Genomic DNA, 263,815 nt, shown 5'->3' with positions numbered 1-263,815 from the left:
CATGCATGTGAGCACACGTGCGTGTGAATGCATGTGCTTGCACAAACATGCCCGTGCCCATTCATCTACACGTGCATGTGTATGCACACACGCACACACACAAACACATCCCAAGTGCTGTATGCTACACAGCACCACCAAGTTTGCAGACCTGCCCACTTCTCTGCCCTGGGTCACCAGATACCGTGTCTAGGCGTCTGTGTGGGAGGCTGGGTACAGGGCACCCTGCTGGCCCAGATGTGTCAGCGTCTCTGGGGGCTGAACCCGCCGGTCTGCAGCCTGCTGTTCAAGAGCAGACGTCAGGCGAGGGATGCAGGCTTTCCTCTGTAACTGTGCTGCCTGGGGTCTCTTCTGCTGCTTCCCATTTGCTAAGAGCTCATGAATCTTAGTTGTTCTCCCACAGGATGACAGAGACGGCCAAAAGGGGGCTAGCACTGCTGATGGGCAGGAGAAGGGGAGTGAGGGAGTGGGGAGGGTGGGTGGATAGACCGCAGGCTGATGAGAGGAGCTGACCCCATATTGGCCCACCAGGGGGAGAACTCAGGAACATTCACATCTGTCTCCCTACATGTACACTGCACCTCCTGGGCTCAAGAGAGGTTTCTAGAAAGGATGAATAGATGCCTACCTAGATGAGGGAGATAAGGGCCCGGAAGGGATAAAGGAAGGAGGGAGGCAGGTGGGGAGGGGAGATGAATAAACCTAAGCTAGTGGGGACAGGCCTAGGGGGAGCTTTTCTTTTTACATGGTAATTACAAAGGGGCTGGACTGACACGGTAGGGCCTGGTAAGAAAATTACATTGTGGGGGCGCCTGGGTGGCACAGCGGTTAAGCGGTTAAGCGTCTGCCTTCGGCTCAGGGCGTGATCCCGGCGTTATGGGATCGAGCCCCACATCAGGCTCCTCCACTAGGAGCCTGCTTCTTCCTCTCCCACTCCCCCTGCTTGTGTTCCCTATCTTGCTGGCTATCTCTCTCTCTGTCGAATAAATAAAATCTTTAAAAAAAAAAAAAGGAAAGAAAATTACATTGTGGACATGGCATTTCTTTTCTTTCCTATTTCCTCTTGAGATGAAATCTGTCCCTCTTATTCTGTGACCCTGGACGATCGCTCTCTGAGCCTCAGTTTTCCCATCACTAAACTGGGCCTTCCTTTCCCTCAAAGTGTCATCAAGAGATTCAGGTGAAATAATGGAACGAGAATAGCGCTTTGGAAAACAAATACGTGCCTAATTGCAGGGGTGACACGCCCACATTCAAGCTGAAAGACAGTGTGGTATGGTGGTTACAACTCAGGCTCCCGAGTCACACTGCCTGAGTTCCGAACCCAACCTTTCCCCTTACTAGCTGTGTGACCTCAAGCAAGTTCCTTAACTTCTCTGTGCCGCAGTTACTTCATCTGTGAAGCGAGCATGATGATAGCAGTGTCTGCCTCACAGGTTTAGTATGAATGTGTGTCGACACAGGTGCTCGGCCCCTGGCCTACGCTACATAAGGGAGACTATTACTGTATGTATTACTGCAATCGGCCCCTGGCCCGCTCTGCTGATCTGAATCAAAACAAAAGAAAAACAAGAGAATCTCAGTTAAAGGAGCTGTAGGAATATGAAGAGAGACACTGTTTTATCTTTAATTTAAAACTTTCCCCAGTGCTATGTATTTGTGTGTATATGTTTTAGTTTCACTATGTGACCATTTCATTGTGGTGTCATGACTTGCTGCTTTGTGACTTAAGTATTTTAAACAGTTCATGTTCTTGGGTAAGTAATACATCCACGGGGCACAGTATTTGCAAGGTTTCTGGGGCATGCGCTGGCTGAGGCAGGTGGCATTCCAGGGTGCCCGTGTCTGGCTCACGCATGCGCCCGTGCCCACTTTGCGCAGAAGCAAAGGATGGGGACTTGAGTGGGGCCTTGGCCCGGAAGCAGCAGGTTTCCTGCCAGCCCTGGCTCCGGGGACACTGGCCAGCCTGGCTGAGGAGGACTGTGGGATCAGAGAGGCAGGTGGACAGGGACCAGGGGACAAGGAGAAAGAAGGACACAGGGAAACGAAAAAGCAACCAGTTTAGTGTTAAAAAAGAAGACAACAGGCCCAAAACAGAGTCAGTTAGGCTGAGCCCCTCATTATCAAACCGAGACTTAAAGTTTCATCTTTCCCAGAAATGGAATCTTCAATCAGCCAATCGGGAATCACCTGATGAGCACTAGTAAGTAATCTGCCTGATAGAGAGACCCTGCCGTCTCCTACAGGAAAGTGAGCTTGCCACAGCCAAGCCCCTTCTTGCTCCTGTAACTTCCTTGTTCACCCTCCCTTCTGCCTGTAAAAGTCCTTCCTTCCGTACAGCTCCTCGGAGCTCCTTTCCGTCTGCTGGGTTGGATGCTGCTTGATTCACGAGTCACTGGAGAAAGCCCGGAAGAGGGGCACCTGCCTGGCTCAGTCCATTGAGCGTGCACCTCTTGATTTTGGGCTCATGAGTTCAAGCCTAGCTTCACGTTGGACAGAGAGATTACTTAAGAAAAAAGAAAGAAGGGGGGCGCCTGGGTGGCACAGCGGTTAAAGCGTCTGCCTTCGGCTCAGGGCGTGATCCCGGCTTTCCGGGATCGAGCCCCACATCAGGCTCCTCCGCTATGAGCCTGCTTCTTCCTCTCCCACTCCCCCTGCTTGTGTTCCCTCTCTCGCTGGCTGTCTCTGTCAAATAAATAAATAAAATCTTAAAAAAAAAAAAAGATAAAAGCTACAGCTAAAATCATTCTTTAAAAAAAAAAAAGAAAAAGAAAAAAGAAAGAAGGGGCGCCTGGGTGGCACAGCGGTTAAGCGTCTGCCTTCGGCTGAGGGCGTGATCCCGGCGTTATGGGATCGAGCCCCACATCAGGCTCTTCCGCTAGGAGCCTGCTTCTTCCTGTCCCACTCCCCCTGCTTGTGTTCCCTCTCTCGCTGGCTGTCTCTATCTCTGTCAAATAAATAAATAAAATCTTAAAAAAAAAGAAAAAAGAAAAGAAAAGAAAAAAGAAAGAAACCCAGTAAGAACTTTAGAATGTTCTCAGTTGGGGGCACCTGGCTGGCTCAGTCGGTAAAGCATGTGACGCTTGAGCTCATGGACTTTGACCCCGCATTTGGTGTAGAGATTACTTAAAAAAAAAAAAAAAAAAGAATGTGCTCAGTTGAATTTTGTTTTTAGCAAGAGGATAATTCCAACCTGAAAATAAGAATATGTAGAGATTAAATCATTTCTAAATCAGCAAAAATTGATGGCTGGGGCTTGTTGGGATTGAACTAGGTGTCGACCAATGGGAAAAGCCCCAGGATCTCTTTTCTTTTTAAACTGAGGTAAAATTGGTATATAACACTGTATGTTTCAGGTATCCAACATTATAATTCAACATTTTTATGTGCTGCAAAGTAATCACCACTGAAAGTCTGCTTACCATTATCAGCATACAATTGAGTGCCTTTATCCATTCTGCTCACCTCCCCACTCCCTCTGCCTTCTCGAAACCACCAATCTGCTCTCTGTATCTATAAGCTTGTTTTTGTTTTGTTTTGTTTTTTTAGATTCCATGTGTAAATGAAATCTGACTTATTTAACTTAGCACAATACCTTCAAAGTCCATCCATGTTGTCACAAATGGCAAGACTGCTGAGTAATATCTTATTCTATGTATGTATATATGGGTATAAATGCCACATCTTCTTTCTTCGTCCATGAATGGACGTTTAGGTTGTTTCCCTGTCTTTGATTTTATAAACGATGATGAAGTGAACATGGATGTCAGATTTTCATTTTCCTTGGATAAATACCCAGAAATGGAAAAGCTGGATCATATGGTGGTTCTTTCTCTTTTCTTCTTTTTTTTTTTTTTTAAGGAATCTCCATACTATTTTCCACAGTGGCTGCCCCAGTTCATGTTCCCACCACCAATGCATGAGGGTTCTGTTTTCTCTATAACCTCTCCAGTACTTGTTGTTTCCTGTCTGTTTGGTAATATCCAGTGTGACGGGCTGTCTCATTATGCTTTTGAGTGGCATTTCCCAATAATGAGTGATGTTCAGCATCTTTTTGTGTGCCTGTTGGCCATGTGTGTGTCTTCTTTGGGAAAATGTCTATTCAGGTCCTCTGCCCATTTTTTAATTGGGTTGTTTGGGTTTTTGTTGAGTTGTATGAGTTCTTAAAATATTTTAGCTATTAATCCTTTGTCAGATATATGATTTGAAAAAAATCTTGTCCCATTCAGTAGGTTGTCTTTTCATTGTGATGATGATTTCTTTTGCTTTGTGGAAGCTTTTTAGTCTGATGTAGTCCCATTTGTTGATTTCTGCTTTTGTTTCCCTTGCCTTTGGAGTCAGAACCACAGAAATGTCACTAAGACCAATGTCGAGGCGCTTACCACCTATGTTTTCTTCCAGGAATTGTATGGTTTCAGGCCTTACATTCAAATCTTTAATTCATCTTTTTAAAAAACCTTTAATCCATTTTGAGTTAATTTTTGTGTATTTTCCTATTTTCATTCTTTTGCATGTGACTGTCCAGGTTTCCCAACACCATTTATTAAGGAGACTGTCCTTTCTCCATTGTATGTTTTTGGCTCCTTTGTCACAAATTAGTTGGCCATATGTGTGTGGGTTTAATTCTGGGCTCTCAGTGGTATTCCATTGTTCTGTGCATCTGTTTTTATGCCAAACCAGACTGATTTGGTTATTATAGCTTTGTAGTATAGTTCGAAATCAGGGAGCATGCTTTTCTAACCTCCAGCTTTGTTCCTCTTTCTTTTTTTTTTTTAAAGATTTTATTTATTTATTTGACAGAGATAGAGACAGCCAGCGAGAGAGGGAACACAAGCAGGGGGAGTGGGAGAGGAAGAAGCAGGCTCATAGCGGAGGAGCCTGATGTGGGGCTCGATCTCGTAACGCCGGGATCACGCCCTGAGCCGAAGGCAGACGCTTTAACCGCTGTGCCACCCAGGCGCCCCTTTGTTCCTCTTTCTTAAGATTGCTTTGGCTACTCAGGATCTTTTGTGGTTCCAAACAAATTTTAGAATTATTTTCATTCTGAAAAATTCCCTTGGAATTTTGATAGGGATTGCATCGAATCTGTAGGGTGCTCTGGGACATTATTCTTCCTATCCATGAGCACAGATATTTTCCCATTGATGTGTGTTGTCTTCAATTTCTTTCATCAGTGTCTTACAACTTTCAGAGAATAGGTCTTTCGCCTCCTTGGTTAAGTTTATTCCTAGGTATTTAAGTCTTTTTTGATGTAATTGTAAATGGGATTGTTTTCTTAGGTTCTCTAATAGTTCATAATTAGAGGATAGAAAGATCTTGGATTTCTGTATTTTGATTTTGTATCCTGCATCTTTACTGAATTCATTTATTAGTTTGAACAGTTTTTTAGTGGGGTCTTTTGGGTTTTCTCGATATAGTATTATGTCATCTGCAAACAGTTTTACTTCTTCCTTTCCAATTTGGATGCCTTTTATATCTTGACAAATGGCTGTGGTTAGCACTTCTGATATTATGTTGAATAAAAGTGGCGAGAGTGGGCATCCTTGTCTTGTTCCTGATCTTAGAGGAAAAGATTTCAGCTTTTCACCATTGAGTATGATGTTGGCTGTGGGTTGGTCATGTATGGCCCTTATTATGTTTAGGCACATTCTCTCTCTACCCACTTTGTTGAGAGTTCTTATCATAAGTGGATGTCGAATTTTGTCAAATGCTTTTTCTGCATCTGTTGAGATGGTCCCCTGATTTTTATCCTTCCTTTTGTCAGTGTGGTGTGTCACCTTGATTGGCTTACAGATGTTCAGCCACCCTTGCACTGGGGTCCTTGGAGCAGACTTGGGAGAGAAGGATACTGCCCCTGGAAGAGAAACAGTCCTGGCCCTATCACAGACCGCTGGTGGGGAGTGAGGACGCACAGTGTCTTAGTGGGGATCATTAGGTGGGCTCCATTAGATTCACAATGCACGTGCCCCAGACCCAGCAAATCCTCTCATTTCTACTCCACAGAAACACATGCTGATGAGCACAGGGAGAAAGTGGAAGGTTCAGTGTCGCGCTGGAAATTGGGCATATTATTTAGCATATCCATATATGGAAGTCTGTATCCCATAGAGAAAGGCCTGGAAGGAGCCCCAAGCTGATAATGATATTGCCCCAAGGAGGGCAATGGGCTTGGGGCAGTTGAGAGGGGACTTAACCCACATTTTTTTTTCTTTAAACAAGGTGAATGTTTCTGGGTATTGCTTGTTTGACCTAAATTAATACGTCTTTCTTATACTTGAAAAGCACCAAACTGATCCCAAAAGAGGAGGGATTTGGACAAGAAGGAGAGAAAACAGGTTTGGAGGTGAAGGAGGAGCCATGAGATGATAGGGAAAAAGATGGGCAGAGAGGTTATTTAGGGCTCTGGTGAATGACACGCTATCTAGTTCGTCCTCCGGGTCCTCCTCCAAGCTGTTCAGCAAAGACTCAAACAGCTTCTTGATTCATTATTGGATGTTGGGCTTTTCTTTCAAATGTAGAACTGAGATCACCGACAGGGCAGGCTGGCCTTATTTGGCAAATATTCATGGAGAACCTTCTGTGTTGGAGGCTGGACGTATTGGGGGCAGTAAGGGCGCCACAGTGACCTTTACTACCTTGAGATAAATCACTCACGGGGCCAGAAACAAGAGGGTGTGGAAGCAGAGAGGAGGGAGTGTTGATTCTGTCTGAGAATTATGAAGGGCTCATGGAGGTAGAAACGTGGCTGTCGAGCCCTGATGCGAACATAAGAACGTTCCAGCGCAAAGAACTGGGAAAATGCATCTCAGGCTGTGTTTGGTGGACTTCCTCCCAAGGTTCCAGGTTGTAGTTTGTGGGCTGGAGGAGTTCCAGAGAGCGTGCTCATGGGGTGGTCGGCGCTCAAGGTGCCCTCATGCCGAGAAGCCTCTAGGATAGGCTGAGAACAAACATCAGCTGAAAACCCTGGGTCCCTCACCAAAACCAGATGGCATCACGGGGCTCCAGTCGTGATGCCCTAAAAGGAGTACAGCATCACATGTGAACTGTTTGTAGCAAAAAATATTATCTGATTCTCTGGTCAGGAGGAAACATGAGACAAATCCACACTGGGGGGGTCACTCTGCAGGACAACCAACTTTGTCACTTCAGAAATGTCAGTGTCAGGGCACCTGGGTGGCTCAGTTGGTTGGGCGTCTGCCTTCAGCTCAGGTCATGATCTCAGGGTCCTGCAATCGAGCCCCGTGTCGGGCTCTCTGCTCAGTCTGCCTCTCCCTCTGTGCTCTCTTTCTCTCTTGCAAATAAATATTTAAAAATCTTTTTTAAAAATGTCAGTGTCAGGAAAAACAGAAGGCTGGTTCTTTTCTAGAACAGCAAAGAGTAAAGAGACATGACAGCCCAGAGAGGGCATGAGTCTTGGTTGGATCCTAGATCTGGGAAACACAGCTAAGGCGGATGTTGTTGGGACACCTAGGGATGCCAGATCGTGGACTTCACATTAGATAATAGCTTCGAATCTTTGTGTTTTTTTGTTTTAATGATGGAAATAAAAAGAAGGTTCACATGATGTTGTTTGCCTGGGGTGGGAAGATGCAGGGGAGGAGAATCCATTCTTTTACAAGGAGAACGCAAGTTTGGGCTCCGGTCGCGCCGCTCCCTGCCTGTAACAACTGGAACCCACTGTGGTCGGTTCGAGTCGAGCCCGTTTCAGCTGTGGGCACAGGGACAGGGACTGGGTGGTGCCCACCCGGTGAGGCTGTTGAGGGCCGACTGCGAGCATGCAGGAGAAGCTGCAGCCAGTGGGTTAACCCGCTTCAGCCCCCTGGTCACGAGGGAAGCATCCAGAGTCAGGCCCTCTGGGGGCTCCCTTCGCCCTGTGTGGGGGAGGCAGACCAGGGGGTGGCGTGCGCCTCTTCCCTTCCCTCCGCCACCCCCACCCCCATTCTCAGCCAGCCCCGCAATAGGTGCCGTGCTCCCAGCCAGAGTTTTCAACCGCAGGGTGCAGCCTGGAAACATGGCTTAGATCCCCTTTGTTGGTTTCCAGCAAATTAAAATTTATCTCTCAGGGAGGAAACGAGGGGGTTGAGGGTTTTTTTCTTCTCCTTAATGGGTCCTGATGAAGGAAATGAATGCAGCGAGGGAATCAGAAATACGATCCGCCGCTTGCCGTCCTGGAAAGGTCTGGGGGCTCCCTGCGCCCTCACAGGGGCAGCTGGGCACAGGGTGTTTTATTGTATCATTAACCTTGACCCCTCTGGGTTCAAAGAGAGAGGTTAGTTGGAAATAAATCAATAGTCTGGTCTGGTCACTTCAAAGGCTTCAGAACCCGCTGGAAAATTCCATATTGTTTCAGTGTGTCAATTAGAATAGGGTGTGCGGTTCTTTTTGAAAGACGGGGAGGGTTAGGCCTAAAATTGAAATTAATTGTGTATCCACTTCCTTTAATCAAGCAATCAGGAGGCTTTATTGTGTATCTTGTTGCAGGGGCGGGTGGAAGTCCCCACAGAAAACACTGTGTGACCTCTGTGTGGCCACTGGGCAGGGCTCTGGGACAAAAGGCATCTCTCCACGCTTGGGAAGCACCTCCCATCCCCAGCAGCAAGCAGCCTTTCCTTCGGACCTGTCTGGAATTTCCAGAACCACCAAGCCATCACCATCCTAATACGTAGCATTTATTGAGTACTTACTATGGCCCAGGTGCCAGGGATTTTCCTGGGATTTTTCTCGTCTGGTCCTCACAACAACCCAGCTGGATTAAGTAGCATCGTTATCTGCGTTATAGATGGGGCAGTGGAGCCCCGGAGAGTCCGTCCAGAGCCACCGTGGGGTTTCTAGAGTCTGTTTCAGTGGCTCAAGGAAGGAGAGTCAGAGGCTTGGACGAGCTGCAGAGCACCCAGCCTCGGTCTCCTCCCAGCAGTCTTCCAGAGAAACCAGCCCTGGCTGCATTTCCCAGCGTCTCTCCTGGCTCTACGTCCCCTTCACCCCCCCACCCCGTTCTCCACCCCTCCCCCTTCCCCTCAGCTTTGCTTTCCTGCTCTCTTGCTTGCTTTCCACAAACACTTGGGTGTCTGGAGCTTCGCGTCTGCCCTGGCTGGTCCACGGAGCCGTAAGCTCCACGTTCGTCCTTAGGAAACTCACCGCCTAAGTTCCCCGCGCAGGGATGGCAGGTAGACGTCCTGGCAGATTTGCTGTAGGAGAGGCTAACGCCAGGTGCAGAGGAAGGGCAGACACAGAAGCGGCTCTAACTGGAGAGAATCAGGGAAGACACCAGGAGGAGGCAGCTTTGAAGGGATCTGGAAACGGGACCAGCGGAGTGCGATCATTCCAGGCTGAAGGAACTTCTTGCAGAGAGGCCTGGAGGCACCATTGTACCTGCACGTGCTGGAGAAGCCAGGAGCCCAGCTTGAAGGACTGGAGTCCATGAAGGGAGCCAAGAATTCGGCTCTGTTCTGAATCATAATGATCGTAAGAGCAAGCCCGGTCCTGAGTGCTTTACGTACCTGACTTGTCGACTGCTCACAACTTTCGAGGGAGGTGCTGTCCTTATCCATGGTTTCTAGAGGAGGAAATGGTCCCAGAGGGTCACACAGCTGGACAGCAGCCGAGTGCGGATTACAAACCCAAGCCTGTGCTCTGAGCCACTGGATTACGCTGCCTCTCGTGAGGGGGCCTTGAACGCCAGGCCGAAGGCGTTGTACTGCCCTGGGAGCGATGGCAGGTTCCTGATGTGACCTGCATTTTAGGACATGCCCAGCTTCCTCAACCCTCCCACGCCAGGGTCTGACATCCCTGGGTCTATCCTCAATATTCAGGAAGAAAAGCTTCATCTCAGCCAGTTTAGACCATTCCCTCTCCACCCCAGCGCCAAGTTCCCCTGGTCCTTTCTCCTCAGCACACAGATAGGTCAGCAGACAGCGTGGGCTTAGAACAAGGAGGCCCACCCACGTTCCAGCCCCAGCTCCACCACCTCATTTCTCCGAGCCTCAGTTTCCATCTGTTAAACGAAGGATGACACAGAGTCCAGCCCTGCCCACCCCAGGGCTTCGAGAAGCCTCGGATGAGGTAATGTGGGGGTATTCCACAAAACACCACCAGAATTAGCAACAGAGGCCTCGGCATCATCGCTCAGTCCCCCACAGAGGCTCCGTCCCTTCCCTGAGGAAGGCCCAGGCTATCTGACCCTTCTTGCTGGTTCCCTTTCCACCCGACACCGCAAGCTTCGTCAGACACATCAACTGTGCTGGAAGCACGCGCTCTGGAGATCTAGCAAGCGTTCGTTCACGTGTTTCTTGGGCGACGAGAAGCGCCGAGCCCCGTGCGGCAGCCCGCAGCGTCCTGGCTGCTCAAGGTCGGGCCCGCAGCCTCGGAGCCCTTCCCCCCTTCCGCGTTCCTCTTTGAAGCCTTCCTTGATCCTGGGCTCCGAGGAACTGCGCTTTCTTCTGTTTCCACAGCCTGCTGCTGTTCCCGCCCAAGTGAGCGGGACAGAGGGCATCGTTTCGTTCACGCCTGTGCCGTCAGTTCCCTGGGGGCCCGGTCGGCCTCCCTGGTGTGGGGCTGAGCTCAGCGGAGCGGCTTCAATCCGACCCTAGTCCCCACAGCTGTAATCCTCGCCACTTCCACAGGGTGGCAGCAGAACCCTCCGGTCCCAGCCCTCCTCCCGGGAGCGCGGAGCTTCCAGGCTGGGATGCTGCGTCCTGAGACTCCCTCCGCCCGCAGGGAAGCCAGGCCAGGTGCCGGCCGAGGTCCCTTCAGGCTTACTTTCTTCTTTATCCCACTCTTCACCTTCCACTTGGGGTCACCTTGCCCTGCCCACCTCAATTTCTCTTCCTGTGACAATGGGATCACTTGAACACAAACTGCACGCTGGCCTAATTACAAACTCATTGAGTCCTTTCAGCTACTTTTTAAATTTAAATTTTTTTTAATTTTTTATTATTTTTAGAAAGATTTATTTTGTTAGAGAGAGAGCACCGGGGGAGGGGGAGAGGGAGAGGGAGAATTTCTGGCAGACTCCCTGCTGAGCGCAGAGCCCGCATGGGGCTCCATCTCAGGACCCTGAGATCATGACCTGAGCTGAAACCAAGAGTCAGATGCTCTAGGGGACTGAACCACCCAGGCGCCCCCCACCTCCTTTTTTTTTTTAATGACAGTTTATCAAACCGTAATTCATATAGTACACAACTCGCCCATTACAGTGGGCAATTTAGTAGTTCTTCGTATATTCGCAGGGTTGTGCAAGCATCATCACAACCAAATTTAAAACATTCTCATCATCCCAAAAAGAAACCCTGTGCCCGGTTGCACTCACTCCCCATTTTCCACGAACCCCCAGCCGTAGGCAACCACTTATCTCTTCTTGGTCTCTATACATTTGCCTGTTCTGGGCATTTCATACAAATGGAACCATACGATATGTGGTCTTTTGTGATTGGCTATATGTCCAGCCTTTTGAGGACTGGGCACTGCTTCCCCCAACAGCTGCACCATTTTGCCTTCCCACTGGCAGTGTATGAGGGTTCGGAGTTTGCCACGTCCTCGACGGCACTCGATAGTATGTGACTTTTTTATTTTAGCTCTCCTAGTGGGAACAGAGTGGTACCGCGTCGGGGTTCTAGTTTTTACTTAATGTGCTATTGGCCATTTGTATATCTTCTTTGCAGAAATGTGTATTCAGATCCTTTGCCCATTTTTTTTGCTTTTATTTTTTTCAATATTAAGTAATCTCTACACTCAGTGTGGGTCTCAAACTCACGACTCCGAGATCAAGAACTGCATGCTTTACCAACTAAGCCAGCCAGGTGCCCCACCTTTGACCATTTTTAAACTGGGTTACTTGTCTTTTTATCACTGGGTTATTTTTATTGAGTTATGAGCTCTTCATGTATTCTAGATACAAATCCCTTATCAGAGATACGACTTGCGAATATTTTCTCCCATCCTGTGCTTGTCTTGATGGTGTCATTTGAAGCATAAAGTTTTAAATTTTGATGATGTTCAATGTATCTATTTTTTCCTTTCTTGATTGTACCTGCAGCGTTATGTCAATTTTTGCCAAATCCAAGGTTACAAATACATCTATGTTTTCTTCTATGTGTTAGCTTTTACATTTAGGTTTTTGCTCCATTTTAATTATTTTTTTAAAGATTTTTTTATTCATTTATTCGACAGAGATAGAGATAGCCAGCGAGAGAGGGAACACAAGCAGGGGGAGTGGGAGAGGAAGAAGCAGGCTCACAGCGGAGGAGCCTGATGTGGGGCTCGATCCCACAACGCCGGGATCACGCCCTGAGCAGAAGGCAGACACTTAACGCTGTGCCACCCAGGTGCCCCCCATTTTAATTATTTTTACACGGTGTGAGGAAAGGGTCCAGGCTCATTCTTTTCACGTGAATCTCCACTTGTCCCAGTGCCATTTGTTGAAAAGTTTCTTCTTCCCGCTGAATAGTTTTGACATCCTTGCCAAAAATCAATTTATATGCTAGGGTTTATTCCTGGACTGTCAGTTCTATCCCGTGGGTCTATATGTCTGTCCTTATGTTAGTACCCCACTGTATTCATTACTGTAGCTTTGTAGTAAGCTTTAAAATCAGGAGGTGAGTCTTCCAACTCTGTTCTTCTTTGTCCCTTGTGTTTTCATATGAATTTTAGGTTTAGCTTATCAGTTTCTGTAAAGAAGCCAGCTGAGTCAACAACCCTTTGAAGTAGGAGCATATTATCCCAATTTTACAGATTGAGAAAACTGAGGCCTAAAGAAGTGAGGTCAACTGCACATGGTCACATGACTAGGAAATGGCTGAGCCAAGATTCAGACCATATCAGTCAGATGCCACCTGGGCCAGACCACCACCTCAGCTCCAGGGGATGCCATGCTTCGCACTAGGAGGCAGAGCTCATCATTCTCAACAACAGAGCAGGAGCCCTGGGCTCGCTCCCAGGTGGCAAAGGCTGAAGTTTCTGGCCAGTGAGCCACCAGCTGGAGTTAGAGAAGCTGCTCTGTAATGCGGCCCCCGAGCAGAGCATGGATGAGCAATCACTCCTTCTCCTGGGGCTCCTGTCTTCCTACCCTAGCCTCAGCCCCAGGAACTGGGGGCTTAGTCACAGCAGAGATGACCCCAAGCTTCCAGGCACCAAACGCCCCTGTTGTTTAACCCGAGGTGGTACCATACTAGTCAGGGGTTGGACCAAAGAGTTTGTAGCTTCCCGACAGTGTCCCCAGCATTCCAGTTAGATGTCCTGTTCCCGCGTGCCTTCCCTCAACAGTTCCCGAGTGGGTCCTAGGGATACGCATTCTATCGTGGGGGGCCAGGTAATGAGGCAAGGAAGTAAATGGAGGGACCTGCGCAGCTCAGGGTGTGGTAGGCATTCAGGGGAGAGGGAGTCTTTTGCTGTGGGCATTTTGGAGTGATGGCCAGGGCTAGACCCTGCACTGTGGCAGTGGGCACATGGCACAGGGTGACCATCTGTGTCCTTGGGAGAGTCAAGTACAGGGTACATCCCTGTTGAGCCCAAGGAGCAAGGTCTTTCCCTCCCTGGTCAACCTGGCTCCCTTGGGCCTTCTCTCTACCTCTCCTCTCCTCCCCCCTTTCCTGCCCCAGGTGGCCTCAAGAGGGCTGGGGAAGCAGTAGAGATCCCAAATCACCCTATAAACCTCTTTGTGAGAGGGGCCTAGATCTCCCCCTCTGTGACCTTGGCCCGAACCATCTTTGGATGTTTCCACTCCTTCATTTCCTGTTTCCAATCCAGATCCCCCTTTCCCCATCCTGAGCAAGGTGACTCCCTCCCCCACCACCCTTCTTCTCCCTCTCCGTTCCTTCTAGACTCTGGAGCACAGTCCAGGTTTGAGGGTCTGACTGGGTTGAGTGGAAAGGGCTCCAGGCGGGGTGTGGCCATCCCGGGTGCCAGCCCTGGCCCTGCCTCTAACTTCCCTGTCCCCTTGAGCAACTCCTGCCCCACATCTGTCTCATGAGAGAGACCATGGTCCCTGCCAGCACTGGCTTTCTAGGCTCTACCAACCCAGGCTGGTGGGGCTCTCAGGCCTGCACCAGCCTCCTTGGCCCCCTCACCCCTCACTGCAGAAGGAGAGGGAGCAGGCAGCGGTGTTCACAGAGGACTGTTCCCCCTCCTGTGGCCTCAGGGCTGAACACCAGGATCCCTCTTCACTGATAATAGGGATGTGACCCATAAACAGGGCTTGTGTAGGAGTCGGGAGCACCCCCATCCTCCAGCAGCCCCTTCTGGCTGGGTCCTCTTGCTCACCCAGCCCCCAGCTCCCACGTGTTTTTCATCTATCCCCCTAAGTAGTCCTGTGATAGTTTTAGAATGTGTCCATAACGTTGACTCTACTCTCATCAAAAAAGTGGAATCTACTTCCCTTCCCCTGGAATAGGGGGTGACTTGCTTCTAATGAATGGAACGTGGCAGAAGTGACACCACACAATGTCTGAGGTTAGATTCGACGTGATGATGCTGTTTCAGCCAGGCTCTCTCTAGTCCCCTCTCCCTGGATCCCAGCCACCATACTTTGAGGAAGCCCAGGCCACTTGGAGAGGTCATGTGCAGGTGTGGGGGCCGACAGCCAGCATCAGCCAGCAGACATGAGAGCCAGCAAGCCTTCAGATGATTCCAGCCCCAGGCTTCAAGCCACCCCCGCCAATGCCCAGTAAAGCAGACAACTGTCCTGCTGAGCAGCCCCAGACTGCAAATGTCTGACCAAAATAAATGTTAGATTAAGTCACTAAGTTGTGGGGTGGCCTGTGACCGAGCATTAGACAATTGGAGCAGGTTGCAAGCCCAGGCTATGGCTGCTTTCTGCCCAAAGACTGTGGGGGCGGGGTGCGGTGTCTTCAGCCTGAGGCCACTGGACTATTTGAGATCAGGAACCAGATTCGAGCCAGGCACCCTCCACCACCTCCCTCCCAGGTTTGACGCCTATTTCTGCTAATCTTCCTAATTGGAACCCTGCTTCCCTTAACCTTAGCTTGGTCCGGCCTTGTTAGAACAGGCCCTGCCTGTATTTGCATGTAATTTGTGTGCAATTTACATACATCTACATGGGTCATAAGAGGTGGTTTCTAAATGTTTCCGGATGCCTCCCTGGGGACGGTACTAGCTTCTTGGACTCCTGGGGGGGGGGGGGGGGACAGGAACATGGGATTCACCTGGTCTACTCCCATCCCCTGCAGGACCTGCTTGACCAGATGGCAAGCCCACCACCTTCCCAGGCAGCCCTCTGATGGCGGGTGTCGTTGAAGAAGTCCTGCCCTGCAAAGTTCCATGTAAAGAAAGGTGAGGTATTATGTTGATATTTGGGCTTGGCTGTTTTCTGGGAAAATCAGGGCAAGTCAACCACTTCCCCCAGAGACTCGGGACAGGTACTGTGGTGGCCTCAGCCTGCTTTTTCTCAGTTCAGCGTCCACGCACCATCACTGTTTCTGGCCTGACCTGCAGGCCTCTTCCAGAAGTGCCAGGCTAGGGGCTTTCAAATGTTTTTAGGAGCAGAACCGTTTTCTCTCTCATGACCCTGAGGTCATGACCTGAGCCGAAATCAAGAGTTGGACGCTTAACTGACTGAGCCACCCCAGTGCCCCCAGATCCCTGTTTTCAAATAAAATCCCATGAAGAGCCCAACATATAAGACAGATAAAAGTGGAACTGCTCTCGTTGAGTGTGGGCAGGGAGAGTGGAATTCCCCTGCAGAGAGGTTCACCCCCCATACCCCTTGCCACAGCTGGAAAAGCCCAGCTTGCAAACAACTGTCCTGGTTTGCTCCTTGCAAAATGTACACCTCTGGGTACGGAGCCCAGCCCTCTAGACCAGCAGAGCTTCCCAGGGTGAGCCTGGACTCTATTTCCACAGTAGAGGCAACACTGACATTCTAAGCAGTTGCGTTGCACCATTGCCTTTTACTGGGCTTGAGGCCCACTGAGACCTCCAGATCTTTGTCAGCACAACCACCTTTAAGCCACATCTCTCTTGGCCTATCCTGAGCTTTGGCAGCTCCAGACACCTGGCTTCAGGAGGGACTGAGGAGTGGCAGGGAGTAATGGAGAGGCCTGGCCATGAGTTATGGCTGATGCCCTGGAAAGTCACTCAGCCAGGTCCCATTCCTCAACTGGAGACTGGAGACGAAAATAGTCCTTCCTGGTAGACAATGCATGAAAAGTACCTGGCTTAGTATGGGAGGGACTGGTCTCAGATTCCTCACTGCCAGCTAAGGAGGTACAGAGCAGTGGTCGGAATACAGACCCTGGCACCTGGTGGCCTGGTCTGGACACAAACTCTGGTCCTGCCATAACTGGCTGTGTGAGTGTTTAGACATTTCCGTCTTCTCTTATCCTTTCTCAGTTTCATCGTCTATAAAATGAGGTGATGATAATGAGACTGTCTACCTCCCAGAAAGGTGGCAGGGACCCAGGGAACCTTCCTCTGTGTGGGGGCCCAGGATGCATGGTGCCTGTAAGTGGTACACAGGGGGCTGCCGTTACTTTGGGCTCTGACCCTGTGAGGGTCAGCCTGGGCCCACCACTCCCACCCCTGCCCAAGATCTGACACAGCCACCAAAAAACTCAAGGTTCACTTTGGCAATGGACTTTTATTCAGTCAAAATGAGTGTGACAAAAGTCAGGTCAAGTCAGGCCAGGTGGCTACTCCTTATCCCACTCCTACCCCAGACCACTCTTCCCGTGGGAGAGCGGTTTCCAGGATGAGGGGGCTGCCGAGGGGCCACTGCAGGGACAGAGGCGGGACTGTGTGGGAGTTGTGAGGGCCTCTGGCACAGGTCCAGCATTTGGGGGAAGGGGCAGACTGCCCTTTCCCAAGTCCACATGGACACGACTCCAGTCTTCTAGGAAAACACCACAAATTCTACCTTCAGCTAATTAACTAAACTTTAGGGGGGGTTCCCTAGAGGGTTGGGGGTCAGGGACTTTATGGTCTAATCTCATACTTAAGGAATACACTTATCTTGTTTTTCCTTTAAAAAAAAGTTTTCCTTCTATTTAAAAAAATGAGTTAACCAAAAATAGGTCTTTGTTTCCTTGGTTTTTTTTCTTCCTACTTTAAGTATTTCAAAAAACACCACAACAGAAAAGAAAAAACAAGAAATCACAAGAACATAAATCTTTAAACACACCTTGTATAAAAATATCTTCCAGCCACATCTGCTGACAGTGGTCGTCCCACTGTCCAGGGTTGGGTCCGGCCGGCTGTGTCCCATGGGGTACAGGGCCGGGCCCCGTCTGCCAGGGAACCTCCCGACCGAACTCACGCGCACAGCGGTCACACACACAGTACATTCCAGGCGCCAGCCTGCTCCAGGGGCTCTGGGTCTGGGCAGGAGTGGAGGCAGGCTTCAGGGCCACAGCCCACCCTCCTCAGGCCCGGGTGGGGAGCGGGTCGTCGGGATCCCAGTCAGGGATCAGTTGGCTGAGAGGGTCGGCACTGGCGTGGGCGACGACACACTGGCGCAGCGGCGGCGTGCTGGAAGCTGGCTGGTTTGGAGCGATGTGTACTTCAGGGAACACAGTTTCCTCTCATTTTTGGCTTTTTTTTTTTTCACATTTTCTTTGACTAATTCCGTCTTTATTTCTGTAGGTCCTGAGAGGCCCACCGTGGGTGACTTAGCCTCTGGCCTCCTCTCTAAGGGCAGGATAGAAGGGCTGCGCGGGCAGGAAGAGGAGCCAGGAGGGTCCAGTGACAGAACACAGGCCCGGAGAGCCGGCGAGCCTTGAGGTAGATGTTTTCTTTCACACCTGGAAATGGGGAAGTGCCTTTTTTTTTTCCTTTTTTTTTTTTTTTTTAAACTCTGGACAATAATATGGGGAGGGAGAGAGGGTGCCCCTACAGGGGCTTGAGGTAGGAGTGCATTTGGGGCTCTGTGGGGTGGGGGTGCTGAGGCCACGGCCCAACTCCCCCAAGAACATTCATTCCGGCTGAGGTAGGTACTGAGAGCCAAATAGCAAAAATCCATCCTGAGAAAACAAGGTTGGTGGAGGGTGACAGTGTCAGGGGCCCAGCCACGGCAGGGGCGTATTTTTGGAGTCTAATTCACCTTCCTCTCCTTTTTTCTTTTTTTAAAGGAAAACATTAGTTCAGTTCCAAGTCATGTGGATACCAGGCAGAGGTGAGGGGGGACATCAGTCCAAGGGACAGTTTCCTGCAGGAACCCCTCCAGGTCCTAGGGGGGGTCCCTGCTGAGGCTACTTTAGGTCTTGACCACCTGAGGGTCAGTCAGGACAGAAATGCTGGGAAACCCCCATCCAAGTCCCACATGACAGGAGAAATCTTGCCTTTGACCTGAGAATGGGGGGTTTGCCCCCCTCCGGAGCCTGCCAGACACTGGCTACTGTCCCAAGCGAGCTGGCTGGGCAGCTGGTGCCGTGGGAGGCCGGATGGCCTGTCCTTTGCTGAGGAGGCCAGGGCCTACGTCCTGGGGTGGCAGGGCGGCCACAGGGCCTGCGCTGGGGGCCTTGGCTTCTGACATCATCTCCTCCAGAAGGCTGAATCCCTCGAGCGGCAGCATGGAGAACTGGGTCTCCTCACACAGGGCAGGGTCCCCCGGATCCTGCTGGGGAAAGGGCCAGTCACACTGGCGTCAGCATGAGGGTCAGGCCCTGGACCCAATCCCACTCAGGACTCCGGGCCACCCTGCCTGATTCAGGCGCTCAGAGAGCAGCATCGACCATAGTTCTGTGCCTGGAGCTTGGTGAAGGCTGATGACCCAGGCTTGCGAGCAAGGTGAAGGGAGGGCAGGACCGGGAGGTGGTCTGAGCCAGAAGCAGGAGGCTTGCTCGAGGTGGGGGCACTCACCATGGGTCTGAGGTCAGGTCTGGGGTCTGGCCGCCCCGCTGCCCCAGCTGGGGGGAACAGCTGTTCCAGTTCTTTCATTTCCACACGCTGCTTATCTCGGCCCCGCTCTCCCCGTCCTGCCCCATTCAGTGCCAGGATGCTAGGATCCCTTGGGCTCCGGGGGCCCTGAGGAGGGGAGAGCTGGTTTTCTACATCCTTACACAAGAGGACCCTGAGGGGTGAGCCAAGAATTAGGGGGAGGGCTTGGGGGAGGGGAGCAAAAACAGAAGGCTGGACACAGTGAGCCCCCACTCTGCTTTCCCCTGCAGCAACGCCTTCTCCAGGCTACTCCCACCCTCCTGCCCTGGACCTACCTGCCCCTTTGGCCGAACAGGAGGAAGAGGACGCAGAAGATGATGCAGGTGACCCCGATGTGGATGCCAATGACGATGCCTGTGGTGGACGTCTGGTTGGCGGACTCCTCCTTCCGGCAGTCACACGGTGGGCTCAGGGCTAGGGGCAGGGGCAGGTTGGGAGCGGTGGCTCTCCCGGCCCGAAGCCCCTTTGGACACCCAGCCTCTGGGGGCTGATCCCGCCTCCATGTCTACATCCCCTTTGCCTTTGGGACCCCAGCCCCACTTTTTGTGGTTCTTTTTACCAGTTACCGAGTGCTAACTTTGTGCCCGATATTGGGAATAACACTTTTACACAGACCATTTCATCCTTACCACGGCTTTATAAAATAGGTATTATCCCTGTTTTATAGAGAAAACGGGCTCAGAGAGGTTAAGTAACTTGCCCACGGTCACACAGCTAGAATGTCATACCGCCGAACTTCAAACTCAGATCTAGGCCTATGCTCTCAAGCCCAGGGTGAGCCGCCCCCTCATGTCACATGGTTGAAGAACGGACAGGTGCTGGGCCCAGGAGGCCCCACATGTGCTGTGATGTTCTCCTACCTTCCCTGTGTCCCTGCCCCCCCCCCAGCGCCTGGCCTCCATATCTGAGTCCAGCAACCCCTCCCCAGCCTACCTGTCCTCTCCGACACCCCCCTCAGAGACACGAAGCGGACCGTGGCATTGCCCTCCCCGTGCTGGTTGTAGGCGAGCAGTTTCACCTCGTACACTGCTGCGGGCTCTGAGGGAAAGGCAGTGCTGTGCTGAGTGATCTCCCAGCCCCCACCAGCAGCTCTGCTGCAGCCGGGGAACAGAGGGGACCCCTGCGCCCCACCGCCCGGCGCCAGGCACCCCACCCCTGCCCAGCTCCCCACACGCAGTCCGTGTCCGCCTCACCGAGCTGGCTGAGGTTGTAGGAGGAGACAGTGGCGGGCAGCAGGATGGGGCCAGTGAAGGAGGCCCTGCTCGCTGGGCGGTAGAACAGCTTGAAGCCGCCCTCGTGCTGGGCCAACCGGGGCCAGAGCTCCCACCGCAGCTGCAGGGAGGAGCTGCCCAGGACCCGCACCGACAACGGGGGCGGGGCGGGAGCTGCGGGCAGAGGAGGCCGAGATGTGAGGGGGTCGGCCACCTTCCACCCGGACCCCGAGCCCCAGGAGCCCGGCGGCTCTCTGGCCTCTGACCCAGGGCCTCTGTTTGCTCAAAGACACCTTTACGTGAATTGGAAAAAGGACGCCCCTTTCTCCAAGTAGACCCAGACCCCACTCAGCCTCGGGGCCGGGCGCCCGCTGGGGGAGTGTGGTGAGCAAGCATGCGCACTCTTGGGCTCGGATTCCTGGCCTATGTGGTCGTACGCTCCGCAGCCAGGCCTCACCTTCGCCCAGGGTGCTGGTCAGCACGGGGGCAGAGGCTGAGCTGGCCCCCCTCGGGGTGTAGGCCTTGACGTAGAAGCTGTAGGCCGTGGAGGGTTCAAGGTCGCTCACCAGGTGCTGAAAGGTGCTCTTGCTGACCGCCTCCTGGTACTCCAGCTCCGGAGGGTCTGGGGAGGCGAAGGGTAGGCCAGGGCAACGCAAGGGGCACGGGGGCGTCCTACCAGCACTGATGAAATGAGAGCATCCAGGGTGCAGGGGGCACGAGGGAGGAAAGGGGCTGGGTCAGGACACCAGGTTTGAAAGGGGTGATAAACAGTGAATAAAAAGATGGGGCTACGGCGCCCCCGCTCACCAGCAGCCTTCCTGATATGCAGGACGTAGCCAATAATCTCCTTGGTGTTGACCAGGGGTTCGTCCCAGGACACGCGGACTGCAGTGGACGACACGGAGACCGCCTGCACGTTGAGGGGGGGCCCAGGCAGCCCCTCAGCCCATAGCACGGTCAGCCTGGCACTGGCCTGGGAGGAGCCAGCACTGTTCTCGGCTACACACTGGTAGATGGCCTCGTCCTCAGGGCCGATTCCAGAAATTGTCAGGGTGCTGCAGGGGTGGGGGAGAGAGCGTCAGATCCCCTCCTCCTCCCAGAGTATCCCTGAAATTTGGTCAGATCATCGCATTTGAGAGATGGAGAAACAGCCCCTCCAGAAGACAAATGACTTGTCTGGGGTCCCTCAGTAAGTCCGCGGCAGGCCTGGAACTCAACCCCAAGCCTCCGGGTCCAACTTAGTGCTCTTTCCTGGCAGAAGGGGCACAGCCCGTGCAGGCCGTTCGTCCCGGCCCCTCACCCCACATGTCCCCTCACCCCGCATCTCCCTCCCCCGCCCCGGTCTCACCCCAGCACACACCCTACACATGCCTGTTGTTATTCCTGAGCCTGACGTGGCCTCCCGGCCCCAGCACCTGTCCGTTCTTCAACCATGTGACATGAGGGGGCGGCTCACCCTGGGCTTGGCAGGTGAACATGGCTGTGGTCCCTGCTGGCCTGGAGATGGACTGGGGGTGCTGGACAAACTCGGCTGGGGCTGCGGTGGGGGGCAGAGAGAAGCACGAGGAGCCATGAGGGGTGGGGGGACAAGACAGCTGTGAGTGAAGGGCTGGGGTGGGTATGGGGACAGGGAGAACTCACATGTCTGCCCCTTGGAGAATCCTCCAGGTGGGGCCCACCCTCCACCCTAACCTGGGCTTCAGGAGAGGACAGCAGGCCCCACCTCACTGGCCCCAGAGAGCCAGACCCGGGAGAGGACTCCATTTTAATGACTATTTAAAAGACTGACATTTGTATCTGAAAGCAATCAAGCTGAGCTCCCTGTTCAGGAAATTGTTAAATAAATAAATGTGCTAATAGGTTTGGCCGCACCTCCAAGGAGGTAATGACGGGAGACGGATGAGCCCTCAGTACCAGCTCCCCTCGCCCCTACATTCAGTTCCCCCTCCTCCACTCCCAGGCCTCCAGCTTGCATTAACACCCGAGAAATGAAATGCTCCATCACTTTCATTTGGACAGATGAACGGCACACGGAACACTAAACAAACAGGCGTTTACGTTCCTAATTCCCTTAGCTCCCCCCCTGCCCCAGCTCTCTGGGAGGGAACCACCCCAGAAAGCCCCTGAGAAGGGGATCCCAGCCCAGTTCATGTGGACAGTTGAGCCCCCCGTGCAGGAGGATGGACAGAAGGACGCGGTCAGCCGCAGAGGCTAACCCCCCCCTTGCCCCCGCCCCCATCCCGCACATTGGAGACCAGCTGTGCGCGTTGGCGTGGCAGGAGCTGAGGTGTGAGTGTGAGAATGACAAACACCTGAGAGCGTGCAGGCAGGTGTGAGCGTGCAAGTGCCACATGCGTGTGAAGGAAAAACGGCACGTGGGGAAGAGGGACACGTGTGAAGAGCACAGGGTTGTGGGAAGCAGCGGGGATTGTAAAATGGGAATGACTGGGGGTGGGGGGAGGGATGGCAAGGGCACCCATAACAAGAATGCGTTCCCCTTCTCAGCACTGCCTTCCTGGGGGCAGGCGCCAGGGTTAGGAGGAGTCCAGGGCCCTGAGCTTGGGCCAGGGTTGGCGATGAAGCAAGGAAGGAATGGGGCAGGAGGAGAGGGCGGTAGGGCTGGGGAGCTCCATACCTTGCACCACCAGCCGGCCCTGCGCTGTTCTCCTCACCCGGGTGCCCGGCTTATTGGCCGCGCAGACATAGACGCCGGAGTGCTGGACCGTCACGTCTGAGATGATAAGATTTCCGGTGCCCAGCACCTGGATGCCCTCCACCCCAATGGGGCGGCCATCTGAGGAGGGAGGGAGGGAGGGGGGAAGAGTGGAAGAGGGCAAGTGAGGAATGGTTCATATGGTTTGACATTCCACCAGTGTTCCAGGGAACCTCAGTCTCACTCTGCAGCTTTCCTCCCAAGCACCAGGGCATTGTGGAAGAAGCAGGAGCGGCACTGAAAACTTGCCTAGCAGCAGAGACCTGGGCTCTAATGCTAGCATTTTCACCGATTCACTGGCGACCTTCAAGTCCCTTCCCCTCAGGAAAGTTAAGAGGCATTTCCCAGCCTGGTTTGTCTCTCTTGAAAAATGTTCCATGCTCGAATTTTCATTCCACTTGTGGACTGTCACCTTGCCCTTTAATATAAAGGCTCTGAGAAGTCCCGCAGCAAAAGGACCTGGTTAAATCTGTTTCCCAAAGTTGTTAGACGTTAGGCCACCAAGCCATTCTTTCCTCCCTGCAGATCACGCTTTGGGAAATGTTGGACCAGATGGTCCTTGCAGTGCCTATGGGCTCCTCCTAATGGTGAGGCCACTCTTTCCAGCCTCTCCCAGGGACTGGGCCCTCCCCCCACCCCAGGATCAGATTAGCACAGTCAGAATGCAAGGAGACAGCTCCCCATTCAGTCGCTGAAGTGGTGAAATCTACTCCATTATCCTGCCTGCTGCCCCCTCCTTCCCCGATCACTCAGCTGCTACAATGTGGCACAGTCTCCTTGTGAATGCGACCCCACCCCATCCCCTCCACACTCTCCTTCCCCTAGTGACCTTTCCGCTCAGACAATGTGGGCCCATCTGCACCCTTTCATTTCTCTCCTTCAGCTGCCTAGGGATTTAGGCTGGGGATTTAGGGGGCCAGGCTAGAGACTGGGGGGCCCAGAGACAGGGTGTGACAACTGGCTGAGATTTTGAGGGGTTTGGAGTTGCACTGCTGGGAAGCATAGCCAGGGTGTAGAGGGCAGGGACAGGCAGGAGGGAAAAGAACCTGGGAGAAGGAGAGCCGCTGAGGGGTTCTGGAGAGCCTGATGCCAGCAAGGCAGGACTGCCCAGACTGGATGAGGTAACCCAGGGAGCTAAGCCATCCGTGCAGGGGGAGGGAGAATGTAGTGGGCAGGCCGACCTCCCCAGTCCTGCCAAGCTAGGGAAACTTACCCCCTCCGTAAGGCCCCAGAGTGTACAGACCCCCATGGAGAACAAACAGGATTCAAAGTCCCCCACAGCTGGGTGATGAGACTGCCCTCCCAGGGGGTGGGACAGGGGTGGGAGAGGCAGGGGCTGTAGGATGAGGCTCACCCAGGCGGCTCCAGGACACAATGGGGCGCGGGTTGCCCGTGGCGACACACTCAAGCACAGCAGTCTGGTGCACCGTCAGGGTGAGGTTCTCAGGCCCCACGAGAATCATTGGCTCCTTGTAGGCCCCCGAGCCCGAGCCTGGGAGGAAGAGGCCATGTGTTTTCACTTCAGCTGTGACCCTTCCCACCTCATCCCACCCACAACCCAGGACACGGGGAGTGGGGAACAAGATCCAGCCCAGAAACCAGGTCCTGTGGGGCAGAGAGGAGAGGCTAGGGGCCCCAGGGCCTCACACACCTCCACCCCCTGCTCCCTCTTGCAGGGCCCTCTAGCAGTGGGAGCGCCCGGGGCTAAGCAGACGACGGGCTGCCCGGGTTGAGCTGTGCCAGAGAGCGGCCGCATGCCTCCTGAACCCTCCCCGCCAGGCGCACAGAGCCGTGAGCTTCGGAAGTGCCCTACGCGCACTCGGCTGACAAGTCTCCAGGGCTCAGCTGGACAGAGATTGATCTGAGGGTGAGAAGTCAGGGGGCTGTTAGGGGCAGCACTAGTCAGAGCAAAAGACCCTCACCTGACACGGTGAGCCTGGCCCCGTGGCTGACCCGGACACTGGCGACATTCGAGGCCACGCAGTGGAAGACGCCGCTGTCCTCAGCCCGAAGTCCTGTGATCTGCAGGACCCCTTTGGGCAGCAGCGTGTACCTGTTTTGGGGGGAGGCACAGTTGGCCACCAGCACAACCACAGGCACCATCGGCCACAGGGACACTGACATCACAGGCACGGCGCTGTCCCAAAGTCACCGTGGTCGACGCAGACACACACTGGGACTCTCGCCATTCCAGCCTTGACCGCAGTCACACACAGTCCTCACGGATAAATCACCAGCATCAAATCTGGGGCCTGCCAGCTGCACGGATCCTTAATCTCAACACAGCTGGAGAAGCACCACCCCGAGGCGGCCCGCCTCTCCGTCTTCCCTCCAGCCTTCCCAAGCATGGCTCACCTCTCGTTGTCTGTGTCAATGGGGACTCTGTTCTTCTCCCATGTGATCAGGGGTTTGGGAAGCCCATGGATTTGGCACTGGAAGCGGGCCACACCGCCCTCCTCTCCCACGGTGGCCTGGGGATGCACGTGGAAGTCCGACATGGCTGGTGAAAAATAGGGATGTGTGTAGGGAAGAGGCACGCTGCTGAGGTGTGAGGGGCGGAGGAGGGGTGAGGTGTCACAGTCCCATGTCCTGGAGCCCCAGACCTCTCCCGCCACAGGGGCTGGGAGTTTTCCTGGAGCTGGCAGACACAGGGCAAAGTCTTGGGGGGACACATCATCACCGATGCCGCCTGCCACCATAACAAACATCTCCCCCTAAGGGGTGGCATAGGGCTGGGACATGCCGAGAGAAGCCTGGGGAAAGTCTGGACAAGCCTCTGACAAGGAGGTCTTGGGCTGGTGATCCACAAAGACCAGTCAGAGACGGCGCTGTTCCCACGTCCTGCTCCCCGCTGTTTCAGCTCCTTTCAGATGTATTTTTATGAACTCTCCCTAAGATATTGAAGGCCTCAGTATTCTGCTGCCTGGTTTACAGAATAGGGAACGGAGGTCCAGAGAGGGGAAGCAGTTCGTCCAGTGGTGCCCAGCAGAGACACCAATCATTAGACCCTGCTTACCAGTGCCCAGCGGCCTTTATTTTATTTTTTTGCCTTTCCTCTGCACCCCCATCCCCACCTCTCCTGCAGCGTCTCAATGCACCCCAAGAGGGTGGTATATCCATCCAAGGTGACAAGCCTCTCAGAAGACTGTCAGACCTACAATCTACATTTCAATGTGTCATAAATATTCAGGGACCCCCTCCCCACCTTTTGGGGATCTGAACTGCTTGAACTCTGGTCTGACGAGGCCGGGCCAGAGGGGCTATGGTGCACCCCCACACACACCCCGTTTTAGGCTGGTTAAGTGTCCCCACCCACCCTCCTTCCCACCGATCCCCAACCCTCCCTGTGAGCCCCGGGAAGGCGCCCCTCCCACGCGGGTTCCCAGCTTCTGCACTGGGGCTGCGATTTCATTAAAATCCACTTTGCTTCAAGTGCGGGAAGGCGGCTCGCCATCTGTCCAGGCAGGCAGCCCCTCCCCTGCCGTACTCCATCAACTGGGACAGTTGTCCCCTCCCCGGAGGAGCCCTCCCCCCACAGCAGCATGGGCACCGGAGCTTGTCCCGGCTCCTGCCCCTGGCTCCCTGGTGTGGGTGGGCACACCCCACCCAGGCCCCTCAATCCCCCCGCTTGTTCCGGACTCCAGGGCAGCCCCAGAAGGCCGAGCCTTTGTGCCTTCTTCTCGGAGCCTCTGGGGGCTGACTCTTGCAGCGCACTCTCCAGCTCATTTGCATGTGGTTCATTAAATATAAACATGCATAAAAATCCCCCGCCCTGCCTCCTCCTCTTTCAGGGCCTCCTGGGAGTGCAGCTGATGGGTGTGAGCAGCTCCTTGCACACGTGTGCAGGGCTGTGTTTTCTGGGAGGATGTGGCTGTCTCCATGTATGTGGTCGCGCGTCTATGGCTGGATGTGAATGGGGTTTGTGGTCTCAGCTCCCGTGGCTAGCGTGCAGACAATCCCCCATGTCCCATGGAGGGAGAGCCTTTATAAAGTCTACCTCGGGGGGCCCTTGTCAGAGCAGGAGGTGGGGGACAGTGCCCCAGCTGGTGACCCCGTCAGGCTTGGTGAGAAGAACCCCAGAGAGCACTGCGAGGTCAGCCTGCCCTGTCTCAGGCCAAAGGCTGTGTGTGGTCAAGGGCCTGCAGGTCAGCCCAAGGGCTGCTGGGTCCCCTCTACCGCCTCCTGGCCTCGGCCTCCAGGAGGGCAGGGCTGGATGCGGGCCTATGGAGTAGAGAGGGCACCTAGGCTCCTGGCTCGGCTGCCTGTGCGCCCTGGGCTCTGCCCACTCAGGAGCTGGGGAGCGGCCCGCCCCCTCCTCGCTCCAGCTGGAGAAGAGCTCGCAGCCCCCCAGGGACCTGGGGCGGGGCTTGGTGGCTCTGCCGACTACAGATGCCGACTCATTAAGGAACGGACTCCTTTTGTGTTTCTAGCCCCAGCCCGGGCTCCCTGGGGGCGCCTAGAGCTAGGAGCTGGCCTGAGTACCAGGGGTAGAGCTGCTGCTTCGCAGGGTGCTGGGGAAGGAGAAAGTCTGGCCTCTCACCCCCTCCTCCTCCCCCACCCAAAACCAAACAAGGACAACAGCATGGGTGGAACATGTGCCGGAGGGAAGAGCTCAAGCAGGAAGTGGTCACAGGTAAGGAGCCAGCCCAGTCTTCACACAGTGGGCCACAGGATTCCTAAGGGTCCCCTGGGGCCCCTCGGACGCAGCTGAGCCCCCTCTGCCCAGGGCTCTCCAGATCTCCCTTCCACCAGAGCAGCCCCGCGCCGGACCGCTGTCAGCTTCACGGAACTACAGTTCTCCCAGACATGTCATTCGAGGGCAGCTTTGCCTTTAAAAGTACTTGAAAACCACTCATCTGAGAGCCAACCCCTTCATTTTCTGAAGGGGGCACCGAGGCCCAGACCTTCTGCAGTAGTTCTCCAGTAACTTTGTCCCTTTGTCACTCTCCAAGGGCAGGTAACCCCAGAGTGGACGGCTGGTCAGCCCAGCCTCTTCTCACGGGTTGGGGGTTGGCACCATGTCGCAGGCTGAGGGAAGAGAAGGAGACTCAGAGAGAGGTCCTCAGTCCCACCCCTCTGAGCCCCGCTGGCCGCACAGGTGTGGTGGGGGGGGCAGATGCCGTAGGAGGGGGTGGTCTTCTTTATCTGAAGCTCCTTCTTGCCTCCCCTTCCTCACACCGCTCCCCAGCCCTTTGGTCAGCCCTATCTAGTCCTTAGATGGGGGGGGTTGCCCTGAGACCCGGGGTAGGCAGCATGGACAGCACACTCCATTCATCCGTAAATGAAGGGAGCAGGTACTCCCCGGGGCCCTTCCAGCTGAGACTCCCCTGTACTCCATAAACAGGCCCTTGTCCACATCCACAATCTTGCATTCACGCCTCATTCTTTAGGAAGTGGGAGAAAGATTGTAGGGGGCCGCTCAGGCCTCCTCCCATCTCTCAGGGTGGGGCGGGTTTGATTCACAAGTTTGTTTTGCCCTGGCTTGTGCTGGCAGGCCATAGAGTCAGAGGGAAGATGTCCTTCAGCATGTCTCTCTGGGTCGAGGCTTTCTGGGAGACCATGGGCATAGGGGCCTGAGGACGGTACTTCTGAGAATGCTGAGCCCTGAACCAGCCATCCTGGAGACCATGGCGTGACTGGTCGTGGAATGCACGGTTAGCAGTGTAGCTGGAGACACTGTCTGTGGCTGCCGTTGGTAGTGTTCTGTCCGTGGACAAGGTGGTGCTGTGACTTGTGGCCATCGATGCTTTTGGTTAGGCAGGGACTGTTTTGGGTCCCTCGCTCAGGCCAGATAATGGGAGGGGGTAATGGGCAGTGGTTGGGAGGCACTTCCACTGTGAGGGCTAGAGAGAGCGACAGGGAGGACAAAGGTCTGCTTGGGGGCCATGGTGGAGAAAGCACCTTTGTCCCCAGGCAGCCTGGGAAGGACTCTCCCAGTCCCTCGCTGCTCCCACCATGGGTACAGCCAGGCGGTGGGACAAGATGGGCAGAGAGAGCCCAGCAATCCACGGGGCGGGGAGGGGGCAGGAACGGGCAGGAAACAGCTCCTGGACACCCCCTATAAATCACCCAAGGGGAGGGGGTCTCCCGAGAGCCAGATCTAGACCAGCTGAGGGAGGGGAGGGAGGACTTGCCTCCTGGTCCAGGACCTCTGGCGAGGTCAGGTCTGGATCTGATTACACAGGCTCCAGGGGGATGCTGGGGGGCAGGGAAGGGTCGAGGCAGAGTGCTGGGAAGGAAGCTGGCAGCAACCCCCAAGCCCAGCCTCCCACTCTGACTCTAGCCACACTCCTACCCGATGTATGATGACAAAAAGATCAGCGGGCAAGTTAGGATGGCGAGTTCAAAACACAGCCTTTGCTGAAGCCCATGGCATTGGGGGTCTGAGATACCAACCCCCCCCAACCCCCAGCCAGCCAGGCATTCAAGAGGAACCACCACAAACTACAGGCTCCAAAGGCCAGCAAGGCCATCCCCTCCTTCGCGTCCATTCCCACCAAGGATCAGGGATACCCTGGAAGCCGAGCCCTTCCTCAGGCAGCTCGGGAGATTGTGATGCTTTTCCTTACACGCCGGACATGCCTGAGTCCCTCTGCTTCTACGCACTGCCCCAAACCGGCCCCTCTAGCATCACATTTTCCAATATAGTAGCCAGCTCTCAAGCCCTTGAAATGTGGCCAGTCCAAATTGAGATGGGCTGTACGTGTAAAATACTTATTGGATCTCAAAGATTTAGCATAAAATAAAAAGACCCTGAGCACTAGGGAAAGGCAGAGCAAAACCGGTAAGGGGATACTACCTCGCCCCCGTTAGGATAGCTACGGTCAAAGCAGAAACAGAAACAGAAACAACAGAAGGTAACAAGTGTCGGCAAGCATGTGGAGCCACCGGAACCCTCGTGCGCTGCTGCCAGGACAGTATAACGGTGTCGCCTCCCGGAAACCAGTGTATGGCTGTTCTTCAAAAACTGAACAACAGAATTAGCACATGACCCCGCAGTTCCACCTCTCGGAATAGGCCCGAAAGAATGAAAAGCAGGGTCTCGAAGAGCTGTTGGCCTCCCCGTGCGCGCGGCCACGCCAGTCATCGCTGCTGAAAGGCGGGAGCAGCCCAAGTGTCAGTCGCTGCATGAGAGGGCGAGCACCCGAGGGGACACCATTCCGCCTGAGGAAGGAAGGACAGCCCGACACATGCCACCCCGTGGGTAAGCTAAGTGAGATGAGCCCGACACAAACACTGTGATTCCACCTCCGTGGGGCACTCAGAGCGGGCACGCTCGGACGGGAAAGTGGGGCTGCCAGGGGCTGGCGGAATGGGGAACGGGCTTTCGCTTCTGGAAGGTGAGTTCTGGAGATGGATGGTAGCGGCGGTTCACACAATAACATGAAGGGACTTAACGCCACTCAACTGTACACTTAAAAAAATGGCCATGACAGTAAATTTTAGGGACGCCTGGGTGGCTCAGTCAGTTAGGCGTCCGGTCTCGCTCTCGCTCGGTCCTGATCTCAGGGCGGTGGGACTGAGCCCAGCACCAGGCTCCGCGCTGGGTGCAGAGCGTGCTTGAGACTCTCCCACTCCCTCTGCCCCTCCCTGCCTCTGCTCCCCCCCAACGGGTGCGCTCTCTAAAAATTTTTTTTTAAATGTTAAAAACCAGTAAATAGTATGTGTATTTTACCACAATTTAAAAATTGGAAAAATTGTAGTTGATAGAAATAATAATTTAAAATACTGGGGCACCTGGGTCGTTCAGTCGTTAAGCATTTGCCTTTGGCTCAGGTCACGATCCCAGGGTCCTGGGATCGAGCCCCGAGTCTCAGTCTCGGGCTCCCTATTCAGTGTGGAGCCTGCTTCTCCCTATGCTTGCTGCCCCCTGCTTGTGCTCATGCTGTCTGTCAAATAAATAAATTCAATCTTAAGAAATAATCATTTAAAATACTGATTACAAGTTCAAATAATATTTTAAAGACTTGGTTCACAAAAATGCAAAAAACCTTATTAATAATTTAAAAATGATGATTACACGGGGGCACCTGGCTGGCTCAGTCGATAGAGCCTGTGACTATTCATCTTGGGGTTGTGAGTTCAAGCTCCATGTTGGGCATAGAGATTACTTTAAAAAAATAATAATAATTAACAAATAAATAAAAAGTAATGATTGTATGTTGAAACAGTAGTTTAGATATATTAAGTAAAATAAAATTGATTAAAATTAACTTTGCCTGTTTCTTTTTTTTAATAAACGTGACTCCTAGAAAATTAGCTCTGTGGCTCATGTTCTATTTCCACTGGATGGCGTCGCTCTGGAAGACAGAAAGTTTTGTTCTTCGCACAACAGCCCTTTAAATACTTGAGGTCTTGGGGTGCCTGGGTGGCACAGCGGTTAAGCACCTGCCTTCAGCTCAGGGCGTGATCCTGGCGTTGTGGGATCGAGCCCCACATCGGGCTCTTCCGCTATGGGCCTGCTTCTTCCTCTCCCACTCCCCCTGCTTGTGTTCCCTCTCTCACTGGCTGTCTCTATCTCTGTCAAATAAATAAATAAAATCTTTAAAAAAAACAAAAAAACAAAAAAACAAATACTTGAGGTCAGGGTTGCTCCCTGAGAAACATCTTCAGAAGCAAAACACCCTTCACTCCTTCAGCCACTTGTGATATGAAAGGACGTTCCGATGCCTTGGGCCCAGAGACCCTCCTCTAGCCAGGGTCTAGGTGCGCAAGGCCCCCTTAGAGTAGGGCATCTAGAAAGGGCCAGAGCCCCTTGGGGCCGGTCTGAGCCTTTTATCAGCGGAGGACCTTGAGCAGATTTCAGCCGTCAGCCGCGGTGAGTATCCGTGTGCCGTCCAGTGTGGTAGCACCAGCGGCATATGGCCATTTAAGTTAAAATTATATCAAATCAAAAAATTCAGTTCCTCTGACTTACCAGCTACCTTTCAAGCGCTTAAGAGCCACAAGTGGCTACTGGCTACATTAAGGGGGGGGGGCGGCACCAATAGGATATGCCCCAATAGGATATTTGCATCATCACAGAAAATTCTACTGGACAATGCTGATCTAAATCCAAAACGAGGCCTCAGACCCCGAGCTGCCTTCCTGCTGGCTGCCCCAGCTGCCACCCCCCTTCCTCACCACCTGCAGCACTAGGCTGGCATCGCTCCTGCCCTAGCACGGCCTCCGCTCTCGGTCCCGTGGACTCAGACTGCGGACAAGGCCCATATTTGATCATAGCCTAGGGCTAGCCCGCTGTAAGCGGAGAAGGCCTTACACAGCAAGACGTCAGCTGCTAGTGGGGAAATGCTTGCTGAGAGCTTTTTGAGGTAGTGGGACAGTAAATGGTACGGGCTCTGGAGTCCTACAGAGCCACATTCAAAACTCAACACCACCACTCTCAGCTGTGTGACCTTGGGCAAGTTACTTCACCTCCCAGAGCCTCGACTTTGTCACTTATAAACTAGGGAGGGTAGCAGCTCACGTTGTCAGCCGCCGTGCTAGGGGACCCAATGAGGTATGTCTGCAGAGTGCTTCGCACAGAGTAATCCTTGCTAGCGGGTGCCGAGGGAAAGTAGTGGAATCTTGAGTTAAAGGGAGCCGAGAAGTTACGGAAGAGGACAGTAGGCTTGTGCGGAGAGGGAGTTGAAGCTGTCTTCTGCAATGGGGTGGCCCTCTTCCCTCAGAGAGGCTAAAGCCCAGAGAGTTAGTGGGAAGACTGCAAGCCCTTTAGAGAAGTGAATAAAGACAGAATCCGCAAGGCCTGAATGGTGAGGGGGCGTCCGTGCCAGGGGAGGGGGCAGCCAGGTATAAACCAAGCTCGGCTTCTCCTGTCTCACTGGTGCCTGGGGCTTCACAGAGGCCCCAATAGGCGAGCTGTCAGCTGGAAGAGGCCATTGGGTAATTGAGGCCTTGATTTCTCTAGTAAAATGTTTATGAAGCCCATAAACTCAAGTCTTTATTGGCCAGGCTCATTCCGGGGGATGGATGTGGCTCTCTGAGGTGTAGTGAAAGCACCTGCTGAACTCGGGCACCCGAGGGCTACTCTGGCCCCCGCCCAGACCCACCAGGCAGAGTGACCCCTGGAGGGCAAGGAGGCCAGCCAAGTCCTACCTCAAATGCTCTTTAAACTCCTCAAAGCACTTGTAAATGTCCTATCTCTAAACTCACGCAGGAAGGAGGGAGGTGGTGGCAGAGAACCTTGAGTCCTGGGGTTTTGCTACAACCCCCAGTGGGATCTTGGTCTTGTCCTCGGGGTTATCTGGCCCAGGCTCACCTTCCCCAGCACGCTGTCCCTGTCTCCCTCCTATCTCAGTCCCCACATTTCTCCTGACTTTGGCTCTGTTAGGGAAGAACCCCCCACATCGATTATCCGTTGCCATTTGGGGTGGGAGAGAGCATGAACTTAGAAGACCTGCATGTACTTCTCTGAGCCTCCAAAGGGAAGTCTGAGAGTCCAGTTAAGGTTCTGAATCCACAGAGTAGGTTTTGGGGCTGGGGGCGCTCCCGGGGTTGGGTGTTGGGTGGATGTGGGTGGAGTGTCTGCTTACACACAGCCGCAGAGGACGGCAATGTCTCGGAGGCCGTGCTCGGCTTCACTGGGGGGTGATTGATTCCTCTAGGACTTTGCCCAGTGACCCTGCTCTGAGAAGCCTCTGGATCCCTTTGTCTGCCTCCTCGCCTCCTCAAGCCCCTTACCCCCTGCCTCAGCCCCGAACCCCAGCCCCTCCCACACCAACAACAGCTCACCACGCCCCCCAGCCCCAATTCTAACACAAAAGGCAACTTTGTCTTTCAAGTCAGCAGCCATAAATCCACATCGCTCCCCTCCCTCCTGGCAGCCATCTCTGACAAATGGGGGCCTGGTTGGGGCGAGGTGGGGGGCAGTGGGAGGCCAGCCTCAGCTTGGGAAAGTCCTTGCCCAGCTGCTGGCCCGCTGTAGGGCTGGCCAGCATCGAACCTTTATGGCCTGATCTTTGATTCCAGTGGACGCTAAGGCCCGAGGCACAGCTGCAGGGGAGGCAATCTGGGGCTTCTCTGAACCTCTGGGCTGGGCTTTTTATGACCCAAGAAGAATAAAACCTCTCAAAGCCCTACTTTTAATGATTCTGCCCATAATTCGGGGGCTCCAGGTCTTCCTCCAGATCAAGCCATGAGCTCCTCCTCTCTGCACCCACCAGCCTCTGGTGGGGGGACAGTCAGCACACCTGCCTTCTGCGGCCTGGGGGACGTGCCACAGGGCGGGGTGCCTACTGCTCTCCTTGGTGGCCCCTTACACATTCAGGGACCCCTGTGACCACCCTACCTGCCCCACTGCTAGGTTTTCAAAAACATTTCAAATATTTTGCCCTGGTTTCATCCCATATGTCAGGCAAGGAGTCAGAGGATGTGTCCCGGTTTGGCGTGTGGGAAAGAGTCACCTATTGTGTTTACATAGCAAACCCACTGAGCCCACTCGAAGCATTCATTCGACAGATACTTACTGACTGCTAATGGGTTCGAGAGGGTGCTCTGGCACCCCAGGAGCAAATGCCTCCCATCCCCCAGGCCCCGTCCTTAGCGGTCCCCCCCTCCCCCCGAGTTCCTAAGAAATATCAGGAGGGTGAGAGCACAGGGCCAGGATCCCGGGTACTATCCCAGTAGTAACTGCCCTGCGGAAGCCACTGGTGGCCAAAGGTCACATGTGACATCGGCATAACCCCAGCAAGTGGGGACCGCTGCCCCTCCGGGGCGCAGGGAGGTTATGTGACACAGCCAGTGACCAACGTTACGGCAAGCGTTCGAACTTCGAGCTGTCTAGCTCCACAGCCGGGGCTCTTTCCCTGCATCACGACTCCGGTGGGATGGGGTGGGCACCGGTATTCAAATGCTGCTTAGACAGGACTGAGGACACCTGCATACGGGCTCACAGAAAAACACAACATCCTCCTATTCTCAAAGCCTTAGGCGCACAGGCCGACGCAAGGTCAGAGACACCCCACGGCAGAGAAGGAACCCCCCAGGGCTTGAGTGCCCCTAAGGCAGATGAGCACCTGGTAAGATGGTGTTATCGCCCCACTGAAGTTCCCTGAGCCCAACATCTCCTGAGTTCTACGAACACAAGTGTATAAACAAGCCAGCTGCTGGACCCAGGACAGCGCTTCCCTGAGCATTTCCAAACCAGCAGTCCAGGACACCCAGTCTGGAGACCGTGCGGCCAGCAGGGCTACGCCGGCTGTCCGATGCACCTTATAAAACAGAGGAGTATTCTATTTTCCTGGTTTGGGGCGGGAGGGCAAAGCCCTGTGAAATACCAGTGGCTTCTGTGGGTTGAACAGCGGGGGAGGAGGAAGTGCTCAAGGGAGGGGTAGTTGTGAGATGGTCCCTTTCCTAACCGGATGTATGATCGTGATCAAGCCAAAGCCCCTCTCCGGCCTCTGTCTCCTTCTCTGTAACATGAGGGAGTTGAGTCGGACAGTTGTGAAGGCTCACCCAGCGTCAATCTTGGAGGCACATTTGCTTCCAAGCACGCCAGCCAGGGGGACAGGGGCCGGGCCGGGAGCCGACTGGGGAATCCCTCTCTGCCTTAGACTTGAGAATGTCCAGGCCTAGCAGAGCCCCTCTCCAGAGACTGCACGTCTCTGCCCGTGTCAGGGTCACCAATCTTCCTTGTGTCAACCTGGCCAGGCCCACAACATCCTTAACTTCCCGTCGTTCTGGTCAAGACACCGGATCTCTCTCACCTCCCGGAAGGGCGTCTGGTTAAGCGGCCCAGGCTGGAGCTATTAAGTAAATTGCTTTCACATGACCATGAGGACAACTCAACAAAAACAGATACTTCCCCCACATTTCCAGAGTCATATATTAGGATATGTAGGGACTAAGACTGCAGGGGTCCGGTAATGGACAGGTGACCTGGGATCATGCCCGCCTCTGTCACAGACTCCCTATGTGGCCTTTCAGTTCCCACCCTGTAAGTGGGGCAGGGCAGACAAGATAATCTCTAAGGTCCATACCGACATTAAGATTCTAGGATAACTGGGTAAAGTAGTCCCCTCTGCTTCCATGAAAGGACCCTCTCCTATTCTCAAACCTTGATCTGGTGTTGTTTTTGTTTCATGGCCTCTACAGAATCCCTGGGGGCTCAACACCAAACCACAATAGATTAAGGCCTGCAGTTCCCCCACCCCAACAATATTCCAGAATCAGCCTCATCTGTCTGGGGACAGAGGGAGAAGTACATTCCATAAGAGGATACCAGAGTTTCCTGGTTGATATGGGGCTGCCAACTCTTGGAAATAGACTTACTTGCCCTCTAGTTGTCAGAGGTCTCCCAAAGCCCTAGCAACCATCTTCCATAGAGGGTTTCAAAAGCTTTCCCATAAATTCAGAGGAGTCACCACACCCACCCCTAAGCTCTTCCTCTCCCTCTCTTACTCATCATCACACGCCCGGCTGCCCAGGCTACAGACAAACCAAGCGGTCATCACCCCATCCTTCTCCCTACTCCCCCCCCCCCCCCGACCAACTGGTCACTAAATCCCGATGTATTGTCTCTTCTGCATCCCACTGCCTTGGCTTAGGCTCTTGTTACTTCAGGTGTTTCTGTCATAGCTTCCCCCCTCCAGCCTTCCCACTTGCAGTCCTCTCTCCCTCTTCTTCCCCCATCCCAAGGCCATAATTAATCTTCCTAACCATCTAATATGATCATTAAACAACTCTGGTGGTTCTCCATTGCCTTGAATCAAAGCACCGTCCTTGGGATGGCATTCGAGGTCTGCATTATTAGATCTGGTTTCATCTTTCTAGCCTCAAGAGCCGGCTAATTCTGCCTTTGGGTGGTTTGTACTCTGACCGGGGAGACAAGTTTGCCTTCTCTGGAATATGACAGATAGATGCTCACACTTCCATTTCTTTATTTCTGCTGTCCCCTGTGCCCGGAACATTTTGCTCCTTTCTCTAGCAGAACCCCCATCCTCCACATCTCCCAAAGGAGGCAGAATGAACTGTGCCTCTCTCCTTGTCCTAACCTGTATTAGAGCCCACGGTTCACACATCAATTTACCTTCTAGCCTAGAAGTCCCTTACCGGCAGAGAACAGTCCGCTGTGCCTTTCTACCTCGAGTACCTAGAACGAACACTAGGTAAATAGTGATTCCCCACAAATTGTTTCCTGAATGTTGACTTTAAGGGTCCTATGGTTTGGGGGTTCCTTCCCCATCATCCTCTCTTCCCCGCAAGTCCCCACCCCACCACAAATCATTCAATGTCTGTTTTGGGGCAAGTTACTCCTCTACCAGAGTCTCAACTTCTGCAATGAAAATGAAGCAGTTAGACTGGGCCACCGTTCTCACACTTGGCTGTGTCGCAGAATAATTTAGGAGGCCAGGTAACAATGCAGATATCTGGACTCCACTGCCAGAGATTCAGTCTTTGGTCAGGTGCAGTGTTCAGGGATCTGTATCTCTATTAAAGCTCACCAGGGTGTCTCAAATGCACAGCCCGGATTGGGAACCCCTGGTCTGGCAGGTTCTTGAGAATCTGATCTTCCCTAAGGCTCCAGCATCCCAGCCTCGCCGTGTCCTCCCCCACCCCCCCGGCCCAGCTTCGCGAGAGGCCGGCTGGTCCAGGCGGCGTGACTGCGGTGCCACGAGGCTCAGAGTGGGCGGCGGGCGGGTAGACGAGCGTGCGGGAGCCCGGCCCCCGCAGGGCCCCCGGCTCAGTCCCCGGGACGGCGGGCGGGGTCAGCGCCCAGAGCCTGGGGCCCTGAGAGCCGCTCTCTCGGCGGCAGGAGTAAGTGGGACCATCTGCTCCTCTCCTCGGAGGTCAGCGCTTTGTGTCAAGCTCCCATCCCCCTCGCTCCTCACCCGTCCCCCCCCCCTGCCCCGGTGCCCTCTGACTCCCGGGGCTCGAAAGAAAGAAGCCCTCGAGGTCGTGATGAAAGTGGCAGTGTGATGGGGAGCGACAGCGGCCGCCGAGCTCGGGGCGCGGGCAGCCGGGGCCCGCGGGCGGCGGGCGGCGGGCGCAGGCCGGGCCGGGAGAGGAGCGCGGGGTCCTGAGCGCCGGGCGGGCGGGCGGGCGGCTCCCGAGGGAGGCAGCGCCGGTTCCCACAGCCGGCCGGGCCGCCGGGCCCCTTTGAAGTGGCCGCAGCTGCACACCCCGACCCGCCGCTAATCCCCGCGGGGCGGGCGCCCTCGCCCCCCCGCATAGCGGTAGTGTCCGCGCTGAATGGCGCTGGCTAATTACCTCGCTCGCACCGCCGCGGGTGAATGAGAGAATCCGGCATTGTGCGCGGCGAATGGAGAAAATAAGACAGCCATTGTCCTCACACGCCAAACGAGGGTTTGATGTCGCTGGGGCGAGCGAGGCACCATTTCCCGCCGCCCCCTCCCCCCCGCGGCGCAAATTCCCCAGCTGGGCCCGGCCCCCGCGGCCCGGGGAAACTGAGGAAGCCGTGCTGGCGCCACCGCCCCGGGCTCCCTCCGGCCCCACCACCCGCTCCTCACCTGCCTTCTCCACCCGCGGGTTCCTAGGGCGCCTACTGGGCTCGCCCAGCGCTGTCCACTCCGAAAACCAAGCCGGGCCCTGCGCGCACCAGCCTGACGAGATGTTGGGAACACGAGAGACAATTGGCGCGGGAGCCGCAGCTGTGTGCCACCAACCCACGGGGCTGGGGAAGTTCGGGGGATGGTGGGAGAGACGAGTACAGAAGGCAGGAGAGGAAGACCCGGGAAAGAAGGGGAAGGAAGATGAGCTGGGGCGAGCCTGGACCGATGGAGGGGCTGGCCTCCCCAGGGAGGAAGAGGGGAACGTTTGGAAAGGGGAGGTCCGAATTATAGAGGGTCAGGATGGGGTGCCCCAGGCACTGAGCCCACTGTTCTAAGGAGGGGGTGGGCTGATGGGTAAGCCTGTATCTCCAACCACAGGCCTGTGGAACCCGAGCTCAGCATCAGAAACCCTACTTGGCCCGGGCAAACTCCCCCCACCTTTTAAGCACGAGGATGTAAGGTAGCTCAGCTTGGAAATCAGAACGAAAGGCAATGGCCGGGCAGATGGACAAGCTGATGAACACACTCCTGATGCACTCAGTAGATCCTGTGGGCTCTAGCAGGCGGCCTTCTCTTTATCCTCACCACCAAATAAGGCCGGGGCTTTGTTTTATTTTGTTTTGTGTTTTTTAGAGGGGGAAGGAGCAGGAGATTACAGCCTTCAACATCAGGAAGGGTCTTATCTTTCTATGCCTGAGCCCTTGGCTCAGAGGCAGGTAGGCACAAGACAGACGCTCCTTGAGATTTGTTGGTTTGAGCATTGAGCGGCTTTAATACCCCTCAATTCCATATATCCTTTTCCTGGAAGCACGCACCTCCTAATCCCTTCTGAGGGACTCTTAGATTCTTTCTGCCTAAAGGAAGCATGTTATACACATGTTCCAAGGCCCTATCAGGCTTATCAAATGATAAAAGGGTCTGGTCTGTTGCTCTGATCAACCGTAGGCTGTTGGGCTGACCCAGTAGCCTTAGCACCACTGATCGGACGCACACCGTGGGCTCTTTCTGAGGCTGCAGTCTTCTCTGAGTGATCACAGCTAGATTATGAACCTGTTATAGGCAGCCCACAGCCAGACTCTTAAGCAGGACCAACCATCTACCTACCCGTTCACCCCTTTATTGGAGAATAAAATTAAAGAATGGAAAACACTTGTTGAGCCAAAATTCTGCCTTGCTCTGACCAACCAACCATATTTAATGGTAACAAGCATTAGCTGTTAAGGAGAGGAAATTCTAGGTATAGCTCACTGTTGTTCTGACTCAATCCTGAATCAAGGTCTAATCTAACCCTGGTCCTACCCTCAGATGTGGTCATAATGTGTTTTTCTTTATAATTCTCCTGAATCTTTATCTTAGAGTCTTTTTCTTTCTTTCTTTTCTTTTTTTTTTTTTTTTGCCTAAGGCTCTAGAACCTTAAACTTGCTAGGCATCACAGCACCTGCTGGGGTTGAATTTACTCCCTGCTTAGGCCAATCTGCCTAGTTAGTTGATCTGCCTAGTTAATTGGTTTAGAGAACAACAAAACAAAACAAAAAGATAAAGCAGAGCTGCTGTGGATGGGGTAAATGTGGGAGGCCTGGAGCCCCTCCAACCCGGCCTCCCTCTTTCCCCATCTCCAGCCCCTGTGCCCCCTCCACAGACCCAAGGTCTCTAAGGAATGATGCTTAAAGTCCCCTGATCTAGAGGAGAAAAGGATTTATCCAAGGAAACAAAAGGTAGTTAGTAGCAGTTAACTAACTGGAATTAAAAAATTGGAAAAAAAAAAAGGTGGTTAGTAGCAGACAACAATCATTCTAATGCCATGCAGGCTACCAGCTTCATTTTGAAAGACTAAAATGACCATTCGAACAGAAGCTACAAACATAATTATTACTATATGTGTGCCTTATGGTTTGCCCAGATTTCAGTAAGGGTGCCTGAATGTCTAATCCCCAGAAAAATTGTACTTTGGAAAATGATCCACTATTCAAAACCAAGAGGAGCCTCCAGGCCCAAATTAGAGACTCACTACTTTTAACTGAAAAGTGGTTTTAAAAGAAGCCTATTTCTCTTCATGTCTCTTCCTTCCCCAAACTGAACACCATAAGCAAGTTTTAAAAATGCTCCATGGGTGAGAATTCCGACAGGAAGATAATGAGTATAATAATGATGGTGTGCTCCCCCCCCCTTATCCATTCCCACAGCAACATGTGAATATCCACGGCAGGCTTTGTTATCATGATATGACTTTTTAAGATAACATGAAGGCTGGCACGGACATACAGGGATAGCGCTTCCAATTGGGTCACAGGAAGCCGGAGGGCAGAGGGATGCTTGTTGGCATGGAAACTGGCCTGGCCTGTTAGCACTTTTGGGGGTGAGGCCACTGGTCTGGGATTCTGGGACTTTCTCCAGCTTGCCTGGGAGGGTGTCCCACCCCGAGGTGCCCGAGTACCAACAGTCATCTCTCCTGTGCTGGCAAGACCGAGGTCTGAACTTGCCAGGCCAAGCCCTTCCAACTCAGCACTAAGGAGGAGCTCCTGTGGCTCAGCTGATTCCCTCCCCTCCTGGAGGTGGCCAGCTGCGGGACCTGGGAAGTAGGATGTTTCGAGGAAGGGAACAGAATAGGGAGAGAGGGGTGCCCTTTAAGACTAGAAGAGGCTGGGATGGGAGACACAGGATACAGTTAGATGCAGGCGGGACCACTCTCTGCTCGGGACAGTAGGGTCAGAAGCTAGCTGAGAATGGCGTAGGTAAAGCCACACCTGTAGGCCCTTGAGGAATAATTTCTGACATAACTTTGTCTGCCTTTCTCCAACCCAGGCTGTTGGGCCCCAGAGGAGGAGCCCCCAGCAGGCAGGAGGTATTCCTAGCTTCCTGTTTCACGTACCCATGGCTCCCCCTTCTCTCACGCTCCTCAGGCATCAACTCCAGGCCAAGTACTGTGCCCAGCACCGAGGATGCTCAGAGGGGCTAAGCTAGCCCCTCACCCCAAAGGGTTTGCAGACCAGTGGGGAGGGACAAACTATATATTCATTGTCCCAGAAAGGACCGTGTCTCCAGATTCGCCCCACCCCCAAAAACGAAGCTGAGCATACAGCCCCCTGAATGCTTCTTTAATTGGTGTAATAAAAGCTACATCATTTCATTTCAGGAAAGCCTTGATCTCATCAACGTTACACTTCCCGGCTCGCTTGCAATGATCTTGATTTTTGTCACAGTTTGATGGGAAAATGACTGATTTGAGAAGCAAAACCAGAAACACAGGAGAGCAGGAATATCAAGTAGGCTCAATCGTCAGGCTCATTTTAGGTGATATTACTGGTGATCTGACACCACGGAGTCAAGAATATTCTAACCCAATCTGCAAGGGAGACTAAATTAGAGCTTCTCTGAGGTGCTTGAGGTTTAAAGTACAATTTTAAGAGACCTCAAAAAATTAGGGTGAAAGGAATCACTGCAGAAAGAGGGGGATGTTCCAGATAAGCCAGGATGTAAGGGGACAAACAATAACCCAAAAAGGGATGAGGAAAAAACAAACCAGATGTGAAGATGGCAGAAAAAGATCCGAGAATTGTTTGTCACGAGCCAAAGACTGGATTTCAATTCCCTAAGATCCTGGCTCTGAGTTAGAGCCCAAATCCCATTATGCCAATCAGCATGTTGGAAAGAACATCAGACCCCTCTGTCCCAGCTCTGTATACCCAAGACTTGGGGGCAAGGCCCCCTCTTCTGGGCCTATTTCCGCTGCAGCGATATGACAAACATGGGCAGGAGGCTGAGGAACAGGAAAGGAGAATCAGGGTGAATGAGCAACGCCTGGAGAGCTCCCCCATCCCCCACTCCTGTCTGCCCTGGGGTGAGAACACCCCCAAGCACCCATCCTGATGTTCAATCCTGCCCTTCCGTAAAGGCTCTCGGACCCTCTCTGCTTCCTTTCCCTCCTAGAGCTGGCCTGTTTAAAGATCGGCCCACAAACTTTAGCTCCGGCCCTGTGTCAGAAATCCCCGGCTTACACCCCAAGCCAATGGGGAGGAGGGGGTGGGACCTCCAGCCCTCCGCTCTCCTGCTCCATCTTCGGGCCCCAGACCAGCTGCAGGCTCCAGGTCGACAGGCTCGAGCTCCTAGGTTCCCAGGGAAAATGTCCCTTCCCACCCTGGCCGCCGCCGCCCAGGGGGGTAGTGCCCCCTAGGCACCGAGTCCAGGAAGAGAACACCCGCACACTCACAGACAACGTCCGCTCGCACACTTGCACACTCACACCCGTCCTCCGTCACACCCACACAGACACATCGGGCGCGGAGCCTCAGCAGCCAGCGACTGCGCGGCGCGGGGTTAATTGAATGCACATTGATTCTGCCGCCCGCCCGGCCCCCCTAGACCCCGGCCTGGGCGAGAGGCTGCCGCGCTCCGGGCCGGGGGCGGGTCGTCCCTCCTCCCGCGGCCGCTCCGGTGACACCGCCCTCGGCCCGGGCCAGGGAGCCAGTCCCTGCGCGCCGCCGGGCTTCCCCGGGCAGCCGGGCTCCTGGAGCGCGCGCCCCCGAACGCAGTCCCGCAGTCCCGCAATTCGGGACACTTGCACGGCCGGCCGGGAGCGAGGGAGCAAAAGCGGGTGCGTGCGACCCGGGAGCTGTTCTGCCAAATTTGGATCCTGGCATTTAAAAAAGGAGGAGGCCAAGGCCAGCGCGCCAGGAGAGCCCGAGAGAGAGGGAGCTGGAGGAGAGAGCTGGAGCGAGCCTGGAGGGGGGCGCCGAGGGGAAGGGCTGGGAGGAGGGACGCTGTGCAAGACAAAATCGAGTCAGTGTCTCCGAACCTTAGAAGTAAGAAGGCACTTGGGGAATTTTTTAATCTGGTGCTTTTCACACTACCTCCCACCTATGAGGAAACTGAGACCAAGGTGAACTGACAGGTCCAAAGTCACACACGGGTGAGCTGAACATATACACTGCAAAAGCTAGAGGTGGGATCCGGGGAGGGCACCGAAGTAAGCATGATGGTGTCCGAGTCAATCCCCGACCCGCAGTAGTGGTGGGGCGGCAGGAGGTGTCCCCTCCAAGCCAGTCCAAGCCAGGCACCTTGGGTGGGGCCCTGTCTTCAGGTCTCCTCCCTCCAGCTTCCTGCCCTGCTGACGCCAAAGCCCACTAAAGCCATAATAAAGGGTGCCTCCTTTGGTGGCCAAGGGGTGGGGGGAGTAGGCCCCAACACCCCACAAATGCCTGAATCCTACTCATTCTCTCCCCTTCAAAGGCCAGGCAGGGCAGTGCTCCCTCCTGTCCCACAAAGACAGACTGAGGCTCAGCAGCTTTCAGGGGGCACAGACTCTTGAACCCAGAGCTGATCCTCAGTGCAAGTCTATCTGCATCCTGCAGGGGCTCCTCCTCCTTAAGGGTGTCTGCAGTCCCACCACCGTCCCATGACAAGAGCAAGTGGGGTTTTATTACAGGTGGGGTCTGCGGATACATTCCAGGTTGTCCTTGATTTCTCCCCCACAAAATTGTGGAGAGGCTTTGCAGACACAATCCCAGGTGGGAAGGGGCTAGGTTGGGAGGGGGACATGGACGCATGTCCATGGCAGGCAGGGCCACAGGCCAGAGCACATGCCCCAGGAGTTATCAGCCTCCCCAAACCAAGAGCCTTCAGGCTGGGCATGGGGGCGGGAATGGAGACTCGCAGCAGAGGTCAGGTTGCTGGGGAGCGACTATGAGGACGCCCTGAGCACCCAGGGATGCTGAGGGATCCCAAGAGGATGTGTTTCGTGCTTCCCAGAAGTACAGGTCCCCTGTTTCTGGCTGTCACCCCAAGACCCAATGCCCGCCCTGATCCAAGGACCCCAGCAAGAACTGTCCCCCTGCCCTTGCCAGTAAGGCCCCCTGCACCCTTCTAGCAGGCACGGCCTGCCCCTCCCTGCTGGGCTGCTCAGGTTACCAAGAAGCCGGCTGCTTGTGAAGCCTGCCATACAACCCATTGTTCAGTGGGGCCAGGAGGGCAGGGGCCCAAACGCAGACCCCTCCTCCAGGTTGGGGTGGGGGCAGATTCTCCCAGCCACCCCAGCAGGCAGGGACCACAGCCTTGGGTTGTGGGAGAGAGGCATCCAACTCCAGGAGGCCTTAGGCCACCTTGCCCAGGCAAGGGGACGGCACAAGGACAATCAGCAGCCTGGCTCGGTAGGCTGATTATGGCTCTTCTTTACTCCTCCCCCCCCCCAACAGGACCCCTGGGGAAAAGGATCCTTCTCTAGCCACACCAGTTCCTCTCCTGTGATTTGTTCTGAATTTTCAAACAAAGAGTAATTATGACAGATGTGGAGCAATCAGCGTCATTATGCGGAAACAAGAAAGGGAAAGGGGGCTGAGGGGGCCCCACGGGGGAGGGGAACTTGTCTTTCCTCCTCGGGAAGAAGCAGCTCCCACCTCCACCGCCAGCAGCCCCAGCACCTCTCAGCTTCCTTTCCTGCCAGGAACCTGTATCCTGCACTCAGAGTAAGGCAAGCCTTCTCAGTGCAGAGCCTCCCCGCTGAACCGGCCCTCCACACTGTGGGCTCCGGCAGAGGCTTGGGGTGGGGGTGGCATGTAGCCCAGCCTGGCCCAGCTGGAAGTGGCTCCCACTCTGGCCAGGGTTCAAGGCTGTGCTCCCGACACTCCTCATCTCCACCCAGTACGCGCCAAGGTACCCAGCTCTGTTTCTGAGGCATTAATTCTGATTATGTTCTCAAGGGACTCTAGCCCCCTCTAAAGACCCTCAGGCCATTGAACTTTGGGTCAGGCCGACCTGGGTTTAAATCCCAGCTTCCCTGCTCACACTGTGTGCCCTTGGGCAAGTTAATTAACCGTTCTGGGCTTCTGTTTACTCATCTGTAAAATAGGGCTAGTAATACCTATTAATGGAAATGTTGTGGGAATTTAGTAAATTAACACATCAGGGGCTTAGGACAGCACCGCCCCATATTACTAGGAAGACTTCAACGAGTTAGTTCAGGGCAAGTGCCAGGACATATGTGGACTTCGAATCACAAGGCTCAGCATCCAACGTGCTTTGAAAGCTTGGAGGCCCTCTGAAACAGGCCGTGGACATCAGGAGCCCACACTCAGCGCTCCCCGGTCAACACTCACATCTAGAACTGCGGCCACGAATAAAGCCTGGGGCAGGGCAGGGCAGGGCGCAAGAACAGAAGGATGTGTCCATTGTAGCGGCTTCCCCTCGGTGCCGGTGCTGGGAGCAGACAAAAGATCCCTCCCTTCCCCAACGGAGAGGCACCAGGCAGGTGAGAGGTATGCCGCAGCAGAGAGGCTCTCTTACCTGCCCAGGCTGGAGAGCTAGCCGTGTCCTTGGGCAGGTCACCTACTTGGGGACTCAGTTCTCAAGTCTGTAAAATGAGAAGCTTGGACCAGATGAGCTCCAAAGTTCGTCCCACTGCTCTGGACGCCTGTGGTCCCACTGGAGGCTGGGAAGCCCTCCAAGGTCCCAGCCAGACAGGGATTTGAGGGTTCTTTTGCTGCAGCCCGCAACTCAGTGAAAGGGCAAGGACTCGGTTCCCTCTCTCTCTCTCTCTCTCTCTCTCTCTCTCTCTCTCTCTCTCGGTGGTCTGCCCCTCCTCTCCATTTAGGTGGTCTGGTCTCTGTCTGCCCACCCTAAGGCCCTGGAGCCTCTCGCTGGTCCCCCCCTCACATTCCAATGGCCTTGGGGCAGCAGCCAGACCAGAAAGTCCAGTTCCTGCCCATTATCACTGCTCGCATCTGTACTGCAACCCAACACCAGCATTCCAGAGCTCGGCCTGGGGCTGCCCCCACCACCCACCGTGGTCAGTGTCCAGGCTCAGAGACAGGCCCCAAGCAGGGGCCAGTGTTCTCAGATTCCTCCCAAGGAAGGTCTGCCCCCAGGGGGCTCCCGCTAGCTGGGGAGGCCATGGACCATTTCCGTGGGGGTCATCTTTGAACCTCACCCTCTGTCTCTCCTCTTCTTATCTCTTTGCTCTGTGCCCAGGCCTGAGCTCACCTACTTTTGCTCCTCAGAGGGCTCTCTCTCTCCCAGCACAGCGGAGGATGGTGGGCACAGAAGTTGCCATGATTGGAGAAACAGGCAGGAGGGAGAGAACCGTAGAGAGAGGAGATGGAGAAAGGACAGGGCATGCGAAACAGGGGCTGAGGGATAAAGACAAAGATGCTAAGCATGGCCTCACAAGAAGGCAGGGGTGGAGGGCAGTTTGTGGGAGAGTGTCAAGGGAACCCAGATCCAGAGAAGAGATAGAGAAAAGTGCGTGGGAGAACCCTTTGCATCAAATTTTTCTCCCCCTGCCTGAATCGGGTGGCTGGCTGGCTGGCTGGCTGGTAGTAGGCCCATACTCCCCACTCCCTCCCTCTCCCTGGGGTCTGGGGTCTGGCCAGGAGCTCCTCCTGCTTGCCCCTCTTCAGACCTTTGCTCAACCCCTGCCTTTCCCCCTCCACTGGTCCCAGCAGCATGTGTCCAGGCACCTTCCTCAGGAAGCCACTGGGACTGCGCCCATCTGTCTTCTGTCCTCCCCTTATATGTGAGGGCAGTCACAAAGCCTCATAAATAAATAAGAGTATGGCCTCGACTCCCAAGGTGCCCTGGCCAGGACCGCACGCCGGGAGGGAAGCCCCCACCCTCCACCAGTGACCTAGGGCTTGTCTCCCTCTCCTCTCACCTCAGCTGGCTGCATAAGTGCCAGTCCTTGCAGGACCTAAAAATCATCTGCCACCGCCTCTCGCCCTGTGCCTGCGCCGTCCACTCTGGACTTTCGGTCTGGCCACAAGGCCCAAGGGAAACCCTTGGAGAAGAGACAGACCCCACTCCTGGGCCCCATGCACCTCCTTCAGGCACACACCTGTCTGCTCAGGCCCCCACACGGGTCCACGTGGCAGCACGCACACGCTGCCGGTCTCCACATTCCCGGTTGCAACAAGGCTACGGCCGGAGAATCTTAGGGTGCCCTCGGAGATTTACACGACACAGACATTTTTGGAATCACTCGGTCCGGTCTACACAAAGACAGCAGTGAGCTGTTTGGTTTTCCATCCTGGGTGCCCTTCTGTTCCATTCTACTTTGTTGAAGCCTGTGTAGAACAGCCTTCAAGCTGCTGTGAAAAGTTTCTCTCTCTTTTACACACACACACACACACACACACACACACACACACACACACGCCGGCAGGGACTCTGGAGAGAAGAGAGAAAGGCAATACAAGAAAGCCAGGAGTGAAAAAGTCCTTTCTCGCTGGGGGTGGGGAGGGGACAGGGGGTTAAGGGGGGCTGGGGGCCTGTTTCATTTGCAGGCTGCAAATGCCTCTCCTATTCACGGGCCCACATTCCCAGCCAAGGCGCCCGGCCACGGACAATGCCGGGAACAGGAACAGAGGAGATTTGCACATTGTGTTCAAGGGGCCAGCTGGCTGCCTGCGACAGTGGAGCCAAGGTGTGGGAACCAGAAGCATTCGACTTCCACATTCACGTCCTGCGGGTGGGGGCGAGTGGGGCCCTCCCCCCTCAGCCGGGGCCAGCGTGGCTAGGGACAGGGGGCCTCCCCCAGCCGGGGAACGAAGTCCAAGGCAGGAGACCCCGAGACCCAGGCCTGAAGGGTACCAAGCACTTTGGTCTCCGCTTCACGCCCCATCTGGCGAGGAAGAGTCTCCGTCCGTCTGGAGATAAACACGCACAACAGCCGCCCCACGACCGTGCCCTGAGTGTGCTGTATTCCCCTGCCGATCCGCCCCACTCACAAGCTTCTGTCCCTTTGAGCTATGCTATCAATTACAAAGCCAGGAGACACACACACACACACACACACACACACACACACACACACACACAGAAAGCAAAAGAGAAGCAGCAAGAGAAACAAGAGAGAGAGAGCTTTGCACCCGGAGGGCCACATGTTCATTTAGTTTTTACCAAGCTCCACAGGCAGGGGACGTGGGAAATACAAAAGAGAAGCCCTTTAGGAGCTTAAAATCGAGTTGAGGAGACAGATGGAATATCCAGCCACAAAACAGTTACTTAACAATGTAAGCAGCCATCGCCCAGAGGAAGGCTGAGCCTGAATGCCACAGACCGCAAACACTCCCCGCCTTACAGGGGAGAAGAAATTGCTGTAAGCTAAGTGGCCTTCGGGGAGGTACCGGCTAAGGGACAAACAGGGGCAAGAAGAGACCGGGAAAAGGCCCGCAAAGGCAAGCGCGTCCCAAGGAACGGCTGGATGGCAAGCAAGCCTTCCCACCTTAGGGCAGAGAGGACCCGAGTCCAAGCACCGCTCTTACAACGAGGAACGCAAACCCCAGAGAGCGTGAGGGACTGGCCCAGAGCGACACAGGACCCCCGGTGTCCGGCGAGGGGCCCTTCCGTCACACCTGTCAGCTGCTCAGGAGTGTCAGAGGAGCGCCAGCGTGGGGTATGGACCGGCAGGTGAAAAGGGCCTGACCCTCACGCATTTGCCCGACGCTGGGTTATGCACAGGTGAGCTGCCAGCGAGGAGAGCCGGTCTCCGCACTGCCAGCCGCTCCTCACACCGGTGACACGTCCGCGGTGACACCTGCTTCCTGCTCTACTCCGGAGGGAGATATGTGAGTCTGAGAGGCAGTGGGGAGGCTTCCTCAGGGCCACCGCAGCTGAGCTGCCCCTCAAGGAGGAGAGAAAAGCTTGGGCTCCATATGCCAGGCCTGAGGGTCCAACCTCCAGGTGACATAGGCCTCTGGGGTTCCCAGCCACTGCGCCAGGAACCACTTCCCTCCACAGCCCACTGCCCTACCCTACACTCCGGGGACCCCTCAAGACACTGAACCCCCCCACACAAACTGTTCTCCCCATTAGCTCCAGCCCACGGTTCCCTGCCACCCACCTCCGACCTGGTTCCTCAGATCTGTGTCCAGACCCTGATCGCAGAGACACACAACCACGGATCTTACTGCTGAAAGCGGGTTCCAGAGTAGCTGGTTAAACCGCTTTCCCTCCGACGGGTTGAGAATGAATTGGACTTTAGAAGTGGGTATCTGAGGGCCTGAGAAGTCGGTGGAGGCACCAGGAGACTCCCTCTTGCCACACCCCCAGCCTCTTTCTAGGAGTCTGGGTTCACGGCGGGTCTTCCTGGAATAGCCACAAGAGGATCTTAGCACTTTGCCTTTCTCAGAAGAATAATGCTAATATTCAAGGAACCCTTCCTAGGTGCCCTGCACTGTGCTAAATTCTTTACCCAGACTATCACAGGTAATCCTTACAACGTTCTTTGTTGGTAAGTACTATTTCCTGCATTTTGAAGACCCTGAGAGGTTAAGGGGCGCCTGGCTTGCTCAGTCAGTAGAGCATGCAACCCTTGATCTGGGGGTGATGAGTTTGAGCCCCACGTTGGGGGTAGATATTACTAAAAAATAAGTAAACTTAAAAAAAATAAGTGATGTGTAAACAACTTGCATTGGAACTTAAAAAGATTAAAAAAATATTATATATATAAAATAAAGGCCCCAAAAGGGTAAGCGACTTGCCCCAGTCCATCGAGGGGGGCATATTTGCTTCTGCAGTCCACCCTCACAGCCGCCGCGGGGCCCGCCCGGCCAGGACAGCCCCACGCGGGGAAGGAGGCATCCCGGCTCCTTGAGAACCTGGCCACCATCTAGACAGACTGAACCTCGCCCTAAATGAGGGGCCAGTACCTAGCCCTGACACCACTACTTAACGACCATTTTCTAGAGGCCAAGCCCCCGTGCCAGGTTTTTACACCCAATCACTTCATTTCATCCGCCAACAGCCCCGACTGGCTGACGGAGTTATGGCTGTTTTTCAGTTGAGGGCCCAAAGGCTCAGGACGGTTAGGAACTCACCGGTGAGCGGCAGGGCTGGGGCTCCAACCCACATTCTACCGACCTCACCGTGCCGCCCGCAGACCCCCACGCTAGCCATCGTGGGCTGGGGGTGGGCTCTGCCCTAGCCCCTGTGGGCCAGCAGCAGTCGGCGTCGCCTGGGCTCCGGTGAGACACGCAGACCCCCAGGCCTTGGCCTAGACCTGCTGACCCAAAATATGAATTTTATCAGGCTCCCCAGGTACTGCACGGGCACAGTAGAATTGGAGAAGTCCTGTTCCAGATGACATACATCTTTGCTCTGATTCTCCAAGGGGCCTGAGACCAGGAAGTGAAGGGCAGGGGCTGAGGGCGTCTGCCAGAGGGGAGCTAGGGGTGGGCCCCCCAATCATCCCCCCTCCTTGTATCTAACCCATCTTTTTTTTTTTTTTTAAGATTTCAGTTTTGGGGCGCCTGGGGTGGGTCATTCGGTTAAACGTCCCACTCTTGACTTCAGCTCAGGTCATGATCTCAGGGTGGTGGGACTGAGCCCAGTGCAGAGCTCACTTAGGATTCTCTCTCTCAGGGGTGCCAGGGTGGTGCAGTGGGTTGAGCACCCGACTCTTGGTTTGGGCTCAGGTCATGCTCTCAGGGTCCTGAGATCAAGCCCTTCCTCTTTGGGGTCGTCCAGGTGCACAGACTTGAGCAGGGATGAGTCAATGCACCTGTTCCCACCAGGTCGGGTGATGCACATACCCCCCGCGGAGCCCTCCAGAGAGATGGCAGAGGGTCTCACAGGCCAACCCAGCTTCAGCCCATACTCTGAGGCTTGGCAGAATCCCCAGGCCCTCCCAGGAAGGAGTTAAAACAGAACAAGTTGCTCTCTGGCTCCAATAATTCCACTCCCTGGTAGATTTCCCTGGTGTACTTCTCACCGAATCCCAGTGAGGGAGAAAGCTGGGGGCTGGAACGGAGTCAGGCAGTTTGCTTTTGCTGGCAATGTCAGTAAAATCACCCTTAAATGAAGAATGAAGTATTGGCTCCCACGTTCCTCCTGTGTACTAGGCGAATCATGGGGTGTGTCAGGCCTTACAACCAGCCCACAACGGTAGGAGTATATGAGCATTTCACAGGTGAGGAAACTGGCCCACAGAGAGGTTAACTTGTCCAGGGTCTGTCTCATTATTAACAAGTGTCTCAGTTTGCAGCCTCCAAACTATAAGCACATGGGACTGCAGGGCAGAGAAACCAGACGTGCTAGAAGCATGAATACTCTTAGGACCCTGAGCCACTCTGTCCTAAAAAGGAGATATTGGGAACCGAAGCCCCCAAGGAATCAGCCAGCATTGTAGCCCAACCTGGTCAGGCCATCTTTCAATGACAGCATCTGAGACCACTGGGATGGAAGAGGGGGCGTTCCTAGCTGTCGCCTCTGGCCCAGAGCTCAGATGCCCCAGCAGTACTGCCCCCACAGACCCGGACCCCCGTGTGCCCCACTGGCGAGTCCACTGGGTGGACCGCGTGTCTGTGAGCGGTGCTTAGCATGCCACCTCCCTGTCAGCCCCCAGGGAGCAGGCAGGAGAAGCAGGGGCTCTGGAGGACTCCTCGCACCTTTCAGCACGACACCCTCCCATGTCACACAACACCTGCGGTGCCTGTGGGCACACGGGCAGGGAGTTGTTACCAAAGGAGAAAACTCGGGCGGCTAATCAGCTTTGGAGGTTTCTAGGGACATCGGCTTGTGAAGTGAGAAAAGGAGATCCAGCCACCCGGTTGCTTGGTATCCAAGCATTTCCCCATGGGGTCACAAGCCTTGCAGGGGAGAGAGAGGCCATAGCAGACTGTGGTGTTTAGAGGCAACCCCCCAGCTGTCCCCAGGACCCCAAAGGATTAACCAGGCTGACCTCACCCACTGGCCCCCTTCCCCCAGCCAGAGCCCACAGCTGAATTTCTTATAATGTAGGAGTTTAAGGAAACCAAACATCTTGAAGGTATTACCATTTATAGAAAAGCACATTTACAATTAGCTATATATAAACACCTGGGATTTATCTCCCAGAATTCTAGGCTGGCGATGCGGGGGCCAGTGTTGACACAAGCTGGGGAGAGTGTGGGGGTCCTCTCCCTGAGAAATCTCATTTCTCTCCGCGGCAAATCTTCCTGGGGGCCCCACCCTGCGTCCACGTCCACGCTTCTCTTCCTCACACCCGGCCATCTGCTCAGAGGCTGCACCAGCCTTCCCGGCACCACCAAGGGCTGGGGGTGAGGGGTCGCTGAGCCAGAAGTTATTCGGTCTCCAGGTCCAGGGCTGCCTCCCAGAGAGCTCCATATGGGGGCCTGAATCAGCCGTCTTTAGAACAAAGGGGCATCTTAAACTCAGTTGAGAGGGCTCCTGCCTCAGAACGATTCATCACTCACCAGCCATTCTGAGCGACTGTGCAAATGCCCTCAGAGCCAGGAAGAAACTCACCGGCCATCAGCTGGGGAAGTGGCGACATGCCATAGGAGTTAAGCAGGAGGGGTAGGGTTCCGGCTGCTAGACTGCAGTCTGGCTCCTCTGCCTACCGCAGTGTCATGGGATCCCTCTAAGTCTTAGTTTCCTCATCTGTCAAAGGGGGGGCAAAGACTGCCTATTTGCCTGGGCCACTGTGATGACTGAATGAAATCATTCATGCAGAACACTGAGGCAGGGGACCCAGCACACAGCAAGGGCTTGGTAAGTGTTAGCTGGAATTACATCGGGCATCTGGGTGGCTCAGTCGGTTAGGCAGCTGCCTTCGGTTTGGGTCATGATCTCGGAGTCCTGGGATCGAGCCCCAGGTCACCTCCCTGCTCAGTGGGGAGCCTGCTTCTCCCTCTGCCTCTGCCCACCTCCCATCCCTGCTTGTGCTCTCTCTCTCAAATAAATAAATAAATAAAATCTTTTAAAAATAGAATTATTACCAACACCTTTAAGGTGTGGCCTCTTTAAGCAGTGTCTTTAAGGGACACTCCCCCAGAAGTATGAAGTTGTGGGGTAGAGAACACTTACCACTTGCTAAAACTTTTGCCTTCTCTCAAGAGCAACGGTTCGCAAGCATGACACACACCCCGCCCCCCCGCCAGCCTGCCACCTTCAAGATTCACAGAGAATTCGGGTTTACACACCACAAATTAGAGAACAAACAGAATTTTTGCAGGACAGGGCAGCAGAACGCAGCCATCATCTCATCACAACAACTGGCGGTCCATCAGTGTGAGCAAAGCACTGTTCTAGCACCGAACACCCTGCCTGGCCCTTCCTCTCCCATGCAGAACACATCAGCTATCAAGTCACCACAAGGTACACTTTAAACACTTGCAATTTTATTGTCAATTATACCTCAATAAAGCTGAAAATTTGTTTTAAAAGTCACATTAGCATGAAGGTGAGTGGGAGTAATGTCATCGTTGTGATAACCTTGAAATTCAACTACCATGTTTTTTGTAAAACGAATTGTTGACGAGCTTCAGAATATCATTATCCTACCCAAAAGATTCAAAAGTCAGCCCACAATTTAAAATTGCATGTAGCCAAATTACACTTCAACATTCTCTTAAATCACCCATAAAGCATGACAGCTGTTTCTTGAGACACAAGAATCCTGCTCAATGGACTGGGACGACCACAGTGTACAGCCACGTGGAAGCTAACACATGCTGACCCAAGAGTTGATAGAGCTGGCCCTCTTTCTCTCTCCCTCTCCCCCCAGCCGTGTGTGGCTATATTCTCGTCGAATCACATTCCAATCAATTCAATGAGCACAGGCTATAATTCCACCACCCCAAATGACTACTATGTACTTCTCAATGACCCATGCTGAGAAATGAGTCCTCCAGAAGACTGCAGAAGAGGGAACTGCTTCCCCTGCCCCCAACCCCTGGGCTGACCTGGATCCCCAGCCTGGGAAAAAAACAGTAAGGGGTGTCCACTTACTTGCAGCCTGGATTCGAGCCTTCCGGCTGACCACCAGCCCAAAGCGGTTCTGAGCCACGCACTCATAGTCTCCCTCATCAGAGGGGCTGCCTCCCCGATCCAGCCGGAAGTGATGGATCATAAGGGACCCATTGGCCAGCAAGGTGGAGTGGGTGCTCTCCAGCAGCTCCACCCCATTTTTCCTCCAGGTGATTCTCACTGGAGGGGTCCCCTCCACCCTGCAGCCCAGCACTATAGGCTGCCCAGGGACTGCGACATCATCACTTGGCTCCATAGCAAATGCCAGTTCGGCAGAGTGGCCAAGACCTATCGGGCAGGGGAGATGGAAGGAAAAGGAGAGGTTAGTGTGGATTGAACAGACAGGAAGAACTCCATACACAGGCGTCCCAAGTTCCCTGGATCTGTGCACCCAGCCCGTCTTTCAGTAATGTTAATAGAAATCTCTGTTATATATAGAACTTTATGCATTACAAAGTGCTGTCTTATGCAGTATCGTTCTCCACCAGCAGACCATCTCAGAGAGAGAGATTATTTGTACCATTTCCTCTTTTTACGGATAAGGGAACTGAAGCCCAGAGATAATGAAGCAACGTGTCCAGGGTGTCACAATTAATAGTTACAAATCTGAGATCCAAAAGTAAGACTGATTCTAACACAGCAGCTGCCACTTCTGTGATCACTCTGACTAAACACCGAAGCCTCACAGACTTCCAGGGTGTGACCTTAGGCAAAGTGTTTAACCTGTCCTAGCTTCCCAGTCCTTGGGTGTTTAAATCAGGAACATAACGTAGCTTGTGTCATAGAGTTGTTGAACAAGATGAACAGACTCAGAGTGACCATGAAAACAAAGATAAAGTGAATTAGTAAGAAATCATTGCTTATTTTTGCTGGCAAAACCATCTGAGAGCTCGTCTGATGCCTGGCAGGGAGCAGGATGTGTGGGCCCAGTAGCAGGTACAGGCTAGGCTGTGGGCCAGCCCTACTGCCTCTCCCCTAAGATGCTCTGGGTTTTGGTTTGTGCTGATTGGTTTGCCTTTGACATAAGGAGAATTGAGGGGTACCAAGCGACAACTCAGCTTTCCCAAAATCCAGGAAGAGCCAGGTTTCTAGAATCCTTACCCCCAGCGACCTCACCGCTCCTGTAGAACAAAACCGAGCTGGAAGAAGAGAAAGGGAAGGAAGAGAGAGGGAAGAAGGTGATCCGGCAGTCAGGAGAAGCCCGACAGGAAGGACAAGCGCTCCAATCCCAGGCGTGATGCCAAGTCCCCAACTTCTCCAGCGAGCAACTTACCAGACCAGTTACAACTTCACTCTGGGAGGAATGAACCCACCTGGTCTGAAAGGGCAGCCACAGACCCCTCGTCACATTTCCAGGGAACTAGTGATCCTGGAGCTGGCCCCTCCCCCAATAGACCAGCGCCCTCCCTGGTTGGGGGAGATGGAAAGTGGGTGGGGAGTAAGGCGGAGGGGGACTGGGGTTACGGACGATTCCCCCAGGCACAGGGATATGTAATATTTTAGGACATTTGAGGGTCACAACCTTTCAAACCCCTACCCACCCTTCCCCTGCCCTGCGTTTCAACTGTTTCAGCCCCCAACCCAACCCCGGTAGAGCAGTCGAAGGATAAAGTTTCTCCTAGATGCGGACGCGATATTCTGCTCCTCCGGAGCTGAGAGGAGAGAATACCGCCTAGACGAGTGTCTGCTGAGAACCTGGGGTGGGAGGGGAAGGGCCTAGATGTGCGCTCCTCTCCCGTGAGATGGGCCCATTACAGCCCCTGAGGGAACAGGGTGGCGGTGACGGAGCCCTGGGCAGCAACGCGGGCAGGCCCCCAAGCCTGGGGCCAGGGGCGCTCTGCCGGCGCACCCTCCGGGGACCGGCAGGCACGTGAGGGTCCCCGCCGCTCGCTCCCTCTCGGTCGGCTTCTCTTCCCCTTCCCCAGCTCGCGCGGTCTCTCTCGGGTCTCCGCCTCCCTCCGCGCGGCCCGCGGGACTCTGCCTCCTCCTCTTCCTCGGTCTCCGCCGCGCACTCCCGGTGCCAGCCCCAGCTCCAGACCCGGGACGTGCCCCCTCGGACCCGCCTCCGGCCCCCGGTCGGCTGCGTTCGGTCTCGGCCGCCTCGGGCTTCTCTGGCCCACCGCCGGGCTCCGCGCACCCCCGCCCGCCCCCTCGGACGGGACTCAGCCCTGAGGTGCCCCCGGCTCGTTTCTCCCTCTCCCCAACTCCCGCCCGCCCGCCTAGCTCCTGCTTTGCCGCGCTCCGTGCTCCTCGGTCCGGGCTTGCGTCCTGCCCGAGTCCTGGAGCCTCAGCGCACTGAGCCGAAGTCTCTCCTCGGGGGCCGCGCGCGTCCTCAGCATCCCCCTGCCGGCCCGGCCGCCGGCCTCGGGGGCCTCTCCCCGGGCTCCGCCCCGTCCCGCTCGGCTCCCCTTCTCGGACAAGTCCCTCCCGCCCCGGGTCCGCCCGCAGGTCCGCGCCGCTCTCCCCAGGTCCGCCCCCTCGCGCCCGCCTACTCCCTTCTCGCCCTTCCCGGAGCTCCGTCCGCTGCGGCCCGGGGCGCTCACCGTCGCTCGGCACGGGCAGCAGCAGCGGCAGCAGCAGCGGCAGCAGGAGCCGGCGCGGCGCGGCGCGCGGAGCAGCCATGGGGTCTCGGTCCACTCGGCTCGGCGACGCGCGGCTCCGGGGCCTCTGGCGGCTCACAGCGTCCCGCGGGGCCGGCGCCGGGGCCGGGGCCGGGGCTCCGGCCGGGGCCGAGCCCGGGCGGCGGCGGGCTGGGGCCACATGCCTGCCTAGGAGCGCCGGGGGCGCAGGGGGAGCGCCGCTTGCGCCATCTTGCACCCACCCCGGCGATCTGTCAGCCTCGCCCGGGGTGCGCGCTCCGCACTCGCACCGCCCGCGCCGCCCCGCCCTCCTCCCTCCGCCCGCCGCCCCCCTTCCCTCCCCTCCCGGTCCCCTCCCCCAGCCCCTCTCCCCGGAGGCCGGGTCTGGGGAACAAAAGAGCCGGCGAGCGCTTTAAGCGGCCGGACATTCCCGGCTGCGCGGCGGACGCGCCCCCTGCGCTTTGAACTGTGGCTGGAGCGGCCGGCGCCGTCCCGGGCTGCTGCCCTGTACCCCCTGCCCGCGGACCAGGCCCGGACTTGGGGGGCTGGGGAAGTGAAGACCCAGCAGACTGTCAAGTGGGTCCGGGCTGCGGAGAAAGACGCAAAGCCGTGGGGTCTGCTCTGACCCCCACTCTTTCTGCTGCACCCTCCTCCACCATGTCCAAGTGTGTATTTTCGAAATAATCCCCTAAAAGCTGCACAAACTTGTCAAAGGTTCGGTTTTCCATGGTTTGTGGTCCTGCCACCCAAGGGCTGGGACGTTTAGCTACAAGACTGGCCTCTCTGCACTGCAGAGTTCTGGCGCTCGGGTGGACCGGAGGTAGAAGGGGTAGGAAGGCAGCTTCCCCCAGGGCCCTGGGATAGCAGATGCAACAGGGACAATGAGAACGCAAAAGTAACCTGGGTTCCGACTCCAGTTCTGCCTGCTGTCTAGCCCAGCCAACCAGGGCAGTCACTCTCTGAGCTCATCTGAAAGATAAAGATAATCCGATCTCTCCTGCTCACCGATACGGATATTTAAAGGACACGGGTCCTAACAAATGACCTGGTAACTGGAAAAGCAAACTGAAAGTCAAAACTCTCAATAACATTAATATGTCACAAAGAAGACTCTCCATGTTTCATGTCAGAGAACACATGAGCAAGGAGCGCCCGAATTTTAGGGAAAATAGACATGTATTACCTCCTGGGAGCTACATACCCATTTTAACCCTCAGAGGTCTTGAATCTTGGCCACTCATGATTAAATGGTCTTCTGTTGAGTCCAGCATGATGAGCCAGTCCATCTGCTAAGTTCTAGGAGCAGGGGATTTAAAGACGGTAGTCTTTGCCTCACTCAGCTATTTCTTCCTCTCACATTGGACTGGGATGAGACTAGGTCTCTCTATTGATACCAACTCTGGAATCTTGCAATCAGGAACCATACATAAACCTAACTTTGGTGCCGATGAGTGAAAAAGTGCAGGCCTCCAGAGATCGGATAAGTTTACTAATGATGGGGTTTGCGCAGCCCAGGGACTCCTCACTCTGCAGTAGCGACTGGCAGATGAGTCTGGGAGGCAGGACTTGAGGCATATGAGTGAGCAATGGGAGGCAGTGGAGAAATTCAAGGTCAGGGGACACACCCAAACCCCAAACAGATTTCATTGTGAGGAAGGGCAGGAATGATGGTCCTCCACTGGCCACAGTAGAGGGAGGGAAGAGGGGGGCTGCCTGGGCCCAAAGTCCTGGACCTCCCTCCTGCTGGGCTTGAATTCTCAACAGCCCCTTCTTGGCTTGTCCTAGACTCACAGAGGTCAAATTGGTGTCCTGAGTTGCTGTCATTTTAAATTCATTTTGACAAGTGTTTAATTCTTCTTTATCACAACCCTTGGTCTGAGAGTGATATGCAAATAATGGCTATTCTGCTGCATACAAAATGTGCAGTATCTCTCCCTATGATCTGTCAATTAACACGGGTCTGGCCCATCAGCCACTTTAGGGGTGGTCCCGGCCAAGGCAGCCTCTGGCTCTTGATTCCGTCAGTAGAAAAGCATGCACCAACCAGGCTGTAAAGATCTTAGCAGAGCATCTGCCAGCCACCGTCCTGAGATGCATGCGAGGTGTGGGAGCGGAGTTTTGCGTGTGGCTGCGTGCCCGTGTTTGAGTTAATGGATCCGAGGGTGTTTGTGAAGGTGAGCATGCACACGTGGGTCTCTAAGCTCGTAGGCACACTGCCCGTATGAGTGAGTATGCAGCCAAGGAGCAAGTCTGGAGACCAGAATTATACAGAAGAATAGTTGTTAAGCCCAGATATCTGGAGTTGCTCGTTCACGCCTCCCTTGCACCCAAGGAAGTTAAAAAAAAAAAAAAAAAAGTGTGCCCAGAGATCCCCAGAAAGCCTAAAAGAGTGCCGTCAAAGAAAGCATCTTTCCTAAGTTTAAGTCTTTTTCCTAAGTCCCTACTGAGGGAGAAGGATGGTCCGGTTTTTTCCCATGACTACCTGCTCTCCACCCTCAAAAACCCAGCATTTCCCATCCTGGCAGGAAATACATTCTCTAGGGCAGAAGGACTGAGGAAATTCTAGTCATTCCACGTTTTTGGAAAATAGTTTATTAATTCATTATAGGGACAGATACATGATCAATGCCTTGGCTTAACACTAAAGAATATCATAATTGTGAGGAGGGGGAAAAAAAGGCTGGAAAAAGAATTAAATAATATGGCGTAAACTAAATACAGACAAATAAATGAGCAGGTACCGATTATACTTGTCATGCATCAAGAAAAGGAAGGTTTCTAAATGAGACTCAAAAAACGTAAGGCATCGATGGTAGGTGACAAAGGGATTAATACCCTGTAAAAGGCCAATAGACTCTTTTCTAATAAAAATACTGCTACAAAGACACAAACCTAACACTTCCAAATTACCCAGAGCCCAAATCATATATAATGCTAGTGAGTAATGGCCACTTTCTTATCAACTGTGAGTTATAGGCAGATACCAGATTTATTACTTATTTGCTTTTGAGAAACAATTTTCCACCCAACCTAATGGGTTATAAATTGTCTCATTTGCAGCTATTTAATTTAAACCAGAACCTCAGTGCCTGTTAAACAAGAACATGAAAAATGACTATGTGGTGTAATGCTAAGAGCCTACTGTTAAAACAGCCATTTGATTCAGGGCAGTGTTTTTTTTTTTCCTTTTGGAAAAAAAAAAATCAAACCAGCAAAATAAAACGAGGCTTTTGACCTTCAGAGCAATGGCGAAACACATACAGTGGCGTCGGCCACGGTGACGCTGGATGCCACAGAAAGAGTACAAGTGACAATTCCGTCTTCAACGAGCTACAGACCAGCATGAATTATCTGCGGCGCTCTCACAGGCTGGCTGAAGCAGGGGAGGGGAAGGAAATGTAGGTGCCGATGTCAGTCGGAGTGACACCCGAGTGTAATAAACACAGATGCTGAAGGGTCTGAGGGCGCTGCAACTCTGCTTGAGAGACGTGTCACCATTAAAAAAAAAGAAGGAAAGATAGACTGGTTATTTCTAATTTGGCCCAGAAGCCGGAGTTAACCCTTGATGTGCCAATCAGTTAAAAAGATGCATTTAGGGAGAAAAGCCCCCACATCCTATGCTCCAAGGAGAGGCTGGGGCGCAAAATCAAACAAATGACCTTGTCTTCTCTACACAGGAGATAGAAGTCCAGCTTGTCCCTGTGTGACAGGTCAACAGAAAATGACTTTACGATTGAATTTAAAGAAAACAACAACAACAACAAAATGAAATGAGCCAATTACCCTTGTCCTGTGCAAAGGCCTCAGTGCCAGCCCCCAGAGGGGGAAATTCCTCTCACCCCCATCCATCAGCTCCTGTTCCAGGGGCAGAAAGTGGGAGGGAAGATGCTGGGCAGTGGTGCCCCTAATCCCCACTCTCCTTCTCCCCCCATTTTGGCTTCAGCTGGGAAGGAAGGTCCCAAACCCCTCCATCCAGGAACCTTACCTCCCTGCCTCAAAGGGAGGGGGTCACTTCCCCCCTTTCCCTGTCTTAGAAGTCCCCCTCTGTGACATGGATCCCCCAACTCCAAGGAGAATCCTCCTATCTCAACCCCAGGGAGAAAGATGCAAGGGAAACTGGACGATTTTCTCCAAACCCACACTGGGAGCGGGCAGTCTGCCTGGGGAGGGGGTATATGGCGGCACAGAGAAGAGGGGCAGGAGGATGGCCCGGGAAGCGAATGGCGGACACAGAAGTCACGCTATGGCCTCAAAGCAGACATGAGGTAGTCATGTTGTTAGGGAAGGAGGCGGAGATTGAACCCAGGCAGGTGAACCACGTGATGTGGTCCGGGAGAGATGTGGGAGACAGCAGAGACAGACAGGAGACAGAGAAACGGAGGAGGGGAAAGGAAGGAGTATGTGGGAGGAAGAGGAGGGCAGCAGGACTGGGAGCAGGGCTGACCGGAGACAGAGCCCTAGAGCAGCAGAGGAGAAGGGAGGACAGGAGAGCCAGGGCAAGCGGATTTCCAAAACCAGGCACTTCCCAAACGACAAAAGGAACTGCAGAGTTGCTCTGAGGGGAGCCAGAGTCACCCTCTCAGCCTGGGCAACAGGGATGCGGGCAACGGGTAGTGATGTGACGAAGATGCCAGGCATTCAGAGCCTACTGCGCTCAGCCCAGCCAGACCGGAAACTGGGCCGGGGCTGTCTTTGTCAGACAGGGCATTGCAGACACTCTCAGAGTGCGTAATAAACGGCTGGGTGACAGAGGTGGGGGGCCCCCAGGGCTGGGGGCTGACCACTCTGGGGCACTGTCCTGACCTGGAGGATCAATTAGGCCACAGTGACCGCTACCTGGCCAGGGGCTCGAAGCCCACCAGCCAGCACACGCATACATCAAGTACAGCCGGCCCCCAGGGCCCTCCCACAGGACATGTGCCACAGAGCGCGGGGGGAGTGGCTACTCCATTCCTGCCTCTCCCCACAGCCACAGCAGCCAGGCAGGCTCCAGACGGCGTGACGATTTTCCGGAACGGCAGGTACACGGGCGTACATACTCAGCCACACGTGCCACGTCCCGTGATCCATACTAGCCTGCCCCAAACTGCACCCTCTAGGGGAGCTAGGCAGAGGAGGGGACCGGGGCTCTGGGCAGGCCTGGGCTGGTTCCTAGAGGGCAGGGGGCCTTTGGCTGGCAGCTGCTCCCGGGGGCCTCCTCCAGAGCCTCACTGGGCTGGAGCTCGGGGTATGGATAAGAAGCGCCGGCCGCCTCTGGCAGGCAGGTGAGTCTGTCTGGCCCAGTGGTTGCCTGCTCACACCCTCCCAGCTCCCTGTCCAGCCAGTCTGCCCCCTGCCCTAGATCCATGACTCCCGACGTGAGGTCAGGAGCCTCCGGAGGCAGGGGATCTTCAGGTTCCAGGTCTTGGAGGTGGAGGTCAGGGTTCCCTTTGGATGCACTAAAGTCAGAGTGGACAATGACTTCAGCCTCCACCTGATTCCTGCAGGCCGGGGGCGGCTTCTTCCTGCCATTGCCCTGCTCAGAGCAGAGAACATAAAGACAAGGTGACCATCGCTGAGAGTGACCATCAGAAGAATGACCAACAGGGGCGCCTGGGTGGCTCAGTTGGTCAAGCATCCCACTCTTGGTTTTGGCTCAGGTCATGGGTCCGGGGACTGGGCTGGCTTTTGGCTCTGTGCTCAGCGGGGAGTCTGCTTAAAGATTCTCTCCCTCTGCCTCCCCTCTCCATTCACTCTCTCTCTTTCTCTCTCTCTAAAATAAATAAATAAATAAATAAATCTTAAAAGGAAAGAAAAAGAATGACCAACATACTTGGGGCAGAAAAGGACTGACGCACTCCCCCAAGCCCCAGAGCGCAGTGACTGTCATACAAGAGATGAGATCAGGCCCATGCGAAGGCAGGGAAAAGGGCATACTACCCATTTGCCCTTGCCCAGAGTTGGAAAAGTACCAGATTTAGTCAGAGCCTCAGTGCATAGGAGGAAAGGCAGATGCCCTCAGCCCAGGCTCACCCGCAGATCCATGGTAATACTGCTGGGGCCCACTTAGGCATCAGGAGAGGAGCGGTGTCTCCAATCCAGAGGAGACACAGATTCTCGCAAACTGCCTACCCTCCACCCACCCATCTTTAGAGGCTCCAGGAGCCTCCTAGCTAGACTTCCATCCCCATGGAAGTTACCGTCGGGGGTCACCAGAAAAGTCACTACTTGCTCTTCACAAGCACAGAGCCCCTTCTCTCCTTTCCTCCCCGTCCCTCCCAGGGCACTGACCTTTATGGCGTCATACACCAGAGCCTGCAGCAAGAGCGTCTGCCCCGTTCCAGCAGGGGGCAGCAGGGCCCGGGTCAGAGAAGGCATGGTGCCTGCTTGGGGCAGCTCACAGCCCGCCCAGGAACCTGCCCAGCTTGGCCCACCTGGCTGAGCCCAGGAGATCTGCGAGCAGAGAAAGACATGGGAGCGCTGAGGGTTTGGCTGGGAAAGGGGAGCCTAAGAGAGGGAAGTAGATGGAGACTCTTGGCCTCCTGGCCACCTCCCCGCTAAGGCTGTGAGGAGGGACCAAGAGTCTGGGGGTGAATGTGAGAATGGAGAAGTCCTCCTGCAGAAAAGCCCAGTACCACAGGCTCTGGCAAAGCCTAGAGGTGTCCAAGCCAGGCAGGGTCTCCTTCACCACAAAGGCAGGGAAAGAGGGAGGAAGCACCCAAGGGTCTGGGCAGGATCCTCAGAGAAGGGCAGGACGAGCCACCACTGCTGGCATGGAAGGGACCTGCTCTACTTGGGCCCACCTTATCCAGGTCCTGGTCTCACTTGGTCACGGCCAAGCTGACCAGCCTCTTGTCTTCATATTGGGGAGGGCCGGGTCTTAGAGGTTTCTGCAGCTCCCAGGATGAGGAGCGTGTTGTTGGCCACACTGAGTCACCAGGAAACAGTCCACTGGGTGGGCCTTCCCTCCTTCCCTCCTTCCGTGAGAACCAGGATGACCCATTCTGCCAGGGATGGAGGCCCATCTGCTTCCCTACCCTGCCAACCTTTTCAGGGAGGAAAGAGAGAGAGCGGCTTTTCTTCTGCAGCTGGCCCTAGGAAAGGGCGGGGGGGGGGGGGGGGCGCGGGGAGGAGGGCGGTAGAGTTTCTCTCAGGGGTCACACATTGTACTCTCGCGCCCCCTGGTGTCCTGTTTGGGAATGAGCTGTAGGGCAGGGCTCTGACCCACCCAGGCTCCAGGCTTACCTTTCTCTTGGAGTGGCCCCGGCAGTCAGAAGTACCGCCCCCCATAAGGCTGTGCACTTCAGCCCTGTCCTCGATGTCTGAGGGCGGTGGAGACCAGTCCTGGGGACGGGGGTGCACCAGGGACTCCAGTTCATGGGCAGCTGGGGGACTAGGGGGGCCAAGGCGGGCTCGAGAGTACAGTGCGGGGTTCCCAGTGTTGGCCGTGGAGGACAGGCCTGGGAGGGCTTCCCTGGAAGGGAAGACAGAGAATCAGACACAGTGGTCAGAAAGTGAGGGGTGGAGGCAGGCCTGAGATCTAGTCCTGCCTATGTCCTCAGGCAGGTTCCTGTCCATCTCTGGAATTTTGTTTCCCTGTCCGGGCAATGATTAAGAAACCACGTTCAGGGGCGCCTGGGTGGCACAGCGGTTAAGCGTCTGCCTTCGGCTCAGGGCGTGATCCCAGCGTTATGGGATCGAGCCCCACATCAGGCTCCTCCGCTGGGAGCCTGCTTCTTCCTCTCCCACTCCCCTGCTGTGTTCCCTCTCTAGCTGGCTGTCTCTATCTCTGTTGAATAAATAAATAAATAAAATCTTAAAAAAAAAAAAAAAAGAAACCACGTTCAAAACAGCTGTGACATTGCAAATGGGACCTTTCCTCCTCCCCTCCCCGCCCCCCAGGACCCAAGTATCTGGAGGTTTGGGGTCCCTCTTTCCAAGATGCTGGCAGCTACAGAGGCACTGAGAGAAGGCAGCTCTGCCTAAGCTCACCTTTGCCCAGGAGGTAGGCTGGGGCTCCCCCAAACCCACTCTCCATTCTCATGAGGACATCACCCCCAATCCCTTCACCCCAGAGTCTTAGTTTTAGTGGGGCCTCTGGGGGTGCCTCAGGCAAGTCATGGCCACTTTCCCGGCCCTCTCATCTCTGCCGCCCTTCTGGAAATCTCTCCTCTCTGCAGGCAGACTGGCTCCTTCACCCACCTGTGGGGGCTGCGACGCAGGCCAGCACACATGCAGGCCAGGAGGCAGAGAAGGCCCACGCAGACACCCACAATGATGCCTGTGACTGAGTGCACGTCCAAGGAGTCTGGCAGGGGACAGAGAGGTGACAGAACAGGTCAAGGCCAGGACAAGGTCCAGGATTCAAAGCTCAGGATTTCTGTGGCTTCCTCAGGAGACGACTGGCCTGAGTCTCACCCTGTGGACACTCAAAATCTTCTGCTGCAAGAAGGGATCCACCGCTACTCTCCCTCTCTGACTGTCCTCACCACCGGACATCGGAAGTTCTGGTCCCTCTCTGTCAACCTGGCCTCTCCGTGAAACACGCTGGGGCTGGTTTCGTGGGAGGGCAACAAGAGCGGTTGCACGGGACCCACACTTAGAAGGACGCCACGCTTGGTTTAAGGTTCTGCTATTACCATCTTGAAATTCCCATTTTTTAATAAGGGCCCCACATTTTCATTTCACACTTGGCCCTGCAAATTACATAGCCAGTCCTGCTACCCTCTCCCACCCCATAAAGCTCATCACCTCTCCAAGCCAATCCTCCAATCGAAGCAATCTGCCGAAGGACCAAGCCAGTCTCCCATAAATCTGACCTCTTGACTGAATCAGCTCTGAACTACATCCATTCCTCCTTCAAAGCTGTCCTCTCCCCACCAGACTACGAAGCCAGCTGTCCAGAACAATGAAAGGGTAGCTGTGCCCGGGGGCAGGGCCCCGGCAGAGACGACTTCAGCATTAGAGGTCAACTCCAGGGGCCTCAGAAGACCTGAGGCTGTCCCGGGGTGGACCCACTCCTCCCTCCCAGGGTGCCCTCGTACCCGACAGCTTCTCCTGGAGAGTGATCACATCCTGCAGGCCAGAGAAGGGCCCAGGCCCCACCTCTGTGCGCGCCCCCATCTTGAAGAAGTACCTAGTGTCGCTCTCGAGGCCATGTACCTCAGCACTGAAGATGTTTCCTGGGGGCAGGGGGAAGCAAGGAAAGTCCGGTTGGGAGGTTGGCTGAGTGCGGGATGCAGGGACAGCCTGGAAAACGGGACTGAGAAGGTCCGCTCTCCCACCCCTAGAACAAACCTCAGCCACACTCTCGCTACTAACCCAGCCACTGGAGTGGTTGGAAAGGGAGAGCGGTGGGGAAGCCCTTGCTGGACGGCCTGGGGGGTCCTCACCGTCCGTGGTGAGCAGGGTCCACTGGTGCTCGGGCTGGGTGTGGTTGTTGCTGTACAGGATCAGATACTCCACGATCTCTCCGTTGGGCTCCGTGGGGGGGCGCCAGTGCAGCCGAACGGTGGACGGCGTCAGGGGGCTCAGGCGTAGGTCAGATGGGGGCGTTGAGGGCCCTGGGGTGCAGAAGTGGAGATAGGGCGAGGCATGGTCCCTGAGAGCCCCAGCTCCGGGGGAGACGGGGCATGAGGACAAACCACAAACCACAAAGCAGAATGAGATCGGATCTCTAACTGGGGAGTTTCTGGAAAACAGCTGGGGGTGGGTGGGTGTGTTCAGTACCATTCCTCCCCTCCCAGAAACTCTTCTTCACTCCTTGGAGCAGATCTCAAACTTCTACACCCAAATACTTCCAAAGGCGGAGGACACTGTCTGGTATTCCAGACACCTGGGGGCAAGGCTCAGAACTTTCTGGAAGCCTTACATTTTATTTTGAACTCTCATACTATGTTTCTCTTCCATTCCATGGTAAAGTTTAACATAAAAATAGTGTTTAAAACTATCATTGAAAGTTCCTAACTCACCCTTGCTACCCCCAAATCTTCAAGTAAAATCAGTTGATGCCCTGTATAGCCTTGGTCTATGTTTGCTCCCGACACAGGTCCTAAGGGTCATGGGAATCCCAGTATAAGAAGTACAACCTTTTTGGTTTTGTTTGTGTTTTGTTTTTAGAGAAGAAGCTGATCCTGGGGGTAGGGGTAAATGAGGAAGGGAGGGGAGGAGAAGTAGGGACACACAACTAGTGAGTTGGAAAGGGACAGAGATTTGGGGTTTCAGGGCTTCCAGGCCCAGCAGAGGGTGGGATGGGGACCCAGGGCTTAAGGCATAAGACAGCCTCACAGGCTGCCAGAAGCCTCCCTGCGTCTCAGCTTCTCAGCTCCAGTCCCCCCATCTGCAAAAGGAAAAAACACCCCTGTCTGTCGCACAGCCAGTGGTGCTGGGGAGCCAACGTCATAAAGCCTCCTCTGAGAAAACACCAGGGCCCCTAAACTCCCTATGCAGTTTCAGACCATAACTGAAGTCATGGGTCGGTGAGAGACAACTTGTAAGCAGTTTTTTTGAAGAGCAAATGCGTGAGAGTGCATGGCTTTCACACCCCAGCCCACACACATCTTCCTATCTCAGATCCTGAGACAAAGATCTTCTGTAGACGGGAAGGTGAAGAGTGTCAGGGCCAGCAGAACCGAAGAGCCTCTGCTATGAGAACAAAAGTCCCTCTGTCTTGGAATGGCATTTCCAAAGGTTCTAGAGTCACGGATGTGCACAGCACATGGCTCCGTCCTTTGACAGAAGGGAACACAGAGGCCCAAGGCAGAAGGGACCTGCCCAAGCCTGTGTGTCAGGGGCAGGATGGGGACCCCAAATACAGAATCCAGGACACCTGCCTCCCTGACCTGGCCCCTTGTCACCAGCTCAGTGAGGTCTTGGCAGTCTCTTTAAAGAAGCCCCTTCTCTAAATCTCATTATGTTTAGGAGTAAGTGGTTAAGACCAGCCCAGGACTGGCCAATGTGAATGCAAAGCCAGAGATAGACAGAAATGGGTTCCGAGGGACATGTCAAAAAAGAGGGCCGTCGGAGCAAGAAGCAGGGGGGTAAAAGATGGGTTGGTGGCAAGGGGGCCACTCACGGTCAGGCAGGGTGGAACGTTCCACCACGGAACCGAAAGGCCCGTCCATGTCCACGCCGTGGGACTGTACCGCGAACTCGTATTTGGTGAATGGCTTCAGTCCACCAATGAGGATGTCTTCTCCAGAGCTGCCAAGGCAAGAAATGCGTTCAGTGCTCTCAGGCGCACCTCCCTGCTGGGCAGGCCCGTCCAAATCCGCTCCCCCAGCCCCAGGCCCTACCCTGGGTGGGGAACCTACTCACTGGCACCACCCAGAGGTCCTGCAGAGAGGTCTGGCTGTACGCTGCTCCCAGGGTAGTCCGGCCAATCTCCAGACCAGGCCCCCTACTCCAGGAAACCTTCCTGGATTCATCCAAGTCATTGTCCACCCAAGGATTCATCGCTGATGCATGTTTTCCTCAACTAAATGGTACTTCAGCCACAGCTGTACGTATCTATTATGTTTTCCTACTTTATTCTGTTTTATTTGCTTTATTGTGTCTTCCATGATATTTTCATGTGATTTTTCCTCTGCCTAACCAGCCGCTCCTTGGGGCAGCGGCTCTGCCTCGCCATCTGACCCTCTCAGCACGGCATCAGGGCTGCCTCCTCCCCATCATGTCGGGAGGCCTCTGAGGTGGAGAAATGGGTCTGTCCTGCTCACGTTCCCTACGGTTGAGTGCGAGGCTCTGTTGGGAGGGGACGGGATAGGATGGACCCCCTTTTCCAGCTGGCACCAGCAGGACCTCAGACCCTCAGAGTGCCCCCATGCAACACGTGAGCCAGGGAAGGTTCCTGAATCCCCGGGGTCCCTCCCGTCATCACCGTCTGCTACCCCCCCCCCCACCCCGCGGCAGCATCGGCTGGCTTCCCACCTGGTGTAATAGGTGACCAGGGAGGCGTTCCTGAGCCCCCAGGGGCTGAAGCGCACAGTGTAGTTGACAATCTTGACCGTGGTGAAGTCTGGCTTTTTCCACCGAAGCCAAATGGACGTGGAGCTGTTGGATTCCGCATGGACGTGGGCGGGGGGCAAGGGTGGTCCCCTCTGGATGGGCAAGTCTGGAAGGGGAACACAGAGTGTGGGGAGAGGAGGGAGGACACTCACCCCGAAATACGGGTAGTGGTTTGCGGTTCCAAGGCACGTTTCTTCACCCTCTGTCTTCTGGTCCTGTGAGCTGGACCTCACAGCTGAGGAAACTGAGGCTCCCAAGAATGTGAGTGATTTTTGCCAAGGTCATCCACAGAGCAGACTGTACCACAGAGAGGCAGCGAATTGTGGCAATTTCAGAGCCTGGTGGCCCTGGTTCCGGTTTCAGCTCTGCCGCTGTGTGACCTGGGAGAAGCTACTTAACCTCTCCACGCCTCCATTCCCTGTTCTGTCAGTGCGGCTGAGAACAGTATCCCTTCACAGCGTCGTTATGAGCATTAAATTAGTTAATATTTGTTAAGTACACAGGAAAGGGTCTGGCATGGTGTTACGGACTGAATGTATGTTGAAATTTGAACGGGGCGGGGGAGGCCCTCATGAACGGGATCGGTAGCCTATCTCGGTCCATCCGGGCGCCTACAGCAAAGTACCACAGACTGGGCGGCTTACAAACGACAGAAATCCCTTTCTCACGGTTCTGGAAGCTGGAGTCTGAGACCAGGGTGCCAGCATGCCCAAGTGCTGGTAAGAGCCCCCTGGTGGGTTACAGGCTGCCAACGTCTCATTATATGATCTTCCGGAGGAGAGCACAGAGAGGAAGTGAGCTCTCTCGTGACTTTTAAAAGGGCACCGATCCTCTTCGTGAGGGCTCCACCCTCCCGATCTCATCTAACCTTATTTACCTCCTCCTACATCACACTGGAGGGTAGAGTTTCAATGTATGAACTGGGGGGCAGGGGAGGAGCACGAACTTCCAGTCCGTAACTCTGCCCTTATGGAAGAGCCCCCGAGAGCTCTCCAGCCCCCCTTCTGCCACGTGAGGACCCCGTGAGGAGATGGCTTATGGTCGAGGAACCAGGACGTGGGCCCTCGCCAGACACTGACTTTGCTGGTGCCTTGATCTTGGACTTCCTCCAGGGCTGTGAGAAAGAAATGGTTGCTTCAGCCACCCAGTCTGGGGTATTGTCGTTACAGCAGCCCAAGTGAAGACCTATATAGTAAGTACTATGGGGTGATGTGCTTATTACACAAATATAAAATAAAACAAACGCCATGACAGAGGGTACCTTATCTGTACTGTTCATCACTAAGCTTCCAGAACAGGGTAGTAGACAGTAAAAAAGATTTGGGGAATGAACAAACTGGAATTAGAACCCAGGTGTCTTGGCTCCCGGATGAGTGCTCCCTTCGACAAAACCACATGGTTGAAAATCAGCCTGGGACGTCAGGGGTGAGGGGGTGTCATGACGGGCAAGCAGGGTGGCCCACACAGAGCCACGGGGCAGTGTACTAGAGTGGACAGGCTTCTGATGGGCGGCCGGGAGTCCCGGTTCTAGTTTAGGCTCTGTGTGACTTTGGGCAAGTCCCTTTACTTTTCTGAGCCTCCGTTTCCTGATGGGCCACAGAGGACACCCTCCGCGCCTCGAGTGGAGGGACAATCAGACAGTATGTTGTAGGCGGATGTGTTTTAAAAATGTTTAAGGATCAAACAGGGTTAGGAGTCACTGATCAACCATGGGGTTTCTCTCCATCCAAATCTTCCAGATCAGCGCTGCTCATGGGTAATGAAAATCCGGTAGCCGGCCTGAAAGGCAGGGCACCGACGGAAGCTTCCCTCTACCACAGAGGCTGTCTGGGTCTAGAAGAGGACCTTCGAGCCTAGGAGAATGGGCCTGGGGGTGGCTGAGGCTACCGGATGGCCTGAGCACCAGGGCTGGCCCAGAGGAAAAGGAAAGGAAGCGGCACACAGACCCCTCGCCAGAGCCCTCCTCTCTCTCCTTCCCCAGCCCCCTCACCTGGGGTGGGAGCCTTTTCTGTCTTGCCCTTCCACACTGCTGCATAGCCGTCCTCGTGTTTGTTGAATGCCACAAGCTTCACCTCGTACAGCCTGCCAGGGGCTGGGGAAGGTCATGGGGGTCACCGGTTAGAGGGACCTCCGAGGCTACTCTTTCATCCCCAGAGAGCATTCCATTCCCAACTCCCCTGCCCAGCTTGCCCCGTCCCCCACCGAGGCTATGTCTGTCTCGCTCCCTCCCGCAGCCCTCCTCACCTAGCTGGGTCAGCTCATACTGCTTCACTTTCTTCTTGAGCCGGACAGGCCCCACATCCCAAGCCTGGTCTCCACGGCCCCCCGGGGGACTCTCGCCATCGGCCTCCTCCTCGGCCCCCACCTCCCGCCAGTACAGTTTGTAGCCAGAGATCTGGGCGGGGTGAGGGGGCGGCTGCCACGACACCACCAGGGACTCCATCCTTGCCCGGACCTTCAACTCTGCAGGGGCAAAAGGGACTGGGGGCAGAGGAGTGGGATGGAAAGAAGGAGTGAGAGATGGAGGAATGAGGAGAAGGAAGCCAGGGGTGGGAGAGGGGAACGAGGCAGGAGGAGGCCAAAAGCAGGAAACCAGCACTGAGCGAGAGCCTTGCCAGCCTCCTCGCAACGCGCTGGCACGCAGCCACCACCCCCGGGGCCAGCCCTGGGTCAGTCTGGAGGTGCACTCCCTGTTCTACACGCCCAGAGTGCTGAGAACGCAGGGATGTCTCGGGGCATTTGCAAAGAGGTTAGCAAAGAGCCCCTCTCGGGCAGGACTGATAGTGCCTGGCACAGCGTTGGGCTATGCAATTCTTCTGGAGGAAGGGATGCATGGGTGCTGAGAGGCAAGGGGGTCACCAGGGTTGCTGAGGCTGCGAAGGAGGGAAGGAGCCACTGGTGTGGGTAGCCTACTTGGAGACTAAGAGTGGGGCCTTACTATGTGTCAGACACTGTTCTAAGCTCCTTGTATGTGTATTTTAACCTTATTCTCACAACCCTATAAAATGACAAAAATACTATTGTCACCATTTTACAGAGGAGAAAACTGAGAAGTTAAGTAACTCGGCCAAGGTCACACAGATAGTATGCGTGCCAGGTTCTGTCTGTTCTTAATCACCCTATTATTGGGCCTCTTGACAAAACCAACAGTCCTCATCTGCAAGCAGCTACTATCTGACGAGTTCTTATCACGTGCTAAACACTGACGAGTTCTTATCACGTGCTAAACACTTGTTTACGACGCATTAGTAATCCTCACGCCACAAGTGAAGCCTCACAGTTGTGAATGGCTCGTTCAAGGTCCCACAGCAGATAGAAGGGACACCGGCGGAGCCCAGGTTTGTTTGTAAAGGCCAGCCCTCTGCCTGTGCACCCGGCCGCCTTCGCCCGTCAAGCGGGGGCAGCCAGGGAAGGTCTCTGATGGAGAGCGTGCTTGAGGCTGCGTGGGACACGCACACCCACACGGTCACACACACCATCTTTCGTCTCCCCTCGGGCCCCATACCGTGGCTCTGGTTGTGCACACTGGGCGTCCGGTGCTGCATCCACGGGGAGGGGGTCCCGTAGCCAGCCCCGGTGCCAGCCGAAATCCGGACTCGATACACCTTGTTGGGCTGAAGGGTGCTCAGCGTGAACTGCGTCTCATTTCCAGGCACCTCGGTGGAGAAAACCTGGTCTGCTGAGACAGAAAACATGGCTGCAGGGCGGCCACCTGAGGACCATGGGCCCTAAACTCCCCTACACCAGCTATTCCACCCCAGTTCCTGGTTCCTCAGTGCCCACGAGAGCCTGAGGCCCTCTCAGCATGGATCCCTCGGTGCCTGGACGGCCTCCGTGGCTCCAGAGCAGACTCCTATGCCTCCGGCCTGGGCGGACGCAGGCCATCAGCCTCAGCTCAGAGTGGAGAGAACCATGGCATGGACTCCACACTTCCCCGTGAGCTGTCTGTGACTGTCCCCTTACACACACGCTAGGGCGCAGGGGCAAGGGCTTGTCTCTGAAGGCCATCAGGCACCGCTTCCCTTCCAGAGCCCAAGCCCCTTTCTCAACCTTCCCTCCTTCTTCACTCTCACCCTGGCCCCCAGCCTGTTGTCTTCCCCTAACTCTATCCCTTTCAAACCCTCTTCCCTAGATCACCTGTATCTGCCCTAACATGTCCTCCCCAGTGCTCTGTTCCCCAAACCCGCAAGCACGCCCTCCACCACGCTATCTCTCATCTGCTTTTGGAGTTGGAAGGGATCCCAGGGATTACCTAGGTTACCTGCTTCGTTTCACAGATGAGGAAACTGAGGCAGGGACTTAATAGCATTACCCACTATAGCTATGGAGGAGGTGGGGCTGGAACCCGGGCCTCCCTCTGTCTTGAGCTTTGCCTCTTTGCCTTTCCCTACACCCAGACCACACTCCTCTTGTCCACGTTCCTATTTCCCTACTCCACGGCTCTGCCTCATTTCCTCAGACTTCTCCCCCCACCTCCGCTTGGATCCTCAGCTGCTGCTCTGGTAAGCCCTTCGTATCAACAATTCCCAGCCGGGTGGAGCCCTCACCCTGCGCCCACTTACCTTCCTTTCCCAAACCGTACTCTATCTTGTACTTCACCACCTGCCCATTGCTCAGGCTGGGAGGCAGGGGCAGCCACGCCACCCTGATGTCCAAGGGGTTGGGGCTGGACAGGGAGAGCTGGGGCGCTGCACTGGGGACTGAGACAGAAGAACATCAGCGTGAGCTCTGCTCCACCGACGTGGAAGGTGAGGCCCAGGAGCGGTCAGAGACTTGCCCAGGTCACACAGCAAGTCAGAAGTAGGCCCAGGACCAGGATCTGAGGGAGGAAAGGGAGCCTCTCAGGGGAGCCCCAAACTGGAGATGAGGGGATATCCTTCCCACACCAAAGACAGAAGAAGGTTTGGGGCACAATCTTCTACATCCAATGGGTTCATGTCACCGGCCCCTGCCTGACTGGAGGGTACACGGATATTGAGAAGGGCCATATGACACAGGGAATCAAGACCTGGACTCAAGTCCCAGCTGTACGACTGACCTTGGGCAAGTCACTCTCATTTTCTGGGCCTCAGTTTCCCAAACTGTAAGTTGGGAAGAACCCTCACCCACCCCTTATAGGGCACAGAAGATGGCATGAGGCAGGTAAAAGTGCCTTGGCATACACTAGGAAAAAGAAGCGAGCTACCATCCCCAGGGAATTCTCTGGAACCCAGAGTGCCCATTGCAGGTTTAGAGGCCCTACCATCATCCAGTGTGTGGACCAGCGCTGGGGTAGAGGTGCGGCTGGCCCCCAGCTGGGAGTAGGCCACCACGTAGAACTCATAATCGGTGTTGGGTTCCAGGTCCCGAACCTGCAGCTCTGTGGTGTCATTGTTCACTGCAAACTGGTATTCCATATTGTCCACACCTGGGGCAGTGACACAGGAGACAAAAGGACTGTCACAGCCACCCCCAGAGGTCCGCCAGCTGGAGGCTGTCCAGGGATGCTTCATATTGTCCCAGCCTCTGGAATAGTCTGGGTATAACCAATCATCAGATCATCTGAGCTGGAGGATATAGACTTCCCTGGCTTCTAGCCTCACTGTATTAATTCCACCATCCGTTGGGAAGTTCTTTCTGGTGTCTATTTGAAGTGACTCTTGCTGCAGTTAATACACCGGCTCCAGGAATACCTAGGCATTTTCCCTGGGAGGAAAAGCATCCTCTTCCTCCTCTGTCATAATGGACTGTGGCTGAGGGGGAAATGGGCCACACACGTTAGCCCTTCCAGCCCGGCATTGAAGACTATGGCCCAGCCCATATTCACGCGGGTCCTCTCCCGCGGGCTCCCACCCCATCCCATCCCATCCCCAAAGGTACCCCCCCAGGCGGCAACCTTTCCGTCATCTAACCTGTGCCCCCCTCCAGGCGCCCCCGCACGGGTCCCCAGCAGACGTACCCCGTGCCTTCTGGTAGTGGAGGGAGAAGCCGATGATCTGCTCGCTGTGCAGCTCAGGCCGCTCCCACGCCACGAGCACCGCGGAGCTGCTCAGCGGCGTGGCCGTGACCCGCGTGGGGGCGCTGGGCAGCCCCTCGCGCACCACTACGGCCAGGGGCGCGGCGGCGCACGCGGTGCCCGCGCTGTTCTCGGCCACACACTGGTAGTAGCCGGCGTCCTGCAGGCCGATCTGCGTGATGACCAGGCTGCCGCCGCCGCCCTGCACCTTGACGCGCCCGTTGGGCCGCAGCGGCGCCCCGTCGTGCAGCCAGCGCAGCGCTGGCCGCGGCTCCCCGGCCGCGCGGCACACGAAGCGCGCGGTGCTCGCCCGCGTCCGCGACAGCGCCTCGGGCGCCTGAGAGATGGCCGGGGCCGCTGCGGGCGGGGAGGGGGACGCTGAGCGCGCGTTCCGGCCGCAAGGGGCTCTGCCGGCTCCCGCGTGCCCTCCACTCGCTCCAGCCTCTCCCTGGGTCACCCCGCCCCCCAAACCCTCGCGGGCGGCGCCGCTCTACCTCTGCTCCTCCCCGGTTCACCCCAGCCCCGCGTTGGCCGGTCTCCTCCCCGCCCCAAATTGTCCCCGGGCCTCCTGAACCTCCCTGGGTACCCTAGCTCCTCCTGGGCCTCACCCCACTCCCTTAGGTGCCCTAACCGCCTTCTCCCCAGGTGTCCCCTGCACCTGGGAGACTTACCTCTCTCCAGTTATCCCAGCCCTGGGCAACCCCGTCCCCCAGTGTTTCGTGTCACTCAGACCACGCCACTGTCTCCCCGAACTCTCAGTCCTATCCTTCCCCTCATGACTTAGGTCCCACTCAGATCTCCCCTCACCACCCCCCATCACCCCAGCCATGTTCTGATCACCCCTCTCCTCTCCCTGCCTCAACTTCCCCCACCCCATCCTCCAATCTCTTTCCCCCACTCCCCTGCCTCCAGTCCTCTAGCCTGTCCCCTCCAGTACCCACTCTCCCCTGAATGCCGGCCCCCTAGCTCCAGCCCTTTTTCATCCTCCAGGATCGCCCCTCGGCCCTTCTAACACACCCACTTGCCCATACCCCCCCTCCCTGTCCCCAACCTCCCTTCGCTGGCCCTAGCTGATCCGCCCCACTCCTCCCCACCTCCCGCCCCGCCCCCCCCCCCGCAGGGTCCCGCAGCCCGCCTTACCCAGCACGCGGAGCTCAGCGGCGGCCGTGGCGAAGTGGCGCGTGCGGGGCTTGTTAGCGCGACACACGTAGACGCCCGAGTGCCGGGGCTGCGCGCTGCTGATGAGTAGGTTGGTGCGGCCCAGGACGATGACATCCGTGGAGATGGGTTTGCCATCTGCGGGAGGAGATGAAGATGGGTGGAGGAGGGCACCGAGGACTGCCCCTCCATCTACTTTCCGGATCCGGGGTGGGGGGCCCTCCACACCCGGTTAAGAGAACACAACAGTCCCTTGTTTGAATCTCCGTTCCTCCACTTGCTAGAGGCGTGACCCTCTCTGAGCCCTGGTGTCTCCGCCTGTAAAATGGGAAGAGGATAGTCCCTAGCTGGAAGGATGCTGTGAGGGTGGGACACATAAAGCTTGTGAGAAAGCCAGGCACAATGCAGGCAGGTAACAGGTGCTCAGTACACTTGTCAGTTATTACTATTACCATTATTATTAAATTCATTTCTTTCAAGAAGGACACGCTCCTCCTGTATGGTCTTATCCCAATACTGTGATGAAGGCATGGCTGGAAAGGTCTGACCAGAACCAAAGATTTGAATATATGCAAGACTTTTCATCTTGAATCTGAAATGAGAACCATTTTTATTTTTATTTTATTTTATTTTATTTTATTTTATTTTATTTTATTTTATTTTATTTTATTTTAAAGACTTTATTTATTTGAGAGAGAGAGAGAGAGAGTGTGAGAGAGAGAGAGCCCAAGCAGGGGTTAGAGGTAGAAGCAGCCTCCCCACTGAGCAGGGAGCCCCGCCACGGGCTTGATCCCAGGACCCTGGGATTATGACTGGAGCCGAAGGCAGACACTTAACTAACTGAGCCACCCAGGCACCCCTGAGAACCATTTTAAAAGCCCCTGCTTTCTGAACATGAACAGAAAATCCAGAGAAGAAATGCAAATGGCCAAGAAACACCAAAAAAGTGTTCAACTTCACATAATCAGAGAAATGCACACCAAAACACAGATGTTAATTTCTCACCAACAAATCGAGAAAGTTCTTTAAAAGGGTAAGCTCCCAGAGGAAGGGTAAATGCTGAGAGGGGCTCCACCTTGACTTTGACCCAGAGATCCCTTTGTGGGCACCTGTCCTGGGGAGATACGAACAGGGCTGATCACTGCAATGTTATGTAACAGCGGGCAATGGAAAAGGACTTAAAAATTCAATGGTAGGAACTGGCAAATTGCATTAGGCTATATTCAAATGATGGAATATAGTCATTAAAATTACTTTTTGAAAAAGCTTTAGAGATGGGGAAATGGTTATGATATACTGTTGAATTAAAGTAAGACTTGGTCAGCATGCTCCCAATTTCTGGGAAAAATGTACGTGTACATAGGAAAAAATCCACACTTGTATGTTAACTATTTTAATCTTTTTGAGTGGTGGAATGTTTTCTGTTTCTGCTTTTCCCTAGTTTTTACAATGAACACACACAAGCTCTGCAATCAGAAGAAAACAAAACAAAAGGCCAAGTCCCTTCCCTGCCTTGGTGGAATAAGTTTCTAGAAAAGGAACAGTGGTGGGCGTCTGGAAGGAAGTCCTTTCCCAGCCTTTCTCTTCCCAGCCCCTGTCCAGGGGTGCTATGCGCAGACTTTCTGCAAGAGAGTTTCCAGGACCACCCGTGTCAGGATTCTCTGGGACAGCAATCCTCAAATCCTCACTGTGCATTTGAATCACAGAATCTCAGGGGACCTTGTTAAGATGCAGAGGCCTAGGGCAAGCCCCAGATTCTGCATTTCTAACGAGGGCAAGTGGTGAGTCCAAAGACCACACTTTCAGTAGCAAGGACCTAGGGCAGTTTAAGATTCCTGGGTCACAACTGTCCGGGCATGAAGAGAGGGAGTCTGCAGTTTTAACAACCCCCCTAGCTCATCCTGATGCAAGGTCAGGATTTGAGAAACATTAATATTAGAACTTCCAGGCGACACCACAGGCCTATCCCAATAATGGTATGAGGGTCCTGCTGGCGCCAGGATCCCCCTAACTAGGCAAGTGTCCCGAGTCCAGTGAGGCGTAAGGTCTCTTTTGAATGTGAGATAAAAACTTACGAGAAGGAGATAGTATAGGATAACAGACTGAGTCAGGGACGAAAGGTACAGAAAGTGGGGTTTAACACTTCTGCCGTCAACTTGGGACAAGTCACTTCTCATGGAAAAATGGACACAAATGGAAACAAAAATAATCCTTGCTGGGACGCCTGGATGGCTCAGCTGGTTGGGTGTCTGACTCTTGATTTCGGCTCAGGTCATGATCTGGGCGGGGGGGGTTGTGGGATCAAGCCCCACATCTGGCTCCATGCTCAGTGTGGAGTCTTCTTATCCCTCTCCCTCCCCCTCTGCTCTGCCTCCCCACTTTGCATGCCCCCCCCTGCACTCTCTTTCTAAAATAAATAAAATCTTTTTAAGAAAAGATTTGACACAGAGAGAGAGAGCATGAGCAAGGGAAGTGGCAGGCTTCCCGCAGAGCAGGGAGCTGGGTGCAGGGCTTGATCCCAGGACCCGGAGATCATGACCTGAACCGAAGGTAGCCGCTTAATCATCTGAGCCACCCAGGTGCCCCAATAAATAAAATCTTTAAAAAAATCCTTGTGGGGCGCCTGGGTGGCTCAGCTGGTTAAGCATCTGCCTTCGGCTCAGGTCATGATCCCAGGGTCCTGGAATCGAGTCCCAAGTCGGGCTCCTTGCTCAGCGGGGAATCTGCTTCTCCCTCTGCCTGCCTCTCCCCCTGCTTGTGCTTTCTCTCTCTGACAAATAAATAAATAAAATCTTAAAAAAAAAAAAATCCTTGCTTTTCTTCCATACAGGACTGAAGGAAGTGGTGTACCCGAAAGAGAACAGGCTCTAAGGTTTGGGTCTTGGCTCTCTGGGCCTCCGTTTCCTCATCTGTCCAATGGGAATAAGAGTCCTCACCCCTACCCCCTTCAAAGGGCTCGTCCAGGCTCTGGCAGGAGGGCGGGCTGAGCGCTCAGTAGACGGCAGAGTGATGTGTAGCCAGCAGCCTCCCCACCCTGATAGCAGCTGCTGCAGGCAGTCCCGCCTGGCACGTAGCTCTTGCGGCCCGATACGCCTGCACTTAGCTCTTGCGGCCCGATACGCCTGGCACTTAGCTCTTGCGGCCCGATACGCCTGGCACTTAGCTCTTGCGGCCCGATACGCCTGGCACTTAGCTCTTGTGGCCCGATACCGTCAGACCTCTCTTCCTGGGTGTGTGTTTTATCTATGAGTTCACTGTGCCCAGCACGAAGCCAAGGACACAAGGCAGCAGCCATCTGAGCGGACCGAGGGGCAGCTCTGCAGACCGGTGGCGGAGGCCTGCATTCGCCTGACTCTAGCTCTCACACATTCACCTGCAACACCGCTGAGCGCACCCTAAATAAGGTCTCAGTGACGATTTTGTGAGTGGCAGAGGCCAAGTGCTTCATAAACGAAACGTACTACCCAGATTGATGCCTAAGTCTGTCCGGGTCCCCCCACCCACACTCCACCCTGGGAGAGGAGTTCCGACCACATGGAACGGTCACCCTTATAGCTTCCCAACTTGGGGACACATGAGATGCCACACCCTCCTTTCCCATGCCCTCGGGTCCCCTCCCTCCACTTACCCTGTCGGACCCAGGACACGAAAGGGGTGGGGTCAGCGGAGGCCACACATTCCATCACCACACTCTGGCCAGAAACCACGGTGGTGTTTTCCGGGGCTGCCACAATGATCACGTCCTGCCCCCTGGTGGATGCCAGGGACCCTGGGGAGAGGGCAGGCCAGCAAGCAGCCTTACCATTAGGTGTCTTTATGTGCAGTCCCTCACCTGATGCTCACAGTCACCTGGTGAGGCAGGTGAGGCAGGAACAGCCAGGGTTTCATCTGACGGATGGGGAAAGCAGCTGCACAGTTCGGCAGAGCTGGGACTGGAACTCAGAGCTCTTTCTCTTGGAGCCAGGAGAGGAATAACCTGGCCTCTGGCATACCATCCCCATTCTTCCCTGCCAAATGGAACCCACCCTCCAGGCAGAGGACCATCAGGGTCATGAGCAGACTTGGAGCCTAGAGTTGGAGTCAACAGTCATAGTTTCTGGTTCCAGCACTGCCATTAAGGCAGTGTGACCTTGGGCAAGTCCCTTCTCCAAAGGGGTTTGGGTTTCCCTGTGGGAAAGGTAGGAGGTAGGCTCGAGTTTCCACCAGCTCGGCAGCTCCCTGAGCACTGATTCCCGGCCAAGTTCTCCCTGTGACCCTGGCCCGTGGTTCAGCAAGGGGAATACCTAGTTTGTCCAGCAGGCGGAGACAGAGACTCCCCAGCTCAGGAGGGAGAGGGAACTAGACTCCCAGACCTGCCTATGGGCTAAACCACAGGCAAACAGGGTGGAGTGGAGGTGGGAGGGATGAGGGGGATGGGAAGAGGTGTGCAGAAGGGCAGGGTGGGGGAGGAGATGCCATGGCAGAGGAAGACAAGCGAGAGGCCCTTGGGGAGGCCTGCACTAAGAGCTGTTGAGCACGTGCCAGGTGCCAGACACTTTTCCACTCTTATCTCAGCTAATTCCCACAGCCCTCCTGAGCTAGACATTTGATAACGGCCCAGGGTCACACAGATGGTAAGCAGAGAGGCCAGGATTCAAACCAGGTCTTTCCGACCCCAAACCGTGTGTGTGCCCTTCCTACTGCATCACACTGGGACAGGAAATTTTCAGAGAAATGGAGAGGACAGGAGCGCCAGACTGCAGGGAACCAGATGTGCAGTGTCCAGCCAGCAGCAAGGGGCGAATCCAAAGGGCAGGGATCAGGGGTTCCTAATACCCCTCTTCAGACACGTCCCCTCCTCCCTCCCCCACCCTCGTCCCTAGCCCAGGATGCCCCACCCAACCTTAGGGAGCACAGAGCCTCTGCTGGAAGACGCCCTGAACTGGGAGCCTGGAGTCTGGGGTTCCAGCTCCCGCTCTGTCTCTGATTCCCTGGGTGGTTCTGCCTTCTCTGGGCCACACCGCACCTGCCCAATGGCAATTTGAAGGCAGAACTTGGACCTCAGGAGGCGCCTGCCAGCTCTGAGTGGCTGATGCCAGAAAGCCCCAGGGTTCCCTGCCCAGCCTGCCCCCTTACCTCTGTGGGCCACGCTGAGTACGGCCTCCTGGCTGAAGCGCTGGCTCACGGAGCTGGTGGCCACGCAGCGGTAGGAGCCTGCGTCACTGTCCTGGATGTCCAGGATCTGGAGGACCCCATTGGGGAGAGTGATGAGCCTTGGGAAGGGGGAGAGGGCACCTGTGAGGTGGGCAGGAGCTCCGCAGGGAGCTGTCCTGCCCCCCCCCCTTCCAGCTTGAACTACCTCCAACATCTTACTTTCAAGCCTTATTCATAATTTAAAAAATGCAAATTAAAGCTGTGAGATACCATTTTCACCCACCAGGCTGGCAAAGATCCGGAGGTTTACTCACACCCTATGTGGATGAAGGAATGGGGGGAAAGTACTCCTGTCTTGGTGGCCATGCCAATCGATACACCCTCCTTCAAGGGCAAGCTGGTAATATATTAAAATCCACTCTGCACGTGCCTTTTGACCTAGCAACACCACTTCGAGGATTCTATCCCAGATAGTCCCAGACATGTACACAAAAACCTGTTTAATGATATTCACTCCAGCACTGCGATGGCAATGGCAGAAGACTGGAAACAATGCAAGTGTCCGTCCGTGGGGTGGGAACTAGCTAAGTCGGTTTGGGAACGGTCACACAGCGGAATGCTAGGCAGCTGTGAAAAAGGAGGCGGCTCCACGTGGGCTGAAATGGGACGATCTCCAACGTGTGTTTGGTGCAGAACGGTGTGTGGGGATATGCACACTTACATGCTTGCACAGAACGTCCCGGGTAATGGGGGTTGTCTCTGGGGCGGGGACCTGGGATCCCAGGGGCGGACCGTGAGAGACTTACTTTTATCATAGAGGCTTCTATACAGTGTGAATCTATTTGCCCTCTGCCTATAATACTTCTCCCCTCCCTGATAAAACTCCCTTTTATTCACAGAATATCATCTGACCCTCCAAACAATCTGAAGAGATAGAGGGCATCACAACCTCCATTTTACTGGTGACAGAACAAAGTCTCAGAAGCACTGGGGCGGGGGCGCCTGGGTGGCTCAGTCATTACTACTTGGCTCAGGGTGTGATCCTGGAGTCCTGGGATCGAGCCCCACATCAGGCTCCTCTACTGAGAGCCTGCTTCTTCCTCTCCCACTGCCCCTGCTTGTGTTCCCTCTCTTGCTGGCTGTCTCTGTCTCTGTCAAATAAATAAATAAAATCTTAAAAAAAAAAAAAAAGAAGAAGCACTGGGGCGTTATTTTCCCAGGGACTCACAGCCGGAGCAGTGTTAAAACTTGAACTCAGGTCTTCCAGAGCCAAATCCCATGTCCTTCCCACTTGCCTGTCTCAGCAGCCATCAGATGGCTAAGAATGCCCAGGAAGGGTCCACAGGAAGACCCAGTCAATACATGCACTACTTAGGAGGGGTCAGATGGATGAAGGTGGTATTCTCTGCCCTCTTGGTTAGAGGGTTGGAAAGCGGCTCAGGTTAGAAAGTCTGGAGCCCTTGCTTGGGAGACAGTGCAAGGCTGTGTCCTTGCAGAGGACACTGGGGTGGTGGTAAGTGAAGCAAGTTCTCGCCCAAGTGCGGGGGTGGGGGGGTGGGGTTTCTTCCTGAATCCTCACCTAGGATCCTTGCATTGTTAGCTCCCGGTCAAGAGTCCCAGTTTCTCAATAGAGCAAATGGTGCTGGTCCCTGGATGTTGGCTAGGCCAAGGGTGGAGAGGGAATGGGACAGCAGCGTGCTTGGTGAAGGTCCCTTGGCTCATGGGGAAACGGGGTATGAAACAATTTAAACACAGGAGAGAAGAACTAGCTCAAGGGTGTTGGGAGAAAATTCTGGCCACAGGCCTGGAAACCTGCTGTAGCCCAAAGACTAAGAGAATGAACATAAACCTGTTTCACTCCCTCCCTCCCTCATCTCACAGGCAAACCGCACCTCTGCCCCAGTGTCTTACCCTCAGCTCCAGCAGCTGCCCATATCAGTGCTGGGGTCAGCAGGGGGGAAGGGACATGGAAGCAAAAGGTGGTGGGAGGTAAAATCCTGGGCCAGGAAAATTTGATGGAAAAGCACAAGTGGGGAAGGACAAGCAGAACCCGGCTGGGAAACAAGACCCCCATCTCCATCCAGGTCTCCTCCACCTAATAAACTCCGCCTCCAAGACCCTTCTTCCTCCTCAGTCTAGCCCGCTGACCTTGCCTGCAGGGTTCCCACCAGAGCAACCCACATTACCTAACCCCAAAGTTTCCCAGGCTTTCCATGGAAATTGTGCTCCAGGTCCCCAAGAGCCAATACCTCCTTTGACAAGGATCATTTCCTTATTATGTGGGAAAGGAGGGAGGGAGGGAGGAAGCAGGGAAGGAAAAAAGGGATACCTCTCTTCAGATGTGGTGCTGTCACTGCAGCCAACAGAGTTGGGATGGAACCACTTTTAGTGTTCATCTAAAATCTGTTCTGTTTTGTTAGAATGTGTTTTTAGAAGCTCTGTCCTTGGGAAGATGTCCAAGATATATTGGTTAGTGGGGGGAAAAGTCACAAAACAGTGTTTATGAAGCAGTTCTATGTTTGGAAACGAGATAAATGATATGTTAGGATGTGCACAGGGAGAGTCAAGGGCGGTAAAGCTCACATCATTCAGGGAGATTTTCTCTGGCAGTGTGATTACTGGGAATGCTTATTTGTTGTATTCAAAAAAATTTTTTGAATACTTATTAGTTTGGAAATAGAAAACTTTTAAAAAATTGAAATTGAATAAATAAAATCTTTAAAACATAAATAAAAAAATAAAAAATAAAAATTGAAATTGAAAAAAGCACGCCCTTGAACACTTTGTGGTGGGAACGCTGGCTCTAACACGGAAGAAGCTGCGACACAGGGCAGAGCCGGTTCCGGCAAGATGTGATTGTACCAAGCGACATCCCACGAGTGGGCCTCAGGCTTCTCATCTGAAAAATGGGTTAAATAATTCTGTCCTACCTTCTTCACAGCCCCGGCCCTACTATGTTATGAGCTCACATTAGATAATGGACATAAACACTATCCACGAATCACAGATTCTAAACACACGTTTACAATGATATAAACTGTAAACCTATTTTAAAAGACTGGGGGGGAAACAATCACAATAGTAACAACTGTCTGTGTCCAGTTGGTAGGTGACTTTTCCCCACTAAATTGGTATGTTTTATTATTTTACAATTAATTCAAATTTCAAATAAAACAAAATAGCTACTGATAGAATGAAAAGCAACCTCTGTCCAAAAGGAAAGGATCATGTTCTTTCCAAGCCTGAGTTTGGGGCCCCATCCCCAAAAGGTCACTTGGAACCAGGGATTCAAGAACACAGCAGAGGGGCGCCTGGCTGGCTCAGTTGGGAGAGCACGTAACTCTTGATCTTGGGGTCATGAGTTTGAGCCCCATGTTGGGTGTAGAGATTACTTAAAAAAAAAAAAAAAAGAACACAGTGGAAATGACACAGTTGCTCTGAATTTCAGAGGGGCCAAGGAGCCCCCACCCTGAGCCCTTCAGAGATCCACCTAGGGAAAAGGGCCATTGGCCGAGGGTCGCACGAGGCTGACAGACCCCTGAGCTTTGCGAGATGGGTAGGGCAGAAGACTGGACTAGGTAGCCCACGGTACTGAGGTCCCTTCGTGGCACGTTTTTAAAGTGCGAGTGAATGGTGATGACAAAAATGATTTCAAGCGGACCCGGACGCCCATTTTTCTATGATTTCAAGCGGACCCGGACGCCCATTTTTCTATGATTTCAAGCGGACCCGGACGCCCATTTTTCTATGATTTCAAGCGGTTATGTGTTTACTTTTATGGCTACCTTATATTTATAGTTCGTGTTGCTGGTTTTCCATGTTACTGCAGTGAGATAATGTTCCTTTTTAGTATGCATTAAAGTTACAGAAGAGAGCTGATTTAAAGAAATGTATTAAGCAAGCGATTGAATAAATGGCTTAGGAGTGGCCGAAACTATAAAGGGGGTTTGTGAATGCCTGGGATTTGGGAAACATTGCTCTCATTGATTACTGGTTCCCGTGGAGGGAAAATGACCTCCTATCGTTAGAAATTAGTGTTAAGTACCAGGGAATTGCCTTGGGGTCTAGTCTTCACCACCAGTTCCAAAACCATGCACCTACCCCTCGACAGAGTGCGTTAGTTAACCGCATGTGCGTACGGCCCCCAACAAGAGGCACGCAGTCTCCCGACCACGGCACTGCGTTTACGAATCGCATATTTGTACGCGTCCTATATCTGGGCATGTGTGACAATACATACCTTGGGCATAATCAAGTTGCTGTTTTAGACACATTTCTTTATTTCCCCCACACAATGTGCTGCGACATGTGAGCCTGGCTTATTTATAGCGAAGGATCACTTTTCAGAGGACTTGGGGGCAAACACTCCCAGAGCCCAGGAACTGGCAGCTCCAGACTTCTGGGAGAGGCCTGTGGCTTCATCGAATGATGCCCGAGCTAGATGTGGGGAGGCGACGGAGCCCTACCGTTTGCCGGGAAACTCTGGGGGGAGTAACTCCTCTGCTCGGAGCCACGGCTGGACCGCCTGACCTCTAAGCCCATCTGTGGCATGAACTTCTTTGGAGCCTGCAGCTTCCCCACCCCAACCACCGAATCACAAGAGGCGTGTGTGTCGTTGGGGCAGACCCCTGGCATCCCACGCTCCGTGTCCTAGCTGTGTGACCTGGGCCAGGTTCCTTCTGTCTCCGATCCTCGGTTCTCTCTCTTCACAATCCAGATAATAATATCTGCCATAACCATGTACGCAGACCTGGGAAGGTGCTCACGACGTGTTAAGTGAGAAAAGAGGAGAAGTTGCTCTATAATCCCATTTTTGTTTTGGAAAAACAGTGATTGAGCAAAAAGACCCAGTATGGGCACACCTGGCTGGCTCAGTAGACAGAGCACGTGACTCCTGATCTAGGGGGTCGTAAGTTCCAGCCCCACACTGGGAGTTTACTTAAAACAAACAAACAGACACCCCAGTGTGTACAATATAATCCAAATTTTAAAAGAGCATATTTATAAACATATAGGGGGAAATTCCAGAAGATAGACATCAAAACTAACAGAGGCTTTCTATGGGTGATGACTGTTTCTTCTGTTTTGCTTACATGAATGTGAAAAGGCATCTTCCAGGAATATAAACTAAAAGTAAATAGAGAAAAATATGGAAAATAAGAAATACCTACCTTGAAGGATGATGGGAAGGATTAAGTGAGAAAACAGCTCTCATTAAGTGGGGCCTATCATGTCTTTCAACACGGGGCGACTTCTCTGCTCTCTCCTACTCTCTCTGGGGGCTGCCAGGAGTGGGCTCTCCCTTGGTTCTCACTCAGCAACTCCCAGGAAGCACCAACCGGACAGCAGCAGGGGGCCCACATTTGCAAGGCTCAGTGCTAGAAAGGCTGGGTCAGCGCTTCCAAGGTCGCTCCCTAGAACGCTCATGCTCATTCATGGGATGTTAACAGGGTTGTAGCAAAAGGAGCTGTGGGCAGATGAGTCTAGGAAGTGCTTGGTTCAACAAGTTTAACAGCTTTCTGTACAGGACTTCTCAGAGCCTTGTCAACTCCAACAAAGGGATTTAGAGGCAGTTTTCCCGACGTTATTTGACCACAGAATACTTTTTCTCGAGAAGCACCTTTAATGACTAATGTTCTCCAAAGAACAGTGATCTAATCCAACCCCTTCATTTTTTTCTTTTCCTTTAATTTTATAGATGGGGAGAATGAAGCTGAGTGAGAAGGGCCCCTGCAAGGAGCAACAGGCTAAACCATCATCCAAATCAGCAGCTTGACCCCCTGCCCTTCTTCCTCCCTCCCAGGGATGTGCCCTGTGGCTTTGCTACCCAGAAGTTTCTCCTATATCTTCCCCCCCACCTAGATGTGGGCAAAAGTCAGAGGAGCCGGGACAACTTAACACACTCAAGACAAGTTAGTTTCAGGGCAGGGAGACCTGGAAACCAGTGTTTCTGAGCCCACAGAACCCCACCTCCAGCAGGAGAGAATGAGAGCGAACGAGCTGGTAACTACAGCTAGAGAGATGGAGTCAGAGACTGGGGGTGGGGGGTGGCTGGGAGGGGCCTCGGACTTACATCTCCAAAGAGGTAAGAATCCACAGGGTGACAGCCGTGTCCTGAGACCAGCTCAGAGTCCACAGAAGCGACCGAGCCTCGCGCTTTCTGCTCCTGCCGCAGTAAGGGTCAAGTCCTGGCTCTAGCTTCTGTTTCTCTTTCACCCCGAAACTCTCCCCTGGGGCTGCGCCACCTACCTGCTACCTTTATGGGGAGGGAGGAGGGGAAAATGGGAAGGACCTCCATAACCCTACAGCAGATACCCATGGGGTGGAACTGAGAGACAAGAGAGCTGGTGCACCCTGGGTAGCACCTCCAGAGGAGCCCTGCAGAGAGAAAAGCCTCCCGGCAGCCTCCGCACTCTGCTCTTAACCAACAACAAACTTCCTGCCACTGACTCACCGTGTGGCCTTGGACAAAGCACAGCTGCTCTCTGGCCTCAGTCTCCTCTTCAGTGAGGCAAGCGGTTGGACTAGGTAAGCTCTGAAGGGCCCTATCACGACTCTACCCGAGCTCCGCGGCTCAGTGGGCACTCTTGGCAGGGAACAAAACCTCTTGCCCAGCTTCTCTTTGGGGTGTCGGTGAGCCGAGAGCCAGGCCGTGGTTGGCTCCTAAGCCAGTCTGGGCAAATGGAGGCACCGCGGCTCTAAGAATCCTGGTTCCCGAGCACAAGCCGGCGCCCTCTCTGGTCAGCCCCCCCGGACCCACTCCCCAGCCCCCCACAGGACACTCACCGAGGCTCCTGAGGCACCGGCACCTGGTCCTTCTCCCAGGTGATGACGGGCGCCGGCAGCCCTTCAATGTGGCACTCAAACCGAGCGGTCCCATTCTCCTCCACCACCTGAGACTCCGGGTGCAGAGAGAAGCCTGCGAGCGCTGGGGGCGAGGATGGCGGGACGCGGGCAGGGGCAGGGGAGGAGCGCGGGAAAGAGAGGGGGCGCACACGGTGAAACCCACATACACATATGCCCGTAGGAGCGCACACACAGACACGTGGGGCGGGGGGACAGAAACACAAGCAGGGCAAATTCCAGCCAACAGAGACAGTTGGAGAGACAGCAAGGGGATAAAAAGTGGTGATTACTGGTCAGACGCCGGGTCAGAATGGATTGCAACGCCCCACGCCTAACATCACCATGAAGGTCAGACTGCAGTAAGATGGGCATTTTCTCCTGCCCTAAAATTATTTCATGGTGATCGATGCCTCTTGAGAACTCCCGAGGGGGTGGGCTGGATGATGGGGCTTGACACCAGGCACTCCACCTGCTCCAGGGCCCCACACTCTTACAAGCCTTTCTGGCAGGCTTCCTGGAGGAAAGCACAACCTAGACTGTCAAACTCACAGGGAACTAAAAGGAGGAGGAAGAAGAGGAGAGGTGGGAAGAAGGTAGCCATACCAGAAGGGACCTACTGAGTGGGACGAGAGGCAGGGAAAGGGGAGTGGGCTCAAGAGGCAGGCCTATGTGCAAGGAGTTAATGGGGAGCCCACACCCCCCCCCCCGGCCTCCTGGTTCTCAGCTCAGCCCCCGATGCAGGCACTTACTGGCGAGCTTGACCACCGCAGCCTGGCTGGCCACCACTCCAAGGGGGCCATGCGCCAGGCAGGAGTAGCTGCCCTCAATGACCTCTAAGGCCCCGGGAGCTGCCTCGTCACTGCCATCGGGTGCTTGCGGCTGGGACAGCCACAGGGAGCCATTGGGTAGCAGGCGCAGGTGGTCGTGCTCTGGCAGGGCGCCTCCGTCCTTGCTCCATGTGGTGCTGGTGGGGGGTCCGGCAGCCCCCAGACTACAGTTCAGCACTGCAGCTTGCCCTGGGCCCAGGATCACTTGCAGTGGCCCCGCACCACAGCTCAGCTCCACGGTCGTCTCCTGGGGCCACGGCAGCTCCCCTGCACAGAGAGGGCAGGCCCCAGGGCCATCAGTGTGTGTCCTCCCACCTCCCACAGCCTCCAGATCCTGAGTCACCCACCCAGGGGCTGGGGCAGCTCACTCATGGAGAGACCCGAGTCTGGATCCTGGCTCCGCCCCTACCGCCTGTGATCTCGGGCGATCTGCGGCTCTTCTCCGTGCCCACCTTCCCTGGCAGCTCAGTTTCCTCATCCACCAAAAAACACAGCGCCTAGCAATATTCGTCATAATAGGCAAAAAGGAGAAAAAACCCACATGCCCATCACCTGGTGAATAAGTAAATATCTCATTCAGCCATCAAAAGTAATGAAGTACGTGGAGGACCTTTAAAAGCTATGCTAAGCGAAAGAAGCTAGTCACAAAATGCTACATGTTATATGATCTCATTTCTATGAAATGTCCAGAAGACACAAATCCACAGGGACAGAAAGTAGATTAATGGCTGCTAGGGCCTGGGGAGAGGGAAGAATGAGGAGCAATGGCGAAAGGAGATGAGGTTTCTTTCTGGGGTGATAGGAATGTTCTGGAATTCGACAGTGGCGATGGTTGTGCAACCTCGTGAACATACTCAAAACCACTGATGTGTATACTTTAAGTGGTGGATTCTGTGCTGTACCAGCTGTATCGCAATTACAAAGGACCCAGGAACTGTTTCCTCCTAGGGCTGTTGCGAGACTCGGGGTGTGAAAGGAGCACAGCGCGGTGCCTGGCCTGGCACAGAATTGGTGCTCAGTAAGGTCCTGTAAACCTTACAGATCATCTTGACCACGATCACCCAACCCTCTTGTGCCTGGGGGGCAGGCGGGGCTGGGCACTCCTTCCTACCCCTCACTTTCCCTGGGCCCCCAGCAAGCCAGGAGCCCTACAAAAACCTGCAGCTCAGCACTGCCCCTGCCACAAAGGGGAGAGTAGGGGAAATGGAGGGAGGGAATGTCATCCTGCGGCCAAGGCAAAAACACACAAACGCCAATCCCTATCACGTTAACCAACATTTCAACACGGCCCAGTAGCCATTATTCACGGAGAAATGGTTGGTTCTCCCAGTTGTGTCTACCTCCCTGTCCCATACAAGCTCAGCGGCCCGAGGTCCCTTCTCATCCTCTGGCCTGACCCTTGGCTCAAAGGCAGAATGGCACATCTGAGAGCGAACCCAAGACAGAGGTGAGTACAGCGGCACGTCCTCACTACGAGGCAGGTCCGGGCAGACAGCCCCGGGAGGGCGTGCGGAAAGCCGAATGGCTTGGGAATCAGGCAGCCCTCAGTCCTGGGCCTGGCTCTGTCACCGTGTAGCTGGGCAGCCTTGGGCCAGTCACTTCTCCTTCTGGACTTCAGTTTTACTCCGACGTAGCAGGTGCTGTGTGAGATTCTAGGATGTTAGGACGAGTCAGTGGATAATCATACCCGGACATCCCTATTCCTGAGCAAACCGACAGAACACCACCTAGACACACGTACAAACTGTCGACATGACCTTCCACACCCGAACACGTACCCCAGTTTCTGCCATACTTGTCAAAACCCGGACGTATCTACGCGCACACGTAGAACCCCCGGCTGTCCCCAGGCTCTCTTCCCAGCACTCCTAAAGAAAAGCAAGACTGAGCGGCAAAGAGATAAGGAGGCCAAGCAGAAGCCGGGGCTCTGACACTACGGTGCGAAGGACCGACAGACGCAGGGGGCCCGGACGGCCTTCCTTTCTTCGTTCATCAGGAAGGCTCTGCCGGCACCTCCCAGGCTCGCCCGGCCGGCGCTTCTACTGGGTCAGCGAGAGGCCGGCCTTGCCCTGACGGGGAACCACACTGGCGCTCCCATCGCCTGGGGCTGTCTGCTGGGTGGAGAAAGCACCTGACCTTGGGGCGGAAGATCTAGATCAGTCTCCTGCTCCACCTCCCAGCAGTGTGACAAGCCACCTCACCTCTCTGGGCCTTAGTTTCCACATCTGTAAAACGAAGACGACGCTACCAAGCCTGTGAGGAGTGAACAAGATGACGGATGTCGGCACTGTCAGCCAAGGGACTTTAAAGGCACTTCATAAACTGAACAAGTGTTTGGTGGGGGTTTTTTTTTAATGAAAGTGGGTTTTTTTCTTTTCTTGTACTAATGTTAATGTTAATGTTAATTACTGTTCTTAACAACCAGCCCCTTCTACCTCTGAGGCCCCCGCTTCTGTGACTCAAACACAGGGTAGGGGAAGGCAAGCCCGGGCTCTCGGCCCAGCGGCTTCCAATTGCCTGCTTCCAGCCGCTGCACAGTCCGTTTGCACTTCAGGGGAGAAAAGCCCCACATGACACGAATCCCGGAGCCCTCCGGCGGCCTCCCCGCCCCCCAAAGCACGTCGGGGCCTGGAAAATCCCCGCCGCGCTGGACAAACAATGTGAACAGTTGGGGCCTGAGCAGCTGCTGGGTATGTCAGCAGCCTGGGCTCTGGCGGGCAGGACGGCAGCCAGAGAGGCCAGAGGAGGCTCCGATTCCCTTCCTGAATATTCATGGATCAGCAGATGTCTGGCTTCCCCACCTCTGAGGAGCTGAGCACCCAACAAGAGAGCACAGGGAAACCAACAGGGATGTAGACGTGGAGGGAACCGGGGTTCCCCCTCGGAGAAGACCGTGGTGGTGGAAATGTCTTGGAAGCGTGAGATTCCTCACTGTATATAAGTGGGGAAACTGAGGCCCAGAAAGAGGTGGGGCGTCTCATCTCCCTGGGAAACAGCCTGGGGAAAGTGTCCTTTGACCTTCTGGGGATGAATCCAGCACTGAGGAGACAGAGGGTCCTCTCTGCCGCAGTGCCCAGCCCAACTTCTGCGCCCAGGACGTGCCCCCCCACCACCCCGGCTGAGCCCCAATGCCAGCCCTTCGTGAGGGAGCTTTATGTGTTTCCTATCACAAAGCCACTTGCATGCAGGTCCCTTAGCCATCCTTCCTCCTGCCTAAATGGACAACAGGGTATGGCGGGGACAAGCCTTGGTCTGGAGTCAGGGTCCTTCTGGGTCATTCGCTATATGGCCTTGGGCCTGCTACTTTTCCTCCTTTCAGCCTCAGTTTCCCCAGCCTGAAAAGGAGAAGTCTCCACTTCCCTCATTTTCACCAAAATTCTCCCAGTAGCAGAGGGGGCATACGCAGGAGGCTTGCTGACTGCCCCAAACGTTTTGATTTTTAAACCTTTGGCACATCTTGCATGCTGCTGTTACATAGCAGTGCTTCTTTTAATGTAAATGGAGGTTCCTACACCACCAGATCTTTCCGTAAAAGTGATGCTCTGAGGAGTGCACCTTGTTTGTCCAGTGGCTTCCTGACCACCCCTTTCCTGCCCACCCCCAGCCCACTGCCATGGCTGACCCCCAAAGCCCTTCCCACAAGCAGTTCTCAGCAGTCCTTCTCAGAACTGGGGACGTGGTGGACACTAGCTGCCCACCAGCGTTCTGCCTCTATGGGGGGCTCCTCTGCCACAATTCCTTCTCCTCAGGCTCCTTGGTGAGACCCTGTCAGAGACACAGAGCTTCTACGCTTGGGAGGCCTGAGGCCATCTCTCAATCTTTTTCTAACAGATTATTTTACCCACTTACAGGATAAATTAGATTTTATGAGGCCAGTTAGAACCCAGACAGAAAGGAGATTCGCTGCTGAGCCCCAAGGCCCGCTCAATGCTATTTCGTGGGGTTCGTGGGACCTGGTATGAGCCGGGGTTCCATTTTCCAGTGAACTCTCAGGAAAGGGGCCAGCGGCTGGAGGAGGGGAACCAAGTCTAGATGTCTCCTTCATTAAGCCAACAGCTTGCCACAAACATCAATGCCTTGTCACGTCTGAATTTCAGGGCCCAACAGATTTACAACTTGTTTTCAATGTAGGGGCAGTTCTCCATGACCCCCATCATCACTCTCTTTTCTCAAGAGACCCAAGTCAGTGTCTTCCAGAAACTTCTCTCCCCACCCCCCTCCTTGGCTGCCTCCCTTACCACACGCTAATCCCCTCTCACCAACAGCTGGAAGGAGAGCTTGGGACAGTTGCCTGGGACACAGGGAAGGCCACGCAGTTGCCTTCATCTGTGATCCTGAGAGGCCCAGCGTCAGTGGACCTGACAGCCTACCTCCTGATCCCTGCGTCCCTCTGTCCCCACCAGACCAAACCACTTTCAGCTCTCTGAAAGCCCACTGCTCTTGCACGTTGCTCCTGCTGCTCCCTCTCCCCTCGGGAGCTATGCCATCTCAGGGTCTGACTGAGTTGCCTCTCCTTTTTCTGCCCTGTAGGACCCTGGGCACCTTGGCCACTGCGGTTATCACTCTAGGTTTTTCACTTTCTTTTCTCCCCAATTAGGCAACAAGCTCAGCATCATGTACTAGTCAACTTTCTAAATTTCCGGTCTCTGAAACAGCGCTTGGTATACAGTAGATGCTCAATAAATATTCCTTGAACACATACGTGGACATGTGGAGACATGGCCCCTTATGCTTTTCCAAGCCTCAATTTCCTTATCTGTAAAAATTATAGGAACTCCCTTAAGGGCTGGACATGATGGGAATAATACATGTGGGAACTGCCTATCTGGCGACCAGTAGACATTTAACGAAATGCTTAAAAAGCACAGAGACAGAACAGCAAACTCACACTGAGAGGAACTCTTGTCCTTAAAGGTTACCAGGACTGGGGAGCTCACTACCTCACCCGTTCTCCTGTTGCATGGTGCATAGGATTCAAAATATCTTTCTCTTGTGCCCACCTTTCTCTCCCTGTATGCTCTGATCACTTGCTGGAACTTTGTCCTCCAAACTATGTGACAAGGTAATGAGCCTCTTATCGAACCATCCAGAAGTCTTGGCTCTGCACCAGCTCACATGCTTAGGTCTGCATCTGAAAGAGAGCTTACTGAGCCTCTGCTTCCCTAACCTCAGTGACCCCAAAGCCCCTCAAACCCAGAGGTGCCTCGGCCTCAGCAGGGAGGTATAACCAACAGCCCAGCTAGCCCAGAAGACAAGGATTCTATTTCGCCGCCTGTCAGGGCCAGAACATTATCTCTTTGATTTTCCTCCCAACCCCAGCTCCCATCACCCTCCTCCCACCAGGCTAGGGCTGGCGTCCTCCTTCTTCAGAGCTGCTCTTACTCCTCCTTTCCTCTCCCCTCACCCCAGGGAGCTGGGAGCCCCCAGGCCCACCTGGTAATAACATTTGTTCTGCATCTGGAATTTGGTGTCAAGTCTGGTTGCTGTACCTCAGAAACCCTGGAGGCCGAACAGGAGGTAGCAGGTGGGGAGGAGTGGAGAAGGGTGAATTCCAGAGCCCAGACACACCAACTGAGGGAGGCCCAGCCCAAAGTTGGAAACTTCTCATGTGCAGGGGAGGGGGTGCAGAGACACTAAACTTGCGTATTTGTGTACTAAATCCAGCGAAAGTGTGGCTCCCAGAGCCAGGAGCCTGGTTCCAGCCCCAGCTCAGTCCCTATCCATGCAACTTTGGGAAGTCACTCAGTTTTCTCATCTGGAAAATGGGTTCATGCTAAAATTATTTCTAGGGAGGTGGGTGGAGGATGGGCTAGTGGGTGATGGGCATTAAGGAGGCACTTGTCATGAGCACTGGGTGTTATATGTAAGTGATGAATCACTAAGTTCTACATCTGCAACCAATTTTATTATATATGTTAACTAACTAGAATTTAAATAAAAACTTAAAATTGAAAAAAATTATTTCTAAGTTCCCTTCAGTGCTGACATTGGATGACACTTCCAGTTGTGAGACAGCTTAACTTGAAAGAGGTAACTTTAGGAGAAAAGAAAGGAACTGCTAATTTACACAAAGCGCATGATGAACTGGGCCCTGAAAATACCTAAAGGACCAAAGAAGGTTTAGGAAACTTCTGGATAAAATTCACTATGAAAAGAAACTTCTTTAACCTACTTCCTAACCTGGAGATGGGGTCAGAGAGGGCCGCCCCAAATGGAGGGAGGTGGGCCTCTGAGTCTCTGGGCCGAGAAAGAGATGGGGTGTGGGAGAGTTTCCTGGTGAGGAGAAAGCAGCTCTCATGTTCTTGGAGCCTTCCTATTACTGACCTCTGGCATCCCCACCCCCCCAAATTCTGATTCAGTGGAGGGGAGAGCCCCACGTCTTGCACTGATGAAACCAGCACTCAGCATTCTACCACCGCCGCCAGACAGGAGTCCCATTCCTATAAATCTCCCCAGTTCCCAAACCCTGGCTGGAGCAGTGTTGGGGGACACCAGCCCTGAGTTTTGCCATGTTCAGGTTGCTTAAGCGTCTATTATTCTGTACCTCCCCCTTGCCACCACCCCCTGCAAACTCAGTCTATCCTCAGATCCGACTGGTTCTAAATACCTCTAGAAGCCAGCTACCCTGGCCACACCAACTGCCATGACGCTTGTTGCCACCATCCTCTCTTCTGGAATACTGCAACAGCCTTCCAGAAAGCTGGAGTTCCTGCCTGCAGCCCTGTCCAACTGATTCTCCACACTGGCTGCAGTGAGCGGATGCAAAGCTGATCTTAAAACTTGCCAAGGGCTCACAGTGGGGGCGGGGGGGGGGCTTTCAGGCCAAAACCTTGGTGGGGATCATCAGGCCCTTCAGGAGCCCCCTTCAGCCTTCTCTGTTGACACTCTATGGCCCCTGTCCCATCCCGCTCCAACCTCCCCCACTCTCAGCCCTGTGCTCTCCACTCCAGCCAGAGTGAGCTGCATTCAGCGGTCTAAACGAAGTCACCCCTGAGCGCCTGCGCTTGTGGTTCACTCTGGAAGACGTTGCCCATCATCGTTCTCCTTCTACAGGGCTAGCTGACCCTCTGCCTTGAGCTCAATTATTCATCACTTCCTAAAGATGACTTTCCTGACCTTTCCGGACCACCTGTCAGTCTCCCCCACACCAGAATGCAAGCTCTGTACCAGGGACAAGGGCTGCCTCCTTATTTATTATATTCCAGGCACCAAGCACATGCTAGTCAAAAAGGGTGCTCAGTAAATATTTGTTGAATGAATGAATGAATGAATGACCTTGGTCCAGATCAGGATAGCTAGTCAGAACTCTATAGGACTGTCCCCAGGCCTGCTAAGCTTTGTACACTCGGAGGGTTTGGGGGACTGAGGGCCAGTAGCCTCGCTGCTTTAGCCATGCACACTGCTGCCAAGGGAGCCCCAGTTCCGGCCCTGCCCCTGCCTTGTGCTCTCAAGAGCAGGGAGAGGCCAGGTCTCTGAGGCAAACTGAGCCCCTTTCAGGAGGCCCCACCGGTATAGTATAGTGATAAGAGCGGTTCCCAGCCCTCATCCCGCTAGGCTGGGTGACCCTGAGCCGGTTCCTGGGGCCCCTGGGAGAGCTTAAGAAGGTAGGCACAACTATTTCTTAATCCCCTGGGCTCCTGGAGGACTGAGGCCTCTCCCGCACTTCCCCGCCCCCTTCACCTGACAACCCCGAGTCCCGAGTCGGAGCTGGAGAGGGGCGTGTCTTTGTCGGGAGAGAAGGGGTCCGAGCATTTCCCGGCACTTTCCCACCCGCTGTTTGGGTTTCCTGGAGATGGGCCTGGGGCCGGCCAGACGGTGGCTCCTTCCCCTCTCCGCCGTCCCTGCCTCCCTCCCACGTGGCCTGGCTGAGTCTCTCTGGAAAGCCGCAGCAGCTGGAGAGAAATCCCCCTCCCCACCCCCACCTCCAAGTCCCTCCCCGACTCGCCCCGGACACATCCTCAGCTCCCCCCTCGGCAGGGAAGGCAAGAACTAGGCGAACAAAGCGGGCAGCCCATCCCCCTCCCCAGCCCTGCCACCTACCTTCCCCAAGGGCCGTCCCCCAAACGCACACAGCACGGAAAGCGAGAGGGCTAGGGTGGAAGAAGGAGCCCTAGGCAAGAGCACTGGGATTCCGCCACCCCAGCCCCAGCCCTTTCTCCAGAGTGGATAACTCTCTTACCCCCACCCCCACCCGGCACTGAAGTGGGGGACTGGAAGGAGGCCTTGCTGACCTGGTCAACGCTTCCCTGACCTGCCCCTGGTGGGTGGGGCAGGAGTGACACGCGTCCCATCCCGAGAGCGAGTGTTGGACAAGTCCACGAAAGCAACTGGTTTCCTGCCCCCTCCCCCAGCCCGCTCCGAGCCACGGGCTGGGGGAGAGACATTACACCCCCCCCCCGCCCCAACCAGCCCCAGGGACCACACCCACTGGGCAAAGTTGAGTGTTTTATCACCTCTACCCTCAGTCAATCCTGAATCTCCTGTCCTGTTCTCCCCACCACCGGCAAGGACACTCCCCAAAAGCCAAGGCCAAATATTAGCTCAGCCCCATAAACACAATTACACACGATCTCGACACAAATGGAGGTGTTGACACACACCCCCCCACACACCCCTCGTCTTTCACACACTCTCAACCCAGGGACACGCGCGGGCAAGACAGCCCGCCCGGTGCAAGCCACCGACCCCGCAGCCACGGCCCCGCGATGCCACGCCGCGACCGTGACACGCACTGCGGACACGTACGCCCGCAGAAGCCCCCCGTCCCCACCCTCCGAGAAGCGCGCGCACGCACACACTCACACACACTCACACTCCAGACTCCGCAAACCAAGGACACACACCCCCTGCGGCCAAGTCCGCGCCGCAGCCGCCCCCTCGCCCGGGCCGCAGCTCGCAGACCCCCCAGCGCAGGCATCCGAGGCACTGGGACGGGCCGCCCGCGCCCCGCGGCCCCGCACTCGCTCGGGACCCGGGACGCACGCCAGCCCCTGCAGCCCGGCGCAGCCCCGGGGCGCGGGCGCACCGACACGCCGCAGCCGCTCCCGCCACTGCCGCGGCGCCCGCCCTTACCGCGCGCGGCCAGCAGGCAGAAGGTCAGCGCCACGAGCCCGCCGCCGCGGCCAGCGTCCCCCAGCGCCATGGGGCCCGGCTCGGGCCGCCGCCGCCGCCGCCGCCGCCTCCCCGCGCCTGGGCCGCCGCCGCCGGGGGAGGGCGCGCCGGGCGTCAGTGGCCCGGGGAGGCGCGGCGCCGCGGGCGGGGGCGCGGCCTCGGGGGCCCGGGCCCGAGCGGGGGCCGGCGCGGGGGCCGGGGCTGCCGCCGCCTCGCCCGCCCCTCCATCGCCATCTTGGGCGAGCAGCCGGGGCGGGGGCGCCCAGCGAGTGCGGCCGCCGGGCCCGCCGGGGACCCCGGCCTCCGCGCATCGTGACCCCGCGCCGCGCGGGGCTGTGCTCCGCCGGGGTCTGCGCCCCGGTGCCTCGCCCTGTCTGGGTCGCCTTGGGCCCCAGTTGGGCCGCTTGTTTCTGGGTCTGTCTCTTGGACTCCCTGTTTCTGGGTCTCTTTCTGCCTCGGTGTGTCCGTTTCTTTTCCCTGTCGCTGCTTCAGGGTCGCCTCCATCTCGGTTCCAGGCTCAGTGGAGGCAGAGTCAAGGTCTCCATCCCGCGGGCCCATCTTGCCATTGGAGCCCAGTCCATTCCAGCCCAGATCCCGACCTGAATCCTGGTTAGTGCACAGATGCACCGGGAGATGCACTGAGGACAGGACAGTGTCCTCCTCAGCCGCATTGCCATGACCATTCCAAGCTGGAGACTTCTCTGGCCTCCTTCTCCTGCTCTTGCAATAATCAAGCCGGGCAGAGCATACTCTGCCCCAAGCACTACCTCATTTAGACCTCTCTACAACCCTGGGAGGGACAAGGAAGTTTTGATTGCTCCCATTTTACACACAGGGAAACTGAGGATGGAGGAGGTGAAGTGACTTGCCTGAGGACACGAGGCTAGCGAGCAGCAGATAGTAGGATAAGAACCCTGGTTTTCGGACTCAGAAGGTCATTTCCCTCTCATTCTTCAATGATGCCTTCCCTGCACTGGCCAGACTGGTTGCCTCAAAATGCCACAAATTTTTCTTGTTCTAAGACTAGGATAGGGAGAGGAGCTCAGATTAAATGACCTATTTAAGGTGCCTTCCAAGACCAAGATGCCATGATTTTTCATTCCTTAGGTCTCCAGTATTCTCATGACTTAGAGCCATTTTGTCCCTGTACCTGGCAGGTGCCTTACCCGTTTGTTGCTAGTTACCCTTAATAATGACCCTTACTTTGCCGATCTAACAGAGTCTGGCATATATTCATTTATTGTCAGGCCCATCGGCAGCATTTGACTTAGGTGAGCACTCCCACTCGCTTCTCTTAGTGATCTCATCTGGTCATCAAGGCTTTAAATGACATCTATTTTTCAAGTTCTTGGTTTATTAATTCTCTTATGAAAACTCTGCACCATCACCACAGATAAAGGCACTGTGGAATCTTTACTTCTTCTGTTGTCCAATCTCCAGTGCACTTTTTGCCAGCACCAACATTGGCTTTTCCAGTCCCCCCGACTTTCTTCATTCTGTTCTCGCGTTCCTTTGTGTGATTTTGAGGTCTCTCTCTTCGCATACAGACCGTGTCTTGCAAATTGAGGTTTGGGTTCATTTTTCTTTGCAGGATCCAAGGAGTCCTAAATCACACCAAAGCCGGTTGTCTTGCCACCACCAAAATGGGTTCTGAATCCAAATACAAAGATGACGTCTGGTGTAGTCTTGTACGTTTTGGCTAGTTTTCCTGAATTTCTGCCTTTCCAGGCTGAAGAACATCAGTGACCACTTGTTTCTGCTGAAGTAGTCTGTTGGTCATGAACTTCGTGGGCCAGATAGTTGCTGTCGTTCATGATGCTGGCCGGCTTGAGGCAGCCAGGGAGGAAAAGAGCTTAAATGACATCTTTATACTGAAGATGCCCAAATACTTTCAGCCTGGACCTTCTCCCCTGAACCCCAGACTTATATATCCCACCACCTGCTCGGTATTTCCATTGGCTGTCTAATAGGCATCTCAATTTAACATGTTCAAAATGGAGCCCCGATCTTCCCTGTTAAACTTGTGCCTCCCACAGTCTCCCCATCTCAGGTCCTAGCAACTCCATCATTCCTGCTATCACCTGATCCAAGTACCATCACCTCTCACCTGGGTTATTGCAGGAGCCCCCTCGTAAGTCTCTTTTCTCTGTCCTTGTGCCCTTCAGTCTTTTCCCAATGCAGCATGAGTCGTCCTGTTAAAATGTGCACAAGATCATGTCACATGTCCGCTCAAAACCCATCAGTACCTTCCATCTCAGAGCAAAAGCCAAAGTCCTTCTTAAAAAAAAAAAAATTATTTATTTATTTTAGAGAGAGAGCACGAGAGCATGCGCATGAGAGAGGGAGAGAGAGAGCATGAGCAGGGGGAGGGGCAGAGGGAGAAGGAAAGAGAGAATCTCCAGCAGACTGTCTGCTGAGTGACCACCAGGGGCTCGATCCCAGGACCCTGAGATCATGACTCAAGCTGAAATCAAGGTTCAGATGCTCAACAAATTGAGACACCCGGGCTCCCCAAAAGTCAAAGTTCTTTTTATGATGAGAAGCCCCATGGTAGTCAGCTCCCTCCCTCCATCCTCTAGACCTTTGCTAGAGTTCAGTCTGGAACTCTGTCTCCCCACCCCTCCTGTCCTCACAACCTCCCCCTTCTCCTTACCCCCCTTCTTTTTAACATATTCTACATTTTAATTATTTTATTCTTAGTCTGTTCACTCAACAGAATGAGAGCTTCATTAGGACAGGGATTTTTGTCTGCTGGGTTCCCTGCTGAATTCCAAGCAGCTAGAGCAGGACCTGGAGCTGTGTAGGTGCCAGGGGGCCAAGATAAAAGAAAGAAGTCACTGCCCACAGGGACAGTAGTGTCCTAAGTGACATGAGAAGGGAGGCAGAGAGAATGGGAACAAGAGGAGGGACTGTGTGGTGGGGAGAGGGAGTGAGGAAGAAGGCTTCACACAACTATTGCTTGTTGTAGATGGTTGACCTGGGTCTTGACAATTGAAGGAGGGTAGAGCTGACGGTGAGGGAAGAAACGCGCTCTGTGGAAACCCAGTGGTCTGAGGGCACAGGAAATGGCCAATCCACTAATTTGCTGCACAGACATCCATGGACCACCCCTGATGGGCCAGACCCTGCTCCGGGCACCAGGAGCATAGTGGTGAACAAGATGGTTCTTGCCTGCATGGTGCTTAGTCTAGCACCAGGAGGGAGACAGACAAGGAGGCAGGCGACTCTAACACTGTGTGATCTAGGCTGTGATGGGGAACGGGGAGGAGGGGCACTGAGGCCAGATCTGGAGGGAAGAAGGCTTCTGGAGGAAACAAATACCTGAACCCCTGTAAGTGGAATGTGGCAGGTATGAACTGGGCAGGAGGGCAGGGTGGGAGATCAAGCCAAATAAGAAGGCTAGGGTTAGACGGGGCAGGTCATCACTGCTTAGTGAGCAGTTGATGATTCAACCGTCAACTGAATGAATGAGTCAATGAACAAGGTGTCACCATATAAAGAGTGTCACTAAATCCATAAGCCATACACAAAAATCCAGTTAATTCCTCTGTATTCATATTTGAGCACACGGACTGTGGTGGGGAGTGGGAATGAAGTGTAACAGGCTCAGGCCAGTCAAACCCAGTGTAAGGAGTAAGAGCCATGGTCCTTGGCCTGCCTCTCAATTGTGACCTTGCTATGTGACCTTGCCCAACTTCCTTCTTTTCTCTGGGCTTCACTTCATCATTGAGAAAAATAAGAGGTCTGGGGTCTGATGCACATTTCAGAGGAGGAGTTCCAAAAAGTTCACGCCATTAAAAGTGGATGTGGTACCCACCTTAATTTCTTTCTTTTTCAGTCCGTCGATAAAATTCTCCATTATATCCCCCCTTTCAAATGGTACCATGGAATGCCTGCAAGGGGGGATGGGGTGGTCATGAGTGCATGACCACAGATGGCTAATGAGCGTGCTCAGGTGAACATCATTAACCATTGTCAGATTTTTACCACTGAACGGGTTAAACTGTTGTTCATCTTAGCTATTTATATATTGTTTAATTTATAACCACACTGGACCATGAGATAGTATGAGGAGCATTGATAGCTATACACTACAAAAATCCGATGCTGAGGAGAGAATGATAATTTTGCAAATTAGCCTCAAGCTGATCCTCATGAGAAAAGAATGGTACAGTTTTCTAATCAAAAGTCAATAGTCACGGGGTGGTTCAGTGGCTCGGTCAGTTAAGCGTCTGCCTTCGGCTCAGGTCACGATCTCAGGGTCCTGGGATGGAGCCCCAGTCTCTCCCTTTCCCTCTGCCTGCTGCTCCCCCCGCTTCTGCTCTGTCAAATAAATGAATGAAATCTTTAAAAAACAACCCGCAAAAGTCATTAGTCACTAATACTCAAAGCCAATATTTAAAAATAAAATTTAATGATAATTCAATCTCATTTGGCATTTTGTTTATCAGAAAGGCAGACTGACTGTATCTACAATGTTATTTGTAGAGAAGTACTTCCTAATAGATCCGAAAATCTTTTATTTCACATTTCAAAAGTAAATAGAATTCAAAAATGTTAAAGCTTTTTAAATTTTAGCACAATATGCAATCATATCACGAAAGCAAGTTCTGTCTTCTTTTGATCCTGTAACATGCGGTTAGATTTCAAAGTACATTTGGTCCCCAAATTTGATATATAGTCTTGTTCTTTGACAAGTCATGCTTTTTTTTTACAATTAATTTAAAATTAGCATGTGTCACTTCTTAAATGGGGAAGAGGGTTTTAAAAGTCATCAATTTAGGGGCAACTGGCTGGCTTAGTCGGGAGAGCATGTAACTCTTGACCTCAGGGTTGTGAGTTTGAGTCCCGCATTGAGTGTAGAGACTACTTAAAAAATAAGAACTTTACGGGCGCCTGGGTAGCTCAGTCAGTTAAGCGTCCAACTCTTGGTTTCGACTTAGGTCCTGATCTTAGGGTTGTGAGATGGAGCCCCACCTCTGGCTCCGCACTCAACAGGGCATCTGCTTGAAGATTCTCTCTCTGCCCCACCCACAACTCACATGCACTCTCTCTCTCTCTCTCTCTCTTTAAAATAAATAAATCTTTGGGGGGCCTGAGTGGCTCAGTCAGTTTAGCATCTACCTTCAGCTCAGGTCATGATCCCAGGGTCCAGGGATCGAGCCCCAAGTGGGGCTCCTTGCTCAGTGGGAAGCCTGGTTCTCCCTCTCCCTGCCCTTTGCTTGTGTTCTCTCTTGCTCTCTCTCTCTCTCAAATAAATAAATAAAATCTTTAAAAATAAATAAATCTTTAAAAATATAAATAAATAAAAATAAATGCCTTTAAAAATCATCAATTTAATTAAACGTGTTTTTTAAAATTGCCTTCAATTAACAGCATATTGTTATAATTTTTTTAAGAGATTTTATTTATTTATTTGTTAGAAAGAGAAAGAGAGTGCACAAGCAGGGGGAGTGGCAGAGGGAGAGGGAGAAGCAGGCTCCCCACCAAGCAGGGAGCCCAATGTGGGGCTCAACCCCAGGACCCTGGGATCACGACCTGAGCCGAAGGCAGACGCTTCACCGACTGAGCCACCCAGGTGCCCCATATAATTTTTTCTTTCTTAAAATACCTCCCTTGAGACCATTCTAAGACAGAAATAACATGTTGGGGACCAGTCAATGTAGAGGTCGAGAGACCCGGGACTGCAGTTTCTCTTGGTTTGCCAGGCGGGTGGGATGCTACCCAGCAAAGAGGGCACGGGGAAGAGCAGGGCAGTGGAGGGGGGCTGAGATGAACATGCTGACCGGGAGGGGCCCACATGGCGTCCAGGTGAACATGTGAAGTCCCTAGAAAAGCCGTTTTCACCTGAGCAGAGCGATCAGAACTGGAGAAACTATCTTGTGAGCACCTCGCACACTTCATTGTAATGTTCTTTGTGAAACTGTCCAGCTCTGCTGCCAGACAGCTCCTTGTGGCAGGGACCACATGCATCTTGCTCACTCCTGTTGTCCTGGCATCTAGACCGTGCACAGCGTATAGTCAGATCCCAACTGATGTTTTTAAAGTGAATGTTAAAAGAAGTTGCTCGTTTATCATAGGCCGTGCAAAACGGATGCAAGTTTTGAATCACCGAGGGAGTCCTCAGGATGGCATATTACTGTGAAGAGGGTTCCAGCAACGTCGGCAGCACTTGCCTGAGTAGCGTCTGAGATCTCAGTAGGCTCTGTGACTCGAAATCCAGAACTGAAGGACCACGTGCTCTGTAGGACCCACAGTGGCATTCTAGAGTAGATGACAAAATCTAGAGGAGATGACAAAACCTAGAGTAGATGACAAAATCCACCACTGTGGTGATTTTAAAACATGAGTATGAGTTCTCTAGCCCTTGTCCCTTCAAGAAGTCGAGTCTGCTTACCCTCCCTTTGGATACAGGCTGGCCTTAAGGACTCAGGTCTAAAGGAGAGGGTGTGGTGGAGGTGATACTGCTTGGCTGCTTGGCTTCTGAGGTTAGTCACAAAACTAGACGCTGCTCCCACCTGGCTTTCTCTGGGGGGACTCGTGCCTTTGGAGCCCTGAGCTACCATGTGAGAAGTCTGGCCACCTTGAGGCTGCCATGCTGGAGAGACCATGAGGGGAGATCACATGGACCCAGAGATGCTACAGGGGTCCCAGCTGTTCCAGCCCAGGAGCCAGATGTGGGAGGACACCTCCATGTCCAGCCCAGGCCCTGTCTGACCACAACCACGGAGGAGACCCCGAGACCAGTCAACCCCAAGCACTGTGAGAGCCAGTAAAATAATAACACATGGCTGCTATGGTTTCATGCCACTAAGTTTGGGTGGTTTGTTACCTAGTCCTAGATAACCAGAACTAGTGCTGGAGTCTTTGCTGGGCTGGCTTCACTATTAGAACCGCTCGCTGCCTCCCTCCCCCCATCATCCCTTTTCAAGGAAGATACACAAGTTAGATATGTTTATGGAATCTGCACCCTTCACATTCGAAACTCTCTCCCGCATTGTGCCTTTGCTCAAGCCCTCTGAGCCCATGGGCTGCGTCTCCTCTGCACCTGACAGGCCTTTCCACCCCTCACCACTAAATCGCTAACCAATTTATGGGATTATGGGATGTTTTTCTTTTCTTCTTTGTGCTTTTCTGTGTTTTTAACAATTTGTTGACCCTGGACACATGTTATTTCTGGAATCAGAAATATTAAATGTAACTTAGAGGTGAAAAAAATAATCTTCAGATGATGAGAAAGTTCTGGAGATAATAGTGGTGATGGCTGCACAACAGTGTGAATGTACTTAGTGCCACTGTACCCTGTGAACTGTACCCTGTAAACTGGCTAAATGGCAAATTTTATGTGATGTATGTTTTACCACAATGGAAAAAATGTATACAATCCCTTAAAGCTCAACTCAGATCCCGGCTCCTTCAAAGTGACCACCCCTGGGCGCCTGGGTGGCTCAGTGGGTTAAGCGTTCACCTTGGGCTCAGGTCATGATCCCGGAGTCCCAGGATCCAGTCCTGCATCCGGCTCTCTGCTCAGTGGGGAGTCTGCTTCTCCCTCTGACCCTCCCCTATCTCATTCTCTCTTTCTCACGCTCTTTCTCAAATAAATAAACAAAATCTTAAAAACAAAAACAAAAAAACAAAAAAACCCCAAAGGGACCACCCAGGCCTCACCCATGTGCCTGTACCACTTAATAGGCCCTGGATTATTTCTGCCTCATACGGGGATTTCTTCATTTACATAATTAGTTTGTCGCAGTCCTGTGTCTCAGATGACACTGGAAGCCCCCTGAGGGCAGAACCTGGCATCATACAGGTGATCACACCTACGGTACATTTGTAAAACAACTGCCTGGAAATGGGAACACATTTCCCTAAAGAACTGCCCAGACAAATGATGGCTCTGTTCTCAGACTAGCCAATCAAAACCTCTTTAACTCATTAAATATCTGAAATGTTGTATGTTGGCAACGAAAATGCATTGCAGAAAACAATGGAAATACTGGCAATTAAACAAAACAGAAAAATCAGTGGAAAGGTTGACAAGTTTGGGATTGAATTAGTAACAAATATATATATTTAAAAAGAGGTAATTATTAACGAGATAAAACAAAGCTCTGCATGAATGAAAATGACTCCAAGTTTATTACATGACTCCTGTCTGAATACATTTACATAGTTATAATGATGTGTAAGCACTGAATATTAGTCCATGTCAAATTACAATAGCATTACATTGAAAAGATGAGGGGGATGGGAAATGTGTGTGTTTGGTGAAAATGGGAAGGAAAACAGCTACATGCTAAGCTTGCGTAGCGGAAATGCCACTAAATAATGCATAAAAACTGAAAAAATCAGTAACATTACACACATTTTATTTAGAGAGTTGTTTTAGAACTTGATTCTATAAAGCTATGTGTCTGTGAAATTGGGATAAAAGTAAACCTAAAAAAAAAAAAAAGTGGCACAATTCTCTGTAGGGTTCAGTCAGATGGCCTCCTGCCCTGAATCATCCTTCCTGCTTAGCTCTCCAGGCAGACACGGCTCCACCGCCCCGTTCCCATCACGGCCTTGCCGCGCCCAACAGCTCGCTCCTGTGCTCGACGCCCGCCTCTGCTCACTGCTGGCCTGCCCCAGCAGGCCTGGGGTTCAGACGGCTCCTTTCTGACGCCCCTCGCTGAAAACCCCTGCACACGTGGCATAATGGGGGGGAGACCCGCTCTCTCCCAGGGGTTCTGGATGCTCTGTTGCCTCCGAACGCACCGACCTTGGCACGATGGGCACGCCGCCTTCAGCAGCACTGAAAAGTGGGTGGTACCAGTCACACTGTCCACCCCACACCCTTTTCGTGCACGTAGGCTCTACACCCAATGTGGGGCTCGAACACACAACACGGAGATCAAGAGCTGTCTTCTCTACCGACTGAGCCAACCAGGCGCCCCATCTGCCCCTCTTTGGAAGCTGCACCCCCTCCTGCTGGAGACTCTATCCATCCACAGCCTCTGGGGGCCAGGGCCGTTACCCCCAGGCCAGTCCTGCTCAATAACCTTTTTCCTCCTCACTGTTCCCCATCAAAGCGTGTCTACCCCAAGACCCGCCCCCTCCCGTGGTCTCCCAGACAAACCAAGCCTGTGGAAGCCAGGTGGCCCCCTCCCGTGGTCTCCCAGACAGAGCAAGCCTGTGGAAGCCAGGCGAGCAGAGGAGCTCGGGGCAGATGCAAGCACCCTTGGCACTCGTTATTCCAGGCCCGTCACACTCTAGCCCGAGCCTTCCCGCCTGTTCCTTTCATCGTCCCCCACACTCAGGTGCCCACTACCCAGAGCACCAGCTACCTCCCCCAGCCCCTGCTTCATCCCTTCATGTCCGGGTGGAAAGTATGCTCTTTGCCTGGACCGACTTCCTCCCACCTGGGGAAACTCATTCCTCAGAACTTAATCCAAATGCTACCTCTTTCATGCAGCCTTCCCGACCATCTTTTTACCATTGCCCAGAAAAAATAACAGCTTGCGTTTGTTGAACGCTGTGTGCCAGATACGAGGAGCTTGGTGAGCATTTCTGCAGACCAGAGCTCATGGCAACTCCACCCAGCAGTACCATCACTAGTTCTAGGTTATACAAGAGGAAGCTGAAGCATAGAGAGGTTAAGTAACTTGCTCAAGGTCACACAGCAGGAAGTGACTCAGTGGGAGTCGGGACAGGTCAAAGCCCACACTCCTAACTGCTGTCCTGCTCTGCCTCCTGGGAGCAAACACAGCACTCAACATATTTCTCTGTGTGCTCGCCCTCTTTTGTTTACATGGCCATCTCCACTTCTGGATTGAGACTTTTGAAAGTAGAGAATGTGTCTGGCTCCTCTGAACATCCTCAGATCCCTGGATCCCTCAGCATGAGCCAGGCCCATGGCAGCTGTTCAATTCATGTTGCTTGCTAGTGGAGGAGGGAAGCCAGAATTAGCATTCCATTTCTTCACTTGACCTTGGGAAAGACGTACAACCTCTCTGAGCTCTAATTTCTTTCTCTGGGGAGCGGGGTGGAGAAGCCATGTGGGAAATAATGCTAATACCTAACTGATGTCTCCTAGCTTATTGTGGAGATCAAACTGAACAAGACACTGCCACGAGGAAATGCTCTGTAAGGGGTGGGATGCTGACCATTACAAACGGTAGCAGTTGGTACTGAAGGCAATGCGTTACCTGCTCCCGGGTAAAACATGGTATCCCTACAAGGGCCTTACCGTTAATATCTTCATCCTAATAATGTGCAATACTGGAAGATCAGCTGTTGGGTCAGGCAGGTGGGAAGTATCTGAGACCAAAGCAGAATCTAATCACCCCCATGGCAGGCTTCTGTACCTACCCTCCTTGCTCACATTCCAGAACACGCTGTTCTCCCAAGATCCTTGGGCTGAGTCATGTTCTTCTCCCCACCCAGCATCTCCCTTCTCCCCAGGGCTCGGGCCTGACAGCTCAGGTCCTGGAAAGCGGATTGCTCCCACTAGGAGCCTTGCACTCTTTGGAGGCGGGGTCAGACCAGTGGCAGGAGGGCCAATATCAGCTGCATAAACCACCTGCAGGCCCCCGTTTCATGTCAGGCCTGTGCCTGGCACTTTGGCCTCACCTCAACTCCAAGAAGGAGGTATTAGAACCCCATTTTGTCCAAGATTAGAGGAGCAAAGGGCTTACTCAAGATCACAACTATTGGCCTTGAACCCAAGCCTATCAGGTTCCAAATTCTCTAGTCTTTCCCATGCTCCCCCTTCTTTCTCTGGGCAAGTTCAAGGAGATTTATATCCAAGATCCACCCAGTGCTTGCTTCCTCAGCATGAGCTCAGTCCCTGAAGGAACTCCGATTCCAGGCAAATACCATATTTCCTTGGTTCTAAAATACATTCCTATTCACAGTTTTATATTTCTGAGATCAGGATCTTACAAAGGGAGGAGCCCTAGAGACTGTACCCCACTGTCTCTGTCCAGCTCCCAGCTACTCTTGTGTCTTTGGGGGAGTCACCACACCTGCTGGTACCTCAGGGAGTTTAGTCAGCCTGACTTTGGGTACCAGCTCTGCCACTTGACAGCTGAATGGCTTTGCAATCTTCTCTGGGACTCAGTTTCCCCATCTGTAAAATGATGGGAGGGGTCACTGATTTTTTTACCTCTATATTTAAGCTGCAGAATATGTTCATTTCCCCAGTTACACGTAAGTCAGAAGCTAAGCTGCCGTTGATAAAGTAGCGGCTGGAGGGCCTGGAGCCCTGAGGTTTCCTCTACTCCCTCCACTCCTGTGGGAGCCTTTCTGGCAGCCTCGGCCTCCTCACTCTGGCAAATTCCTCTGCTGAGCCCTGGTTTGGGAGAACATTGCTCTGGGAGGTGAAGACAGGGCCGGAAGATCTGGGCTCAAGCGTGGACTGGAAGCGGCTGGGACGGCTTCGGTATAATCACTTCCTGGCTCGGGGCCTCAGCTTCTCATCTGTGAAGTCAAGCAGTAGGTGAGATGTTTTCTAAGAATCTGTCCTGGTGCGAACGTTCCGTGAGCACAATGTTCCTTTGCTCTACCTGTAACTTTGGTTGCATAGCTGGATCAACCTAGGGAGCTCCTAAGAAAATGAAAAGATGGCAGACTTCCTCCCCACCTCCCCGTGTTGATACAATTGATCTTAGGAGGGACGCGGGGACATCAGCATTTTTAAAACCTCCCCAGGCAACTGTGACAGCCACGGGCTAAGAAGCATGCTCCTCCAGCCTGAAAGCCTCAGTGGGGCACAAAGAACAAAAATTCCAATGACATTTCAAAGAAAGGGTCCTGAAAGCTTAACTTAGGGAGAATTTGGGGTGTTTTTTTCTGGCAGTCCTATTAGTGAATTGGAAGATGGGTGCTTAGGAACCTAAATAGTAAGGTCAAAATACTCATTTGAAAATTGTTTGAGGGGCCTCTGGGTGGCTCAGTCGGTGAAGCATCTGACTCTTGGTTTCGGCTCGGGTTGCGTGATCTCAGGGTTGTGAGATCCAGCCCAGCCTGCCCTGGGTCTCCTCACTCAGCAGGGAGTCAGCTTGGGATTCTCTCGCTCCCTCTACCCCTCCCCTGCTCACGCTCTCTCTCAAATAAATAAATCGATCTTAAAAAAAAGAAAAGAAAATTGTTTGGTACTGAAGTCTCTAAGAAGCCATTCCTGGGTGGGTGACTGTATGATGGGGAGAGTTTGCACGTTTAAATACAGTGCTTACTCTCAGAGTCTGTAAACTAACTGCAGAAGCAACAGTATGGTGTAAAATTAAGTGTTAAATCTGAGATAACCTTTTACCGAGCACTTGTACCGTACGCCGGGCACCAAGTGCTTTACGGTAAACAAATTGAATCCTCACAACAACCGTTGAGGAGGGTTTGGGTGTTACTCCTGTGTCATACTTAAGGAAATTGAGGGTCAGACTGTTATGTGAACATGCCCAAGCCCATAAAGCTAGCGAGTGGCAAAGGTCGAAGCCAGGCGCCAAAGCCAATGCTGGTGTCATTTGGCCATCCCGCTGATCTTGGGTGGGGAGGTTCCCATAAGCTCTGTCGGAGGCCTAGAGGAACCTAGCTCTGACTTCAAAGTATGTGTTCTCTTAATTGAAAGGGGAATCCCTCAGGATGCTTGCGGTGACTGAAGAGGCTAGGTGAGGGAAAGCGAGGAAAGGTCGGTGACACAGGGCCTTCGATTTGATTAGGGACCGGAGCAGGAACGCGAGAATATACAGTTCATTTAAGAAAGTGGCAGTGTCCCCCCTGGGTGTGTTAGTGAGGCGGGAGGTGGCTCAGTCCTGAGAACCTATCTGGGACAAGGGCTGTGTCCTCTGCTGTTTTCTCGTGGCCTACCAAAGGCCTGGCACATGATTGTTACTGAATATTTCCTGAATGAACGTTGAGGGCAGCTTCTTTGAAGTCACTAGGAATTTTTATTTTTTTAAGTAGGCTCCGCGCCCAGCATGGAGCCCAGTGCGGGGCTTGAACTCACAACCCTGAGATCAAGACCTGAGCTGAGATCAAGAGTCTGACGCTTAACAGACTGAGCCACCCAGGCACCCCCCAAAGTCACTTGGGATTCTTCTTCTTCTTTTTTTTTTAAGATGTATGTATTTTAGAGGCTGGGGGGAGGAGCAGAGAGAGAGGGAGGGAGAGAATCTCAAGCAGAATCTGTGATGAGCACGGAGCCGGACGCTGGGCTGGATCTCAATCACAGCCAGAGCCGAAACCAAGAGTCAGATGTGTAACCAACTGCGCCACGCGGCGTCTCTCACTTGGAATTCTTCATCTTCACCTCCAACCCAGGCTAGAGAGCTGTTACAGGTGCCCACCATGACCTTACAGGTACTAGATTGAGGCAGGAAGAGCAGCAAAAGGGACGAGGAGGAATGGACAGCTGAGGCAACACAAAGCAATGAACTGGCCAGGCATCCCATCCTAAAGCTCCCACCCCAACTACACACTCTAGCATTTACATGCATGCTTAGGGAGGCAACTGTGACCACATATATGCCCAGAAACCCAGCTAAGAGTTCATTCTACAGAAGAGCAGTGTGGTTTCTAGAACTTACCTGGTTACCTGGCCAGAGGACCTTCCAGCAAAGAATTGTCACCTGTGACTAGAACGTTAAACTCTGCCACTTCTGCAGGTGCCATTCCAGTGAAGACAGCAGGGGACTGGGGTTGGGGGGTGGGGAAGAGTCCTGAAACTGGCTTATAGAAACTTCTATTTCAAGAACTCAAGTTTGGGAGCCAATTTAGAGCATCTTTCAGTAAGGAGCACACAGCAAACTCAACAACTCAGCTGAGTCAGAGCTGAACCCCATCTAAGCCATTTCAGTGGGAGCTCACCTTTTCCAGGGTGGCAAGGCCAGGGCACCAGAGCTGTGGACAGAACCAGGCTGATAAACATTTACATCCTGCTAATTCCTGAAACCCCTTCCAGCCCAAAATAAAATTATGATCATGAGATTCTCACACTGCAGTTACTTCAACTGCTCCCCCTCAGAGCACCAAGGGATCAATCATTGCTTCCTCATAACCCGAGTGGGTAAGGTTAGGCCAAAGGAAGTCCAAAGCCTTCACGGCCCTGATAGGACTCAGGCCCTCTGGAGGGATGTCTGCACCTCCAGCACAGTATTTGCAGGATGTTCATGGCCAGGCTGAAAGCCGATTTTTTAAAAAAAAATTAAATTTATTTTTAAAGATTTTGTTTTTAAGTAATCTCTACATCCAACGTGGGGCTCGAACTCACAATTCTGAGATCAACAGCCACACACTTTACCGACTGAGACAGCTAGGAGCCCCCAGAAATCTGATTTTTGATTAGCAATAGATCTCGGCTGAGCTAAAGACACCAAGGAAGGGGTGCCTGGCTGGCTCAATCAGAAGAGCATGGGACTCTTAATCTTGGGGTTAGGAGTTTGAGCCTCACTTTGGGTGTAGTGATTATTAAAAAAAAAAAAAAAAAAAAAAGCTTAGGGGAAAAAAAGAGAGACCAAGGTAGTCTGTCAGTCTCCCAACCAGAGTGCCATAAATGAGATTAAATGTATGCTTCAGAGCCTGGGGGGCCTCACTGGTCACTTCCCACTGCAAGCAGCCTCAACTGGTTAACCCAATGTGCCTCAGTCTATCCCAGGGTGTCATACAAGTGCCTTCTTGTGTGTGTGTCATGAGTGAAATATTAGGAAGCACTGTCATAGCACTGCCCTGTTTAAAGATCTTTATTTTTTTTAAAGATTTCTTGTTCATTTGTGTGTGTGTATACGTGAGAGAGGAGGGGGGAAGGGGAAGGGGCAGAGGGAGAGGGAGAGGGAGAGAGAGAAGCAAACTCCCCAGTCAGCGGAGCCTGATGTGGGGCTCCATCCCACGACCCTGAGATCACGACCTGAACTGAAATCCAGTCAGACACTCATCCAACTGAGCCAGCCAGGTACCCCAAGATCATCTTTATTTCTAGTAATTTCTGTATACAAATTAAAGGTTTAAGACCCTGGGGTGCCTGGCTGGCTCAGTCCATAGAGCGTGCAACTCTTGATCTTGGAGTTGTGAGTTCGAGCCTTACATTGGGTGTAGAGATTAAATAAAGGGGCATTTGGGGCGCCTGGATGGCTTAGGTCATGATCCTGGGACTCAGGGAGCATGCGGAGACCACTATTTGGAAGCTCCAAGAAGCATCCCTGAGAAAATCCCAGCTGCTCAGGAAGGACATGCTAATCACTGGCTCCAGGCACCACCTACCCCTGCAGTACAAACTGCTGGCTATTGGGAGCCATTTGCAGGCAGAGAACAGTTCTCTGCACACCGCCCCTTGGGTCTGGATGCATTTTTGGCTAGTGTTTATACTAGAAGCCCCATGTCATCACCTTGCAGTCTTCCTTTCTCCATTGCAAGCACATGACCTTGTTTGGTGTATTAATCACTCCACAGTTGTCACTAATCAAGTTAAGATTGTACAAATAAAGAAGGGGGGGAAGGAACATTTACATCAATTAATTTTAGCAGCATCTTTATTGCAACAAAGAACCTGTAATAAAATGCAACAAAACTAGTGTTTCACTTTACATGATTAAAAGCCATGTAGCTGAAAATGAGAAAACCCATAAACTTATTGGAGTGAGACATGCAATTCTTTTTATACAAGTCAATGCTTAAAACAGCAGGCACTTTATGTTCTAAAATTAAAGACCTGAACTCCAACTGTGCTGAATACAACATAAATTTGTATTTGGGTTATTCAAAAATAAACATACAAATATTACTTTTTCTCTCTGTGAGGGACTTCTGAAATGATTACCTAGAACTGTCTCTTGACCAAATAAGAAAAGCAGGAGCCAGCACCTCACACTAACATGTCTCCATATCGTAGGTTGCAAGACAGATCGGTGAGGCTGGGTAGGGTTGGGAAAGTGGGAGTCAGGGAAGTTTCCTTATTCCTTTATGTCTGCTGGGAATGGACACTCACCTGCAAATCTCTTAGTTTAGATATGGCCATGTCTCTTTTCTTACTTCAAATAGCTCTAAGTTAGGCTCCCAGGCTTAAGTAAGCACTCTATTCTACATCCCAATTCCCAAATCCCCCACTACTAGGAAGACACATTTAGTGTAACAGCTTTAATTAACTTCAGAATGTCATATACTAATTAGAAGTACTGCTTCATTAATAAGCATGCTTAGCATTTACTTTAGAATGGAAAAATTAACCATTTTATGTTATCTTTAAAATGTTTCATAGGAATATATTAATAAATACTTCTTTAAAAATTTGCCTTGTCTACGTATCATTTAACTACCATGAGTCAGGGCATCTGGATGGAGTCTAGTACCAACTGAACACTACCTGGCTGCATGGCCATGGGTATATTTTCTCTTCTCTATACGTAGGTTCCTCCTCTAACCAATGAGAACATTAGATTATATCAAAGATATAATAGCCTGAAAAATTTATGATTCTACAATAATGAGAGATCTTATAGGAGTCATTCCACCTAAAGAGAGAATTATGTTACAGACAGGTGGGATATACCTTCTGGAAGGAATAAAACAAGTAGTAAAAAAAGTAAGCATCAGTATCTATATCTCATCCTGTAAAAAGTAATGCATGCATTGTGACTCCATCCTCTCGTACGAGGCTTTCTAAATGAGCCAACAACGGCATCGAGGGAAGAACCTTCATTCCAAAATGAATCTCCAGACAAAGAGGATACATAGTTCGCGACACCTTCTGCTTCTTTCAGAGAAGGGCCCGACAGTGACCACAGGTGAGCAGCTACGTTGGCTATTGCTTTAGGTGTTTGTAAATCAGTCCAGTGTAAAAATCACCTGTTATTTTCTCAATCTAATTCCATTCTCTACAGAAGACTCTGTGAAAGTAGCCCATGAACAACTTTAGAATCACCCTGGAAAGGCTGTTAGAAATGCAGATTCCTGGTCTCCACCCAAATCAACCAAATCCAGACTTCTAAGAGTAAGTTCAAGAATGCACTTCTTTTTAGTAATAAGCATCCCAGATGAATCTTCGATTCTGAGTCCCACTGCTCAACAACGCATGAGCAACTGTTTATCAAGCCTGCCAAACCCACCCCATCTGATGGTTAACCCAGTGCTTTCTGGCTCTTACCAGAAAGTGTTGCTACTTTTATACACTCTTAGCCTTTTAAGATGTTACCCATAGACAGGGTACAAAGAGTTTTAGTGAGATTTCTTGAAATGACTATGTTTTCCATGTCAGTTTTTAAAATGAAACTCAGTCAAACTGTCTTTCTGCACGTGAATTCAGTCACATATTTTCCCCCTATAGAAGAAGAATGGCATTTAATGCACTGGGGATTATAACAGAGGCATCCCTTGTCATATGAGGAAAGGACAGGCAAGATGCAGAAGGAAAACACTGGTGAATTCAAGAGTACATGAGGTTCTTTAAGGTTTGTTTTGGTAAAATGAGAGATGCCATTTTGAAGAAACAGTCCTAATGGGTAAGAGGTTTCAAATGAGTAAATGTCTAAAAACCACTGTATACCATTTCCATTTTGCATATTATATAAGGATTGATCCCCGGAGGCCAATCAGTTCACAAACAAAAACCACCTTCGATAGTCAGATATATACTTAAATCAAGGGGGAAAATACTTTCTTGGGAAGAAGAATTACCCAAATCAATTTAATTTAACATTGAAAAAAATATAAACACACCTTGGCATGGGAAAATATCATAAACAAGAAAATCAATACATACATAGACAATAGGAAAAGTGTGGTAGCTATGATACAGTATAAATACACAAACAGCAAAACCCAATCCCCTTCCCAAGGGCAGAACCACCAGGTCACTCTGCCATTTCTGGACCTCCCCCACCTCCCACCTGGCCCTCAATGATGAATTCACCTCTGATACACAGTCATCACCCTTACTAATGGAAGCTGTGCTTTCTATGGGAGAAATCTACTCTGTAGTGGTGAGAAAGAAAAAGAGCAATTTTTCTTAGAGCGTTGTTTAAAAGTACTGGAAACAACTTTCCAAACACTGAGGCTTATGATAAAAAGGGTCAAACTCATAGGTGCCTTCTCTGCCACTGGCAAAGTGACCCAACAACACCCCAAGACTTTAAGATGACAGATTCCAATCAGCACCTGAAAGCCTATGAGCTCCCTTAACAGTCGAGTGCTAGGGCTAAACCAGGAAAATGTCATGGCCATTTAAGACATTGCCTAGAGGCTCTGAACACTTAAAATAGAGCCATGGCTTGCCAGCGATCCGTTTCTGGTGAGGAGGTGGTCTGGAAACCTCTTTACTTTAAGCTCGCAATATCTAAATGATGCTGAAATAATTTAAAAAGTTTAATTTATAAGGTTACCAAAATAAAGATGAAAATAACAAAAAATGAGAATTACAAAAATAACTAAGGAATAATGTTAGTCTGTAACTGTGTTGGCAAGACAGTGATTTCTTCATTCTGGTTTCCTTAACTAACATTCTAGCAGTTTAAATTTCACCCCCCAAACTTTTTCATGAGGATTTTTGGTCAAATTTTACTTCTACTTAGTTCTCAAGCAGATCCTTTCCTTTCCCTCTCCCTGTCATTCTCCACACCCTGGTATCTCCCACCCTACCACGATTCCCTTCCATCACCCTAGAACTCTGGAACATTTCAGTAAGGAAATACCCAATGGAAACTGGCCCCATTAAATATTCTGAAGAGTACAAGTCAATGTGTACTTTTCCCTTTTCTTAACGGAGAAGAAACTGCCTGCGAATATTTAAGCTCTAACCATTTGATTAAAATTTTTCTGCCTGTAATTATCAATATTATAAGACTAATTGAACCATGCTACATGTACAGTTACTTGCCTTTGCATGAAAGGAAAACCCACTCTGTCATATCATCAGAGAGAACTATTTATACTAGATACAGTTGAAATTGGCTAAAATTGGTCAGAGCTTGAATGAAACAAAATAAGTGTTTTTAGGAGGCCACTAAGTTATCCTTGAAAAATCACTAATGACTGGTTAAGTCATAGGTTTAATAGTGATTAGTTCATAACATGCTGGATACACCCCAAGCAATGAAGCATAAGCTATTCAATTACAGTTAAGTGCTATCAAATCTGTAACTAGTCAGAGTTTCTGGAATTGAACCAAACCAATCACTAATATCATCGTATTTTAACAAACTCAGAAGTATACTGTAAAAATACACTAATTAAGTCCATGAGGTTTATAATGCTATTAAGAAGTGAAAATAAGGTAGTATGGATACATGGTGCTAATGTCTTTCAGTAATTCTCATGGTATTTCTGGGTTCTTTAGAAATATGTGTCATTCAATTTTGTGTGTGTGGTTAAGGTATTAGGTTACTATCCACAAGCTGCAGACGCCTGCATGGCACCAAATATACTTTCAGAAGTAGATGTTATGTGGCAGGTACCAAAATGTGATGACCAAGTCCACGTTTTCTAACGATTAAAGCCCCTCATTTGGTTGAACAGCCAGTGTATACCAGAGTTCTACTCAGGTCAGAGTTATAGGACTTTGAGAGCAGCAATATGCGACCCAAGGTTTTCTTGAAGGTAGTGCAGGAGATGCAGTTCATAATGTTCTCCGGATTCGGGGACTCTTATGCTGTGTCTCTCCTGAGGATAGATCTTCAACAACAACAACAAAAATCCAAATACAGAAAGTGAGAATTTAACAATACATCTCCTTCCAAAGCTTTCCACAGAGTTTCAACAGGATTAATAATATGGAGCACAGCCTCTCCAAGATATTACACACATATATCCAATAGAAAGGCCCCTCCCCTCTTTTTATCATTCCTTATATACCCCAAGGCTTATGGAAGGATTTATCTATAGATCACTGGGTCTTCAAGTGGGATCTAGAGACTTCTGGCGAACTCAGAAGCCTTTCAAGTGATACAAAAGGTCAAAACCACTTTCAGAACAATTTGCCTTCACTCACTCTGTTGCCATTTGCACCGATAACGCAAAAGCAATGACGGGTACAAGTGCCTGTGCCTTAGCATCAAGCAAGGCAGTGACATTAAATTGCGCTGGGTGTCACCGTGTTCCTCACCACCACACACTTGCAGTAAGAAACAAAAGTTTATTAAATTACAACCCTTGAATAGATGGCTTTCTAAATTCTGTGGTGATGCAATGTGAAGAAAGCAGAAAGCACTTCTGTTACAGGATGGCTAAAGGAAAAGCACTTGTGAAACTGAGTTGCAAGTTCTTAAATGGAACCTCATTTTTCAACTTGAAAGAATGACTGGTGACTATGGTGATTCTGACTGGGTATCTGGCAATCATCTGCTCAAAAATGAATGAAGTGAGCTGGTCACTTCAAGGATAACACTGACAATATTCATCACCAATGATAAATTTTGAGCTTTTAAGTAAAAATTAGAATTTTGGAAAACTTGCATCTCCCACAACTAGCTCAGGAGCTGCCCCAAACTTACAGACTTTTCTGCTGGGATCAGGGGTATAATATTAATATATGTGATTTTAAAAATACTGTAAAATGAAATAAGTCAATACTGAGAACCAGTATTTTCCAGATGACCAATGTATGTGTAAAAGACCCATTAGAAGTACAAGATCCAACAGCTTTTAATGTAACACAGTATGAAATGTTTTAGATATGGCGTCAGACTCCACACTAAAACTAACCTTTAAGAAGCTAAAATCTGTCCAGTTTTGGTGTAGTATCCAAGAAGAATATCCACAATTATCTGAAAAAGCGAAAATATTCCTCCCCTTTCTTAACTACATATTCTGTGAGGCTGAATTTTCTTCATACAGTACTTCCCCTTTATCCACAGGGGACACACTCCAAGACCAAAACTGGATGCCTGAACCATGGATAATACCAAACCCTATAGATACTGTTTTTTCCCCGCACGTACATACCTATGATAAAGTTTAGTTTATAAATTAGGCACACTAAGAGATTAAAAACAATAACTGATAATAAAATAAAACAATCATAACAACATACTATAATAAAAGTTACCTGAATGTGGTCTCTCCCTGAAAATTATCTTGTAATATGCTCACTCACCCTGTGATGATGTGAGATGATAAAGTGCTTAGGTGATGAGATGAAGTAAACTGAGTGACACAGGCACTGTGATACAGCGTTAGGCCACTAGCGACCTGACACTATGTCAGAAAGAGGATCATCTCCGTCGTCGTCTTTTTATTTTGAGAGAGAGAGAGTGTAGGGTGGGAGGGGCAGAGGGAGGATGAGAATCCTAAGCAAGCCCCACGTCCAGCATGGAGCCCAAGATGGGGCTCCATCTCACAACCCTGAGACCATGACCTAAGGAGAAATCAAGAGTCCGATGCTTAACAGACTGAGCCACCCAGGCGCCCCAGCGATCATCTGCTTCTGGACCTCAGTTGACTGAGGGTTAACTGAAACCTCAGAAAGCAAAACTGCACATAATGGGAAACTACTGTATACTTTAGCCCAAACAACACTTCCCGACAGATTGCATGTGGAAGCAGATATGAGAATCCAGGTGTCTTCCTTAAGCCAGACATTAAAGGAATTTTACAAAAATGTAAAAATAATGGTATTTCTCTATTTTTTTTGTTTTAGAAAATAGTTTTTCTCCCCCACAAAAACTGTGATTTGTGTTAACATGTAATAGTTTATTATTTTTTTAATATTTTAAATTTTTCTTAGTTTTGGGGGTGCCTAGTTGGCTCAGTTGGAAGAGCATGAAGCTCTTGATCTCAGGGTCGTGAGTTCGAGTTCCACACTGGGTATAGCGGTTACTTAAATAAATAAACTTAAAAAAAAAACAATTTTTCCAAGTTTTAATATCTTCTATGAGAAATATTGACAGACACAACCTACATAGACGAAAGCTCTTTGGTGTGCATAGGGGTCCTGAGACCAAAATGCTTGAAAAGACAAATAGCTCATAGTTTATCGACAGAAATGTCAATTGAAACATAAAAGAGGAAAAAGTAATATTTTTCATTTCTTATGAGCACATAATCTGTGAAACAAGTACAAACGAGGAAGAAACAAATAGGTTATCTTTTAAAACCCCTTTTTTGAGTAATGGAGCAATGGAGATGGTTAAATTGTGGCTTTCTATTTCAATGTCAATATAAGATAAAATTAAAAGACCACGTAAAGAAAAGCAAAGAAGGATACTGAATGGACTCCTGTCATCGTCTCCATGATTACAAACTAAAAGCAGTTACAGATACACAAGTCATATAATCTAATAGGCCAGTTCTTAGCCCAGCTTTTATAGAATCTTAATTTTTACCCAACTAGAGGCACTACTAACTATGCCTATGACTGTAGATCTCATAAGCAGAGAGTGGCCACAGCTGAAAATTCAGCCTTACTCCATAGTTTATTGTATTTCAAAGTAATCACTAATTATTACTTAATTCAATCAGAAAATGAAGAACTCACCTGTAAATCATATGGCTTTCCAGCCCTCACTAAAAAACTCAGTAATATACTGGTGTGTGCAAAATGGACATTCTCATCCAAGAATCCATGTAAAAGTAGTAAACGATTTGGTCTAGAGAAGTGGAAATAACACAGGATTAGGCAAAATAGAGTACTTGGGAAAACCATTTAACTCCTTTGATCACAATGAACTATTAGTTAATATTATAATTATGTAATATGTACAACTATCTATAGTTATATAATATACAATATAATTATATAAAAACATATATAATATAATAATATATATTTAATGTTAACAATAAAGTTAACTTCCTTATACCATAATATTAAAATAAGAATTCAACATTTTCAATAATAAATTTATAATATAGTAACCACATACTACATGTAATGAAAAATTATGTATTCAATTTCTTATGAAGATACTAGCATATATCAATAATCATAACATGTCCCTAGGGAAAGAAAAATCATAAACATTGTCTATAGAATATATTTAAGCAGAAACAGAATATTTTCCACCTTGAAAGAGTTATATACTTAAACTTCTTGGCAGTAATTGCTTCAAATATAACTTGTAAAAAAAAACCAGGTTATATGAACTGGCCTGTAATTCAGCTTTGAGAAATAGCCATGCCATTTGAGTAGTCTATAAAATATTAGTCTTGGTTTTGCAGTATTTGTAGTTTTCATTGTTATTAAAGACAAATTTTTACACTATAACTTTAAATTTATAATCTTAATTTTAAAGCTTGAACTTACTCAGAGGGAAACTTTTCTGCTTGCATGGCCACAGATCCTAAGTAATAGCCCTGTTCATTCTGGTCAGGGTGGCCCATATAACGTTCTGTGTAGCCTGTATCATAGAAGATCCACAGAGTGACCGGGGCCCCAGCAATAGCAACCTACAGAAGACAATAGTAACAGTGAAGTGTGGTCCAAAAAAAATGGCTAGCAATGAGAACGTGTAATTGCAAATTTATAGGCTAAATTATCCTTAGGCTTTAGCCCCACAACTGGGGCATACATGGTCTCAGGCAACTCAGAAAATCAACGTGGAGAGCCAAGGTCAAGAGAATTTGATACTTTGTGAGTCAGTTAGCTTCATGTTCCACAGGCATGCCACATACCAAACCCTTAACCTGGGCTAGTTGAAATATACACACGGGCCCCTTTGTTAAAAGGGGAGACTGAACTAGAACATATGAATGCCTCAGTGTAAACTCATTCCTGTTACTAGGGAAAAAAAGTGTGACAAGTGTCAGCTTTATATAGGAAAAGTAGTCATTTCTTTTTTCTTTTCTAGCCTCTGTTGGCAGTACAGAATTTTTAACAATGAATGAAATATATTTAAGCACTAAACACTTTCCTCATTTTAAGGTTCCCACACACAGTTTTATATTTAAATATTCTAATTTCTTTCTTGACAGCTGCAAGCCTGGGAAAATTATGGCAGTTTTCAGAGTTTATTTCGTGGTTATTATAAAGATTATCTGAATATACATGCAAGAACAAAAGCCCTATCATTTTAATTCTTAAAATTATTTTTTACTGTAAGATAAAATCATGTTATTGAAATAGTAAAAAAGAAAAACACTTCATAACTGCCATTCTCTTAACAACTTTTAACATCTTTATATATTTCCTTCTAGCATATTTTTCTAGGAAGTTGTTTATAAAATTGTAACCATCATTTATATACTTACTACGTTTCATTCCATAAAGATCTACTTAGGACCTACTATGTGCCATGCACTGTGCTTGGCTACTGAGGATACAGTGATGTGAAGGGCACACAAGTCCCTGCCCTCAGAGCTTGCAGTCCAGCAATTAAATAAGTATTTACAATCCAATACGTGTGTGTGTGTGTGTGTGTGTGTTTTACTAATCGTGACTATCTCCCATAATCTTTGGCATGTCTATAAATAGCCAACAACTGGTCATCAAGTTGACAAGTGTTTTTTAATATGTATATATAGATACGTAAATATATATCTCACATGGCTATTACAAGTTGAGAAGATACATCTACTATGTCACATGACTGTTAGATACACAAATCCTAACATTCCATAATATTGCCAACTCTGTAAACCTTTAGAAAATAGGCATTTTCTCGTATCCTCAATTAATAGAAAATTCCACCCCTACTGCAAAAAGAAATAGGAAGTCACATACCCTGAAGATATCTGATCTCTGCATTAATGCCATCAGGGAGAGGTATCCTCCATAGGACCAGCCATGGATGCCCACACGATCTAAGTCAATGAAATCATATTGAGAAGCTAGATACTGCAGTCCTTCCACCTGATCGTCAATTTCTATTTGGCCCTGTCAAAAAAGGGAGAACATTTCACTGATTCTGATGAATAGAAGTCTCATTAGCAGAGTGTTTTTTAAAGCTGATAAATGGTTTTTACTAAAAATACCTGTAGTTTTTTTAGAATTATCAATTGAGATTCTGTTGCCAGAAAAAAAATTTTTTAACTCTATTTAGACATAGTTTCTGTTGCTAGCCAGCCCTAGAGTTTAGTTACCCCTTAGTCACAAAGTTCTTTCCTACTGAGACCCAAACTGTTCCTTGCTATATGGGTATTTCCCCTTTCCATTTGTTCTGTTGTCTGCTAAGAGGTCAGCATCTTCCTTGTAACAAGCCTTCCTATACCCAAAGACAAAAAAATTAGCCTCCTTAAGTGGTTGACTAGTTTTACTTCTTTTTAAAACTTAATGCAGTAAAGCAGAAGGAATCACTCTTGAGGTCATATCCTCCTATTTCCCCATCATCTACTTCTAGGAACTGAATATATGCTATTTCTTTAAGGTCCTATTAAGTCTTAACTCCTACCACCACCACCCTGTCTGTATTACTAGGCCTGCCAGTGCACACAATCTCACTTCACTGAGCCAAAAACAAAAATAAAAACAAAAAAACTTACATGAGAATACAACATAAGTTCAAAGAACTGGCTGTGGGAGAAAATCCCATGTCTTACTCAGCATGTCCAATACACTGGCAAACACAGTAACTGCCTTACTGTGTAAAAGGAACATCGGATTCTCATCATTTCCCAAAGCAGCAGAAAGGACATGGGGCATCTCTAAAAGGTAGCATTTAAAGCTTCCTGTAGAGAGAAAGAGGCTTGTCACAAGGAAGGCACTAACCAGTTGGTTTCTCTCTTCACAGAGGACAGAACAAATCTCAATTATTCCTCTCAATAGGGCACAGGATGCTGAAAAACTACGGTGCTACTTGCTGGCTAAGCTGGATATACAACATAGAAAGAGAGGGTATTTCTGTGTAAAAATGGTTCTATCTCAACTCCCCGAAGTTATTTACAGGTAGACAGGTAGACGTGAGCTAGCCTAGTGAACAGCAAGTTTCATCTTCCCTCCCACCCCTGAACTCTAACACAGACATAGACACACACACACACACTCTCTCTCTCCCCGCCCCCCTTCTCTCCCACTCACTCACAGCCCTTTCCCCCAACTTGCTCTCTGAGATTTCACACCAAACAATGAACCAGTACATGTAAATGTCTTTAAAAGAAAAATGTTTGTATGCTCACACACCATTTTGTATTTAAAGGCGCCTTCAAATTTAAGCCCTCGGTGACAGGATCCCCTGTTGTCTATCACTACAACCACATAACCCAGAGAGGCTAGGGTATTCAAGCGGAAATACTTGACTCCTTTAAACCGATTATTCACCAACTGCACCTGAGAAAGAAATACAACTTCAGTGAAATTTATTATACAGTAGCATAAAAAAGCATAAGAGGAAGGATGCTGTGAAAAGCAGAAAGCTTGAATTTTTTGCATTATTCTGCTTTTAAAATGAAGCTTTATTTTCTTGTGGCAAGAACACTTACCACAAGATGTACCCTCTTAATGAAATTTTAAATGTACAATACAGTATCATTAACTATAGGACAGTTTTGTACAGATCTCTAGAACTTATTCATCTTGCATAATTGAGACTTTGCACTCAGTGATTAGCAACTCCCCGTACCCCCTCCCTGACTTATTTTTATTTTTTATTTTTTTTTATTATTTTTATTTTTTTAAAGATTTTATTTATTTATTTGACAGAGATAGACAGCCAGCGAGAGAGGGAACACAAGCAGGGGGAGTGGGAGAGGAAGAAGCAGGCTCATAGCGGAGGAGCCTGATGTGGGGCCCGACCCCGGAGCGCCGGGATCACGCCCTGAGCCGAAGGCAGACGCTTAACCGATGTGCCACCCAGGCGCCCCATCCCTGACTTATTTTTAAATTAACTTAAATTTCTCATGTTTATGTTGTTTCTTTTTCTTTTTTAACTTCACATTCAAGGTTCAGGGCAATTACAGAGCAACTATAGACTTTAAAGATATTCATTACGTACGAGACAAGAGATTTAACCTACTCCATGGAAAAAGTTACTAAAGTTACTAAAATCGTTACTGCTACCCTGAAGAACTGTGTCATTCAAATGACAGAGACAAGGATAAGTAAGATCACTTTTCTTCCCTACCCGTCTCTTCTGGGGTTGTCTCTGACCAGCTGCAAAAAATTTAGTATTTTAATGAAACACTGTGACCAGTCCAGCCTCCTTTTTCCTGTTACACAAATCAGTGCAAAAGGTAGGATAATTCTTAAATCATTCATCATGCCATCATACTTCAAAATGACTGAGAACTAAATGTAGTTTAGTGCCTCAACAGAAATAAACTAGTGAAAAGAGGACTTCATCGTTTAAAAAATTTTTCATTTATTTAAGTAATCTCTACATCCAACGTGGAGCTTGAACTCACGACCCTGAGATCAAGAGTCACATGCTCTTTGACTGAGCCAGCCAGGTGCCCCAAAAAGAGGATGTTAATTAGTAGAGAGAGAATTTCCGGGTTTAGTAGACACTAAGATAGACATTAAACAATGACAAAAAAGGGTTCTGGCAAAAATGAAAGAAGTTTATTTATTTATTTTTTTAAGATTTATGTATTTAGAGAGAGCGAGCATGTGTGCGATTGGGGGGGAGGGGCAGAGGGAGAGAGGGAGAATCCCAAGCAGAGTCCCCACTGAGCATGGAGATCTACGCAGGGCTCCAACTCACAACTGTGAGATCATGACCTGAGCCAAAACCAAGACTGGGACGCTTCACAGACTGAGCCACCCAGGCACCCTAAAAATGAAAAGTTTTTTCTGGCCAAAACCAACGGGAAAACCAAATCAGCCACTTAAATAAGAATCAACACCATCTTCACGCAATAAATACATACTGAGCATTTATTAGGATAGACTGGGGTGTACATGCTATGTGTAGAGAATCTTTTCTCTTTGAATTTCTGTATATTCAGTACCTTTATAACAACTGCCTAACTGGTCTTCCTGTTTCTACTCTTGTCCTCCTACAGTCTATTCACACGGTAGCTGAGGGATGATTTTAAAATGTAAATTACATAAGACTTTATAGCTTAGCTCCCTCCAATCGTAAAGAGTTTAGACCTTACTCTAAGATCCTTAACATTGCCTTAAGGCCTTATATTATCTGGCCCTTGGCTATTTCTGTGGCTTCATCTCATACCAAATCCCTACTGTACACTATGCTCTAACCTTATTATCAACTACACCAACTTGATTCTAACCCCCAGGACCTTGACATTTACTGTTCCCTCTGTCTGGAATGCTCTTCCCTCAGATCTTTAAGGTAGTTCACTCCTTCTCACCTTAGGTACCCTCAGAGACCTTCCCTGAACTTTCTATCAGAACTCCCATTTTAGTCTCTGCCATCCTCTTTCCCAATAATTATTCATTGCACTTCCATTATATTAAGTTATATCATTTACATGTCTAGCCATTTATTATTTTCCTCATTAAGCTCCATGAGGGTGGGACATTAGTCTGATTTGTTCACTATGGTATCCTCACCCCCTAGAATAGTACCTGGTACATAACAGGAACTCAATGACTATTTGCTGAATGAATGAATGAAAAATGGAGATAGGAGAATAATGTTTTCCCTTTCTTTTTAAAAAAATTATTTTTTGTTTTAATTTCATTATAGTTAAGAGTGTTTTCCCTTTCTCTCTTGGGAAGAGGGGCAAAAAGGGAGGGAGCTGAAAAAAGAAGTACTAGGCACAAAACACAAAAATGAGGATTTAAAGAAAACTACTTCAGGGTGGCTGGGTGGCACAGTAGGATGGGCGTCCGACTCTTGGTTTCTGCTTGGGTCCTGGTCTCAGGGTCCTGGGACCAAGCCCCATGCCTGGCTCTGTGCTTAGAAGGTAGTCTGCTTGAGGACTCTCTCCCCCTCTCCCTCTGCACCACATCCCCCCAGTGCTCACACTCACTCTCTCTCAAATAAATAAATAAATCTTTAAAGAAAAAAAAAAAAGAAAACCACTTCATTTCTTTGCCTGTTGCCACACACAAAAATGGCCTCAATTGCCTGATACGAACATTTCCCCCAAGAGCCAGTGTTTGTGCCTTTGCAGCCGGAGGCCTGCTACTTCTGGAGGAACGTACTTAAACATAATGCCCTTTGGCATTGAGAATTCAGAAGTCTCCAGCATCAGTTCTTCAAAACCTGTGGCCTGCTATCACTTAGCCTGCTTTCTTGTACATTTATATTTATAAAAGTATCTGGCACATAGGAAACATCACAAGGATTTGTTAAAAAAAATTTTTTTTAAAGCATACAGCTGTTATCAATAAAGAGTTTAAAGAACTAAGCCTATTTGTTTTTCTTGGATTTCATTTTTGTCCAACTATAGACACTGCTGCATTTAGCAACAAAGTAAATCACTTCGTATTACAAATTGTTGACACTGTTGCCAATCAACAGATTCCCACTTTGACCTGAATATACACCAAGAACGAACACAGTTTGGACTGATAATAAGATTTAATAAAAAATTTATTTTTATTTATTTATTATTTTTTATTTGAAAGAGAGAGAAAGAATAAGCACAAGCAGAGGAAGAGGCAGAGGGAGAAGCAGACTTCCCATCCAGCAGGAATCCTGATGCGGGGCTCAATCCCAGGATCCCAGGACCATGACCTGAGCTGAAGATGGACGCTTAACCGACTGAGCCACCCAGGTGCCCCCTGTGGCTTTTTAAACATAATTAGTAATAAGGAGTAATATAAAGGAGTCCCCTAGTTTTAAAGGTCTACATAAGCAGTTTATAGTGTGTTTGTCACATATCTCATATATCATTTCTTCACTGGAAACGAGAAGCATCCTTCTTACTTAGCCTTAATATCAAAATAATATACTAAAACACGTAAAGCTTCTGAGAGTGTTTTATAATTTCTCTCTTGAATTTCTTTGTATTAAGCCTTTATTTTTTTAAGGATTTATTTATTTGAGAGAGAGAGAGAGAGAGAGAGAACACGTGGGCAGCGGAAGAGAAGCAGACCCCCTGCTGAGCAGGGAACTGGACACGGGGCTAGGGCTTGATTTCACCAACCTGAGGTCACGACCTGAGCCAAAACCAAGAGTCAGATACTTAACCAACTGAGCCACCTGGGTGCCAAGACTTTTAAAGTTTACAAAGATTTGGCTTCAAGTTTTTAACAGAAGGCTAATTTAACTGTTTATAATTTTATCATTTATGTATAGATGAGTATAATACAAATGTGAATCATGTTCTGTTTGTAAAACACACTTAACAATGGCAAAGTGATTTAACTTGATATATGATTGCCACTGCTGAGATTTTGTGGCTTATGCAGTTATTTTGCTTTTATTTTATTTTTGGATGTCTTTTTCTCTTTTTTTCTGTTTTTAAAGTAAGCTCTACACCCAAAGTGGGGCTTGAACTCATGACCCTGAGATCAAGAGCTGAGTGCTCTACTGACTGAGCCAGCCAAGGGTCCCTATTTTTTGGATGTCTTAGCATCTAGATACATTTCCAGATACTGAATAACTGGATATAATTATAAAGGATATTTACAGGAGTCAAGAGCTACGTTATAAAAACAGTATAATTATATTCTAATTTCTTCAAGGGCCCAACAATAAGGTATATAATCAATAAACATTTTTTAAAAAGTGCCAATTAACCAATGTACCTACCCTAAATACTTTACTGAGAGTCAACAGGATTTACTTAATATTCACATGCTAATATTTAATTCAGAGAAAGGAAAATCCAGGTGTAAACTTCTTACAATGCTGAAGAGTAGTACAGCAGTTGCCTTAACTAGATGATCAAAGTATTCTAGTCTGTCTGAGAGATATAGACTTAGCATGTACAGGGGGAATTCATTAGGCTACCAAGCCTTCTGAAAAGATCTATTAAGGTTCTTTTTATTTACTAAGACAGTTAACTATTTAATTTCATTTCCCAAACAAGTTTTTCTCTACATAAAAGACAACATATTTACCTGCTGACATGAATATTACATTCCCCATGACAGTTACAGTCCTACTGTGAATTAAGAAATTGACACTGATTTATAAATTAGCCATGTAACAAAACCCAACTTCTAAATAGGAATTAGGACATAAGCCAGAGTCAATAACAGCAGAGGCCCAACAATGCTCAAATCTTAACTTGAACAACTGACTAGACATTTAAAAAATAAATCACCTAAACACACACACACACACACACACACACACGTATGTATATAAATATGCCCACCTGAGAGGTGGGTGGGAGGACGGGTGAAATAAGTGATGGGGATTAAGGAGTGCAGTTGTTGTGATGAGCACTGGGTGATCTACAGAATTGCTGAATCACTATACTGTACACCTGAAACTAATATAATGCTGTATGTTAACTATATGGGAGTTAAAATAAAATTAAATTAAAAGAATTAAATATGCCCACCTGAGGACCACCATATATGAACAGCACAGTGGGGTATTTCTTTCCAGGTTGCAGATCATGAGGTTTGTACAGCATCCCATACAATGTAAACCCAGTAGTACTTTCAAAAGAGAAAATCTCTGGAGGGGTGTAGTCAGGAAGAGGACCTATGAGGAGAAAACAAAAAAAAGTACATAAAAAGAGTTTTTATGGGAGCTCTGCAATCTGAGAGCAAGGAAAAGAAACCATAAATCCACAACCCCCGACACAAATAAATGACCATCCCCCTTTCAGGTGATAAGCAAGAAATTACGCAAGAACATTTATCTTTAAAAAAGAAAATCTAGGGGGCGCCTGGGTGGCTCAGTCGTTAAGCATCTGCCTTCGGCACAGGGCGTGATCCCAGAGTCCTGGGACCGAACCCCATATCAGGCTCCTCCTCTGGGAGCCTGCTTCTTCCTCTCCCACTCCCCCTGCCTGTGTTCCCTCTCTCGCTAGCTGTGTCTCTCTCTGTCAAATAAATAAATAAAATCTTTAAAAAAAAAAAAAAAAAAGAAAATCTAATGAACATATTATTTGAAAAGTAGATACATAATATTCTGAATAATCCTTGGAGCCCAGGAGGCATTTAGATGCAGAACTATACAAATACTTCATGCTTGGTTTAGTGTAACTTAATGATGGGTACGCCATATACCTGATCAGAAAACTCAATTTAACTTGCTCACAGCAGGTGCTCAATAAACATCTGTTCCTGATCATTAGAGAATAAGCCTAACCAGGATCCAGAAAAAATGAAAGTCATGATCAGTCTTTGGTTTACCAAAGCTATACAGACCTATCCTAAGTCTGTGTACACTGGATGATGTTAAAATCCAAACAGAGATCATCACCATATTACAAACTCTACTTGTGGACATTAGAACCTACCCTGTGGTTTTGCACTGATTTCTTAATCCCTTAGCACCTATTCATGAGTGAAAATACTTAATAGGAAAAAGGATTTGGGGAGAAAGTAAAGATACATAAAATTATTCTATTTTTTGTTTTAGAAATCAAGCATTTAAAAAATACATAATTCACAGTGCTCTTCACTCCCATACAGAACAAGTGTTCTATCTTTTATTAAGACAGCCTATAGTAAGTGCTTTAAAAGTTAAGTAAGCTACCAGCTGGTTATTCCCTAAAGCTGCAGCTTCCCTGCTCAGTCTTACTAATTCTGTGTACATTATCTTCATCTGTTTATCTAGGAAATTACCCAAACATGTGAACAAATCGTTTCCTAGCTGATATTGTGACTATTTTATTCTTATTTTCAAAAAGGCCTCCGGGGCATCTGGCTGGTTCAGTTGGAAGATCGTGCAACTCTTGATCTAGGGGTCATGAGTTTGAGTCCCACATTGGGTGTAAAGATTGCTTAAGTAAAATAAAATAAAATTAGAAAACCTCAAAAGGGCCTTCCAGATCTGCTCCTGCCTGGAATGGGAGGTAACCCATCTTATCTGGTAGTTGATAGAATAGGAAGGGTGAGATCCTTCAGGAACTCAGCAGCTCAGGGAAAGTGGTGGTGAGCAATGAGAAATGTGGACATAGAACAGGTTTAGTGCACTTATGTACTAATCCTACTGAAAATCAGGTTCAGGGAGATGAGTACCTGCTGAATCCAAAATGGTGGCCCAAAATTCCTTTGTTTTGCAAGTTGGGTCATCTTCAGGACTTGATAGCTTGTAAAGGGACACACAGTGTGGATTCTTCTGGTTACTATACTTGCTTATGAAGAAGTCACAATGCTAGAGAAAGGAGAAACAATTACTTTTTCCCCATGGAAAAGTAAAAAAGCTGCTACATCTGTACCGGTGCTAGAGCATGAGTAAGGTGAGGTCTGACAATTTATGTCCATATGCAATGCTGAAGTTAAGAGCAGACTTTTTAGTGGCACCTGAGTGGCTCAGTTGGTTAAGCATCTGCCTTTGGCTCAGGTCATGATCTCAGGATCCTGGGATCGAGCCCCACATCGGGCTTCCTTCTCAGCCAAGAGCCTGAGTCTCACTCTCCTTCTGCCTCTCCCCCCTGCTTGTGTGCACTCTCTTTCTCTCTCTCAAATAAATAAATAAAATCTTAAAAAAAAAAAAAGAGTGGACTTCCAGTTTTTCCTCAGATTATCAGACTTGCGCAAGACAATTTCACTGATTTTCACATTACTCTAAAGGAGTATTACATGAGCAGAAGGTTTTTTATATGATAGGAAACTGTTTTCCAACAGGGACTTAATACCTGGCTGATGCAGCAAGAGTGGGAATAGCCACGGTCAGTCAGCCTTGTCACCTCTCCAGGGTTTACATAACTGACCACATATAGGTGATGTTCCAAAGGAGAGTCCTTGGTGCCTTCAAAATATACCAGCTTCCTGACTTCATCAACCTGGATCTATCAAAAAAACAATAGAAAAATCAGTGCTAGCAGGACCCTGACCAGGCTAGTAATTCAACAAACAATTCCCAATTTTATTTAGAACCATCTGAGTTACCCTTTGACTTGTGCCTCTTAAAAAATTTTGCCACCAATGGTAATAAACCTGAGTTGGTTTTGCTTATGACTTTTATCTAAGAAAAGATCTTGTCCACAAGGAAAAAGGACACTTGAATTGCATGCTATTGTTAAGTTTCCTATATGGTTGAAATATGGGCTTTTCTTAAAATGCAAGAGTTATTTCATTAAAATGACAACACTTCACAGGGAAAAAACGTAACTATATTGCAGCTTAGGTCAACCATTCATGCACACTTAAGAGAGTCTAATTTTAGAACCCTGTATATTTCTCAGTGCAGTATTATCTTAGGCAGTACTTTTTTTGGTCTTTTGTACAAACCTGCAAAAGTATTTTATCTTTTGGGTTGGGAAATAACTGAACTCAATGACAGTTTCAATACTGGTATAGTTTATAAATAAGTATGGATAAGATCTTTTAAGTTTTCATTCAGAACTCAAAAAAACTATAAGTAAACTCAAAGCTGAATTCATTTAATATTCTTCACAAATTACAGTTAAGAGTCTAAATAAATGGCTTTTATTGTTCCTTTAAGAAATCTTCTACCAGCCGACTCAAACAGTGTTTAATGAAATTCAAATTTTTTTACACAGCAAAGAAAACATAGACACATTTTCAAAAGCAAGTATTTTTAAATGCCACACTTTCTCCAGGAAGCTGCTTCATCATTAAATATTTTTTAGCATACACAGGTACAGAAATAAACACAGTTGAGATTAAGTAGGCCCACATGACACATACAGAAAGGATACAAGTGAGAGGAAATGCCAGAACAAACATTCATGAAGTTTCACAGGTATGTGTTAATCTGCGCAGAAGGTTAGGACAGGTTCTGCTCTTGACCTAGCAGCTGGGAGTCAGGCCTTTCAAAACTGAAGAAATAACTGGTTAATTTCTCACCCCTGATTTAAAGGTTCTTCTCTTTGTTTTCATGCGGCTACTTTATTAAACAGAAGTATCAGAATCACCTTGAGGGGTTTGTTAAACAGATTGGTGGGTTCTGCCACCAGACTTTCTGATTCAGAAGGTCTGGTGTGGGCCCAAGAATTTATATTTCTAAAATGTTCCCAGGTGATGCTTAGGCTGTGCAGCTGGTCCAAGGACCATACTTTGAGAATCACTCACCAACAGTGAGGAGCTCATGGGCGTAAAGGTCTCAAAGCTTTACCCAATTATTGCCATTAAAAATCTTTGGGTGGGAACAAGGTCACTGGCAAAAGCAGAGAAGGTAACTTAAAATAAGGCTAGGATAGAGGGGATATGGAAGAGTAAGAAAGAGAGGCACAAACGCATTACTAAGTAAGCACGACAGAAAGAAAGAAGAAAACGGATGCACGTAACTGCAAATAAGAGAAAGACGTTTCGGTTGCCGAAATAAGACTCAGATCTGTGTAAATACAATTCTGTGGGTTCCCTCAGCATTACCAACCATTGCACAGCAGGAAATTAACCACAGCGTAATTTTTTGTTATCAGAACTTAGAATTCCATGGTAAGATTCTTCTCAAATGACAATAACACCCAAGGTCCCTAAACAGAAAAAATATATCTGGATATATAACCAGAAGGCCATGTGAGACTCTCAGTGGAAATCAGACTTTAATGGTTACCTACGATATCCTAAAGTTTTTACCAACAAAACCAAACCTGAGACCTGGATCTTCACTTGTTCTCCTTAACCTCCTTCGGGACTGTAAGTGACTTCCACAGCAGCCAGTACATAACCCTTTAATAAATCTCCAAATCAGGGGCGCCTGGGTGGCTCAGTCAGTTAAGCGCTGCCTTCGGCTCAGGTCATGATCCCAGGGTCCTGGGATCAAGCCCCACATCAGGCTCCTTGCTCAAAAGGAAGCCTGCTTCTTCTCCTCCCTCTGCCTGCCACTCCCCCTACTTGTGTGCTCACTCACTCTCTTCTCTTCCTCTGATAACAAATAGAATCTTGAAAAAAAAAAAACACCTCCAAATTAATTTGAGGAAATCAAAGGCCTTCCCTAAATCCTGATGGCATACATCAACTTAACTGAAGGTATCACACACATAAAGGATGGAGTTCTTAGAGCTCTCAGGAAACTGACCACCTAACTAAAAGTTCAAACAAACACAAGGTACTATGAAAGGCAAAAAAAAAAAATTAGAATTCATTGAATTGCTACAGAAAGCTGCATGCTGGGGTGTGTGTGTGGATTTTCCTCCTTTTCCATATCAACATACACTCTGTATGTATGTCCACCACTCTTTGAGGGTTGTGGATAAAACTTTAAATTTGTGACATAAGATAAACAGGTAAGTTTAAAGAGAATCACTCCCTCGGAAGTAGTAAATGCAATTTCTAATGTAGAAATGACACGAGCAGTCTATAAGAGATATAAAAATAATTTTCAAACGATATCCCACTCACAACGTTTGCAGACTCAGAAAATGTGGACCAGCCCTTTCCTTATTAGGTAGCAACACTATATTTGAAAATGGTGAACTTAAGTAACCAGAACACATCTAATAGCAGGACTATAAAATGAGTGATTTATAATTTAAACGAAGATTCTTCCTTTCTAAAACTTGAGTTCTTGTAGGCCCTAACTTAATATTGTCAACACTGGTGTCATATGAAGTTGTAGTACTGCTTTTTTGTACTGAATAAACACAGCAAATGTTGAGCAAACATATCAGTAGAATAAAAGAGCATACATTAGATCCATGCCGGCCAAGAACTTCCCATTCACCACTGGTAATTGCTACTTCCTCTTTGACAGGACACTTGAAATCACCTAAAGATAGACATAGTTATCATTCAGCACTCTGTATCAGACTATAAGCAAACGAAACAATGAAGAACATTACTCTAAAACTCCTTTTTCCAAAAGTACATTAAGCAATTCAAGTTATACCTGGGGTAATGAAAATGTTTTGAAACTAGACACAGGTGGTGACTGCACAACACTGTGAATGTACTAAATGCCACTGTTCATCTTATTTTTCTTAATGTTTTAACTTTTAGTTTTTTAGAAAAAGTAATCTCTATGCCCGAGGCTCGAACTCAAGACTCCGAGATCAAGAATGAGATGCCCCACCAACTAAGCCACCCAGGCGCCCTGCCACTATTCATTTTAAAATGTTTGTTCAAGGGGTGCCTGGGTGGCTCAGTCGGCTGAGCTTCTGACTCTTGATTTCAACTCAGGTCATGATCTCAGGTTTGTGAGATTGAGCCCCGAGACAGGCTCTGCACTCAGTAGGGAGTTGGCTTGAGATTCTCTCTCTCCCTCTCTACCCCGTAAATAAATAAATCTTAAAAAATAAAATTTGTTTAAAATGTTCATTTTAAAGTGGTGAATTTAATGTTATGTGAATTTCACCTTAATTTTTAAAAAGGCTGTAGTTAAAAAAATTCCAAGCTATGAGTCTTCACAATACAATGGAATAATGGTTGAAGGATCCATATAAATCAAGTGAAAACAGCAAAACAGATTTTGATGGCAAAGCCAAAAAAGAACTCAAAAGCAATTGTATTCCTAGACCTAGAAATCTAATGGGTTGACAAGGCATTTCCTCTAAAAATGCAACAAACTACTTAAAAAGCCATAAAAGAAAAATTTTTATACAATTGTTCTGCATCTGCCAAAAAATACACTGGGTATTACCACGGTGAATGCTAACATGCCCCATTTGTCTTTATGAGAGCCTGTCTGGTAAAGAAGACTGTCTCAGTGGCCAGTGGCCAAAGGAGGAGGTTAAAAAATGGAAACCATTTCTCTTTGCCTAGTAGCACTGTGGGAAGAGACAGTTGGGGACAGGCTGAGATGGTGAGATGGTACAGGGTCTTAACTAGGGTCCCCATAAGGTTAAAAAAGTTGATTTATTTTTTCTTAGACACAAATTCATGTCCAGAAAATATTATTTAACATATACATACCAAGTACTAATTGTTTCACATTACAGCCACTTGAGGAAGAGGGAGGAGGAAGATAAAGTGGATATCAAGGAAAAAGGAAGATTTGGAGCAAGAAAGTCTAAGAAGAAAGGAGGGGAAGGGAAAGAAGAGACAGATAAACTGAGGGGCCCAGAAAGAGACGCTGAGAGGGAACAAAGAGGCTAGGCTTCAGAGACAAATGTTAACTTCCTACACTCTTCAACAGGAGTATAAAGTTTTAAGTTACATTAAGTTAACATTTTATTACTGTTCCCCAAATATTGTTTTAGTTAATTAACTACTATTCACAGCTCTTTGAACAGTCTTCATCACTAAAATTTCTGGAGGGTGCCTGGGTGGCTCAGTTGGTTAAGTGTCTGCCTTTGGCTCAGCTCATGATCCCATCCCTGGGATGGAGCCCTGAACTGGGCTCCCTGCTCAGTGGGGAGTCTGCTTCTCCCTCTTCCCCTTCCCCCTGCTCATTCACTAAAATTTCTGGAATTTCGTAAGCGGACTGAATTTATCAACAACAAAAGAGCTGGTAAAAGCAATTTCATACTAAGGGTCAAGTTAAACTAAGGCTGTCAAGGAAGAAATTCTTCATCTTGGATATACAAGATCCAGTTTGCCTTAAAAAAATTAGGCTAAGGAAAGGAACAGAGTCATGGGCAGTATTTGTTTTGCTAGTCGTAAGATGTAGCTCATGTTCCCCAAATAAGAATGATATTTAAAAGGCCTTGTTGAGAAAAACACGCAACCCACTTGAAAAGCTGGCACAGGATTCAAACAGACATTTCTCCAAAGAAGATATACAAATGGATAATAACACATGAAAAGATGTACAATGTTAGTAGTCATTAGGGAAATGCAAATCAAAGGCACAATGACATACCACTTCATACCACTTCACTAGGAGGGCTATATCCAAAACAAACATACAAACAAACAAGTCACACAGAAAATAACAAGTGCTGGTAAGGATGTTGATAAACTGGAGCCCTTGCGCACTGCTAATGGGAATGTAAAATGGTGCAGCTGCCCCAGAAAAGAGTATGGTGGCTCCTCAAAATATTAAAAATAGAACTGTCATATGGTCCAGTAATTTCACTTCCGGGTATACACCCAAAACAACTGAAAGCAGGGTCTCAAAACAGATATCTGTACACCCATGTTCATAGCAGCATTAGTCACAATAGCCAAAATGTGGAAGGGACCTAAGTGTCTGTAGACAGATGAATGGAAGACACAATGTGGTCCATACATACAGTTGAATTTATTCAGCCTTAAAAGGGAAGGACATTCTCACATATGCTATGACATGGATAAAACTTGAGGACATTATGCAAAGTGAAGTAAGTCAGACATAAAAAGGCAAATACTGTATAATTCCACTTATATGAAGTATCTAGAGTAGTCAAAATGATAGAGACAGGAAGTAGTCGCCCGCGGTTGAGGAGAGGGGGCAATAAGCTAAACTGGGTATTATTTATTGCACCGTTTCAGTTTTTTTTTTTTTTTAAAGATTTTATTTATTTATTCGACAGAGATAGAGACAGCCAGCGAGAGAGGGAACACAAGCAGGGGGAGTGGGAGAGGAAGAAGCAGGCTCCTAGCGGAGGAGCCTGATGTGGGGCTCGATCCCATAACGCCAGGATCACGCCCTGAGCCAAAGGCAGACGCTTAACCGCTGTGCCACCCAGGCGCCCCTGCACTGTTTCAGTTTTGGAAGACGAAAAAAGTTCTGGAGGTGGATGGCAGTTACGGTTGCATAACAATATGAATATACTTGATGCCACTAAACAGTACACTGAAATAGTTACAGCGGTAGATTTTATGTCTATTTTGCCACAATTTTTAAAAAATGGCTATGTTGAGTCTGTTAAGTTACAAATGGAGGTTTAACATATAACATTATCATAAAGTGCCTACCATTCCAACACTAACTCCGTATTATTAAAGTAGAAAACTGTAACTCAATTAAAAAAACAAAAACAAAAACAGGAGAGCTACTGGATATACCATTTCACTTTTTCTAGGCTTACATCTCCTTTCTGTATTTCCCAAAAGGAAAACCGTCACTTTTTAAAGAGAAATCAACTCCAGCTGACATAATATTTCATTTCACTTTGGATAACATAATTATATCAATCTGAAGAGCTATAGCCATATTAACTTCAGTGTAGGTGTAGACAGTATTAAAAAGAAAAAAAAAGACAAAAAAACTAGTAGGGGTGCCTGGGTGGCTCAGTCAGTTAAGCAGCCAACTCTTGATTTCTGCTCAGGTCATGATCCCAGGGTCCTGAGATAGAGCCCTATGTTGGGCTCCCTCTCAGCGGGGAGTCTGCTTCTTCCCCTCCCTCTGCTCCTCCCCCTGACTCGTGCTCTCTCCCTACACTGGTGCTCTCTCTAATAAATAAATAATCTTTAAAAAAGTATGTAAAAAACAAAAACAAAACTAGTATGTAAAAATATCTAATAACCAAATAACATTTTAAAAACAGCTTTTTAAAATCTAAATAGGACATGGGCTCACTTTAAGCAAGGCAAAGTAGAAAGCAAAAATAAGTAATTCCATTCCCAGAGATTACTCACTATTAATGGTTTCTTACATATCCATCAAGAATTTTGTCCTGTGATTTCATGTATGTATTTATATTTTAGCTTAACTTACGTATTAAGTTTAATGAAGCAAGTACCGATACTTATAAAGTATATAAAGTATACAAAAGAGACATTATATTACCTTGCCCCTCCCACTTTCTGCCCCCAACATATATATATATATATATATATATTTTTTTTTTTTCCCCTTTTTCTAAATAAAAAAGGATTTCTTACTTGGGGCAGGCAGCCCACCACTGGATCGTTTATATTTGCTCTCCTTTAAAATGGATGTGATTTTGTATAAATGACGGAAACCTGTTTTGCATTCAGAGGCAAAAATAAATTCAATTTCGTCTTCATGACTTTGGGGAAAAACATGAAAGATGTCATGGATCTGTAAAATGAATAGCTTAATTTACTACACACATTAATGAAAATACTACATAAACAATTCAATTAAGTTAGAGAAAGAAGAATTACTTGATAAATACATTCTGAAACGTAAATAACTGTCAGTGCTAGGGGGTACTGTATATTTACAATATAGATTTTGTCTGTTCCTTTCAGATTTATCTCACGTTATGTTCCCAAATAGTGAAAAAAGAAAAATACGACCAAAAGCTTTTTCTTACTCATCATCTCTATAATCCTTTGAAACATGGCATGAGGCTTAATGATATAAATCTTATTACAGAATCTTATTACTTATTCTTATCCAAAATCTTGTTACTTTTCTTTTCCAAAGAGAAATACTGTAACAGTTGAAGGGTGAATCATATAAAGCCTGTACTCAGCCAGGGCGTGACCTGGCTTTATTTATCTTATATCTTATTTAAGTTTTTCCCACTAAATTGGAAAATGAAAAATTCAATCCCAACTGGTAAATTTTGGTATAGTTTGCCAACTTAAAAGAGAGAGTCTCTTCCTGACTTCTACGGAGGTCCTCCTCAGAGGCACTGATGAGGCTGTTTTTCAATACCTGATGTGTCCAGGAAGAAGGGCAAATTTGCAGCCAAGGAGATGTCATTTCAATGACATCTACTTTCCATCTACAAACATTCCAATTTGGAATGTTCAAACTAAGCAAATAATATTCATGGTTACTCTGAATTTAAAAAATCCGTTTTGATAGTTTGCTATAAATCTTTACTTGCTTTAGCATTCTAAGAAAATACATAACCAAGTACAGTAAAGCATACATACATTTATCCAGATGTCTGTAGTTTCTTCATAGATAATTAGTGGTGTCACAGAGTCAGGCACTGACTCGATGAGTCTCTGTCTTTCCATGGCATCATCTTCTACTGGGATAAATAATTCAGGTGAGATCAACACTATCTGTAGGCGAGTCTGGGAGCGATCTAGTAGAATGGACCAAGCACTATTTAAACAAACAAACAAAAAAAGTACCAAAAATAAAGCCATCTCTCAGAAAATGAATATTCCCCTACTCTCTCCTCTAGTACCATCCATTATTTCTGTAATCACAATTAAAGAATTGCTTTAGTAGATGTTAAATTATCACTTACAAATGGCTAATTAAAAGTATTAGCTTATTCTGTACTTATTTTTTAAAGTTAGGCTTGAGTTTTTTAAAAATGAGTTTTTTAAAAAATGGTTTTCTTTAAACTCCTACAACCACAGTTGACCTATGAAATTGTTTTCTCCCATTAGTGTCGACAATTGGCGGCCTTGTGAAACTCCTGTTGTCTATCTTAGGAACTATATGTAATCACCTTCACATAAAACTCTACAAAAATTTTTGCTTAAATTATATAATAAAAAAATATAGACACCCTTACATGTGAGCCCTAAAGTCATACAATTTTACCACACACACACAAAAAAACCCCACTGAAACCACGACTGGCTATGTAAAAGACAGAATGAAAATGCAATGCCCCCGTGCTTACAGGATTACAAATCCGCAAGTCCACTTAGCTCAGGAAAAATTCTCTGTGCAGAAATAACTACTCTGCAAATTTACATGTGAAGGCATCTCCAACTGAGGGGCGAGCCTAATAACATAAACATTTCTAATGTTTTGGATTCTAAATTACTTGTAAAGAAGTGACAATTTAACATACGCACTATTTTCCCTCTGGAGTCCATCCAGCTCTGGCAATATATTCAACTCCTTCAAACAGAATCTCAAAGGGTTGAATCAGTTCCTTATCTATGACATCGATAATCTATTAAAAAAGAAAAAAAGACATTGAGTTACAGAAGACTTAGATCAGTAACTAGTTTACTAGTCTCCCTAAATCATCATCTTTAACAGCATGACATTTTTTCAGACTTAGGTATTTAAAAAGGCATGAGGGACACAACGAAACCGGCAGTAAGTTGTGGGTTACCTATACGGGTGTGCTCTTCATTTCTAAAAAAGTTCTAAGCACAAGAATTAGCACAGTCTAAAAGTCTTTTCCTATGAGTTTATACTAACAGAGCCCTTGCTACTAACTAGTAAAAACAAGTTTTAATCACTTTATTTAGACTCTAGTATCAAAGAAAAATAATAATCCCTAGTTTCTTATATTTTAGCCTAAAATATGATTTGTGTAATATATTAGTGAAATAGCCCTAAGTAAGCAAACTTTTCTCCTTTAAAAATCCAGCCAACACAAAAATCTTTTTTTAAAAAAGGGCAAAGGATCTGAATAGATAGTTCTCCAACAAAGATATACAAATGGCCAATAAGCACATGAAAAGGTGCTCAACGTCATTAGCCATCAGGAAAATTTAAGTCAAAATCACAACGAGATACAACTTCAAACCTACTAGGATGGCTATAATAAATAAGACAAACAACAGAAGTGGTGATGAGGATGTGGAGATTGGAACCCTCACACAATGAGAATGTAAAATAGTGTAAACACTTTGGGCAAACAGTCTGGCAGTTTCTCAAAAGGTTAAACATGGAGCTATCATATGGCTGAGCAATTCCACTTCTCGGTATCTACCAAGAGAAGTGAAAACATACACACACATTCATGATTATTCATAAGAGCCAAAAGGTGGAACGCCCTAATTGTCTGTAACTGATAAGCAGGTAAATAAAATGTGATACAGCCACGCGATGGAATATTAGTGGGTGATAAAAAGCAAGAAAGTACTGGGGCACTTGGCTGGCTCAGTCAGAAGAGCACGAGACTCTTGACCTCGGGGTTGTGAGTCTGAGCCCCACGTTGGGTATAGAGATTACTTAAATAAATAAATAAATACTTAAAAAAAAAAAAAGGCAAGATAGTGCTGACACATGGTGCAATACAGATGAAGCTTGAAGACATGATGCTAAGTGAAAGAAACCAGACTAGATACTGTATGATTCCATTTATATGAAGTGTCCAGAATAGGCAAACCTACAGACAGAAAGTAGATCATTGGTTGCCCAGTGTCATGGGACATAGGAAGATTGGAGGGTGATGATTAAGGGATGTGGGTTTTTTTTGGGGTGATGAAAATGTTCTAAAATTGACTGTGGTGAGGAACTAAGATGGCGGAGGAGTAGGAGACACCGTTTTCAGCCGGTCCCCCGAGTCGAGCTGGAGAGGTACCAGACCAGCCTAAACAACCACGGAACCAGCCTGAGACGCAGGAAGATGCATCTGGATCTCTACAAATGAACATCTCCAGCGCTGAGTATTGAGGTACGAAGCGGGGAGCCATGAAACTGTGCACAGATATCGGAAGATAAATGGAAGGGGGAGGGAGCCGCCGCATTCGGGCGCCGGAAGCGGTAGCCACTTGCACGGGAGAGCGGGCGGGCTCGAGGTCGGCACCCGCAAAACAGCAGACTGAGACCGTGAGCCGGGTGCGTGCGCCACCAGGCATCTCGCGGAACACCGGAATCCCGGTGCGCTCACTGGATCCAGACTGAGACCTGGAAATCCGGGAGCGCGCGGGGCGGCTGGCGGCTGGCGGCTGGCGGCGTTAGAAACACAAAGGACAGAGACGCGCCGGCCCTGGAAGTGAGGGCTGGGACGCCGGGTGTGGGGCGCACATCCCGGGACGCTGCAGGGTTGAGCAGCACCAACAGTAGCAGAGTTAAAGTGGCCAGAACATTCGTAGAGAACGGGCCGCAATCCCTCTGTTCTGTGACAGAGGCTGAAATTCGGCCGCTGCTGCTCTGACTCTCAGAAGAGGCACAGCAAACCGCCAGGGAAAGCCGCCAGAGAACAAAAGCCTGGAAATACCGGCTCACAGGGTGCCCATCCCCATCCCCCTCACAGGGGACATGGAGACTCTACCCAAACAGGGTTGCCTGAGTATCGGCGCGGCAGGCCCCTCCCCCAGAAGGCAGAAGGCAGGCTGAAAAATCAAGAAGCCCACAACCCGGGCGCCTGGGTGGCGCCGTCATTGAGCGCCCGTCTTCGGCTTAGGGCGTGATCCCGGCGTTCCGGAAAGGAGTCCCTCATCGGGCTCCTCCGCTGGGAGCCTGCTTCTTCCTCTCCCACTCCCCTGCTTCTGTTCCCTCTCTCACTGGTTGGCTGCCACATAAATAAATAAACAAAATCTTTAAAGAAGAAGCCCACATCCCTAAGATCCCTATAAAACAAGGGGCACGGCCTGGGACCCAGTCAATAATTTGGGCTCTGGACAACCCCGCAACCTCTCCTCATCAGAATGACAAGAAGGAGAAGCCCCCCCCAGCAAAGAAAAGACAGTGAGTCTGTGGCCTCTGCCACAGAAATAATCGATATGGATGTAACCAAAGTATCAGAAATGGAATTCAGAGTAACGATGGTCAAAATGATGAGTAGAATTGAAAAAAGTATTAACGAAAAGGTTACTGAGAATATAGAATCCCTAAGGACAGAAATGAGAGCGAATCTGACAGAAATTAAAAATTCTATGAGCCAAATGCAGGCAAAACCAGAGGCTCTGACGGCCAGGGTCACAGAAGCAGAGGAACGGGTTAGTGAATTGGAGGATGGGTTAATAGAGGAAAAAACCAAAATAGAAGCTGCTCTTAAAAAAATCCAAGCCCACGAATGTAGGTTACGGGAGATTACTGACTCGATGAAATGATCCAATGTTAGAATCATCGGCATCCCTGAGGGGGTGGAGAAAAACAGAGGTCTAGAAGAGATATTTGAACAAATTGTAGCTGAAAACTTCCCTAATCTAGCGAGGGAAACAAACATTCGTGTCCAAGAGGCAGAGAGGACCCCTCCCAAGCTCAACCATGACAAACCTACGCCACGTCACGTCACGGTGCAATTCGCAAATATTAGATGCAAGGATACAGTATTGAAAGCGGCCAGGGCAAAGAAATTTCTCACGTACCAAGGCAAAGGCATCAGAATTACGTCAGACCTGTCTACACAGACCTGGAATGAGAGAAAGGGTTGGGGGAGCATATTTAAAGCTCTTTCAGAGAAAAACATGCAGCCAAGGATCCTTTATCCAGCAAGGCTGTCATTCAGAATTGATGGAGAAATAAAGACATTTCAGAATCGCCAGTCACTAACCAATTTCGTAACCACGAAACCAGCCCTACAGGAGATATTACGGGGGGTTCTATAAAAGTAAAAAGGCCCCAAGAGTGATACAGAACAGAAAGTCACAGCCAATACAAACAAAGACTTTACTGGCAACATGGCATCATTAAAATCATATCTCTCAGTACTCAGTCTTAATGTTAATGGCTTAAATGCTCCCATAAAACACCACAGGGTTGCAGATTGGATAAAAAGAAATGACCCATCCATTTGCTGTCTACAAGAGACTCATTTCGAACCCAAAGATGCATTCAGACTGAGAGTAAGGGGATGGAGTACCATCTTTCACGCAAATGGACCTCAAAAGAAAGCTGGGGGTACCAATTCTCATATCAGATAAATTGGATTTCAAACTACAGACTATAGTTAGAGACGCAGAAGGGCACTATATTATTCTTAAAGGAAGTATTCAACAAGTGGATATGACAATTATAAATATATATGCCCCCAACAGGGGAGCAGCAAGATACACAAGCCAACTCTTAACCAGAATAAAGAGACATATACATAAAAATACATTAATAGTAGGGGACCTCAACACTCCACTCTCAAAAATAGACAGAACACCCTGGCAAAAACTAAGCAAAGAATCAAAGGCTTTGAATGCCATACTCGACGAGTTGGACCTCATAGATATATATAGAACACCACACCCCAGAACCAAAGAATACTCATTCTATTCTAATGCCCATGGAACATTCTCAAGAATAGACCATGTTCTGGGACACAAAACAGGTCTCAACCGATACCAAAAGATTGAAATTATCCCCTGCATATTCTCAGACCACAATGCTCTGAAATTGGAACTCAACCACAAGGAAAAATTTGGAAGAAACTCAAACACTTGGAGACTAAGAACCATCCTGCTCAGGAATGACTCGATAAACCAGGAAATCAAAAATCAAATTAAACAATTTATGGAGACCAATGAGAATGAAAATACAACAGTCTAAAACCTATGGGATACTGCAAAGGCAGTCCTAAGGGGGAAATACATAGCCATCCAAGCCTCACTCAAAAGAATAGAAAAATCTAAAATGCAGTTTTTATATTCTCACCTCAAGAAGCTGGAACAGCAACAGAGGGACAGGCCTAATCCACGCACGAGGAAGCAGTTGACCAAAATTAGAGCTGAAATCAATCAAGCAGAAACCAGAAGTACAGTAGAGCAGATCAACAGGACTAGAAGCTGGTTCTTTGAGAGAATCAATAAAATTGACAGACCACTGGCAACACTTATCCAAAAGAAAAGAGAAAGGACCCAGATTATTAAAATTATGAATGAAAAAGGAGAGGTCACGACGAACACCAGTGAAATTGGAAGGATTATTAGAAATTTTTATCAACAGCTATACGCCAATAAACTAAGCAATCTGGAAGAGATGGAATCCTTCCTGGAAACCTATAAACTACCAAGATTGAAACAGGAAGAAATTGATTCCTTAAACAGGCCAATTAATTATGAAGAAATTGAGTCAGTGATAAACAACCTTCCAAATAACAAAACTCCAGGCCCGGACGGTTTTCCTGGGGAATTCTACCAAACATTCAAAGAAGAAATAATACCTATTCTCCTAAAGCTATTTCAAAAAATAGAAACAGAAGGAAAGCTACCAAACTCATTCTATGAGGCCAATATTACCTTGATCCCCAAACCAGGCAAAGACCCCCTCAAAAAGGAGAATTACAGACCGATCTCCCTAACGAATATGGACGCCAAAATCCTCAACAAGATACTTGCTAATAGAATCCAACAGTACATTAAAAGGATTATCCATCACGATCAAGTGGGATTCATACCTGGGATGCAAGCGTGGTTCAATATTCGCAAATCAATCAGTGTGATACATCATATCAACAAGAAAAGACTCAGGAACCATATGATCCTCTCAATCGATGCCGAAAAAGCATTTGACAAAACACAGCATCCTTTCCTGATTAAAACCCTTCAGAGTGTAGGAATAGAAGGTACATTTCTCAATCTCATAAAAGCCATCTATGAAAAGCCTACTGCAAATATTAGTCTCAATGGGGAAAAGCTGGAAGCCTTTCCCTTAAGATCAGGAACTCGACAAGGATGCCCACTCTCGCCACTATTATTCAACATAGTACTAGAAGTCCTTGCAACAGCAATCAGACGACAAAAAGGGATCAAAGGTATTCAAATCGGCAAAGAAGAAGTCAAAATGTCTCTCTTCGCAGATGACATGATACTCTATATGGAAAACCCAAAAGAAGCCACTCCCAAACTATTAGAAGTTATAGAGCAATTCAGTAACGTGGCGGGATACAAAATCAATGCTCAGAAATCAGTTGCATTTCTATACACGAATAACGAGACTGAAGAAAGAGAAATTAGGGAATCCATCCCATTTACAATAGCACCAAAAACCATACGTTACCTTGGAATTAACTTAACCAGAGACGTAAAGGACCTATATTCTAGAAACTATAAATCACTCTTGAAAGACATTGAGGAAGACATAAAAAGATGGAAAGATATTCCATGCTCATGGATCGGAAGAATTAACATAGTTAAAATGTCCATGCTACCCAGAGCAATCTACACTTTCAATGCTATCCCGATCAAAATACCAAGGACATTTTTCAAAGAACTGGAACAAACAGTCCTTAAATTTGTATGGAAACAGAAAAGGCCCCGAATCTCCAAGGAACTGTTGAAAAGGAAAAACAAAGCTGGGGGCATTACAATGCCAGATTTCGAGCTGTGATCACAAAGACAGCATGGTACTGGCACAAAAACAGACACATAGACCAATGGAACAGAATAGAGAGCCCAGAAATGGACCCTCGGCTCTTTGGGCAACTAATCTTTGATAAAGCAGGAAAAAACATCCGTGGGAAAAAGACGGTCTCTTCAATAAATGGTGCTGGGAAAATTGGACAGCTACATGCAAAAGAATGAAACTTGACCACTATCTCACACCATACACAAAAATAAACTCCAAATGGATGAAAGACCTCGATGTGAGACAGGAATCCATCAAAATTCTAGAGGAGAACATAGGCAGCAACCTCTACGACATCGGCCAAAGCAACCTTTTTCATGACACATCCCCAAAGGCAAGAGAAACAAAAGATAAAATGAATTTATGGGACTTCATCAAGATTAAAAGTTTCTGCACAGCCAAGGAAACAGAAAAACTAAGAGGCAGCCCACGGAATGGGAGAATATATTTGCAAATGACACTACAGATAAAGGACTGGTATCCAAGATCTACAAAGAACTTCTCAAACTCAATACACGAGAAACAAATAAACAAATCAAAAAATGGGCAGAAGATATGAACAGACACTTTTCCAATGAAGACATACAAATGGCTAACAGACACATGAAAAAATGTTCAAAATCATTAGCCATCAAGGAAATTCAAATCAAAACCACACTGAGATACCACCTTACGCCAGTTAGAATGGCAAAAATAGACAAGGCAAGAGACAACAATTGTTGGAGAGGATGTGGAGAAAGGGGATCCCTCCTACATTGTTGGTGGGAATGCAAGTTGGTACAGCCACTCTGGAAAACAGTGTGGAGGTCCCTTAAAAAGTTAAAAATTGAGCTACCCTATGATCCAGCCATTGCACTACTGGGTGTTTACCCCAAAGATACAGACGTAGTGAAGAGAAGGGCCATATGCACCCCAATGTTCATAGCAGCAATGTTTACAATAGTTAATCATGGAAGGAGCCGAGATGCCCTTCAACAGATGACTGGATTAAGAAGTTGTGGTCCATATATACAATGGAATATTACTCAGCTATCAGAAAGAACGAGTTCTCAACATTTGCTACAACATGGACGGCACTGGAGGAGATAATGCTAAGTGAAATAAGTCAAGCAGAGAAAGACAACTATCATATGATTTCTCTCATCTATGGAACATAATAACTAGGATGATCGGTAGGGGAAGAAAGGGATAAAGAAAGCGGGGGTAATCAGAAGGGGGAATGAAACATGAGAGACTATGGACTATGAGAAACAAACTGAGGGCCTCAGAGGGGAGGGGGGTGGGGGAATGGGATAGGCTGGTGATGGGTAGTAAGGAGGGCACGTATTGCATGGTGCACTGGGTGTTATACACAACTAATGAATCATCGAGCCTTATATCGGAAACCGGGGATGTACTGTATGGTGACTAACATAATATAATAAAAAATCATTAAAAAAAAAATTGACTGTGGTGATGGTTGCATGAGTCTGTGAATATACTAAAAGCCATTCTAAACTTTAAAAGAGTGAACTATATTGTGTATGAATTATATCTCAATAAAGCTATTAAAAAAAGTCGAGCAGAGAAAACTGGGTTTTTTGTTTTGTTTTGTTTTTTAAGTAGGCTCCATACCCAGCATGGAGCTCAATGCGGGGCTGGACTCACCACCCTGAGATCAAGACCTGATCTGAGATCAAGAGTCAGATGCTTAACTGACTGAGCCACCCAGACGCCCCAAGAAGACTGTTTTAATTAATCTTGTGTGCATTCAGCTTAATAAGCATATGACTATCCAAATGGAAAGCAGCAATACAAGAGAAATGTGGGATATCCAACACAGAAGGTAAGTCAGAGCCAATGACTGCTATTTTGTAAACACTGATCTAGAATTAACAATGGCAAAGAAGAAAAACTTTTGGAAAGGAGTGGTAAGTATGCATATCCCTATATTCCTATCTTGGAAACCAGCAAAAAGTTTCCAAAGCACCGTCCACAGATATCTCAGCAAGCTAAATGAGTTCAAAAATTAAGAAGTATATCTAAGATATCTACTAGACTGACCAGTTAAGCGACACAAAAAGTTAGCTCAACATTTTATACTTACCCTTCCTTCAGCATCAATCATTATTTCTGACATCTTAAAGGTGACTTTTGGATTTGCTGTGCCTTTAGAAAGAGACATGAATAGTAATGCATAATCAAAACTATTCAAACTAATTTTGCCAGATCAATCCCCTTTATCCTTCAGTTAAGTCAGAAATGTTGTAGAGTCAGGGCTTTTACAGTGTTAGAATCTCAGAACTCCAACTCAAATTCATAATTCTCAACATAGGTATCAAAAAAAAAAAAGAGGGAGAATGGAAAACGTCCAGAGTCAATATGAAATAAATAAGAGAAATTCTGTATCATTTTGTAATTGAAATGTAAACAGCAAAATAGGAAAAAAATTACTAACTTATTAAGAACATAATCCCTTAAAAAAAAAAAAAAAAAAAGAACATAATCCCTTAAACATCTTTATTTCCCAGCAAAAACTCCTCTTTTTTCATTCCTTCAAGTAACCAGCTTTGTGCACTTCCCAACCTTTGAGAAGAATTAAATAAGAGCAGCCTATAATTAAGAGATCTACTTCAGTGACAATTAATGAATAACCTACCTTTATTAAGGCTGTAAATATCTGATGTTGACCATACCTTTGGATGACTGCAGAGAGAATCTTGTTTGGAAAGTAGAAAGGAGTGACTATAAATGTCAATGGAATATAGTACCTGTTTTAGGATAACGGAATGAATCTGCCCTCCTTGTTTCCAACATAGGGGATGTAACATGAATAATTTCCACCTCGGACTCATCATTTTCTTCATATAGAATTCTCAGAATTTTGCTGCCACTGGGAGCTTTTAAAAGGAATTTAAATATTGAAAATTTAGAAGAATTACTCCAGAGAGTAATCATAACTGACCATTCCCTCTAGTGGTATATTTCCCATAGTGAAAAATAATTTATGTATAAAATATGCTGCCTTTTGTATATGAATGTATCACCAGTCTTTGCACTAGGAAGGTGAGTTACTACTAAACCACTTTTGCTGGTTAAAGGAAGGCAAAACCTGAACATAATTATGTACATGTACATATATATGTATACATTTAAAATTTAAGTAGGCTCCATGCCCAACATGGGGCTTGAACTCATGACCTGGTGATCAAGAGTCACATGCTCTACTGACTGAGTCAGCCAGGTGCCCCTGTACCTATACGTATTTAAAACAGGGGAAACACACTTATGAAGGACTTCAGTCCGTGTACTCCTTAAAATGCATTCCTTGTTGAAAAATGAATTACTCAATTATATTTATAATATTTCCTATAACAAAATAAATGCTTAAAAAAAAAAAGATTTTAGGGGCGCCTGGGTGGCACAGCGGTTAAGTGTCTGCCTTCGGCTCAGGGCATGATCCCGGTGTTGTGGGATTGAGCCCCACATCAGGCTCCTCCGCTATGAGCCTGCTTCTTCCTCTCCCACTCCCCCTGCTTGTGTTCCCTCTCTCGCTGGCTGTCTCTATCTCTGTCGAATAAATAAATAAAATCTTTAAAAAAAAAAAAAGATTTTATTTATTTATTTGAGAGAAAGAGAGAGAGCAGAGGGGAGAAGAAAAGGGAGAGGGGGAGAGAGCCCCAAGACCAAGACCTGAGTCAAAACTAAGAGTTGGACACCCAACCAACTGCGCCACCCAGACACCCTGAAAATAAATGCTATTTAAAGAATCCAGTTTTCTCTTAATGGTTTCTCTAATTCACGTCAAAATCTTGTTCTAACAAACAGTTATGGCAAAACATTTTACATCTTAAAATTAAATGCCCAAATCTAAGACATGGCTTAAAAATAAGTATTTTTCATGCTCCCTTAGAGAAATGTTCAAAATACGAGCTGCTGGGGCTCTTAGTCAGTAAAGCAAGCAACTCTTTATCTCAGGGTTGTGAATTCAAGCCCCACACTGGGAAAAGAGCTTACTTAAAAAAACAAAAATGGTAGCTGCAATCCATTACTGTGTCATGAAATTTATTAATGGGTAATAACAAGCATTTAAAATATACAACGAACAAAAAATATGCAATATCAGAGTACATTACACATAAAGGTAAGTACTGCTTCATGAAATTTGTTTTTAGTTTTTGTATATAATATATGTATCAAGTATTAGGCTACAATATAAAGCAAATTTCTAGCCGGATCTTCAGAGAAAGCTGTTTCACAGGCAATAAAATACTTGTGAATTCATCCAGAAAAGGGAGGAATTTGTGCCCTTTTCCTGATCCATTCCATACACTAATTTGGCCATACATTCATGCAGACACTCAAGTCAATCCTAAGTTTTTATAGCATTGCATCAAGGTATAGTATTTTTTTTATTTCGTCACCAATATTGCCACCAAGACCAGCCTCTAGATGAAAGACTGGCAAAGAGCTGAAGGACCAGAGGCACTGATGCAATTACTTTTTTATTTTTTATTAGAATTAATTCTGCAATGCAATTATTTTTATTAGAATTCATTATGGTGGGATATAGCATATTTTTCTAAATAACTACTGGTAGGATCTAATCTTCATGACTTCATAATCTACTCTTCAGGATTTGGCAGTTGAATCTCATAATACTTTAATTAACTTATATTATTTTAAACCCCCTTACTTGTTTCAGCTTCTGGACACCACCAGTAGCCCGAATATCTATCAAATTCTTCTTGAAGAACAAAGGTAGCAACTCCAGCTGATCTGGGATCTTCTTCCATGTTGGCTAGCTCTAGACAAACACAAACAGCAAAATTATCACAGAAAGTTCTCTAACTTTTCATAGGTACTAAGCACAATGATTTAGCTTATTCTGAAATGCAGCTGTAGAACTATGGCGAACTCTGGAGCCAGTGGACGGGATATAAATCTGAGCTCCATCATGTACTGACTGACTGACCTTGGGCAAATCATCCAACCTCTTTCCACCGCAGTGTCCCATTTGTAAATGGGAGTAAGAATGTACCTCATAAGGTTGTTAAGATTAAATGAGTTAATTCACATAAAGCACTTAGAACAAAGCCTGAACCAAACCATGTGCTCCATAAATGTCAGTTATTATTTCCCCATTTAGCTAGCATCACGGAAAAAAAGAATACATGGAAAGGGTCACAGTGACTTTTAACTTCTACCCAGAAAAGTCCAACTTTAGTCCTAGAATGGGTCTTACACATCACATAATCTTCATCATTTTTCCTCCCTCCCCTTCCTCCAGTCAACCAGAATTTCAACTTTTATCTGTTTTACACTTTCCAGCAAATAGTTTGAAGGGAACTCTTGCTTTAAAAATAAGCCCCCCAGGATGCCTGGGTGGTTCAGTCAGTTAAGCATCTGCCTTCAGCTCAGGTCATGATGCCGGGGTCCTGGGATCCAGTCCCACATCAGGCTCCTCGCTCAGCTGGGAGCCTGCTTCACCCTCTGCCTGCCGCTCCCCTTACTTATGCGCTCGCTCTCTCTCTCTGACAAATAAATAAATGAAATCTTTATAAATAAATAAATAAATAAATAAATAAATAAATAAAATAACCCCCCCCCAAACCACAAAACCATAATTTTATAAGATTTCATGACACGGAAGGCCGCCTGAGTGGCTCAGTCAGTTAAAGCATCTGCCTTCGGCTCAGGTCATGATCCCAGGGTTCTGGGATTTCCCTCTGCCTCTGCTGTTCCCCCGCTTGTGCTCTCTGGCACACACGCATGCGCACGCGCACACACACACACACACACTCTTCTCTCTCTGTCAAATAAATAAATAGAATCTTAAAAAAAAAAAAAAAAGATTTCGTGACTTGGAGAAATGTTTGTAATATACCTGGATTAAAAAAAGCCCTATTACTAAATGGCATGTACACTATAATTTCATTCAAAAATGTTAAATATATATTTTAGAAAGTGTTGGGATATAAACCAAAATGTGGTTCTCCCCAAATAGTGAGACAGACTATGGAGAAGCATTTTTTAATAACTGCTTTATAATTTACAAAATCTTAGGCATACTGTTTATTTGTAAAAAATGTATATACTTGTGTAACCAATCACACCTTATCAAGACAGAATATTTCCAACACCCAAAATGTTTTCTCATGCCTCTTCTCAGTCAATGCCCATTCTCACCCCAGAAGCAAACACTGATCTGATTTCTGTCACCATAGGTTAGTTTTGCATATTCTAGAATATTATATAAGTGAAGTCCTACTTTGTCTGCTTTTTGAGATTCACCTATATTATTACAGCATCAATAATTCATTCCTGTTTATTGCTGGGTGGTAGTCCATAGTATACCACAGTTGTTGTTGTTTTTTAATCCATTCACCTGTTAATGGGTATCTGGGCTTTTACTGTTACTGTCAGTTATTGGCAATATGACTAAAGATACTATAATCTTTCTTGTATAGGGATCTTTGTGGGTGTATGCTTTCTCTTGAATAAAGACCTAGGAGTGGAATGACTGGGTAGTATGATAAATTAACTTTGTAAGAAACTGTCACATAGCTTTCCATAGTATTTGTATTATTTTCTATTCTTACTAGCAATGTATGAAAGTTCCTCTCCAACGTTTGTGTTCTTTATCTTTTTCACTTTAGCCAGTCTAATGCGTGTATGGTAATATCTCAGAGTGATTTCAATATTATAGACAAGTTCCAATGTATTATTTTTGGTTATCTGTATTTTCTATATATTGTCTGAAACAAATATATAACATGAGCCAATAATCCCCTACCCAAAAATTTTGAGTCCAGAAGTGTTTGGAACTCAAAATTTGGAGGATTTTTCATATTTATCATATATCTACCATATAATTATGTAACATCTCTGGCAGGGTAATCAAATACTCTGTAACTGAATACACCAATATTCTTGCAGCAAACTTATGAATAGACACACTAAGTAGGATTAAGATTATAAATATCCTCAGGTCAGTTCAGGACAGGTTTCGCCACCAAATGAGTTTCAGCACCGAGCCAGCGAAAACTAAGCCCAGTTTTCAAGAGTTTTTTGAGTTTTGGAATTACTGATATAGGCAAAACCAGTGTTTGGTTTTCTTGGATCTGTCAACTACCCCAAAATTAGACCTACTATATTGTTTCATATTTGTTCTCTTTTGGATGTGAGAATAGGTACCATTCATTTCTATTTCCCTTTCACTTACTATAGACCTCAATTATCAAGAGTTATTTATTAAATGAATAAAAGGTATCGCTTTGTTCTTCTGATATGTCAATATATCATTTGAAAGTAAAGTCTGGTCCTGTATTACTTCTACATTCCTTTTCATACTAGGCAGAAAATAAACACATGCACATGCTCACTGACTAACCCCATCTAAAAGCAGACTTTTACTTGGAAACTTATTGTAAGCAGAGTAGGACTGAAGATGCTTACTCTGTACCTACCTCTCTCCTTAAACACATCACACTTACTATGTTTCAGACACCATCCTAAACACTTGACAAATATAAACTCATTAGAATCTCATAAGAGACTATAATAACATGCCTTTTTAGATATGGAAACAGAGACCAGTTAAATAACTTACTGAAGGTCACAGAACTAAAAATGGTAGATCTAGAATTCAAACTAGATGGTTCTAGACTGCATTTTTAATGAGTACATTAATCTTGAAAATAATAAAATATACCACATACCTATATGCACAGAAAGGAAAATAATAAAAACAATATTATAGCATCCTGCAGGGTGCCAGTGCTTTCTACTTTCAATTCTGTCACTTTTTTTTTTTTTTTAAAGAGAGGGAGAGAGAGATAGGGGCAGATGGAGGGAAGAGAAAGTCTTAAGCAGGCTCCACGCCCAGCACAGATCTCACAACACTGAGCTGAAATCAAGAGTTGGATACTTAACCAACTGAGCCACCCAGGTGCCCCTAAATTCTGTCCATCTTCACAATAACCCTGTGTGGAAAAATAATTCTACAGAACAAAAGCTAGACTAAAAAACATCTTAATTCTGTTGGTTACCATCAGAGCTTTGCACTCCCAGCCTCAAGAAGGATAACTAGTATACAGTGAGTGTTCAATGTTTGTTGAAAGCATGAAGAAATGGCTAGGATTTCCAACCCAGATTTACTAATCATCAACCTAATCCTATAATTGGTAGCCATTCTGATTCCCTGACTCCAAATGGAGACCCAAAACATGCACCTTTCTTTACTTTAAAAAATATATTTATTTATTTATTTATTTATTTGAGAGAGAGAGAGAAAGAGAGAGGGAGCAGGAGGTTGGTGGTGGGTGGAAGGGCAGAGGGAGAGGGAGGAAAAGGAAGCAGGCTCCCCACTGAGCGCGGAGCCTAACACGGGGCTTGATCTCAAGACCCTGAGATCATGACCTGAGCCGAAATCAAGAGTTGGACGCTTAACAGACTGAGCCACCCAGGGGCCCCCAAAACATGTACTTTTCACTTAAAAAGTTCCTACTCCATCCCCTTTTGTCTATCTGATGCTCTACAGAGTTTCAGACCACTTAAACCTGGATAATTTCAACAGTCAAATTTTGGTGTCCTTGCCTCTAGTCCTGGGCTTTTCTTTTTTTTTTTTTTTTTTTAAGATTTTTTTTTTTTTTTTTTTTATTTGACAGAGAAACAGCCAGCGAGAGAGGGAACACAAGTAGGGGGAGTGGGAGAGGAGGAAGCAGGCTCCCAGCGGAAGAGCCTGACGTGGGGCTCGATCCCAGATTGCCGGGATCACGCCCTGAGCTGAAGGCAGATGCTTAACGACTGTGCTACCCAGGCGCCCCTAGTCCTGGGCTTTTCAAATACAACTTTCACAAAGTATTCAGAACAATTTATCTATAATATGACTCCGACCACACCACCCAATTGTTAAAAACTTTCATTGGACTCCCACATCATGCTAGAGACTGTTGATTTCCATGAGATAGTTAACCCTTCTCTTGGCTCTCTTTATCTGCCAGCCTTACCTTTCCCTTCTTCTTGACTCATACCTTACGCTTTAGAACCATCAGACTGCTTTTAACTCCTCATACACACCACCTTCTGCATTAAGACCTTTCTCATGTGGTCCCCTCACCTGGAATGTACTGATTAATGTGCAGTCATATCTAAGATCAGTTTAGGTGCCAGTTAGTTGTCCTCTCTTCTGGGAAGCCTTACCTGACCACTACCCCAAATTGATGCCCTCACAACATTCTATGTTTGCTTATCACTCTGTTTTATTATTCATATAGTTTCCTTGAGGGCCCAGGTTATGTCTTATTCAATTTTGTATCCTTAGTTTCTGCCATGTTACCTGGTGCACAGGAACTTAACCTATCTTTGTTGACTGACTAAACAGCTAGAACAAGATTTCTTGACTCCTAATTCAGTGTTCTTTCTACCAACACAAATTGTTCAGGAAAGGGCTTCTTCTATAACACTGATTATCCTAATAATGAAAAAAATGTGTGTTGTCAATACACTGTTGTACTCTAAAATAATTTATTAAGAAAGATGCCCATCCTTCACTGTGGAACTTACTAATCTTAAACTCTGTTTCATGTGTTCAAAGAAAAAGCAATACACTGTTTCCCATCTTGCATTTGTATGAAAGCTTTAGAGGAAAACATCTACATCTTTTCTATGCTTTGAGCAGTGCTTAGTATTACTATAATCACTTTAATGGAAATTAAGTATTTCCACAATACACACAATTCTATAAAGTTTTGTTTTTCCTATTATGACAAAATAACTAAGTAGGCTCCCTAAAAAAGGGAGATAAATTTTTGTATATTAGGTTTTTGTTTGTTTCCCAAAAACAAGATTAGTTTTTTTAACTGAAATTTCATTTTAATGAGAACAGTTCTGGGGAAATCCCGACAGCCTTAGTAAGCTAAAGAAACAATCGTGTCAGAGGTGCTGCAGTGGTATCTGAAAATGCACATTAAAACAAGGTAGCATTATGCAGGTGGTACATACTATTTATCCTCTGTACTTTTTTCTTTTTTAAAGATTTGAATTTAAAACATAAAGATCACCTACTTTGCCTCATTTTGCCTAATTTCAAAAAGTGAGCAAAAGCAAAATTTAAAAAATACTTTTCAGAAAAGTAGATTTGAACAACTATGTGTTACCATTGTGCACATAGGTGAGCCTTCTTTCTTCTCTGGTTACAATGTTGGATATCCAAATATCATTGCTATGTATAAAAGCAATCCAGTCTGGATCAGCTGGGCATAATTTGGGATCCATGCGAATGTTGGGACAGCTAGTCTCTACTAAATTTGGCCGTAAGGGTTGTTGCTAGAAAAGAAAAAAAACATTTTTAAAGCAAGTATTAGGCCAACAGATGCATATTCATTTGCCAACACCCTTCCTATAAAATGAACAATAATTCCAAGTACAATGTCAACTATGATAAATGCCCATCAGAAAAATACACTTTTGCATGCCTTAACTTACAAGGATGGATTTTTCTTTAACACTATGAATTAGAAAGCTAAGGGTAATAGGAAAGTAAATAAAGATTTTTTAAAAATAAGATTTACTTATTTGAGAAAGAGAGAGAGAGAGCAAGAGAAAGAGAGAGAGCACTTGAGTGCAAACGGAGGGGCAGAGAGAGAGAGGGAGAAGGAGAAAAGTAGACTCCCCGCTGAGCACAGAGCCCCACATGGGGTGCAATCCCACGATCCATGAGATCATGACATGAGCCAAATCAAGAGTCAGATGCTTAAGCCACTGAGCCACCCGGGTGCCCCAATAGGAAAGTAAATAAAGACAATATAACAGTGCTTCATAAATTTTGTTGTCCAAACTTGTTTAATAGAGTAATGACTGCTTATTAAATACTTTCATTAAGCACTTATTGAATATTTATTAAATATTTCAAATTAATTTTACCAATATAAAACAGTTTTGCTGAAAAAGATGTAATGAAAGCCAGGATCATACAATTCTAACAGAAGAATAGTTCTTTTCTTTTCTTTTTTTTTTTTAAGATTTTATTTATTTATTTATTTGACAGAGACAGCCAGCGAGAGAGGGAACACAGCAGAGGAGTGGGAGAGGAAGAAGCAGGCTCCCAGCAGAGGAGCCTGATGTGGGGCTCGATCCCAGAACACCGGGATCACGCCCTGAGCCGAAGGCAGATGCTTAACGACTGCGCCACCCAGGCGCCCCTCAAAAGAACAGTTCTAATACCATGTAAAGAATTGCCTGGAGGGGCACTTGGGTGGCTCAGTCGCTGAGTGTCTGACTCTTGATTTCGTTGAGTGTCTGACTCTTGATTTCCACTCAGGTCATAACCTCAGGGTCATGAGATCAAGCCCCGTATCAGGCTCCGTGCTCACTGGGGAGTCTCCTTGAGATTCTCTCTCCCTCTCCCTCTGGCCTCCCCCACTCATTCTCACACTCTCTTCTGTCTCTCTCTTTCTCTAATAAATAAATAAAACTTAAAAAACAAAACAAAAAAAAAACCAATTGCCTGGAATAAAACCAAACATTTAAAACCATTTATTAAGATGAATTAACTTTTTGGGGCGGCTGGGTGACTCAGTCAGTTAAGTGTCTGCCTGCGACTCAGGTCATGATCCCAGGGTCGTGGGATGCAGCGGCATCTGGCTCTCTGCTCAGCAGGGAGTCCACTTCTCCCTCTCCCTCTGCCTGCCACTCTACCTACTTGTGATCTCTCTCTCTCTGTGTCAGATAAATAAATAAAATCTTAAAAAAAAATGAATTAAGTTTTTAAGGGAACCAAAATTAGATTGCCTTGCGATAACATTATCTTCCAAAATCCCCCTCAGCCTTTATTCAGAAGATGGGCATTAACGCCCTTTACTATATCTTCCTACATAGCAAGTGTTTTTAAGCATTTAAAAAATTACATATTAATGTCAGTGTAAAAATGATTAATTCTTAACATTGGAAATTAGTACTCATATATACTGTTTTCTTTACTATTAAATTTCTCACTTGGTGGGTAAATATAATTTTTTGGTTTAATTACCTTTCTGATGCAAATAACCTTTAGGACCTAAAAACATTTAACAAGTAGTAACACCAACTTACAGTAAATCCTTGTGGCCCTCCATCTTTTACATGATAAATTCCACTACCAGCTTGAAATAGAAATGTTCCACTTCCTTGGTGATAATCATAGGAAGCAATTCCAACAGTTCCAATGCGTTTTCTTTCTCTTAATAATTCTTCTTCCCGAGAATACATTCCATAGTCCAGTGTTGCCTAATACAAAAGGAAAAGAGAAGTCACCTACTCCAGTCTTCTGAAAGCTTGCTATTTGCTTTTAGCAAAAAATTTCCACTGATATCCTAGCATCTCCCATATTCCCGAGTCTACATGTTGAATGACTCCAAAATGTGCCAGTAACTTTAAGCAAACTAATTTCAAGAAGTCTGCTTAAAGATTTCCTGGTAAAGGGTCTCTAGATGATTACTGCATATAGTAGAGAACAAGAATTGTCTCATCACCTTGGCCTGACATGCTAGACCACTACAACTTAAACGTACTTGAGCAGTGTTGCATGTAGTTAAGAGCACAGACTCTGAAACCAAGTGGTTTGAATCTAGGCTTTGACCCTCACTAGATGTCTGACTTTGGGAAGTAGCTTAATTTCTTCAAAAGTAATTGTTCTCACTTTCAAAATAGTAATATATCATCTACTTCAGCTTTGTGAAGATTAACCTAGTTAAAAACATGTCAAGCATTTAGCACAATGATTGGCACAGAGTAAGTTCTCAAGTATCAGCTGTCATTAATACCTTCCCACCACATCTATTAATACTCTTCTAATGAAACCCTAGATCAGGATGGTCATTTCATTGACATAAAACTCAACATATGAGTTTCTGCCTCCTGGTCTTTGTGTTCCACTGTCCCCCTTTGAAAGGCTATTTTTCTTTCATTCATCCAAGTTTTATCATTATCTCAAAATCTTAGCTCTGATTCAGTCTTGCCAAAGAAAGTTTCCTGATCCACTATGATGTACAGTTATCTCTTCCTTGAGATTTATATAAAAGTTACTACCTCTTTTACTTATTTGACTATGGTACTGTTTTTCACTTTTTTCAGTATTTCTGACTATAAATAGATTCAAAAAAATGAGCAGAATCTGTGTCATTTTGTTTTCCTACCTGCAGCAGCTGTTAAAATCTCTCTCAAAGACTATTTGTAATTAATGACTGGTGACAATAAGGGCTTTTCCTAAGCTAGAAATATTATTTGATATAGGTATAAAATTTAAAAAGGAATATACAGAAAACAAATTTAGTAAGTGCTAACAAAAAAATTTACATCCACATTTTCCCTATGAGCTCTTAATACTTCATTTGAGCATGATACATAAGGAAAGCAGACATGGTTTCTACTATCAAGGATACCTTACAAAGGAATCTAGATAAGTTTACTGGCAGGAATGTATCACTCCAAAACTAAGCTAGCACACTGAAAGTAAACATTGTTTAAGGATGGCAAATACATGTGTGTACTTGCAAACCTAAAATAATGTTAGGTGAGGATAAAAATGAGACAACCTGGAAAGCTTGCTAAAAAACCACCCACTTTTTGTATTCATTGTATCACTTTTTTATTAATACTTAATTACATGTATATACATTTATACACTGTGTTAGGCTCCAATAGAAAACCTGTAAATTCAATGAACATATAGTTTTATTAATTCTGATCTCTTTAAGTATCTCTTAAGACTCTTTCAATTGAAGCCAAAAGCAATTCTGAGAATATGATTATATTTTAATTTCTTCCCTCTTATTCTCCCTTAATGTCACTGGACTTGGTCTGTACTTAATATGTCTTAATGGTTAATAATCAGAACACAAGAAATTTCAGAGTTAAGAAATTAACTTTTACAAGAGAACTCTATATTTATAACTTTTTAATTATAAAGTTTGTTATCTGAAAGAATAACCCTGAAAAAGATCAATTATGGGGAACAAGGCTCACTTTACTAGATATTTAAAAATTAAAACATGAACAGACATAATGAACAACAGCAATGGCAGAAAACAGAAAATCTAAAATAGAAAGCTGAATACAGAAATTTATAAGAAAAAAACAGTAGGAAAAAGACATGACTTTTAAAATCAGTGATTACTGATTTCAATTTTAAATCAGAATTATTGCATAGCCAAATGCAAAAAAGATAACACTGGATTCACTTCTCACATATTCCAAATACATCTGAGATTTAAATGTTAAAAATGAAACCAACTTCCATTTTTAACCAAAATGGAATAACAGGGACTCAGCTTATCCTCCCATCTGAAACAACTAACAAAATATATGAAATAATGTTTTCAAGACACTGGACATTAGACAACAAAGGACAGTGATCTCTGTGAATGGGACCCAAATGAGGTGAACCTTACAGTTCACCCAGCTAACTGCCCTGACAGTTTCCAGATGTTGGCCCAAGAAGGAGTAGCCAATGGATCAAAGAAGAAATCACAAAGGAAATCAGAAAATACGTTGAGACAAATGAAAACACTATACCCAAACTTAAGGCATGCAGCAAAAGCAGTGCTCGGAGGGACACTTACAAATATCTGCATTAAAAAAGAGATCTGAAATCAATAACATAACCTTCCACCTTAAGACACTGGAGAGAAAGACCAAACTAAGTCCAAAGCAAGCAGAAGTGAGAAAATAATACAAAATAAATTGGAAATAAAAGAGAGAACAGGAAAACAATAAAGCTCAACTAAACCAAAAGTTCGTTCTTTGAAAAGATCAAATTTAGCTAGAATGAAAAAAAAAAAAACAAACAAAACAACAAAAGAAGACTCAATTTACTAAAATCAAGAATGAAAGAGGGTCATTAGGAATGATCTTACAGAGATAAAAAAAGATTATAAGGGAATAGTATGAACAACTGTATGCCAACAAACTCAATAATGTAGGTGAAATGGTTAAATTCCTAGAAACACACAAACCACCAAAACGGACTCAAGAAGAAACAGAAAATACAGACCTCAAACGAGTAAAGAGACTGAGTTAGTAAACAAACAAAACAACTACCCGTAAAAGAAAAGCAGAGGACTAGATGGCTTTACTGATGAATTCTACCAAATGCTTAAAAAAACGTATACCCCCAGGGGCACCTGGGTGGCACAGCGGTTAAGCGCCTGCCTTCGGCTCAGGGCGTGATCCCGGCGTTACGGGATCGAGCCCCACATCAGGCTCCTCTGCTATGAGCCTGCTTCTTCCTCTCCCACTCCCCCTGCTTGTGTTCCCTCTCTCGCTGGCTGTCTCTATCTCTGTCAAATAAATAAATAAAATCTTTAAAAAAAAAAAAAAAAAACGAATACCCATCCTTCTCAAACTCTTTCAAAGAAAGAGAACAGGAGGAAACACTTTGCAACTCATTCGATGAAGTCAGTTATTATCCTGACACCAAAACCAGACAGACATCTCACACACACACACACACACACACACACACACACACACACAAATAATAATAAACTAAAACTATAGACTAACATCCCCTAGGACTACAGATGCAATAATCCTCAAGAAAATACTGAAAAACTGAATATAGCAGGATGTTAAAAGAATTACATACAACCAAGTGGGACTTATCCCACGAATGTAAGCTTGGTTCAACATATAAAAACCAATCAATACAACGCACAATATTAATATAATAATGGGGAAAAAAGTGATCTTCTTAATAGACACAGAAAAATCATTTGACAAAACCCAGCACTGTTTCATGATATAAGTGCTCAACGAATTAGGAATAGAGGGGTAATTTCTCAATCTGATAAAGGGCATCTATGAAAAACCCATAGCTAGTATCGGTCTTAAAGGGAAAACCTGAAAGTTTTCTCCTCAATACCAGGAAAAAGAAATGATGTCTGCTTTTACCACCACTATTACAGAGGTTCTAGCTAGGGTTGGAAAGGAAGAAGGAAAACTATCTCTATTTATAGATGACATGATATTATATATGGAAAACCCTTAAAATAATCTACAAAAAAGTATTAGAGCCAGTAAATGAGTTCAGGAAAGTTGTAGACTACAAGATCAATAAACAAGTATCAGTTGCATTTCTATACACTAGTAATAAACAGTCTGAAAATGAAATTAAGAAAGTAACTCTATCTAAAATATCCTCAAAAAGAGTAAAATACTTAGCAATAACTTTAAAGAAGTGCAAGATTTGTATATAGAACACTGTTGAAAAAAATTAAAAGATTTAAATAAATGGAAAGATACCCCATGTCCATGAAAGATACCCCATGTCCATGAATTGGAAGACTTAAGATTATAAAGATAGCAATATACCCCAAATTGATAGAGATTCAAAGAATGGCTATCATATCTGCCTTTTTTCTCCAGATATGAACTGATCCTAACAGTACTGATAATGGAATTTCAAAACAATCTTGAAATCAAGAGAAATACTGGAGGACTCACATTTTCAAATTTCAATAGAGCAAAGCTACATTAATCAACACAGCATGTATTGGCATATGGATAGATTTATAGGCCACTGGAACTGAACTGAGAGCCCAGAAATAAGACCATACATTTATGGTCAACTGAATTTCAACAAGGGTGCTAAGACCATTCCATGGGGAAAGAACAGCTTTCCATAAGTGGTGCTAGGACAACTGGATTCCACATGTAAAAGAATTAATGTGGACTCCTATCTCACACCATATACAAAAAGTAAGTCAAAATGAATTAAAGACCTAAATGTAAGAGCTAAAACTGTAAAACTCACATATAAGAAAACAGACAAATCTGTGTGACCCTGGATTAAGCAACAGTTTCTTAGATATGATGTCAAAAGCACAAGCAATCAAAGAGAAAACAGAATGATTGCACTTTATCAAAATTTAACTGTGCATCAAAGAACGTATATTAGTTTCCTAGGGCTGATAGAACAAATTACCACAAACTTGGTGACTGAATACAACAGAAATTTATTCTCTCACAATTCTGAAGGACAGAAGTCCAAAATTAAGAGCTCAGTAGGGTCAGACATCCTCCAAAGGCTCAAGGAGAGAATACTTCCTTGCCTCTTCCAGCTTCTGGTAGCTCCAGGATTCCTTGGCTTGTGGCAACATCACTGTAATCTTCAGATGATCTTTACCCTCTGTGTCTGTCTCAAATTTCCCTCTCCTTTGTCTTATAAGAATACCAGTTGGGTTGCCTGGGTACAGTTGGTTAAGCATCTGACTTCAGCTTAGGCCACGATCTTGGGGTCCTGGATCGAACCCTGTGTTGGGCTCCCTGCTCAGTGGGAAGTCTACTTCACCCTCTCTCTCTGCCCTCCCCCAGCTCATGCTCTCTAATAGATAAATAAAATCTTAAGGAAAAAAAAAAAAAAGAACATCAGTTACTGTATTTAGGGTTTATGCTATACCCAGGATTGTCTCATCTTGAGATCTTTAATTACATCTGGAAAGATCCTATTTCTAAACAAGGTCACATTTACAAACACCTCTAGGGTTTGGACATATCCTTTTGGTGGTAACTATTCAAACAATACAACAGTATGAAGAAAATAAGCCGCAAAAAACCCCAAACAACCTGAATAAAAAATGGGCTAAGAATTTGAATAGACATTTCTCCAAAGACACACAAATAGCCAATAAGCACATGAAAAGATGCTCAATATCACTAATTAGGGAAATGCAAATCAAAACCAGAATGAGATACCACCTCACACTCATTAAGATGGCTACTCTAAAAAGCCAGAAAATAATAAGTACTGGTAAAGATGTTGAGAAACTGGGACTCTTGTGCACTGCTAGTAGGAATGTAAAATGGCGTAGCAGCTATGGAAAATAGTATGGCCATCTCTCAGAAACATAAAAAACAGACTTACATGATCCAGCAATTCCACTTCTGGGTACACACCTAACAGAACTGAAAGTAGGAACATGAAAATATATTTGCATACCCATGTTCACAGCAGCACTGTTTACAATAGCCAAAAGGTGGAAGCAACCCAAGTGACTATTAATGGATGAATGAATAAACAAATGTGGTATATAGAAACAACAGAATAGTATTCATCTTTAAAAAGGATATTCTGACACATACTACAACATGGACAAACCTTAAGTACATTATGCTAAGTAAAATAAGCCAGATACAAAAGGACAAATATGGTATGATTCTACTTATATGAGGTACCTAGAGTAGTTACACTCCTAGGAACAGAAAATAGAATGGTGACTGCCAGGACCTAGGTGGAGGGGTAATGGGCAGTTATTATTTAATTTGTACTGAGTTACAGTTTTGCAAGATGAGAAAGTTATGTGGATGGATGGTGGTAATGGTTGCACAACGTGAATGTACTTAATGTCAATGGTGTGCACTAATGTACACTTAAAAATGGTTAAGATGGTAAATTTTATATGTATTTCGGCACAATTTTTTAAAAGAAGATATAAGAACTTCAGATTAAGGTAAATGATGAATAGAAGAAAAAGGATGTCACAAAAACGTCTTATCCTCCATAGAGACCAAAGCAATTTTGCTTAAATGTACAGATCTAAATTAATGATTATAGTACTAAACACTTGTCAAAGGTAATTATGACTGATTTCATGCTAATTAATGACTACTGCAGTTAAAGAAAAAAGCAAAAAGACAACTCACAGAATGGGAGAAAATATCTGCAAATCACCTATCTGATAAACACCTGGTATCCAGAATATATATAGAACTCTTACAACTTAACCTTAGAAAGACCCAATTTAAAATGGGCAAAGGACCCACCCGCACAGATTTCTTCAAAAAAGATATAAATGGCCAATAAAGACATGAAAAAATGCTCAACATCACTGATCATTAGGGAAATGCAAATCAAATGACAATGAGATACGTCATCACAGTCACTAGGATGGCTATAAGCAAAACGACAGACAATAATTAGTGTTAGTGAGGATGAAGAAAAGTAGGAGCCTTATACACTGGTGGCAGGATTGTAAAAGGGGGCAGCTGCTATGGAAAAGCCATTTAGTACTTCCTTAAAAATTTAAACAGTTACCACACGACCCAGCAATTCCACTCCTAGATATATACCCAAGAGAACTCAAAATACAAGTCTACACAAAATCTCATATATGTTAACAGCAACATTATTCATAAAAGCTCAAAAGTCCAAATGACCCAGATATCCAAAAACTGATAAAATATAGGATAGCCACAAAATGAAGTATTATTCAGCCATAAAAATAAATGAAGTATCATTATCTGCTACAATTTGGATGAATCCAGAAAATACCGTGTTGAATGAAAGAAACCAGTCATGAAGGCCCACATAGTGCATGATTCCATTTATATGAAATGTCCAGGACAGGCAAACCTATAGAGACTCAAAGTAGATTAGTAGTTGCCCAGGCCTGAGGGTGAGCAGCTAGGTGGATGGGAAGTGACTAATGGATTTCCCTTTGGGGTGACAAAATGTTCCAAAATTAGACTGTAATGAGAGCTGTACAACTCTGTGAATATACTAAAAACCTGTGAATTCTATACTTGGATGAGTGAATTGTATGCTACGTGAATTATATCTCAATAAAGCTGGTAAAAAAAAATGAAAGAATGGAAACGTACATTCCATGCTAACACTAATCAAAAGAAAGCTAGAGTGCTTGTATTAATATTAAAGTAAATTTCAGAATAAAAAAATATTGCTAGAAACAGGGAGGGTCATCTAGTAACCATAAAGGAGTCAATTTATCAGGAAGACATAATCATCCTATCCACTTATGTACTTTATAACATAGCTTCAACATATATAAAGCAAAAACTAATACAGCTGCAACAAAAAGTAGTTAATTATGAAATGAAAATTTCAACATTCTCTCTCAGATAACTGAAGAACAAACAGAAAATCAGTAAGGATATAGGAAATTTGAACAATACAATAAACTAACTTCATCTAATGGTCATTTATAGACCCAATAACAACAGAACACATATTCTTTCCAAGTAAACACAGAACATTTACCAAGATGGATCATATTCTGAGCCATAAGACAAGACTCAAAAATTGGAAAAGATTCAAGTCATACAAATTATGGTCTCTGAATACCATGGAATTTGGTTAGAAATCAAATCTCTGGACAATAGCCAAATACTTGGAAACTAAACAGCACACATCTAAATAACTTATGGGATAAAGGGAAAGTAGGAAGTATTTTGAACTAAATGAAAATGGAAACATGACATATTAAAATGTATCGGCTACAGCTAATACGGTATCTAAAGGCAAATTTATAACTCTAACTGCCTATGTAAGAAAAAAAGAAAAGACTCAAACTAGTCACCTCAGCCGCCACCTATGAAACAAGAAAAAGAACAAATGAAATCCAAAGTAAGCAGAAGAAGGGCAATAAAAAAGGTCAGAGGGTAAAACAATGAAATAGAAAATAGAAAATGAGAGAAAAATCAGTGAAACCAAATCAGTAAACCCTAAGTCAGACTCATTAGAAAAAGAGAGAGAGAGAAGACACAAATTACAAGAAGTATCAGAAGTGAGAGAGAATCACATAGATTCTGTAAACACTAAAGAGATTAGGGACTATTATGAAACTCAGGTCAATAGATTCAATACATAGATGAAACAGAAGCATTCCTTAGAAGACACAACCAACCAAAGCTCACTAAAAAAGAAACCAATAACCTGAATAGCACTACATCTAATAAAGAACCTGAATTTGCAGTTACAAATTTTTCCACAAAGAAAACTACAGGTCCAGGTGGCTTCACAAAAATTCTACCAAATTTTTCTAGCAAATTAAAAGGAGGAAATAACTTCCAACTTATTCTGTGGCCAGCATAACACTATTACCAAAATCATACATAGATATTTTAAGAAAAGAACTTTATAAACCAATATCCCTCATGAACATATAAAAAAATTTTAAACAAAATTACAGCAAACTGAATCTAACAATACGTAAAAAAGATAATAAATCATAACCAAGTAGGTTTTATCCCAGGACTGCAAGGTTGATTTAACACTCAATAATCAAGTGATGCTTTGCCATATAAACAAATTAAAAAAGAAAACCTTAAGATCTTTTCAACATTTAACAAGTGACGCCTGGGGGACTCAGTCAACTAACCGTCTGCCTTTAGCTCAGGTCATGATCCTAGGGTCCTGGGATCAAGTCCCGCATCAGGCTCCTTGTCCCCCTCTGCCTGCTGCTCCCCCTGCTTGTGCACGTGCTCTCTCTCTGACAAATAAATAAATAAGATCTTAAAAAAAAAATTAAACAAAACTCAGTAACTGTTCCTGATAAAAATTCTAAGCAAGCCAGAAATAGAAGAGAACTTCTCCAGCCTACCAAAGGGCATTTATGAAAAACCTAGGGCTAATAGACTTACTGGTTAAGGACTGAATGACTCCTCCCCTAAGATCAAGAACACAAGAACATCTGCTTTCACCATTTCTATTCAACTTCGTACTGGAGGAGTGACCCCGTACAATAACCCAAGAAAAGAAACAAAAGGCAACCATATTGGAAAGGAAGAAGTAATACTGCCAGTTTGCAGACAATATGACCGTTTATATAGAAAAATCCAATGGAAGCTATAAAAATCTAATGGAACTAATAAAAGAGTTCAAGCAAGGTTGCAGGATAAGATCAATACATCTAAATATTGGCAATGAACAACTAGAAACTGAAATTAGAAAATACCATTTACAGTAGAATAAAAAATCTGAAATACTTAAGAGATAAGACTTATGAAAGACTGTACAAGACTGGTACCATGGTTGTCTGGGGATGGGTGGGAGGGGAAGACTACAAAAGGGTACGAGGAAACTTTCGGGGATAATGATTGAAATAATGGTTTCACAAGTACATACCATATGCCCAAATCTATCATATTGTATACTTCAATATTTGCAGTTTATTATGTCAATTATACCTCAATAAAGCTTTAAAAAATGAATCCATGTAAGTACCGGATGAGAACATTAGTGAATTCTTTTATAATTTGGGGGTAGAGAAAACTGTGCTAACTATGACAGAAGACACAAATTCTAGAAGCAATGAAGACTGATACATTTGAGGATATAAAAATCTTTCACATGGCTAACACACACACACACACACACACACACACACACACACTCTCCATCCCACCATAAAGTGAGTAAAAATACAAATGACAACCTGGGGAAAATATTTGCCAACAAATCACAAAAGGTTACTATCCCCAGTATATAAAAGGCTCCTAAGAATGAAGAAAAAGACCCATCACACCATAGAAAAATGGTTTAGAAATATGAAAAAACAATATACAGAGAAAGAAATGCAAGTAGCCTTTAACTAAATAAAAAGATGATCAATTTTGTCTATAACAGGAATGCAAATGAAACTCTATTGGGATACCATTTCCATCTATCGAATTGGCAAAAATCGGAATGTTTGACTATATTTTATGTTGGAGAGCCTGTGGGAAAACAGGTACACTTATATCTTGCTAGTGAGGATTCAAAATGGCACAGTTCCTATGGAGGAAATACGGTATTCTCTAGCAAAATTACAAAAGCATATACCTTTTGATCCTGAGATTTCATTTCTAAGAATCTAGCTTAAATACATACCGGGAAAAATATAAAGAGTTGTATGCCCAAGCCGTTTCACTGTGGTACTATTTGTAAGAGAACAATTGAAAATACCTGAAATGTCCATCAATAGGGACTTGTTGAAAATGATTAGTCTGCACAACACAATACAGATGTAAAAAGAAATAAAAATTATGTATAGATTCCTATGGAGTGGTCTGAAGGATACACTGTTACTTGAAAATTTCAAGGTAGAAAAAATGTATATTGTATGTTACTATTTATCTAAAGGGGGATACGAATGTCTACATACTCACATTTTTTAAAAAAGGATAAGCTATTTAAAAACAAATAGCTATCTAGAGGGAGAGGGAAGGAAATAGGGTAGAGGAGACAGGCTTCTCTTGTTTTGTGGTTTTGAATTTAGAATCCTTTAACTATTTTATAAAACAAAATTCAATTAAAAATAAAGGAATTCCAGCACTCGGAAACAAAATGAAGCAAACGCACATCACTGCATAGAACTGGTGGCATAACCACACAGAGAAGAACAGTTCCAGGTTACTGTCCTAAGTAATCACAGTGTTGATTCCTTTGTTATTTTGAAACTGTTGTGCGGGTAAAGCAAATGAGAAATTATATTGTTGTTTAAACTGGGATCTTTGGGATCAGACAAAGAAGATTCATATGTAAGAAATTATATTGTTGTTTAAACTGGGATCTTTGGGATCAGACAAAGAAGATTCATAAGACAATGAGATTAAAGAACAATCCTGTAGTGTAAAATCTGAATTAGATGTATCAGGCTGAACTTTTAGTTTATCTGAATTGATTTGGATTCATACTGATACCTACATTTCAAACACACACACACACACACACACACACACACACACACACACACACACACAATGTATATATTCCCTAGTGTGTTCAACAACAACAACAACAAGAAAAACCAGAAACAATTACCAACCCAATAATAATGAACATCGCTAGTACCCAGATCATGGTCTCTTAATACCAATTTCCTCTAAAGGAACCAGAGCTCATGGGAGAAATGACTTGACTCCAAGCATGGGCTAGGCAATGTGTAAGATGAACACAGAACATCTTCATCATACTAGCAAGGATCATATCAATAGGATCTGACATGTCAAGTTGAAGGGGCTGCCACCAGCCAAAAATAAGACAATTTGTACAATAAGAATAACTACCAATGGATCAAAAAACAGCACAAGTTTACTCTGTAAGTTTATGAAGATACCAAAAAAACCCAAAACCCAAAAAAACCCAAACACCCCTCCAAAAAATCCCTATTTGATCACCTATGGAGGACTGCAGGAAACAAATTATTTGAAAAATGACAAAAGGAAAGAATCAAACCCTCCTTTTCATTAGGAACTAGGCCTCAGGATAACTGAATAGTAATTTCTTTTTCTAGGAGTATTTCAGTTAATAAATAAAGAAGGAATGATAAAATATCACTGTTTTATAACTCCTAATGAATTAATGGATTTTGGCAATAATCAAAGGGTGCCATTACCATAAGAAGAGAAATAAGGCTCTATACGCCTCTGGATGGAAGCATACCTTATCTATGAAGTGTTCTTTCTTCTAAATTGTGGTAGAATATATATAACTTAAAATTTAGCATCTTAGCTATTTTTAAGTGTACAGTTCAGTAGTGTTAAGTATAGTCATACTGTTGTGTAACCCATCTCTGGAACTTCTTCATTTTGTAAAACTGAAATTCTATACCCGATAACACCGGCCCCCCATTGTTCCCTGCCCCCAGCCCCTGGCAACCACCTTCTACTTTCTGTCTCTATGAATCAGACTACTTTAGGTACCTCATGTAAGTGGAATCATATAGTATTTGTCCTTTTGTGACTGGCTTATTTCACTTATCATAACGTCTTCACGGTTCATCGATGCTGTAGCATATGTCAGAATTTCCTTCTTTTTTAAGGCTGAATAATACTCCATTGTATGAATATACCACATTTTGTTTATCCATCCATCTGTCCATGGACACTTGGGTTGTTTCCACCTTTTGGCTATTGTGAATAGTGCTGCTATGAACATGGGTGTGCAAATATCTGTTCGAGACCCTGCTTTCAAAAAAAAGCAAACCTGGGTCTGATCAAGTTTCTAGATCTAACTACCTATTCATATTTACAGAAAATACAGGGGACTGAAAAATATATCAAATAACACCATGGATAAACAACAAAAACAGACCTTCTTTCTTCAACAGATAAAGTGCAATGGGGAAAAAAAAGGATGGAGGGCAAACCAATAAATTAAAAGAGACCTATTAATCAACTGTAACATATGAACATTATTTAGATCTTGATTTGTACAAATCAATTATAAAAAAATTATAGTTAAAAATCAGGGAAATTTGAACACTAGCTGAATATTTCTTATGAAGAAAAAATCAATAATTGTTTAAGTTATGATAATGATACTGGTAATGTCTAAAAAGAATTTTTACCCTTTGGATACACACAATTTATTTAGAAATGAAACATATCTGGCTTGATTCAAAATAACCTAAAAGGTGGGAGTAGGGACTGCATGGGGGGACTGGTAGGGCTACAATGAAATGCAAATGGCCAAGATTTGATAATTATTGATAATCACATGATTCTAGTAATTTGAAATTTTCCATAATAAAAATTTAAAATAAAAAACAACTTTGATTTACTAATTTGCAAACTGTTTCATGAAGAAACTACCATTATTTTGGTTCTTTTGTTTTAAAGAAAAGTCTATGTGAAAAACAACAGCCCTGATAAATAGTTACAGTCAAAATGATTAGTTATCATAGAAATTATCTTTTTAATTTTTTTTTAAATTTTTTTTTTTGGTGGTTTATTAAAGCACGGGGACAGGACCCGTGGGCAGAAAGAGCTGCTGCCAGAAATTATTTTTTTAATTCCTAAGAATAATATCACATTTTAGTTCATTTAACCCAAAATGCTATTTAATAAGGAAATACTCAATGTAAAATAATAAGTGAGAATGAAAAGGGCAAACAATCACACCCAAATTATCATCTTATTCTTGGGATGTTTTCAACTATTTGCTTTTTGTCTAATGATAAGATATTGAGAAAAAAACCAAAAAAACAAAATAAAAACAATCCTTAAGCTTTGATTCTACGTAAATTGAATTCTATTTAGAAACAAAAACTGAACTTAGTTCCTTTACTTAACCCTTAAGTTAGCACTGTTACTAAGTATCAGAACTACAAATTCAATTGAAAGATTTAAATAAAAAGCTTTCTGGAAATGTAATTACTTCTTTTACACGAACAACTCTTCCCCTAAAATGTGAGAACTATATAACTAACAAGTTTATAGAGGGGAAAGTTGGTTAAACAGGGAGAAGCTAGTTTTAAAAATCAGAATTGTAATATCCTATAGTTTCAGATGCTGAGAATTAAATGGAATTTAACAGTCATACATTCAAAAATATAAAAATATTTTAAGTCTTTTTGATTCACATCTACTTCAAATATAAAACCCCACTTGGATTTCTGCCTCTTAGTAACGGCAGTATCTGAAAATATACACCAGATCACAGGAATAGCATTGTTTAATCCTACCTGAAAAAGATCCAAAAGAGGCTTCCAAGAGAGCATTAAGACTGCTGCTCTGTTGATGGTTTTGGGAATTTCAGAATAAAACAGTGTATTTTCTCTGTTCTCACCAGACATAGCTTTAAGAAAAAATAATCATTTAGAAATTATTTTCAAAAATAGCAATCTACTGCAATCGCAGTCTAAATACATAATGCATTAAAAAAAAAAAGATTTATTTATCCATTTTTACAGTGAAACAGACAGAGAGCATGAGTTGGGGAAGGGGCAGAAGGAGAAGGAGAGAATCCTAAAGCCGACTCTACACACAGCACGCAGAGCCCAACATGGGGCTCGATCCCAGGACCCCGAGATCATGACCTGAGCAGAAATCAAGAGCTGGCTGCTTAACTGACGGAGCCACCCAGGCACCCCATTATGCCTTCTACATACTGCAAAATGTTGCACTCTATGGGAAGGTTAATAAGTAGGAGATGCACATGCCATTTGCCATGGAAATTTCTTCAATAAAACTCAGGTTTCACAAAAAATGCTCAGGTTTCATTTCAATATTCAGATCTTGGTCCCTCTCAAAACAAACATAAAAGTGTGTAAGATGATATAAGGACAATTGTCATTTTTAGTTTTTTGAAAATTGTTAAGTCTCTTACAAGTTAGCAATAGATTCATGAAATTCCAAATGGGGGTGCTTTGTGATAACAGCAGATTACTAAGTTTCTTTTTTTCCTGAATCACTTAAACTACTTATTTAAGCAGTACATAGGTCTAAATGAATTCTAGTTTTTCTTCATTATAAATGTCCTAGAACATAGTCTGTATTATATTTCAGATGAAAGTATACTCATTAAAACAATACAAAATCTGATACGTGATTTGCTAAAAATCTCTTTGTCATTTATTGGAGATGGGTGAAGTAAAGAGGTCTATACTAAGTAGAAGCCAAGCCTAGTCTGTGAAATCACGCAGTAACTGAATGTGAGTATCACAGCAGTGTAGAATGAGCTACATACAAAAGAGAAGTAACAGAAAAACACTGGGATTATGAAGATGTGAACCAAAGAAAACAAAGTAAAACAAAGCCCTTCTACCATAAAAGGTGCTAGAATGGTATCATTTCCAAAAAAGCTAGAGGAAGGTGAAGGAAGAAGATAAAATACACAGGAAGAACAAGGAACTCTCTCTTGGATAGAAATGATCTTCAGCCTAGTGTTTCTGATAATGGCAGAGAAGGTAGTCTGTGGAAGGCATGGTAAGTTCCATGCTAACCCTTGCAAAGGCTGGGGATGAGCCCCCAAATATCCATATCTTCCTTTATTTCGTTTCTTTCCTAAACTATTCTTAAACTTTCTTAGTTTGTATTGCCTTTTGGAGTAAAAGTTAGGTATGAGCTGACATTCACTTTAGCATTTGACTTTGTCTTAAATCTATTCTGTATATTCCAGAGTTACTTTGTTATAGAATTGTTAAGATCGCAGTCACCTATCTATACCATTTTACAAAACGTGATCATATCCTCCTTAAGCCTTCTCCTTCTAAGAGTCTTCAGCCCTCAAATACGAAAAAACTGGTTCTATTTTCAAATGAGAGCCATTCCCCACAATCATTTCAGTTGCCCCTCGTAAAACTGTTCCTCGCTCCATAACATCTTCCTTGGCTTCAAACACGCCCAATGAAAACTTCCAAGGCATTCTAGGTACGCACACACCAGTTCTATGTAAGCACAAAACAAACTTCTTCCATTGTTTCTCTCCTGATGACACAATGGAACACACTTATTGGTGTTCACAATATATTAAAATTTATAAAACAAAGGGGCGTCCGGGTGGCTCAGTCAGTTAAGCCTCTGACTCTTGATTCTGGCTCAGATCATGATCTCAGGGTGGTGAGATGGAGTTCTGCTTTGGGATCCACCCCCAGTGGGGAGTCTGCTTCTCTCTTTCTCCCTCTCCCTTGCCCCTCCCTCTGCTCGCACACTCTTTTGTATGCATGCACCCATGCTCTCTAATAAATACATCTTAAAAAAAAATTTTTTTTGAACGGATTTATACAGAGAAAAAATATTAACTTCAGATGAATATAAAAGACTTGAACAAATGAAAAAGCATACAGCTTTCTTGAAAAGCTCAATATTTTTAAGACTGTCAATTTTCCCTAACTTCAGCCCATAAATATAATGTAATCCTACAACAGTATAACTAGCACCAGGAGAAAGAAGCTATACAAGCTAATTTTAAGTTCTCACAGAAAAACAAGCAAACAAAAATAGTCAAGAAAAGTACGAAAAAGTGATGAAAGGTAACTAGTGCTATCCAACAGCAAAACATATACAGCGAGGGTAATAACAGTAGCAGCAGCATAGTATTAGTACTCGATTTGACAGAGCAATGGAACCAAACAGAAAGTCCAAAACATATAGAGATCTTAAAAGACATAATCCTGGAGTTGGGAGGGCCTTTCTAGTTAGGATGCCAAAACCTACAGAGAAGTACAAATTTAACTATCAAAAAAAAAAAAAAAAATCACAAATTTCTACATGACAAAAGGCACTAAAGGCAAATGACAAATTAAACCTCAGAGGAAAATACCACAATGGGTTAATTCCCTCACTGTACCAAAAAAAAAAAAAAAAAAGCTTTAATAAGAAAAACACTGGGGAAAAACCAAAAGCTTTTCCCCTAAGGTCAGGAACACGGCAGGGATGTCCACTATTACCACTGCTGTTTAACATAGTACTACAGGTCCTGGCCTCAGCAATCAGACAACAAAAAGAAATAAAAGGCATCCGAATTGGCAAAGAAGTTAAACTCTCACTCTTTGCAGATAGATGATATGATACTTTATGTGGAAAACCCAAAAGACTCCACCCCAAACAGCTAGAACTCATACAGGAATTCAGTCAAGGGGCAGGATATAAAATCAACGCACAGAAATCAGTTGCATTTCTATACACCAACAACGAGACAGAAGAAAGAGAAATTAAGGAGTCAATCTCATTTATAACTGCACCAAAACCCATAAAATACCTAGGAATAAATCTAACCAAAGAGGGAAAGGATCTGTACTCAGAAAACTGTAGAATATTCATGAAGGAAACTGAGGAAGACACAAAGAAATGGAAAAAAGTTCCAAGCTCATGGACTGGAAGAAAAAATATTGTGAAAATGTCTATGCTACCTAGAGCAATCTACATATTCAATGCAATCCCTATCAAAATACCATCAACTTTTTCCACGGAAATGGAACAAATAATCCTAAAATTTGTATGGAACCAGAAAAGACCTCAAATAGCCAGAAGAATGTTGAAAAAGTAAAGCAAAGCTGGTGGCATCACAATTTTGGACTTTAAGCTCTATTACAAAGCTGTAATCATCAAGACAGTATGGTACTGGCACAAAAACATAGATCAATGGAACATAGATCAATGGAACACATAGATCAATGGAACAGAATACAGAACCCAGAAATGGACCCTCAATTCTATGGTCAACTAATCTTTACAAAGCAGGAAAGAATATCCAATGGCAAAAGGACAGTCTCTTCAACAAACGGTGCTGGGAAAACTGGACAGCCACATGCAGAAGAATGTAACTGGACCATTTTCTTACACCATACACAAAAATAGACTCAAAATGGATGAAAGACCTAAATGTGAGACAGAATCCATCAAAATCCTTCTGGAGAACACAGGCAGCAACCTCTTCAACCTCAGCCACAGCAACTTCTTCCTGGACACATCGCCAAAGGCAAGGGAAAGCAAGGGCAAAAATGAACTACTGGAACTTCATCAAGATAAAAAGCTTTTGCACAGCAAAGGAAACAGTCAACAAAACCAAAAGACAATCGACAGAATGGGAGAAGATATTTGCAAATGACATATCAGATAAAGGGCTAGTATCCAAAATCTACAGAGAACTTATCAAACTCAACACCCAAGAACAAATAATCCAATCATGAAATGGGCAGAAGACATCAACAGACATTTCTGCAGAGAAGACATCCAAATGGCCAAAAGACATAAGAAAAAGTGCTCAACATCTTTTGGCAACAGGGAAATACAAATCAAAACCACAATGAGATACCACCTCACACTAGTCAGAATGGCTAAAATTAACAAGTCAGGAAAGGGATACGGAGAAAAGGGAGCCCTTCTACACTGTTGGTGGGAATGCGGCCACTCTGGAAAACAGTATGGGGGGGTTCCTCAAAAAGCTGAAAACAGAGCTATATCCTAGGACCCAGCAATTGCACTACTGGGTATTTACCCCAAAGATTCTGAAGGAGCACCTGCACCCCAGTGTTCATAGCAGCAATGTCCACAATAGCCAAACTATGGAAAGAGCCCAGAAGTCCATCAACAGATGAATGGATAAACAAGATGTGGTATATATATACAATGGAATATTATACAGCCATCAAAAAATCTTACCATTTGCAATGACATGGATGGAACTAGAGGGTATTATGCTAAGTGAAATAAGTCAATCAGAGAAAGACAATTATCATATGATCTCACCGATGTGTGGAATGTGAGAAACAAGGCAGAGGATCATAGGGGAAGAGAGGAAAAAATGAAACAAGAAGAAACCAGAGAGGCAGACAAACCGTAAGAGACTCTTAACCTCAGGAAACAAACTGAGGGTTGCTGGTGTGGAGGGGGGTGGGAGGGATGGGGTGGATGGGTGGTGGACACTGGGGAGGGTATGGGCTGTGGTGAGTACTGCGTATTGTGTAAGACTGATGAATCACAGACCTGTACCCCTGAAACAAATAATACATTATATGTTAATAATAAAAAAATATATAAACTAAAAAACAATAAAGTATAAATTGGTAAAGACTTTAAAAAAAAGAACACCTACAATCCAATAAAAAATAGACAATGATTATAAATAAGTCACAGAAAAGGAAATACAAATGTCTCTTAAATATGTGAAAAGATGCTCAATCTCACTTATAATTGGAATTAAAATTATGATATAGGAATGTAATGTACAGAGTGTTGACTATAATTCATAACATTGTATTGCATATTTGAAAGTTGTGAAGAGAGATCTTAATTCTAATTCTCATCATAAGAAAAAATATTTTTTCGTTCATCTGTAAGGTCAAAGATACCTAGTTAATATCTAGATATTATAAAAGATCTAGATCACTTATTTTGGTGATCCTTTTATACTGTATACAAGTATCAAGTCTTTATATTGTACACCTGAAACTAATATAATGTCAATTATATCTCAATTAAAAAAACCTGTAATTTAAAAACCCAACTACAATGAGATTACTGTTCATTATTCGGACTGGAAAAGATAAAGTATGATTACTCACTACTGGTACAGGTGTGAAGAAACAGATATTCTGAGACAACACTGATAGGAATATAAACCCTATAACCTTGTTAGAAGGATAATTTGGCAATATCAACCAAAATTCAGAATACACACACCTTTTGTCCCAGCAATTCCACTCTTTGGAATTAGTCCTATATGTAAATTCACAAATGTACCAAATGATCTAATACAGTGATATTCATTGCCTCATCTTTTGTAACAGTATAATAGAAAAACCTAAATGTTCCTTATTAGAGGCATGGTTAAATAAATATGGCACAATTATATAATGGAATACTCTAAAGCTGTTAAAAAAAATGCATCTAGAATTACTGCTGTGGGCTAATGCAGAGAGTATCTCTAAAAATATATATATGTGTATGAATAAAATAACTTTGGAAGAAAGCAGTAAACCTATTTTTAAAAATTTAATAAACAAAGGACACCTGGGTGGCTTAGTTGGTGAAGGGGCTGACTCTTGATTTAGGCTCAGGTCATGATCTCAGTGTTGTTGAGAGTGAGCCCGAAGGGGCTCAATGTGGAGTCTACTTGTCCCTCTCCCTCCCCTTCTGCCCCTCCCCCCTCCCGCTCTCTCTCACAGGCGCTATCTCTAAAATAAATAAATAAAAATTTTAAGAAAAATTTAATAAACAAAGAAGTCAGTCAGTGGCATAATATATTTAATTCAGACGGATCTTAAATCTGGAGTGAATAGGCTCAGGAAAAAGACACCAAAACCAGCCTTGGTTTAAAAAAACAAAAGCAGCAACTGTTGAACGTGGTTTTACTGTTTATGTTCCTAATCTGACCATTCCTAAGGAAATGCATTTTGTTCCTTTAGTGGAACATCAATGATTCATTATTTATTCACCAAAATTTGAGTGCCAATTTTATCTAGATTTTGAATTAAGAAAGCATTTCCTCTCAGAAACTATGACTTCATACTCACCAAGGTAATAGATCCTATCTGAATGAGGCCCATCTGGATCATTCCTCTTCACAAACATAAAATCATGTGGTGCCTTAGCCATCATGTAGCCATGATATTTTCTGGTATCAGCAAGGAGCTTTTTAAGCTGACTCCAGGAATATCGCTCAACATAAAATGGCTCCAATTTAGGCCGATCCTGTGATTCAATATTCTCCTCACAATCTGCAGTTTCAAAGATCTCAACACCCAGCTGCTCTGTTTCCATCGCTGCTGCCATGTTGCATTTTCCTAGAAAAAGAAGGCATATGAAGTTGTTCACAGGCCAGTCCTCTTTTATATTAATGGGAATAACAGTCTGATAGTGTTCCCCCCACCAAAAAGGCAAGAAAAAAATGCTCTTCAGCACAGCTGCAATGAAACCTAGTAAGAAAGTTAATAGCTCCACCTTCTCTGTGTTCAGTTTAAAAATGAGATTTTTAAAAAATTGAGGTCATGTCTGTTTCACTGTGACTATAAATCCCTTTAGCAACTTTTATAAAAGGCTGTCCTTACATATCTCTTGCCAAAATTCCTTTTTTCTTTCCCACACTGGAAGGAAACAGGCCATATGCCAGTTGGCTGCTATGCTCTATCCAAGAGCATGTCAACAGTGAATCTCAATGTACTAAGGGAGGTAAGTGTTTTTGCACTTAAAAAAGTAACACATTTGATAAATGTGGACTTCAGTTAACAGAAATAATCATGACCAATTAGAACAGTAATAAAATTGCAGCAAACAATCTACTTGTAATAAACTTCCTAAGGCACTTACCAAGATAATATAAATACTGTTTCCGTTTAAGTGGAACTCCAAACAACAAAAGACTTAACTGGCTGGTACATTTTTCTTTGTCTTCTGCTCTTGCCTAGACATCACTATCTTATGATCACTTTTGGTAACTATAAGGAATTTATGTAACTACTATTACAGATTATGTAACTTTCACTCTCATGATTAAATGGGAGAAAAAAGATACTACTTTAATTAGCTTTAATTAGGTGAAGTAGTTTATGCAAAAAGCATTTAATGTTTGCACTATCGATATTCTGATAAAAATCTGAACTTAATTTTCCAGTTCAGACCTCTACCCCTGTAGAAATTAGTATTAGAAAGTGTTAGTATTTCACCTACTGATGATATTTCTTTTCATTTTACAAATTCAGAAGAGGATTATTTTCCTTTATTTCAATATTTAAACAATATTTCAATACTTAAAGCAGCGACATATCAGAAAAAATAATTAGAAGGGTTATAACAAGCCATTGTGTGATATTCTGACATGGATTATTTGTGAAACTACCTAAAAGAAGCAACATAAAAAAAATTCTGGAGCAACCTGTGGATATGGGAGAGAAACAGATTACATTTATGTAACTAACTCTAGAACAACAATCAATGCATGGTTGTATATTTAATAGGATGTCTTTTTTTTAAAGCTCAATTTCCCAGGTTAACAAGAGTCCAGGGTAACTACCAACCACAGAGAAAAAATAATTAGCAGGTGTGGGTTGTGAATTAGTCCACCAGGCAAGCATTATGGCATGCAAAATGAAATGAACTGTGTGGCCAGGATAGTGTGTCTTTTTTTATGCTACAGTGAACTGTACTACCATCTTCAATGTAACAGTAGCAAAAATGACCAGAAAACCCATTTAAGAATTGTATCAGGTATCCAACCTGTAACATTACTACAATGGGGCATTTACCTCCAAGGACCAAAATCCAAACAGCCCAGCAGAGAAGTTGTTTTGGCTCAACTGCTATTTAGCACACTGATAGTAAATGGCAGTATATGACAGTGGAGATTGCCCATCTAAAAGTTAGTGGGAGGCCTACTTTCTATCAAATATGGCAGTGGATCTAGTTTCACTTCTAACAGAGTTAGGGACAAGTGAGAGAAAAAGCTACACAAACCATGTTCATTTTTCTCAACTTTTGTTAAAATTGGAACTTCATGTCCAAACCACTGCTCCTAAGAATAAGGCTAGGGAACAGAACCAGGAAACTCAGCAGGCAGATTTCCCAAGGCTTACTGCCCAGCTTCCTGAGTCACCATTAACTTGACAGCTCTCCTACGTCAAAGTTGCATTAGCTCGCACTCATTAATAGCAAATCACCTGCTATTCCTAAATTGTACTAGGTCTCTGGACTATTTCTGTCTCTCTACACACACACATACACTCTCAAATTTTACAGTTCAAATGACATCCTACTACTCTGTTTATAGTAAATATCCTGCTTTTTCTAGGCTAGATATACTATATAATTTTAGTAATTTACACAAATGTCTAACAAAATGATTTAAGTTCCAGATTTCCATTAACACCTTATATTCAAATACATTCTCAAAGCTCTAATTTCAAAAATTAGAAAAGAGAATCAGCATACGTTTTCAGCACGGTGCATATACGTCACTGCCCCACCTACCTCTTCACTTAAGGCCCTTCCCTCGTGCCTACCTGATTGTATTTTCATCTGCTCAGATCTCTTCCACATTCAAAGAGATCTTTTTTCAAGTGACTCAACTTCAAGCATAGATCCCTCTGCTCATCTTGCTCTCTTCTCACAGGAGTCTTTCCTTTTCTCACCATCCAATCCTGCTCACCAGGATAATGAAATAAGATATAAGGCTGTTGATCATTATTGAAATGGATATGTGGCCAAAAAGATTAAATGTAAATAGTACTTAACATTGATATAGAAACATTCTTCTTGGTGTGATATATAATGCCTGAATTATTTTGTATCTATATTTTAGATTATCAAAATAATAATTTAAAAAAAAATTCTGAAATGTATAGCCTAATTTACTCAAAAGGATATCCTAACCATAGTGTAAATCCTGACATCTAGATGTACATTAAAAGGAAAACTATGGAAGAACTTTGGAAAGTATAGAAGGCACACAAACGTGAGGTCACTCAGGTGGCTACTACAAATCCTCAAAAATGACAGATGATTACTAACATTTCTTTGTGTGCTTGGTCCTGTTCCTGCTTTTACATTAATAATACATTTGCATTATTTTACGTAATACATATTGAGCTGGTTGGAGATGGAGTAGACTCGGAATAACCAATAAGAATTATAAACAGGCCATTTTTGTGGAAAGGGAACTAATTTGCATTTAATAACTTTTTTCATAAGACAAAGAATGTGCTATCCATTTTAAGTGCATTCCACTTTTGCTCCTTTCCTTTCCAGCTAACTTTTCCATAAAAGGAAGCATTAAGTTGTTGAAATTCTGACTTAGTAAAAGGAAAAAAAAAAAAAAAAAAGAGGATCGGTGATTACACTTGTTATTTCATTATCAGTTTTAATTCTGGGCTCTCATCGCCCAAGCAGGTGATGGAGAGAGATGTGGTGAGAAAAGCTCAGGGGCAAATGGAGGGAAAACAGTGAAGTTATGCTAGCATAAGAACAACGGACTAAGATGTCAAGACACCGTCCCATGCACTAAGCCCCTCACTCTGAGAAGAGCATCTTGGGTTAGAGAATAACTTCAGAACTCCTGAATCTGGACGGACTCAAACGGCATTCTTATTTTTAATCCAAGAGCCAAACAGTCGTCCAGTCGAACACCCCACGCCTCACTGAAGCCTAGTTATTTCACTCTTCAGGGTCCACAGCTAGTTGAGAGGTTCATTATCACTGACTGGGGCAAAGATCTGGAAAGCTATGAATGGGGAAGAAGAGGACAGGTGTAGCAGAGAATGTTGAGGAGAATGGGGGGATGCCAAGTGTTGGAAGTCTCAGGAGAAAGTGTGTGAGGGGAGAGGTGGGGCGGGGGAAAGAAATGTATCTATCCTGCCCCGGGGGGTGTGAAATAGAATGAGAAAGAGCCGGTGAGCAGGGAGGGAATCGACCTAGTGAGGCAGGAGGAAGGAACACAACACCGGCTGGGAAACCAAAAAAATCTCAGTCCGAATCCGATCCGCCACAGTCGAACTTTAGGCAGATCCCTTCGCCTCTGCGGGCTTCCGTTTCCTCATCTGCAAGCCCGGGCATTACCCAACCCCAGCGAGGCTCAATTAAGATAACGGACGTGGAAGTCCGGAGGCCAGCACCCAGCGCTCAGGGGGCGCCCAGTGAACGTTGGTGGACTCGGAATCTCAGAGCCCCGGCTTCCTCTTCCGGCAAGCGGGGCCCCGCCACCAGCTCCGACCCGCGCAGGGCGGCGCGCCGGGTAAACCGCAGAGCGGGCTAACCCGGAGAGCGCGCCGGGCGGTTCCTCCGTGAGGCGGAGCGGGCCCGCCGGGCTGGGGCCCAGGCCTCGCGGGCGAAGGGGAAGGAGAGGGGGCGGATACTGCACCTTCCCCCCCGGCCCCGCCCGGAGCGTCCCGACGCGTGCTACGGAGCGGGCCTGCGCCGCTTCATGCCGCGCCGCCTCCACTCCCGACCCCGCTGCGGCGGCTTCCTCGGCGACCGAGCCGGTGATAACCCAGGCGGCGAACACGGCACTTAAAGGCGGCGGCGGCGGCGGTAGCGGTAGCGGCAGCGGCGGCAGCTGCGCTTCGGCACTTCCGGTTCCTCGCGACCCGCCCTCCGACCAGCGAAGGCTCCGCGGGGCCAAGAAGGGCGCCGCTCCCTGCTGGGTGGGGTGCGTTGCCACAGTGCAGCCTAGTGGCCGGAGGAACGAACCGGGCGCGGGACGGGGACCGATGAAATCCAGAAAGAGGCAGCGACTTGCTGGAAGCCGCAGGACGCACTGTGGCGCGCCTCTACTTACTCATTTTTTTTTTTTTCATTCAAAAATATATATGAGTGCCTGCTATGTGCCAGGCAGAGTTGTAGACGCTGAGATTAGGGCAAGGAGCAAGCCAGCAAAAATCCTTGCCCCTTCGTGGAGATGACAGAGGGGAGGGACTTGGTTCTCATACTAATTAGTAATTTTTAGCAGGTCATTCCATCTCTTTGAGCCATGGTTTATCTGTAGAAGAGATATAACACAGTTATAATTAAGAAAAACCATTATGTGGTACAATCACACATAAAAGGAGGAAAGTGGGGGCTAGGGCAGGAAATGAGCGACTTGCTGTAATTACAACAAGAGACAGGTCCCTTGACCCCATAATCTTTGTCCTATTTTACACCATGCATTGGCTGAGAAAAAGGGAGCCTGGGAATGATTGGGAAAGTGGCAGGTGTAGAACAGAGCAATGGAAAAGCCGGGCCTCCTCTCCTTTCTATTATTACCAAGAGCAATGTGTCAGAGGTGTGTGTCATTAGGATTTATTATAATAGCACTTGTAAAAGATCTATTTGGGTGCCACGTTCCTTTCCTCATTATGTAGTTACTCACTTTGGAGGCTTTTTTTAGTTGGGCTCCCTTAAAAGAAAAGTACAGTCATTTTCACTGGGACTCCTCTGTGAATTTTCTGCAAATGACCTGAGAGTATGTTTTAAGGCTTTGAATGCACATGCACATACTAGCAAAATACAATGTAATATCTTGCAGTTCATTTCCTTCAACCAAGTGTTCCTCGAATCACTGCCATGTGCCTATCACTGTTCTAAGCACTGGGGCTGCAATAGTGAATACAGTAGACAAGATCCCTTTGTGCAGTTTACACCCTAATAAGAGGAAAAAGTCCTCGCAAAAAGCAACCAAACAAAAATACATAATTTTATGGATTAAAAAAAAAAGCAAGCTCTGGAGAGGTTAAGTCACTTGGCTAATTATGGCTTGATCTAGATTAGATTTCTTGGTTTTCAATCGTATTTTCTCTATGGTGGGCTTAAAAAGCCTCAAACCAGAGAAGGCTGTAGGGGAATATCTCCATCGTGTACCCTGGCGAGCTTGCATGTTCTGCCTAGGCCTCGCAGGCCTCGAACCAAAGCTTTGCTGAGTCTTAGCAGAATGCTTTGTGATCCTCCCAGAACAGCAGAGGATGGGAGGCTTATGAGGATCTTAGGGTCGTCTCCCCTGACGGCTTCTCATCTCCCAGGTTCTGACGAGGTGTGGGCTTTCTGCCCACCCCCTCAGAATAGAGCTGCAGAATGTAAGAATCACTTGGCTGCAGTCTAGAATGGGCTTTTCAGCAGCTGGGTATCCCAGAACTTGTATTGCAGTCATCTGGCCTCTTCTGTTTCAATATTCTCTGTTTTGATTTGTGGGACAAGGACCACTGGCAGCTGGCACCTTAATGCATTCTTCCTTTTGTTGTATAGGTAAGCAATAAACTGTCTGAATCTAAAGTGGCTCGTTGTATCTTCACTGGCTGGCTCAGTCAGGCCTGGGTCTTGCCAAGCTTGTGTGTGTGACAAAGCCTAGTCAGCTTTTTGGGGCCCTGCGCTCTAGGAACTCATCAGGAAAAGGCAAGTCGTCTAGCACACAAGGCTGAATAAATAGCATGGCAGTGTTGACACAGATCTGTGCCTGCATAACATAACAGTCACGTTCTGGCATAATGGATGGCAGGCAGGAAGTGTGAGTAAAAGCTAGGGTGGCAAGGCCCAGGGAGAACCATTCCTAGGGAAATCTGGGCTGCATCCAGAAGCCATGCCTGCTTGGGGCAATCAGGTCCTTGTCCGGGTCTGGACTTATGTTTTAGAGACCCTGACAGTTTTCTACACTGGGCCTCAGCAGAGACCAACCTAACAGTCCTTCTGTGTCTAACACTCTATGATCTTCAAGCAATGGTACTTCTCCTCTGTTACTCCTGGCATCAGCCAGACGTGGGTTCACATCCTGGCTCCTCTCCTTAGTGACAGTGATATTAGGCTTTCCTAAGCTTGGTTTCTCTCATCTATCAAATGAGTTCAGTAACAGCGCTGAGATGAATGAATGAAAATATATAACCCTGTTCTATACCAGGATCTCTTAAGATGTCCTTCATCACAGCTGTACTGGTCTGAAGAGTGTCCTCCCCAAATCCACGTCCATCCAGAACCTCATAACGTGACCTTACTTGGAAATCGTGTCTTTGCAGATGTTATTAGTTAAAGTAAGATCATGTTAGAGTTGAGTGGGTCCCAAATCCATTGACTGGTGTCCTTATGAGAAGGCCATATGAGGGGCACCTGTCTCAGTCGGTGAAGCATCTGCCTTCGGCTCAGGTTGTGATCCAGGGGTCCTGGGATCCAGCCCCGCATTGGGCTCCCTCTCAGTAGAGAGCCTGCTTCTCCCTCTCCCTCTGCTGCTCTCCCTGCTTGTGCTCTCTCTCTCTCAAATAAATGAAATCTTAAAAAAAAAGATCATATGAGGAAATAAGAACAGATAACCCACAGAGAAGGTCATGTAACAACAGAGGCAGAGATTGTCATGATCCCCCTATAATCCAAAGAGCATCAAGGATTGCCAGCAACCAACAGGTTGAATTCTTGCCTAGAACCTTCAGGGGGGCGTGGTCCCGCCAGCGACTTGATTTTGGACTTCTAGCCTCCAGAACTGTAAGAGAACAGATTTCTGTTGTTTTAAGCACCCCCCCACCACCCCCATTTGTGGTATTGTATTACTTGCTGCACTAGGAAATGAACAGACAGCTAATCTTCAGGTATGCCCTCCCCCGCATCAGGAAGTCCCCAATGAGATCTGTTATCTGTCAGTCTCTGCCGCAATGGCTAGCCCTTCTTACATATTCTCCTGCACCTTTACCTACATCCAGGGTGCCTGGGGCCCTCTTGCTAATATTCAACCTTTATCTCTACTAGGCGCAACTGCTTCTCAAGGGTCTTGCACTAATGCCTGGTCATGAGCACAGGTCTTTTCTTTTCTTTCCCTAGATCCCTAAACCTGCCACGGGTGTCGAGGGCGGGGTCTACTATTCCCTTCAGCTTTGGAGAAGCCCTTAAGGGGAGGAGAGGGCAAGATCCAGGCTCCTTCTCAAGGGACTCCCTTAGCTCTCCCTGCCCCTTTAAAAAAAACCCTCCTACTGGGGCTCCTGGGTGGCTCGGTCAGTTGGGCAGCTGGCTCTTGATTTTGGCTCAGGTCATGGTCTCAGGGTCCTGGGATTGAGCCCTGCATTGGGCTCTGCGCTCAGCGGGGAGTCTGCTTAAGGGTTCTCACCCCCTCTTTCTCTGCCCCTCCCCCTGCCTGCTCTCTCCCTCTCTCTCTTTCTAAAATAAAATAAATAAATCTTTCCGGGTGCCTAGGTGGCTCACTTGGTTGAGTATCCGACTTTTGATTTTGGCTCAGGTCGTGATCCTCAGGTCTCAGAACCCTGAGATCAAGCTCTGCATCCAGTTCCACTCTGGGCATGGAGCCTGCTTGAGATTCTTTCTCTCCCTCTCCCTCCACCCCTCCCCTCACTCATGCACAGCCTCTCTCTCAAATAAGTAAGTAAATGAATAAAATCTTTATTAAAAAAAATAAGTCTTTAAAAAAAATCCTAAGGAGGCCTGGGTGGCTCAGTTGGTTGAGTGTCTGCCTCTGGCTGCCGTCGTGATTCCGGGGTCCTCGGATCGAGTCCCGTGTGGGCCTCCCTGGTCAGGGGGAAGTCTGCTTCTCCCTCTGTCTGTCGCTCCCCCTGCTTGTGCTCTCTCTTTCTCTCTGACAAATAAATAAATAAAATCTTTTTTAAAAATTTAAAAAATCCTCTTGGTGTTTACTAAACTCCAAAGTCAGGTTTATCATTTGTATAAATGCCAGGCCACTGAGCAGAGTCCTTACTTCTCCTTTGACTTTTTTCTCCCTATTCTGCTTGGAAATTTTTTATTTAATCTGCATATTATTTCAAATGTTTTATTGTATGTTATTTTATTTGTATACTTTTTAATTTAAATTTAAGTTAGTTAACATATAGTAGAGTATCGGTTTCAGGAAGAGAATTTAGTGACTCATCACTAACACACAGTGCTCATCACAAGTGCCCTCCTTAATACCCATCACCCATTTAGCCCATCCCTATTCCAAATAATTTCTGTTTTACACGTGCATCCAGGTTTCTTTTATTTTAAAGATTTTATTTATTTATTTGACAGAGATAGAGACAGCCAGCGAGAGAGGGAACACAAGCAGGGGGAGTGGGAGAGGAAGAAGCAGGCTCCCAGAAGAGGAGCCCGACGTGGGGCTCGATCCCATAACACGGGGATCACGCCCTGAGCCGAAGGCAGACGCTTAACCGCTGTGCCACCCAGGTGCCCCCATGCATCCAGGTTTAAAGAGAAGAATTTGATGTCTCTGTTCTCTGTTCCCATCATTGTAACTGCAGAAGAGCAAGGGTTACCACATCTTAACCCCCTAAGTTGGGAAGGATCCAGGGTTATAATGAAGCAAAACAAAAACACAAGGTACGGGGGCGCCTGGGTGGCACAGCGGTTAAGCGTCTGCCTTCGGCTCAAGGCGTGATCCCCGTGTTATGGGATCGAGCCCCACATCAGGCTCCTCTGTTATGAGCCTGCTTCTTTCTCTCCCACTCCCCCTGCTTGTGTTCTCTCTCTCTCTGGCTGTCTCTATCTCTGTCAAATAAATAAATAAAAATCTTAAAAAAAAAACACACAAGGTACGTCCCTGTCTTGTAGCACTATGTAAAGTTGCAACTGGAATTTTTGAAAAATTTTTTAATTTGTATTTTATTTAAGTAATCTCTACCACCCAACACGGGGCTTGAACTCACGACCCTGAGATCAAGAGCCACATGCTCTTCTGACTGAGCCAGCCAGACACCCCTGTAATTGGAAATTTTGTATTTTTTTATCATAAACATTTTCAATAGTGCTAGTTTCGAATTCACCATTTTGCACTGCTGTGTTGTTTTTCCATTGAGCGACTATGCTAACATTCATTTGGTCGTTCTCCTTGTGTAATTTCCAACATTTCACCATGTAACACCACGAACATCTTCACCACGGAACACCACAAACACCATCAAACTTTCTTGAAGTTATTTTTATTTTTAAAAAGATTTTTATTTATTTATTTGAGAGAGAGAGAGCACACGAAGGGGGAGAGGGGCGGAGAGAGAGAGAAAGAATCTCAAGCAGACTCCCCGCTGAGCACAGACCCAGACTAAGGACTTGATCTCATGACCCTGAGATTATGACCTGCGCAGAAGCCAAGAGTCCGACGCTTAACAAATGCATGTGGATAGATGATTATTCCTCCTACTAGTCCACTATTTTTTTACGCAAAGGGTAGCATACCAACTGTCTGCACCTGGCAACCAATCAGGCAGTTCAGAGAGCCAGGAATTATCAGAGATCAAACTGAATAGGGTGGAAAGACCACTGCCCATACCCAAGCGGTCATTTTGCCCATCGTTCTAGACTATGGGTTGGCAGACCGAGAGGAAGATTTTCTGTCAGTGCCTGCAGTGACCATCCTCTTGGACTAGCTAGGAGGTCACAGGGACATGAGCTGGGTTCACCCAGTGCCCCAAGAGGTGCGTGGGCTGACCCAGTGAGCTGTCCTCCCCACTCAGCTCTGTGTTGGCTAGACAAACATGAGTTTCGTTAAGGGTATTTCCCTAGGTGATTCTGGGTGAGGGACAAGACAGCCAAATTCTACAGCTCGTTTTCTAAAACTTCTCCAGGGAATAGAAGACTCTGTAAAAAGGTGAACTAGGAAAATGTGCATGATCACTAGTCAAAGGCTGGAAAAAACCCCTTAATCACTGAGTGTGCGCTTCATTCACAGCGAGGATTTAGCAATGCCTCCTGTGGCCTGAGAAGGGAGAGAGGGCCCTGGCCCTGGCGGGGGCGGGGTGGGGGAGGAGGTTGCATCTAGAAGGTAGGATAGTTAGTGCTTCATTTGCATTTTTATTTGACTAGTATTATCATAAAATACCCAGCCTTACTTCATTGAGCTTGGCAGTGTTACTTGGCTCTGTCTTTTTAACCCTTCTGCCATCTTTTCGTTTTATAGTTTACCTGGACGCTACTCATTCTTCTTTCTATTTCAGTTTTTTTCTTATTGGATTTCCCCTGGAGAAAAGGGTCCATAAAAGCTGGTCTCTTTGCAGGAAAATTTAGTAATAGCTAATAAGTACAGAAAGGACTGACTCTAACTCTCTCATTTGATGGATATGCAAACTCAGGCAGAGAGAAGTTTCCAGTAGGTTAGCCATGGAGGTTAGTTGAAGCAGGCTGGATAGGCCCCCTTCCTTCGGACCTTTCTTATAGAGGATCTGGAGCAAAATGTCAAGAGTCAATCTTCTTGCTTATCCATAGCTTCCACCTTGGGTGGAGGTCAGCTGATAAGCCTCGTGTTTTCAGTACTCTGAATTGAAATTATTTTACTGTTTATTACATACCCACCACCAGAATGGCTAAAATTAGAAAGACTGAAAATACCAAGGAAATAAAGCGACTGGAACTTTCAAACATTGCCTGTAGGTTTGTAAACTGATAGAACACTTTCTGAAACTGCTTATGTCCTGTCAACTATACTAAAAACAAAGACAAAATCTGCTTACCTACTAACATGCAACATGCACCTACCCTGTGGCCTAGCATTTCTACTCCTACGTATTTATCCAAGAGAATTAAGCACATTTATATACCAAAAGATAGGGACATAAATGTTCATTGCATTCCATTATTTATAATAGCTAAAAATGGGAAACAATGCAAATGTCTTTCATCACGAGAACGGATAAATAATTTGTGGTATATTCATACAATGAAATACAACACTGCAGAAACAAACTAAAACCATTCCATTTATGGGAAATTCAAGAACAGACAAAATCTACTTTATGGTGATAGAGGTCACGATAGAAATTTTGGAGGAAGGGTTGGGAAGCAAAGGTATACTAATCTAAGAGAAACCCCGGGTATGCTGGAAATGTTCCCAATCTTGATCTAGATGGTAATTAATGACACAGATATAAATGTAAGTAACAATTCAGCTTAAGATAAACATTTCAAATTTGCTCATTTCCTGTATACTTCAATTTTTAAAAAGAGCCCTATATTGGATCTGCATTGTATTAAAGACAATGCAACAACAACACTGTTATCATTTCAAAAATATTTTATTTTTAAAATTCAAGGCTATCAAGTTTACTGCTTTCATTATGGCTTACCCAGCTGACTGCATCACCTCCAACCAGTTTGCCTATTATCAATTCCTCCCCACTGATAGGTGTTCCTGCCAAGCACATATTTGATTTGGCTACTGGCCAGTTTAACAAACTTCCCTGGCTTCCATGTGTCTGTGGGATACAGGACGAATACTCCCTGAAGCAAAGACTTTCCTAACTCACTCCTTCTCCGCCTTTCTAGATCCAGGGTGTGATTTCTATTCTCCGTGCCCTTAAACCCTAGCACACAGAACGGTCCACATTTCTTCACCTTTGGACTCCTGCCCCATGCTTCCACTATCCCACCTCTGCTTCTTTCTTTATCAAAATCCTCCCCACATTTCACTGTCCAGCTCTCAAGGACTCACTCTCAAATGTCCACCCATGGTTTCCAGACCCCTCAGTTCCCACCTGCCTGCCTTTGTAAGCTCTGTGCATTCACCATATGAAAACCCCCATATTTTATACTATCCACCCCCTGAATTAAACGTTTCCTGAGAGCCCACATCGTTTCTCTTCATCTCTGGGTCCCTGTGCTCAGCACTTCACTAAATAAATGCTAATAGTGCTAACAGAAATGAATTATAAGTTTCATTTTTGTCCCAGACTTCTGGTTTTCACAGTAACGTTGCTTCCTATTCAGTTCTTCACCGAAGCCGACTCAGGAATGAAAGTGGATACAGCTTAAATTAGACACTAATTAGCGTTGCTTCTAGTTTGGGTTTCCTATTTTAAGAGCGACAAGTCTCCTGCTCTGTCCCGTAGGATAGCCGCTGTTATGTCACTATTTAAATTAATTAGAAGTAAATAAAATAGAAAATTCAATTTCTCAGTCTCAGTAGCCACGTTCGAGTACTCAAAAGCCTCATGTGGCTAGTGGCTGCCATACCGATCAGCGCAGAATGGAACATTTCCATCACGGCATAAAGTTCTATGGGACCGCACAGAAAATCTCTGGCCTTTACGCTTACGCGATCTCCCCTCTTAGAACACTTTTCTACCCTCTTCCCACAGTGCTTCCCCTATAGCCACCATCATCCTTATTGTGTTTGTAATTGCAGGGTTCCAGGACAGCAGGCAGGGACTGTGCCTTACTGCTGTAGCTCCAGTGTTGAGCTTTGAAGCCCACCGCAATCAGTAGGCGCTTAGTAAACGTTGAATTAATAGGTGATAGAACGGGAGGGACCTTCCAGATACACCAGTCCCAAGCCCTTTCCCATGCTGATCGGTCCTTTCTGTGTCTCCAGCATTTTTCATTTTTAAGCCTATCTTGAAACATCGCCACGGAGAAGAGAGAAAAGCGCCATGCATGCACCTGCGGACTCCCACCCTCCCAGGCCGCCGCTTCAGGCTCTGGCGTCACCGGCCCTTCCCACCTTTGCCCGGCTCCGCCCCCTCCCGGCTTGAGCGGAGGCCAAGAGCTCGCGCCGCCACCGCCCCCAACCTTCATTGCGCAAGCGCACCCTGCGAGCGTGGGGTGTCTCGAGGTGGCCGGCTGCCGGCGCTCAAGAGCGCGGGGGGTTGTGGCCTGCGTTCGGCCGGCTCCAGTCGCGCACTATCCGAGGCAGCGAGGCGCAGCGATCGTCTCCCCGCGCCCTGGGCAGTGTGGCCATGGAGAATCAGGTGCTGACGCCGCACGTCTACTGGGCTCAGCGACACCGCGAGCTGTATCTGCGCGTGGAGCTGAGTGACGTGCAGGTAAAAGCCGGGGCGGGCGGCGGGACGAGCGGGGGTCGCAGCTCCCGGGAACCGCCGATCTCCCCCATCCCCTTTGTCCGGGTGCGCGCGGGAGAGCCTGCAGTGCGCCAACGGGTTAGGCGACGCGGTGCACTCTCGGCGTCCGGGCCAGGGCAGGGGCTGGCCCTTGTGGAGGAACTCCCTTAGACCCCGGGCCTGGGGCGCAACCCCCTGACGGCTGCAGGTACCTTCGGATGCTGCGTGAGCCCTGCGTGGCTCTCTGAGGCTGCCCCGGGCCTTCTCTTTGTTCACAGCCTGCGGCCTGATGGAGCCCGCGCCCGGCCCCGGAGGCCTAGCCGTCGGGGTTCGGGTTTGCCTAGGCCCTTCGAGGCATGGGATGAGCTCTTTGGGCCTGGGGTGCAGAATGACGGCTTGCTGGGTCCTGGCTGGACGTCCGGCGCTGGCCAGAGAGGTCCAGCCAGGCCCGTCTGACGTTCATAAGGCCGGTCGCCGCTGCCCCCAGAGGGGCCACACCCACCTTCCAACCGTTCAGTGATGGAAATCATTCTTGTTAATTTTAATTTTAAAATCCGGAAGACCCGGAGAAAGTGATTTCCCCCCTGTTCTGAAGGCTGTGAGCTCAGGTTTGCGGAGTTGCATAGAGAACTTAAAAATTAAGTTACATCAAGCATTTATGTTTGATTTCCTTAGCTCCCTGTATGAACAAGCCCGTGCCTCCTAAATGGTGGAGATACCAGGACCTGTGTACCCCCTGCCTCTGTCCAAACCATCCAGGATTCCAGGTTTTGAGAAACTGTGGAGTTTTCAGTCTGGAATGTTCTTTCTCCAGTCATCCTTACTCACTACTTCTCCATGACATCTGTGGCAATTTGTGATCTCCTTCACGCCACCTAACTTTCTCTGCCTTTGACTCAGTCGTTCATATTTCTATCTGTCCACCTGTCTGGCATATTTCTTGCAAAGTGTAGGTGCTCTCTGGGTGTGGATTTGAATTTGTTGAATTGCATCTTTGTTTCTGGAATTTAAACCCGTTTTCCCACTGAAAGATAAAGACAGAACTGGCCAGAATGCCTTTAAATAGGATGTGACATTACATGGTGTGTCATGTAATGTGCTAAACCAGACTGAATACTTCGCATCAGAAGAAGAGTAAATGTTCTGTGCTGTCTCCCTCTACTCCGCTCCAGGGTGTTGCAGTAAAGAAGGAAACAAAATGTTTGTTGATGGGACTCAGTCTCCATCTGGAGAGGGTTCTCAGTAACTGTGGAACACAAGTTATGACAGTCTCTTTTTTAAAAAAGTAATTTAGCCAAGCATTATGTAGACTAATGAAACTCAGGCCCTCCCCTCTCTAGATGTTATCATGTAATAAGAATGTACTATTCTGCTATACTTTTGAAGCTGCAAACACTAAAGGTGTTTTTAGGGGAATAGGATGGTGGTGGTGGTAGTGGAAAGAAATGGAAATTAGTTGAACAAATGAAAGAATGCATTATACTTAGGTTTGTCTTGAGAGATCTAAAGATTTTATTTATTTATTTGATAGAGAGAGAAACAGCCAGCGAGAGAGGGAACACAGGCAGGGGGAGTGGGAGAGGAAGAAGCAGGCTCCCAGCAGAGAAGCCCGATGTGGGGCTCGATCCCAGGACCCTGGGATCACGCCCTGAGCCAAAGGCACACGCTTAACGCCTGAGCCACCCAGGCGCCCCTGTCTTGAGAGATCTAAACCTCTTCTAAGAAATATGAACACATGTTAATCATATTTGGTATATTTAGAGATATGGAAAGGTATACATTCGAAACGTATGATAGTTAAGGAAATGCAGAGGTGGAGGGAAAAATGGTAGTTTCTTTTGGAGACAGAAATCCTTTTATTTTGGGGAAAAAAAAAAATCCCCCCCCCCAAGCAATGTGTTAATACCACTCATAAAAGAAGTCCTCTATCCTGTGTAAGGTACTAGAGATTTACAGAGATGAGTCAGACAGCCTTGGCTTTCCAAGAGCGTACTATCTAAAAGAAGCATATTACACACACAAAAAGTTTTGTGTAGGAGTATGTTTATTGGTAGAATTGGAGTTGAATATGAACCAGGTCTCTGGTGTTAAAGGAATTTGTTACCTCTCTTATGTATTGTTAGAGATGACTTCCAGAAATGAGGTTAAGTGTTCTTGTCGGACTGAGATTGGAAGAACATCCCAGGAAGAGAAAGGCATAGACTCCTAGGTTGTCTGACTTGTTCAGTGCACTACAACCAAAGACTGCCAGGGAAACACCTGGTTAAACAAGTTGGATTTATTACTCATGCAGCAAGTGAGAGCATAGCCCATGGGGGACAATGATGTCTCATTGAGGGGGTTAGAACTGATCATAGGATTTGGATGCTGTTGGAAAACGGGCGATTCTGTGGTTGGTTATCAGAATAAATCTTATCCGTAGGGAGGAGAGACTAGCAAAAGAATAAAGGTAATTGTTAGAGAAGTGGCAGTCACTCATTTTGGCCAAGAGAGAAAGGGTGTCTGGTATTTTGGGAGTGGCATAGCCACATTTTTGTCTGTGCTTGCACAAAATTATCAAATGACCTTTGCCTCATTTCATCAAGGTTTCAGAATAACCTTGTCCAAGGTTGGTATTCTGTGCTATTGTGGCCAATAGGAGAGTAACATGGCCAAGCTGTGAGTGACAGGCCACCCTCTGAATGTCAGGGGCTGCTGTGTTGTTTTTTTAAATTTCTCACTCAGTTGCTCAGTGCAGGGCTGTCGAACCTGTGATTCAGGCTCTGGATGAAGCAGTCCATTTATTCAATGAGAACTATTTGTGGAGTGCCTACGCCTATCTCATGACGCTAGGTGCTGGGTTGTTGGACAGCTCTCTGTCGCCCCCTGCTTTCTGGAGTTTCCCACAGTTACTGAGTTTTAATGTTGAATTCCAATTTGGGGACATCAGCTCTGCTCCCCTCCCTTTCTGAAACGCAGAGAACTGTCCAGTTTTCACATCTCTGTTCTGTCCTTGGCGGTGCAGGGCTAGTGGCTGCTGAGAACGACTACTGATGGGAGGAGGAATGGTGCACAGTAAAGATCTCCAACAGCAGCCTTGTCTGAGTGTGAGGCGAGCAGTAGCAAAGGTGCCAGCTGGAGTCCAGGGGGCTGGGGCAAGGCTATTTTCAGAATAGGGTTTATTTTCAAGATAAGCATAATAGACAGGTTTGTGCCAATAACCATAGTTGTTAAAGCATTTGTTCATTTATCAAGGTTTTGGTTTGTTTTAGTTGGAGGTGGACAAAGTACATACCCATATTTGTTTGGGAGCTGTTTGACGGATACTGTTCTTGTCCATACTTGATAGACACTCTGGTAGAAAGAGGGGTAACCGAAGACGTGAGATTGGGTTCTTGCACTTCTGCTTCCTATCCGGTGGCCAGGGATAATTCCCTTAACCCTTACGTCCCTCAGTTTCTTCATCCAAATAAATCCACATAATTCACAGGATTGTTTTGAGGTCTGAATTGGACAATGGATTTGAAAGTGCTTTGTAAATTCTAGTTTGCTATTTTCAAGTGAAAGGATTATTCTTGTGATATTAAACCTTAGATGAGAGAGAGAAACACAAAGAGCAATAGAATAGGGTAGAGTCTATTAGCAGAGTTATCCGTATATAAAAACATATTGGACCGCAGAGGTGGCTTTGCATAGTAACAGGACAAAGGATGAACCGTTCAGGAAATTGTTTTGGGACAGTTGTTAATCCAAATAGCAAAAAGATAAAATAAGATCTCTCCTTATGTCATACACAAAAGTCAATTCCAGGGGCGTTAAGGACCTGAATGCATAAAGCCAAACTACTAAAATAAAATGCAGGAGACTATCGTTATGGCACCGGAACAGGGAATAATGTGTTCAATAAAAATGTGTTCAATAAGGCACACAAAACATAAATCCTAAAGATTAATTTAAGATGAGCTTGAAGAAGGCATGTATAGCACATGTCACTGACAAATGTCTAGCATCTGAAATACAGCAAGAACCACCTACAGATCAGTAAGAACGAGACATATTACTCATTAGAAAAAGTGACAGAAAATATAAGCAATTCAGAGTAAAGGGAAACCAGAACGGCCAGGAAATCTAAAACGATGCTTGATCTGAGTTGTAATCAGGGACATGTAAATTAAAGGGAGAGTAGTTGTTAGAAAAATGATAATATTTCTTAGATTAGGAAAAGTGAAAAGTCTAACATTACCAATTGTTGGTGAGATTGTTTGGCAATGGGACAGTTTTATACAGTCCCCCTCCCAACCCCACTAAAGACCACCAGAAACAGCTTGTTTTTTAAACATTTAATTAAGTTAAATTTTATTTATTTAAATTCAGTTAATTGAACATATAGTATATTTTTCGTTTCAGAGGTAGATAGAGGTCAGTGATTCATCAGTTGTGTAGAACACCCAGTGCTCATTCTATCACGTGCCCTCCTTAATGCCCGTCACCCAGTGACCCCAACCCCCCCAACCCCCTTCCCTCCAGGACCCTCAGTTTGTTTCCTATGATTAAGAGTCTCTTATGGTTTTGAGAGACTATGGACTATGAGAAACAAACTGAGGGCCTCAGAGGGGAGGGGGTGGGGGAATGGGATAGACCGGTGATGGGTAGTAAGGAGGGCACGTATTGCATGGTGCACTGGGTGTTATACACAACTAATGAATCATCGAGCCTTACATCGGAAACCGGGGATGTACTGTATGGCGACTAACATAATATAATAAAAAATCATTATCAAAAAAAAAAAAGAGTCTCTTATGGTTTGTCTCCCTCTCTGATTTCATCTTGCTTTATTTTTCCCTCCCTTCCCCCTATGGTCTATTTTGAGAAACATCTTGTTTTAATAAGTGGCTCTATTGCTTGTTTCAATGAAGGAGAACACGTTTTGGGAATTGTGGGGCATCTCAATAAGAGGGTATTAGAAATAAGTGATTATAGGATTTGGGCTTTGGTTGGATGATTGGGAAAGGGTCTAAGGAAGTAGGGATTCATCTAAGATGGGATACTGTTAGAAAGTGGGGACAATTCTATGATTGGGTATTTTGTGGATGACACAGCGAGTGACTTGTTCTTAGACAAAATTATGAGTTGACCTTATTTTGTGTCATTTTATCATGGTGTCAGAGTAACCTGAGGTGGTTTGGTATTCTTTGAGATTGTTTATGTTCAATAGGAGAGCAAAGTGGCCTTGCTGTGAGCTTTAGACCAGCTTGTCATAATTTTGAGATCTAGCTGTGAATGTCAGATCAGTTTCAGATATCAGGGCTGCTTATTTTCTTTATCTTTTTTTTTTTTTTTGCGATTTTTATTATTTATTTGACAGAGAGAAAGAGCACAAGCAGGGGAGCAGCAGGCGGAGCAGGGAGAGGGAGAAGCATGAGCAAGGAGCCCAATGTGGGGCTCGATCCCAGGACCCTGAGATCATGACCTGAGCCTAAGGCAGACGCTTAACCATCTGAGCCACCCAGGTGCCCCCCCCATCTTCATATTTTAGAGTCTACTCTTCTGAATCACTTTTTACCTCAGGGATGTTACGGTCTGTGTTTTTCTACACGGTGTCATCCTCTGTACCATTAAGAGGACTAGTAGTGCAGCATTTCCGGAACAGTGCCTTACTATTATCTCTGGCATTTTTTTTTCCAAGTCATCGTGACCTATTTATAAGTTTTGATGCTGGCACTTTTTTGATCTGACCAGAAGAGGTCAACAGAATATTTCCAGATGAGGACCAGGACTCATACTCCTTCCTCAAATGGGTTTTAAGTGGCTTGTTGACTGAAAAACAATTGCAACTGTCTAGTCATGCCATCTGGAATAATAGCCAGGTTCACACATGTTCAGGTAGCGACAGGCATGTTATGACTGCCACTTGGCCAAAGCACTTACTTGTAAGGCGCTGCTATTGATTGTATTATATAATCCCGATTTTAGAGGTATTAAATATGAAAGAAAATGTGCATTTTAGAATTGAAGAAATGTAGCCCATTTTGGAATTGACAGTTAATGAGTTGTAGTGAGACAGGATGAGCTCGCCCAGGTAGAAAGGACAGATCAGAGGTTACCAACTCAAATGCCCAAAATATGGTGTAGTGATGAGGAGCCCAGGTGTTTTTTTGGTCTTGATTTGAATCTGGGTTTTGCCTCTTGCTGATTTTGTAATCTTGGGTCAGTTATGTGATCTCTGTAAGCCTCAGTTGCCCGATTGTAAAATTGTTATAATAATAGTACCTATTTTATAGGGCTTTGTGTGTGTGTGTGTGTGTGTGTGTGTGTGTGAGCAAATAGTGTGGAACACTGTGAATGATACCTGGCGTATAGTGAGTGCCCAGTAAATGTATGTGAAGTGAGCTGGGTGGGGAATGCGGTTAATTGGAGAGGACTGGGTTCATCCTAAGCGGGGAGCTGTTGTCATGCAAGAAGGCAGATCTGAGGTCGGCATCTGATTTTTCTAATTTGTGAACGAGAAGCTAGAAATCCAGATATTTTTAAATGAAAAAAAAAAAAAACCCTCACAGTTTTACACTAGACATGTATTCAACAAATGTACGGAAAGGCTTACTGTGTGCCTGGGAGTCTTCCAGACTCTGGCACTTGGGTGGGAGCACGGCAGACAGAGGTCCCTCCTCTCATGACATTTGTGTGCTGAAGCTGGTGGTGGTCAAAGAGCGACAATACAAGTGAACAAATTCATCGAACAGCTTCAGATAATACCAAACGTTATGGAGAAGGCAAAAGAAGAAAAATATGAGCAGGGATCATGAGAACTGCCTCAGATTGGGTTGTCAGGGAAGGTTCTCTTTGAGGAAGTGTCACTTGAGCAGAGACCTAACTGCGAGGAAGCTGTGCGGAATTGTGAGGACCGAATGTCACAGGGAGATGGAACAGCTCCTGCAGGATCCCTCGGTGGAAAGTACTTGCTGGTGAAGTCAAACCAAAAATCAGTACAGACATAAAACAAAAGCAATTCTCTGCAGGCCGTATAAAATATTGTGGGTTTTGGGGCGCCTGGGTGGCTCAGTCGTTGAGCGTCTGCCTTCGGCTCAGGGCGTGATCCCGGCGTTCTGGGATCGAGCCCCACATCAGGCTCCTCTGCTATGAGCCTGCTTCTTCCTCTCCCACTCCCCCTGCTTGTGTTCCCTCTCTCTCTGGCTGTCTCTCTCTCTGTCAAATAAATAAATAAAATCTTTAAAAAAATATATTGTGGGTTTAATGTGGCCCTTTCAGATGCCAATTTATGACAGAAAACTGATAGATATTAAAAACTGGTGGCGGAGCACCTAGGTGGCTCCTTTGGTTAGGTGTCTGCTTTCGGCTCAGGTCATGACCCCAGGGTTTTGGGATCGAATCCTGTTGTCGGGCTCCCTGCTCCGTGGGGAGTCAGCTTGTCCCTTTCCCCATTCCCTGCTCATGTGCATGCTGTCTCCCTCTCCAATAAATAAATAAAATCATTAAATTAAAAAAAAAACTGGTAGAGGTAGGAAGCAGCCATTGAGAAGTGAAGCAGAGGAGAAAGGACAGCAAAGGATGGAAAAGGAGTAGCCTGTGAGGTATAAAATCCAGACAGTGCCCTGTGGTGTCCTGGAAGCCAGGGGACAGGAACATTTCCAGGGGGTGTAGTCAGCTGTGTCCAGTGCTGCTTAGAAGTTGAGTACGATGAGACTATATGTTGGATTTGCCAGTATGAAGGGTATTGATCTTTATAATAACAGTTTCAGTGGAGTGGTGGGGATAGAGGCTAGATCAGAGTGGATTTAAGAGTAAATTTATGGTGAGGAAGAAGTAATGATTATAGATAACTTTTAAAGAAGCTTCCTCTTGGTGGGGGGAGAGGATGAGCAGAGGAATCAGTGGTACAGTGTTCTTGGAGTTCAGAGAAGAGAGGAAGGCTTTCTTTCTAAAGGATGTGGGCCTTGAGCTGCGTTTTTTTTTTGTTTTTTTGTAAGATTTATTTAATTATTTATTTATTTTTGAGAGAGAGAGTGCAGGGGTTGGGGAGGGACAAAGAAAGAGGGAGAGAGAGAATCCCAAGCACACTCCCTGTTTGGCGCAGAGCCCCACTCAGGGCTTGGAAACAAAATCACAAGTGGGTCGCTCAACTGACTGAGCCACCCAGGCACCCCTTGAGCTACATTTTAAGTAAATTTGGACTCCAGGGGGATCGCAGGGGACCCGTACAGGTATGTACAGCCAGTTGAGTATAATGCAGCTGTAAAAAGGAGGAGTGAGAGCTCTATGAACTGAGGAGGACAGATCTAGGTGAGAAAAGCAAGGTGTGTGAGAATGTATATTATCAGCTACCTTTAATGTAGCATATAAGGGATATAGGAATATTTGGGTATGTTTACTTAGTTTTTGGAAGGCGTGTGTGCACACGTACGGAGGAAAGATAAACCAGAAACTCCTGAAATGCTTACCTGTGGGTGGTGGGTTGGAATTTGGTGGAGAGAGATAGGTTTGAGGTAGGACTTTTGAAGATACGTTTCTACAAAGTTTGACTTTTGGCCGATGTGAATATTTTACATATTCAAAAATAAAACTCAATTAAAAAAAGAATACAATGGCAAATCTTGAAATTCAGCGCAAACAGAAAAAGGACCTAACTGTGTATTACGTTGATCACATAACCAGCAGATGAATAAGTTAATGCAGGTACCTCTGAACACAGGACTCTGGTTCTTGAGTAGAATATGCCTTCTAAGAACAAAAAGATCTGCAGATAAATGTTGTACTTTACCCAGGTTTAGTGTCAGTGAAAATACTGATATAATTCTGAAACTTTCTGAGGCTCAAATAAGTCAGTGTGTTAATGCTATTAGCGCCATGCTTTTCACTGTAAAAAAAGAGATAAAAATATTGAGTAACAGAAGATGAGAAGCTCTATAATAGTAAATTTGAATCGGAAGTTTAAATATGACGACATGACTTTACAATTCCTAGAACACTTGCTATTGAGACGTTCCCTCCCAGAACTCAGCAGCCCAACTGTGAGAAACCCAAATCACACAGGGAGGTCACACATGTAGGTCCTCTGGTCAACAGTCCTGGCTGAACTCCCAAATGACAACCAGTGTCAACTCCGAGCCGTGGGGGTGACCCATCTTGGATGTTCCAGCCCAGGATATGACAGCCCTAGCCACCATCGTGTGGAGCATAACTGTCCAGCTGAGCCCAGTCAATCTGCATAGTTTAGTTTAAGATAATAAACTAGTTGTTTTAGGCCACCAAGTTTTGCATTACAGTAGACAACTGAAACGAGTAAACATTTTTCAGGCAGTTGTTTGAATGGAAACTGTTTATTGGAGGATATAGAATTTTTGTTCCTACGTGTGAGGTAATTGTGGTAATTATGTACGAGAACGTCCTTATATTTAGAAGCAGCAGGCTGAAAGGCTTAGAGGTGAAATATCTGCAACTCTGTGAAATGACTGAGAAGAGTCGTGTGTATAAAAAGCAAGTGTGATGAAATAGAATCAGTTGATGAATGGCATATGAGTATTCATTATACTATTTTTTCCTCATTTTTTTTTTTAAAGATTTTATTTGACAGAGAGAGAGATAGCCAGCGAGAGAGGAGGAAGCAGGCTCCCAGCGGAGGAGCCTGATGTGGGGCTCGATCCCATAACGCCGGGATTACGCCCTGAGCCGAAGGCAGACGCTTAACGACTGAGCCACCCAGGCGCCCCTTTCCTCAGTTTTTTTTAAGCGAATTAAAAATTCGAAATAAAAAATTGCGGGGGGGAGATGCCCAACACCCACCTATGTGTTTGATGATTCACTAGAAGAACTCATGGGATTCAGCATATAGTTGTACTCCTGGCTAAGGTTTATTACAGTGGAAGGATACATGACAGGATCAGCGAAGGATTAAAGACACAGGTGAAGTGTGGGGAATTTCCGTGCACAGGCCTCCTCATCCTCTCTTCTTCCTGGAGGGTATACACTTGAGTTGCTCTTTTTTTTCCAGCAGTGAAAACTGCAGTAACTTATGTGTAATGGTCCTGCCCAGGGAAGCCCATTGGAGAGTCAGCACCCATGCACCCAAATTCTAGACTCCCAGAAGGAAAGCTGGTGTTCACCACTAATCACGTTGTTTGTAGGCAGAGTCTGGGCACAGTGAGCCAACTGTTAGGGGATGGAGGAAAGCCAGGTTTCCCCATGCCAGCCAAGGGCTGATCTTGGAAACAGTCCCTTATAAAGATAGCAGCCTCCTGCTGCTGTATCCCTTTTTTTGTGCATACATTAATCACACACATGTGCAAAACTAAATACACATGATTTAAATGAGATCTAAATATCTAAAGCCTTAGGTAGCAGATAGTTTACTGAACTCTGTAGTTCTGTCAGAAATTATGAAAATGGGATGAATTGATTTAATTTCAGTTCACTAAATAGTTAAGGAGACTTTACGGATTCAGAGATGAATCGCTGCCATCAAGAAACTCAAGTCTAGAGACGCAGATACACCAATAAGCAATACTTGCGGAACAGTGTGATAAGTGTTACAGGAAAGGTGAAGACAAAGTAGTAAGGAAACTATTAATTTTAATGTTGGAGGTGAGTAGGAGGGAAGAGGAATTAATATTTGGTGCGGACTTTGAAAAATGAATAGTATTCAACAGATGTGGCAGTTTAGAAGGGCATGCTAGGCAGAGGAAGGAGAACAACCAGACTCTGAGTGCTCACTAGTTACCAGATTCTGTACCTATTCTTATGATCCAATTCTTACAACCATCTTGTGAAATAAGCGGTGTTACTGTTATTTTAAAAATAATGACAGTGGCTGTGGATTTGAAAGTGAATGATAGAAATAAAAAGTGGTATAAGTAGGATTTGAACCCAGGTCCATCTAACTTCAAAGTCACCTTTTCCCCTTTTCCCTATCCACTCCTCCTTTTATAAGCAAAAGCACAATTCCTCTACTGGTAAGAGATGGGCTAGGTTGTGCAGATCCTAGAAACAACTGCAAATGCTCAACAGAAACCTTAAAATCATCAAAGAGTGAACAGGTTAGAAATTTATGGTGGGAACTCTGGTAAAGCTGAATCCTGAAACTGCTTTTGCCTTGAAAACTTTAGCTCAGCTGAGTGGACTTGAACTTTGACCTTGACATCCTGACAGAGTGCAGGGGACAGAATAAGACCAAAGCCCACCAGAGATACCATATATACTAGGAAACCCTTCTCCCCATAAACTACTTCGGAGGACCAACCTCTCCGGGTAAGGATGAACTACAAGTCAATCCATCCCAGCTCCCCATCCCCAGAGGCCTTAGCACCGAGCAAAGTAGAGGGAAAGGTCCTTGAGGAGTTAAAATCATTAGTTGGCTCTTAAAAGATTATATAGCCCAAATGTACACAATTTTGAAGATCTAAAAATCCTCAGGTCATGAATTTTGTTTAAAGTGGTCTCAACTGGTAGAGTGCAGCTTCTAGGTGCCTGGCAGAATCAAACACAGATCTCTGTAATCTGGCTCTGCTGAAATCAGATAAGAGTTTTAGACAAAAAAGTATTTTTAGGGGCGCCTGGGTGGCACAGCGGTTAAGCGTCTGCTTTCGGCTCAGGGCGTGATCCCGGCGTCATGGGATCGGGCCCCACATCAGGCTCCTCCGCTATGAGCCTGCTTCTTCCTCTCCCACTCCCCCTGCTTGTGTTCCCTCTCTCTCTGGCTGTCTCTCTCTCTGTCGAATAAATAAATAAAATCTTAAAAAAATATATTTTTAGAGATAGAAAGGTCAGTTCATAATGATAGAGATTTGAATTCATCAGGAAGGTAGAACAACATTAAAGTTATTTTTTTTTGAATGTTTTTATTTTTTTTATTTTTTTTTAAATGATTTTTTATTATATTATGTTAGTCACCATACAGTACATCCCCCGTTTCCGATGTAAGGCTCGATGATTCATTAGTTGCGTATAACACCCAGTGCACCATGCAATACGTGCCCTCCTTACTACCCATCACCAGTCTATCCCATTCCCCCACCCCCCTCCCCTCTGAAGTCCTCAGTTTGTTTCTCATAGTCCATAGTCTCTCATGTTTCATTCCCCCTTCTGATTACCCCCCCTTTCTTTATCCCTTTCTTCCCCTACCGATCATCCTAGTTCTTATGTTCCATAGATGAGAGAAATCATATGATAGTTGTCTTTCTCTGCTTGACTTATTTCACTTAGCATTATCTCCTCCAGTGCTGTCCAAGAACAACATTAAAGTTATATGTAACACAGCCTCGGTAACACGTAAAGTAACAGAAGTAGAAGGAGAAACAGACGAGTTGACAGTATCGTGATTTCTCAGTAATGAACAGAATAACAAGATAAAATTCCGTAAAGATACAGATTACGTGAGCAAATAGTTAACAGGAAATCCAGTAGACATATCTAGAACTCTGTGTCTAAATTCCAGAACACACATTTAGGTTCACGGGAAACATGTAGACAATTTAACTCTACCCTGCTTCCGAATGCAAGTCTCCACAAATTTGAAAGGATTAAAATCATACAGAGAACGCCCCCTGATCACAGTGCAGTTCAGGTGGGAGTTAATAACAAGATAACTAGAAAATCTCATGTGTTTGGAAATTAAATACTTCTCAGGAACCCATGTGTCAAGAAAGAAATGATAATATTAGGAAATACGTTTGACTGAGTAATAATGAAAATACTACATTCAAAGCTTGAGAGATGCAACCGAAGTAGAGATTGGCAGGAGATTTATATTCTTTTTTTAAAAAATGGTAGCTGACATATTATACTAGTGTCAGGTGTACAGCAGTGATTTGACATCTATACACATTATGAAATGATCACCGCAGAGAGTCGTTACCCTCAGTCACCATACAAAGTTATTATAATATTATTGAGTCGATGCCCTTTACTGTACTTTGTGTTCCTGTGACTTATCTATTTTATAACTGGAGTTTGTACCTCTTAAGCCCCTTCACCTGTTTCACTCATCCCCTTACCCCTCTCCTTTCAGGCAACCACCGGTTTGTTCTCTGTATTTTTGAGTCTGTTTCTGTTTTGCGTTTTTTGTTTTTTTAGATAGAAGTGAGATCATACAGTACTTTTCTTTTCCTGTCTGACTCATTTCACTTAGCATAATAGCCTCTGGGTCCAGTCATGTTGCCACGAATGGCAAGATTTCCTTCTTTTTGATGGTTCATATTCCATGGTGTATATACGTCGCATCTTCTGTATTCATTCATCTGTGGACGGACAGTTCTGTTGCTTACGTATTTTGGCTGTTACAAATGATGCTGCTATGAACACAGGGAAGCATATATTTCTTTGAATTGCTGTTTTCATTTTCTTTGGGATAAATACCCACAAGTAGAATTGCTGGATTGTATGGTAATTCTATTTTTAATTTTTTGAGGAACCTCCATGCTGTTTTCCATAGTGGCTGCACTACTTTACATTCCCACCAACGGTGCACGAGGGCTCCGTTTCCCCCGCGTCCTTATCAAGCTGGGTTTTTTTTTTTTTTTTTTGGATAATAGCCATTCTGACAGGTGTGAGGTGATACTGTGGTTTTGATTTGCATTTCCCTGATGATGAGCGATGGTGAGCATCTTTTCATGTGTCTGTTTCCCATCTGTATGTCTTCTTTGGAAAAATGTCTATTCAGATCCTGGGCCCATTTTTTAATTGGATTTTTTTTTGAGGTTGAGTTGTAGATGAATTCGTGATATATTTTAGATATGAATCCCTTATGGTATCTATCACTTACAAATGTCTTCTCCCATTCAGTGAGTTGCCTTTTTTGTTTTGTTAATGGTTTCCTTCACTGTGTAAAATGTTTTAGTTTCATGTGGTCCCATTTGTTATTTTTTACTTTTGTTGTCCTTGCCTGAAGAGTAAGACCCCCCAAAATACTTCCTTTTCTTTTTTTTTAAAGATTTATTTATTTATTTGAGAGAGAATGAGAGAGAGAGAGAGAGAGAGAGAGAGAGAATGCACAAGCAGTGGGGAGGGGCAGAGAGAGAGGGAGAGAGAGTCTGAAGCAGATTGTGCTGAGCACGGAGCCCAATGCATGATTCGATCTCACGACCCTGAGATCATGACCTGAGCTGAAACCAAGAGTTGGACACTCAACTGACTGTGCCCCCCAGGCGCCCCCAAAAAGGTATTTCAAAGGCCAATGTATGGGAATTTACTATGTTTTCTTTTAGGAGTTTTATTGTTTCAGGTCTTACAGTTAAGTCTTTAATCCATTTTGAGTGTATTTTTGTATATGATGTAAGAAAGTGGTCCAATTTCATTCTTTTGCAGGTAGCTGTCCAGTTTCTCCAACACTATTGATTGAAGAGACTGTCCTTTCCTCATTGCATATTCTTGCCTCCTTTGCCATAGATTAATTGACCGTGGACGTGTGGCTTTAATTCTGGGCTCTCTGTTCTGTTTCATTGATGTATGTGTCTGTCTTTGTGCAAGTACTGTACTGTTTTAGCATACCGTGTATATACTGTAGCTTTGAAATCAGGGAACATGATGTCTCCAGCTTTGTTCTTTCTGAAAATCGGTTTAGCTACTGGGGTCTTTTTGTGGCTCTGTATAAATCTTAAGCTTATTTATTCTAGTTCTGTGAAAAATGCCATTGGTATTTTGATAGGGATTCCATTTAGTCTGTAGATTGCTTTGGGTAGTGTGGACGTTTTAACCATATGAATTCTTCTGATCCATGAGCATGGAATATATATCTTTCCATGTATTTGCATCCTCTTCCATTTCTTTCATCAGTGTCTTACAGTTTTCAGAGTACAGGTCTTTCACCTCCTTGGTTAAATTTATTCCTAGGTTATTTTATTCTTTCTGATGCAATTGCAAATGAGGTTGTTTTCTTAATTTCTTTCTGATAATTATTAGTGTAGAGAAGTGCAGGCGACTTCTGTATATTGATTTTGTCTCCTGCAGCTTCCTGGAGCTCGTTTGTTAGTTCTACCAGTTTTTGGTGGAGTCTTTCTGGCTTTCTGTATATAGGTTCACGTCATCTGCAAATAGTGACAGTTTTACTTCTCTTTTACCAGTGTGGGTGCCTTCTGTTTTTGTTTTTTGTCTGGTTGCTGTGGCTGGGATTTACAGTACTGTGTTAAATAAAGTGAGGAGATTGGGTATCCTTGTCTTCCTGATCTTAGAGGAAAAGCTCTCAGCTTCTCACCACTGAGTATATATGATGTTGGCTGTGAGTCTGTCTTGCATGGCCTTTATTATGTCGAGGTGTATTCCCTCTACACACACTTTGTTGAGAGGTTTTATCATAAACAATGATAAATTTTATCATTGTATTTATCATTGGATGTGGAATTTTGTCAGATGATTTTTCTTATCTATTGAGATGATCATATGACTTTTATCCTTCGTCTTGTTCAGGTGGTGCATCATGCTGATTGATTTGGGATATCGAACCATCTTTGCATCTCTGGAATAATCTCACTTGATCATGGTGTATGATCCTTTTAATGTATTGTTGAACTCAGTTCGCTAATATTTTTTTTTAAGTTTTGAGAGAAAGCACACAGCCCAGGGGAGGGGCAGAAGGAAAGGAAGATGCAGACTCCCTGCTGAGCAGGGAGCCCGATGTGATGAGGGGCTTGATCCCAGGACCTCAGGATCATGACCTGAGCTGAAGGCAGATGCTTAACTGACTGAGCCACCCTGGCGCCCCTCAGTTTGCTAATATTTTGTTGAAGATTTTTGCTTCTTTGTTCATCAGAGATATTGGTCTGGTTTGTTGTTGTTGTTTTTGTGGTGTCTGTCTGGTTTTGGTATCGGGGTAATGCTGGCCTCATAGAATAGGTTTGGAAGTGTTCCTTTCTCTTCAATTTTTTGGAATAGTTTGAGAAAGATGGGTATTAACTCTTCTTTAAATGTTTAGTAGAATTTACCAGTGAAGCCATCTGGTCCTAGACTTTTGTCTGTCAGAAGTTTTTCGACTACTGATTCAATTTCATTCCTTTTTCCTTCCAAGTGATTTAGATTATGAGAAACACATGAGTTGGGCAAGAAATGACCTGGGTGGGAACCTTACCTCCAAGACATTCTAGAACTTTAGCTTTAATGAAAATATTTACATCAAAACCCTGTTTCCCTTACTGAGGAACCATGCCCCTGGAAGTATAGCCTCTTTTGCTGAGGTTCCCTAACTCCCTCTTCCTGCCACAGAGAAGATCATCTAGAATTTTAGCTCCTTTGGGTGAGCAAGCATCTCAGCCTGAAGTCTGTACTCCCACTAGTGAGGTTCTCAACATAAAGCTTGGCTCAAATGCCACACCCCCGCCCCAAGCCTTCATTCTTTCCCTTTTCCTAACACTCTTGGCTGTGAATAGAGCACGTAGGCTCCCTCTCCCCATTGGTATACCCCTCTCCAACCATCTATCTTACTGGTTTCCTTCCTTGCATGATGGAGCACAGAGAGCTGACCCTGCAGGATAAAAACAAATGAATTGGTTACAGCACTGGAAACATGCTTATTCACTTTGAGCTGGGAGGTAGGAGGTGAGTCCTTTCTCATCCACTGAAAAAAGAGCTAAGTGGTTTCACTTTTAAGTTATGCTATTAAAGTCTTGCAGCAACTTCTGGGAATAAGTGAACAATCTGGAGAATTTTGATCTCTTTCGTGTTGGTTTGGATGGGGGTTATGAGCATGGAGCCCGAGGTGAGGACACTGCATGGTTCATTTTGAATATGAAATCCTTTGTAATTGTCAGCGTTCTCTCCACCTCCTGGAATGGATTTATTCTTCCTGTTGCAGTATAATAGGTCTCACTTTTGGTGAACTTTCCTCGCCATCCTGTTCTTTGTTGTGCTTTCCCTCTTGTTACCACCTCTAACACTTACTGCTTTTTCCTACTCTCTTGGTCTCGAGCATATGTCACTTAATACTATTTGAGATCTTCTGACAGGAAGTGACTCATCATCTGTTCCACTAGACTCTCGACCTCCTCGGCTCGGGGACTGAGTCTTAGCGATCTGTGTCCTCCCCGGAAACACCTCCCAGTGCACCTTGTACCATTTGCCATTATCAGAATGGACTGACTCAGGGTCTGATTGTTCTGCACGGTTAGAACAGCGTAGGTTTTTCTTCGGATGCCTATAATTTCAGAGAGATGCAGAGAAGCCCTGCACAGAGCTGTGCATAAACAACTAAATATATTTTCTGGGGGAGGCACAGGTAGGAGGCCGAGTCCCTAAGGTGGAAGATGGAGGGAAGTAAGCCCCGGTTTTAATTTCATTTTTCTCCTACTAAAATGCCCTTCTCGCATCCTTGGTCTCTTTTCACAGAATCCTGCCATCAGCATCACTGAAAATGTGCTGCATTTCAAAGGTCAGTACCCGGGCAAGTGCTCCCAGCTCTCTACACAGCTAAAGAGGCATGGTGGTGGTTTCTTTTTCTTTTTCTCTATTTGTTTTATTCACTTTCTATTGATGCTCACCTCTTTGCTGTTCTTGGGGTAAACAAGATTGTTTTGAAATGTATGATCAGAAAAGTCAAATAACTTATTAGGACTTAGAAGTCCTGTTTCCCTCTTGGAGAGGCAGTAGATAGAGTGAGAAAGAATCCCGGGCTGGAAATCAGAACATCTGTCTTCTGGCTCTAATTCTGCTATCCTTGGACAACTTATTGACTTCTCTGGACTTATAAAATGAAGGTATTTGGTTCTAATCTGTATTTCTCAAATTTTAGAACCTATGGACACCTGAGAAAAATGTCCTAAGGATCCTCCTGGGCCATGGACCCCAGTTTGAGAAAACATGTGAAGAATTAAGTATGGTCACTTTAAGTGATACTTGGCTCCACTGCAGCTGTGCACACAGCCGCTAAGCTTGCGTGTCAGTCCTTGATTATAAGGTAGCCAACTAGAGGATCCAGAATACAGTTTTTTTTTTTTAAGATTATAATCGAAACAAAACATAGACATTTTCTTCATCAGACTGTGCAGCTCTCTGATGCTACACTCACGGGCCAGTTTAAGAAACAGCATTCTAGATGATACCTAAAGCCTTTGCAGCTCTGACAGTCTTTGATTTTGTCGGTCTGCCTCCGTCTCCTTTCTCCCGGTTTGTCAGCAGATGCGCTGCTGTGCCTGAGAGGGTAGGTTCGGATTCCTTGTCGCCCAGTGGGGTGGGGTTCTCCCTACTCTTTGTTCTAGTTCCTTGGAACACCATTAGTAAGTGGCTGGGGTGATGGGACATTGACGAGTCTCTGCTTTACTGGAGGGTCTTTCCATCTACCTCCATGCGCTCGCATGAACATGCAGCCTGGCCTCTGTATCTGTTTTTCAAGACGGGAGCAGCTGTGACAGCAGCTCAGAGTTTTTGGGTGTCAATCATCTGAAAGGAAGTTAAGTGATGGAAGTGTATCTTGCCACTCGGAGATTATGGACTGCTCGACCTTAAGGAATTTCTGGTCTTAGAGAACAATAGCCCCCTGTAGCAAATATTAGGCAAATTATACCACAGGTGGCCCGATGAGGAAAGAGAACCCCAGGAGGGAACCAATGATGGACAAGTCAGAAAGTGAGGGGGGAAGGGATGTCCAGCAGTCCTTGGCACCCAGGCATGGCACCTGTTTGTTTTAGGGAAAGGAACCATGTCAAGGCATGGGAATGGCATAATGGTCACCCCAGGGACTTTTCTCCCAGATCCATGTATCCTCTCTTAGGAACGAGCTGAAGAAATTATGTTTCTCCTTTTCGTTCCATTCAGGACGTGTTAAAGGAGAAGTCAGCTTCTTCATTTTCTGTCCCTGGTTGGGAGGCGTTAGATTCAGAGCTGTCTTTGAGACAGTCGGCATTTCTATATACCCTGCAACTTTTCTTAGCTGCAGTCAAGATAATACACCTACCTGATATTTCTCCGGCCTGGATTCAGTGCCAAAGTATATGTGAAAGTTGAATTTATAGTTCTGTGATACCTTTGGCTTTGCTTTCGGTATTCTTTTTCCTGCCTATTATTTGTACTTGGTTATTATTAAGGCCACATTGGAAGATGAGGTAAATATTCTGGAACTGCTCATCAGAAGGACGTATGGAGATAAACTCTGGTCCGGGCTTCAGCTTATCTAGCTGTCTGCGTAGCTCTGCTCACAAGCCCCCCCTGATTTGGGCAGGATCCGTCCCTGTTTGTGAATGACCTGCATCAAGCTTTTGGGTGGCCTTGCTGTGCCGGTTCACGGTAACCCACATTTCTTTCTTTATAGCTCAGGGACACGGCGCCAAAGGAGACAACGTCTATGAATTCCACTTGGAGTTCTTAGACCTTGTGAAACCAGAGGTATGTCCTTTCTTTTCTCACTTCCCTTTCCCTTATAGGAAATAAATACGAATAGTTCAGTGAAATAGGGGGTTGGGGGTTGTGGGGGGGGGAGATAAAAACCAAAGGAAAATATAGTTCTCTTATTGGGAACTGCATCCCGAGTTTAGCTGCAGGGGAGTGGGAAAGTCAGAGAGCCCGAGGTGAATCTGGGCTCTGTCTGCCATTTACTATCGGCGTGAACAAGTCTCTTCACTTCCGTGAGTCTCCTCGTGTGTGAAACGAAGGGCTGGGCTAGGAAATCCTTGGGGGCCTTTCCAGCTCGGATACTCTCTGGTGTTACTGAAGACAGAGGAGTATGGCATTGGCAGGGAGCAGAGTTTAAGGTAGGTGAAGCCCACGCCAGGGCCTTGCTTTCATGTGACTTTGCTTCAAGGGCAGGAGAAATCAGAAAAGGTGGAGGTAGCCGACCTTTAGAGAGAATACGGGGTGTATCCTTGAAGTTTCCTTTCTCTCGGAGCTCAGCGGGGCTTTTCTGACAGGAAGAGAGAGCACCTAGCGAAGGTGGATTCCAGTTTCTGGAATTACACTCTTATCTCTGGGGGCTTGAGCATACTGACCTCTCTCTACAGGAGGGCTCCGTTGTTTTGGTTGGTTGAATAGTCAGCGGTGGTTTCAGGGGTAGAGAACCTGTCAGGGTCTTGCTGTAGAGGCACAGGAAGAGGCCATGTAGAGGAATAACGAACTGGAACAGCCTCTAAGAATTTGAGTTTAGTTGGGAGGGTGGCCCAGGCTGGCCCTTGTGATAGACTTGTAACTGATCCAGCCAAGTTCCAGCCTTGAATAGACCTTTCTGAAACAAGGACTGGCTCTGCCGGGGACTGTTAAGCATTGGAATTTCGTCATCTTCATGGGAAGGAGAGTTGGAAGGTGAGGATGCACTGAGTGTGATGGGGTGTCGGGCCTTGCATGGCAGAGATCTGGCAGGGGGTTCATCTAGTTTCCGAGGATAACCAGAACTCTGCGCCTTTCTTAGCCTGACTGCCTCCTGTGTCAGTCACTGGAGGATCAGAGAAAGACAGTGCCATTCTTACCAGTGCTTTGCTGCACCAGCCCTTGGTCCAGAGGTCCTGCTTGCATCACTCCTTTGTAGGGACAGAGAAGGAAGGGGAATGAGCACGCTGAGCAGCTTCTCTGCGCAGCCACACTGGCTTGGCGCCCCTGCAGGGGAAGGACGGGAAGGACAGGGCGTTCTCACATTCTCCCTTTCTCTTCTAGCCGGTTTACAAACTGACCCAGAGGCAGGTAAACATTACAGTACAGAAGAAAGTGAGTCAGTGGTGGGAGAGACTCACTAAGCAGGAGAAGCGCCCACTGTTTTTGGCCCCTGACTTTGATCGCTGGCTGGACGAGTCTGATGCAGAAATGGAGCTCAGAGCCAAGGTCAGTAAGGATGCTAGGATCTAGACAAATCATAAGGAACACAAGTTATTTGGAAGTTATTTGGGCCACCTCAGATACCTATCTGGGTCTGATAGAATAAGGACAAAATTGCAAATTCAGTTAAAGACCTGGAAACGTGTTTTTTGTTTGTTTTTAAGATTCATTCATTTGAGAGAGCGTGCATGTGTGCACACACCAGACGGCATGTGCTGGGGGAGGGGCAGGGGAAGAGGGAGAAGCAGACTCCCTGCTGAGCAGGGAGCCCGATGTGGGACTCGATCCCACCACCCTGGGATCATGACCTGAGCCGAAGACAGTTGCTTAACTGACTGAGCCACCCAGGCGCCCTGGAAACATGGTTTTATAGAAGTGCTGGTCATATATTTTGTAGACTGTCCCTCAGCTGGGATTTGTTGAAGGTTTTTGTTGCGATTAGACAGGGTGATGGGATTTTGGGGAAGAGGACCGCAGAGGTTTCATTCTTACTGTGTCCCACCAAGGGTATATACTGTCAGCATGACTTATCACTGCTCACAGTAACCCTGATCATCTGGCTGAGGTAATGTTGGTCCGGTTTCTCCACTGTAATGTTACTTCTCCCTCTTTCTTTACTGTGTCCTTTTAGGATGGAAGTCACTATGTCTAGCCCATGTTAAGGAGTGGGGAGTTACGCTTCCCTTCCTTACTGCTGAGTATTTACGTACTTTCTTTGGAATTCTTCTCTATGGGAGATTTGCCTGTTCTGTTCCATGTTTTTAGTCAATCATTTATTTGTATCTGTATGGACTGATGAATTTTTTTTTTATAGTTTGGTTTATAATCCGGTACTATGTTATTTGTTATTTATTTTGTTGTTCCCGTTGTTCCAGCTTCAGCCATTGGAAGCTCTTTCAGTTGGCTCGAGTCCTTTTGACAAAGCTCCGTCATTGTGGGGCTTTTTTTTTTTTTTTTTGGGACATTATTAATTTCTGGCACTATAAGCTGCTCCAGGCTTATCTTGTGTATTCCCTGCTCCAGCCCCAGAGGCAGCCATTCTTCAAGGAGCTCTGTTCTTTTTAGTGGGGAATAGTAGTGGAAACCAAGACCTGGGCTCTAGATATGCTTCTAGACCCTCTCAGGTGGCAGAATGAGGAACTCTATGTGTGCAGACTAGCCCAGTCATATACTGGCTATACTTATAAATATTTCTGTATGTATCCATCTGTATCTATATTGACCTAACGTGAGTTCATACTGATGTTGGAGACATGAAATTAGCTTCTGGAAAAATTATACTAAAAATCTAGAAGTCTTAAAAAAAAAAATAGAACAGCAATCTATTTCCTGCCCTAAAATTCTGTTTTGTTTCCATGACTGTGACAAATCTTCTGGGGGTCTGAGATTCCAGCTCCCAAGATTCTAAGACTGTCCGCTTTGTAGTGTGGAAGCCAGATGACTGGTTGAGTTCTGTGAGCACTGGATGGGCATTCTGTGGTGCTGGTGCTGCCTAGTTAGGGAGGAGTCAGGTGTGTCGGCACCATGAGCTAGGACATCTGCCCCAGTGAAGCGTGGACACGATTGGAGGAGGGGGCTTTGAGGGAGTCAGATCACTTATCCAGCATGTGGATTTTTGTGAGCATCTGGGAATATTCTAACCTGTGTTTTTGGAAAACTTCTGTCCAAATTCTAGGAAGAAGAACGCCTAAATAAACTGAGACTTGAAAGCCAAGGCTCCCCTGAAAGTAAGTTGTCCCCGCTGCTGCTGCGGTAGTTACCAGTTAACCAACGATAGAGACGGGGGTATGGAGGGGTGCGATGCGGCAGGAGAGCTGATACTGTGTGTGTGAGGTGATGAGGACTGTGTCACGTCCAGGGCTTACACTGTGCGCACCCACATCAGAAGACTTCCTTTTAATGTGTCCCTCTGTTTGGAGCCTAACAGCACCCAAGGGCACCAAAGCTGGTCTAGCAGAAGGGAAGAACCGCAGTCTCCTGGACTGGCCCACTGTCAGGTGGCAGCAGGCCTTGCCTAGACCCGTGGGAACACCACGTAGGTCCAAGGCTACACTTCCTCCAGCTTGGTGTTTTTCTCCCAGACAAGTGTGGTTCTCAACCTCAAAAACTCTATTCCTGTTTCTCTCCGTCCAACTGCTGAGAAGCAAGCAGCTCTCTGTAAGTGTATTGTGTTCTGGGCGACACACACGACATGCAGCAGCCCTCCGTCCACTTCCTGCTGTGTGCAAGCGTTGTCGCAGGCCCGTGGGGGCGGGGCCGGTGAACTCCTCAGAGCACCTGCTGAGAGCATCCGTTCCAGGGGGAGGACCACGAAAGTCTATACAAAATGCACGCTGAAAAGCAAAATAAAATCATGGTTTTTCACATGTCCATATATTTTCAGGTTTTAGGGGCACTTATGTGGCATGCTGTAAGTAAGGAAGGGAAAGTTTTAGAGTGGCTGTTTTCAAACTACATCCCGTGGTCCCCAGGGGTTCCCAGGGATGCTTTGGAGGGACAGGCCAAGCAAGCGGGTCCATTTCAACTAGAGCTGCTCTGCTTTTGTGTTTTATGTGTTAGGTTTTGAATAAAGTTCATTTTGAAAAGGTTTCATTGCTTTAGAAAAAGATGTGAATAATCACTAATTTAGAGAAATATTCCTTTAGAAAAACAAAGAAGGGGAGAAGGTTAGTAGAGGTAAAGAATAAAGACTTGAGATTAAAATTAATTATGAGCTTGAAAATTATTTGACATTTAAGTTAATTTTGGAGGGGGGTTTAGAGGGATAAACTTTGAAAACATGTAAAAATTCTTATATGTGGATTTTTAGGACATTAGATAATGCTTTTACTGTTTTATCTCAATTCATGAAGTTTCCTGATGAAGTAAGTTCTTTAGGATGGCGAAGTCTAATACACTTTTGTAGTTTCGAAGAAAAGATTTTAGTTAAGTGTTGTGAAAAGTCTGACTCTTTTGGCTCCTGAGGACTAGGTTGCTTTCAGTTGACCACCCTAGTTAGCGTGGCTATTTGAGCATCCGCCGAGGCTTACGTGCAGAGGATCTGTAGCCTAGGAATAAATACGAAGCAGCAGGATCTGAGCTCCATAGCTCTTCTCGTGAGAATTATCCTTTCCTTGGCCCCACTCCTTTGACTCAACCATGACTCTAAGCTCCTTACTCCTTCCTTAACTCTGTAATTGGCTGTGTCTTCGCGAGCCTTAGGCTGCAGACAAAATTAACATTCCTTATCCTCCTGCCTCTCAGGCTGTACTTTTCCTTCTTTGGTTATGTCCCCATTCTACCCATCTTCCAAAGCACAGGGCAGGCCCCATGTGATCTCTGCAGACCTGCCTGCTTCCCACTTCCGCAGCCGAATGTCATTTTCTCACCTTGAGGGTTTCACAAGACGCTACCTGTTACTCTCTTGCTTTCAGATTGTAAGTTTTTTGAGGGCGACGTCAGGTCTTAATTAACATCTTTGAGTCCCACTAGTGTCCCTCAGAACCTCGCACCTTATGGATGTTCAGTTGATCCTTTGTTGGATGCAAATGTGATCAAATATCAACATTCTTTTTTTGTTATGTTTCTATTTCTTTGAGCTAGTTCGACTATATGACCTTAAAAAAATTGTGGGAAACAAAGAAACCGTAGATTATATGAAAAAGACAAGAGCAGGAGTGGAGTGTAGCTTTATTTCCCTTCTGTAATGCCTCCTAAGGTGGTCAGTCGTTCTTTGCCAGAAGTAATTTCTCTCCTTGGATTTATTATGTCTGTACCCTTACCCTTCAAGGCCGTGAGGGAAAAGACTGTTAAAGACATACCTCGGAGTGCAGTGTCCATATCTTTACCTCACCCCTTTCTCTTTGGGCCTAGGAGCTCAGGCTGGTGCTGATCTGGGCCAGGTATCTGTTTGGGAGCTCAGGGCACCCAATGGGAGAGAGGGGTTGAGATCAACCAGGTCTGCCCCCCACCCCTCTGTTGCAGCTCTGCTCGTAACAGTTTCCTGTCTTGCTTTTCTTTGCAGCTCTTACAAGCTTGAAGAAAGGATACCTGTTCATGTATAATTTCGTGCAGTTCTTGGGATTCTCCTGGATCTTTGTCAACATGACTGTGCGGTTCTTTATTTTGGGAAAAGGTAAGCACAAAATTTCAACACTAGTTTCTTTTCTTCTCTTTTCTTTTTTCTTCTCTCCTCCCCTTTTCTCCTTCCTTCCTAGATTATTTATTTATTTGAGAGAGAGAGTGAGCATGGGCAGGGGGAACCACAGGTAGAGGGAGAGGGAGAAGCAGTCTCCCCGCTGAGCAGGGAGCCCAGATGCAGTGCTCGATCCCAGGCCCCTGGAATCATGACCTGAGCCGAAGGCAGATGTTTAACTGACTGAGCCACCCAGGCACCCCAACACTAATTTTCTTTTGTCAGTAGTTTGGCCTACTACCCACCAAAGGTGTCAATAGTACCCTACCTTTGGTATTAATAATAACCCCCCATGTTTGTGTAGCACTCAATCCTTTCATTGTACTTCCGAGTCTCTGAGTTCCCTTGGCCTTGTGAAACAAGCAGGCTGGAGATTGTGTCCATTTAACAGGTGAGGAAACAGGCTTAGAAATGGTCCACATTCACACAGCTGGCCAGAGGCACATCTTGGGCTAGTGTTCCTTTCTCTGCTCACTACATGGTAGTTCATTTGTAACCAAATAAACTTAGGTGGTATTTTCGGTGCTAAAGTTAATGCAAGTCCAAAAGGGATCTTGCCCTTTGGGAGCCTAAGTAGATTCTCAAATGGACCGTTCCAAAACTGAATGAAAAGACTATCCCAAAGATACCGGTTCTTGATAAATTAATTTGTATGTTTTTTTTTTTAAAACTGTGTATTTAACAAAATTCTGGCAGAAAGTAAATGGCAATGGAAAATTTTTGAGAATGTGATCTAAAGTATTCTGAAATTATATTATGAACAATAAGTAGGTAATAAAATTTGGGGGAAGAAAGGGTAATGGGAGAGCACTTTCTCTGTCTGATATGAAAGAATGATAGTTAAAATAAGATAGCATTAGTATAAGAAGAGAGTATCAATAGAGCAGATTAGATGGTCCAGAAATAGCTTTTACATTATATATATATCTCCTAATTATATATATGATATAAAAGGAATCATGAGTCAGTGGAAAGGGAAATATCCAATACTTTTTTATTGGATGGGAATTCTAATGTTTCCAGGGAAAATTGGTTAGGTTTGGTTGCATGAGGGAGGCAAGGAATCTCTTTGACTCTTTTCCTCACACTGTGTACAAAAATAAATTCCCCCAAAGGATTTAAGAGTCCTATATAAAAAACTTAAAACATAACAAGATACAAGTAAATGTTTATAAAAATCTCATGTGGAAGGTTAGGACTTTCTAGCTTAAAAGAGAAGAAATCATCAACAATAAGGTCAATATATTTGACTACATAAAATATCTAAATTCCCGTGTATCTAAAAATACCCCAGCTAAGACAACACTCAAGATTAAAAGTCTATGGAGGTTAGTAGCATGGGGAATGGAGGGTTGGTGGAAAATTGCAGCCAATACTAGCAGGGGTTGATTACATATACAGAATTTTTTACAAATTGATCTAAAAATGTATAGACTCTATGGAATAGATAAATTAACAGAAGTCATGTGCAGGGAGGGAGTAAAACCAATTTAACATACAGAAAAAATATTTAACTCAATAATGATGGAGGAAATAAAAATATGGTTTTTGTCAGTTTTGCAAAGTCAAAAAAGATAGCTGACTTAGGAGGACATAGGCTAAAGTAGACTCACGAGTGGCTACCGGGAGGGTGTATGAGCACAGTGACTCTTTTGGAAAATAATTTGGCAAAGCGCTAAGGACATGTAACTGCTTATACCCTTGAATCTGGTTATTTTACTTCTGGAAGTATGTTCTAAAGAAATCACTGAAACTACAAGAAAAGCTTTTTCAAACGGTACACGTTGTGGCATTATTTCTATTAGTACAAGTTAGAAGCTACCTCGATGCCCATCAGCGAGGGTTTGCTTTCGATATTCATTCAGTGGGATGTTGTGAAGCAGATATAAAGTATTTAAAGAGTTTATAGTAACATGGAGAAATACTTAGGATAGGCTAAAAGAGTACTAGATAAATTCGTTCTTCTAGTTTCCTCACATCGTATAAAAAGGGGAAAAAACTGCACCAATACATGCAAAAAGATTGGAAGGAATGCACCATTTAAAAATGGTTTGGATGTGGATAATTTAAAAATTTGTCCTTATTTTATATAAGAAATCGGAAAAATAGAAGTATAGTGGAAAATACAGACTCTGTTTAAAAAAAGAAAAAAAAATCCTATAGTCTATTTTATTTTTTAGCCCTAAATTTTCCCATCTGAGGTTTGTAGTAGGTGAATTGTCATTTAGCTCGAGTCATTTCAAAGAAGCGTATGTTGTTTTTCCAGCCTTCTTAACACCTAAGAATTCTGCAAAGCACAGCGGCAGGCTAGTGAAGAATTTCCCAAATGCCTAGTGTCTTAGAGTCTCGCGTGACCAAAGGTCTACGTAGATGAGTTATTTGGAAAAAAAAAAAAAAAAAAGCAAGTCTCAGACTTGTGGTTTTTATTACTGTGGATTGATCACAAGTCCCATGGAACGAATAAGGACATGTAAATACCTAATCATTTAGTTTAACATCGTCAGGTTGATTCTCCGCGTTCCTGTGCAAGCCTGCAGGCCATTAGGTGATCTAGTCCAAAAGCGCCTAAGTTATCTGGGTCATGTGCTTAAGCTGCTTGGATTTGTCATTTCTGTTTTGGTTCTCAGCCCCTTACTAAGCACCTTCTGGAATGGAGCTCCTGGTTTGGTTCTTCCCTTACCGGTCGTCAGAGCCGTGGTAAGGACCTGGCGCCTGGCACCCAGTTTGCCCTTTGCAGTTTTCTCCTTTTGAATGAAGGGTGTTGGTAAATGGCAAATTCCGCACCTGTGCTTGGTTTTTCATGTAAACGTGTACTTGCTAAACTTCTTATGCTAAGGAGACACTAGCAAACTCTTGGGCTTATGGAGAAACTCTTGTTTGAGCTTATCTAGCTCTCTATTAAGGAATACTCTTTTAAAAAAAAAATTAAAAATTTTTTCTAATTATAAAAATGTGTTAATCACAGAAAAATCAGGAAATAAAGACTTACATAAAACAAACACTCTTCTGTAATCCCATCTATGAGAGCAACAGATTCTCGGCACCTTGGTGTATATCCTTCCAACTGACCAAACTTCCCTAGGAGCAAGGAACAATTCCCGATACGGAATTGTGAGTTTAAATGGCAAATTGTTCTTAAGGATTTTCATGTATCCTGCCCGAACACAGTATACTGTATTATACGCCCACTGCTAGTAGTGTCTCACATCCCATTAACATGAGTGCCTTTTACTACTTAAAAGTTTTTTGTTTTCATATCATAAAAGTAAATGTGCTGATTTAAGCCAGTTCGGAAAGTGGGGGAAACCAGGATGGAGTTGTGGGGGGAGAGAAGGGGAGGCGAATAAGCCACTGTCCATCCCTATTAATATAGCCACACATTGGGGCACCTGAGTGGCTCAGTCAGTTAAGTGTCTGCCTTCAGCTCGGGTCATGATCCCGGGGTCCTGGGTTCGAGTCCCGCGTCAGCCTCCCTGCTTCGCGGGGAGCCTGTTTCTCCCTCTCCTCCATGCTCGTGTTCTCTGTCTCTCTCAAATACATAAATAAAATCTTTAAAAAATATGCATTTAGCCATATGTAATTTTCCTCCTACAGTGAAACTTTGTAGTCCTACTGTGTACACCATTTCTGTCTTGTTTTAAAAACAAAATTATAAGCATTTTAATGTTTTTAAATTCTTTGTAACTGTCATTTTAGAAATCAGATTTCTATTCCTGAATTGAAACAAGGATGTAAAATCAGAGCAAAGCCACAAGATCTAATTTTTGTTCACCATGTGCCAAATCTTAAGTCACAGCTTTGTGTTTTCCAAACGGAGGTCCTCATTTTTTAAAGCTTTGCCCAGGAGAAATGCCATCTTAAAGTGAATCCCCTGGGGCGCCTGGGTGGCACAGTCATTAAGCGTCTGCCTTCGGCTCAGGGCATGATCCCATTGTTCCCGGATTGAGCCGCACATCAGGCTCCTCCGCTGGGAGCCTGCTGCTTCCTCTCCCACTCCCCTGCTGTGTTCCCTCTCTCGCTGGCTATCTCTCTGTCACATAAATAAATAAAATCTTTAAAAAAAAAATAAAGTGAATCCCCTTAAAATGGACACCAGAATTTCATTGTAAATGGCGACAAAAAGACTCGGTTGAGACTTTGTCTTGAAAAGGGCGATTTAAAGTTATGAGAATAAGTTTTTTAACTTATATGTAGTGAAATTAAAATTGTAAATGTAATTTTGTATTAATTCTTCAGAGAAAAGAATTAGTCCGATTTTGAACTAAATTACTGGTGGAATTTTCCTGGCAAAATTACGTAAGAACACTATATACCATTCTTCATTTCACATTTGACTCTAGCAGGATTGTAAAGTGGATCATTTTTGCAAAAATATTAGAGGTTTTCTTTAAGTTTTTTTCAAGGGCCTCTTCTATTCAACCGATGTGTATTTATTTATTTATTTATTTATTTTAAAGATTTTATTTATTCGACAGAGATAGAGACAGCCAGCGAGAGAGGGAACACAAGCAGGGGGAGTGGGAGAGGAAGAAGCAGGCTCATAGTGGAGGAGCCTGATGTGGGGCTCGATCCCACAACGCCGGGATCACACCCTGAGCCGAAGGCAGATGCTTAACCGCTGTGCCACCCAGGCACCCCTATGTATTTATTTTTAAAGATTTTATTTATTTATTTGTCAGAGCGTGCACACAAGCAGGGGGAGCGGCAGGCAGAGGGAGAAGCAGGCTCCCTGCTGAGCAAGGAGCCCAACGTGGGGCTCGATCGCACCCTGAGCCGCAGGCAGCCACTTAACCCACTGAGCCATCCAGGCACCCCTTTTCTTGTCTTTTAAAATGAGAAGGACCTACAGGGTTTATGTGTTAACTTTCTAATAACCGGTAGAGTTTACTATTCATGACCTCACAGGCCTGTTCCCCCGCAGCTTAGTTTGGATTGTAAACTTGAATCTCTGTGGCTGTTTATTATACTTTTCCTTAAGTTTCTTTCATGCAAGTAGGTATCCAGTTTGAGAAATAATTCTGTTGGAATTTGCAGCTTGATTTACCCTTAATGTGTATTTGTCCCATAGAGTCCTTCTATGACACATTCCACACCTCGGCCGACATGATGTATTTCTGCCAGATGCTGTCAGCTGTGGAGACTATCAATGCAGCAATCGGTGTCACGAAGTCACCACTGATGCCTTGTTTTATCCAGGTACGGAACAGCTGACCTCAGGTCTCATCATTTAGTGGGTACGCCACAATTCGCTGGGAAGTCGCAATGAGTAAAAATCTCTCATCTCAAAAAAAAGTAGCATTGTTTTATCTGAAAAAGGAGGTAAACTTTAAGCCCAGGGGTATTTTCCAAAGTCGACTTCTGCCATTTCAGGTCTGGTTTGTTTATAACATCATCATGAAATCACAAAGTTATAAAAAGGGCTTTAGAACTAGGGAAACTTGATTCTCAAGCAGGAGCAGAAAAACTTACCCACAATCTTCTCAGGTAGAGATGTGCTTGGTCTCCTCCCAACTTGGGTAGGTGAAGGCAATGCAATCCTAGGAGCTCTTTTCACTTTGGCCTTTCTTCCGTATATGAAGGGGACTCTCTTGACTGGTGTGGGGATTCTCCCCTCCCTTGATACATCTATGTTGTTTCCTAATATTTGGAAGATTGCTATCAGGAATGGGGCATCAAAGTCTTTAAACTTCCTTGCCCTATTTCCTGTGATTACATAATATTAAACACACACCCCCGGGGGCAACAGGTGCTTGCTGGTTGGTCTCTTCTGGAGTCCTGTTTCTATAGTTCTACCTTTTTCTGGTACACCAGCCCTGGCATTCTGATAGAGTGTTAATACAATAGCCTTGTTACTCCTGGGTTTTCTGTTTTTGGAGAGAGGCTGTTCTGTTCATTCTAAAAAATCAAAGAGGGTAGTGAGGGAGCCACTAATTTGGAATAATATTTTTTTGTATGTCAAGGAGTAGTTCAGACAAGCATGAGGCTAGAATTTCTAGGGTACGATGGAAGGGAGGGGTCAGCATCCTCACATCGCGCGCGGCTCCAGGGAGTGCCGTTCATGGAGAATGCAGCATGAGCAGAGCCTCCTGGAGTCGGGCATGAGCCAGCATGACTGCAGCTCAGAAGCGTAACACGGAGTATGAAACAAGTATAGCACAGTGTGTTTCAGAAAGTTGAAAAACAAGGCCAAGTGAAACAGTATGCTATTTCGAAGTACGTACATGAGCAGGAAACCCATAGAGAAGGAGTGGAGTAATTAACACAAGATGGTAGTTACATATGGGCGGCTGCCGCACTGGCGAGGTTCTGGTTCCTAACTTGGGTTATGCAGACAAGTGTTCTCGTGGCAGCACTCTTTACACTGTGTTTGAGTGTGTGTGAGTGCTTTTGGAAAGATACTATTTGTGTTGATCTGTTCACACACATATACACAGTCTACTCAGAAAAACTGGTTTGGGTACTCGTTCCAAAATGGGAACAAAGGCTTAAACTAGCTGAGCTCGGTCTTTCATTTTTTTTCTCCTTTTTAAAAAGATTTTATGATTTTTTAATGTTTTAAAGTAATCTCTACCCCCCAGTGTGAGGCTTGAACTCACGACCCCGAGATCAAGAGTCACACGCTCCACTGACTGAGTCAGCCAGGTGCCCCTCAGTCTTTTTCTATTTACCCTGAATTTAGTGGGCCTAGGTTTCAGGTAACCCATTTATATAGTTTTTGTAGAATATATTTTTAAGCTTTTTCCTTTCTTTTGGGTTCTTTTAATAGCTTTGTGGGAGAAACTTCATTTTGTTTATCATCTTTGGCACCATGGAAGAGATGCAGAACAAAGCTGTGGTTTTCTTTGTGTTTTATTCATGGAGTGCAGTCGAAATTTTCAGGTGGGTAGAAATGCCAGCATGGTTTTTGAATGCGCCTCTCTCTGGAGCAGCTCTCTTCTGGAGGAAGTTTTAGTCAGAGTCTCGTTTGGTTTGAGATTTAAGTTTCCGTGTGTGGAGAGCTCTATCTGCATCTGTGTGCTCTGCAAAGGTGAGGCATGTTTTTTTTAAAGCAGTCATTGGATCACAGTACCGGCCTGGGCACTGGGGAGCGGAGGGAGTCGAAAGGTGCAGAGACGTGAAAGACCCATCTTACCATTCAGGATCTTGCTGCCTTGTTGGAAAAAGGACTCATCCACGTGGAAGAATTTTGAAAGGGACATGGGATTGAAGGAGTAGTCAGGCTGGATGGAACTAGTGAAGACCAACCTTCTAGAAGGAATGGAAATAAAGCTTCTACTACAAGATTACTAAAGTTTGAATCAACCTCTTATCTGATTCTGCCATTCTCAATTGTCAACAGAAGAAATATCTTAAAAAAAAAAAAAAAAGATCCAATTAAAGTAGAGGTACTCTTGGCTACCAGACCACCCATACTCCATTTCTTTTTTGGTCAGGTGGAGCAGGGGTTTTGCAAATTGACTCCTCACTTCTAGGTTTGTACATATTTTGGCAAAGTTAATAGCTGAAAGGGAGAAGAGGCAGTAGTAGCCCTAGATTGTGTCTTTTATTTATTTATTTTTTTAAAGATTTTATTTATTTGACAGAGATAGCGAGAGAAGGAACACAAGCACGGGGTAGTTAGAGAAGCAGCAGCAGGTTGGAGAGGGAGAAGCAGACCCCTGCTGAGCAGGGAGCCTGATGTGGGGCTCAATCCCAGGACACCAGGATCATGACCCGAGCTGAAGGCAGACGCTTAACAACTGAGCCACCCAGGCGCCCCTAGAATGTGTCTTAACCGTGGTCTGAATCCCTTAGTATTTGGTATACCCTCTAATCTACCAATACAAAGGTGAAAGAGATTATAAGTACTTAATATTAACTCTGTGTGGGAAGAAAAATTTCTTTTTTGTGTTCCCTCTTTTTAAATAGAGTATATCTGATTCTAGATTAGGGATCTTTTGTATACTTTAATTTTGAATTTTGTTTTGTTTTTGAGATCTAGAGCAGGGGAAGGACAGAGGGAGAGGGAGAGTGAATCTTAAGCAGGCTCCATGTCCAGCATGAAGCCCAACGCAGGGCTTGATCTCATGACCCTGAGATCATGACCTGAGCTGAGATCAAGAGTCAGACACTTAACCAACTGAACCACACAGGTGCCCTGTTTACTTTGATAACATTCATTTATCCAGAGAGAAATTGTCAAGGTGTCTGTCATCCTTACCTACTTAGAACATAGATCAGAATTAGTAATAAAGGCAAAGAGCTTTTGAGCATTCATTCCATATACTGAACTATTCCAAAGAGGGTTCCTGTAGGACCTAAACTTAGTCTCCCACCAAAGAGAGTTCACATCCATTGAAAACTGGGGGAAGAGTGTGATGGGAGTTTGTGGGTAGATAGCCCAGGATTATAATTCTGAAGAATTATAGAAGCCATGCGTGGCTAATTGTGAAATTATTCTTCTTGAATGATGTCCTATGGTTGCATTCAGGACCTGAAGTGGCTTTTTACATCCTAATTATTTTCAATAGGTACCCCTTCTACATGCTTTCCTGCCTTGACATGGATTGGAAGGTGCTCACATGGCTTCGTTACACTCTGTGGATTCCCTTGTATCCTCTGGGATGTTTGGCAGAAGGTACTTTCAAGAACGCTAGGTTTTATAAGCTTAGTTCCAAGGAGTAGCTAAGCTGATAGGCCAAAGCTTGCTTCCTTCCTCTGCCAGCCTTAGTCTGACATACAGGTGTTAGACGTAAGAATTTCTTTCTAGTGGCTTCCTTCCATAATACTGCTGATACCCAAACTATTCCAGGGAAGTACCTTGTTTTTGTAAGGTTTGGAAGCTGGGCGTTCATGTACTGTATGCTTCCTATTTATATGGTATTTAGAATTTTCCAAAGCAGGTTCATATCAATGACTTCATTTTATTCTTCCAGACATGTAGTGAGTGAGTCAGGTAGGGATTTTTCTCTCCATTTTATAGAACAGAAAACTAAAGCTCAGTGCTATCAAAATGAATGTTTCCCCTTTCATCTTGTTGTCAGCTTTGGAGGCTCATCGCTTATAAAAACTAGGGGGAGAAATGAAATAGGCACGAGCCCTCTGTACTAAGGGGATGGAAGCATTTTCAGCACACCCAGAATTGACACTGTGGGGGGCTAGAAGCTTCTCTCAGTAGATGGCACTGTATTTCATTTGCTTCTGACAGGTTCTTGTTTCTACTTTCAGCTGTCTCAGTGATCCAGTCCATTCCAGTATTCAACGAAACAGGAAGATTCAGTTTCACGTTGCCATATCCAGTGAAAATCAAAGTTAGATTTTCCTTTTTTCTTCAGATTTATCTTATAATGTTATTTTTAGGTAAGTATTGGCTCTGTAATAGAGTTTTTCCTATCACTTCTTAGAGGGTAGAGTTAAATGATTCAAAGTTTTCAAAGCCTTTATTAGGATTTTTATTTCCAGAAGAGTAGTATAGAATTAGAGAAACATTATTTTGTATAACAGATCCTCGAGGAGAAAATGCCATGTATTTCTTCCAAATTACCAGTGGTTGAATGATCTTTTTGGTGTGCTCTTGGTCACTTGGTCACAAGCTATTTCATGTTTAAAACAATGTAAGAAGCTCTTTTAAAGTAGAAGCAGCACATTTTAATTTTACTAATTTCAGTGACACATTCCTTATCCAAAATTTACAGAGGTGATAATACCACTGGCAGCAAGGAAGGATGAAGGCAGTCAAGGCCTCTGAGCCGCCAAGAGCTGTCATAAAGCTTCTACCTAATAATAGGAAAGTCCCCTCACCCCACTCCTCATGTAAAACCAGCTTATATATTAGTTTATATAAAATCACAAATCTTTTCCTTAATTCATGAAATCTAAGAACTAAAAGAAGTAAACCTAATTATTGCAAATATAAGAGATTTAAAAGCCTTCCTAATCATTAGGACTGTTTACTTTAGATAAAATTCTAATGCTTTTTTTAAAAAAAGATTTTATTTATTTGGCAGAGAGAGAGAGCATAAGCAGGGTGAGGAGCAGAGGGAGAGGGAGAAGCAGGCTCCAACATAGGGAGGATCCCAGGACCCTGGGATCATGACCTGAGCCGAGGGCAGATGCTTAACCAGCTGAGCCACCCAAGCGTCCCAGTTCTAATGCATTTTAATATAATTTACATATTTCTCTCTGTTTTAGTTCACAAAAATCTTAAGGTGGCCCTAAATAAGTATGGTTGTCTGGTCTTCTAGCAACAGGATATGACAACAGATGGTATATTAGTTATCTATTGCTGTGTAACAAGTCACCCCAAAACTTAGTAGCTTAAGACATAAATGTTTATATCTCACATGGCTTCTGAGGGTCAGAAGGCAGCCTAGCTGGGTAGCTCAGAGTCCCTCCTGAGGTTTCAGGCAGGCTGTCAGCCCGGCGGGGGCTGCAGTTTCTGCCGTCTTCACTGGGGCTGGAGGATCTGCTCCAAACTCACTCATGTAACTCTGAATAGGAGGATTCAGCTTCTTGCCACAGTACTTCTCCATGTGGCTGCTCAGGACATGGCTTCCCCAGAGCAAGTGGTTTGAAAGCCAGAAGCCATACTCTTTTTTTTGCCTTTAAAAAAAAAAAAAATGCATCTATAGGGACTCCTGGGTGGCTCAGTCATGATCCCAGGGTCCTGGAATCGAGTCCCCACATCAGGCTCCTTGCTCAGTGTGGAGTCTGCTTCTCCCTCTGCCTGATGCTCCCCCTGCTTATGTGCTCTGACAAATAAATAAAATCTTTTAAAAAAGTATCTTTTTTATAGAAATATATTTGACATATAACATTGTGTAAATTTAAGGTACACATTATTTTGATTTAATTTATAAATTGTAATATGATTACCATTGTAGACATGACTCCCACCTTTATCAGGTCCCCACTGCCTTTTATCACCTAATCTCAGAAGTGACATACCATCACTTTTGCTGTATTCTGTTGGTTACACAGACCAACCTGGTACAGTATGGGAGGGGATACACAAGGGTATGAGATACCAGGAGGGAGGACCATTAGGGACAATCCGGGAGACTAACTACCTCAGTGAGAGGAAGACCACAAAAAGTAAATCCAAGAAGCCACAAAGCTCAGTTCATTTAGCATCAGGGGACGAGACCAGCCCCCTTAGGAGCCCCTTAGGGTACCAGCACATGGCAGAAGAACAGTTAACTACTGCACATTATGGGTATAGATCATTTGCCAAAGTTTTTTTTTTTTTTGGTCAGATGTTAAATTTTATTCAATTTCTCCTTCTTTTCTATTTCAGAAAGGGTATAATTTATTTCAGAAAGATTTCTAACCAAAATATGTTAAAATGTTTGGCCCTTGAAGGGAGTATGCTTCAGTTTGGAAAATGCACTCGTTAAAAGAGTTCTTTACCTCTCTTACTGGATAAAGCTAGTGTTACGGCAACCAGGCTCCATAAGGTGTGCATAGTGAATGTGTTAAAAGAGGAATAAGTATTGGGAAGATACTTAAAATATTTTACTAGAAAAGTTAGAAGGGTGTAAGTATTTTAATGTGCATTAACCCTAGTGGCTTTTCTTCATGTTATGTTGTTGTACACTCTAATTTACAAAATTTTTTACTCATATTTAGTTTGCCTACAATGTAGTCGTTTTTATTCTTTAGAATGAAATAAATCTTAAATTTGTGTAATTTAGAAGCAGTACTACACCCCGTTACGTTTGCACATAGATCAAAGTGCTTTTGTAAACATACATTCTCCCATATTAAGCCTGTAAAATAGGTGTTGTTAACCTTCTTGTACAATGAGGAAACTGAGGTAAGGCTAAGCCACAGAACTAGTTAGTGGTCAAGTGGGACTGAAAGTTTTTTCTAACGCTGAAATCCTGCATTTTCTAATTTACTTCCTAGTTGAGGGGTGAAGTTTATGGATGTCTGCAACTTAGTGAAATACATCAAAAATGAGATGGGAGGGAGCAGGTGACAAAGTGAATATAATAAAAATTTAAGTTTAGACCTAGTGTTGGTTCATTGTACAGTATTTTACTTTTTGTGTGTTTGAAAATTCTCATATTAGAATATAGGAGGAAAAAACCCCAGTAAACCCACTGGGAAAAAAGCGAGTGGTCTCTAGTGCACTGATGAGAACTTGGTCAGAGTTGTAATTCCCGAGCACCCTGCAGTAAGCCCAGTGACGTGGGGTAGGACAAGCAGCCATTTAGACTGTCCCTGCCCCACGAGCTTCTGATTATGAACAGAGACAAAGATTCCCTTTTCTCACTGGCTTTTTTCTTTTTCAGGGTTGTACATAAATTTCCGTCACCTTTATAAACAGCGCAGGCGGCGCTATGGACAAAAAAAGAAAAAGGTCCACTAAGAGTTAGATGACTTCTTGCCAGTTTGAGCCTAATCTATAATTCTTACAGTTTTACCTTCTTGTACTGATGTAAAAGTTTTTTTAAAGTTACATGATTACATTCTCAGTGAGGCTATTCCGTGTCCCCCAGTAACATTCCCGAATTTACCTATTATCTTAGCGTAGTCCTTGCATGACATGGATTCCTGATATCTGATGACAGGTTTATTCTGCTGTATTCCATTAATGACAGCAAAATACTCAGCCCTACCCCCACGCATTCCTTGTCCGGTTGCTGTCACGCGGGCCAGAGATACTGCTTCCGTGCCCTGACCCTACCCGGTACTGGACATTCTTAGAGCTGGTATTCGTTCATTTCAGCTCTTGCTCCGGGGAATAAAGCACTGTTGCCTCTCTAGGAGGGTGTGAAAGTGATTCAGGCAGGACCTAAACATTCTGTGCCCAAGGGGTTACTTGTCAAGTTGGGTGGCACTGATAAAACATTTCTGAGTCTGAGTGGGGCTAGAGGACACATATTACCTGAGCATCTTTTGGCCTCTACCACCACCTGTCATGACAGTGCTTACCTGTGTGTGCACCGGGGAGGCACAATGATCTGGGAGAAACCAGTCAGAACCGTGGAACACCATGATCACTTACTTCATTCCTAGCTAAATCAGAACGGTCTTCAACACTAAAGAAAGATGAAACGTTAGTTTAGAAAACCGTGAGATTATAAGAGTTCCAAACCCAGATGGCTACAGGTGTCAGAAGGGTCAAACCAGCAGTGAGACAGCTGCTGGCTGTGCGGCCTGTGGCAACCAGGAAGCGGACGAAACGCGCCCGCACACCAGTCCTAGGCTGTGCCCGTACATAAAACGGCTCTCTTCTTCCTCTGCGCTGGCTTGTAAACCTTTCAGAGTGACTGGTGGAACTGACCTCAGAAACGCCTGCCTTTGTTCTGTTGTTGTTTCACTGGTCTGCTCTCGGAGAGGGAAAACAGAGTGAGAAATTTGGCTGGAGAAGTTTAACAAAGCTTCCTGGCAAGAAACCCACCCACAGAGGAACTGAGAAAAATGCAGACATTGTAAAGTTTGGCCATTGTCAAAAATATCATTGTTTCCTCTAAAACATTCCAAGTTAACCAAGTAAAATATGTGTTAGAAGTAATGCTTGTATAAAATAATTTAAGAGCATGGTAGCTCTTTCTGTTCTGCCATTCCTATTGTTCTTGGGGGCGAGGGGACTCCGTGAGTTACGCTGTTTCTCTGAGCCTGACACGGAAACTTGGTTTGACCTAAAAACATTGGATTAGCATAGGCTGGCTGTTTTTTTTTTTTTTTTTTTACAAGTTCATTGCACTGAAGGGTATCTTGCATGTCTGTAACTTCTGTCAACACTTGTTTGTGTTAACTTCTGATGTTTTCACCTGACTTTCTGTTTATTTGGACAGATCAGCTTTGCAGTATATGCTGCATCTTTGTGGCAGAATCCTGTATTCTTAGTGATTGTTATAAACTCCTTTATTGCTATCTGAGAAAGCAAAACATTGTGTATGTCTATTAAACATTTACAATCAAAATCCTAACAACTTGTGTTTAAATATCATTTTAGTCTGATAAGTTTTCAGGTTGTTGATGATAAAGTCCTTTGTTCAGACAAAATATTATACAGCATGGTGATATGTTAAATTCAGCATGTGAAAATGGTTGCTTGGGGTGAAGCCTGCAGGAGCAATAACCTCAGGAAGTCCACAGAACAATGTGAAAAGCATTGATGACAGAAAGCTTGGAGAAGTTACATGACTTGCCTAATGTCATGAAGTTAGCAAATGAATTGGTACCATAACTGACGACAGTGATCTGTCAGAATCCACTTGGGCGGAACCTGGCTTAGGCAGAGACCTAACCAGTGTCAGAAACAAGGAAGTTCACATAGAACCCAAGGAACTCTCTGGATTTATGAATCTGTGCCACTTAGGAAGTTGAAATTTCACTCAGGTGATAGGACAGACTGAAAGGCCAAGACCCATTAGTTTCCCAGTGAATCCATTTTATAGAAAATAAAGTATTTTATTTTCATTAAAAAAAAAAACAAAAACAAAACTTGAAGTGGGAATCATTTTATACACTTATGGTTGCTGTTTAAAAGTCTGTATCTCAAGACATACTAAAAGCACCAAAGGGTTACCATCAAGTTTTTGCCCAAGTTCTAAGGAGAGTTCTGAAACTTAATTGTGTTGGGTTTGTATTTAGCAAATCCCACACAGTTTGGGCTGCTTGTTCCAAGGACAGAAGCTGGAAAATGTCCTTACGGTTGGGAAAGGAGAGGAGAGAAGGTGCCTTTCTGGAAGCCAGAGAACCCTCGCTGATTAGGTTTCCTGAGGAGGTGGGGAGTGCTCTGTGCTCATCAGTCCTTTAAGTTTCTCAGGAGATGTGCCCATCGTGGGAGCAACAGCGGTTTTTTTGGGCTTAAAGACTCAGCCCCTGAAAACTAAGGTCAAAGCCCAAGCAGCCAAACACCCTTCAGAACCCTCCTCAGATTCTAGCAGAGTCACTGAAACCTGCGAGTGCTGCTTCCGAGGCAGCCGCAGGGAGGTCTCCAGGTGGCTCTTGCACAGGTGAACAAATTGGAAAGTTTTTACACTAAATCATTTTCACCTGAAATGAAAAAAAGCAGGAAGGCTCCCAAAGTCAGCTTCACATTCTTTCAGTGCTGCTCCCGGAGAAGTCTGTGTGCAAAGGCGTGATGTTGTGCTCGTAGCCGGCGTACTCGGAGGTGCCGGTGCTGGCCAGCTTGAGCTGCTGGGCAGCGTGGGTCAGCTGGAAGGCGGCGTCCGGGTGCGCTGTGTCGGGCAGCAGCGTGCATTCCCTTTCCAGCATGTCCGCCACCCCTTTGAGCAGGTCCAGGAAACCAAATGCCAGGGCAGCTTTTCGTAAACGGTTTAGCTCCTGAAACGATAAAAAAAAACACAAGAAACTCACCAATGTTCCTGAAATGCATTTTCCTTATCACATACTTTCTAAGTGCTCAACTTAGAATACGTTTTTCTTGATCCCCGAACTTAAGTGAGCATTTTGACAGGAGAACAGATGCTTGTACAGAGATGCCAGGAACAAGAAAGTGTGATGACATGACAAGAGAGTTCCTCTACAGGTGATCAGAAAGCCGGCTGACTGAAACACAGGTGGTCATCACCACAGCTGATGAGCGCTTACACCAAACACGATGAGACACTTTGCACACATCATTTCATTCACCCCTAACTCTCAGGAGGACTTTTCCTGTTACTCAGGCATGGAAAAGGCTAGCCCCGAACTTCAGAGGGCTCTGAACCCTCTGGTGCCTCCTCTCTGCGCCTCAAAAAGAACAGTGAACACATTTGGAGGCTCTGGAGGATTCAAGAAGTCTGACGTGAAAGACTGCCACAAAAGAAGGGTGGATGGAAGCTGAGAAATACAAAGAGCCCCATCAACCACTTGGCAGTGCAGTCGAGGTGTGTAGCCTCCCCGGGTCTCAGTGGTCTCATTTATAAAGTGAGAAGGATGACTTCTTCCTTGCCCACTGCAGGGGCTGACACAGTTGTCTGGCAGAGGCCCTTCCACATGTGATAGGTGGGATTCTATAAAGCCAGAAAAGAGAAGTGGGCTTTCTGACCACCTCTCTACTATCATCTGTTAACAAGTGGAAAGTTCAGAAGAAGGCCAAAGTACAAGTGTGCCTTCTTGAATACAGCGCTGACGACTGCAGGGGAGAAAGGGACTACAGCCAAGGAGTGGTCATCAAGGGCCTGTGTGAACTACGGGCTTCACGGGGAGGGAGGGCATGGCCGGCTGAGCAGCAATGTGAACTCTGATTAAGGCTGCTCTTGCTTGATTTTGTCAGCTTGCCACATAATTAGGTTTGAAGACCATAGTGACATAAACGTAATGAGGTAACACCCAGACAAAGTAGCACGTATGTTCTCCGGAAGAGATGCTAGCCTGGGGTAGGCTGTGTGCACCATAAAATATTAGTAGCCGAGCTACAATTGACAACACAGCATACCTCACACTGCCACTTAATTTAATTTCAGCCAAACACCAGATGGAAAGGGGAGAAACAAGGTGTTTACTTATATGCACCCCCAACTCCACCCACTAGTTATAATTTTATTCCCTCTGCCAACAGTTCTGGATTAGCTAGGCAGGATTCCGGAGGGCCATCCTTTTGCAATTGATAAAAGTACAATTTTAGTAGTCATTCCCGGAAGCAGCTTTTCCGAGAGACTAAGAATGTTTTGGGAAGTCATCACCCCAGGAAGTCACCCTGGTTGTCTGGGGTGACAGTGGTGAGGAGAGTTCAGGGCTTTGACCCACAGGTTCTTCTGACTCCTTCCCTCAGCCATTCACAGCAGCACCAAGACAGAGGAGCCCTTGTGCACAGAATCAGGCCACTTGAACACTTCCAATTCTTGGATTTTAGGGCAGCAGTGGACCTATCATTTCCACTGACTTTAACAATGAAAACACTGAGGCACAAGCCAAACATTTCTAATTCCTGTCCACATTCACTCTGCTATGCCATACTCTAACTCTTGTGAACCATTTATTTTTGGTACACATCCCAGGGCCCACCCTCTTCCACTATAATTCCAATCGTCTCACCTTATAGAATGTCTGTGTTTTTTCAGGTAGTTTCCTTGCATTTCTTAAAATCTTCTGTACATCTGTCTATCAAGGGTAAAAAGATTTCAGCATTAGGATTCTGTGGTAAAAGGGGAAAGACTATCAAAGGGTGGCTCTAAATGTTTAGAGAAATGAAAATAGGAACAGAGGTGCAACGTCAAGATGAGGACCCCTTCTGAGTTCACGTCACTGTTCTGTTCGACATTAGTAAAGCACCTCCCTCCTTCAAAACGTTTGATGATAATAAATCCCTTAGTGACAGAAATGAACTCATCTCACTGAAATACACCCAATAAACCCTACATCTATGGCCAACTGCTTTCTGACCAGGGTGCCAAGACCATTCAATGGGGGAAGGAACAGTCTCTTCGACAAATGGCGCCAGGACAACTGGATATCCACATGCAAAGAATGAAGCTGGATTCTTATGTCACACCATATACAAAAACAAATAAATAAATAAAATGGTTCAGCGACCTAACTGCAAGAGCTAAAACTACAAAACTCTTAGAAGAAAACATAGGCGTAAATGTTCATGACCTTGGATTGGTAATGATTTCTTAGGTATGACAACAAGAGCATAGCAATAAAAGGAAAAAAAAATTGACACATGTTCTTAGCATTATTCACGGTAGCCAAAAGGTGGAAACAATCCAAATGTTCATCAACTGAGTGGGTGAACAGAAGTGCCGTCAAAAGGAATGAAGTACTGATCTATGTTACAACATGGCTGATTGCTGAAAACATTATGCTAAATGAAGGAAGCCAAATAAAATAAAAAGTCACACATTATATGATGCTATTGATATGACACATGTAGAATTGGGCAAATCCAGAGTCAAAAAGCAGATCAGTAGTGGCCAAGGACTGGGGGAAGTTGGGAATCTAGAGTGATTTGCTTAATGGGTGCAGAGATTCCTCTTGGGATGATGAAAATGTTCTAGAACTACACAGTGATTACTAAATGCCACTGAATTTTCAGTATACTTTAAAATGGCTGAAATGGTAACTTTTATGTTATATGTTTTTCACAATAAAAAAATACACCCATACCAAAACAAAATTTAAAAAATAATTTAAGAAAAATTCAGTTTTCCTTCTGACAGGGAAGTACTGGGGTCAGGGATGGCAGGAGAGAACCTGATTTTCCAACAAAGCCCCTACCCCTGTAGCCATGGCAGGATGTGTCCAGTCTCTGTGGAAAGAAACTGCGCCATCAACAGAAGCTATTTCCCTTGTCAGGTGGCCTAACCTCCTCTTCTCATTTGGCTTAGGTTGGACTCGTTAGAGGAACAAAGAAAAAAAATGGTGCTCAAATGAGAAAAAAGGCTCAAAAAGTGATTTTTAAAAACAGGCAGAAATGACCGTATGTCAGTGGAGGGAGAAACATCACTGAGTACCTTGCCTGAAAGCAGCACACCCTGAGAATAGTGTAATCTTAGCTTCCCATAAAAGTGTTTTTGTGGAATTAAGGTGTAATGCCATTGCTTGGGTTCTACTGTGGGGACAGAAGAAATAACCCCATGAAGATTTTTACATCCTTTTCAAAAAACTGTTGTCAAAGATAAAACCCATTATGTCAATGCCTCACCATGTCAAAAATGTTACACTGAGATTCAATGCCAGGAAAATATGTCTCTCTGGAACTGACACGCTTCCTTCTATCAGACAAGAAAAAAACATATAACCCTTCATGGTGCTTTTTGACCTCAGTAGCAGGAAGCTCAGAGCCAAATTGCTCAAACACAATTATATTTCGCCTTGGGTTCCTGGCGCAACGGTCTCCCCTCTTCCTCTAGGTTTTGTACTGCTCTAAATTTTGTAAGAAGTGATTTTGCTGCATACGTGTTTTACTGTAGGCCACCTCAAATCCTTTTTGGAAATAATGACAAACATTAGAAGTAAATGAATTACTAAGTAGCAAAGGAAAGGAAAATCAAATCAGATGTCTGCCTGCCTGCTAGAATCCCTCCCCCTGTCCCCAGTGGAAAGTAACTTAAGTGGTAATGTTACCTGCAGGCCACTGGGTTTGATCCAGACAGTCACATTCTGGGCATAACTGCGTTTGTTTTTGGGCTGCAGGGGGAATGGGCTCTTATTATCATCCTCTCCATAAGGGTTTTCTTTAGCATCTTAAAAGGAAAAGACATTCTTGAAATGACATCTGGTAAAACATAATCAATTACATTTCCAATTAGGCTAGAAGCTCTCTGAATCATTCCACCTTCTACATCCTGTTGCTTCCCTAATTAAGAAAATCCATTCACTTCCCTCAGGTTAGGGAACCTGTTCTCCATAGAAAGCTACTGATGTAGGAGATTAAACAATCAACTGAAGCCCATGTAGGTAAAAAACAGCTTAATGTTTTTAAAGAGACAAGCTTTGCTTATTTGCTTTATCAATTGAGATCAGAGAGAATAAAATTAATACATGCAACAACTCTAAGGAAATATATAAACACACATAATACAATTTTATAGTCTGGCCCAGCGCTCTCCAAGAGAATTTTCTACAATGATCGAATGGTAGCCACTGGCCCACATGCCTACTGAACACTTGACTGTGGCTAGAGTGACTGAGGAACTGAATTTTAAATTTAACTTATTTTAATTTAAATAGCCTCAGGTATCTAGTGGTTACTGGACAGGACAGCATAGGTCTATGCACTGAGAAAATTCCAGAGGATTATTATATGTAGCCATGTTAAGGAAAGGGGCAAGAGAAGAAGAAACACCTTTTTGGTGAAACACACCCCATGTCGTCATGACTTATTAGTTATTACTTTTACATATTTAAAGCCAGGTTGGCTTTTTAACCATGTGAATAAATAAGGGTTTCTGTTTTTCTACCTGCTTACTGAACCAATGAAACTTTGCAGAAACTCACAAAGCCTACTTATAATTACTGGCTCATTTTATCCTGATTACTACCACCCTCTGGGGTAGAGAGAGCTGGGATCATTTCCCCACTAAGTTCAGGGAGCTTACATCCCTTGCCCAAATGTTCATATTGGCAACTGGAATGAACCCAGTGTCTCTGAGCCAGAAGCTCTCTAACCCCAGTTTGGTCATTAAGTATTTTATACTGGCCCCACACTATATATGTCAGCAGTCAACAGCCCCCCCCCCCCCGCCCCTCCAAAAAGTATCAGCCCAGCTTTCCAGACATATTTCTGCAAATACTTGCACTTATATAAGCCCTTTTAGCCAGGCCAAGATCTCAGCAGTCTTTTTCAATGTAGCACGTTTATTTCTAATTTCCCTGCCACTATTTCTGTTTTTTCCCCTGCCTGGAGTGCTCCCCTTCCCTCATCCATTTATTCCCTTACTCACTTGCTCACTCATCAGCTATTCTAAGCCCCCACTACATAGCAAGCACTCCACTATGAAGTGTGGCTGGAGAAGACTTTTTTCTGGATTCAAGGAACTTACAGAATAAAGAATATTTATTAAGTTCCAAACACTTTACATATACACCTTCTTTCCTTACAGCAACCCTAGGGGGGTAGATATTATTGGTCCCATGAAAGATGAGGGAACTGAGGCTCAGAGAGGTTGGACTTTATAGGCTTCACAGTCACTCAGCTGGGTCTGCCTGCAAAGGCAACATTTTTTTTACCACTCAACCTCGCCATTCCTCACATAAACCAAACTCACTTATATTACAGGTCCAGATCTTATCTCACCTTTTCCACAAAGTTGTCCCAAGTGTCCTGGCACACAGTACTTTCTCTAGACCCTTTTCTACTATAGCACTCAGTATCTGTACCAAACATTAAAACATCTAACCACAGTCTATCTTGTACTGTCTCTGTTTGAAGCCTATATGTGGTAACTGGTTTGACAGACAAAAAATACTGTATCTATGAAAAAAGAACAGGAGACTCCTAGACATAAGAAATATGGTAGCAGAAAGAAAGAAAAAAACAGTTGCAAGATAAAGCTGAAGATACCTCAGAGAAATTAGAAAAGAAAAAAATGGAAAAATGGGCGGAAGATAAGAAAATTATACAAAAATCATAAACAGATGTTCTAGAAAGGGAGAACAGAGAATAGAGAGGGGGAAATCTAAGACATGATTCATGTTTCCAGGACTGAAGAACATGAATTGTTCAATTCATTCTTCAGACAGAAGGGCCCACTGAATGCCCAGCACAATGAATAAAGAGACCAACAACTGAGTACATCATTCTCAAAATCCAGAATACGAGGGACACAAAGAAGCGCCTCCAGGAGTGCACAGGATATAAGAGACCTGGGTCAAAGCCCTGGCAGCACTGCACGAGACTCTCAGCAGCAACACAGGAAGCCAGAAAAGAAGAACAGTGCTATGCATCAAAACACTAAGGTAAAGTGATTCCCAACCAGCACTCAATGTCCAACGGAACCATCGACTGAGAGGAAGGGATGAAACACAGACATTTCCAAATATGCAAGATTTCAAACATCTACTTCCCATGTACCCTTTTCTCAGGAGGAGTCACAAAACAGGGGAGCCACAGAAGAGATGGGAAGGGAAGGCTGATAGCTACCCAGCAGGCACAGAGAACAGTCCACTTATGAAACAAGAGGAAGGGAAAGGACTCTTAAGGGAAAAAAAAAACTGACAAAAGTACCTGAAGAATGTATTTTACTTAGGAATTAGCAGTAAGTACACAGAAAAGAGCAAAGAAAAGCAAAGTAAGTAAAGCAAGTAGAGAGGAAGGCCGTGAGAGAGCCCAGACGGAGGGCTGGCTGCCTTCATCTGCTGCTGGCTCCCCCACGGCCTGCCCAGCTCTTTCCTGGAGTCTCTGAGGAACCTCAGTGTCTTTCCAACACAGCCTTCCTTTTAACGGAAGTTAGCAGACAGCTCACCTTTGAACAACATGGGTGTGAACTGTACAGGCCCACTTAGACACAGAATCTTCCCCACAAATACAAGTACTGTAAATGTATTTTCTCTTCCTTAGGGTTTTTTAGACAACTGTTTCTTTTCTCTAGCTTTCTTTATTGTTAAGAATGCAGTTTATAATACATATACAACATGTGAGTTCATCAAGTGTTTATGTTATTGCTAAGGCTTCTGGTCAACAGTAGGCTCATACTGGTTAAGTTGTGGGGGAGTTAAAAGTCATAACCCCACATTATTAAAGGGTCACTGCACATTTATCTTGCCTGCTAGAAAAAAGAAAAAATGTCTTAAAAAAACACAACTGGTGCAGAGAACAAAGAGTTGCAAAATAAAATGTAACTCAGTGTACCACATGGCTTAATCATAAATAACATTCACGTCATCTAACAAAGACAGAACTCTGCTTTACCCAAAAAGAACACTATAACCACATGGGAAGAATAGAGGAAGGGAAAAATGTGATTCTTGGGTGGGTGGGGGTGGTGGTGGTAACAGAGCTAAGCAGTCAACCTTAAAAAGTCAAAAATGACATTAAAAATGAAAAAAAAAAAAAGGCCAAGAAATAGTTATATATTATTTAGAAATGTAAATATAAAAAAAACACAACAATACAAAACCCTCCTACAATTAGAAATTTTAAGTGGTTGTTTCTAGGAACAGAATAAGAAGTAGGAGGGATAGGTATAAACAACATACTGTTTTGCATGCCTTGTTTTGACCAAAAATAAATAAATAAATAAAAACAAGTTCTTTGACATAGGCTGTGGAAACATTTTTCTAGGTATGTCTCCTCAGGCAAGGCAAATGAAAGCAAAATAAAAAGCTTTTTGCACAGCGAAGAAAACCATCAACACAACAAAAAGGCAACCTACTGAATGGAAGAAGATATTTGTTATTGATTATATCCGATACGGGTTTAATATCCAAAATATAGCAAGAACTTATACCATATACATATACATATACATACATATATATATATATATATATATATACACACACACACACACCAGATATATACCAGAACTTATACCAATACCAGAAAAACAAATAATACAATTAAAAAATAGGCAGAGGAGCTGAATAGACATTTTTCCCAAGAAGACACACAAATGGCCAACAGACACATGAAAAGATGCTCAACATCAGTGGTCATCAGGGAAATGCAAATCAAAACCATAATGAGATACCACCTTATACCTGTCAGAATAACTAAAATAAAAAACACAAAAAATTGGGGCACCTGGGTGGTTCAGTCAGTTAAGCATCTGACTCTTGGTTTCGGCTCAGGCCATCATCTCAAGGGTTATGGGATCGAGCCCTGTGTCGGGCTCCCTGCTCAGAGAGGAGTCTGCTTAAAGATTCTCTCCTTCTGCCCCTACCCCCACGCGTACACACCCTCTCGCTCTGAAAAAAAAAATAAAAATAAAAATAAATCTTTAAAAACAAATAAAAACACAAAAAATAATAAGTGTTGGCCAGGATGTGCGGAAAAAGAAACCTTGGGCAATGACATTGGGAATACAAATTAGTGCAGTTACTGTGGAAAACAGTATGGAGGCTCCTCAAAAATTTCAAAATAGAATTACTATGACTCATTAATTCCACTACTGGGTATCTACCCAAAGAAAATAAAAACACTAATTTGAAGAGATATATGCATCCCCATGTTTACTGCAGCCTTATTTACAATAGCCAAGATATGAAAGCAACCCAAGTGTCCATCTATAGATGGATAAAGATGTGGTGTGTATATACGCACACACACACTCTCTCTCTCTCGCTCTCTTACACACACACACAGACACACACACACTCTCTTTCTCTCTCTCTCTCTCTCAATGGAATATTATTCAGCCATAAAAAAGAATGAGATCTTGCCACTTCTAACACTATGGATGGATCTAGATGGTATAATGCTATGTGAAATAAGTCAGAGAAAGACAAACACCACATGATTTCACTCATATGCGTAATTTCAGAAACAAAACAAATAAAGAAAGAGACAAATAAAAAGCAGACTCTAAAACACAGAGAACAAACTGGTGGTTGCCAGATGGGAGGTGTGTGGGGGGTTGGGTGAAACAGATAAAGGGGATTAAGAGTACATGTATCATGATGAGCACTGAGTAATGCACAGAATTGTTGAATCATTATATTGTACACAAAACAAACATTGTATGCTACTTATACTTCAATTAAAAAAAAAAGAAAAAACCCAGAGGAGCAGCAGCCATGGTTTTGCACTACCCTGAGGCCATAGGCCTCAACAAGGGCCACAAGATGACTAAGAATGTCAGCAAGGCGAAGTGCTGGCCCCTCACCAAGTATTCCAAGTTCATGTGGGACATGATTCAAGGGTGTGTGGCTTCGCACTAAATGAATAGTGTGCCATGGAGCTGCTCAAGGTCTCCAAGGACAAGCGTGCCCTCAAGCTCATCAAGAAAAGGGTGGGGACACATATCTGCACCGAAAGGAAGAGAGAAGAGCTGAGCAACGTCCTGGAAGCCATGAGGAGTGTGGGAGTCAAGAAAGATTCAACCCCCTCCCCTCTATATGTAATAAAGCTTTTTTAATCCTAACCTCATAAGACTTGTCTTGAGAATTAAATGAGATTATACATTTCATTGTGTCTAGCATAGTGCCTGGTATAAAGTTAAGTTCAATAAAATGTTAGCTTTATCACCTTCATTTGAAAAAAAGAACACACCCTGAGGGAGGAAAAAATGAGTAAGGGCAAAGTAAAAAGCAGTTCAATCTGAATGAAGAATATGTATAACAAACCAAGCACGGCTAGATGGAAGCTAGAAGAGAAAGGAATTTGAATGCTACGTCTTAGATTACAAATAGGTATCTTTGTGAAAAATGTCACAACAGTCTAGGTCAGGGGTTGACAAACTTTTCCTGCAAAGGGCCAGACAGTAAGTATTTTAGACTTCGTGGATTATATGGTCTCTATTGTAACTACTCAACTCTGCCACTGAAGCAGGAAAGCAGCCCTAGATAACACATAAATCACATAAATGAGTGTGACCGTGTAATGAAACTTTACAGTAAAACTTTACAAAATAAGCAGTGGGCTAGTTTGGCCAGCAGGCATTGGTTAACTGACCTTTGATCTAAATGAAAGGTTAAAAAAAAGCCAGAACAAGGCAAGAGCAGTGCAAATGAAATGGCAGAATGAATTTAGGAATGCTACAGAGGGAGACCAGGAAATGAGGAATCTCTCCATCCGAACACACACGCAGCTTCCTCTGCCCTGGGCTCTCCTACTGCCTTACTTCTCTCTTGCGGCAAACTTGTCCTGTTCGTTTCCGAATTATCTCTAACTCATTCCTCAACTTGCCTTCTGGCTAATCATGGACTAAAGCTACCCTTAAAGTCACCAAAAATCTCCTGTAGAGATCAAATGACTCTTGATTCATAGCGTCCTCTTCTTTCCTCCTTGTTTCTATTCCTTCCTAAAACGCTTTATCTATTTACAACACTCATTCTGCAGTCTCTTTCAGATTATTAAGTTCTCAAGTTGCTAATTCTCCTGTTGGCCTCCCTTCAAAGGAGAGAAAATCCTCACGTAATTTAAAGACTTTTCTTCAAATCAGGAACTCATCTTCAGCAGGGATGTTCTTCAGAGAAGTCCTTTTGCCCTGGGTTGCCATTATATGAACTCTGGAGGATGCACGCTGGGTTTCATTGCTTCAGAAATATTTTTTTGGTGCGTTATTTGGTTTTGGAGAGCCCCACTTTAGAATGGATAGTGTCAGTCTGCATGCTGCAGAACTTGGGCTTCAATTTCTCATGGGAGACTTTTTTTTTTTTTAATATTTGGAAAAGCAGGTAGAAACAATAGGTAGAATTTTTCTTGTCATCCTCTCACTGAGGGTATAGACCTTCCACACTCCTAGCTTTACTCAGAGATTTCAGTTCTTTTTTGTTTTGAAACAAAGTCATATCTTTTTTCGTGTGTGAACTTTATTTTTTTTTTAATTTTTAAAGATTTTATTTATTTATTTGATAGGCAGTGAATATTAGCCCGGGAGAGAGGCAGAGGGAGGGAGACACAGACTCCCCGCTAAGCAAGGAGCCCGATGCAGGACTTGATCTCAGGACCCCGAGATCATGACCTCAGCCGAAGGCAGATGCCCAACAGACTGAGCCACCCAGGTGCCCCTCCTGTGTGAACCTTAAAACCCCAGCCCTGCATCCTAGCTCAAGAGCTGGACAACTATGGCCTGCTGCCTCTTTTTGAGTTAAAAATGTTTTTATATTTTTTAAATAGTTGGGGGGAAAATCAAAGTATTTCATGATACATGAAAATTATATGAAATTCAAATTCTGGTGTCCATAAAGAATATTTTATGGGAATATGTCACTCCCATTCATTTATGTATTGGGCTACGATAGCAGAGTTGAGCAGTTATGACAAGAGAGCACATGGCCTGCAAAGTCTAAAATATTTACTATCTGGCCCTTACTGAAAAAGCTTACCGCCTAGCTTCTAGGGTCTATATTCAGTCAAAAACGTTTCTAGGCTTCAGTGGCAAAGGCATCCTTCAGGCCTGACACGCATGCACCTGTGTATAAGACAGGGTATGCAGGCCACGTCTCGTACATGTGTATGAGACACTGTACTTTCTTCTTGAGTCTCTTTATTCTCTTGGCTTCTGTGACATCACTTTCTTCTACTTTTCCTTCTGCTTATTCCTTCTCATTTTCCTTTATGAGCGCCTTTTCCACTCTCCCTGTAGTTAGTCTTTTCTAGGGGTTTGGTCCTTGGCTCTCTTTTTGCCTTAATTACATACTTTCCTGAGGCTAGGGCTTCTTAAAGCGTGGTTATGGATCACTTGGGTTGTAATTACTCGGGTAATACTAAAACTGCCAAGTTCTTGGCCTGGAATCCAGACCCACTGAATCAGAGTATCTGTACGTGGGGCCCAGGAAACAATTTTTAAACAAGTCCTTCTGGTTTTTGTTTTGTACACAAAAACTCAAATGTGTGAACAACTACCCTAAGCAATTGCCCTCATTCTTACCATTTTAACTATCAGTGGTATGCTAGTAACTAAACATTATATATCCAACTCTGCCCTCTTTTGGGAACTCTTACCGGAATTGTCTCTAGCCACCTCTCCCTAAATCTCACAGGCCTAAACTCAACATGCACAAGAGATGTCTTTCCATCTACTCTTCCTCCTCTGTTCTCTGTTCCAATCAACAGTATCAACTTTTGCCCTGCAGCCCAAGTCAGAAACCTGGGATCATTCTCAACACTTCCATTTCCTTTATTCTCATATCCAAACAGTGTTGATTCTGCTTTCTGAATCTTCCATATGGATCCCCATCCTCCCTATTCCCAGCCACTTCCCCTGTTCTGGCTCTCATTCTTACATCTCCAGGACTGTCACAGTAGACTTCTAACTGCGGGACGCTCTTACCTTTCCAAATCCACATTCCACAGAATTATCTTTCTTTCTTTCTTGTTTTTTTTTTTTTTTTTTAAGATTTTATTTATTTACTTAGAGAGAGTGAGAGAGAGCGCGCACATACGCATACAATCAGGGGAGGAGCAGAGGGAGAAGGACAGGGACTCAAGTAGAGTCCACACTGAGCATGGAGCCCAATGCAGGGCTTGATCTCACAACCTGAGATCATGACCTGAGCCAAAACTGAGTCAGATGCTTAACTGACTGAGCCACCAAGGCATCCCCAGAATTATCTTTCTAAATGCAAATTTATTAGCTCTCACATGAACTTCAGCCATACTACATAACTCTAGGGGGCCCTAGTACCTAGCATACAAATCTCCTAACTGGTATCCCACTGTTCTCATATGCACCCCCTTCAGCGACTTCCTAGTACCTGCAGAATAGTCCTAGCTCTTCACATTTCAGATAAGGCCTGCCCAGCCACCGCCAACTTCTAATCTACCATCTGGGCCTCCCACCCCACCCTCATACTTTGTGTTCTAGCTTTGCTTTTCTATATGTGATCCATTTGTCCAGAATGCCCCTTCTTCCTTCATTAGCTCAGCAAACCTTTTTCTTCAAACCCCAGTTAAGGTGTTCCTCCTCTGTGAAGATTTTCCTGAGTCCTCTAGGCAGAGCTGATCATCAAGGCCAACTCTGATCTTATACCAGTCTGTGTTTATTATTCCACTTTCCACTAGACTTTAAGCAACTCCTGCTAACTTTTATCCCCTAAAAGTTTGCTCGGTAGATGTTCCTGAAATTGAAATGGGCCCAAATGAGTCCAGGATGACTCTACAGTTGGAGCCTGAGTACCTAGGAGTACTTAGGCCTCAATCAGAAGGGACGGGACAATCAGAAAAAGGAACAGTTTAGCAGGGAAGGGTTAAGAGACAATGGTTTCTGTAACAAGCATGCTGAGCTGTTTGGTACTACAGCAGAATATCCAGGTGGACAGGTTTAACTGGGAACTGGAAATATGACATTCGAGTTCCAGGGACAGATCAAGTAGGACCATAGTTATACACCTGGGGGAGCCTGAAGTTATAATGGCTGATGAAAAAAATCAAGAGAGAATAATAATCCAAGAGAAGAAGGCGAAGAATAACATCTTGAAAATCATGAGGCAAGAGGAAGACAAGACAACAAGAAAAAGCAAAGCTGCCAAAGGAAAAAGTAAATATCCGAAGAATGCAGTGTTAGGAAAGCTAAGGGAAAACACTTTCAAGAAGGAAGGGGATTAAATTATCTAGAAATGACTGGGGTTACTGGAGTTGAGAATAGTGCACTAAAGAAAAAAATGTTTGTGGACAGTAGCTTTTCATTCTAAGCAGTCGGAGCATTTACATTTACTTAAAGCAACCTAAATGTCAGTTTCCCTTGATGTAAAGTTAAAAGTTCAAACACCACACTCTGCTGGGGTTCTCCATGCACATATCCAGCATTAGAGACCACAGCACACCCATAAGGGAGATCACACAGCTCTCTGACTGCAGTCAGAGCCATTCAGAATAGCAGAGAGAAAACAAAAGTCAGGATAAGTAAAATCTGATCTGGCTTATACCTGAAATAGGACCCAACTGTGCCATTTTCCCTAGCCATGGGAGAGGTTCTGGGCCAGGCTCAAAGAGAGACATCATGAGGTTTGATTTCTTCTTGCTGTCAGCTTGGGAGTAGAGCATTCCATGCCATTCAGGACTAGATGGAGAGAAGATGGAAGATCAGAAGAACGTCAAGCCTGGGACTATAAAGTTAAATAAGTCTAGCCAGTGGTTTTCTTGAGACATGGGCTTCGGCTTTGAAATCAGGTGCATTTTTACTAAAAGCCAAATCCTAAAACTGAAAATGCATACTGCTGCCCCCCAAACTTGCCATTCCTCTGCGAAATGTATTATTATTCAATTAAGTAGATATGGAAATCAAAAGCAATCTTAAGAAAGAAAAAAAAAAATCACAAGGGCAGCAAATAGCTACAGAAGTCAGGAGGAGTAAGGGTTGCAACCCATGTTTGAGTTGCCTCCCTGAGTCATTCACAGCAGCACCAACACAGAGCAGCATTTCTAACAAAGGGCACAAAGCCATCACCCAGCTCTGTCCCTGCTTCTCAAAGGGCCATAGGGGATTCTCATATTCAGAGCCAATACAAGTAGCTTGGGTACCAAGAAATACAGCAAACTAATACCTAATACGAATTGCATTCTTCTTTTTGGATCAGGTAATTTTAACTCAAGTAGAAATGGAGCTTCATCTGAGTACTCCTAACCTCTTCATCTTCTGTACCAGTCAACCCCAGGTGATGGCCAGAAGATGATCAGTCACCTCTTCTTTCCTAACAACAGGTATTATAGAAAGGGAAGCAGATGGTTTTGCAAATTTCAAGATTGTAGCAAATGTAAAAGCTAGAAAGGTGTTCCCCACAGGGAATGGTTACAGCACAGTGGTTACAAACATGCGCTCTGGAGTCAGAATGAGAGGGTAAGAACCCCGGCTCTTTTGTTTATGAGCTGTGTGACCTTGAGCAAGTTCCTTGACCTCCCTAAGCCTCAGTTTCTCATCTATACAATAGGGATAACACGGACACCCCCTGTATAGTGTTATGAGGGATTACAGGAATTAATATATAGATAAAGTGACTACAGGAGTGCCTGGCACATGGTAAAACGTTCAATGTTCTTGGTATCCTTTTTCATTTAGTTCCACCTCCTCATCTTATAGCTGAGGAGCCTGTGAATACTGCATAGGATCCCACAGCAAGTAGTAGAACTGTTATAACTGAATCCAGATTTCCTAGATAGAACAGAAAAGAGGAAAACAGAGAAAGGATATAATATAAAAGCAATATAATTAAAAGCCTCACTCTATACTTATTCTAGGGGATGACTTAAAGAGCAGTTTAAGAGGTGATGGTAGGTGGGAAGGGTATGGCAGGGGGAGGAAAAAGGTGGTAAGATAAAGTCTGGGAAATACTTCACTTTGTAAATTGATTCTCCCTCATTCAACCAAAGGTAAACAAAGTTCCTTACCCTAATTGAACTATTGCCACCATTCCTTCCACTTTTAGGCTGCCATGGAGTAAGACACAAAAGTTGGGTATTTTGCCTGCAATCTGATTGGCTGAATTTTCATCTTCGTTGTCATCAGTTATGCCAGTACCCACCTCATCACCTTCTGTGAAAACAGATCAGACTAAAATTAGCTACGAAAATCCCAAACCCCAATTATACTCCTGGTTGTTTCTAGCCTGGAAGGAGAGTATTCGGTTATAAAGGAATATTATAACAAGTAAGAAAAACTCCTAATCTGGTTTTCCTATGTCCATATAAAAATCAGTTTTCACATATTATATGAATTCCATTTATATGAAACATTCAGAATAGGCAAACCTATAGAAACAGAAAAGACATTTAGTGGTTACCTGGGGCTGAGGGAGATGGGAAGCTAGGGGTTGACAGCTAAAAGGTTTCTTTTATGGTGGTGAAATTAAAATAGCAGAAATGGTCTTCCAGTATATCAGGCAACATTCCATTTTCAAAAAATCGAATCTTGTAACTATTCCTTTCCCCTAATTCTACAAAGTGGGCTATCCTACTATCAACTATATACATTTAAGAATAATTTTAGATCGTAAGATGCTTCATCTGTATCATTGGAATAGGAAGAGAACTCACCTTTGTTAAGTGCTATTGGTAGGACCAGATGTCTGGACAGAACTGGGGGACTTGAAATATCAGCTATATCAATAAATCCCACTATTTCCAAATCTGAAAAGAATGAATCAACACAGAATTAATTAATGTATAGGGAAGTACATTATTTTCTATGTACTAGGTTTTTCACAAATACAGCGTTTAGGTGAGGAATTCAGATGTGACTAAGAAGGTTATTAGAAGTTTCTCTGAATGACTTATAATTTGCATTTTAAACAGCTCAGGAAACAAGAATAACTGCCTTTCGTTTAATGATTTAAGTTATAAGACAAATCAGTTAGACTTTATTTTTATGAGGCTAGGTCCCCAGCCAAGGCAAAAGCTTAAAGATCCAATCCCTCTGTTTAGTCAGGGATGTTCGTGTCAGCAGGGGGCATCACAGTCAAGCACTTCCACCACTCCAATCTTGCAGGAGGAGCAGCCGTCCTGGACTGTAAAGCTATCATTAAAAACATTTCTGTGAGAAAGAAATACATTCTCTAATAAGCCCAAGGCAGCAGTCGAAACATGACAATGATTTCTTTGATTTATGAAGCTGTATTAAAGACCCAGAGTATTTGTTGGACACCTAACAGGTAAAAAATAATACTTTTATCCCAAAGTACTTTCTAAAAGTTTATTTTCTGATTATATAAATAGTAGAAAAACTTGGGAAACACTAAAAATTGTAAAGAAGAAAAATAAAGTCACTGATTATTCACCATCAAAAGAAACATCTATTCATATTTTATTGAATTGCTTTTCAGTCTTTCTTCCAGGCACAGACATACTCATATTCTCAAAATGATTTTTTTAAAAGATTTTATTTATTCATTTGACAGAGAGAAAGCACAGCAGGGGGAGTGGCAGGCTGAGGGCGAGGGAGAAGCAGGCTCCCCACTGAGAAGGGAGGCTTCTGGGGCTTGATCCCAGGACCCTGGGATCATGACCTGAGCTGAAGGCAGATGCTTAATGGACTGAGCCACCCAGCCCCTCTCAAAACGATTTTTAAAAAAATCAGGGTCATGGTGAGTACGTTGTACTTGAATATGTCAGAAAATCTGCTTCACTGGAGATTTGCTGCCATTACCTTTTTTAGCTGAATAACAAATGAGCAATTACGTTTTTTCATCTGAGTAGCAAAAGGCCTGCATTTCAAAGTGGCATAAGTACAAGCTATGACAAAGATCTTGGACTAAAAGTTCATATGGAAAAGAATAGATCTATTCAAAGTTACTCATCAAAAAAGGATGGGAAGGAAGCAGAATCTAGTTGGTCTGAAGGCAACAAAACATTGGGCACAGCTTAACACACTGCAGTAGTCACCATGAAAGAGATGGATGTCCGACTTCCAGACAGCGAGGAGCTAAAGGCACAGAAAATAAAAAGCCTTTGCACAGCCCTTCACTATCAGACTCCCTCAAATCTGTACACCCATGAGTGAAATGAACATTTACTATGCACTTAATGCTAATCATTGGTGGGCAGGACATTTACCTAGTAAACACGTCCAAAGCCTCAGACGCTGTGCTAGGCACTGAAGGTGCAACTATGACTGAAACCGTGACGGCTGAATGTGTACCCACCATTCAAGGGGTCCACCCACCAACTGGAGACAACTCTCCTCTCTCCTCTTCCTTGTGACTTGACTCACTTTGCCAATCTCGGCTAGGCACAACATCTCCAGCACACACCAGGGAAATGCAGTAGCATGGCTCCTTCTTTTAGTCAAAACACAAGCGGCAGGGCTAGAGGAGTACGGCATATCAGAGCGGAGACCTGAGAGAGACCATGACTCATCTAGAGATTCCACTCACCTAACCAACCAGAATGAGAGGAAGTGACTTGTCCAGGATCACACAGGAAGAATCACACAGCCAAGTTTGGAAACTAGCTCTTCACAGATGATCTTAATTATGATGCTAATCAATCTTAGTATCTCGATTAAGAATTACTTCAGGGATTTCATGGCTAGTGAATTTGGTCATGATTTCCAACTCTAGTAATTTGTGGCTATAGTTATCTAGGATTGGAGATTAACTCATGATCTCACCATGAACCGCAAGACTGCCACCCTTTTGGCAATGCCTCCTCCCATTCAAAATGTATATACCGGTGATGACAACAGCACCCTAGTATCAGAATTTAAATTTCTTTTCAACCCTCCTGGACAGAGAAGCCAGAAGTTACAAGAAAAGATAACAAAAAAAACTAAGAAGAAAGTTAAAAACATGTTACCTGTGTTGATGACTTTAGGGATGGGATCAATTTCCTCATCTACGACAAAAGGCTCTGGTCTGGGGAAGACCTGCACATCAGCTGTTAGGTGGCCGCACTTGAGAACAGCGTGGAAAGGTGTATACGCCAGATCTATCAGTTTTCTAGAATATGATGATTAATTGTTATAAGAAGAGTAATAATATGATACATACCATTTTTTTCAAAATGCTAAATTTATTTTCCCTTCAAGTCAACTCCAAAACTATGATCTGACCATTTGTGAAATAGAACAAAATCTGACATTTTTGGTGAGGGAATTTCAATTCTGAAAAGCCCAAAAGTAAGTTAATCTTTTGAAACTGCTGAGTCATTGTAAGGAAGTCAGTATCTATAGGCATTATTGACTTAGTCATGCTTAATTTAAAAGGGAATGAACTTTTAAAAATCACTACTATTAATCACTTTACCTGAAAATTGTACACCTCAGGGGGAAAATGAAATGACAACAATTAGAAATAGTGAAATAGATATTATAGCTGAATATCAAATTATAATACCAGATCGTAAGAAGGCAAAAAAGCTCTAAATATATACTCACCCAAACATAGACTGTACATTTTTCAAGCACAGGGGGCCATCAATGGTAAAAATCTGCCCTTCACCATTGTTTAAATCTATGAGACGTTCAAGGCAATCCAAGGAATCAGTGCTCTGAAGCTACAAAGCAAAACAGATGAGCCTTTGAAAGTGGCACACAATGCCAGATTATTATCAGCACACCAAGGTCACACCCGTCGCAATAACACAGGCAATAAAAAACAGATGATTTTTTTTAACAACCTGAGGCGAAAATAACTATAACAATTTTGATTCAAGGTTACCAAGAGGAACGCTATATAAAATGATACCAGTAGAGCTACTTTACTCAGAAGTAGTTTTACAAAGACTCTCAGCAGTGACCAGTTGGTATTTACACAATATCTTCCCTCCAAAGTGTTTCTAATATCTTTTAGATGAGAACCATTATTATCTCCATTTCACAGACAGAAAAACCGAGGTGAAGAAAGGTTAAATAAGTTTCCCAAATAAATGGGAAAACCAGGAAGTAGAGTTTAATAAAACATACATCAGAGTAATGTTACTTTACCAAAAAAGTTCAAGCACATTTCTGTCAATATTTCTGGTGGAATGGACATAAGAATTCCTAAACGAGGTATAGGTCTAACACCAAAAAGAAGATTTTAACTCTTATGCATCTGAAGAGTCTTTGCGGGAAACAGGATAGACAACAACTCCAGCCAGCTCTGTTTCCAGACTTGGACAACACTCTGAATCGTCAAAGGGCAACTGAGACCTAGAGTCCTTCCAAATTTAGTGATTAGCTTCAGCTGAAACCAATGGAGTTCAATGTTATAGTATACACAATGTAATACTAATGGAATATACAAAAAATGAAGCCCCAAAATGCATCTGATCAAACTAAAAGGAACTCAGTATTACCTCCTCCAAATTTGCCATGCACATGATGTACAGCTTAGACGGGAAAGGAAAAGGGAGCGGAAACCTGTTGCTCTCGCTTCGTTGACTGTGAGTAGCTAGGGAATGCCGCAGAGACCCTCTACCAATGCCAAGACAGCCATCTGTCACCAGAACAACCTGTTTGCAAAGAGTGAGAGGAGGTTTGTACGTGAAGTGACATATTTATTTAAAGCAGTCTCATTTCTCCCTAATGGCATTTACACTGAAAAACCCACCTCTCCAGCAACAAGGTGAATAAATCTCAGAAACATTTTGTCAAGTGAAAGATGACACATTGCATGATTCTTCTTATATGAAGTTCTAGAACAGGTACGACAGAGCTAAGATAAATCAAGTAAGAGCTGTGGGGTGTAGGGGGATATAGGCTAGAAAGGGGAAGGTGAGGAAACTTTGTTGGGTAATGGAAACGTGCCAGATCTTAATTGGAGTAGTGGTTACACAGGTGCGTGCATCTGTCAAAACTCGGTGAACTATGAAATTGAGATCTATGCACTTCTCTGTATCTTGTCTAATTAAACCTAAAAAAATAGCACCTACCTATGAACACTTAAAATCATAACCAATTCTTACTTAATTGTATTACAACTAGAACCCTAACTCTTAGAGTTGTCACCTAAGGCACTTGATGTCAAGAATAACATGTGGATCTATTTTACATGTGACCCTAGGAAGTATCAGCACAGAAGTCCGAACCTTGGCACTATTTTCAAAGATGACAAACTCTATCCCTGGTCAATTAAAATGACAAATGCTTTAAAAATGTATTTATAGGGGTGCCTGGGTGGCTCAGTCAGTTAAGTGTCTGACTCCTGATTTCAGCTCAGGTCATGATCTCAGGGTTGTGAAATCGAGCCGTGTCTGGCTCCACGCTGGGCATGGAGCCTGCTTAAGATTCTCTCTCCCTCTGCCCCTCTCCTGCTCTAAAAAATGTATTTATAAAAGCCATTTAACCAGACATGTATAAGACCTTTAAAATACATTCTTAATCAACTTGTAATCTGAAAAAGCCTTCAAATACACCAACAATGGATGGTAATTACAAATTATTTTTCTTCTTCATTGCCTCAGTGATCCTATGGGGTGGTAGATTTTCCAAGCATTCCAGGGGAGGATTATTTTTGCTCTTCCTACCCTAGCCTTCTAAGTTAATTATAACAGGCCATTAAACTGGGGATGTACTGTATGGTGACTAATATAACAAAATAAATATTATTAAAAAAAAAATAACAGGCCATTAAGGCAGTATTAGGTGACAGCACCATGTGAAGTACCAAGATTGGCACTTATTTCTAAAGCCCAAGAATGCTCAATGGCAGTCCCTTGGAGAGATGTCATTTTTTGGGAAGATAGACAATGGACTTATATGAGGCAATTTCCTCTTACACGAACAATTGCTATATAATGATTTACTTCTGCCCCTCATTTTTTCAGATGCTATGTGATGAAATATTTCGTGTAATGTCAAAATGAGACAGACTTTACCCAGATAATGAAGACACAGTCCAGCTATCTGAAACCCTGGTTAACAAAATTCCACATTAAAACGAATCTATGTGATAGTAACTGATTATAAAAACAATTGCTAATAACTTCTACCTCTAGTACAGTGTTTTGGACCTGGTTCACTCCAAAACCCATCAAGCAAACCTAAGTAGATCCGGGCCCTCAGGGTACAGGACATCTCAAATTCAGATTCTTCCTTTTGTAAAGGAAGAAAAAATACTAAAAGGCAGAAGGCTGTGTGGTGCACAAGATCTTGCTTGTTACATACTTTCTGAATTTCTTCTCTAAAATGACTGAAGCAGCAGCAAAGGAAACTGCTACCCGCTAGCTTCCAGTTCAGAAGATACTGACAACAAAATTTCATTTATTCCATATATTCTTAGGACATTAGATATTCTGTATGCACAGATTTACCAAATAAATAATGTTTATGAAGGTGCCAAACATTTTTATTTCTGAAAAGAAAGTGATCAAAAGGCATTCATGGCATTTATTAAAATGATTTCACCTTTTAGTAGCAGCTCAGGGTCTTCATTAACCCATGAGTTCATACTCCGTAAAACAGGTGGTTTTGTAGTAAGAAAAAAACAAACTTAAAAGTCAGGTTTACTGAGATATAACTTACACGCAGTAAAATTCATCCTTCTGAATATCCAGTTCTAGGAATTCCACCAACTATACTCAGTGAGCAACCACTTCCACGATCAAGATAAAGACCAGTCCTGTCACTTCCAATTTCCCTTGTGCTTCATTTGAGTCAATTCCCTACCCTTCCTTCACCCCCAGGCAACCACAATCTTATTTTTAATAAATACCAGTGATGCCACTGACACTACTGAAGAACCTGTGTTTGACCATGTAACAAAAAATCATACACTGTGGCCCACTGTCTGTTTTTGTAAATAAAGTTTTATTGGAACACAGCCATGCCATTTATTTACTTATTATCTATGGCTGCTTTCATGCTATGACAGTGGAACTGAAGTTGTCACAAACATCTGCAAAACCTAAAATACAGAAAAAGTAAAGGGGAAAAGAATATACGACATTCATACTCACCACTTTTTATACAACTCAGTTGAGATGGTTAAATGTTTGCTAAATAAATACTACACTGAGATAATGAAGACAGACTATATCACGCATTGAAATTTATAATTTTTTTTTTTAAGTTTATAATTCTAGCACTCAAAATTATAATTACCCCTTCTAGGGAGTGTTCTAAAATTCTACTCTGAGCCCTTTGTGCTTTATACAAACAATACTAGTCTGCAATAAGCCAGTTTGCTAGGAGAGTGCTTTCCTTAAGGCATAATTGTACTGATTTTTGAGCATATTAGTGTTGATTTAGTGCCTTCTTTTAAAAAGATACCAATAATGTATAATGTAGTTTTTAGAAATTACAATGCATGCTGTGTCAGAGCCTAAAGAAAATCGAATCACCTCAATGGTTAATGGTTTTAACTTAGGGCAATGAAAAGGAATTGATCATTACCTGGCAAGGAATCGCACCACCCCATTCTTGCTGAACGATATTGCAAACACCAACTAATGCAGATTCCAAGCAGGTTTTATCATAATCATCCATATTACTTAGTGCTTCCTGGTTGAATAAAAGGAAAAACTGCTCATTATTTTTTTTACTGTTTTGTTATTAGAAAACAACATAAACTGTTCAAAGCATGAATGTTACACAGGGGACACTGTGTTTCTGAGAACCCAAAAGCATATTTTCTCAAAGAAAAATGGCAAAACAGGCTTCCTCAACCACAAATGACAATTAAAAGAACTTTCCTTTATTCCATTCTCTTATCAAGTGAGAGTGAACAGTCCACCAAATTCATAGCTTTGTAAAAAGAAAGTAATTAAAATGAAGAACTTTTAAACACATCAAAAGAAATGACAAAAATTATCGAGTACTAACTATATTCTAAACACCAACCTAGGCACTTTACATGCATTCAGTTATCTCAACACTCTGTAAGGTACAGATTATTAACCTATTTTTAAAACGAGGAAACAAAGGCACAGAATGATGAGGTAACTTTCCCAGGTCACATGCCTAGAGGTGGCAGAGTCTAGATTTAAGCCCAGTCAGTAGGACACCTGGTCTTAACCACTACTCTGAACGACGCATAAGCAATTCTCTAAATTTCAGAACTGCTGAACATCCAAAATCCGTAGTTTACTATTTATTTACAAGAAATCCAGTGCAATTTTTAAAAAAAGCTTCTGAGTAACATAAAAAAAAGTGAGATGATAAAAAAAACGATTTAACAAAATTTTACTACTTATATTAAAAAAAAATCAAACTATACTGATCCTGGATCTCTAACCTGCCCAGCAAGTATTAAACTGTTTTAATTCCACACTTATTAACTATTACAAGGTACTGCTGGAAATATTAATGATTTAGAGTTGTTGTCAGAAAGTAAATTCTCTGACATATCACAGATAACATCTTATGAACTAACACCTATCAACTGAGGTTCAAATATTATAATCTCTTGGCATCTGTAAATCAAAGGCTATTTATTGGAGAGGAAATATAATTTTGAATTACTCTAGAATAAAGGCTTTTATAAGGAAGGGCTGTTTTTCATCTCCTCAAGTTTTATAGGAAAATAGAAAATAATAAAGTGTTGAAATTAAAGACCCAGAATTTTAGAGAATGGAGAACTACAACCTGACATGTTCTCCTTTCCACAGAAAATTCAGGAAAACTGAGAGAAGAAAATAAGGCAACAACTCAGAGCTCAAACTCACAGCTCTACCAAAGGCATAAGGCCTACTGGTTGTGAATCTTTGTTTTAGAGCTATATTCAGATATTATACCCACAGACTTAACATTAAATTAGTCCAAGTTCTACCAGGCGCCGGGGTGGCACAGTCAGTTGAGCGTCCAACTCTTGGTTTCGGCTCAGGTCTTGAGATCATTGGGCTCAGTGCTCAGCACGGAGTCTGCTTTGAGTTTCTCTCTCCCTCTGCTCCCCAACCCCCTGCCCCCGGCAAATAAATGGATAAATCTTAAAAAAAAAAAAAAAAAAAGTCCAAGTTCTAAATATTCAGTGCAATATGATAACACTGTTTTCCTTCCTAAAAATCTGGGCCCTGTACATATAGTAACTCGTTCCTTTTTGTACCTGAAGGGTGTTGTAGTCTCTTGTGAAGGGAACCATCAGCTCCCAGAGTGATGAAAAAACCACCAGGGCTGTGAACTCAAGCTTGTAATTTGTGGCCATGTGCTCAAACAGCATTGTCAAACCATGGGCTGCTAGGTGCTTACGCTGATATTCCTCAGACCCCTCGATCGACACGGGTCGGGTCATGGAAAGGGATACGTCCATTACCACCACTGTCGGCATGATGAAAACGATCCCAATGTTCCCAGTCAGAGCGCAGACAGACAGCTATGAACAGAGAAATGCTGTGGAAAATAAATATGATTAGGTCCTGTTACAGAGACAAAAAAGTTTCTTTTCCCCACCCTAATTTTAACCAAACTTTGCAGCAATGAGTGAAGGAAAACTTCATTTAAGTTAAGGCAAAACTACAGAGAATTCAGAGGGAGGGAAGCAAGCAGCTTAGTTCACTGTGTGGACAACTCCTAGAATCGCCCACTAAATGGCCATAAATCAAGCACCACATGTTTCTTTTTTTTTCCTTTTTTTTAAAAGATTTTACTTATTTATTTGAGAGAGAGAGAGAGAGACAGAGAGCACAAGCAGAGAAAAGGGCAAAGGAAGGGGGAGAAGCAGACTCCCCTGCTGAGCAGAGAACCCAATGTGGGACTTGATCCCAGGACTGCAGGATCATGACCCGAGCCTAAGGCAGCCGCTTAACCGACTGAGCCACCCAGGCGCCCCAAGGACCACGTATTTCTATTAAAAAATACATTAAATTCAGGTAGCCCTTGACTTGCATAATTCCAAAGTTTATACAACTTAATACAACAAACATTCCTATATCACCTCTCCAACACTTAATTTATGAAGGAACATTTCTAGCTGTCATATGGTGGTGGTGCTTTTTGACAAGCAACCCGTTCTTTTTGGGCACCATCACTCTCTTAACACAGCAGTAGTTGTGTGTTTATTTAATTATCTTGTTGCCTGGTGCCCTTTTTTATTATTAAAATAAATGTAAAATGTAAAAATGAAAGGGCCAGTAGAGTCATAATCCAAATCAGATAAAGCTGGAAATCATTACGCATGACAAAAGCAGTGAACTACTGCTAGCCTCGGTAAAACTGTATGTAAATTGGGCAACAATGCTTTAAATTGTGAAGGAAAAGAACAAAATTAAAGAGTATGTAGGACAGCCGACATTATCTCATGAAATTGTGTATAAAAGTCAATATGCAGAGGAATGCTGGGGTGGCTCAGTTGGTTAAGCGTCTGACTCTTGGTATTGGCTCAGGTCATGATCTCAGGATCCTGGGATCGAGCCCCACAATGGGCTCCATGCTCGGCACAGAGTCTGCTTGAGATCCTCTCCCTCCCCCTTTTTCCTCTTCCTCTGTCCCTTCCCCCAGGTCAGGCTCTCTCCAAATAAATAAGTAAATACAATCTTTTTTTTTTTAAAGTCAATATGCAGAAGAAATGGAGAAAACAGAGTTCTTTAAAATTACGGATTGAGAATTAGCATGAAGAAAACATTTCTGTTCTCAAAAATAAAAAAGTTCAGATATACAGACCTGCTCATGGGGACACAGCTTGCTGCTACTCTGTTAACAAGCAAATTACAGTCTACGGACATAATGAAATCTCATACAGCTATAAATAAAAGACCCGTATGTAAATACGAGAAATATTTATATAAAACAGCAGTAACTGAGAAAAGCAGGTCATAGGATTGTATGTATACACTAATTACACCTTCATAAAACTCATATTGCACATACACAATTAGGGAAGACTCTGGATGGACAAAACTGGTTAGAAATTAAATGCTCACTAATTTCTTTTTTGGAACTTACTTCCGAAACACTTAACAGTGGCCAGACTACTTGTTTCGGTGAAGTATCCAACTGCAAGTGTGTGATATTCTAAAATTCCATTTGTAAATAGGCTGTTGGGAACTCAGAACATAATGGTTCATGGAAGCAATATTATAACCAGGGGTCAGGGACTCTAGTAAAATAGGAAAAGCCTTTTTACCACCTAGTGGCCTGAGATACATTTCAAATACAGTAATGCCTCATGTATCTAACATCAATAAAGATTAGATGAGGGATATAAATTACTTTTCCAAACTTTTTAGAATTCCAAAATGTTTAACCATTTTGACAGACAAAATTAAAATGTGTATCCCTCTTTTCTGCCCCACTAAACACCATGCAAAACATAATTTACGCTTATGATGACTTGGCATCACCACTCTAAACACCAATACTGCCTAGCACCCTGCTACTATCATGGGTTTTTTTTCACACCAGCATTCCCCCAGGTGTGTGTTGCAGAACACAGTTCTGGAGAGATGTTCCAAGAAAAATGAATTCAGGCATTAATAAAGATACTGAAAAGTTCTAGAGCACAGAATCCAGTTTAATTTGCTAACCCTGTGTTTCCCATGTAACCCTTTTCTACAGGATTACCATTAAGGTCCCATAAAACAGGGATTACGTAGAACATACACAGAAACGATGCCTTGTATTCAAGGGATCCCGGCTGTTGTGCTGTTTTGTTGCCTCCTTTTTATAATTAATTTTTAGCCCATCAGCTTGCATTCTACTTTACTCAGTAATTCCCTATAATCATCCTCCCTCTTTCTAATTTGCTGCTTCTTGGCAACTAGGGGCTGGAAAGCCAGGTAATCGAGCTTGTTAAAACTGTGCCCAAAGTCAAACTCAACAGGTTCTCAGAGCCTGTGGGTTTCTTCTAGTGTCAAATGAATGGGCTTAAGTGTACCAACTTGGTACTACTTCATCTCCTCAGTCTTTTCAATTTTCTTTCTGGGTCTCAGCTGTACTGTTCACGAAGTGAGGCCCTATATAATACTGGTTCAACTATCCTACAGTAGACCATAAGCTCACTAAGGGCAGGGGCTGTGTCAGATTGTGCCCACCAATGTCTCCTCAGAACCTGTCACAATAACTGGCATAGGGTATGTGCTTAACAAATATTTGATAATGACTAATTACCCCTAGTCACCAGACAGAACATTAATTCTTTGGCAAAACACAGGATGAATTTTAACTCTGGACACCTGAAACACGTTTCCTTCTCTCCTCGTTCAAGCAGATACTAGGGACCCCTATGGCTCTGCCCACATATAGCGGTTATCCAACTCCCGTGGTGGTCCCATTTCTGCATAGAGGCCTGTTTGTAATTGAAAGCTGGGGAGGGACACTCGGGTGGTGCAGTCAGTTAAGCCTCAGACTCTTGGTTTTGGCTCAGTTTGTTATGTCGGGGTCGTGAGATCAAGCCCCACGTTGGGCTCCACACTCAGCAGAGTCTGCTTCAGACTCTCTCTTCCTCTCCATCTACCCCTTACCCCCCATGTGCACGTGTGTGCGCACACACGTTCTCTAATAAACAAATCTTTAGGAAAAAAAAGTTGGGGATCATGGGAAGTACTTCCTCAACTCTTCGAGGAGACTGGGAAGGAGCACACATAGATCTAGATCAGGTATAAGAAAGCATTTCTGGCCCCTAAAATCCACTGTTAACCCTGGAATGGGTGACCACAGCTGGTTGGTCTTGCCTTCTCTGCAAACACCTCTAGAGCTGGCTCTTTCTCCTCACTCATTTGTGTCCATCCACCTTCTTAACAGTGGCAAAGTCATGGGAAACCATTACTTAAGTTGTAAGCACAGAATTAAAAGTGGCAATTCCATGTTCGTGAAGGATGATTCACTCAAGCAGTCTAGGCCTGATTAAAAAAAAAAAAAACACAACAAAAAACGTGCCCACCACAGTCCAGCAATTTTTTGAGAACATAGAGTATTTCTCACTTGGGCTAATTCTCCCCTTTTCCCCATAAGTACTGTTTAAAGTACTGTTTACATAGAATGCTTAAGACAACTTTCTCAACAAGAATTTGCTGAAAACAGACCCCAGCCACTGACTTGGCCGTAATGCCAAGTCACCTAAGTACACGTTTGCAGTTCTTCCCTGCAGGTGACATATTAGCTCAGTCCTAAAGAATTGATTCTCAGCAGTTTGACTCTCGGAGCATGAATCACTCGAATTTCTAGGGTTTCCAGGGGCCCGGCCATTCCTGTTAGGGTCCTGACCGACCCTTGGGTTTCTGCCAGCCTGACTTCCCCGGCCCTGATGAGTACCCCCTGAGCTCTCAGACACAACTTCATCTCGAAACCGCCGGCCTGGAAATACAGAACTCCTGCATCTGAATTGCAAGTGGGGGTGGGGGTGGATCTTTACCTTAAAATCAGTCCAAAACAAAAACAGATCTGGAAGTCTCATGGGAAGAGGGAAGGAAAAGGGCCCGAGCCAGGGGCCCAAATCGCAGTGTTTCGGTGGGGCCCACGACCCCGAGCTACCGAGCGAGGGGAGGCCGGGGGCAGGGCCCGCACCTGGCGCCGCAGAGACCGCGCCGGGCGGCGGGAAGGCCGGGCGCCGGCTCCGCGTCGTTGCCCACCCCTGACCCCTTCTCCAGCAGCTCCAACAACCAACGAAGAACACCGCGAGGGCCCCGGCCTCCCCCACTCACCCCGCTCCCATCGCCGGCACAGTCCGTCCGCGTAAACTTTCCGCCAGCGCACCGCGGCCGGAACTATAGGGCCGCGCGACAAAAGGGAATCCTGCGCCGGTGTGCGCACGGGGCTGGGGCGGGGCTTTACGGCCCGAGCGGGCGGGCTCTGGCGCGGCGGCGCCGCTAGGGGGCGCGCCCTCCTCGGCGTCCCTCCACAGCCGCGGGTCCGCGAAGACCTCGCGGTTCGACTTCCCCAACCTTGCGGAGCCCGGGCTCTGTCGCCCCTTCCTTCCTCCCTCACCTTTGTCGGCCTCTTCCCTCGTTCCCTCCGGCTTCCTGCCCACCTCCTCCCCTCTGAAGAGGTACCTCTGTGAGCCCTTCGTACTCCAGCCTCCTCCCTCCCCTGGGCGCTCGCCCTGACGCGTGCCCCTCTGTGCCCGCGCTCTTGAGCCCCCTCACGCACGTGCTCTGAACCAGGTGACGGAATCGGCTCCAAACTCTGCTTTCACCACACTTCCCGCCTGAGGAGAGCTCGTGCGAAGCACGCCGTATAGTTTTCTCAGCTGACCTGAGCCAGTGGACGGGTCAGGACTTCCCTCAGGGTCTCCTCAGCGCGAGGCCCGCTTGCTTCCCCCCACCCATCTCTGAGGGAAGGTTCGGTGGTTCTCCCTACGGCGCGAGGTGCCCTGCCGAGGGCCGTGCGCTCAGACTTCTCTGTGAGGCGCGAGGGGCCCTCGCTGCCGCCCCTCTGGCCGCCTGGTGTCCCCGCAGCAGCCTGCGTCCGGCAGGGTCCTCGAAGGGGCAGGCAGGAACTTTCTGACCATGTAGGGAGCCAGGGAATGTCAGCTAGAAGCCGGCCTGGGTGGTTGGGGTTCAAAGAGTCATGCCTACCACGTGGATTACAAGTGAGAACGGAAGGCCCCGGCCTCTTTTTCTTGTTGGAGGGATGGGGTGAGCTGCGGGGCGGGTCAAGGAGGGAGGATGCCTCGAACTGAACACCCCGGTCTGTCTGGCCGCTCCCAGCTCGTTCTGTGGCAGAGTGCGAGCTGCAGTTGCTTGTAGTTCTCTCCAGTCTCTTCCTTATATCCAAGGTGGCCCAAGAGGAGAATCAGCCCCTGGGAATGGCCCTGCCGGCCTCAGCGCCAGGGACCTCCGGACTAGCCTTTTTGCTCCAGAACTCCATTCCCCAGCGGGGTTAGCCTCGCTGTGTCAAAACCCTACCACGCTTGAGCATAACGGGATCTAGGGAAGTAAGGCCGCATCCTGGTTACTCGGTCACAGCTTCTCTCTCCCTGGTGGGAGGGATGTGGCCGAGAATGGGTGGGCAGGGGAGTTGTCTAGTTCCCCCGAAAGTGGGGATGACTCAGCCATAGGCTCGCTCTTCTCCTGGTAGTTGCAGCTTCGTTCCATGGACTGATTCCTTACCTTCCCCAGTCCTAAAGCTTAAGTTTATGAGCTTGCTGATGGGTGATCAGATTTTGGTAACCTAGTTCGGAATACAAGCTTTCAGGAGGTTAGGGAAGAAAAAGAGCAATTTACTAAAATTGAACGGTAAAAGGTAACTACCAAGGGGACTGCATCACTTAGGACAACTGTTAAGTCTTTTGTTTTTATTTGTAAATTCTTAGTAGAATCCCATTAAAATTCGGATGGTTGTTCAGTGAATATAAAATCAGAGAACATCAGCACAAAGAGTTAGAAGGTCTTGAAGGAGATGTTTTTCAGGCTGGCTAATAAACTTCTTTTTCTCACTCCAGAAACCCTCATTTGCATGTTTCCACACACACATTAAAGAGAATCAATAAACAACTTCCTTTGCATAAACTACCATCCTTTCGTTATTTGTTTGTTTGTTTATTTATTTATTTATGCTTTGAAAGAGTGGACCACTGTCAACAGAGGCTTTGAAAGGCAGAGTGGTTTGGTCTCTAGTCTGGCAAAGTAAAGGTCAGTAACAGAAATTCTAAGCCACTCATAGGTGCTAGGTATGGGGGCTCAGAGGGGGGCTCAGATAGCCACACTTGTCGTATCATTCAGAATATTTTCACTGCTCTAAAAATCTTCTGTGTTCTGCCCTTTTATCCCTCCCTCTCCCCTGACTCCCAGTGACCACTAATCTTTTTATTGTTTCCATAGTTGCCTTTCGCCGAATGTCACAGAGTTGGAATCATACAGTATGTAGCCTTTTCGGATTGGTTTCTTTTGCTTAGTAATACCCATTTAAGTTTTTGTCATGTTTGTTTATGGCTTAGTAGCTCATTTCTTTTTAGTGCTGAATAATAAATATTCCATTGTCTGGATGTACCACCGTTTGCTGAAGGACATCTTGGTTGCTTCCAAGTTTTGACATTATAAATAAGGCTGCTATAAACACCATTATTCAGGTTTTGTGTGGATATATGCTTTCAGTACATTTGAATAAATACCAAGGAAAGAGATTTCTGGGTCATATTGTAAGAGCACTTTAGTTTTGTGAAAGACCAAACTTTTGTGAAAAAGTTGTCTTTTGAAGTGGCTGTACCGTTTTGCATTCCTAGCAGCAATGAATGAGAGTTCCTGCAGCTCCTCAGCAAC

At 46.0% G+C, this 263,815-nt stretch overlaps 5 protein-coding genes, 1 long non-coding RNA gene and 1 pseudogene across 15 annotated transcripts; 3 read left to right on the top strand and 4 right to left on the bottom strand.

The window, feature by feature from the left end:
• Positions 1-15,212: 15,212 nt before the first annotated feature.
• Positions 15,213-17,798, top strand: LOC148107601 (uncharacterized). Its single transcript, XR_015722153.1, has 2 exons — positions 15,213-15,282; positions 17,590-17,798. It is a non-coding gene; the product is annotated as an uncharacterized LOC148107601 (long non-coding RNA).
• IGDCC3 (immunoglobulin superfamily DCC subclass member 3) lies at positions 17,778-56,228 on the bottom strand. 2 transcript variants are annotated; one of them, XM_045810740.2, is made up of 13 exons: positions 54,033-56,228; positions 25,162-25,306; positions 24,729-24,859; positions 24,161-24,298; positions 22,729-22,887; positions 21,465-21,630; positions 20,901-21,148; positions 20,551-20,715; positions 20,076-20,267; positions 19,816-19,920; positions 19,158-19,296; positions 18,805-19,015; positions 17,778-18,562 (listed from the first exon to the last, which is right to left on the bottom strand). In XM_045810740.2, the coding sequence occupies exons 1-13, from the start codon at positions 54,304-54,306 to the stop codon at positions 18,338-18,340; spliced, it is 2,298 nt and encodes a 765-aa protein (XP_045666696.2). In that variant the 5' UTR covers positions 54,307-56,228; the 3' UTR covers positions 17,778-18,337. The 2 variants fall into 2 exon arrangements, with proteins under 2 accessions (XP_045666696.2, XP_045666698.2); XM_045810742.2 differs by having other exon boundaries at positions 17,778-18,559.
• A 2,970-nt stretch (positions 56,229-59,198) lies between these two features.
• IGDCC4 (immunoglobulin superfamily DCC subclass member 4) lies at positions 59,199-97,804 on the bottom strand. 5 transcript variants are annotated; one of them, XM_087856852.1, is made up of 22 exons: positions 97,646-97,756; positions 88,942-89,070; positions 88,496-88,840; positions 87,687-87,828; positions 86,974-87,066; positions 80,883-81,019; positions 79,396-79,536; positions 75,750-75,905; positions 74,553-74,966; positions 73,857-74,021; positions 73,177-73,314; positions 72,120-72,293; positions 70,859-71,095; positions 70,605-70,706; positions 68,537-68,720; positions 67,683-67,810; positions 66,001-66,171; positions 65,653-65,790; positions 64,811-64,916; positions 63,854-64,082; positions 62,900-63,061; positions 59,961-62,144 (listed from the first exon to the last, which is right to left on the bottom strand). In XM_087856852.1, exons 2-22 carry the CDS (start codon positions 88,943-88,945, stop codon positions 61,734-61,736), a joined length of 3,777 nt encoding a protein of 1,258 aa, XP_087712978.1. In that variant the 5' UTR covers positions 88,946-89,070; positions 97,646-97,756; the 3' UTR covers positions 59,961-61,733. The 5 variants fall into 5 exon arrangements, with proteins under 5 accessions (XP_087712979.1, XP_087712978.1, XP_087712976.1 ...); XM_087856853.1 differs by lacking the exon at positions 88,942-89,070 and having other exon boundaries at positions 59,199-60,104; positions 97,646-97,795; XM_087856850.1 differs by lacking the exon at positions 88,942-89,070 and having other exon boundaries at positions 97,646-97,795.
• A 15,362-nt stretch (positions 97,805-113,166) lies between these two features.
• Positions 113,167-183,262, bottom strand: DPP8 (dipeptidyl peptidase 8). 4 transcript variants are annotated; one of them, XM_045810626.2, is made up of 21 exons: positions 183,038-183,261; positions 181,185-181,322; positions 178,704-178,973; positions 172,431-172,543; positions 158,302-158,475; positions 156,369-156,537; positions 150,905-151,015; positions 148,980-149,108; positions 148,316-148,377; positions 140,067-140,167; positions 139,179-139,356; positions 138,210-138,369; positions 134,153-134,232; positions 131,195-131,347; positions 130,575-130,710; positions 128,942-129,087; positions 123,696-123,842; positions 122,301-122,453; positions 120,885-121,027; positions 120,117-120,228; positions 113,167-117,316 (listed from the first exon to the last, which is right to left on the bottom strand). In XM_045810626.2, the coding sequence occupies exons 2-21, from the start codon at positions 181,219-181,221 to the stop codon at positions 117,194-117,196; spliced, it is 2,697 nt and encodes an 898-aa protein (XP_045666582.1). In that variant the 5' UTR covers positions 181,222-181,322; positions 183,038-183,261; the 3' UTR covers positions 113,167-117,193. The 4 variants fall into 4 exon arrangements, with proteins under 4 accessions (XP_045666582.1, XP_087712975.1, XP_045666583.1 ...); XM_087856849.1 differs by lacking the exon at positions 181,185-181,322; XM_045810627.2 differs by lacking the exons at positions 172,431-172,543; positions 178,704-178,973; positions 181,185-181,322; positions 183,038-183,261 and adding an exon at positions 170,668-170,875.
• Positions 183,263-192,139: 8,877 nt separating this feature from the next.
• On the top strand, positions 192,140-230,966 carry HACD3 (3-hydroxyacyl-CoA dehydratase 3). Its single transcript, XM_045810614.2, has 11 exons — positions 192,140-192,386; positions 209,703-209,745; positions 211,621-211,694; positions 212,952-213,116; positions 214,786-214,837; positions 217,114-217,224; positions 222,353-222,480; positions 224,051-224,163; positions 225,795-225,901; positions 226,492-226,623; positions 229,560-230,966. Exons 1-11 carry the CDS (start codon positions 192,300-192,302, stop codon positions 229,634-229,636), a joined length of 1,089 nt encoding a protein of 362 aa, XP_045666570.1. The 5' UTR covers positions 192,140-192,299; the 3' UTR covers positions 229,637-230,966.
• A 755-nt stretch (positions 230,967-231,721) lies between these two features.
• Positions 231,722-261,348, bottom strand: INTS14 (integrator complex subunit 14). Of its 2 annotated transcripts, none has more exons than XM_045810613.2 (12): positions 261,260-261,348; positions 256,729-257,012; positions 255,081-255,188; positions 252,044-252,199; positions 251,142-251,260; positions 250,562-250,704; positions 248,306-248,398; positions 247,661-247,805; positions 246,202-246,335; positions 236,296-236,414; positions 234,262-234,327; positions 231,722-232,566 (listed from the first exon to the last, which is right to left on the bottom strand). In XM_045810613.2, exons 2-12 carry the CDS (start codon positions 256,948-256,950, stop codon positions 232,315-232,317), a joined length of 1,557 nt encoding a protein of 518 aa, XP_045666569.1. In that variant the 5' UTR covers positions 256,951-257,012; positions 261,260-261,348; the 3' UTR covers positions 231,722-232,314. The 2 variants fall into 2 exon arrangements, with proteins under 2 accessions (XP_045666569.1, XP_045666568.1); XM_045810612.2 differs by lacking the exon at positions 261,260-261,348 and adding an exon at positions 260,971-261,251.
• Positions 241,408-241,748, top strand: LOC123800879 (large ribosomal subunit protein eL36 pseudogene; annotated as a pseudogene).
• Positions 261,349-263,815: the final 2,467 nt, after the last annotated feature.

Source organism: Ursus americanus, chromosome 28, assembly GCF_024610735.1.
Source record: "Ursus americanus isolate L20-20 chromosome 28, mUrsAme1.1.p, whole genome shotgun sequence".
NCBI classification, from domain to species: Eukaryota; Metazoa; Chordata; class Mammalia; order Carnivora; family Ursidae; genus Ursus; species Ursus americanus.
Note: the sequence above shows the minus strand (reverse complement) of the source record. Positions and strands in the feature narration are given on the sequence as shown.

What these genes read in the sequence shown, in the direction of transcription:
- HACD3 (XM_045810614.2), top strand. Translation starts at nt 192,300, where the DNA reads ATGGAGAATCAGGTGCTGACGCCGCACGTCTACTGGGCTCAGCGACAC. An exon ending in TAGACCTTGTGAAACCAGAG is followed by an intron (nt 211,695 to 212,951) that starts GTATGTCCTTTC and finishes TTTCTCTTCTAG; the next exon opens with CCGGTTTACAAACTGACCCA. An exon ending in TCTGGGATGTTTGGCAGAAG is followed by an intron (nt 225,902 to 226,491) that starts GTACTTTCAAGA and finishes TTCTACTTTCAG; the next exon opens with CTGTCTCAGTGATCCAGTCC.
- IGDCC3 (XM_045810740.2), bottom strand. Translation starts at nt 54,306, where the DNA reads ATGGAGCCAAGTGATGATGTCGCAGTCCCTGGGCAGCCTATAGTGCTG. An exon ending in AGGCTCAGGAATAACAACAG is followed by an intron (nt 21,149 to 21,464) that starts GCATGTGTAGGG and finishes CCACCCCTGCAG; the next exon opens with CACCCTGACAATTTCTGGAA. An exon ending in CTACAACCTCAGCCAGCTCG is followed by an intron (nt 19,921 to 20,075) that starts GTGAGGCGGACA and finishes CCTTTCCCTCAG; the next exon opens with AGCCCGCAGCAGTGTACGAG.
- DPP8 (XM_045810626.2), bottom strand. Translation starts at nt 181,221, where the DNA reads ATGTGGAAGAGATCTGAGCAGATGAAAATACAATCAG. An exon ending in AGATAGGATCTATTACCTTG is followed by an intron (nt 172,544 to 178,703) that starts GTGAGTATGAAG and finishes TTTTTCTTAAAG; the next exon opens with CTATGTCTGGTGAGAACAGA. An exon ending in CTACAGACATCTGGATAAAT is followed by an intron (nt 138,370 to 139,178) that starts GTATGTATGCTT and finishes TTCATTTTACAG; the next exon opens with ATCCATGACATCTTTCATGT.
- INTS14 (XM_045810613.2), bottom strand. Translation starts at nt 256,950, where the DNA reads ATGCCGACAGTGGTGGTAATGGACGTATCCCTTTCCATGACCCGACCC. An exon ending in ACAGTTGGGTCCTATTTCAG is followed by an intron (nt 236,415 to 246,201) that starts GTATAAGCCAGA and finishes TTTCCTTTTAAG; the next exon opens with ATGCTAAAGAAAACCCTTAT. An exon ending in AAACACAGACATTCTATAAG is followed by an intron (nt 232,567 to 234,261) that starts GTGAGACGATTG and finishes TTATCGTTTCAG; the next exon opens with GAGCTAAACCGTTTACGAAA.
- IGDCC4 (XM_087856850.1), bottom strand. Translation starts at nt 97,715, where the DNA reads ATGGCGCTGGGGGACGCTGGCCGCGGCGGCGGGCTCGTGGCGCTGACC. An exon ending in CCGGTGCCTCAGGAGCCTCG is followed by an intron (nt 87,067 to 87,686) that starts GTGAGTGTCCTG and finishes TTACTGCGGCAG; the next exon opens with GAGCAGAAAGCGCGAGGCTC. An exon ending in GTATGAGCTGACCCAGCTAG is followed by an intron (nt 70,707 to 70,858) that starts GTGAGGAGGGCT and finishes GACCTTCCCCAG; the next exon opens with CCCCTGGCAGGCTGTACGAG.